The following is a 288,358-nucleotide window of genomic DNA, read 5'->3' on the forward strand; positions in this document are numbered from 1 at the left end:
GGTTGACCTAATGCACCAGGATATTACTGCGATCATGAACTACAAGTAATAAAATTATTTCTAAGTATCAAAAACGCTACTGATTACAATTGATTTTTTTGTGCATCCATAGTTTTTTGCGATAAATAAGGTGGAGCTAAATGTCTTTTTAGAATTATTGTGTCCTTATTTTTTGTTCTAGTGGTTTCTAAATTGTTTCCTCTAATATCAAATGGCAGTTTTAGTGTTTAGTATTTCTACTTTTAGTACTTCAGTACTAAACAGTGTACTAAGAAGTACTAAACAGTGTTTAGTACTTCAACAATTAGTTTATGGACAGTTATCTGTCAGTCTTCTCCCAGGCAGAGATAATGATCAATTTATCTATTTCTGAGATGGTTCTTGCTTGTTTAGACTTGGGTCTTTCCACGCCTAAAGCCGCGTTAGACAACAAGGGTAAACCTGCGATTGAGCCGATCTCGTGCCAGGGACCAGACCTCATCCAGGGTAGTATTAAGACTTGGTGCCTCTTTTCCCATGGACAGACCTACTCAGTTGCGCTGTCTTCCCCTCCTTCAAAGACCAAGTAGGGTCCAACACCATGCATTGTGTGGGAGGCGTCCTTCATTCATACGGATCTCATGCTCCCAGTTTCTCCATCCCCTCATCATGATTTCGTTAGTCCCCTGCACCGTATATAAATAATATAACAGTTAGATCGTGGCTTAGAGATTTTTGGCTACTACATCCTCAGCGCATACAAACAGCTCCTCCCATTTAATCTGCCATCAGTGGTCCAGTGTATATTACCCTGGAACGCGTATTTTCAAAAAACTCTCAAAATCCCTTTGAAACCAACTTGAGTTCGAAACCTACTTGTAATTCCTAAAAACATCTAATAATAACATTCCAGTACTAATTACCGATTTTTATATATGTATTGGAATAAATTGATTTAAAATTATATTCTTTAAAACATGGTGCTACAAAGGCGAAGCCAAGTTTTGAGTTCCAAGAGAAATTTGACCTGTCTACCCGTGGAAAAATCGGATATCGCTTATGTTTATACTTGTTTAAATGTTCTCCCGAGCACTTGCATCTCAGTCCGGCTTTGTATAATGGTTGAGATAGGGAATGACCATGCTGTATTATTATTATTTATTATTTTTTACCCATTATTAAACATACAAAATGTTGTAAATGGAGTACAAGGAAAGAAAAAAAAATAACATCAAATAACCACAAAATATCCGAAGAAAACTCAACTACAGAAAAACAAGATTAAGAACATTCCTACGACAAACAAAAAAGACAAATTTAAGTTATTGCGACATATAATGAAGAGAGGCTTGGGTCAAACGCCTTTGCAAATCGAGCACGGCGATTCAGTACAGCTATAAGCGGGTCGGCTATACCATACTTCAGAGATATATTTGAATTCCTCATCCAAACTGGAAGACGAAGCAGATACTTGCCATGTCTGTAGAAAATAGACCTAATATTGCGGCGATCAGACGAGGTAAATATTTTCCAAAGCGGAGATAGGGCTAGCACATGTGGTAAAACAAAAGCATTATACACCCTTGCAAGTAGAAAATGGTTAAAGTGGCACTTCATTGAAACGAGAATTCCATAAGCTCTGCGTGTGTTTACAGCGAACAACGAAACAAGGCAATCGCGGGTTTTTTTAAGATCACTACATATTGGAAGGCCGAGGTATATAATCTTAGACGAAGACTTAATCGTATAAATTCCCAAAATAACATCAACTGGTACACTATCTTTAACGCGGCTATTATATACGAGAACTTCACTCTTCTGGGGATTTAAAGAAAGACCTATGTTACCGTATTCCTTACTCAAAACACGGAAAGTCTCTTCGATGCCTATAAGTGTTCTACTCGCGTTCAAAATTTCGCCGGCATAATCGATCAGCGAAACATTGCGACCTCTAAAGATTCATGTAGACTGAACCGGTTCTTGCGATGAAATAATACTATGATTGAATAGCGGTGGTGAAGTAAGTGCTGCTTGGCGTATTCCCTTCTCTACGGGTTTAAGACTAGAAGATAGGGTTAAAGCATTAACACACGGTACATTTACACGCGCTTTTAAGTTACTATACATATTCCTCAGTGCGCGTAGAATAGACTTATCCACACCACGCTTCCGAGCCAACAATATCTGAGGGTGCACACCGGAGTGAAACGAGCGGTTGACATCGTGACCGGCAAAATACAAAGTCTCATTTGAATCATGGGCGTCAATCAACAAATTAGCAATAAAATAATGCGCGTGTTCTCTACTCATTTTCTTCTTGAAACCAAATTGGTTATCCGGCGTGTTACATGTAGCACTAAGCCTATTTACAACAAGTAATTCAAATAATTTGCACAGTACAGGCGCGACAGCTATAGGGAGGCAAGAAGAACATTGCCCCCCGTCTTTTCCTTTTTTAGTACAGGAGTAATAACACCCGTGCAGAATAGGTCTCGAACAATTCCAGCACTAAAAATCATTTGGTACAGGAGACAAAGGTGCTCGACAAGGTTCTGACTTCCCGCTTGCAGATGCAATCCGCACAGGTTATCTACCCCCCTCGACAACTTATTCTTCAGTTTCGAGAGTGCCTCACTGACTGACGAATTAGAAACAACAAAACCAACTTCCCGTTCACATTCCGCAAGACTCGCATCGAGCTCAATAGAAAATTTATTTTCCAGATCAGCATTAGGCGATGAAAACTCGTGCGAAAAATATTTAACCCAATCCCTCTCACTGGGCAGAACATCAACTGATTCTTTACGTTTCTTCTTTTTTAGGAATTTCCGCATGCGATCGGGTTCTTGCTTTATATATTTACTATCACATTCAATAATCATAGCTCGATGTATAGCGAGGGTTTTTGCGAATCTTCGCTTAGTATATAAACGGATGGAGTTCACTATTCCATGCCTTGGTCGGTCATTATCTATCCACATTCTTAACCAGAATTTCGCGTCCGCACACGCATTTACAAGATCCGAATTATCAGTCCAGTTGGGTATTTCCAAGCCAATCCAAACACAACAAATCGGTACTGCAGCCTTTTCCGCACACTGCAGGGCATGAACTATTTCGCTACAGTATATATTGATCAGTACTTGTTTATCACTTGCTGCATCTGAAGAAGATTTATGAAGTAGATTGTAAGGGACGCAAATTCTTGCTAAAATATCGTCAAATACATTCTGGTACAAGGGGGTATTAATTTTATCCCATATAACTTTCTGATGCCATTTTCTTCCACTGGGCAGATCAGGTTTGTAGTTCGAAGATGTACTAGGTGAGAAAACATAACTAACTGGTAAGTGGTCAGATGCGCTGATAGACGTATCCACATGTGACTGCCAAAGGGGAACTGGTCCCCAGTGCCTTTTCATATCGCGTAGTAATAATTTAGGACATGGTAATATATGAGGAAATATCAATCATTCAAAGTCGTTAAGATTGTAGTGTCACTCCAAATCGAAACCCACCAAGTATATAAGACACAAAATATGCTCAGTTTTCACCAAAGGTTCTTAAAGGTTTTTTAACTTGTTGCGTACAGGTCAAAACCAAAAATTTGAATATAGAAACCTAAGATAATTGCACAAAGTGAAAATTTTTACAAATAGTGTTTGATTACATCCAAGTGGGTATTTAAACAATTACTCTGTTGATGACAAATTTATTGCAAATTTGATATTATAGAACTTCAATCTAAAAACCCAACAAATCCAAACTTTACTAGAAAGGTTTGAATTCAACTAAACAAAGAAGATTTCTAGATTATTGACTACTAGTCTGAGGCTGAATATTTCAACATAAGAATCCATAATCATCCCGTGGTTTCTCCTATTCTGATTGTTTCTGCGACGCATCAACTTTCTATCAACAACAACTGCTACTGTTAAAAAATGTTGCTACCATTAAAAAAGCCAATATTGCTACTATTAAATCACTGTATAAAGATAATATAAAAGTAAGTTCAAGGCTGATGATTTTTGCCGCTTCATTCTCGGTGCGTACAAACAGGTCCTCCCACTTACTCTTTCATTAGCGGGTTAGTGCGTATTTGTCAGTCACTGAAAAACGGTGTAAAATGGTATCGTACGTAATTACGTGAGCAAAATGAAACTTATAGAGATAGCAAAGTGGTTTGCAACTGTCTTATCTCACAGGTATGACTTAATTTATATACAAATTATGACTTAATCTATTATTTATATACAGTGGACTTAACTCATTGGCCTATGTAGGATTTCTAAAAAGGGGGGCGGGGGGGCTGATGAAATTTATGAAAATAAGGAGATTTCTAGTGTTAACTTTTAATCAATACTGCAACAGGGAAATAGCCGAAATTTTATAGTTAAGAGGGATCCACGAAGTGGCGGGAGTATTTGAAATTGGTCGCAAAATCTTTTACCACGAAAGCGCAACCTAATAGTTTTAATATATATCATCTATTAGATTTCACAATAGTCTGTGGTTTCAGATAGTAATATTACGCCATGGAGCGTCGAAACTTTTTCTTATTGTTTTTTTTTATTGGTAAGGAAAAATAGTCCCTTTAATTTCCATTTTATTTTATTTTCCTTTAATTTTTTCCTCGCTTATGCTTTTTTATTGGGCCATAGAAATGTCATTCGAAATTATTGTTGAGTTATTGTAGGCTTCTATTTCTACTGATTTTAAGTTTAATATGGCCTTTACTTTTCTTTAAAAAAGCTTTCTTTTTCGTAAAGTTTTCGTAGTATATATATATATATATATATATATATATATATATATATATATATATATATATATATATATATATATATATATATATATATATATATATATATATATATATATATATATATATATATATATATATATATATATATATATATATATATATATATCGGCGCGTACAAACAGCTCCTCTCATTTGATATGCCATCAGCGGTCCAATTACTCTGGAACACGTATTTTGGCAGAAACGTTCTCAAAATGCCTTTGAAACCAACTCGAGACTTCGAAACCTACTTATAATTCCTAAAAATATCTAATAATAACATTGCACTTCTAATTACCGATTTTCGTACATGTATTGAAATAAATTAATTTAAAATTAGATTCTTTAAAATTTAGTGTTACAACGTTTAAGCCAAGTTTCGCGTTCAAGAGAAATCTGGCTTGTCTACCCGTGAAAAGTTCTAATGTCGCTTATGGTTTTACGTTTTCCGGAGCACTCGCACCTCGGTCCGGGTTTTTATAATGGGTGACATAGGGAACGATCATACTGTCTATTATTTAGACTGAGTATTAAATATACAAAACTGTGTCAATTAAAAAAAGAGCTGGAATAAAGTTAAAGAAAATCAAATAAAGTTTCCCTTGAAAAGTAAAGAGCTAGTTAACAAACAGAGCTATTGAACTGCATGTATAGAACGCCAATAGTAGCAGAAACTAACCAACAGCTTCTTGAAAACATTATTTGCATCAAAAGAATCTACGGATCATAGGTATCGTAATAGCACTGTATCAGGAAAGAACAATGCTGGTACAATGCATTGTTTATTTCTTCGTATCTTCTGACCAAGGCACTTTGTATAGATGGAGTTTGTCGTAAAAACTTCGAAAGATGCTCATTTGGTTGTTAATTGAAAGTTCTAGTGCCCTTTTTAGCGGTCAAAATTGATTGGAGGACATCCAGCCCACCACCCGTATCATTTCCCCAAACACATTGAATGAAAATTTGAGATATCCATTCTGTTCAGCATAATTGAAAGGTCCAGTAATTATGCCTTTAGGGATGACATCCCCCCCCCCAACCCTCAGGGAAAGGACTGTAAGTAATACTAGTGCATTATTAACATATAAAGTTTTTATGGAAGGGGTGGTCATATAAACTTCGGAGGGGACTTACTTGATTGGAAGTCAGAAGACCTATTGCCCTTTATAAGAGTCAAATGTAATCAGAGGGCAACTAGCCCCCCCCCCTCCCCACCACACGTTCTCTTTTCCCAAAACGTATCCAATCGAAATTTTAAGATAATCATTTTTTCAAAACGGTTCAAAGGTCATTTAATAAGGCCTTCGGGGTTGAAACAAGTTCCCAGACCCTGGGGGCAAGGCTATAAGTTATGCCCTGGGTGCATATTGTAAGGTTTAAGGTTTTTATGGAAGGGTGGTCGTATAAAATTTATACGAGGCTCATTTGATTAGAAATTGAAAGTTATCGTTCCCTTTTCAGAGTCAAAAGTTACGGAAGGCAATTAGCCACTCCCCCCCCCCCAAAGTCCTCCTTTCTTCAAACCCATCTGTTTGAAATTATGAGATAGCCATTTTGTTCAAAGTAGCCCAGTGAACATAAAACAATGCCTCCAGGCTTGACAAAACCGCGAGAACCCAGGGGTAAGGGTTGTAAGTTACCCTTGCCCGAGTGGCATATGAGGTTTTTGTAGAATGGGTGGTCGTATAAACCTCAGATGGGGCTCATTTGATTGGAAAAATCCGCCGCTCTAGTGCCCTTTTTAAGACTCAAGAGTGATTGGAAGGCAACCAGCCTCCCCCTCACCCTCATCATTTGTCGAAACACACCTAATCAAAATTTTGAAACCGCTATTTTGTTCAACATCGTTGAAACGTCCTAAAGATACTTTTTGATTGTTTTGTAAACAAGTTCGAAGTGAATCAATCTTGATGGCATTAGAAATCCGAAACTCTAGTGCCCTTTTTAAGACTCAAGAGTGATTGCAAGGCAACTAGCCCCCCCCCCCTCCTCACGCTCATCATTTGTCAAAACACATCAAATCAAAATTTTGAAACAGGTATATTTTTCAACATCGTTGAAACGTCCTAAAAATACTTTTTGATTGTTTTGTAAACAAGTTCGAAGTGAATCAATCTTGATGGCATTAGAAATCCGCAGCTCTAGTGCCCTTTTTAAGACTCACGAGTGATTGCAAGGCAACTAGCCCCCCCCCCCTCACGCTCATCATTTGTCAAAACACATCAAATCAAAATTTTGAAACAAGTATATTGTTCAACATCGTTGAAACGCCCAAGAGATACTTTTTGATTGTTTTGTAAACAAGTTCGAAGTGAATCAATCTTGATGGCATTAGAACAACAGACTCGCTTTAGAATTTGTATCGTAGCTTAAAATTTTCCGGTGTATAGAGGGAAATAACCGAATTTCTAGAGTTTATATTATGATTTATTTGTTCTTCATTTCGAGTTATACTAGGTTAGACCAAGATGTCACCTGATAAATCAACCCATTGTCTTTGTATGCTGTTTAACGACTTTGCACTTCTTAAGATAATATTTATTTTCATGCCTAAGGTAATTTTAATTGGATACTGAAAGCTACTGATATCACAGCTTGCGTAAGACTATGAAAAGCTTTATAGATTAGTTTGTTGTTATGAGGCTACGTACTCATTTTTGACTCCTAAATCAATACTCTTGCTTTTTATATTCAGCTTTTGTGTTTTCAGTAAAGCGCTAGTTTTCTATAATCCTACAAACATAGGAAAATATCACCAGTTGGTTTATTTGCACTAGTTTTATCGATATATATTAGATAGGTTGTGTAGTAATAATTTTTGTTGGTTTTAAGTTCAATCTTCGCTCTTTATTTCCCTCAGAATTTTCTTTCAGTTAATCTTTGCCCGTTTTTAATTTAAAAAAAAAATTATATAGAAGGCACAAAACCATAACAAGTTCTGCCAAGTTCAATCTTATCTCAAGGTTAAACCGTGAAGGAAGGGTTGACCCACCTTCAAAAATCATGTACAACAATTGGTATATGCCATGCATGGCAGAAATATACCACGCTTGGCACTGTGGGAGGGGGTGAGTGTGCCTACGTGTAGTTACGAGTGTGCAACACAGAATGTAAGAAAATAGTCTTATAAAATGTCTTCAAAATTAGTTTAATGTTTCAGTCCTTGAATTAAAGAAATGAAGAAAATAGTAAATCATTTCTGTAGCACAAGAATCAAATCAACTTAATAGAATATATATGTGCAAAAACCACTGAGAGGGAATTACAGAGGTAAGGGGGTGACAAAAACAGGATTGTTAAAAGACAGTACTGCTAAAGGGTAGATAAAAATCTATGATTTTCTGCTCACCCCCTAGTCCTGGTTGGAAAAAAAGAGACACATAAGTGATACCAATGCAAAAAATCGATTTTTGTTGGTGTTCAAGGTGGGGGACTGTAAACACTGAGTATTAGGTTTTGGACCATACTGAAAACTTTGTTTTTTAAAGTAGTCTTTGCCCATTTTCAATTTAAATTTAATGTAGAGGCACCACTGCTATAATCTATTTTATTTTTATTATGGAGGGGGCAGGCCCCCCTCTTAGGAAGAATAATTTTTGTTCGTTTTAAGTTTTAATGTTGCTCCTTATTTCCAGTTGAATTTTTTATTTAGTTTGTGACGGTTTTCAAATAATGCCAGACATACCTCTCCCCCTTGTAAAATTTCTCGTGAAAAGTTCTCCCAGAAACTTTCCTTCCCATGGAAAACTCTTTCCCAGGGACTATGGAGGTTTCTGTTATCACCAAAAGAATAGCTACTGGACTTTCCAACTACGTGCTATCTCAAAATTTTGATCATACGACTCTAGAGGAAGGGAGACCTTTTGGGGAGGGGGCTAGCAGCCCTCCAATCTTTTTGGTCAAACAGTTCGTGGTTACGAACTGTAAGTAGGGAGTGACCCGGCTCAATAGTGACCGAAACTCTGAAAAACGAAATTTTAATACCAATAGTACATCAAAAGAATCAAATTTTTATGTTGATTTATAAGTTTCATCAAGTTTAGTCTTACTCAGCTTTTGTTACGAACCTGCGAAAATATGCCTTATTTTCGAAAAAGGGGGGGGGGGGGGAACGCACCCTAAAAGTCAGAGAATCTTAAATGAAATAAAACCATCAAATTCAGCGTATCAAAGAGCCCTAAGAGGTTTCAAGCTCATATCTGCAAAAATGCGGAATTTTGTATTTTTTGCTAGAAGAATGATCACGGATGCGCGTTTATTTATTTTTTTTTCCAGGGGTTATTGTGTCGACCCAGCGGTCCTAGATCATCGGAAGAGGGCTCATTCGAATGAAAATTAAAAGTTCTAGTGCCCTTTTTAAGTGACTAAAAAATTGGAGGGCAACTAGGCCCCGTTCAACGCTCATTTTTTCCCAAAGTAACCCGATCAAAATTTTTGAGATAGCCATTTTGTTCAGCATGGTCGAAAAATCTAATAACTATGTCTTTGAGGACGACCTAATCCCCCACAGTCCTTGGGGGATGGGCTGAAAGTTATGAACTTTGCCCATTGTTTACATATAGTATTGGTTATTGGGAAGTATACAGACGTTTTCAGGGTTTTTTTTTTCTAGTGGGGGGTTTGGGGAGGACGTCATGTTGGAGGATCTTTTCATAGAGGAATTTTTCATAGGGGAAGGGAATTTCCCATGACGGGGGGCGCAAGATTTTCCCCCATTTTTAAAAAACGATCAGAAATTAAATATAAAACACAAGTTTTTTTAACTGAAAGTAAGGAGCAACATTACAACTTGAAACGAGCAGAAATTATTACGTATATGAGTGGGTTTGCCCACCTCACCAATAACTCGCTCTCTACACTAAAGTTTTTTTTAGTCCTTCCAAAAGAGCTATTTATTCTAATTAAATGACCTTTGTCATTCAGGGGTCAGTCTCATTTAAGTCAATTAACGTGTTTATGTCTTGAGAGAACTATTATTCATCTTTACCACCAATTTTTTCAACAGAGGACGATATGTGTTTTTACGATTTTTTTTTTTTATACTCGTTAGTTATCTTATTCTTTTTTTGCATTGAGGCAAATTCAAAAGAACCACTTGACGGAAAGGGCATCAAAAGAAAGTTAATTATAGGCTGGAAAACCCACGACAAATCTCCGCCCCCCTCCACACTAGCCACATAATTTGTCAACTATCAGATTCCTTCTTACCTCACTACATCCTCCAGCTTAACATTGAGTAGATGGAAAATTTCCAGTCAGTAGCTGCTCCTAATTAGCCATTCTTCTTCCAGATTCCTTTTTAGTTTCACAGTTCAGTTTCACTTCTATCTTCAGCATAAAAGGGAATGGGATTAAAAAAACGTGACAGAGCCTAAAGGATCCACAAATAAGGAAAAGTGGTGAAGAAACACAAGGAGCTACAAAGTCAACAGGCGTCGTTAAAAAACGAGGGAATACTCATCATATTTCAGTTGGTGTTATCTATAGAGGGCCATCTATGTTTCGCAACCTCGAGACACCACTAATGGATGGTCTCGTAGCTCTATATTCAGTTAACGGCACTTGTAGCTCAATTTCCCCAAAGCATTACCACGCTGGCTAAATTCTATAGATTTTCAAACATTTAATACGTGGGAATTGAATGCTTATGAAGAAGCTAAAACATTTGAAAGCCAGTCCCCCCCCCCCCCACACACACAGACGAAAAAAGACAGCAATATATCCCAGATTAAAATCAATTTTTGACACGTATTCAGTTGCATATTTTAAGAAACTTTTTCTTTCACTATCTCGCCATTTCAATGCTAAGGTCAGGCAAGATTAATATACCGTTTTGTCCAAGTTTCTTTTCTAAAGATGAAAGATATAACAGCCTTACAAAATTCCATCAAAAATCAAAATCTGAAGTCCATAGGGTTAAAGAATTACAATATATTTTTCGTTATCTTCATTTTACTTACTGTACCATCTCGTCGAGACCCTGATTGTGATTTTTACGATACTACTATGATAATAAATTTTATGCTAAAACTTGCTACGCTTTGAGTAGCAACATCAATAGGGTAGTAACCAAAGACTATGGGTAGCTTATAAGAACTGGCGCTAACGTCGAACAAAATAATCATCAACGCCATCAAACGTTTGGCGTTCCTAGGCACTTTTTTCAGTGTAATAATAAAGCGAAATTAGTGTAATACTAAATTTATGATCCCAATTCGTAAAAAGAAACAATTCAGGAGCTAAAAAAGTGCGAAGAAACGCCGAAACGCTAGCTGGAGTTGGTGATTTACGGTTAAAATTAGGGACGTTTTCCCCTCTTGTAAATTACCTATAGTCTCTGGAAAGAACTAAATGCTTAAGGCCCAGCTTTGACAAGACACAGGGGATCCATTGGTAAAGAAGTTAGAACTAGATCTGAGACGTAACTCATTAACTTGTAGTTTATGTAATCTTTATAGCATAACTCAACTTCATTGTTGTCTCCATTGTCATTGCACCTCAGCCTGTTTATAAAGCCAAGACTTGCAGAAACTAGTTCTTTAAACATTCATTAGTTCTTTTTATAATATGAGCAATATTATAATCTTGTCCATATTTTAGTTTTCAGGTCGTCCCAGACAAGACAAAACAAAAAAAGAGCTGAATTTGTTTTTTCCCTTCCATTTGCTCAATCTTTCATCACCATATGAGTGCAATAAAATATCTGTGCGATATAAGTACACACTATATTACAGAGGACAAAAAATCAGAAAACAATCAAAGATCAAATAAAACCAAGCTTTAATTAAAATTCACCGGTTTAGCAAAAAACTGTATCAAATCTAAAAAACACTAGAAAAATGTTATTATCCCAAAGTCAAAAGTATAAAAATAAAGACACTTAAAGCATTAACTTATTTCAAACCCATTATTAAGAAATATAAAAAAGTACATGAAACACAATATCCTTCAAAAGGCACACAAAACTATATCACTGATTCAGATCAAAATGCTTCATTGAGATTTCTTTCATCTTGTATTTCTGAATTTTTCCAGTTACTGTTTTTGGAAATTCTTCGGTGAAAAACCAGTACCTTGGAATCTTAAAATGTGATATCTAAAAGAAAATATAAACGATTAGCAAAAAAATATCTAAAAGAAAATATTAACGATTAGCAAAAAAATATCTAAAAGAAAATATAAACGATTAGAAAAAAAATATCTAAAAGAAAATATAAACGATTAGCAAAAAAATATCTAAAAGAAAATATTAACGATTAGCAAAAAAATATCTAAAAGGAAATATAAACGATTAGCAAAAAATATCTAAAAGAAAATATAAACGATTAGCAAAAAAATATCTAAAAGAAAATATTAACGATTAGCAAAAAAATATCTAAGAGAAAATATAAACGATTATAAAAAAATAACACAACAGCAGCAAAAACACCTTTGGACTTGTAAAGTTTGCTATCCTAAATCCTCCGTAATACCATAAAACAGAGATCAATGACTAGGTTTACTTGAAGGCTATAACTTATCTTCTCGGATACAATGCCAACAAATGAAAATTAAACAGAAACACTAAATTTATACACTCATAGATACCTTTTAGGGCTTTATCTACCGAGCTTGTTTGGATAATTTACAAGGGTAGTACCAATGTGCCTCTTTTTTTCGCAAGCAATGCTAACTAGTAATAAATGTGAGGAATCATTGAGGAGAAGGAAATTATATTTTGAGTACCAAGGGAAACAATAACAAACTACAACAATAGAAATTGGCAGTAATAAATTATAAAATATTACTGATTTGTTATTTCCCAAGACGAACTTAAGTTTCGTCTTTTGAATTTTAGTTTCCTATACTCCTTGTTGCAACCAGAATGCATAAAACCTCGTCGCAACAAATCTCCTGTAAACCTTGTTGCAACAAAGGTTTTGCTATACTTCAAGTCGACGCTCTACTTTGAGTTTCAAGCAAAAAAAAATCCTAGAAATAAGGTGAAAAGATGAAGGTAACGATAAATGAATGGATACCATTGAGAGTTTTATGGAACTTGTCTTTATTTACCTGTAATGTTTTAACAGAGAATATAAAATTAACAGTTGACCACTACAGCTTGAAAGTAAAGTAGCTTTCTTGGTTTTGCAACTACCGCTTTTCAGATATGAAAGAGTTAACCAGCCGATAAATAAGATGAGCTTATTTCCGATAAATAGGCTGTTTTGAATTGCAATAATATCTTTCAGGTTATAAAGGGATTGGCACTTTTTAAAGTTTATCTTCAGTACAAATAAAGCGACTTCTCATTAAAAGAACTTTTCTATCAGTACGCTTTAAGCCAGGAAATTGCCGGTAAAATAGTTCACGACAAAATCCTATGAGTATTTCTGTGGACAATGTAGCAGATTTCCCTCTCTGTGGGGGGGGGGGGGATAGGGCTAATCATTTTATTTTCTTAGGGACCCAGAAACCGACACCTACTCACGCTGCATAGCTTAAAACACCATCTATACTCTGTTTAGCCTAATAAAAATCGACTCGGTTGTTATGTGACAGGTATTTACGATAAAAGAAGGGTTATTCAACTATTTTTACCTAACAAAGATAAAAAAAATCCACATGAAATCGCAAAAATGTAATGCATGAACTGCAAAAAAAAGAAGAAAAAAAAGACATTGTTTGAACTTTGTGAAGATCAAGAAATCCGTTTCCAGTCGAACGAATTAAAATACTTAAGTCAAATAATGAAAGAAACATTGATTTTGCTTAGAAGAAAGCTTAAAGATAATACAGCCACTTCAGAAGAAATACTCAGCTTAGTATACAAACCTTGTGTTTGCAGTAATTTCTGAGTATTTCTTCAGTCGCGGAAGAATTCCTGGTAAGGCGTATCCAAGCACAGACTTCCTCGCCCATTCTCTCGTCTGGAACTCCACATACCTGCAAGATATTTGTAAGATCTTCCTAATAAATTTCAAATGTTGTTTATCAAAAAAAATATTTCTTCCGGTCAGAAGAAATATTTGTTCTCCTAGAGAAGGCTTTCCACTAAAATGTATCCTTTAGCACGGCGGTTCCCAACCTTTTTCAATTACTGTACCCCTTTTACAGTAAATTATCAAGTTTTACATTTGTACGTTGCTTTTGCATTTTGTATTATGAGTAATTTAAAAGGCTCCTGAATTTAAAGGATTGAAATTAAAAGGCTTCTAAATTTTATTATATACACAGGGAGTATATTTATGCTAGCATCTCATAAAATTTTCGCAAATACAAAAAACTACAAATTGCTAATTAGTATTTTATTTGACATTTATTCACATTCAGTGTGAACCTTGTCCTTGTTTTATAGCACATAATTTTGTTTCACATTGGATTCCACTGATGTTAACTACAATTTTAAATCTGAAAACGCAGGAAGAGAAAGCTCATTCCACTATCTGCGCGCTGGTAAACGGCAACTAAAACTTGAGTGCTTTACCGGAAACGAACCCAAATTCATTTAAAATAACTGTCAAAAAATTAAGTTCCTTTCACTTTAAACTAGAATTTCAAAGTGGGGTCACTGGATACTTCGATTTCTTCGAACAACTTCTTTTTTTTATTGACCAATTAGCTGCTTTGAATTAGTCGTCATCGAATGGGTCCAAATTCTAGTTATTCATGTTGTCAGGTTTTGGATGTACTTCCGCAATTCTGGTTTTAAACCTTTCAAATTTTCAATAATTTGTTGATTTATTTCTGGGGAGAGTCTTAGTTTGCTCTTAGACACAAATTTACACAAGTTTTAAAATATTTCAGGCTGACCCTTTTCGTTGCAAGATATCCAGAACAGTTTTTATTTATTTTTTTTTTTAAGAAAACATAGACTCATTTGTATCTGAAGCATATAAGATCGTTATTGAGTTATTTAGGAGTGTTTGGTTTTAGAAATGTATTGTAAGTATGCATGAGCCTGGAGCCATTTTTCATCGTGCAATTTGGATGACAATTGAAAACAACGACCTTCATACTGAAATTCGTGCCTATGCTCAAACAGCTGGGTAAGGACTTTAGGGCAGCTGAGTAAGCAAAATTGCAAAATGGGTAACATATTTACTTTTGTCATCTTGAATAGCAACAAATTTAACATTTTTCATTCTGGCAAAAATTGTCTACTCAACATTATCAGACATATCTTAAATTTTTCGAGGTATTGAGTTGTTCGAAGTGCTGCGATCACTTTTAAGAGCACAGCAATTTACACAAATTACTATGCTAAATTACGAAAAAACTCGACGTATCACGTTTGAAACACGATTTGCAACTACTCCCGTAGGCAGCATTTGTACATGAGTGTAGGCCCCAAAATTATGAGCCTTCTGGGGCCGAATTCTGATATGTTTGAATGTTTTGGTGATTTATTCCTCAGGTTAACGAGTCGTTTCATTTTTCCAGTAGTTCTACTAGAATTTTACTTAGTAAAACATATTTAGCTACTATAATAGCTTTTTTGGAGCGTCCCTAACGAATCTGTGGCTTTCCCTTAGGGGTACGCGTACCCCAGGTTTGGAGCCACTGTTAGCACAATTTGTCATAATTTCACTATCATTAATTCATAATTTGGTAGAAGCAAAAAGAAAGACGAATTAATAACCACTATATAAGTCAAGAAACCTCTAAAAAGGAAACAAGTTTTCAAGGCTAGAAAAGTGAAAAAAAATCAAAACAATAAGAAACTAACTAAAGAAAGAGTTGAAAAGAGAACGCACATAACTATAATTGTAAAAAAAATGAGGAATAATAGCCATTTTTTGAAAATCACGAGAGTAAAATATTTGAAAATGTAAATCTTACGTGAGCTTCCATGACTTCAGAATGAGTATATAAAAATTCTTCAATTTCTCTTGGATAAATATTTTCACCGCCACGAATAATCATATCCTTCACTCTTCCTACAATCTGCCCGTAGCCATTTTCATCAATGACACCAATATCTCTAAAATAAAAATGTTTTTGTTACCAATTTAACATATTTTTTAAGCTTACAGTTCAGTCTCCGAAGTGATTTTTTTTGAATTGAATTAATATGTCTTGTAAAAAGTGTACCACTGCCTCTTTTGTAGAATTCATGAAAAATTATAATTTGACAAAATATGTAGCTTTCAAGGTTCGAGGAAGGTAGTAAACCTTAAATACCCTCGGATACAACCTTGCTTATAGTAAATCCAGGCACTAGAACAATGAAGTTAGAAATTCCGAAAAATATGTCCAGATGGGCCGCACAGAGAGTTCCTCCAAATGAATAGGCAAATGACACTGTTTTTCTTATATTTTTCCAAATACTATAATAATGCTAGAATTACTTAAAATTCTGGCTTATACCGGTCTCCAATTATTTATCTATGAGATGGCAAATAGCAGTGCTTTTAGCATAGGAATACAGGCAATTCATTTCACAGTGGTTGGGAGGGAAATACATTTTCCATTTTCAAGTAGATTTCAAACTAGCACAAGAGAAGGTAGGAGGGCCCTTGCCTTACTGCTGGCGTCATTGGGCTAGGAACTGCTTTGCGGCATAATCAATTATGGAAATAATATAATACTAGTCAGAATTGCTGACTTCCAAAAGCAAGAATATTGAAACACCGTCATGAGTATCTTTTTACAGGGGATTTAATACAAAAACCTATCCATCCATCTCTAGCTGACCAATCCATCCTACCGCTATTCACATCTTGCATTAGACTTCGAATTGAATATGTATGCCTTCTTTATACCAGTATCCCAAAGACCCAAATTATTCCTCTTCCGTGAATCTAGATTTGAGCAAGCAGAACAGCAGTATGTACTTTAGACTGTGTATGGTCCTAGGGTACATACAAAACTTGCTGTTTCGTTTGCTGAAAAATTTGCATTATTTTTGTATCCTCATCAACTGTCGCTGCATAATACCATCTAGACATCGCGTAGCCTCATAGTGGAGCTGGGTGAACTTTTCACTGGTTTTCCTGACCGGAATTTCGACTATACAGGACAGCAAATTGACCTTGAGTAGTGGCTCCCCTCGAGGGATCCATGACCTGCTATGGTGGGAACCAATGTTTTTCTTGAGACAATAATAATTTCAATGATTTAGGAAATATGACAACTAGGACATGGACCTTTCACTTCATAATTGAGGATGAAAATACTTATAGGAGTAAGAGAGGCTGTAGATAAAATTTTAAGAGAAGAGAAGAAGGGATTTCTAGGAGGCGAGAAGATGTGTCCATCAAATTTTCATTTTTAGATAAATAATTGAGACGTTTATGTCATTAGAACCCTAAAACCTTAACTTTATGGAATAGGAACAGGCTTGGTTCAGCTGATAGAAGAGCTTTAGTGAAGGTCCTATCATAGTTTGATACCCCAGATAAGTGCATTGAAGTGATTAGTGCATTGCACAAGGATAACCTTGTTATGGTTAAAGTAGTAAGTGAGGTTAGTAGTTGGTTCGATGTGCAATCAGGAGTTAAGCAGAGTTGTGTCCGATAGAATACTGTATGGGTTATAGCAGAATATGGCAGCAAATGAGAAGGGACCATTCTTCTAAACTTAAATTATGCAGATTTCTAGGTTTTGAGAGTTCAGTGCGGAAGCACAGGTTGTAAAAATTAACAAAAAGAGTAAATCGCTTAGACTAAGAATAAATGAGGGGGAAGAGGATGATAATATACAACGGAAAAAAAAAAAACAGATCAGGATAGCGGATAGCTTCACTTACCTGGGTAGCATTATTAGTAAAAATCATTAATATCGTTAGGTTGTAAAAAAATAGAATCCCCTAGGCCCACGATGTTATTTTCACAGTTGGAAAAAGCTTGAAAGAATAGAAAGATAAGTCTGCCAATTATTAGACTATCGGAAGCCACGGTCACAACAGTGGTCAATCATGGCTCTGAAACGTGAGCAATTCCAGAGGCTGAGTAAAATTTACTAAATGCTTTCCAAACTTAGCGGCTAAGCACGATCATCTGTTTGACTAATCGTACATCAAACAATAAGCTGTTTGAAAATCTTGGTTCGACATCAGTTTCCAAGGCTATAATGAGAGAAAGATTCCGACGGCTGAGTCACGTTTCATGGACGAAGGGTAACAGTTTGTGGTTTTTGGCCAACCATCTGGGGTCAAACGAAAAGCAGCTCGTCCCAAAATTGTGTAGGAAGAAATCATAACAACGGATTTAAAGGAGATTCAAACTACATGGGAAGGGATAGGGAGGCTTTAAACAGATTGGGGTGTAGGAGGAGCATGCGCAGCTACGTTGGCCTTAGGCGGCTGGACACAAAAGAGAATTTTTAGCAGTATCAGTTGTCCAGAAAAGGAAGCTTGAACAAAAACTACCAAACAAAGTTTTTTTTTCAACGTATTGTCGCCAAGTGGAATGACTTCCCAGCAGACCTCCATTACGAGGACTAACGGTGCATCATTAGATCATGACGACCTGAAACCTGTTCAGCAGAAAGACAAAAAATGATCCTCTAAAAACTTCCCTACCTGATAAGACCTGGCATAGCCAATAAACTTTTACTTGTCGTCAACAAAGAGGGTGGCAACCCTCAAAAGGATTTGAAGACGATACTATACGACACTCACTTCACTGAAACCTAACAGGCAGGGTCCCTAGATCATCCATGGCTATTTAGTTTCACTAGTGAGCTATTTCACAACATTTATTTCTGTGTTTCATTGTGTAATACCCATAATATTATTGTGTAATTCCGAAAATATTATTGTTTTTGTTCTGGATAGTTTCACAAGCGAGCTATTCCACAACACTTATTTCTGTGTTTCATTGTGTCAACCCAAGTTTTTGTGTGCGTTTCTTCGTAGGTTTCAGAATGGATATTATAATTATGCCACATGGATTGGGTGTCAACTTTATATCTAAGAAAATAATTTAATATTGTATTCTCAGAATGTTATTATTTTTATTATGTATAGTTTTATGCAGTCGTTTAACTAATTGTGGTTCGCTCCAGCTTCCTACGGCAATAATGAGAGGAAGTTTAAAATGACTTCACCATATGTTGCGAATGAAATATTACTAAAAATCTTGATTTCTAGCCATCAATCTAGGGCCAAGCGAAAAGGCCAAGCCCTCCTTGAATGGAATAGGAAGAAGTTATGAGAGATGTTTTAAAATCTCATGAGAAAGAGTGAAGCTTATAGCGGATGGAACGGAGGGTGCGTAGCCGTATAGCCTCAGGCGGTTTGGTGCAATCAATGAGTTGCTAGTAGTAGTGATAATAATAGTAGAACATCGGGTACTCTTTTTTCTTTTCTTTTTATACAAGTCCCTATTCTTAGCAAATTCTTTTATGACAATATAGAATTAAGATATCAAATATTTAAATTTCTAAATTCCAAAACCGCTAACAAAGCGTAGAAAAATCAGATATCGGGAGAGTCAAAAAGATTTTTTTTTGCCTGTAAATAATAAAGAATTAAATTTTATCCTATCAGTAGAAAATGAATAGCAAACGTCATCCACGCACCCAGTTTTAAGCCACCGATCCTCAGCTATTATTTCTTTTGTTTTGTCCTCATCGTTCCAATAGTAGAGCATGTTGCAATGTCCTCTGACGCAAATTTCCCCAGGAGTACTTATTGGAGTAATTTCACCTTCTTCGTTAACTATCTTTATCTGAAATAATAACATTCAAAACTTTTAAAAGTTTAAGCGGTAAACAAGAAGCACTGTTTCTTATATTCATCTTGTATTCATAATAGAACAATTGTTACATTCAAAATTGAAAAAATCTGCAACAGTCTTGTACAAAACTCTTCTAAACCAGATTTTTTATTTATTTTTGAAATGATATTTTAAATCTAAAGTTAGAATTCTAAGATAGAGCAATAGACTAGTTCACAAAAGAAAAGGGAAAAGTCCTTAATTAGGTAGCCTATCTTAGGTACTAATCTAGTGCCTAATTAGGACCTCAACATGCTTCGATGGTTTTTTTTCTCATACAGAATGTCTCTTTTTATTGAAAAAGAGGTAAGAAAATGAAACTTACAGATCAGACTCGTTTTTGGATTGTGGAGCTTAATAAACAGCTCGCCTTGAACTTTTATGGTACGTGTAAATCGAGACAAAATTCATCAATAGAAAATTCATAGCATCCAAACACTGATCTAACTTAATGACAAAAAAAATATTCTGTATTTAATTTGATTTGAGGAACTAGTCCTGAAATTAATTAAATCCTCATTAAATAATTAATTCAATCCTGATTTGATCAATTCTGGATAAACTGATACCCAGTTTTACAACATGTCGTTTTGACAAGAAGGGGCACAACAATTTTCGGCCTTGTGTACCATAAGAATCTGAACAGAATCTTTCATTTAAATATATCTACCAAACATCTGGTATTCAGGTATATCGGAACAGTCGTTTTTTTTTTTTTTTTTTTTTTTTATTTAGGTAATTTTTTAGGCCTAAAACAGGGTTAGTCAACCCAAACGATTTTGCGGGGCATTATGAAATGCATCATTACTTACGGACCACATATAAAAAGTATACCCCAAATTAAATCCAGACCCACTTCAGATTTAGAGTGTAAAATTCAAACATAATTAGTTAAAATTATTGTGTTTACAATTATTATTACAAGTAGACATAGACAGGGGCGAATCTCCAGCATTTTTATTGGGGGGGGGCAAGAAAGGTCCATATCCAGATAGTCAAAGGGCATGGGATGTATAATAATTTTTTTCTTCACATTATTGGAGGGGCAACTGCCCCCCCCCCTGCCACCCCTGGACATAGACAATATAATGGCCTATAATGGTGAACATTCCACAAATTCGCCACAAGGAACCATGACTGCAGACGGTGACCTAGGGCGACCTTGAGAAGGGGGACACCTCGTAAAAATTATACCCCAGTAAAAGAAACAGCACAGTACAAAATGCACAACACTGGCAGAAAAAAAAAAGACTGCATAGATGTAAATTAAATAACAAATATTTATTTTGCTATAACTGAATTTTTTTTCTACACTTCACTAAAGTTTTGCAAACTGATTTTAATTTGGGTATTTTTCAAAGTGCAGTTGGTATTGTAGGTAAGCGTCCGTTACGTTTGAGTGTATCTTATGTTTGGTCAATTTCATTTTCGAAGAAAAACGATTCGCATGCGGACACTGAAGCAAAAGCGCTGACTACTTTTTATGTCAAATTTAACAAATTAGAAATTGTCTCTTTTGTGACTTGAATATTTAAAGACCTATTTCCGATTCTGGTACTTCAACAATGTTTTTAAAATCAAATTTAATTTCTCTCATAATTTTGACAGTTATATCTTGAATATACGGATGTAAAAATAGTGCGTTTGTAATAAATTGGCCCCTTCTACTTTACCCATTACATTTTGTTAAAGTGTGATGAATCACGGGGGCCAGAAAAGTGTTAAAAGCGTGCTGCATAGGGCCTAAGAGTCGGCAACGTCTTATGCAAAAGTTTTAGTCTTGTAACTCAGCGCCTTTTGAACTGCTGCAGCTCCCTTGTTTTTAGCCTTAAATTCCCTTAAGACACGGAGACATTCAAAGTTTGAATTGCAGAGCCAAAGTTTCCTGCTTCATTTTTTGTCTAGTCGATTAGTTTAATCGCAGGGTGTCATGGAACGGGTTGGGAAAAAATGGTAAGAAAGATTTAATGAAGGCAGAAATTTCATAGCAGTAAACTATGATTAGAGTGGGTTTGTAGGAAAAACTGAGGCTTCTCCGCAGAGTGGTTTTGCTGTGTCAGAATCATGCGATTCTATGCTATGATGAGTAGTCGGTAGCAGCAGTACCGTACATATTTTATTTTTGTTTACATCCTACCTAGAAACGTAGTGGCCTGTAGTACATATTGTGATTAAATAAACATCAAATTTGGAAAAAAAATATATAATTTATAGGAAGCCTGGACAAACTATTTCAAGCTCCACTGAGATATTTTCGAAGAGGGCCATAACAATAGTTTTTGAACAACTAACTCCGTGAGTAATTTTCCCTTAGTAAAATTTTTTCAGAATTTTTCCTAAGTCAAATTTAGACAGCCAAAAACATATTGATTTCGTCAAAACCAAATGGAGCTCAATATAGTTTACATGTTTATCATTCGTTATTGGGATTAGCAATCAATTTATTTTAGTTTAATTGGAATTAGTTTTGATAAGTAGCAATGATCTATAACTCTAATGATCCACATCAGCACAACCATACGATTTAATTATGTTACTCTCTTTATTCCGTCATTACTGATTTTATAGCTTTCACAATTAGCACATAAGAGCAAAAATTTCCAGTGTAAAGTTTAAAAACATGCCTTCCTTTAATGAAAAATAGAATTGTACCTCATAATTATTAACAGAGAATGAATTTATAAATAAAATGTTATTTTAAAAATTCTACAACTACTGCTGATGGTGAAGAGATCAGGGATAATTGAAACCAATCTGCAGTTGGGACTGATCTAGTTCTAAGACTGGCTTTATCAAACCTTAGTCAATATTACAAAATATTTTGAAGCATGTTCAGTTCATAGCAGTTTATTGGGAAATAGCCTCCTGGGACTTGTATATTGTCAGTTTTGTTAAGCAGGCTTTAATTAAACTGTATCCAATGGTGATACTATATATCCCTCTTTTCCAGCTAAAGTACAAGGAGGGAGAGGTTTAACCAATCCCCCACACAGAAGAAGAGTCTGTTTGCCTTACCCCCAAATCAAAATTCGGAATATGATTCAGCCTTATACACAGAAATAGAATACAAAACTAGATCGAATAAAAAAGTAAGATGAAAAAGATGAGGAATATGTTCAAATATCATAAACAGTCTTTAGATAGTCCTTCGGGGAGACTGCCCCAAGTCAGTTTTAAATGCTGTAGCTCCAAATAGAGTCAAGTTAAAAAGATACCATAGAAAGTTTTCAATGCATTAATTGATTAAATAATAAAAAATATTAGACAGCGAGTTTAAAAACATGGAAAAGCCAAAAGTAATACTTCAACATGTTCTGTAGGATATCCAACAGTTGTCGATTTGACCTCGGGAGGGTCGCTATTGAAGCACTGTAGGCTGACTGGGCTTGTTTCCGTCATACCGTACATCACAATAAAGTCTCTCATGTGCAATTTGTTTATTACCCCTTTGACTAGTTCTTGGGGACAAGGAGCACCAGCCATTGCTCCTGTTGACAGGCTACTAACATCGAACTTGGCATTCGACAAATCAAACGCATGGATCATGTCCACAAACATAGTAGGTGTTCCATATAAGGATGTGCACCTACAAGTAAGATCTATACAAGTCCCTTTAGAAAATGATAGTCATGTGCTGGTCATAAGCAAATCCATTAAAGAGTGGTTTTTAATTTTTCGGTATTTTAACAATTGATTTAACTTTCTGATTTCACAAGGAAATAAGGATGTAGAAGTTAGGGTTTATAACCTAGAAAAGAATGGCCGTTGTCCCACAGTACACCAAAATCGAGAACTGAGGGTATTATATATTAGATGGCATAAAACACACATTACTTTTAACCATAGAACTTAGATCCTCCTGTGGCTCCAGAGACACATAGGGTATCGACAAGGAGTCTTTAGTCGTTGCGATATCTTGCTGCCATCACCACATCTTCCCACTTGGGTTACAAGAACAAGTTAGAAAGCGAAGATCTGACTGATAGGCCCGACGTAGGTGTTCTTGGGATGACTCCTCTTTCTCGACTATACAGATTGCCACTGAAAGATGGACTTGAGATTTCAAAGCTCTCTCATTCTTAAGATATGGTCTAAATATTGCCATCGACGTTGGCGAATAATATTTGTAACAAGAGATTAGTTGGTTATTTTTAGGATCTCTACATTTGTGACTTTGCTTTTTACGCTGATACACATTTTTTTTTTTTTTTATTAAGATTGAAGCTATCGAAAAAATAATATACATTACAGCTTTTTTTAACAAACGGGGAGGCGTAAATACTAAAAATCGGATTTCCAAAAAATTAAACATGAGTCCGATGTCTCAGAAAAATGATAAAAAATTGTGTGTAGCACTATTACGTTAACGAGTTCAGGGTTCCTTTTTTTTACCCAATAGGTAAATAAATCAAACCAGTCCTTTCAACAAGCAGAGGAAGAGAGAGCTACTTATTCGAACAAAATTTTAGATGAAAGCCTATTTTTATGGGCTTTCATCTAATAAAGTGCCGTAAACTGGCACTTTATTACGCAAAACCGTAATAAAGGGCTAGTTTACGCCATTTTGTGCTTCACAATCAGAGGCGGCCTTACTGGTGCGCGGGGCCTGACGTCGTGATCTATAAGCTAGTTAATCCATCTGGGAGAGAAATATTACGCTAAACGGAAAACCCAAGGATTACGAAGCAGAAGAAAATGGGGGGTGCAGTACCACAGGGAGTCCCAGAGTGGGGATAAATTAAATTAACTAAGTAAACAAAAGAAAAGGACATTTATTTGGTAACCAAGACCAAGAGTCCTACCAAAGGAGAGTTTTGACAGTTTTAAAACCACCGGCACCACTCCACATAAAGGAGCCCCCACATTTTGAAACCCCAACCGTATATTCGAAGGCTTTTTCTGTGAGGCCCCATACAAAGTCACAAAATCACTCAGGCGATTGTAATTCGTAGCATATTTGACCCTGTTAGCGCATAGTCCCGGTAGATAAGATAGGATATTTATTTAAAAAAATTTCTATCACAAGCCCCGAAGGGCAGAAAATCGTATTCAGAGTCATAAAAAAAAACAATATAAGTTAAAAATATGATAAAAAAAAACAAGCAAGACAACTAAAAAACTGGCAAACAATGCCAGAACAACAATATCAGAATGAAAAACCACTCCTTGGTCAAAAATATTAAACTGCAAAATGTCAGCAAGTTAAAAAGATAAAAACTGACAAAACTCTAAAAAAAAGAATGAAATAAAATATATACGTTAAAAAAGGTTTAAAAAATAACATATAAAAAGGGGAAGAGAAAAAAACAAGCGAACGAACATACAACTTGGATATCACCAGTACCAAATAACAAAAGAAAAGGAAAACTACAGGTTTATTTTATCAGTAATGATAAGGTAAAACAGCAAATGGGGGACAAGATAGCATCGGATTCAGAAACAATCCGTGGCAGCAGGTGGGTGGGTGGGGAGTGTTCTTTGGGAAAAATTTTTTCCGTGCTAGGGTTTGTTATTACATTTTTTGCAAAACGGAGGCACAACGTAACTCTTCTATAGGTGCAGGGACGGGTGCGGTCGCACCACTTGCCATCCCTAGGCACAGTATAATGACAATTGTGCTCATATGAGGACCAAGCTAACATTTGATGAACAATCTAAGGTAGATCAGTTTAGATGCATCCGAATCCATTATATGATACCTCAAAATATCAGCAACACAATGTCTTTTTAGTTTTTGACAAATCTGTAGCCAATATTCCCCCTTCATTTTTCACATAACAATATTGCGCTACTACAGAGTACAATACACTGACTTATTCAAATTTTGTTGATAATCCGTCATCTTCGAGATAATTTTTCATTTACCGGCATCTCCCCCAACCAATTAAATGGTTTTATTTAGGAAACTGGGTGAGTGGTGAGAGAGGTTTTCAATACACAATGACAAACTAAGAACATTTTCAAAATTAAGAACAAATTAAACCACGGGGCTTAAATAAAAATTACTTTCGAAAGAATACATGTAAACTCAAAATTTACTTTTTAACTTATAAGACTTAGTTGCAACAAAATCTATATCATTAAAAATGAGAAAAAGTTTATTTTTATCCTCTTAGTAAAAAATTCGGAAAACGAAAGGAATGTTAATAACAATTGGAAATTTTTACAAAAGTGTGTCGTCATCAGGATTAGAACCCACAATCTCCTGAATATTCAACATTTGTGTCATCCGTTTGATGATGATAGCTTTCCTGGTTTTACTTGAAAAAAAAAAGACCCAGGCAGGTAAGTAGGAAACTTCCCATTAGCACGGAGAAAGGGCATTTTGTGAGAAAAACAAAATGAACATTGTACGAAATTACGAAGAATATCGTGAACATCACAGGACTGTCAAAAAGAAGAGCTTGGAATTGAAGGTTATGGTCATATAAACACTAACCAAGAATCCTAACTGTTCCAGTTTTTTTGTTCAAAAAAAAGAAAAAAAGGAGAGAAAAATCAACCGTTCATTATGTATTGCTTCCAGTGCTTTTTCTGGGTTAAAACCCGATGACGGTACAATCAAAGCAGCTCCATGCAGAGGTCCAGCAAGCGATCCTGCAACACAGCCAAAACAATGGTAAAGAGGATTAGGAAGACAAATTCGGTGTTCTTGTTCGTGATAGCCAATCCGAAATCCAAATAGATAAGCGTTGTTCACTATGTTATGATGAGAAAGAGTGGCACCTTTTGGGTATCCGGTTGTTCCCTATAAAAGAAAATAATAACATAATTAAATCAGTCCTAAAAAGGAAAAATGGAAGTAGATGGATCCTTAATTTTCCAATAATGGAGTTATAAACCAGATACATAGGATCGATGATAGATGTACAGTAATTAAATTAATAGACCTGTAATACCAAATTCGTATAACTATTACACTTTTTTCCAACTTGAATATTCTTGACCAAACGTCTAAATTCCAAATATCAGTAAAATTAAGGATTTGAACTCCCATAGGAATAATGATATTGTGCCATTTCGTTGACGTCAACCAAGCGACGTCACTATGTGAATTTCAGATGGTATAAAGGAAAACTCCTTTGAGCACATTATCTGGGCATTGCACATGAAATAGTACATGCCTCGAGCAGGAGGCTTTTATTTATTTTGAGTAAAATTTCGCCGATTGGATATTCCAACTCTGATTCTAAACTAAATCAAATCGAATATTCCTTCAAAGGAAGACATTTTTCATCAGGCCACGAGAAATTCAACCAGTGAGGCGAAATTCGACCCCCTGTTAGGCGTTAGCGTAAGCCATGAATCAGGGGAGTTTACCATTAAACAAATTCCCGCGTAAAATCTAGATTCAGATGTCAGGTGAGGCGGGAAAGAAGCAAAGTTTTAAGTACTGTTGGCATAAGGGAGAAGGAAGTAATAGCGATAACATAAATCACAACAGTATCCTTTACTCAAAGAAACAAAGAAAAGCCTATATAGTCGCTAATATATTCTAGTCAGTGTCTTCGCGAACAGTCCCCACTCTTCATATTTTCTTTTTCCAGTGTTGTATCCCATCAGCCTAAAAAGAGGATGCAGGCATTTACACAGAGAGTGGAGCCATTGGGCCTGTCCTCCTAAAATCTTGTGAGTTTTACTATTGTCTCTGAAATTTGTTATATTTTCTATACAATTTCCCTATTTTTGTGTCTTTCTTATGGGACTCCTCCTTCCCTCCCAAAAAATTGGGGTAAATATTCAGAGGGATACGGAAACCACAATGACATTTAACACTAAAAACTAGAGTTGCTGTAAACTGACCATATGTTTGAAATCAATGAATAACTAGAAATATTTACTTGGTTAAAATCTATACAATCTACGCATAAAATTATTTTTAAACTAACAGCTTTATACTAAACACCAGAGTGTGTCTCAACAAACTTTTAGTATTAAGTGCCTTCAAGTTAACAAAATATTCATTATCAAAGAATTTATTTCCTTAAGATATCGCGTTTATTCTTAGAAAGGCAGCGTAGTCCATCAATGGAGCGAAGAGATATTTTGAGACGAGGGCAATGCTCTATACTATTTTGACAGACATTTTGATCGTTTCCAGAGAAAAAACGATTCCCGTTTCAAGAATTGACTGGATGATTTTCTAGCATTTTCAACCTTAAACAATCTGTAAAAACTGAAGTGCGGATTTAACGACCACTGCATACAAGAGTGTATCTAGGGCTCTTTTTTGGGGGGGGAGGGGGGTTAAAAAAAAAACTTTAAAAAAATTTAAAATTTGTTTATATGTATTTTTGTTACGTTTTTAGGAGTCAAACAAAAATTTCGGGAGGTGGGTCCATAGGCCCTATAGCCCACTTAAACCCCCTTGGATACAACCTTGACTACAGAAGTACACTAATATATAGAGCATAAAAAGAAGAAAATTAAACGTGAAAAAGAAAGAAAGTACAAAAGGTTTATGCTGGCGTAATTGTGAGTCTATGACAGATTTTAGTATCTTAAAGCATACCAAATAGACGACAGTGCTACAGATACGTTTTTCCTTCTTCTTCAGAGTTAAACGTAAGGATTGAACACAAGGATCACGACTATTAGTTATATTCAAAAGGCCTAAAAGGTCAAAAGGTCTAAAAGACTTTTTGTACTTTCTGTACACTTTCATAGTGCATGTGATCCATAACTCACACCATTTCTAAAATATTCTTTTTTTTAATATCAAGCAATCAAGAGCGTCATAAATTGCTTAGTACTTGGTGACCCAACAGAGAGGGGATATCAGTTATCAAATTAAATCACAGTACTTCCTTCAAAGAGGAATTTTATTTGGGGGAGCAGCCATCCTCGCCCCCAAAGTATGTTTTAAAAATAGAAGATTTCGTTTGAATGGTGAAAAAAGGTTTGTCTCTCAGGTCTTTGCTTTGGCTTTTTGCTGGAGCAAAAATCTCTTCCTCTCCCTAAAAATAAAATTAACAAATCGCACATCTTGTAACGTATGTACGCCATATGTTTTAGCTATTATAACCTTATCGACGAAAAAACATACCGATGTAAATTGAATATTAGCAGGTTCATCAAATTGTACCTTCTTTTGTATGGTTTCAACTTGGCTCAACAGATCTTTTGAGGACGAAAGAAGTAAGTCAGAAAACTTGAATGTTCCGCTAGAAAATAAAACTACAATTATATGGTAGCATGATGACAAACTAATATTCAAAAAAAGCTACATGATTCAGAAAACGTCACACTCTGAAACCAAATTTTAAAACTGAATTCTTTCAATGGGGATCGACGAATAGCCGTATGCGGTGACTTAAAATGCGAAATCGCTGGCAGCACTTTTAGCGAATTCGCAGAAATATTTATGTCCAGTGTACCAGACGATCTAGTAGTCTGTTTCAAAGATAGTTCATGCACTTACATCCAGAACTCCGGAAGTGTCACTAACCTTGACGATGTACTCGCCAATTACAATATAACAGATCCTATTTACGGTGATTCTGAACATAATATAAGAGACTACCCTGGCTTGCGATTCAAAATTCCCTCCGTGAAGGTAGCTTCGTCAAGAAACACCATTTACCAATTTTTACACTAGAACTGAATAAAAAGAATTAATCGAGATCTGTACCAGTCTAATTGTGACAAAGTTCTACAGAAAATCAAAGTTCCGCATTATCTAATAATACATGGTTCGTCTGATACCCTAGCAGTAGATTCGTAATGCGGCGAAATAGTCCAAGCCATGAAAGTGGCACAGTCAGCAGCCGTTTCTGAAGCGCAGATTCGAGTAGGGATCGGCAAGCCGGGTTGGAATAAAAATTATCATATTAGAGATGCAGAACACCGATCCAAGTTCTGGTACAAAGCTTGGCCTGAGTGCGACACTCATTTTGGTCCCGTCATTTACTCCGTTTCGAGGTTCTAAAAAAGTGTGTAATCAAGAAGTTAAAGCTTGCGCAAGCCGAGGAGACTTCTATACAAGCTCTACGTTCGCCTAATGACATGGGAAAGTCTTTTAAGCAGAATAATAAGTATTTGCAGTCAGATAATTTACCTGGAGATAAGTGGGTTGAGCACTACAAATCTGTTTTTGAGTCATAAACGTAGTTCTGGAGGATTATGGCAGGACTGAGTTCGAATAAAGGTTGAAGCTCTTAATGACAAAATGGAATTATTTTGTAGTGGAGCAAAATGTCGTACGGCATATTACTCGGAAGCTGAAGGCCGATAGAGCGCCCGACATTGATGGAATTGTCAGCTAACACCTTCATAATGCGTCATCACAACTCCTTGAGCACATAACCTTACTCTACCAGATGTGCATTGATTCAGGAGGAGTCCTTAATTTATTTTAGGAGAGTTGTTTCGAACATTCAAAATAAAGGGAAAAACACCAGTTTGTGCGCTAGTTGCCACCCCATTACAGTGTCAGGAATATTAAGTAAGGTATTAGAAGGCATACTACTTTCTGAGCTGGAATTTAAATGTAAAGTTGGAGAACGCCAGATCGGTTTCTGTAAAAAATGGCTTGTGCGTTTGTGCACAGACTAATGAACAAAATTACGGCAAATGCTCAAGCTCAGAAAGTGTCTTTTTTTTATGTAGTGTCCATGTTTCCGCCGCATTTGATTCGGTTGGCCAATCCCAACTCTTCCTAACTTTCTTGAACCAAGGAGTTATCCCTTATACAGTAGCCCTTTTGTCATATTGGTACTTGTGTAGTTACGTTTAAAACTTTCAGATGGAAATTTTCGTCACCCATACGCCTTTTAAAAGGTATAAGACAGAGATCGGTTCTGAGCCTCCTGCTTTTTCAATGCTCCGACCCGTACTATTACAGAGGAAATAAACGGAAGACTTTATTTGAATTGTTTTACCTTATTTGCAAGGCCAACGACTTATTTATGATAAGCGGTGATGTACATACGTTTCAAATGAAACTTGAATTAATTATTGAAGGCTACAAACCTGTTGGGTTGTCGGTTAATGCTGCTAAGACAGAGTTCCTCATTTACGAGCCGCCCCGTATGTGCGGGCTACATAGCCGTTTGGCTGTTATTGTAGAAGGCTATTAAATACGTTCAAGGTATTCTTTGGAATATCTTGGTGTAATATATGGAACTAATATAAAAAAACAGTCAAACAGTAATAGTTGACAGCGTTATAACGGGTTTAAGGATAAGACACTAAAGTGGCTTCACTAAAATTCAGCCTAAATAGAAAAGTTTTGGTACATCTTTATTCAGCAGTTGCTTTACCAGTTATTTTTTATTTTTCACCAATGTGGAATTGGCTATCTAATATTGAGAAACTAAAGATTAGATCAGCTTTTTTTCCACTACCTAAAGTATCTCCTCCGACTCCCTCTTTATACCAGAAATACTTACCTGGAGAAATAAGTTTTATTCTGTTTCCATAAGGAGCCCAATCTTCACAGTTTTTTTGTTGTTGATTTTATTATTTTTTTTCTTTCACTCCGCTCTATTTTTCTTTTCTGGTTATATGGCGGGTTACAAATAAAATTCATTCAATCATTCAATATCTATGAACATTCCAAGAAAGGAAAATTAAGCTCATAAATTAAGCGTTAAAACGTTTAAAATGATGAAAACAAACTCACTCTAGTTAACATAGAAGAAATTTGGGGCATAAAAGTCATGGATAAAATACTAGCAGGAAATTTTCATAGACTGGAAAAGTTTGTACGGAAAATTACACATTTCGATACATTGTTCTGTTCCTCTTTCAGATGGAGGATCAAGCACACCCTCTTCTCGGTATTTTGATTGGAATGCTGAGAGGTAGGCCATATCATCACTTAACAAGTTTGACATGTTTTAAATTGTTTTACGCCGCCAGTTTATATTTGATAAAACCGACTTAAGATTAAACATCTGCGCTACTTGTTGTTAGTTCTGATTAGTCCCCTGATCTCTTCACCATCAACAGCAACTCTAAAATATTTCCAACCAAAATTGACACTTTGTGTCGAATAACGAGACAAAACTTTTTAAAAATCGACACTTTGCGTCGAATAACGAGACAAAACTTTTTTAAATCGACACTTTGCGTCGAATAATGAGACAAAAATTTAAAAATTCATTGAAAGTTAAACACAAGCAATATGTAGTCATTTGGTTTTGAAAATAACTTTATGAAAGTAATGTATCCAGTGTTGATGACAGAAACAGGCGAACTATTAAGAATTAATCTCCGTGGCGGTGCGGAACTGGAAAACAAGTAGTTAAGGCTAAAGTTTTAACTACTAATCAAACAAAATCTAGTTATCCTAAGTTACTAGAATTACAGACAGAAAAATAACGAAAATGGTGTTTAAGCTGCTTTTAGATGGGAATTCAGCCTTTTCGATGCAATTTTCAAGCAATTATTTGCAACAAGCATAATTTCAAACAACAAGTCTGAGGGTGACGTGGCACAGGTCCAATAAAGGTAATTGCTTGAAAATGACCACGTAAGCTCGGAATTTCCCTAACTAATGTGTGTCAACTAAAACACCATTTTCATTATTTTGAATGATCAGGCTGCCTTTGACAGTATTGAACAGACGCGAAAATTTACGGCGATTCTTAATATTTTCTCAATTTCATCAAATAGGCAATTTTAGTTGTCATTATGTTAAAAACCAATTTATGTGTCACCTAATTTTGCAGCCATGGTTGGCTGCAAAATTAAATGCTTGCTCCTAATATTGGTTCAGTGTGTAATCAAATACTTCAATTTAGGTTTATGCGGGTCAAAATACAGGTAGACAGTTTATTTCTATGTTACTAATCTCCCAACTTTTTTTGTCTTCAGAGCCATGCTTCCTTTTTTCAATCCCCCTTTCAAACCCAATCCAGCTAAACCTTCAAAATGTAGACTTACTGATAGTCATGCAAGAGTTGAGAAAAATCGCTTGAGAGTTTTCTCCCAGTTAAAACGAAAATGCTACTTAAATTATGCGTGCAAAATGCTTATACAATATAGTCTTTCAACTATGATCCAGCTATAAAAGAAGTTACATTAATTATATTATTTTGATTCCAAATAAAACGTGCCATCTTTTGTTACAGCTTTGCACTCACTTTTGAGGGTTTTTCTAGGGAAAGCGATTAATTTACTGAGAGGAAGGGCACTGGCCATCAACCTCCCAACGAACTCCATGTTGCTAAACAATTATAAACTGTTCTAAGGTAATTATAGCTTTTATTTTACGAAGTAAAGTTGATTTTCTCCCAGACTGCCCTGCCCTGCTACGCCTTCAAAAATGCGTTTTGATGAACCAGCTCTTGGTAATGAATATCTTAGTGAACATAGTCTCGTATCAATAAGCAACCAACTGAATTTTTGTCTTATATTATTATGGGTAGCGTATGCTTATTATGATTACGTTATATTATATTTTTTTTTCTATACTGCGTTTCATTAACTATTGTTTCGCAGGAAGCAGATATTTTAGTTAATTTCCTTTTATAGTTTCCTAATAGTCAAACTAAATCTTTCGCACAAAAATTTAGGCTATGTGCAGTTGTTTAATTACACTCATAAATGTAATCTAGTCTATATCTGATAGTCATCACAAATTTATTTTTCCCGGCTTCAAAAATTAATTTTTCCCCTGACAGGGTAGATAAGCAAGTCACACTAAAGTTTAGTAATAACACAGAGAAATAGACAAATTTATAGGCTATACCACATTTATATTAAACTTCATGTTTTTTAGCATGCAACTGTTCTAATAATAATAATAAAAAAAAGAAAACAGAAGATTCAAAATTTTTTAAACAATTTAGCTGAACATAATTATTACATTATTTGTGCCGCAACGTGGTAAAAATAAAAGAGAAGAAACGAGAAAAAAACACTTACCGGTGTTCAACATCACTGATCATAATGACTGATTTCAGACTAGGAGCATGCTTACTTTGAATCTCCCCGGGGGAACTATGCTCTATTTCAGGAACCGCGCTACTTATCAGCTCATAGTAATGCTGGAATTTGAACGACTCCGCTGTCACTAGAGCAGCCATTTCAACCTTGTTTATACAGTACAGGAGCTCATTTGGCTGATAAGCGGGATTTACATTTACCTATATGAAAAAAAAACGGAGATATCACAAAAGCCATATGCAAGGGCGTATCCAGGATTTTCGTTCGGGTGGGGGGATAGGTGAAAAAACTTAAAAACCGTACTAACATTTGTTTATATGCATTTTTGTTACGCTTTCACGAGTCGGGTAAAATTTCAGGGGGGGGGGGGTCAAAACCGGCATCCTCCCCGGGATACGGCCTAGCCCATATGTTTAGCCATTTACACGAAAGAAAAGTCAACCAAAACTTAATATCGATAGCGTAAACAGTTGGATGCAGGTGGTTTTTGTAGACGACATCTAATATGTAATAAAATATGTACCCTGACTATCTACATAGCTATACTTTAAATGGAGCAATGTATAAATTACTGCACAACTCCGGAAATAAATAAGAATTTTTAGAAAAGAATTATTTCTTAGTACTTTAAACGTAGCTACGAAAATCTATTACCACTACCTTGAAAAGTTTCTCGCATTTTCATTTAATGTAAAATTCGATAACAATTTTAAGTGAATCCAAGGACAAAAATGGAGAGGGGAGGGGTTAACAAGGAGTCACAGCCTTTGTGGATGAAATCTAATATACAATAAAAGATGCACGCTGACTATATAAATAGCTTCACCTAAATAGTATCCTGAATAGATTTCTGTGCAAATCTAGAAATAAACGAGAATTTTGTGGAAAGATTATTTCCGAGTAATTCAAATTTGGCTATGAAAATTTAACATTACTACATTGAAAAGATTCTCCTGCATTTATTTACGGTAAAATTAAATGATCATTTTAAAACAGATCCGAGGACAAGGGTGGGGGCAAATACACAGGGGCCTATGTATCGAAGTGATGCTTTTATGGACTTCCTATTTTGCAGGTTAAATTTCGCATATACTTTTTACACATAAGTTTTGGCTCCTTAATGTCACCAAGCAAGGCTTCCATAGTAAAAAGTCTTTTCGAAAGCAAAAAGACATATTTCTAAATTTTTCTCTGAACCGTGCAACTGTAGGTTATTTGAAATTCCATCTCGAGTGGGCGCGAACATCATTAAAACAACTTCCTTTGAAAACATGCTCAATGGATCCGAGGTCAGCAAACACGGACACCTTTAGCGTCTAAGTAACGAGTTACGGCTGAAATCATCCTGAAAAGTAATGTTTTGCTTTACCAAAGATAAAGATTCAAAGCTACTTATGTAAGGATTCTTCTTGTTCCAACCCTACAGCGTATCACAAAAAAAAATAAAAAAATGCAAAACAACACATAAAAAGATCGAAGATAGCAAAATTAGTGAGAAAACAGACGCTTGTAATCAGTCTTAAAACCGTATTTCATAGAACGGGACAATTAATCATTTTTTATAAGATCCTAGCGAGATACACATAAACATTTCAGTTCCTAAGCTTTGAATATGAATAATCTGTATAGTTGCTCAATTAATGTGAAAAAAAAATACATTTCATTTATAACGGAAATATATTTTAAACTTTGGTTTTAATCTCTTTTTAGAACCCAAACGCGTTTTCATGTCAAAAAGGAAAGGATGCACGCGATATTTTTAAGTTTTCGAGAAGAGGGAAAACAAGGTTTCAGAATTGTTGACGCTCACAATTCTTTGTGTGTATTTCTATTTTAATAGCCACAAACTACAAATAGTTTGGACTAAAATAAATTGATTTTAAGCTTAATATTCTGGAAAGTCTCTTGAAAGCTAAAACCTACAGATAAGTACTTTCGTTCCGGCCACCCCAGGACATCCTAGCGGATACGAATCAGTAATACTTGAATAATGGTAGTACTACAGCTACTAACAACTCACTACAGCACCAAGCCAACTGAGGCCTACATAGCTGGGCACGCTCCTTTTCCATCCAAATCTTTTCAAAGCTTCCCTCTTTAGACTCTTCCAAGAAGTCAAAATTTCCTTTTGATCCTTTCTCATGACCTCTTCCAGTTTCATTCCTGGACGACCTGCTTTTGGTTGACCGAAAAGGAGAATCTTTGTCAATACGTCATCCTTCATACGCAGAACATGTCCTGGTTTCATCTCAACCTTTATCTCATTATGTCCCCAAAAAGCAGGATATAATCAAACCTTTTGCACAGCTTGCTGTTTGAAATACGGTCAGTCAGGTGAGTACCCGAAAAGGAAATCCATCGAAGATTTCCCTGAAAAACCTCTGACAAATCCTCCTCCGTCTTTTGAAGCGCCCACAACACTCCAACCTTGGGTTGAAAACTTATCTTCATATCGTTCCAAACTTTTTCAATTGTTAAAAAAAACCTGGACCCTGGCTATTTTATCTTTAACATCTTCACTGCATCTACCATTATTACTAATATTACTGGCCAGGCAAGTGAGGCTATCCACTTGATCCATCTTCTCCTTACCCAATATTACCTCTTTACCTTTATTTATTCCAGGTCTAAGCGACTTAGTCTTCTTAACATGATTTTTCGAATTTATTCTTGCACCTTGAACTCTCAAAAGCCTCCAAAAAATCATTTATTTTGCTAATATTTTCATCTATGACACTCAAATCTTCTGTATAATCTAAGTTAAGGAGAGTTTTACTTTTCCATTTGATTTCATGCTCTCCTATACACTTTCCCTGGTCCTCAGAACAAAATCTATCAAAATGATACACATAAACGAGGTTTACGCGACCCTGCTTAACTCCTGATTAAATACAAAATCAGCTAGAAACTTCATTTTTCACCTTAACCACAGCAATGTTATTCTCGTACATAGCACTAATCACTTTAATGTATTTGTCTGGTATCCCATACAAGGATAGGACCTTCGTTAAAGCTCTTCTATCGGCTGAATCAAACGCTTGTTCGCGTGTAAAAATTAAAAGCGCGTGTAGATGTACCGTGTGTTAATGCTTTAGCCCTATCTTCTAGTCTTATACTCGTAGAGAAGGGAATACGCCAAGGGGCACTTACTTCGCCACCGCTATCCAATAATAGTATTATTTCATCGCAAGGACCAATTCTGTCTACTACATGTATCTTTAGAGGTCTCAATGTTTGCTGATCGATCATGCTGACGACATTTTTAACGCGATTAGAACAGTTGTAGGCATCGAAGAGACTTTCCGTGTTTTGAGTAAGGAGTACGGTAACATTGGTCTTTCTTTAAATCCCAAGAAGAGTGAAATTCTCGTATATAATAGCCGCGTTAAAGATTGTGTACCAGTTGATGTAATTTTGGGAACATATACGATTAAGTCTTCGCCTAAGATAATGTACCTCGGCCTTCCAATATGTAGTGATCTTAAAGAAACTCGAGATTGCCTTGTTTCGTTGTTCGCTATAAAGACACGAAGAGCTTATGAAATTGTCGTTTCAATGAAGTGCCACTTTAACCGTTTTCTACTCGCAAGGGTGTATAACGCTTTTGTTTTGCAACATGTGCTAGCCCTATCTCCGTTTTGGAAAATATTTACTTCGTCTGATCGCCGCAGTATTCGGTCTACTTTTTACAGATATGGCAAGCATCAACTCCGTCTTCCAATTTGGATGATGATCTCTAAAATGTCTCTGAAATACGGTGTAGCCGACCCGCTTATACCTGTACTGAATTGTCGTGCTCGATTTCCAAAGGCATTTGAACCAAGCCACTCTTCATTATATGTCGCAATAACTTAAACTTGTAATTTTTTTTTTAGTAGTAATGTGCTTAATCTTGTTTATCTGTAGTTGAGTTTTCTTTGGATATTTTGTTGTTATTTTTTGTTGTCTCTTGTACTCCATTTACAACATTTTGTATGTTTAATAATGGGTAATAAATTAATAATAATAATAATATAGAAAACTGATGACTAAAAAGTCAGACAACTCAGGCACTTCTCAATTATTAATCTAAGAGTGAAAATTTGATAAGCCGACAGAGGACGTATGCTCTCTCCTTCCTGAAACAGGACTATTCTTCTCTTATACATTTATCTATAGCATCTCTAAGTCTAAAAAGTATGACCATACAAAGCAATCTGCACTCTACATAAACCAAGCTAATGCCTCCATAATTACCACACTCCCTCTTATCACCTTACTTAAAGAGGGGATTAACTAAGGTTTATCTACAGCATCTCTAAGTCTAAAAAGTATAATCATACAAAGCAATCTGCATTCTACAGAAACCAAGCTAATGCCTCCATAATTACCACACTCCCTCTTATCACCTTACTTAAAGAGGGGATTAACTAAGGTTTTACTAAAATTGCTACGTACTTCCCCTTTTCCAAAAATCATGCTCATAATCTTTAGAAATCTGACTTCACAACAACCATATTTAAAAAAACTCATTTACATCTCGAGTCTATTACCTCCAACTAATTATATATTTATGACTAAAAATATTATACTACTACGGAGAGGAAGCCCGTAATGGATATCTTGGCCAAGAATAAGCTTTTCAGCTCAAAAAAGCCCCACAAGAGAAAGAGAAAAAGTCCACTAATCAGAACTCAGTCCAATACTGTGTCGTTTACTATGCTATGCCACATCACAAGGTCACCCTGCAGTGTCGTTTGCAGTCCCGGTTCTGGTTAGGCACAGGCCAGCAAAAACCAGCTGCACAGACCACTGCAAAAATCGATTGGTAACCATAACAATTGTCTGAACCCTCAAGGAAACTAGAAACATCAGATATGCCCTTTCGTTCAAGTTTCTCTAAGACATTTCTAGCAGATACGACGAAACTGCTACTTAAAAAAAACATCACAAAAATACTTGTAATGCCTCTGTGCTCCAATAGATTCCAAAATAGCATTGGTATGCTTTTCTCAACTACAAATCGTTCAAAAATTTTTTTTTCGAAAGCCTCTAGAAAACAAGGATCTACAGATAGACCATTTCGTTCTCATCACTACTTTCAAACACCCATGGGACATATAATAAATCTGAAAATGGTTCAAAGTGTACCTGTCCTTTCATTTTGAACAGAAGAATTCATCTTGACCAGCTTGGAATAAAATAGTGACTGTAATATAATAAAATAAGCTCCGTAATCAGCACGAAACCGCAGCAGGCACCGAGCACAATAGTGAAAAGAAAATAATGGCAGTAGATGTAGCTGCATACTGACCCACTTGATACAAATCTTTGAGTGCAAGCACGGTCATTCAAGGGTATTCAGTGGTAACCTTCAAAAGCTGGATCTGATTTGTCTTAGTTAAAGCAATAATGGAGCTTAAAGCAATCAAGAGGATAGTTGATGTCCCAAGCAAGGAAGAGCCATAATCTTCCCTAAATTGGAAAATATTTTGGTTAATACCACTATAATTTTTAGTGCCTGTTAGGAGCTGCAGGACCAATCCAACCTTTTCAAAGAGAAAAGCGTCTTAGAATTCTAGTCATCAGGATATCTAAAAAAAAGGGATGCTGGAACTTGACCAAACATAATCAGAAGTGACAGTGAATAATCTAGTTGCACTGTTTTAGAGCCTGGGACCAATTCAACCTTTCTGTGGGAGGAGTAAACTTTTATCCTCAGCATATATACCAGAACCATCGGGTCTTAGCAATCTCGGTTGGAAGTAAGAACCAGACTCACAATCGTACTTTCGTATGATCTGCACCTGACGCGACCTCCATAGCGAAAACTTAAGTGACAGCTAAAGTTGTGGCTGTGGGCGTCCCTACTTGAACTAACATGGCATGGCAATGTTAGGGAGGGGCTACATTTCTTGTCACCAAAACACAGCTGAAGAGCTTGTTCGATTGGTAAGCAGATGTGACATTGATTAGAAGCTAGAATTTTAGTTGCAACTTGAAGGAGGTTCAGGTGTATCCCATAGTTAATAGATCATAGATGGCTAAGGTGCGTCATCGCAGCAATAAATTGAAGAACGGTCATATACTCAGGATATCGTTCACTGCTCCCACACAGGCAATAAAAATAAAAGGGAACTCTTCAATATAATCATACTGTGAATACAATCTTCTTTCGTAATTTACGAACAAAACATAAAAATAGAAGAATTTTAGCCATAGAATCTTGGTCAAGGAGCAAACTTACCAAAACCAAACCAGCCTTAGCAGCAGCATACTGAGTTAAAAGCCATTCATAGCTGTTTGGTCCCCATATCCCAATCCTGTCGCCTCGTTTTAAGCCAATGGATATAAGACCAGCAGCCAATATATTTGCCTTGAAATAGTTAATTATTGATCATAATATAGTCAAAAATAAAAATAATCATTCAAAAAAAAAAAAAAAACCTAATGACTGTTTACACAGATAACCAAAAATACATTCGAACTCATGTTGGTCAAATCCATGATACTAGCTTCACAAGAAGATTAATTATAACAAGTGTTTTTAGTAATTGGTTGTAATTACCATTTCTTCTCGTATACCCCAGTACTTCTTTTTCTTTTTTTTACATTGGCAAGCTTTAATAGGGAGCCCTTGGTGAAAATATCAGAGCCCATGAATAGTGCTAGTCGTTTTACATAGTAATTTGAATTGCGGACGCACTAACAGCCCATACTAACCACACAATACTTTGATTTAAATAATCAAAGATTGAAATTACTAAAATTTAAATAATTCGAAAATAATAGAAATATTTTTCAAAAAAAAAATAATAATTAGAGAAAAATCCATTTTAATCATTAAAAAAAAAATGATGCATGACCAACAGGAAAGGCTGAATTATTGTTATATAATGACATGTCATTAGAAAAGTTAAACTAAGGTACCTTCAGTGTTTGTCATTTAGAAAACCATGCATGTAGCTGAACACTAAAATGTGTTAGTGTCATATGTGCTAGTTATAATGAGTAGCTCCTTAATCAGAAATATCTGTTTCTATAAATTTTATTTTAGCAGCACAATATGAGTTAAATCCTCTGTAAATAGACTAACATGTCCAAGACCATGAAAGAAACACCATAACAATTCAAAAATAAGATTAAATGCTGATTTTATTTTAATGCATCACGTGGGGAAAGTCCAAATGTTCTTTTTTAGGGTTGCTTATTTCCTTGAGCATGGACAATGTCCTTAAGGGCATTTCCCTATGGATTTAGTCAAATTGGCCAAAAAATAAATTTAGTGTTTGATGGCCAAAATATTTCTCATATTTTCGGTAAAAATCTTTATTTTTAGGGAGTACCTTGGGGAATATATAAAGCTAAATGTCAATCAATTGCTCTGGTGCAAAAATCCAAAGTAACAGAAACAGCAGGCTCAGTCAGACTGACTTCCAAAAAGCTAAAAAATAAACATTTCGTTCAAGACTATGTTTCTACTGTCACTACTCAGTCTAGAATAAATCATTGAACTTCTCATCAGTCATCATCAATTCCCAAAGTTTCAGTATAGCACCAGTTAAGCCTAACAGATTCAATTAGGGCAAAACTTCACTTGAATATTTCTTTGAGGTAAGATAAAAAAATGAAGGCCTTCACTAAATACTTTTTTTTGTTATTTAGCTGCAAATAATTACCTTTCGAAAGCAGTTAAGTCTATTCAAGCTAAAAGGAGGATTGACTTTTATGTTTGCCACTCGTCCCACAAATAGCCCAACGTTTTTGTCTCTCTCCTGTTCAATTTCTCAAGACAACTCGGCTAATTTTGACGTTTTTATGAATTTATCCTCTTCTTGAAATTAACTCATGTTTCTTGTAATCAACTGCTTGTAAAATAACTGGTAAATGTCCAAAACACCTAGCCAATAATGTGAGGTTAAAGAACAGGTAGCTGAGGCTAGTTTTTTTCTGAGTACTTTTAAGATCAACCAGCTAGATTCAATCATCACAAAAAGGGTGTTGTTGAGCTAATAATTTCCCTGTTTTATCTCCCATCGAAGGAATAGAGTTGAACCTTTGGAGAAATCCTTTTTTCTGGAGAGGAACAAGGGAACTTATAATTCTATGTTGGGAAGAAGGGTCCGAAATGTGGGCTCCCTCTCAAAACAATATATTCTACTGTTGTTCTTTTGTTGAAGAGCCTGTCATCCAACAGACTCTTACTAGTTGCATTATATTAAAAAAAAACATAACATTAGCAAATTCTGGGAAACAAATTCGAAATCATGTGTTCCCTTTGCCAGAAATTCCACAGTGCAAAATAATACAAGTTAAAAGCTGAAATTAAAGTGTACATTTCACCTCTTCTTTCAGCTGATAAAAAGATTTTCGCATTCCTTGGTGCACAAAGACTGCGCCTTCTCTGTCTCCATATTTCTCTGCAGCTTGATCGATTACTTGTCCAACATTCAGTCCAAGGAGAGGTCTATCAGAAGGTCCATGTACGTAACTAAGTTTATATTTTGTTTTGGGAGGATATAGTCTGTAATATGACAAAAAAAGACGGTTAAATATATCCCTGACTATAAAAAAAGGAAACCTGTTCTTTTTCTATAATTTAGGTGCAGCAAACACCCCCCCCCCATCTCTTAAGACAAAGATTTCTATGAAAAGAATAAAAATCACAATAAAAGAATAAAAAATCACAATATGTTGGTAGGCAAAATAAAAAACAACTAGCCAACTAGCTTTTGACCTGATACGCATGGTTTGAATGGATTTATTGAGCCACTAAGTCACGCAAGGAGTATTTTGCCAAAATAAATCAACTATAAACTACCAAGACAAACAAAATCAATGAGAAAAAGAAAACACATTAGTAGACAAAAAATCAAAAGCAACCAGCTAAATTGGAATTTAAATGTTAGGATTATGGGCCCAATATTCACTTTTACAAAAGTAAAGTCAGGCATTTAAACAGTAAATTCAGACATGTATATTTCTAGCAGCCTATGCAGTTAAATATTTACTTATCATAAGGATTAATTTAACTTGCTTTGAAAGAACTTTTACGAATGAAAATTTTGTTCTATGTTAGCACTTAACCAAAGTAGTCTATGTAGAATATCTGTATTATTGAATGAGCAATGACTGTCCAAGGAATTGTAGGTTGTTACTCATTATTAGGATTACTGCAAACTATCAGAGCCATTCTTTTGTAGTTGGTAAGTTGAGCAGCATTAAGTCAAATGCAACAATTAGTAAACTCAAAACCCATTTTGATAAATATATCACTGATATGGTATATCACTTACATTCATACAGATAACGGTCTGCAGTACTCCTCAGCACAATTCTAAAGACCTGCGGAAGCCTGGGGATCAACACATTGTCTGCTGAGAGTAGTTTTGCCAAAAATAACAGTTTTCGTGGAAACTGAGTTGCAAACGCTATGTTGTGTAAAGAAAGATTTACTTTTGAATGATGTAATTGACATTGCTGTGAAACGTCAACGCTCTAGATGCAACCGATTTTGAGATACAAATGTAAAAATTTTCAAAGTTGAAGAATTTTGAATTTTGGAAAAACAGATTTAGAAATGCTATCATGTGTATAAAAAAAAAAAAAAAAAAAAATCAAATGGCATAATTGACATTGCTGTAAGACTTCAGCGCTGTAGCTATAGCCGATTCTTAGATAAGCATGGGCACTCTTCTGTTTTTCTGAAGAAACAGAGAAAATATAAACATGGCTTGAATGAAACAGAACAGAAACAGAACAGGTCAACAAAAAAACAGAAGACCTGTTTCTGTTCTGTTTTTTGGTAAAAACAGAAAACAGCTGGTTTTGTTCAAAAGACAGCTGTTTTTCGAACACCTAAAGCTTAAACAAACAAAATTGTAAATGATAAGTTTTGGTTTATTATCTATACTATTGCAGCATTTTCCCGCCAAATAGAACAGTTTTTCAATAAAGGGGTGAAAAACTGTCTATGCACACAACATTGCCATCCTTTTTTATGGTTATTTCTTCCGTATTTTCCGTTCCTTTTTTTTCAAAAATGCGCTTTTATGTTTATATAGAATCTCCTGGAATTTCCCGGAAATGCATACTAATTATTTGAGACGTTTTGAAAATAAAATAATTTTCGTCGTCAAATTGCAGTCAGCTCAAAGTCATTAGTGTTTTAACAGAGCCCATAGCTGCTTTGGCGGGGGACAATCTCCCCCTACAGACCATACTTTCCCCTTCCCCCATCCTGATGTTTGGAAGCCATCTGAAACAATGTGTGAAAAAAGAAAAATGCACTGGAAAAAGACACTTCTTACTGTCAATTCAAAAAATTTCGTTGCCTCTCAGCTTAAAACAACTTTTTAAGATTAATTATTTCCTAGTCAATTTGTGTGAGAGACACATCAAAAGAAAATTCATGGTTTAAGGGTACTTTATATGTTTGTACGGCGCTTTGCGCTAGAAAATAATGTTCTAGACCCTCCACCGAATTGATTATTAAGTAATTATTTAAAATGAAATTTCTCAAATTCTGAATTTCAAAGAAACTTAGACCATTTGCTGCACAATTCTTTCTTTAAGCATTCTCTTCTCTTAAATAGGTTTTCAAAGGGATGCAAATATAAGAACAGTTGTACTTTTTGATAACATATTTCGAAAATTTCTGTCGTTTTGCGGCAGAAAACACTTTCTTCAACCCATAAACTTGCTTTATTATAGAAAGTGTTGCTACATCATACTTTTGTTTTAAGAATACAAGTGGACATGCTTTTGATTATTTAGGCACATCTTCATGGTCCATTCCCAAAGGAACAGGGGTAGTGATAACCTCGACTATCAATGTTTGAGCAAGTGTAACGCGTCTTTGGATAGCCAGTGCTGCAACCTCATTTTTTGACAGACACCCAGCTCCCCACACTTCTTCTCCATTACTTTCACCGCCCTCTTCCTTAGATACTGCATCAGTTTATTCAGATTCTTCAGCAAACCTATCTTCGTTTCCGGAGTTTTCAGAATAAGGAACAGAAAGCGTCTGAGTCATTTCCACCAGTTGGATCGACATCTTCCACTTCATCAAAGGATTCCAAGCAATCGTCTTCAAGCTTGTCATCAGCTAAGCTTTGAGTGGACCAAAATCCAAGAACGCGTGCAACAGATGAATGAAGACAATGTTAAAAACATGAAGTTCAGGAAAGGGGTCGTATTGTACAGGCTTCGGTGACATTGTTCCCAGAATCAATCAGAAGGCGGAACATCTTATCTATCATTGAAAGCTTCCTGATTGCAACTTGGATTGCTGAATGGATGTTAGCAGTTGTATGAGAATGCTTATGCCTCTTGAAATGTGAAAGATAGTAGTGCAACCTCTGCTCATTTTACATCTTCCCGGGGTAATAGGCATTGATACATATAAAGCCAGATCGTTTTGCAGACCAGCAGTAAAAAGTCAAGCTAATCTGAGTGGCAGATCTTAAAGCAGCCTTCTGAACTTCTTTTTTTCTGGCAGCAAAACCTTATGACGATGGACGGTTCCCCCAAACGGTGCTTTCAAGCCCCTTGTTGTTTTTTTTTTAAATAAGCTGTTTCATATCTGGCTTATCAAACACAGAAAGTGGCAATTTGTCCTTAAACAGGGTTTTACAGCAGGGCGTCCGCAGGCCTGCTTGCTTTGATCGATTGGAAATAAAAAAAAACGTCGTATCTCTGCTCTTCTTATTCCAGATTTCACTAATCCTTTGCCCTCTGTGTCACTTGCTTTACTACCTGGAGCTTTCTCAAGGGAAGCAGCCTGACCAGATATATTTTTTTTTAGTTGGTTCGGGTTTGTATTTGCTACACAAGCCGCATATAATTTATCTTTGTGCATATCAATTGCATGCTTCCTTTTAAGATAGTATATAAATGTCATGACAGAGACTCCCTTAGCCTTTCGAAACGCTTTTCAGAACTTGCACCTAATATTTTCTTTGCTTCCTTTTTTCCGTAGGGTACCCAGAGACATGTCTTGAAACATCCAAGTCGTCATCAGAAAATGAAATCATGCTTGTCTTAAAACAAAGGTTGATTTTAGGATTTTTCACAAAATTAGAAGCACCTTTCAGTAGATTACCATTTTGAAAATTGCACGTCCAGCCAAATATCTGACCTCTTTCACCTCAGTGGCGTAATTAGGGGGAAAGGGGCCAATTCCCCCTGAGCGGTTTTGTTTGCGCAGTGAGCCAAGAAAACCTGTCGGCAAATAAAAGCAAAATGACAGCTCCTAACTACGGTTTCCTTAAAACTTAGACAATTTGCTGCACAGTATTAATTTTTATAGGAATTTACTTGTCTATAATAGGTATTTAAAACACAGATACAAGAAACAATATACTGCTTAGTGACAATTTTTTTAATTTATTGTGCTGTATGGCAAAAGTTACCGCGTTCACCAGAAGATGTGTTATCCTACAGAATGAGAAAAGTGAATCAGCATTTTTTAAGACTTTGGCCAGCTAGTTAGGCCACTGTTTCAACTCTAGGTTTTTCCCTGATAGGGTTTCCATTGATTATATTTAGAGATGGTTTTCTTAATATGAGAAAAAGCTTACTTGAGATCTTGAAAAAGTCTATATTGTTAGGTTTATGCAACGAAACGTGCCAGCAAAAACGTTCATGGACAAGATTTCAATACATTTACATTCCTGTCTGACTAAAAATTTAAGAAAATTTAGAATTAATATCGGTATTTATCATGTATAGGCTAGTATGGTAATCATAGCAAGTCACTGTTATCTAGAAGCATAAATTCCATAAAAACCATTGAATTAAAGTTTTCCCGGTTAAAGGTGCAGATTACTTCCCATGTAATGTAGGATACAGAGGCCCTACTAATAGAGCCAGAATATACAGTAATAAGTGACTTGTATTAATCCTGTTTCACCTTGACAATATGAATTCAGCTTTTCTGCTAAATTGAATGAATAATATGCACTAAAGAAATAAGTGGTTTTAGTGAAACAAAACTGCACATTTACTGTTCTTCCATTTACACACCTACCTACTGTCATCTGACTCCCAAGCCCTACTTTTGCCTAGCTGAAACAATCTACCAGCACATTTGACATGTTAGACACACTGAGTGCCATCATTTTAGTTACTACTACTTTATATTAATGCTCTAATTCCAAAAACTTCTACAAAATTTCAAATTATGATTTAAAACACTATTATGTAAGTTCGAAATTTCTTAATATTTCATTCTCGAATCAATAAAGTAAAATCAAGAGCAGAAGAAAAACAGTTGAAAAAAAAACAGAAACAGGACAAAATAGTTATAATAAAAACAGAAACAGAACAGAACAGGTAAATAAAAAACAGGTCATCTGTTTCTGTTTTTTGTAAGAAAAGAAACAGGTACTTTCAAAACAGAACAGAAAAAAGAAACAGTACCCATGCTTATTCTTAGATACAAATGTCAAAATTTTAAAACTCATTTTTTTTGGGGGGGGGGAATTTTGGAAAAACAGATTCAGCCAAACCACTCTCAGACATGTCACATCCAGTCTGTTTCACCCATATTCAAACAGCCTTATCAAGAAATCAGTTCAGACTGCTAAGATTTTGATGACAAAGACATCCAAAAATGATGATAATCCCTACCTGGGATAACTTGAATATGACAATATGTATGGAGATGGTCTTGCTTCCCCAGCACAACTCCTTTATGACTTACCAGTTACAATAAACAATACTGTGAACAGCTGATCATCTACAAAAAAAAGTAATACCTGTCAAGGTATTTCTCAGAAATCATGAGAAAATGCAACAAAGGCAAAGCATCATTATAAAAAAATCAGCTAAAGCCCTAACCACTCTCAAAGGAGGGGATTATGTATGCATTCAAACTTCTCCCCAAAGTATTTGGAATCCAGCTATAGCTATTGATCATTCAGAGCAGCTTTGAGATCCTATATTGTGGAATCAGAAGAGGGATCAGTGATTAAAAGGAACAAAACACATTTCAAATCGTTCACAGTACAGTCCTGATGATCAGCAATGTACAAACAGGTCAGCTTCACCACACATCACATCTCCTAACAGGCTTGCTGGAACATATTCTGTATTTCCAGCAGAGTCACATCAGAAAAGCTACAACCCTCCCTAATATCAAACATCACAAGCACAAATAGTGACAAGCATAACACCCAACAAAGGTTTCAGGGTGTCTGTTAGGCCTCCAGAGACAGGACCCAGTACTAGCACCCACTCTATGAATAATGTTTATAGGCATTTAATATATAGGAAGTGAGTAGTAGTTAATAAGAAGCATACCAAATGCATTCTTACACATATTTTTATGAAGGTAGTTAATAATAGTATATAAGCCAGCTCATTCTGGATTCCATGATTGCTTATTGTTTCATCAAAGACACATAGGCTTGCTCAAATGACAAAAGCAAGAAGATACAACATCCTCCTGTGCTTGTGCTTCTGTTCCTTCCTTGAGCTTATATTATGATGTCCTTTGTACCTTGCTTATATGCTTTTTTATTTTATAGGTAGTCTGGGCTATTGACCCTTACTAATACAAATATTACAAATATTATCCTTAAAATAGGAAAAGAAAAATACTCTTGGAGGCCAGAAGTAAATTATTCAGGCCTTATTTTTTCTATGCTATTTTTGATCTTTTAACATATTGTTCAAATATTGGCTTGTTCTAACAACATAAATAGTTCAACAACTCCAAGTAAACAAGGAAACAAAACAGTATTCTTAACACTCAACCATGCAACCTTTACACTACTAGTTATGAGTCCTAGGAAATTAATAGATGCAATTTCCAGTTGACTGACAGGTTAGTTAATAATAGTCTAAGGGCAAAGCTTAGATCAAGCAAATCTACTCAGGATAAATAAAGACCAGATGGTCAACAGGAGAAAAACACAATTAAATAGCTAATGTTGGCAATAAGAGGAAGAAACACATTTTTGTTAAGAGTTCAACCATCCCAGTTCAGCCACAGGTTAAATCTATGTCAGCAACTGCCTTAAATAAGTTGTTGGCCTGTTTTTGAATGAATCTTGCTGGATTGTTGGCCTAAAGAGATAATAAGATAAGATATTTATTTCAAAAAATGACTATCACAAGCCCCAAAGGGCCGAATTTGCATTTCGGGGTCATATAATAAAAAAAGACATAGAAATAGCACAACAACTAAAAAACTGGCTAAACAATGCCAAAAACAACAATATCAGAAAGGCAAAGCCATTCATTAGTCTAAAAAACAAAAAGTGTCAAATGTAAGAAAGTTAAAAAGGCACAAATTAAAACAAAACTAAAAAAGAAAATTGAGATAAAAATAATGTTAAAAAGGTTTAAAAGAGAATATATAAAAAGGGGAGGGAACGGAATAGCAAAACGCACACCCGCATGGGTATCACCAGTAAAAAAAAAAAAAAAAAAAAAAAAAAACTAATGGTTTATTTGATCAGTAATGAAGGGGACAAAGGTTTTTTTTTATCTGGAGGTAGAACAACGGATGGGGGACAAGGTAGGGATGGGTTCAGAGACAGTACGTGGCAGGCGGTGTCTGGATGGGGAGTGTCTTTTGGGGAAAATATTTTCCGTGCGAGGGTTTATTATTGCATTTTTTGCCAAACGGAGGCACAGCATTCCTCTCCTGTGCTCAAGAGTTTCCAGATTGGCTTTTTTTAAAAGGAGTGACTATGGTACTATATCTTCTTTAAAAATTATTCTTAGGGCTCTTTTTTGAATATATTCAATTTTTTATGATTCATCACGGGAGATGCCAGGATGCCAAACTGGACAAGCATATTCAAGATGCGGGCGGACAAAGGAAGTATAAATCCTTAAAGAATGGGATGGGGGATGTTAAATTTATTCAAGAGCTTAAGGAGAGACATGGACGCATTAGCTCTACGGACAAGATCTGTCATGTGGATAGCCAACTATAAATTAGAGGATATTATAACCCCAATTAGTATAAAGGAAGACACATAAATATTTGGGGTAAAGTGGATATGAACAGTGGAAATAGATTTCAATAAATTTATACTCAGTATCTTTGACTTGATGTACTTTACATTCATCGTTATGTCCTTTGGTTCATCCACAATATGGGATAGACTTTACAGGGGGTCAGTTTTAATATTACTGTGACATACTTAGAGGATCGTCAAGTCATCCACGTATTTCCACCTTTGGGGGAATTCCTTACCAATATCGTTAATCATGACTAGAAATAAAAGTGGTCCTAATAAGGTTCCTTGAGGAGTTCCACAATATTTCGGGAGGGGGTTAGAGAAAATATTTTTTGTATTTAACAACTTGGGATCTATTTGAAAGAAACGATATAACAATATTTACTAACAGAGGATCAAGTTTAAAGTTAACCAGTAGTGAACAAATTAGGGTGGTGTGGTCAACCAGGTCAAAAGCTCTTTGGAAATCAACTAAGACAAGGTTCAGCCAGACATTTGGTTTATCAAGGTCACTTACGATGGTATGCATTAAGTGCACAAGGTAATGAGTGGTGGAAGTTTTCTTTAAGTTACCAAACTGCCGGGTGTCAATACGCGGACAAATTTTATCCTTAAGCTAGTCACAGAGGAAACCTTCATAAAGTTTGGAAAAAACAGAAGTGAGCGTAATGGGGCGAATGTTGGCGAAAGTCAGACTGGCGCATTTCTTAGGGACAGGTGTTATAAAACCTTGTTTCCAGCAACATGAGAATTCACCAAATTTTGTGATGTGGTTGAAAATATTTGATAAAGGCTTAGTAATTTTCTCCGAAAAGGCTTTAATTAAGTCAACTGGGATGTCCAAGGGACAAATACATGATTTTCTAAGCTCAAGAATTTTTTTTATAACATCAGAGGGAGAAATAAAGGGGAAGGAAGTATTGGGAGGAATAGTTGGACTTGAGCCAGTGAAAGGGGGAGACTTTGCACAATGGAAGTAAGGTACAAGTTCAGATCGTTGGCAGTCTTATTAGGGGGTTCAGGGAAATGAAAATCAATTTCGGAAGGACTTTTTTCGCATATTTCTTTAATTTTTCTGTACCATTGCTTGGGCTTGTTAGAATATAGATATTTGACTTTATTATTATAATAATTAGAAGCTGTTTTTCTTAATTTTTTCTTTAGGAACCTCCTTAGACTATTAGCCTCAGTAATGCGACCTGCTTTGAAAAAGTTGATTTTTTTTCTTATAAGTTTTTTAAAAGACTCAGTAACATAAGGCTTATCTGTAGAACACGTTTTAAATTTTTTCTCAGGGAAGTGGAATTCATAATTACTTCTCAATAGATTTTGGATGTTCTAAATGTGGGCAGATGAATAGCAAACAAATTCTACTCTTCTAATGCCAAGGAAGATTCTGCTTTTGGGTGTGGCTTCTGGGGTGGCTGGCCCAGGAATGGGCAGGGACAGGACTCATATCATTGGAGTTAAGCAGTTTTCATGTCATGATTACATCACTCCCTTCCCTCCTTTATGTCATAATATCCTCAGAATATCTACTTTCCATAGTCTAAAAAATGATTGCATCAATTTTACTAATACTATTTAAAACTGATCATAGTTGCAACACAAAGTTGTTGTACTATATGCACAATCATGGGGGGGGGGCAAATACTCATGGCAAACAGGAAAAAAATAAAAGCTTTACTTTGAGACAAGGCTGCTATACCTCCCTCCTTTATTGTCTCATCAATACAAAACTAAGTCTTGTTCACTCTCCTGAAGGTATTAGTGCCTAATAGCATCATTGAAAACAAGATTGCAACCAACACTTTTTCACATATAACAGTTGCAAATGCAACAATTGTGTCACATGGTGCTCCCCAATGCCTGGATTTTTTAATTTGAAAATAGGCATGCAAAATACACAAATCACATCATTCCTAAAGTAAAGTTTCGTTTGTAGTCTAGGGCTATATCAAAGCATTAAGGGAGAGAAGACAGTGGGGGCATGACAACATACAGGGGCATACCAAGGAACTTAAGGAGTGAGGGTGCTCAACTGCCAGACAAAATATACATATCAAAGATATCTTCTGTTTTCTAGGGGGGGGGGAATTTCACTGACTTGCTTGGTATTTTTACAGAATGCTTTTATTTCATCAATAATTGACATGGTACCCATTTCTTTCATACCCCATAACATGGAGAAGAACTGCTTCTTGCACTATTTTACTGTAAGATTAAAACTAATTGATCACCTTATAAGGGATTTTAAATAGTGTTGGATATTTTTGCTGCTTAAATGTTAACCCCTAGATTTTGCCAAACAGCTGGCTGAATTTAATAAATCATGCTGTTTGTTAGCTTCTACATGGTCTAGGTCTAAGATAATCTCCCACTGCAGTTAAAAATTAAGAAGTCTACAGGATTTAGGTCTTTACCAAGAAACAGCTTTATTACTCTAAAAACAATTTCATAGCTATTATACATTTACTTCCCCAGAAAAGAGGAGTTACTGTGCATTGTGTCATCCAAGCTATTCACTACTACAATTTTAAGGACACCACAGAGCTCATTTACATGCAACAACTTATAGCCGTCCAATGAGAGAGCTTCAAAATAAGTAATCCCCTTTGGAAATGTAAAGTCAATTTGCCATGGTTTTCAGCCAATCACATCATCATCTTATGCAAGTGAAACTGTCCACTTTACACCTATGCATCTTCTGGTTTAGAAGTAACCTGCATACATCCAAAGCTTAAGAGTCAATTTTGGCTTCTGGAATGGTCTCATTTCTAGGTATGTCTAACCCATATTTAGATTGTATTCCTCGTAATCTGAAATTGCTGCACCATTTCCTGTTTGATATTGTTGTTGTAAAATAGCATCATACCAGAAAGACCTTAAGACCACATGAGCTATTGTAGGGGAGGGATCTTTTCATGTAGAGGTAGATTTGGATGAACCCAAAAAACAGACATTATTAAAAAATATAGGGAAATATCAAGATTTGAAGTCATTCCACAAAGCTTTATTTATAAATCAACTGGTCGAAAATCTTGAAATATTTAATTTCTTTGAAGTTATTTTGTTCTTTTGTGCATGAAGACAATCATCAAACTGTCCCCCCCCCATACTACTTTATCCTCCTTTCTAGTCAGCTGCTACCAAAAACAATTGTATTCATTGAACCACTCAATGTTTTCAGCTGGCTAAACAACTGTAATTATTGAAAACCATAAAGATACAATCAGATATTCTGTCATTTTTATAATTTATTTCCATTAATACCTTTATTTTACTTTTTCTATTCATATTTCATTTATTCATTCCTGCCAGATACAACTAAAAGAAAAAGTTTATATGGAATTGCTCATGATTTATAGCTGGCTAGACCACTATTATTACTGAAAATCATGGAGTCAGCAGCAGATATCCTGTCAGTGTTATCATCTGCTTTCATTAGTGAGATCATTTTCTTTATTATATTTGTCTTCTTAATGGACTTAGAAGTCAAGTGGGAATAATCAAGGTTTTTACCAACTGAGAACAAGATTTAGGATGGTCCAAATTACAGTCTGAGATACCAATACTTCAGCCTTAAAAATTCCTTTCCATGGGATCATTGGGCTTTTGGATTCTTTCTTCTGAGTTTCATTCACTTTCCTCAGCTAATTTCCAAGATAGCAATATCTCAAACTTCAATGATCTATTCCTGAGTTTCATTCATCATTCTCAACAACTTTTCAAGATAAAAAACATCTAGAATTTTATCCAATTTCCTAAGCATCTGAAGTAGACAGGAGAAGAGATAGTGACTATTAAAGCTCCATATCTAAAACTTTACCCTTACTCACTGGGATGTGTTATAGAAACAATCATTAATACATAATAGGGTAATATACCCAGTAGTTGGAAAGCTAATCACCACTTGAACAGTTAAATGACTGCCAAATCTATGTTGTACCACCTAGAAACTGGACTGTTTCACTATTGGACTTGTCTAAACTATCTTAATAAGTATGCAACTACCTTGAATATTTCAATTATGCAACAATAACACTTTTAAAGGCACTAATAGTCAACAGTGGAGCCTCATGATGAATATTCATTTTAAGCTTAAGCCTAAGATTGAAAATACTCCCTAATCTTGGACATGGGGTCTTAAGTTAGAAAATCATAGATAGACTCTATCATGGAAATATTCAATCTCAGCCAAACATTGTAAAGCTGAACAATAATACTTGAATAGGTTAGAATGAAAGATTATCTTTCCATTGCAAGGAAAGTCCCACAAGGATTATCCATGCATTGCAAGGAGGAATGTCTCATCTCACTTGGACTTCCAACTTCAGTGAACTATAGGAAAGAGATGTAATAATATTTTGCAAGTTGCTAGAAAATGACCTCTTTGGGTGAGATTTTTCCTTGTTCCTCTAAAAAAAAACAAAAAACACAAGAGTATACTCTGAGAAACTGTCCCCCAATGATCCCCCATAGCATCAAGCAAGAGTGCCAGCTGTTCATTAGTTGTTTTTTTTAGTCTGTCCTGTTCTACTGTGGAAAAGCCTCTTTCAAGCCAGTGTCCAATTCCAAAGCCTTTAAAAAAGGAGTAAATCAAGACTGGGCCAATGCTGAATGGATGACAAATTGGGGGAGGCTGAATGTAACATTGACACACTACCACCAGCAAGATTCTCTATAGGTGTCTCAATGAAATTTTATCATGCTGGCAATGTGAGTTAAGGTGAAGGTAACAAAAAGAGCCTTCAAAGGGTAAATTTTATCTAAGTTTGATCATAGTTTACATTTACTCTTCCTCAGAAGGAAACAATAAAATTCTGAAAACTACTTACAAAAACCTAAAATACCATATCATTCCTGAAAGCACTTCAGATAAAATTGGGACAGTTTAAATTACTGACCTAGGAATAAGGTCAAGATATCACTTGATGCCTTTTTTATGCTCATTCTGAATATAATAATTGCTTTACTTGGAAATTCAATTTTAAGCCCATTAAAGATCCTCAAAGATAATGCCTTTTTCCTTTATTTTTGGTTATATAAAATGATTGAAAAATAAATTTTTTACTTCATTATATGCAGAATAATTGTAGTTAACACACTTCAACTGCAGATCCGCTATAATTTACCCTCTCCCCTCCATGTGCAAATATATAGCCCAAATTATTTTCTGGTTCTTGATTCTGTCATGGTTGATTTAATTTTTGGGTAAACCAGTTTAAAAAAAAGTGATGCTAACAGCAGTATCTAAAATAAGAGAAAAAGGTATCATCTTTGAGGGCCTGTAAAAGGCTTATAATCAAATTTCCAAGTAAAGCAATTTCTTTATTCTGAGAGTATATAAAAAGGCATCAAGTGGTATGTTTACCTTGTACCTAGGTCAGTAATTTAAACTGCTCCAAATTTACTGCACTTCACTTATACCCACACCTCCTTATTTAGGGGTACTGTCTAACTTCAATTGTACTTTTTATATAAATGATGCAACTTCAATCATAACAAAAAAGATTTGCTTATATGTGGATGATTCCAAAATAATTGGTTCCAATTTGTGACTCCCAAAGTACCAAAGGCTTACAAGCATAACTCAATGCACTCTTAATGTGGGCAAAACCTGGCACCTAGAATTTAATATCCAGAAATGTAACATCATCTTAGCCAGAAATACAGCCATGTCTCCTAGCACTGAAGCCTTCAAGCCAGCTGTCAACAGAGATTGGTGTAGCAGATCATGGCACACAGTTTGAGATGTGCCCATAATGAACTGAGTCACCATCATCATTGACTGGTATCTACTGGATTCATCCTTACTGCTGGCAAGTGTGATTTAAGGTATACTCTCTATGAATTCTTCTATTCTTGTTTTATTGATGTTGATTCTTTGCCATTAAATCAATTTAAATATCCTTCCTTGTTGGATCTTGTAATTTTAAGCAATACAGATTCCCTCATCAGAAATGAATTTCTTCCTCCAGTTGGCAACAGTGACTGACAGTTCAGTCATCCTTTCTATGTTATCCTTAAATAGTCAGCTGCAACCTAATCTTTGTCCTCAAACTATTTAAATATCCTTCCTTGTTGGATCTTGTAATTTTAAGCAATACAGATTCCCACATCAGAAATGAATTTCTTCCTCCAGTTGGCAACAGTGACCACTCAGTCATCCTTTCTATGTTATCCTTGAATAGTCAGTTGCAACCTAATCTTTGTCCTCAACCTTTTATTGACTATCAAGCAATACACAAGGAACTAGCCTCAGTAAATTGGTCCAAACTAATCATTTCTGATGTCAACATATCATGGACAAATATTAAGGAAGCCCTCCAATTGACTGAGAGGAAGCACTCATGTCATTTACCAAAAACACTTCCATTCCTCACAAAGGATACAAAGAGAACATTCAACAGGAAAGTCAGAGCCTGGAAAAAGTACAAAAAGAAGAATACACAGGAAAATTGACAGAAGCATGTGAAGGCTCAGAGCCTTGCCTCCAATGCAATTAGGAAACTGAAGTCTGAACATGAGGAGAAGCTGGCAACACATATCAGGGCAAACCCCAAATCCTTCTGGACACATGTTTCTGCTAAAATTCCTAACCATCACAACATTCCTGACCTCAAATATAACAGCATAACCCACTTTGCCAGTAGACAAGGTTAATGTACCCAGTTTGCCTCTGCTTTCACCATTCAATCTTGTCCAACTATCCCTGCAGAACAATCAGATTTAATATCTGATCCAATACCTGAATTGTCAGTTACTGAAGAAATGGTCTCAACTAGCCTTGATAAATTTGATGTTAACAAATCCAAAAGACCAGATGGGATACACCCAGGGCTTCTCAAAGAATGCTGAAATATTCTCAGTTCTTCCCTGTGCAGACTCTTCCTGTTGTCCCTAAAAAATGGAGTACTACTGTCAGATTGGAAAACATCCCATATCATACCAATCCACAAACAAGGCTGCAAAAATCATGCAGAAAATTACTGTCCCATCAGCATCACCTCTGAAGTTGTAAAGGTGCTTGAGAGATTTGTCAACACAGCTCTAATCCAGCAATTTGAAGCTAGCAACATACTCACTTGCACTCAACATGGCTTCAGATCTTTAAGATCTGTTGATACTAACCTAATACAGACATATAAGTGTGTCACATCATTGTTGGATAAAGACTGCCCTGTTGACATGGTGCTCCTGGGCCTCCCAAAAGCATTTGACAGGGTTTACCATGAATTCCTAATCACCAAACTAAAAGCAGCAGCTGTTGATCATGTTATGAGAGTCCATGACTCTCAAGGTGCCCCTCATTTCTCCATGTCTACAACTGTTTTAAGCAGCATTCCCTAGGGAACCATTTTTGGACTGAGTCTCTTCAGTTTATACATAAATAATGCACCCAACCTTCTCTCAAACCTCCTCACTCTTTATGCTGATGATCTAAAACTTGTTGGTAAAACAGCTACACCCTCTGTCAATGTCATGGTCCTATCCAATAGGACCATGACATTCTTGGTACTTGGGATGATACATGGCTTTTCTCTTTCAATACTGATAAATGCCATGTACCTCACTTTGGCAATCACAATCCACATCAGCAGTACCATCTCCAAGGTAATCCCCTCTCTGCAGTTTCTGAAGAAAGAGATCTTGAAGCCATGTTGATTGTCAACTTAATTTCAGCATCCCTACAAAATCTGTATTGTTGTCAGTCCTCCAATCTCTTGGAATGATCAAAAGAACTATCCCCAGCAGATGCCCAACAGTATTCATGAAGCTAGTTCACTTGTACCTAGAGGTTGAAATGTCCCTGTCATGAGGACTTTGCCCTTCAAGAAGGACAAAGAAATACTAGAAACAGTATAATGAAGAGCAACAAAAATATTCAAAGGCCTCAAGCAAAAGCCATACAATGACCACTTATATCATTTAAAGCTTCCTACTCTCACATACCAGAAGGAACATGGCAACATGATTATGGCCCACAAAATTATTTCCAAAAATATTTTTCCTGGTCTCCTTGCCTCCCCCGCCCCCCTGGAATGTTTTGTGACTAGAGAGCATTCCTCAGAAAATCTTCAAGAAATGCTCCTCAATCCAAGAAAGAAGCCAAAGGTATAGGCCTAGTGGCTCCTGATTTGACAGGTGCATTCCTGTATAACTGGGAAGCTGCTGAGTTCTCAACCCAAATGTAGCAAGCCACTGCATGAAACAACCTACAGAAGTCATCATGGAGCATTACAAGGATGGAAAATCCTTAGATTTGCTCCAAGCTGCAATTTAAGGCTATAGGAGTAACATATGGAAAAATGCATAGAAAATACACAATTTGGGGGCTATAACATTAGCAGGATGGTGTAGGGTAAAGCACCCTTAGGAATAATCCAAGCAAGTATTTAGTGTTCTCTTCTGAGGAGTAGGCCAGGCTAAATGCAAACTAGGACTTTCGGTTGAAATGTTATGAACAGTCTTCCTAGATTGTAACAAACCATACCAGCCAAGTCCCAACTATCTAAAACTAGGAAACATCATGGGCTATCAATCTCCACATCTAGGCAACCTCATATCCAAGGCTAAGTGCCTCTTGTCAATGTTTACAAATGATAACCTTAGCCTAAGCCACATTTTAATCAAAATATTGGTATAGGCCTAGAGAAGGACCTGAAAATGTTAAGAAAACAATTCATATTTCATAACATGCAGAATAATTGTAACTAGCCTAGGTCAATTATGTTTTTCTTGCAGTAGCCTACTGCTAGGCTATAGCCTACTTTACTAACCCCCACTAATGTGCCTACAGGCCTATACCCAAAATCATATAGGCTATTTCTCATCTTCTCCCAATGCATCTCTTGTTTTCAACCAATGTAGACCACCTGTAAATTGAACCAACTATGATGAATCAAGAACCAGAAAACAAGTGACATGGCAAAATGCATTGAAATATTTAATGGTAAAATTCTACTTTAGCTACTTTTGGCTATCATGAAGAGGGGTTAGGTTAGGAAAATGAAACTTTCAGGGATAGGTCTACAGGCTAAAGCATTTATTATCTTTAGGACTGGATACAGAAACCCCCCATCCCCAACTGGCACTGCTGCATGTGTCTTGGAAACCTAATGGTGCATAACCATAAGTATATCTCCCGGCTAGGCCTAGATATAGCCACAGAAAAAAAAATAACCTTAAGTTTTGAGGTTTTTTCACAGATTTCGTAAAAGATCTAGTTAAAATTACGCAATGCAAAATCTTAAGCATTATTTAAAAATTAATTAATTTTAAAATCTCTCGGTATTTGGGTAAATAGATGGCACATATGAGTTTCGTATTATTAGGGATTTGGGCAATTTATTGTAATGATTTGAATTTGTGTTTTAGACTTACCGTTTAAAATTCAAATTTTTGATATCTAACGAATCCATGAAAGTGTTTTCAATAAATTATGGCAGAATCAAGACTACCAATTTCGAAAATAAGGACTCCACTGACGGCTACTAAAAGAGATGCTCCAAATGAAACGGATAATGAAAATGGACCTTCAGAAGCAAAGAAAAGAGCTGAGGCATGCTCTAAAATTGGTATGTTAAGCCTGGTGGCAAAGTTTTGCCTTAGGCCCTACTCAATTAATTCACTTGCTAAAAGATGAGCTCATAACTGAATGTGCCTTTGAAAAATTTCTGACTATATGTTAACTCTTTCCAAATATAAAAGCTAAGACCCAGTTGCAATCCTTGCACATGCATTTCAGCTCTCTTCCCTCAAGTAAAGCTGAGTTAGGCTATTGAGTAAATATTTCACTGTTTGTGTTATTTACTTAAGAATAATGGGAATATACCACTAGATGCCAATTTTATGCTCTTTCCAATTATTTTAATAACTTCTTGCAAATTCAATTTTAAGCCCTTCAGAATCCTTGAAAATAATAGGCCTAGCCTAACATCATTCTATATTTTCTGGAAGTAAAAATGGGTTATAATCTGTTTCAAACTAACTAATAGCCTACACTGTAAATCCATTGATTTGTTGAGATTAAGCTGAATAGAAAAAATCTAAACAAATCTGCCATGTTTTCTTCTTATTCTGTTGGACTGTCTTCTTATTCTGTTAAGTGGTATGTTTACTTTATTTGTAAGTCAATAATATGAACTGCAAAAAATTTACAATGGATTATTTAACTTTATAAAAATGGATTTAACACCTCATTGTAAGTTTCACACCAATGTTTTAAGCCTTTTTAGCCTATACCCAAAAACTAGAAATTTTTTGGGCCATTTTCAAGGGCTTGAATTTGCAAGAGAAGTGATTATGATATTCTTAAAGAGGATTAAAAAAGGTATCAAGTGGTATGTTCACTTTATTTGTAAGTCAATGATATGAACATTCAAATATTTACCAGTTATAGCTTTAGACTATGTTATGTAGCCTATAAAATTACATTGTTCTTGTCCCTTCTTAATTAGCTGTAGGCCTATTAGGCATTATGAATGGTAACAAGCCTAGGCACTAAGATTTTTCTTGTGGGAGACACTTAAATAGCCAAAGAGTAGTAGGTCAAGCCCAGGCTAGTCTACCATTTGGTACAAGCCTAGGGTTCCAGCAGTACATAAGGAAACATGTTAAGAAAACAATTCCTACTTCATAATATGCAGAATAATCTTAGTTAACATATTTTACTGGGGAAGAACCTTTATCTTTTCTTGTATTTCCAGTTTTCTAAAATTGTTTATAAGAAACACCCAAATGCCATCTAACCTATTATAACCTAATTTATCACTTTTTGTCTATTGATATGTTTTTGTGAGAAATAATTAGATGGTATTGATGGTGTTTAATTACATACATAGAATATTTGAACACAGAAAAATACAGTCAAATCCATGTTTATTTTTCAGAATTTTGTTAAAAAAAATTGCATAACAGTGAAAGAAGTGAAGATAAAGGTTCAACTACAAAATTTATTACCTTAAATCGCAGCTTGGAGCAAATTTCAGGATTTCCTATCCTTGTAATGCTCCGTGATGACATCTAATGTTTTTTTGTTTTGTTTGTTGTGATTTGCTTGCTACATTTGGGTTGTAGACTCAGCAGCTTCCCAGTTGTAGAGGAACTCCTGCTGTTGCCAATCTTTGTCAAGTCTTTGCTTGAAGGCAATTGTTGGGTATTAACTAGCATTATTCTGCATATCAGGAAGTAAGAATTGTTTTCTTAACATGTTTCTTTATGTGCTGCTTGAACCATAGGCTCTCTCCCAAACAAGAACATATATTGCTATAGACCTTGGCTATATGTATTTATTGGATAGAATTCTAGACAAGGGGCTTTTTTTAGGCTATTTTGAGAATGTTTATGCCTGGCAATTTGTTGCATTAAGAGTATAAATTTTCAGGAATGGATTAAGCACTTAAGTTATGCTATGGAAAGGTACTTTGAAGTTATGTTCTTTGCTTCTCCCCTATTTCTTAGGCTTAGAAAATTATAGTGAATGTGAGTCTGTATCTGTTTTTAGCCTAGGCCCAACTTTGAAAAGAAATATTTGTTTGCTCAATTTCAGTTCAAATTTACTTAACTTTTAGGTTTCAAAACATATTCCAATGATTTGAGTAGGCTTGGACTTTAAGCCCTATCAGAGTGTTTTTTTAAGTTTGCAAGAAAATTGTCCAATCTCTTTGGAATCTCCTCTGTATTCAACATTGTTATTGAAATGTATTTTTTGAAATGTCTAGTAAACAATAGCTTTATAACCTGCAATTTGTCCTTTAATATAGCCATATAAAAAGATTCTTGGAATATTTTGCCTATCTATTATGTTAGTATAAGCTATGCTTGCAATATTTTTGGCTTGTTTTGAAGATTTTTTTTAAGAACTAGGCCTACATTTTGATATTCAATAGAGCACAGTAATTACACTTCTTCAATAAGTTAATACAATCATTGTTAATAAGTAAAGTTTTGGGTCTCAAAACACTTTCTCTTGGCCTCATTTGTGCAGCAGATCTATTTCCTAAAGTTTCACTTTAATACCATAATGTTTGTCAAAGCAGTAGCTACTTTAAAGGAGAAGCAATAGGTACATCAGAAGATATTCCCATATGATAATTTAGGCTGTAGACCCATTCCTGAAAGTTTCACTAACCTAAATCAACTACTTTAACAATGATCTCGTCTGTATCAGACAGATAACTGTATTATTATCCACTTTATAGTTTGGAGAAATCGTTAGATTGCTCCTAGCTGCAATTCAAGGTATTTAAGGTAATAAAAGAATAGGAATAATTATATACATATATTATTTTAAAATGATTAGAAAAATGGATTGAAAAAAATTGACATGTGTGGTGTTCAGTCACAGCTGCTAAAATAAGACCCAGAAGAATTTGTAGGTGTCTATCACAAGATCATAACAAATGTCTGGGAAACAGGTCCCCCTTGTTAAAAATGAAGCAAAAGGTAATTGTAACAACTACTGACCAATAAGCCTAACTAGTCAACTGGCAAAGATTCTTAAAAAGATACCCATTGACTGACTTGACTGAATTTCAAACAACTCATACCATAGCAGAATATCAGGCTGGCTTTCAAAAAACTGTTCCATTATAGACTAGGTTTTTTCAACTCAACAACTGATGGAAAAATACATCAGATACATGAAAGAGCTCCTGTAACTTTTGATTGATTCCAAGCAGGCTTTTGGCTTGTTATGGAGTAAAGGGCTCTGGCACATTCTGCTACATTGTAGAATCCCTGAAAATATGATATTTTTGATTAAGGATATCTATTCAAATCTCAGTAGCCAGGTCAAGATACCTGAGGGACTAACAGATGAATTTCTTGTTTCCCCACCTTTTCCTCCAATGCAGCACTATCACTTGCTGAAACTATAGATGGCCCAACAATTGCTGGGAAACTAATTGACAAACTGGCATATGCAGAGGATACTGTAGTCTAGAACACCTTCTTCAAGCAGACATTGATGAACTTGTAGCAGTAACTGAAACCTTTTGGGATGATCATTAATACAGCCATAACCAAGGTTGTGTGAGTATCTAAAGACCCTGTGCCAATAACTGTAGAGAACCAGTGCCAATTAAAGGAGACCCAGCTGGAATGTCAATTTCTTCATCTATGATCATTGATCATTCCAAATCTACCAGGCAAAGACTTGCCTTGGCTAGTTGGAGCTTCAAGGGCTTGCCACCAATCTGGAAAAGCAAAGCATTGTCAATGTGTTTGAAGGTCTGTCTGTTTAACTCTCTAATTATCCCAATTGCTTCATACTTTAGTGAAACCTGGTGAGTAAAGGCTGATATGAATCTCTATGTTTGAAACTTTATGCCTCCATGGCATAGCAGGGATTACCTATTTTGATCAGGTATAGACTAAAGACCTCCCTAAATTTCTCCATTTCTCATATACCTTCATGAACCAGATCAAAATTCAACTGCTCTGCTAGCTGGATTGCATTCAAAGAATGTTAGCAAACCAGCTACCAAAAAACACCTTTGAAGTATGTGTACACAGCACACATCCATAAGGCTGACCTCTTAAGAAACAGATCAATAATTTTCAGGCTGATAACCTCCACCAGTTAGTTTGCTTAGCTCTAGACTTGTCAGAATATTGGCACCATATTCATTGAATATCCAGAAGAGAAGGGTCCCTAATACAGCCACAAAGACTGGATGAGACACAAGTCAAGTAAGTCACACAACAATACAGCCAATTTTGTTAACATTGAGATCTACCTTGTCTTGTATACATGACCTGTAAGCTAAATGCCTATCAGAGATTAAAAAAAAATTGGTCTTTTGCCAGTCATCATGTATCAGTTAGTTAAATTTTCATCAATGATCTGTGGATGTTAGGTGAGGTATTTGCTACTGATCCCACAACAATCCCAAAAAATTAAGTACCCCTCACTGTAAGTGCTTTAAGCCAATCCTGCCTAAAGCCACTATCTAAAAAAATAACAAATTTCTTATTTTTCCACAGAAAGATGGCCTTGTATGTTTTCTTTATGTTTCCTTGGGATGATCATATCAATCATGTAGTTGTACCTACAGCCTCAAAAAAGGCATTTCTAGGACCATATTTCAAAATTTTCTGTGAGAGGTGCTTTAGATAAATTAAATGAACATACATATGAATATTAATTTAACATCTCACCTCCCTTTGTCTGGAAGAAAATATATTTGGCCAGGCCAAATATACAACCTAACCTGCATCATGGTTTCTTGGGGGGGGGGGGGGTGGAAACTCCCCTCTTATTATGAAATATTAGTTTAGCTAGTAAAATCTAATTTATTTTGTAAAGTAAATAAGATCCTTTTCTTGATGTATGGTTATGCAAACATTAAACTTCAATGTAATTAGCAAGAACTAAAAGGGGGTAGCTGCTGTTGTATTTAAAATGCCCTGGATGGCATTAAAAATGAACCAAAATTAATAAATAAAGAAAAGGTTTTCAAATAAAAGCAAAGAGAAACTTTAAAAATTAAAACAAACAGATATTATCGTCTGTATGAGTGCATATGCGAGATATATTATAATTTTTTAAGTTTTGATATTGCACTTTAATGTCATTGCTATTTATTTAAGGAACCAGACCCAACAATGCCCAAGTTCCAATGAATACACTTAGAAGAGCAAAATCACAGGCTAGTATAACTTTGAGGTCAAAGTCAACAGAGAACTTGAACATGTCAAGGAAAGCCCCAGGACCAACAAGCAAACCAGCTACAGGTTTAGGTATGTAATTAGTACTATTTGTTATTCTATTATTATTCTAAATACAATTGTATTTGTATTAAAGTCTTGAAAAGGAACTATTAGATTCTCTGTTTGCCACAGTTCCTTATTATCAAAGAGTTAAAGGGTGAAGTTGAAATTGTGGAAGTAAATGGACCTGATTTATTGTAGAAAAATTTATCCTGTCATCCTACATTCCCTACTTTTCCTTCCATCCTCTTTTTAGTCTTGATTTGTGTTCTTTAATATAAGAGGACTAGTTTTACACAGCCCCAATAAAAGTCCCAGTAATTACCAACAGCTTTTAGAGCATTTTCACCTACAAATTTGACACAACAAAAAAGTTACCTGTTTTTGACTTAAGTTGGAACCCAATTCGACATGTGTCGAAATACTTTGGGAATACCTGTGGGCAGAACCTGGTGTATTTGACATGTGTCAAAATACTTGGGAAAAACCTGGTGTATTTGACATGTATATTCTTGTTTCTTTGTTTTTCTTCAACTTTATTTGATGTATAAAAGTATAAAACACTATTCAAAAAGTAGAAGTAATGAAACTAACAAAATTGTTTTAAGTATGTAGTATTTAGTATAAAAAAATTGGTTAATCATAAGGAATGTGATATTGTGACCTAAATCACATAAATCTTCTTCTTCTAAGTGTTGCATATACGCCACAGGAATAGCATCTCTGAATGCTATCTGGAGTCAGGGTTGCCACCCTGGCCTGGAAGACTTTACTAAATCTGAGTGGAAAAATTACTAAATCACATCTGTTTTTACTAAATGGTCAAAAAATTTTGCGCGTGTGGCTACAGCTGCACGCACACCATCAAGCATTGATTTTTACTATAGGAGGATAATCAAATGGATTTCCACAATCTTTTTTCCCTTTTTCTTCTTTTTTCTCTTTCCCTCTTTTCTCTTGTTTTCGTAGTATGATTGAAAATTCTGGAAACCTATAAGTTCAAAAATCCTTTTTTTTATTAGTTGGATGTAGCCTACTACTGGATAGGCTTCATATTCCAGATGCAGTGTATCCAAGACGTCAAACAATAGTCTGGAATCTTTGATTCTGGAAATCCTGATGGTGAAGCCTGGCTTTAAATTTATCAATGGTCTTCAGGTCATAAAATTCAGATCTATTGAAAAATTCAAAAACAATCAACGAAGGAAAACAGCTACAACTCATACTCACAAAGCAATTCAGGCAATGGAGTGCTTAGAATCTGAGGTGTGTTTTAAAGTGATGGCTTTTGAAATTTGTCCCCCAGTTTCCGTTTTTAGGTTTGAAATCTAAACCCTTCAATTTTTTATTTTTAACAGGAAATTTGCCAGTTTAAAACGCTAGTTGGGCTGGTCTTTAAATAAGGGATAAGCTGCTTACAAAGATTTCCGGCACATTTTAAAGAAATTAATTTAGGATTTTTTTTTTTTAACTGATTTTTTCTGGATTCTCTCTCGTTTCTATTCAAGAGAATCAAAAACCAATACAATATATGTCACATCAAAACAGAAATGACGTAATCGGCTACCAGTTTAGTTGTAAAAATATGTAAATTAAAAAGTGCACCTATAATTGGACTAGGGCTGCCAAGACAAAGAAAACTATATAGGCTAACACACAATAATTAGTTTAAAAAAAATAACATTGTGTCAATATTCTTCAGGTCAGGCAAATCATACAAATTGAAAAGTAAGAAGAAAAATATGTAGTCACAATAAAAAAAAAGTCGCACTTAAGAGGCTTTAATCGGCCTCATCCGAATTTAAAGTATCCACTAGTGTCAAATTCTGACTGAAGGGATCTACTTTGTTTCCATTTCTTGATAGTCCGAGTCAAATCACTGGGGATCACCCAGTCATTTACTCCACTTGACGACCTGAGAAGAAGTTGTTTCGTTTTCATCAGGGACAAAACACTCGAGACATTTAGCCTATTCCGGTTTTTAGTTTTGATGACCAACAAAATCAAGAACTGTCTCACTGCTCCAGCACTTGAATGGGGCATGCTTCAGTGAGTCAGAAAAAACTTGGGCAAGTATGGAAAAAGTTCGTTTCCAGCAGCGTCTTTAAAAAGGGTCAAGGCCAACTAACAAACCTAGCAGCTGTTATGAGAGTCAGGGAAAATTTCCTAAAACCAAATTAAGCCGGCATACCAGTCCTGATTTTAAATAGTTGGCGTTTCAAAGCAAGTATCAAGAAGAAGCCGAGAGAAAAGTAGAGATTTTTAAGTGCAAGGGTTGACGCGAAACCGCAAAAATGAGAGCAATACTAGCCATAATATCTAACGTAATCGAAATCAGATTTTGTAATGAATAGATCCTAATTTTTTTCTCCTGCATTCATGGAAACAAACACAAGTTTTGTTTACTACAAATCATGACTTTTTACTAGATTTCGGGAAATTTACTAGATCCTCTAAATTTACTAGGTTTTTTTGTTTTACTAGATCTAGTAAAATCCTACTGATGGTGGCAACCCTGTCTGGAATGGCCCACTTCCTGTCAGTTTTAATGGCCCAGCAAAGATTTGTTCATTGCTGACAGTGTAAATGTGATTAACATTTGGCCATTTCAAAGTGTGATCTGCGATTCTAATCCACTTGAAAAATTTTAGTTTGGACTTTCCTTTGTCAGGAAAGTCTAGAATCCTACCGACAAATATGGCACCTTGCTTTTTTGTTGCTAAAGAAAACGTCATAGTATTTGTCAAGCTGCAGTTCAACTTCTAACCCAAATTTGAGATTTTTTTATTTATTTATTACATTGATAAGTACTAAGGAAAGGAAATTACTTCCATCTGAACCTCTGCAATTTTTGGCAGTAGCAGGCACTCATGAATTCGACAGCTGGACCCTGGACTTTCGACACCACCTATTTTTTATTTGTTTTACATGTTCAATGAAGTTTTGACAGAGTCACCTATATTTTGACAGGGCGTGTTGCTGTCTGTCGAAAATTTTGACAAGGTTATTACAAGATATCCGCAAAAGAAATAAATCAATTTATAGAAGCCTTTATCTACGTTTGAATTTGACTAAAGGAACATTTCTAGTTAACCTGGTATTCCACTACATTAAACAAGAATTATCAACACTTGGAACCTAGTGTCTACAATGTAATATTTGTTGCCATTGTAATTTAATTTTATCAAAAAAAGCTAATGTGACTAGAATTCAGATAAAATCAGATGTACCTTGATGCATTGGTCGCAATCCCAACTTTTTTTTGGCAATAAATAACGTAACAGCAGTTTGAACATAGCATACCTGAAAAATTGGTTGGGGCTCCTTTTTTGTCGAAAACAGGAAACTGACTGAATTAAATGTTATTTTCTTATCTGGGTGTACTGGATATTGTCTCAACGTTTCCTACCGTTGAAATACAAAAAAACGGCTTCAAGAGATGGCGCTCCAAGTCACAGCTAAGCAGAGTTATTCTGTTTTGAAGGAAAATTTCGACAGGGGTTCCAAAATTGCACTGTCAAATCATTGGTACCTTTACCCTAAGCCATTTTTCAGAATCTTATAAAAGTGGTGTCATTTCACTTGTTGATAGATAGTCTATCATCCCTCCATCCATCCATCATGGGGCAGAACTAAGGTAGGTAGTAAAATTCCACAAAGTAGACTCTGCTTGATAAAGGGCTGGCGAAGATGAAAGCTTATGTGCTTGGATGATGCTCTGTGTTCCTTACCAACTCAGCCTGTTCCAATGTGCCCAGTAGGTCTGAATTTTTGGGGACTATAAGAGGGTTTCAAGAGTGGGGCCAAAAATACAAATAATTTGCTATTTTTAGGCAATGGTTTCTGCTGAGGGGTGTAACCTTAGAATAGTTCAAACCACCCTAAGGTAACAGGGAAATAATCTCAACAACATTAATAATTTAAAAGAAAAACATGGGGTGGAGATCTTGTTATGCATGTGTAGCGATAAAAGAAAGGACTGAGATAGTTGCGGTAATGAAGACTGACCGGGTCAAGTCTAAAGTTGTACATTGAAGCTGTGAACTTACACCTTATAAGTTCTCCTATAGTACCACCTATAGCGCCGAGAACTCTGCCGTCTGTAGTATCATGGCTTAAGGCACTGTACTAATCGTATCAGTTCTTCTTGGTTGAATTTTTTTGGGCTACTCATAAAACTGGGCAAGCTATAAAAATAATGAGGAAATTAAGTTTATGATCGCGACACATCAATGGGGAGTAAAGTAAATTTATGACCACGCCACCCTCAATCATTGAGAGAAAAATAAAATTTGTAATTATTTGAACATAACCTCCTTTCCTTGGGTTATCTCAAAATCAATTACCTATTATAGTATATAGAAATCACATCCCTGGGTGAGCGTTACCTTGGAATTATGCGAACTAGCTACCTGTCGTGCGATTAGATACAGAAATATAAAATATAATAAACGCAATTGGAAAGATAATATTTTTATTAAGACTTACATATTTAGGTGTACAGCAATGCTCGTTTCAATTGACGGCAAATAATAACCAAGTCTCTACAATGACCGCATAATAATTTGAATCGGAATGCCTGAATGCCAATATAATTCTGCTCTAAATGATCCTGAATCTGATTTACGAATCCTTCCAAAAAGCACTTTTACCCCACTATCAAACGTAGTTCTTTGTCCTGCGCTCTAAGAACTGGCTCACAATTGGCTCAAGTGGCCTAAGGCATGCCAAACCCTTCGTCCAATAAATTGTTTTAAATATTTCTGATGATTCAAACGTTCACACGGCTCTTATAATCTGAACTTCCTGAGAAACGTTGTGATTGTAGCATCTTTTTTATTGCCCACTATCTTAGCGGAATCCAAAGCTGGATACCGCCGTTCTTTGTCTGAGGCTAAACTAATTCTTCTCTTTGATGATTGAGGACTTTTCTTTTTTGTTTTTGAAACGAGATTTAAACTTAATTAGATGGAATTGAAATCATCTTTAGAAAGAAGGAACTACATTTTTGCATCTTAAATATTCCAAATTTTACTCACGGTACATATTAACCTTCGCATTATTTAATGACATCCTGTCATTAGGACTTGCTTGCCTTTTGGCTTTCGAAATGTTCGTAATATATTAACTATTTATTCTACATAATTATTTCATACTTATATTTTGGCTTAATTAGGGGTGCTAATAGTTTTCTCTATTACTTTTCTTATTTTATTCTACATTTCTATCTAAAATTCGTCTACCGGACTAAGATTATTCATGGTTCTAACCTAGCTACTATACTAAAGAGTTTTTTTTTCTACATCTAACACTGATTACTTTTACATTTCGAACAAGGTTGGGGCTATTCTACCTTTACATAAGATTTTTTTTTGGAATTCACTTTCTACAAGGCTTTTTTTTTTTATTTTGCTGTCTATATGGCACACTGCTTTCTCTTTACGCTACATTAAATGAATAGCTCGACAACGCTACACATAACTATCTGGACATCTAACACTACATACAAGAACGATTTAAAACACAATATTGGGTTTACCATGTTCACTGGTAACATTAAAACACTTTCACTGGGGATGTTTGCTATGTAATATTCATGATAGGATATTGGAACTTTTGATTTATCAAAGTTATTAAGAAGTAACATATGTAAATTCACACCTATTTCATCACCTTCGAGTCTTTAGCGTACTCAATCCTTCTGTTTTAAATTTTTGTCCTTCACTTTTTTCGTCTAGGCAAAATTTTTAAAACACTAACGTTATAGTTTCTTCATGGAATAGCTCAGGCATGATTCTGTTCACCCGACAAGCTTTCCCGAAATTTTAGTTGTGAAATAATACTTTCAACAACAGGCGTGTGAATATTCTATCTGGGTTCATTCCCACCTGCTTATTGAAAGTTCATAGGATGCCTTGTCATCAAGAGGTCGAACATAGAATGTGAGTTTGTTTTCTTTTCAACATATCAGTTTTGGGATATTGTTATGCACACAGAGAATTTATCCTCGCATAAAATTGTTCTTTTGCGCATTTAGGGATCACAGTTCTCTTATAAAATTGTTAGTTCATTGCTTGTGTCTATTAACGTTTGCTGTGATTCCTGGGTTAATCACGGGGGAATTTAAGTTTGGGTCTGGAACAGGTCGAGATCAAACTTTAGTGACTTCTTCAAAATATTGTGTTTAGCTTGTGAGAGGGGTATATTGTCACTGAAGGGTTGTTCACTGAGATTAATTTTGGTTTCTGTAATTCAATGGTTTGTTTCCAGGTTCATTTTTCAGAAATTATCTCGTGACGTTTATGGGATAACGGAGTTATGAGTTTTTCACGTAGAGGGGATAAGATGGACTCCGAGAAATGGGAGAAAGGGATTCGACGTATTTATCTGCGTCACATAAATAATTTTTGAGATAGTCAAATATCATAACTATACGTTTGTGTGGTAAATTGGTTCATAATGATTATCAAGGGTGATATTTATGTACTTATATTTTTTGCTGATTGATAGGGTTCTCTAAATTTGTTAGATAATGTTGTTTAAAACTGACCTGTATGATAAGAATCCAATATTGTTTTGCCTGATACTCTATGGGACTTATAGCAGAAGATACAACGATCATAGGTAATTATTCTTTCTGTAGACATAGCTTGGATGGAAATTGCCTGTAATGTATGGTGAGTACCCTGCGGTGGTTGAGGTATGATGAAAATAGATGCTACTACCCTTCATCTGTACTTGACAGCTCATTTTAACGATAAATATCCGATACGTCAATCCACTTTCTTTTATACAAATACCGAGGCAGGATCACACGGTCTTTAAAATCAAGGAATCATAATACATAATAAACGATACGATTGGGTGCATTTTAGGGTGAAGATTACCCTACAAGATAATATAAAAAGATACACTGATATTATTACATAACGTTGGTTATAATAAAACGACATTATTATCATGTTGGTTTCATACGCATATAGTTCCCATTGGGAAATCTAAAACACAGATGTCTTAAAATTTTTTTTTGAGAATGGAAATAACGATAAAAAGCTTATTTAATTCTTCAATACTTATCAAGTTTTCTCTTAGATTTAAAACAATTCTTTAACATAAGTTACCCAGCATTGTTCAGTTTAAGGTCTAATTTCATTACAGATTTCTTGCCTGCATTGTTCACGCCCATCCGTGCTGTTTAAGAAACACATGTTGCAGCGTCATAGCCACACGGTTTTACGCAAAAAACCTTACAATGAGGGAACAAAACATAGCAAGGACGAGTGGAAACCTTTATACCCACTCGTTTTCTAATGTCTTCCCTATTTTTTGGCTTAGACGTTCTCATGGGGTTCCGGGTTTAACCTCTGCATTTCAGCCGTTTCCCCGTGTTCTTCTCTTGGTTTTCGCCTTCTTAGTCTCAGGATTTTTCCATAATTAGAAGTCAGTAGGGTTCTTATGGTCAGGGAAGTCGCGAATACGAAACGTACGACCAGTAGCATGTTCCACCAGAAATTGGTTGAGAATAATCCATATCTATCATCCACATACGTTAATCTCTGGTTTTCATTTGTAAATAGGTGGATCTGGGAATCTAATGCTTCTCTTATTTTTGTAAGCCTTAATGTCCCTATATTCTTTTCTATTTTGGACCATATCAAGGTTTTCATTTCCTCGTTTTCTATATTGGGAATAGTGTACGACAGGTTAATTGCCTTGAAGTTGGTTATTTTGGGACTTATTATCTTTGTGCTCGTGGTAATTTACGGCGTTCGAGAAGTTGACTCTTTAATTACAAGTTGACATTCATGTTTTATGGATATCAGACCCACTTTTTGTAGCAGTAATTCTGTCTTGTAACTTGTGTCTATTCTTTCTGTTTTATTATAACAATAAAAAGTTCCAACAGTTTCTTTTGGAACAGAAGATAACCGTAGATCATTTCTAAGTTATATGAATATTTCCCACTAAGTGCTTCCTGTCACGGCTTCTTTCAGTTAGACTGGATATATCGTGCTGCAATGGTACAGGTAAAATTTTTATATAAAAGGAAATTATATTAATTAGTTATATGCAGTGTTGCTATTTAATTAGAATTTGTTTTTGGGAACTGGTATATATGTTGAACAGACGGTATCAGACGGTTTGATTCATGCGAAGCCATGATATATGTTGAACAAAATTTTTCTACAGGATTTTTATAGTTGTATGATTTTTACTCGTAAATTAAAAGTTTTTAAATTATTATTCCTTTATGATGCCTATTCATTATAATCTTTTTTTTGTATTTTTATGGGTAATTTAATCTGTCCGGTTTCTAAACCGTTTTACCTGACTGTGTCGTTACTTTTTATTCTGTTTCTTGTGGTTTTTTCTATTTAGTTTTTGCTATTGAAATGAGATCAAACTTTTTTGTATTGTTTTTTCAAAAATTCTTTCCCTTTTAATTTTGTTTCCTTAGCGTGTGCGGCTGCTGAAGTCGGTCTTGATTTCCTTATTTCTTTAACTACTACATGGTCTGATTTGCCCTCAGAATCTTCGGAACTGGTTTCCGACTAATCCGCATTAGAACCTTTAGAGGTTGCACCTCGTTTTTTTGAGGTATAACCTCCCTTTCCTTCGTAAATTTCGGTTCCTCTGTAAATAGAAGGCTTATTTCCTAAATCCTCGTTTTGATTTTTCGACTTGGGAGATTTGAAAGATTCTTGAGAGCCTTCAGAGGAATCAATAGTTTGCGCGGGGTTCCTCCACAGTTTGAATGCCATGTCTTCAGGTGGATGGGGCATTTTGGCACTAGTGTGTCCCTCCACGCAGTCCATTGTTTAGTTTCGACCTTTGACACAGCCCTATCATGATCGTGGCTTGACTGGTCATCATTGAGAGTTTTATACTCGGGCACTGTTCTTTAACTCGTTTTTATGAGAAAATTTATTAAATCCATAGCCTCTCACAGGTTTGTTTTAGTCGAATCTTTGGGAGGAGTCTTATTTTCAGTAATACCACGAGTTTCTACATCTCTGTTTAATTCTTTCTGCAATGACATAAGCCTTTCTATTGGTGCTACAGGGGAAGCCATATTGTCTGAAAATCTTTTGGGCGGACATGGGTTCTCAATTATATCGGGAGAAAATTGGGTTTTTGGAGATACTGTATAATCTAATGTTCCCACGCTATCTGATGATGAACTTTTTGAATATTTTGGCATTTTTATTCTTACTGGTATTAGGGATTTTTCCTTGGAATAGATAAATTTTTCATGGCAAAAAATGCTTCTAAGTATTCCTTATCGCTCTTGTTCTTAAAATAGTCTTGCTTGGAATTCAAGTATTTTAGATCGACCAATCTTGATTTAGGGGGCTCATTTCCTGCATCTGACGAATCAGTAGAAGAGGAAAGCAGGAACCATCTTTCTAAAAGCTTGGCTCTTTTTATTCGGTTAACATGTGCCTTGTAAGTTCTTCTGCTATCGAGGTTTTTCATTTTAAAATTATAGCCGTTGTCGCACTTTTTGATCATTCTGTAAGGTCCATAGTTTTTGTTGGAAAGTTTTTTTTCCTTCTGTTTTTGCTTCGTTCAGGTAGACGCTGTCTCCTAGTTTGAAATAAATACTTTTCTTAACTTTAGGTTTGTATCCTGGTTCTTTGCTTATTTAGCATTTTACCAAGTCTTGTTTAACTGCTTTATAAGTTTTCCTCGTCCTATTTATGAATTCGTGTTTGTGATCCCCTGAATCATTATAATACTACCGAAATTCAATGATTTAATCATACAGGACTCTAAAATAACGACCGAAAAGTAAATATAATGGGTTGCCTTTAGTTGTTTCTGAATAAACTGTATTGATCACGTTAGTTAAATAAGGTAAGAATTGATCCCAATCATTCCTTGTGTCTTTTGTATAAATGCTTAATATGTTCGAAAATATTTTATGCCTATTTTCTATTGTAACATTAGCTTTTGGGTGATATGGGGATGTTACCAACTTGATTATGTTAAGAAAACTCATTAAGTCTCTTGCTACCTTTGATAAAGAATTGCTTGTGTTGTCACTTAAAACCTTATTCCAACCACCTAACTTTAAGAATGATTCCACTAACACCTTACTGGTGGAACAGGAGTCATGATTTTTTAAAACTTTTGCAAAATTAAATCCTGCAATATAATCTAAAAATGAAAGATTACAAGAATGACCTCCACTGGAAACACGCAACTTTTGACGTGTTCCATATAGTTAAAATGATATAATATCGAAGGGGTACTTTGCCACCGGGATCCTTCCCATCGGAGGATTAGGATAAGCTTGGGGTTTTTTCTTAAGTTACACGCTTCGCATGTACTTACAAATTCTTTAAGTTTTGTTATTGCCGACAGCACCTACAAATAATTTATGAAATTTTTGAAAGTTTTCGTTACCCCTAAGCGTCCACCTATATCTGAATGAAAATATTCGAACGCAATTACTAATACGTTTTTTGTTAACATAGGTATTATGGAGGCTTGGTTAGTATTTGCCGCATCAATCATGATTCTACCTAGTATTTCCTCATCAAGATTATATTTAACATTACCTATCTCTACTCTTAGAGTTTCTAATTTACCTGGTAATGCAACGTCATTCGCATAATAATTGGTAAGCGCTGCACACCTCTCATCCTTTTTTTGATTTCTTCTTATATTGTTTAAAGACAGGGTACAATAGTTAATCTTATTTTCTTTTACTGTGTGATTGTCTTTGTTTTTCTTACATTCGTTTTTGCTCATAGTATTGATAGTTCTAATTTCATTGTTCTCAGCTGCCGACGAATCAGTTTCTGGGTATCTACTTAAAAAGTCACAATCTGCGTTTTTTTTACCTTTTAAATTTTCAAATTCGTAATCTAGGTCTTTGGATTTTCATATTCCATATAGCTACAATTCCCTTGGGGTTTTTAAATATACGCAGGTACTGCAAACTTTTATGGTCTGATTGTAGCATAAATTTTCTACCAATTAAGTAGTGTCTAAACTTTTTGAAGGCGTCGATTATAGACACTAATTCTAAGTTTGTGGCGGAATAACTACTCTCACCTTTTGATAAGTTTCTACTTAAATAGCTCGGAACTTTTTCTATTTTTTTTTTATTAGAAGGTCCTTGTAAAGGATCGGGGTCTCCCAAGGGAGTTATTTTCAAAAGAAAAACCATAACACCCTGTGAACTTGAATTAGTCGTAACAAATAATCGTCTGTTTTCGAAGTCAGGGTTTGCTAATATCTGTTCAGGAGTGAGTGTCGTTTTGAGATGGTCTAGAGACGTTTAAGCGGTCTAGGATCAGATCACATTTCGGGACTTTCCTTTAGCTTTTTCCTTGAGGGTTTCTCAAACTTTGGTGTGATTACGCACGAATTTTCTGAAGTAGCCAGTAAGACGAAAAATTTCTCTTAGTTCTTTCATACTTCTGGGGGGTTTGAGGTTTCTAACGTATTTTATTTTTTCAGGGTCTGGGGATATTTATCCTTGTTTTACTACTACTCCTAAAAATTTAATTCTAGGTTGAAGCAACTTTACTTTCTCGGGTCGACATTTTACATTGCCCTGTCCGAATTTCTTCAGTATCTTAGCAAATACTGTTAGGCGCTGTTCTGCGTTTTTTCCTGAGTTTATAACGTTATCAACAAAACTAATTACATTTCTTGATCCCCTTAACAGGTATAATAAAGGTCTAAAACGCGCACGTGAACTTCTTTGGAGTCCTAAGGGTAATCTTAGGAAATCGTACGAACCACATTCAGATGGAGGAAATGCAGCTTTATGAGCATCTTTCTTGATTATTTGCACTTGGTGGCAGCCTTGCGTAAGATCCAAAAAAGTAAAAATTTTATTGTTGCTTGAAATTGCGTCAAGAATTTCATCTATTCTCGGTAGAGGAAATTCATCACTTACTACTTGTTTGTTAAGGGCTGTTTAATCTAATACAAGCCTATGGTCACCATTCTTTTTTGAAACTGAGATCAATGGTACAGAGTATGGGCTAATACCAGGGCGTATAACTTCATTTTTTTCTTATTCATGGATCCTATTTTTTAGCCACTCTTTGCACATATACAGAACACGATATGGCTGTCTTATGGCAGGATTACCAGTCGTCAAAATCGAATGTTCATAAAATTGTAACAGTCACATGACATCTTCAGACGTGGAAGACAAACATTTAATGATCTATAGTAATTAGAATAGTTTTTTCTTAAGCTAGAAGTCTGTAATATGATTAATATTAAATTTGCTCAAAAATTGGGATTTATTTAGAGGGTACTTGTTATTTGTAGTTTTAATGCCGCTGACTAGGTTTGTTTTGAAAATCCTCCATCTATTTAAATCTATTTCCGAGACAACCTCGATTTGGACTACCTGTGCCCTCAGTGTTACTGTAATTATGTTATTTTCGTAATTATTAGTTATCCCAATAAAACCTCATGTTTCGTAAGATATAATTTGTTTCTCACATAGGATACTCTCGTGAACTTAGTTTGACAGGATGACAAGCCATATGTTGCATATGTTTACCATTGGCTCAATCATCTGGGTTATTTTAATTTTTTCCATATTTTATGGAGGGACGTTCGTCGTGCTTATCGCGAACCCGTAACATTTCTCTTTATTTTCATCATTTATTGGATTCAGACTGGTGCAGTGCTGCTTCATTGCGGCATCTTGCGGCGTCACGTTGGATTTACAATGTTTTTCCATAATTCTGCTATTTTCTTGATTTCGTTTAACCTCTACTGTCGCATATCTCCTATTTTTATTTTCGCAGATTCAATACCCTTATTTTTTAAATTTACTTCATCTCTGCAATGTCTCTCAGAATAATTGGACAAGTTTCTAAATATTCCTTTTCCTCCTTGCAAGACATGAGGTTCAAAATATTGCGATATTATGCCACCATAAATTCTATTTACTGTTACGCTTTCTTTGTGACCGCTGTTAAGATTTCTTAATGTATATTTTTCTCCCCCTATCTGAGCCAGGTAGAAAAGTCTTTCTTTCGTCAGGTCTTATAACATTGTATTAGAACTTAAGAAATTTGTACATTTTATGGCCTCGAACGTAATATTATCACATATTGTAAAACTTGCCGAAAAAATAATATTGTCCCTTTTTACGTTTAGGCAAATTGAGCCTTTTGTATCCAATATAAGCCCTGTCAAGCTAGTTAAATTGGGATTATTAAAATTTTTTTGTTGTCTAATATGGGGAGGCAACACATTGAATACGCATGAGTTTATGATGTTAACCGTGGCACCGCTGTCAATCAAAGCCTTAAAGTAAACGTTCTCTACACAAAAATCATTAAATATAGGTAACTTGTTAATACTATCACTACAGGACGGTACTACTATTGTTTTGGACCTATAAAATATTCTGGGCACCCTCTGGGTCCAATTTATATTTTTGAGCGGCCTGAAACGTTTCCCTGCGGGTTTGTTTCATACGTCGGTGTCTGCAGTAGAGAGTCAGACACGTTAAATTCCGTAGGCTTATCTAAGTGATTTATATTTTTTTTTTAATTTTGACCGATTCTATTACGATAGTTTGGATTACTTGCATCATTGGTGGCAGCTTGCGTTGACTGCCGATATTGTTGGCTTGAAAAATTTCCATTTCCCGTCGGCCAATTAACTATTTGCCGTCTGCTTGAAAAATTTTGACTATTTCCCGTCGGCCGATAATTATTTTGTCTATTGGGGGGAGGGTTATACAAATTTGGTTGGTACGCGTTGTAGGGTACTAATTGGCGCAATCTTCCCTGGCTATAGCCTAGTGCACCACCGGTGCAAAAATTTGTTCTTCCGAACAAAAGGTTGCCATAACTTTGCCTACTGCCGACAGCAATTCTTGATGTGATTTAGAGGACATAACGGCAGTTCTTTACAATGTGTACAGGTTGTTTATAAATTCAACAACTTTATATTATATGGTTATTTTCATAATTAGAGTCCCTGACAGGCTAAAAACGTACAGTTTTCTAACTAGCGATTTCTTGTATTTTATTTCTTTGTGGCAATGGGGAGTTGTCCCTTCAAAAGAAATTGGGAGACTCCTGATCGCCCTTGAAGATTAGGCTCGCGTTTGAATCGCTTAGGCTATTTATTTTTGCTTTACTGTGATTTGCGACCTTCGTGTCGACTTCGATCAATCGATCTACCTCCTGAACTGCAAGATCCAACGTCTGAATAATTTTGGATATTATCATTCTATATAGTTTTGGGGGTAGCCCTTGCAAAAAGTATTTAGTATGACTTTTTCATACAGTTGTCCTGAACCTCTTCCGTATTTTGCCTCTACTGAAATGCGTATACTATCAAGATATTCTCTTATATTTTGTGAATGGTCAAGGCACACCATTCCGTGTTTTAATTTATTTGTGGAACTGGTTTTAATAAATCTATCCTTAACTGCCGTTAACATTTTTTCCACCGTATTTATTGGCAAGTTGGCGTCGTCACCTCTGGTATGTTCAATTTACTTCAGAAAGGTTACGGCATGTCCTTTTAATCTTAATAAAAGCGTGTTGGCTAATTTTTCTAGCTCTGTTTTTGTTAGTTCTACAAACTGGGCGAATTGGATATTAATTCGTCGATATCTGACTGTCCGTTTTACTACGGGATAGACTTTGCTATTTTCATATTTTTCGCGACCAAATTTTGCGCCATTAATAAATCGCTTAGGTCTTCCGACATTTCTTTTTTTTGCATTTGAATTAACTCAAAATAAATTTATTATTTCACTTAACCTATTTTGGGGGAGGCTATTATCTCCTTTGAGATATTCTAAAGGGTTTTCCTGTAATAGCTTAGCGGCAATAGGTCTAATCATTTTTCTTATACGTCTGTATCTTTCCAATGATTAAATTTAGATTACAAGGTTTATAGCCTAACTAGTTCGCAAGTTTTCCTCCAATTTCCGACTGCGCCGTTTGTAGCTATAAAAGAAATGACTGAGATAGTTGCGGTAATGAAGATTGATCGGGTCAAGTCTAAAGTTGTACTTTGAAGCTGTGAACTTACACTTTAAAAGTTCTCCGATAGCACCACTTATAGCGCCGAGGACTCTGCCGTATGTAGTATCATGATTTAAGGCGGTGTACCGATCGCATCAGTTCTTCCGGGGTGATTTTTCTTGGGCTACTTAAAAGGCTAAGCAAGCTATAAAAATAATGAGAAAATTAAGTTTATGATCGCACCACAGCAATGGGGAGTTAAGTAAAATTATGAACACACCATCCTCAATCATTGAGACAAAAATAAAATATGAAGTTGTTTGAACAGAACCTTCTTTCCTTGGGTTGTCTTAATTTCAAATACCTATTATATTACGTATATAGAAATCACATCCCTGGGGGAGCGTTACCTTGGAATTATTCGAACTAGCTACCTGTCCTGCGATTAGATACAGAAGTATAAAACATAACAAACGCAATTAGAAAGATAATAGTTTTATTAAGACTTACATATTTAGGTGTATAGCAACTCTCGTTTGAATTAACGGCGAATAATAACCAAGTCTCTACGACGACCGCATAATAATTTAAATCAGAATGCTTGTAGCTCAACATAATTCTTCTCTTAATGATCCTTAATATGATTTTATGAATCCTTCCAAGAAGGCACTTTTACACCACTATCAAATGTAGTTCTTTGTCCTGCGCTGTAAGAACTGGCTCACAATTGGCTCAAGTGGCCCAAGGATGCGAACCCTTCGTCCAATAATTGGTTGTATATATTTCTGATGATTCAAACGCTCAAAAAGCTCTTACAATTTAGACTTCCGGAAAAATATTGAGCGCAGCATCTTTTTTATTGCCCGCTAACTTAGTGAAATACAAACTGGTTAGCGAAATCCGTTCCTTGTCTGAGGCTAAACTGCAATTTTTCTCTTTGATGATTAAGGACTTTTCTTTTTTGTTTTTGAAACTAGATTTAAACTTAATTAGGGGAAGTCGGAATTATCTTTAGAAAGAAGGAACTTTATTTTTGTATTTTAAATATGTCGCATTTTACTCACGGTACACATGGTATAAGTAGCATTGAGATGACCTGAGCCTGCACTGCAGAAATTCCTTAAAAATTTCCAAAAGGACACTTAGCAGAAGTGTTCAAAATATGTATATTATTTATATTAGAAATAAAAAAGCACTTTTCGTTTAAAATAAAACCTCTTTTTATCTCTTGGGGAATTTGTTTCTAATCACCCCCTGTATGTCTGACTAATACTACCCATGGCTAGGATTCTATCTTCATAAACAGGTGGAATAAGGTGAGAATTCCTCCCCCAATAGACCATTTGTTTTGTAAGTTGGAAAAGGTTAGACCTGGCTCATGTTTAGAGGTGGGGTTGTAGGGACCTCTTCCTCCAAAATTGTTGCGACTGTTTGTACAGTTTCTCATATTTCACATATAAATTCATTGTTTTTTTGGACCCCTGTTCCTCCCCCCCCAAAATAAATTACTGCGTATGCACCTGCGTTAGACTTTTGGGAAGGCCAATTCAAGACCCTCTTCCCTTCTTTTTCACACCTTCAATTTATTCTTCAAACCTTCAGGCCTCCTTGTGCAAAGTCAAGATGTATTTTAAATCCAGAGATTATCTTAGAGCATTTGTTTTACAGAAAAATGTCTTAGTCTATACATGGAAAAAAATCCCTTGTGCCTTGGGAGATTTTGGCTGTAGCCAAAGACGTGTACAAGGTTTTTTTCGTACAGACAACGGAGCAAATTTGAAAATTACGTAATTATAGCTATACAAAGTATATTAGACAATTGTAAATACTCTGAGACTTCTTGCAAGCCTATTCCCAAATGCTCCCATGTGTACGCCTGATGTTAATTAAATAATGATGAAAGAAAAAAATCTATAAGATTAGGTTGATAGAAAAATTTAATTTATTAGTGTCATGTATCTTGGGGTTTTACAAGGAAACTAAATAAAACCAAACTCAAAGTGAACATTTTCACGTCGGTAAAATGACGCCAAAAAAAAAAAAAATGAAGATTCTCAAGTTCTATCATACTGTAGCTTTTTTATTCATGACACTAGCTTTTCTGTAACAATTGCATATGTTCTTCTCTAGCTAGCTTATTATCATTAAAGGAAACACGTTTGGCTTATTAATGGTTAATCTGGGACATATGAAGGAGAAAGGGATGCTCAGGCAAGTGGCCCTTCAGGATATTGAGATTCCTGTCATTTTATCTCTAATACTTTATGCGCTATTTTCTGTATAATTTGGCTATTTTCTAAAGCTATGTCTCCTTCGAGATAAAATCCTGTGTACATGTCTGACCATAGTTAGGAATGTTTCATTTTGATCAAAACAAATTCAAAAGCGTGATCAAAATACATTGGAAAAATCCACTCGGCAAAAAAGATATTTCAGCAAAACTGATGTAAAATCCTTATCTGAAGTTGTTGATCCATCGAGGAAAGAGAACTTTCTTTACTGAGCGAAAAAAAAAAAAAAAGTTCAAACAGTTCAAATTAACAGTAAGCTGAGCCGTGCTGGAACTGAACTTTCGTGGGTAATACTAATAAGTTAAAGTGAACTGACCAAAAAAAAGAAAAAAAACTGTCAAGCAATAATATTATTCTCTGCTCTGTTGCATGCAAATTGCCACATACAGATTTGAATATCTAGTATCAGAGAGCTCAAGTATTTTTTTTAATGTATGATATTTTGGGTGAGAAATTGAATTACACAGGGGAATCGTTTGAAAAAATTGGGAAATTTTCTTAATTTCAGATATCATCTTGATCCTTCAAAAAATTACGACTGATCCATCACTAATAACCATGGTTTGATTCCTTTTCAGGGGGTAGATCAGCTACTACGGCGGCAGCAACTAGATCAGCAGCTAAGCCAGGTAACTATTTCAGCTTTTACTATGGTTGTTTTAATATCTTTTTCTTTTTTTGTGGGTCGCTGAACCTGTACGAAGGGCTCTTGCGGTAGTTTAGTTGATTACAAAGAGTTGTTTTAAGGGCAATATCTGTTTTTAGATCCATTCAATTGAAAGTGAATTTTGTGCCTTTTGCCAGAGAGGAATTGTTCTCATATTCTTTTCATGATGGGTAAAACTGTTATCGAATTATCTCCGCCTCTTTCTTTCAAACAGTATATTGTAATAGTTATGTTGGATCAATAGTTGTTGAGGGTATGAGAATTTGAAAACCTCTGCTACTCCTCTCTAAAGCTATGACAAATTTTAATTTAGTACAATCTAACAAGGATCATACAAAAAGGTCGAAATTCAAGTATGACATAATAGGAAAAATTTCAATACTTAGGAATAAGGACTAAGCCATAATAAACATATACCCTAGTAATAAATGGGGTACTTGTTAATATACTGTGCAGTATATATTTCTGTTATATAAATACAATCCAGGAACAACAAGATTAATTAGGACAATAATTGGTATAGTTAATTATAAGGTGAAAAAAAAGAACAAGTCCAGAGTTTTAATAGACTTTACTTCTAGCATTGAATGATAATTGAATAATATTTTGTTCTAAGTAGTTTTTTATGGTAAATTGTTGCATAAAAATTAAAAGCTCTTCGGGCTTTTGTTGTTCATTTTAAACTAAATGTTCGAGATGACCCCTGTCTAGCTTCGTCATTTATTTGAGTTATAATACAAATTTATCCCTGGCTTTCTTGAAGGACAATGGAATAATAGCTTTGACCTCTGGGATTGATTTTTGTATCTAACATTGGTCGTAAGAGTTCTCGTGAACTCTCTGTCTTTGAGGTCTTTGCGCCGATCTCCCAAACATCCTTTTCAGCCAATCTCAGAACCGGTTGCAGTTGTGAAAGCTTGCTTCGTCTTTTCGGGACCCAGAACATCATTATAAATGATCATAAACTAACATTCTTGTAAGTATCCTTACCTAGGGACCAAACTCACTGAACTACAGAATATCTCTGACGCTGCTGGATTTCAACTCTCACCTACTCGACCTGCTGAGCTGTGTACTGTCCTTTTCCTGGAGAAGTGTTACACCAATGTACGTTGGGCCCAGTTGCTTGTGTCAGCCTTTGTAATCATTTGACAAAAGAATACCCCCATCAGTGCTGATATTCTAGAGCATTGTTTTCCTAAGTGTCCAGGTGGACTCCCGGGGGTCCACGGGAGACTCGGCAGGGTCTAAGTAAGCGTGACAAAAAATAGAGGTTCACAATTCGTAAGTGTGGCTCTACGAAACTTTACCTGGTTTAGATAGTGAAGAACCAAAATGTTGGCTGACTTAACCTATCAAAGTAGGTAAACAATATTTTAAGAAGTTCAGCGACTATTACTTATAGAAAAAACTTGGATATTCCATATTCGGTACAGCGATAAATAAAAGTTCAAATAGGGATAAAAATCCTTTTAATAGACAGTGTTTCGGTACAACATGTTGAAACTTGCAAAGGGATGGAATGCAACTTGTGGTGTGTGTGCTTGCAATCAATCTTGAATTTACTTGGTTGATTCTTCACCAGTATAAATACAAATTCCAAGGATAGACGTTCCGCACTTGTTTTCAGAATTCCAAAAAGAAAAGTACTTAAAGCAAAATCTGGAAACTGTACACCATTGAAAAACAGTTAATTTTAGATGCTATTGAAGAGACTTTAAAAAATGTTTTGCAAAAATCTCGATTTGTCATCCTCAAAAGAATTCCTTTGAGTAACAACGCTGCACAAAGATGTACTGATGAAATGAGCTCTGATATTGAAAGTTTCTTCTGTAAATATCTACAAACAGTTTATTTTTCTATTCAACTAGACGACTCAACTTTACCTGGTAATGAAGCATTATTATTGGCTTATAAACAAAGAAGCTGAGGAATTACTACTATTCGCGAAAACTTTGGAGACGAACGCGAAATATGTATCAATATTCAATGTCCTGAGTAAATTTTTAAAAGAAAAATCGACTCCATCCACAAACATTATTTTATTGACAATAGATGGAGTTCCTGTCATGGTTGGGCGATATCGTGGGTTAATGAGTCATCTTAAAAGAATTATACCAGAGGTAACTGCAATTCACTGTAATATCCACGAACAACACGTAGTCGTGAAAAATTTGAGTGATAAATCGTACCATTACTTTAGTTTGTCATTAATACAGTTAACAAAATAACAATGCATTGAATACGCGTTTGTATGCACAATTTTGTAATGAAAATGAGAAGACTTCCAACGATTGCTCTTATATAATGAATTACGCTGGTTGTCAAAAACTGCATCTTTAGTAAGATTTTACTCACTTTTTGAATCAGTTTTAGAGTTTCTGGAAAGTAATTATCAAGATTTAAAAAGAAACCTAATTAATTTGAAAGTAGATATCACGTATCTGACTGATTTTTTTTATTATAACTGTTATCATATTACAACCTAGTTTGATAACAGTAATTATTAATAGTGCAATAATTATAAATTTGAATAAATACAGCACAAGGAAATATATAATTTTTCATATTATTTTTACCAGTCGGAATGGGGAGTTTTCTATATAAAATAAGTGGGAGTCGATTTGTTTCTTGTGCTGTTAGTAGATGTAAAAAAAGTGAAGTTGAATAGAATCACTTTTTGATTTGCCAATTTTACTTTTTTGACATCCACATACAGCACAATCAATTAATTAATAAACTTATCCATTCTTACTTCTTTTTTCTAAAAAGTGTTGATTCGGGGTTAAAAAAAAAGCCGCAACGTAAATTTCCAAAGGTAGATCCAATTTTCATTTTTTTTTTTTTTTTTTTTTTTTTTTTTTCGAGTTTTGGGAATATGGTAGCAATGTAGTTGCAGGAGGTCCACCAGAGCCAGCAAAAGTTTGAAAGTGGTCTATGGGAGAAAAGTCCGAGAACCTCTGCTCTAGAAAATAGGGACTTAAATACCCAATCTAGGAGCTATTTTCGAAAAAGCTTCCCTCTTTTCTTAAAACGTTCTGTTTTTTTAGGGGCAGAGAATTTTGTGGTGGATATCCCTTTTTCGTGAACCATAGAGTATAGTTTATTCAACAAATAACAATAATAATTTATTTAAATCCTTTATACATATACAATGCGATAATCAGAGTATGAAAAAGGAAAAAAAGAAAAAGGAAACTTCTAACCGGGGACACCCACACGTCAGCAAAAATATAGAAGATGAAGAATATAACTCAAACATGTCGCACCTATGAAAGACGATTTAGTTGAAAATTGACAACTGAATCAGAACAATCTTTAAATCCAATTTCTAAAAATTTATTCATTTTTTGATATGTGGGCTTTGATATGTGACATTTGATATGTGGGCTACCTTTTTCGGGTCTATATGTGAATACGAAGAAAATAATCGTAAAATCTAAAAAAAAGTGAACGAATTTGTATCCATTCGGAAACTGTAAAAAAAAGCAATACAAGCGAACAAAAAAAAGAAACAAGAGAAGTTTTTTTTTTTAAAGTGAATTCACTCTGGAGAAAAGTCTATAGGACTTTCTCAGTTTCTCCTTCAAGGCATTGATAACGAATTACCAATAACATAGAATGTTGCTTTTAACTTCAAATATACCGAGTACCATTCGTTTCCTAATTTGTCTCTTGGGTTTCTGATGCCCTAACCAACGCTTGAAATTGCGCTCAATTTTTGTGAGCTGACCTTTCTTGTATTGTAGTAGTGTTTGGCAGTGTGTATCTTTCTTAGAGCTCTAATCATTAGAGTATATCTTTTGTAGAGTTCTAGGCTGGTGTTAACGTCCTGTCTCTAAAAAAAGGGTTGCTTTTTGGGCTGTATCATATTTTCCTCAGTGTTGCCACATTAAACCGCTAAAATAAATAAGCGAAACTTTGAACCTTTGAACTTGTCTCATTGAACTTCTAAATATAATAATTGAAACAAGTTATTTAAACCTGATGCCACTTTTTGTCCATAAAAATTTTAATATTAACAATCTGTTGATTCCCCTAGACAAATACATCTTCAAAGGGAGATTTTTACGCTGTTTTTTCTTTCGCTGTCTTTTTTTCCTACGTTCCACGTTCATTTTTTTTTCAAGTAGGTACCTACTACTACTACCAAAACTGTGTAACTGCAAAGACAAATATTTTTAGTTAAATTGAATTCCCCGTTTTTTCTGATTTTTTAAGATATGTTTGGCGGTATAAGTTTCCACTTAACCGATTCAATCTATTTCATTTTCATTCATTTTATTTTCACAGTTCTTGGTGTTTTAAGATAGTTAATTTTCTCCTTATTGCGCCAATAAGTTGGGCAGAGCCTGTTAAACTGGTCATATAGCGGGATACGAAAATAACTAAACTGTTTTTCTTTATACATATAAATTCTTTATTATAGGGTCAACGATTAGGACAGCTGTTGTTAAACTGGTAGCAAAGAGGGATATGAAAACATCTTAAATCTAGAACTTCACTTATGTTCTTTTTCTAACACCAACTTTTTCAACTTCTTTTAACAAAGGCTGTGAAGCTGGTAGAAAAGTGGAATCTGAAAAGAACTTGAATTTGGATTGAATTTCTCTAGTGATTTTATTGTACTAATAAAAAATATTCTTATTGTAGCGTCAGCAACTGGAACAGCGGCTGTTAAACCTGTTGCAAAGTGGGACCTTAAAGGAAGGCTTCAAAATTTAGAGGCAAAATTTAACGATACGGAAAACAATAACCGAACCCTTGAAGAAAGAGTCAAGCATCTTGAAAGCGTCAAGGATTGCTTAGAATCAGATAACACCCAAAAAGTGAGACTGTATGAAAACGTGCAAAAGGAATTAGACGAAACACATGGAAAACTTAAGTGAGTCTTTGTTTATATATATTTTTTAGTCTTATCGTAGATACGGAGAAGAGTGTAGGATTAAAAATGGACCAATTAAGTATTATAACATTTAAAATTATGGTTGCCCTTGCATAGTCTAAACTTAATAATTCTCTGTCCTTTGATGAACTCCTGACTCTTTTTTTATCGTTTTGACATGCCAAGGTCTGATCCGCTGAAACACTGAAGATACTAAGTCCTCTATCCAACGTGTTTTGTTTTTTTGCGATGGAGTGGTTTGACCATGGATAGACCTGTCTACCTTTGTTCGTTGTCTGGCCACATATATGTGACAAGTCTGCCGGTTTCTTTGTTCCATTTAAAAGAAATACATTAAATAGCATAAGGCTATCTATATAAGCTACCGGCAATTGGTTTCTTTTTCTTTACTGCGCAAAGACTTCTTTTTTCACAAGACAGTGTTTAATCATGTCTTTATGGCAAACTTTACGGGATTTTGCCTATGAAGCATAGCCTTTGGTCTTGTAACTGTAGATGAGTGGATGTAAAGACAGAAGAAGACTCTGGTACAATTTCCCAGTCAGATTGAGAAGCGTCAATACGCTTAAAGCGCGCATCTGCCTCTTAGTTTTGGCCGTGTGAGACTATCTTGGCTACAAGGTTATTCCAGGTAGTACGTCCTTTGCAGGTGTCCTCCTCTTATTCGGGCCTTTGTCTTGGTGTTTTGCTTATTTTCTAATGTTGCCATAACTAGTGACAACCGACAATGCTGTATATGACCAAACATGAAATTTAGTCTAAATTTCTTTCCAGTGAATTATGTCTAACGAAGCAAAAAGTAACAGCTAGGTGTACATGATCAATGGCATGCTAAGTCCCTGAGATTCTAGAAAACCTAATATGCTGAATTTCTGTGTTTTCTCATTGCAATGCCTTTTTTTCCCCCATAGATATTAATCTTAATCCCCTTCCCACACTTAAAAAAAAAACAAAAAACTATTGCTCGTTGAACATTAAACTGCAGTTAGCTTTTATTCTTCAACTGTTGTACAAACCTGTAGCTTTAACAGCTTCTCATTAATGACGCTTTTGCCTCTTAATCAAACAGTTCGTGTTAACGAACTGTAAGTAAGGAGCGACCCAGCTCAGTGGTGACCGAAACTTTAGAAAATGGAATTTTGATACCAATAGATACATCAAAAGAATCAGATTTTAATGCTGATTTCAAATTATATGAGTTTCATAAAGTTTAGTCCTAACCATCAAAAGCTACGCGCCTGAGAAAATTTGGCTGATTTTCGAAAAAAAGGCGAAAGACCCTCTAAAAATTACAGAACCTTAATGAAAATCACACCATCATATTCAGCGTACCAGAGAACCCTACCGCATAGCTTTTAAGCTCCTATCTGCAAAAATGTGGAATTTTGTATTTTTTGCCAGAAGAAAGATCACGGATGTGTTTATTTTATTTATTTTTTTTTTTTTTCAGGGGTGATCGTATAGAACCAGTGGTCCTAGAATATAGTGGGAGGGCTCATTGAGACGGAAATTAAAAGTTGTAGTGCCCTTTTTAAGTGACTAAAAAAATGGAGGGCAACTAGGCCCCCTCCCACGCTCTTTTTTCCCAAAGTCACCCGATCAAAATTTTGAGATAGCCATTTTGTTCAGCATGGTCGACAATATGATAACTATGTCTTTTAGAACGACTTAATCCCCCGAAGTCCCCTGGGGGAGGGCTGAAAGTTATGAACTTTACCCATTGCTTAACATATTGTATTGGCTATTGGGAAGTATACAGACGTTTTCAGGGGGGATTTTTTCTGGTAGTGAGGGGGGGGGGGGTTTTGGGTCGGGGGTTATGTGGGAGGATCTTTCCATGGAGGAAGTTTTCTTGAGGGAAGGGACATTGTTATGCAGGGGGTGCCGGATTTCCCAGGATTATTTAAAAAAAAATTAAGTAATTAAATTAAAAAAAACAAGTTTTTCAACTGAAATTCAGGAGCAACATCAAAAGTTAAAACGACAGAAAACATTACGTATATGATTGGGTTCACCCCTAGTCAATACCTCGCTCTTTAAGCCAAAGATTTTGTAGTACTTTCGTAACAGCTATTTATTCTATTTTATGACATTTGTGATCACTTTTGTTATATAAATTTTTAAAGAATTGGAACAAAATTCGAACTTTAGCTTAAAGAGCAATATATTTACTAGGGTGCGAACCCTCTAATATACGTATTAAAATATGTGAATATAGAAGTTCGTTACGTAAGTTAATTCGTAAGTTAACAATATTTATTATTAATAAAAACGTTCGTAAATAAAATTAAACAAGTTTCGAGAAAGCCATTTAACCAAATAAAAGTAAAATTAATATCCAAATTTTTTTTTAATATTCATGTACGGTGAGCCAAAATCAAAACCTGCATTAATTCAAAAACGTTCAAAAATTAAATAAAAAAACAAGTTTTTTTTAACTGAAAGTAAGGAATAACGTTAAAATTTAAAATGAACAGAAATTATTCCGTATATGAAAGGGGCTGTCCCCTCCTCAACGCCTCGCTTGTTACGCTGAAGTTTGACTTGCTCACAACTCTATTTTTTTAAACAATAAAAAACTTTAGCGTAAAGAGCGAGGCGTTGAGGAGGGGACAGCCCCTTTCATATACGGAATAATTTTCTACAAGGGTTGCTGGTGAAGGACAAACCAGCCTGTGAAGTGTTTTCTTTCGAATGGTTATCTAAACCTTTTCTTAGTCCATTGCTGTATATTGAATCAGTACCAAGGATTAAACTAGGGAGTAGCAACACAGTGAAAATGATGATAAGGATGAAAAGGGTTTGCATTCTACTTAATATGTGACTGTTTGTTGAGTCGATGACGGCAGGACGTAAAAATTGGTCTATGCGTGTTGGAACCTATCCAAAAGAGGAGGGGTGGCTATTCTCATTTTCTTTTCTTTTGAACTCTTAAGCTCTTTCTTTTTTTAGGGAGGCACTGATGGAGAGGGAAAGCATAAAGACGAGTCTTAATAATAAGATTGGCGATCTGGAATTCCAGCTTAGCCAGAAAAACCGTATGTTGAATTCACTCCAGCAAGATTATGATGCGGCAATCCAAGAATTGGCAGCTTTGAAGGTACTTGAATTTTGTCATTATTTCTATTTACGTGTTGTTTTCTGATTTTGTCTGTTTCTTTTGTGACAAAGAAAAAATAATAAGCTAAGCCAATTGTGCAGAACAAGATACTCTGTAAGAAAATGGAAAATAAAACTAATTGAGTGTGGCTCTGCCTTAAATTATGAAAGATAATTCTGTTGTTTTAGCATTTATATGTTGTTAAATAGTTTTTTTTTTCTCCAAACGAGTTAACGTTGAATTTTGCCAATAAGTTATGTTTCTTTTGCAATCGGTTACATCAGGAGAGTTTGTCTATTGTTTTTATCCGTGAGTAACCATTCTTTATTTTGTATTGACACCCGAAGCTTAAGGTGGTAATGTTTATTATAAAATAAGAATATAGACAAAATCTGATTGTGCTATTGTTTTGACAAGGTATTGTTGACGCGATTTTCTGATATTTCAATTTAATCCATGAGGTAATGAAATCGTTCCATGTAAAGTGAGAAGTGGAGTCGCAATTTCGCTGATGGCTGGTTAACACAATAAGACGTATGGAACAAAAAATCAACGGTTAAAATGACGAATAAAATGCTACACGAGGGAACTAAAAGAACTGCATGATAAAATGCTGCACAAATTCCATCGTCAAAATAACGAATAAAATACTACACAAAAGAACTGCGCTATTTGTCCGTTGCTGAGGCGATAGTACCTTCAAGTAAAAGTCGACTGGCATTATTTGTTGTTAGTCTAGTATAACATATAGCAAGTTGCCTTAGTAAGGAGGAAGGGTGTGACAGGTAAAGTCTGAAGGTAGGAATTTCAGTAGGGCCATGGAGAGCCAGGGGTCAGCTCCCATGATTTTCATAATAAAATATCGTTAATATTTATTTTTTTGTTGGGGGGGGGGGTCGTCAGGCCATGGGTCAGCGCCCATGATTCATCATCGATTATGTTTTTAGGGGGTAGGGGTATCAGGTCATGGAGAACCAGGGGTCAGCTCCCATAAGATTTGGAATAAAATATCGTTAATAAGGTTTTTTTGGAGGAGGGACATGCAGGGAGGGCCAGGGGTCAGTTCCATGTAAAGTAAGCAGTGCAGTCGCAATTTAGTATATGAATCTACAAAAACCATAAAAATATCTTATCAATGGTGACTTCTAACAATGGATTAGAAGAAGGAATCAAATAAGATTTTTGCTTGTTGATATAATTTTTTTAATAACGATAGTTCCATTTTCATTTTATAGCATGACTGTGGGTTAACAGCCAAATCTGACAGCGAAGTTTTGTAGATTCTGGCCTCTGTTCTTATTTTTATCTATGATTCTAACACAAGCTGGTAAATTTTTGCCTTGCGAAAATCAGCAACCGATGTATTTGCGTAAATTTCAGCTGTCATGTTAGACTGAATGCTGGGCGAACCTCATCATATACGTAATAGTTTCTGTTTGCTTTATGTTTTAATGTTGCTCCTTACTTTCAGTTGAAAAACTTGTTTTATTTATTTAATTTCTGATCGTTTTTTAAATAATGTTGGAAAATCGGGTGCCCCGTTCATTGAAAATTCTCTTCCCCCACGAAAGGATGCTACCCGCCCCCCCCCCCACCGGAAAAAATCCCCCTGTAAATGTCTGTATATTTCCCAATAACTAATACTAAATGTAAACAATGGGCAAAGTTCATAACTTGCAGCCCTTCCCCCGGGGATTGTGGAGGATTAAGTCATCTTCGAAGACATAGCTATTAGATTTTCGACTATGCGAACAAAATGGTCATCTTAAAATTTTGATCCGGTGACTTTCGGAAAAAATGAGCGTGTGAGGGGGCCTAGTTACCCTCCATGTTTTGTCACTTAAAAACGACACTAGAGCTTTTAATCTCCGTTTGAATGAACCCTCTCGCAATGTTCTAGAACCATTGGGTCAATACGATCACCACTGGAAGAAAAAAATAAATAAATAAACACGCATCTTTCTTTCTTCGTAATCTTTCTTCTGGCAAAAAATAAAAATTCAACATTTTAGCAGATTGGAGCTTGAAACCTCTACATTAGGGTTCTCTGATACGCTGCATCTGATGGTGGGATTTTCATAAAGATTCTATAACTTTAGGGGGTGTTTCCCTCTTTTTTCTGCTACAGACACAGTCTTCTTCTGCTACAGACTGTTGTGAGTGACAAGATTGTCGACTGTCTCGAGTCAGTAGACGAGCCTCCGAAATGCTCGTTCATGCAGCATGTTTAGAAGCATTATTCTACGGTTGCAAGGTATGTCATTAAGCAAATACTCGGCGGAGATTTTTGCAATTGTTGAACTCTTCTGCATCCCAATGAAGTTTCAAAGCCAGTTTTTGCTTATACTTTATTATACGAGGTGTGTTTTTTGTCATTAAGGTGCGTTTGAACAGAAGTACACGACGAAAGATTATTTCAAAAAAGTAAATTTATTTTCAGAAAGTGCATACTTTACTCTATTTTTTGATACAATTACCAAGATTTTTGAAATACTTATCATACCTCTCAACTAATTTTAAAGTAGTCTTTATAAGAACTAGCCGCTGGCTCCAATAACCAAGAGTTCACTGCTGTTTTTACGTCGTCGTCATCTTTTTAACGGTTGCTACTGAGGTGGCAACCGGTTGAACTGGAGACGAAACATGGGTTTCGCGTATCACGCCCAAATCTAGGCAACAGAATATGGAATGGAAACACACACATTCCCTTGAAAATTTGAAGGCCGAATAACCTCTCTCCCAGATCAAAATCATGGCGTCGGCATTTGGGAATAGGCATGGTGTTTTCTTGGTTGACTTCATGCAACGGAGGAACCACTATAAATGCAGAAGCATACCGCCAAACCCTCAGAAAGCTCTGCAGAGCGATTTAAAAAAAATAAAAAAAATATGCCATGCTGACAAAGGAAATTGTCCTTCTTCATGACAATCCAAGACCTCACACAGCTGGTCAGGCCCGTAATTTGTTCGACAGTTTTGGCTGGGAGTTTTAGATCACCCACAATACAGTCATGATCTTGCACCGAGTGATTACCATCCGTTTCTCCATCTCAAGCAACACCTCAGCGGCAAACGTTACAATGATGATGACGATGTAAAAACGGAAGTGAATTCCTGGTTAGCGGAGCAGCGGCAATTTTTCATGCAGAGGTTACATTAAAATAAGTTGAGAGGTATGACAAGTGTTACAACAAACTTGACAACTATGCTGTTAAATAGAGTAAAGTATGTACTTTTTGAAAACAAATTTACTTTTTTTTAAATAATCGTTCGTTGTGTACTTATGATCAAACGACCCTTAATTAAAAAAACGCGCCTCGTATGTTGCCAGGAAGTTACCCATCGCGACGCCAAAGGACATGCAAGTTGACGAGTTTAAGCTAATCCAGTTTCAGGACTTCTACCAGAGCCAGGAAGCATGGACAAAAAGTGGGACAACGTGATTCAGGGAGGGAAATATTCAAACATGTCTGAAGTCGTAAAAAATGTTTTGGCCATCACACGGGGGTCTGCCAGTATTGAACTAAGCTTCTCCCTTTCCGGGCGAGCTCTCAGTGAAGAAAGGGCTTTGATGAATGAGCGAACTTTGAATGCAAAACTATTTGTGATAGATTGATTGGGCAGATTTGGAGAACGTGCGCAAAATGTTGCTGTCACCGAACACTTGATAAAACTAGCCGAATCCGCTAGAATGAGTTATGATTTGTACATACAGCGGAAGAAGCCTTGAAGAGAACGGCTGAGAGAACTACAGCTCGCCGAAAACTATTTGAAAAGGCAGACAATAGAGACTCTCGAAAAATTTCTCAAAGAAAAAAAAAAAAGAGCGTTTGGATCCAAGGAACAGGCCGCTGACGAGTTGCTGAAGGAAGGTCATAACTGGCTGAAAAAAGGCATTGAAAAGAAGGACTTGGTTGAGATATAGCTAGCGCTGTCCATGATAGATGGGACTCTGTCGATGTGTAATAAACAAAAAGGTAGTTGCTACTCTTGAAACTGCCCAGCAGCAGTTGGATCCAAAGAAACAGTTGCTGATCGCATCTCTGTTCCAGCAGAAAGCAGTGCAAAAAAGTGAAGCAAATAGGTTGTGTGGTCTAGTTACCGTACCCTTATCTCTATTATCATATTTTTGAATCTGATTTTTTTGTATTCGAAAGTAAAGCATTCAGAAAAAAGAAAGAAAAGGCTGCTCCAATGACGTGATGATTCTCAGGTGGTCTGTTTCTTAATTATCATTTGGCCTGTGATCATAGAGAGATGTCTGCACATGATCATTCCCATTTTTTTCTTATAGTCAATTGTTATTTAGTGTTGTGTCACTGCGTTTTCTTTCAAAAGCTTTCTGAAAGCTGAGTTTTGAAGTCCATTTTGCGTCCAGAATTGGTCTCTAGAGAGGTCCCTTTTTTGACTGAAAAGAGGTTCCTAAGTCCCTATATTTTACCACTTGAACCTGTGGCAGCCCTGGCATTAGTAGCAGTATGCGCATAGCACCTTTTACTTTTTCAATGAAATTTCGCTCTCTCCCCCTCCCAAACCTTTACTGACAGTTTCATCTTCATTCCCTTAGCCTCAGTAGTAGTAGTCGTAGCAGTAGTAGAAGTAGCAACAGCACTAGTATTAGCAGTATGCATATAATGCCTCTTGCTTAGTTCAACATCCCTCTGAACAAGTCCTGAAAGTTTTAATTTGGTACTCTAAGCTGTTCCTGAGAAATTGCGCATACGTCCTATTGGAAACTTCCATTTCAATAGTATTTTTTGATTTAGTTCACATTCCCCTAAATATCACTGAAAGCTTCACCCTAATGCCCTTAGCCTAAGTAGTATTAGTAGTAGTCGTGCAGCAGTAGTTTTCGTTGCACTATGTACAGTATTTTTCGGTTAGTTCAAAATTCCCCTGAATGTGCCCTGAGAGTCTCAACTTAATATTCTAAGCTATTCCTGGGAGCTATATATCCGGGGAATATAAGCTATTGCTTATATTCCCTTTTGACAACCTGCATGCACATAGTGTGTTTTGATTTAATCGTAACTCCTCTAAACATTCCCTAAAAAGTTCCACTTTAGCCTCAGTAGTAGGAGAAATTTCAACAGCAGAAATAATAATATCCACATAGTGCTTTTTGCATTAATTCGACACCCCGCTGATCATTCACATGTTAGTTTCAACTTAATGCTCTGCGCTGTTCCTGAGATATTGCCGATACACCCTTTTGACAACCTACATAAAGACACCCCTCCCCTCCCAAAAAAACATAGGGGTTTACATTCATGAACAGAATAAACCTTACAAGCTCTATCAATATCTGATATCATGAATTTGTGACCTGGTAGGTTTCATATGGAATTAACCCAGAGATAAATGAAAGATGTAATCTTTTTTGGGGGGAATGGGTTCTCGTGTCGAAATTGCCCACCTTTCAGGCTATTTCTGTTTCTATGAAAATATGACTTTGTCCAAAACATTTCGCGTTTATTTTTCAAAACGATACAAAATTTTCCTTAATGTTGGATCTTTAAAGAAATCAATTAAAAAAAAAAATAAAAAAAACAAGTTTTTCAAAGAAAAATAAAGAGTTCCATAAACAAAATGAGCAAAAATAAAGTTTTGTTGTTTATAGACTAAATTCCATGAAATCCGAGGCTTTTTTCAATTAACATATACTACTGTTACTAACAGCTTACTAGAAGCCGTCACAGCTACACACGCTCCTCCTCCGTCCCGATCTATTCAAAGCCGCCCTCTTTACACCCTCCCAACAAGTTCCCATTTTCCTTAAATCTTTCCTATGACATCCTCCCACCCCGTTCGGGGACGACCTGCTTTTCGTTTGGCCCTGGACGGTTGGCCGACAAGGACAATTTTAGACAATCTGTCTCGTGCTATCTCTCATTATAGCCCTAGAAAGCCGGATTCACTATATTTTTCGTAGAGCTTACTGATTGAGATACAGTCTGTCAGTTGGGTACCCGAAACAATCCGTAGGCAATTTTTCTGAAAAATATATAGCAAATCTTCCTCTGGTTTTTGGAGCCCCCACACTTCAGAACCATACTTGACCACTGTATTGACTGTAGCTTCCAATATTATAATCTTCGTTCACAGACTTATCTTCCTATTCTTCTAAACCTTTTAACTGTGAAAAAAAGACAAAAACAGGACCTTGGCTATTTTACTTTTAATATTTTCGCTGAAACCACCATCTTTACTAAGAATAATACCTATGTAAGATAAGCTGTCCACTTGATCGATTTTCTCCTTTTTTTTTCTTCTTTTTTTTTGTAATAAATCCCACCTCCTCTCCCCTCGGTGACATAATAATCTTTTTCACTTAATTTCAAACTTTAATGTCACCTACACAATTTAAAAACAAATTTTATTTTTTGAAATTTGGATTTGGGTTGCCAAACATAATTGACAAAGACAAGGTATACTACAAAAAATTCAAAACTGCAAAAAAGTACCATTCCCGGTTTTTGCAGGGTGCCCTTCTGCCATAGGGCACCCCTTTCACCGTGGAAATACATTAATAATACACAAATATTTTTCATAAAACCTTGTTCTCAATCAACTATACATCATCCTCCATCCTCCCAACCTTCCCTCAACCTCAAAACAAACCTAGGAGGAGTAGAAAGCTGTGCCCTTACAATATCTTTAGGCACGCCATTCTAATCCTTCTTTTAAAACACACAAATAACCTACTAAAACCTTTTTAATACCCATTTGGCTACTCAAAAATCAAACAAAAACCAACAAAAAATAAATTAACATGATTTATCTTAATACTAACATCAATTCCTCAATTTTTTTTTTATAATAATTTAAAATATTTTTTACAATAAACCATTTAAATCAAAATTTTCAAAATTAGAACTCAATTTTACTCATCCATTCCGCATCTACTCTCTCCCTTCATACTCGACTCCGTCTCAAGTCATCCATAACTTTCAAGCCAAACATTCGCCAAAGGAATTTTGATCTGCTTCTGACGTTTCCGCATTTTCCACACATACATGCTAACACTTGTCACTAAAAAACACATCGCATAATCCCTTTGCTTACATCTAACACAAAATGACAGCATTAGAGATTTCTTCTTTTCTTTTACAAACGTTTGTATTGCTTAATTTTTAAGCGTTTACAATAATCTTTGGGGTAATCCTCCGTTTGAGGGGCATTGAATCAGATCGTGCAATAGTGCCTCAAGCACTTGGTCTCCACATTTCAAACAAGTAGCTGTTTGGGCTTTCAATATGCGACTGAGTCTGCCGATATAGGGCAAGATTCCGTTAATTAATCAGTACACAAACAATTTCTGTTCATAAATAACAAACAAATAAATTCTTTTTGAGAAGGGTAAATGACAGTAAATAAAAGAGTCCCTTTCTCTAGCTATATAATTCAATATTTTCTCACTTACACAAACATCCCCTTTGACCACCTTTAATTTCTCCTTTCCCACGTCACATCTCAGTGCTCCCAAGTCCTTTGCTTTCTTCAGGGGGCTGACAATCCATCGCAGAGGGGTCGGAATTTCTTTGCTCAATTTTTTCACCTTTTCTTCTGCATCCTCATTCACTATAGGGAGAAAACACTGCCTCATAATTGCAGTTGATGGCTCTTTGCCGAAATCACCTCTTTCCCTTAACTTATTCCTATTTAACATTAATTTTAAGCCTATTCATGCACCCTGTACCAACAAAATCTATTGTTGTCAAAATTCTGTTTTTTAGTGTTCGATTAGTATTGAACCAATTCACTGCTTGCTCACAGTTAGTTACAACAAACTTTTTTATAAAAAAAAAATTAACTATTTGGTGTTAGTCACTATCATAGCTATTCATTAAAAAAAAAAGAGTGCAAACGGGTTTGAACTCTTGGTTTTTCGATCTGCAGTCGAACGCTGTTTCACTGTGATAAGTGTGTTATCCTGTAACAAATATTATATGTGAACATTATGGGGAAATTGTGTAATTGATATCCCGTCCCCAGAGTCTAGGAAGGGTCATTTCATCATCAGACGCGTAATTATCGGATCTTTCAACTAGGCTGAACCAAATTGATGTTTTATATTTTGATCAGATGTTTTTGAGAAAAAAGAGCGTAGAAGGGGGTCTACTTGCCTTCCAATCTTTTGGTTATTTAAAAAAAGGTATTAGAACTTTTGATTTCCAATCCAGTGAGCTTCTTTTCCGATCTTCTAGAACAATTGCTTTTATATAATTACTCCTGAAAAAAAAAATTAACATGCATGGGTTATCTTTTTCTGGCAAAAAATTCCACATTTTTGTAGATAGAAGCTTTTAATATCTACAGCAAGGTTTTCAAATATGCTTAGTCTGATAGTGTGATTTTCACTAATATAGCTTAAATTTTTGAGCGTGTTTCCCCCTTTAGAAAAGGTGGTACATTTCTTTAGACTAGTTATTTTTATGGATAACATTAAACTTAATGAATTTTTTGTCTTTGGAATCAGCAGAAAGAAGCCACTTTATTTATTGTGCCTATTGTTATAAAAAGTGTTTTTGGAGTTTTGGTATCTGTCCAGCCGGAGTTACTGCTTACTTATAGTTCGTTATTATGAACTGTTGGATGACGTCATTTATGCAATGAGCATAATGCTATAAATAGTAAATGGCTCTCAATATAAAATGACGTCATATGTGCTATAAATCACATGCCAGATTCTGAGTTGGAATAGTTTGTTACAAACACTTGGACGATAAGTTTCAGAAAATATGTTAACCACTTGTGCATTGTTGCCTGTACTAGAGGGAGATCTGTTTTTGTCGGATGATGAAAGTAATATGGAGTTTATTGGTGAGAGAGTGAATTTATACCCCAGTGATAAAGATTCTAAAATGGAAGGTGGAAAAAAAACTGGTTTCTCTATGGTTACCTGTCCTATGTCTACCAACGATGGAAGAGAAGAAATGAAATCAACATAAAGAGGAAGGAAGTCTCTTAAACTGACATCAGTTCGTGCAATCACTAAAGCAAAAGTCATTAAAGAGTTTGTGGAAATCGTGCCAGTTAAATCAATTCGTGGAAGTACAAAAGACAAAGTGGATAGAAAGATAATGCGAAAGTTCACGGAAAAAACAAGAAAACTGCCGTCCTTGTTTTATAAAACCACCCCCGACTTTATAGTTGTTAGACCAAGAGTTGTAGAAAATTTTCCATGGGTGAGAAAACCTACTAGGCCATTGAATCCAGGAAAGTATTCAAAATTGGTAGCGAAACGGCGTGAACAGGGAATCGATGTTCATTTTGAAGCTCCAAAGATAACATTTAGAATTTGTCCATAGAAGAAGTTGATGATGTGAGTGAACACTTTCGAATTTTGTTGTTTCTAAATTATCGTTGTTTTAATAAAAAAAAAGAAAAAAAAACATTGACTTTACTTTAAGAAAAATAAGAAATAGAATAAATTGCCAATTATTTTACCCCTTTAACAAACATTAACTCCATTCATTAAAAGTCAGACAGTTTTTGCTAAAGATCTATAAAGAGTTACTCGGGCTAATAGTAAAGAGTCCTTTTGTATTCTTGTATCTGTTTACCTCTCCCCCTTCTTTCAAGGGTTGTACCTGGGTAGACCTAAAAGTGGATTAACCACTTTTGGTATAATATCGGTTAATAGCAAATTCGTCTTAAAAACACATGAAGAAGAAATCTTTCGAATTTTAGAATATTTAGGAACCAAGGAATTTCTTTTACTGAGACAATATTTGAGGCATATTAATTAAATCGAAAATTTCTCTGGAATCGTTGAAGCAAAAGATAAAAAAAAAAATAATTTAGGTTTCGACGTGGGCTTGGTAAAAGTTTGGTTTAAAGAGGTGCAACAATTAAGTTAGGTTTTAAGTTAAACAGCAGAACTTACAAGCCTGGGGTTATTTGTCAGGGATCTAGCAAGGGAGAAAACACCCACAAAGGGTGTTTTGTCTTGATGCAATTTGCCCCATCAAATTCATCACATTAGAGAACCATATTCCAGAAATTTCTACCCTCTATCGACGAAAATAAAAAGTTTAAAAGTTGTACGAATTACATAAACATGTTTTAAGTACTATCAAGAATGAGATCAAGCTCCAAATAATTCGTTGACGATGGATACTGATTGAGATAGAAGACTAAAGATTCCTAAAAAAAAGCTTCTGTGTTTTCTTGGGCTCTCTATTTTCTACTTAAATTCTGCACTGGTTATGACAAAAATAAAAGACAACTTCAAAATATCTATTGTCTCTGTACTTTACGAATTATGTTCTAGCCTTTAAGGGTTTATAGAAGATCACAACCTCGTTTTCTTTTTTAATACTTCACATGTTTTCAAACTTCGGAAAGGCTCATTTGATTAAAAACTGAACATCTAGTGCCCTTTTAAAAAGTCAAAAGGGACTAGAGGGTAAACAGCTCTCCTTTTACGCGTCTTGTCCCCCAAAGGTCCAATTCAAATTTGAGACAGCCATCTCGGCATAGTCGAAAGGTTCAATAGCTATGACTCTGGGGATGACAACTTAGACAGTCCTTAGGACGAGGGCTTTAAGATACACAATTTTCCGATTCTCTACATGTAGAATATGTTATTGGAGAAGGGGGCGTGTTTGACCTTTTGTGTAAAAAAAAGTCAGTGGCATTCAGGTGAAGTTCTGAGGGAATGTTGGGGGTGTTATTTACTACTACTCACACTCTTACGATCGCCACTTATGTTTCTTACCTACTACTTCTATTATGGTTGCTACTATGGCTAAGGGTATTAAGGTGTAAAACTCGAAAATAAAATGTTGATTTAAGGAAGTTGAACTAAATCAAAATACACTGTATGCAAACAATTGTCAAAAGGGTATATCAGCAATATCTTAAGAATGGTTTAGAGTTTTTAGCTCGAGGAACCAGGAAATGATGAGAGGGCTGTTAAACTGACTGAAAGGCAAATTATGTATACTACTGTTACTACCACTAAGCCTATGAAGGTGAAATTTTCAAAGAATGTCTTGGGGGACGTTGAACTGAATCGAAATACACTATGTTTAGAGAGGAATTCCAAAGGGCGTAACAGCATCGGCTTGTAGTACGAATTTGACTTACAAGGTTGGTTGTGGGGGTGTTGAACTAACGAAAAGGCTATATTAGCATGTCACTACTATTATTTCCACTGATAGTACTACTAAAGCTAAGAAGATGTAAGGGTATTAGGGATTTAAATCAAAACACACTATGTGCATGAAAGATGTCAAAAGGACGTATCAGCAATGTCTGAGAAATTGTTGAGAGTATTAAGTTGAAACTTTCAATTTCTGTTGAGGGAGACGTTGAAAAAAACAAAAGGGGCTATGTGGACCCAGTTACTAATGATATTACTACTACTACTGCTATTGCTACGACTATAAAGATATCAAGGCGGAGCTTTAGATAAATATCTTGTCTTACTATAATCTTGTTGATTGTCAAAAGAGTGTACAAGTAATAATCTCATGAACGGTCTAGAGCATTAAGTTGACACTTCTAGGATATTTTGAGGTGGATTTTGAACTGACCAAATGGCACTATATGAATACTGCTACTACTACTTCGGTAACAAGTGAAACTATTAGTATTAAAGCGAAACTTCAGGGAACATGTAAAGGGGGGTTTCAACTAAGACAAAACATACTATGTAAATGCTGGTTTTCAATGCGGCATATGATCAATATTTTAGGAGCAGGCTAGAGTATTAAGTTGAAATTTTTAAGGTGTTTTCAGAGGGATGTAAAACTAACCAAAAGGTAAACGTAGATATTGGTATTACTACTACTACTACTGCTGCTAAGCCTAATGGTATGAAGCTGAATCTTTCAGGGAATGTTAAGAGTGATTTTGAACTAATCAAAAGACACTGTGTGCATACTACTACAACAACAACAACTATTAGTAGGCTAGTATTAGTACTAAACCTAAAGGTAAAGTTGAACCTTTAGGGATTGGTGAAGAGGATGTTGAACTAAATAAAAACGCATTATGTCGATTTAAGTTAGTCAAAGGGTGTAACAGTTATACCCTATTAACGGCTACTTCTACTACCAAACAACCTCCCTTCTACGCGTCTTTCCTCCCAAAGATCCAATCAAAATTTTGAGTCAGTAATCTTGTTCAGTATAGTCGAAAGGCTCAATAACTATGACTGGGGATGACACCTTACACAGTCTTTTGGGTAAGGGCTGGAAGTTACACAATTCGCCCATCTTCGACATATAGAATTTGTTATTGGGGAAGAGGGGTATGTTTGACTTCTTGTGTAAAAAAAAGAGCCAATAGCAATCAGGTAAAGTTTTGAGGGAATGTTAGAGGAAATTATCCACTGCTGCTCACACTGCTACTATCAGCACTTATATTTCTACACCTACTACTTTTGTTATGATTACTGCTAAGGGTATTAAGGTAAAAATTATTAAGGGTATTAAGGTAAAACATGTCTGAAGTCGTAAAAACTGCTTTGACCATTACCAGTATTGAGCTAGGCTTCTCCCTTCCCGGGAGAGCTCTCAGTGAAGAAAGAGCTTTGATGAATGAGCGAACTTTGAATGCAAAACTTTGTGATAGATGGGTTGGGCAGATTTGGAGAACATGCACAAAATGTTGCTGTCACCGAACACTTGATAAAACTGGCCGAATCCGCTAGAATGAGCTATGATTTCTACATTCAGTGGAAGAAGCCTTAAAAAAAAAAAAACTGAGAAAGATGGGCAGGATTTGAAGGCAAGAGAGCGGATCAGAGAGCTACAGCTCGCTGAAACCTATTTGAAAAGACAGACACTAGAGCCTCTCGTAAAATCTCTCAAAGAAAAAAAAGAAGCGTTTGATTCCAAGGAACAGGCCGCAGACGAGTTGCTGAAGGAAGATCATAACCGGCCGAAAAAAGGCATTGAAAAGAAGGACTTGGTCAAGATACAGCTAGCGCTGACCATGATAGATGGGACTCTGTCGATGTGTAATGAACAAAAAGGTAGCTGCTACTCTTGAAAACGCCCAGCAGCAGTTAGAGTCAAAGAAACAGTTGCTGATCACATCTCTGTTCCAGCAGAAGGCAGTGCAAAAAAGGGAAGCAAATAGGTTTTGTGTTCTAGTTACCGTACCCTTATCTCTTTTATCATATTTTTGAATCTGATTTTTTGTTTATTTGAAAATAAAGCATTCAGAAAAAAGAAAGAAAAAGCCCCTCCAATTACGTGATGATTCTCAGGTGGTCTGTTTCTTAATTATCATGTGGCCTGTGATGACAGAGAGATGTCTACAAATGATCATTCCCATTTTTTTCTTATAGTCAAGTGTTATTTAGTGTCGTGTCACTGCTTTTTCTTTCAAAAACTTTCTGAAAGCTGAGTTTTGAAGTCCATTTTGCGCCCAGAATGGTCTCCGAGAGGTTCCTTTTTCGACTAAAAAGAGGTCCCTAAGTCCCTATATTTTACCACTTGAACCTGTGGCAGCCCTGGCATTAGTGGCAGTATGTGCATAGCACCTTTTGCTTTTCTAATGAAACTTCGCTCTCTCCCCCTCATAAACTTTTACTGACAGTTTCATCTTCATTCCCTAGCCTCAGTAGTAGTAGTCGTAGCAGTAGTAGAAGTAGCAGCAGCACTAGTATTAGCAGTATGCATATAATGCCTCTTGCTTAGTTCAACATCCCTCTCAACAAGTCCTGAAAGTTTTAATTTAACACTCTAAGCTGTTCCTCTAAGCTGTACTACTAGCGCATACGTCCTATTGGAAACCTCCATTTCAATAGTATGTTTTGATTTAGTTCACATTTCCCTAAATATCACTGAAAGCTTCACCCTAATGCCCTTAGCCTTAGTAGTATTAGTAGTAGTCGTGAAGTAGTAGTTTTCGTTGTACTATGTACAGTATTTTTCGATTAGTTCAAAATTCCCCTCAATATGCCCTGAGAGTCTCAACTTAATATTCTAAGCTATACCTGGGATATTGCTTATAATCCCTTTTGACAACCTGCATGCACAGAGTGTGTTTTGATTTAATCGTAATTCCTCTAAACATTCCCAAAAAATTTCCACTTTAGCCTCAGTAGTAGGAGCAATTTCCACAGCAGCAGTAATAATATCGACATAGTGCTTTTTGGTTCGTTCGACACCCCGCTGATCATTCCCATGTTAGTTTCAACTTAATGCTCTGCGCTGTTCCTGAGATATTGCCGATAAACCCTTTATTGTCCTACTACAACAACTACTACTAGTAGTAGTAGTACTAAACCTAACGGTAAAGTTGAACCTTTAGGGATTGTTGAAGAGGATGTTGAACTAAATCGAAACGCATTATGTCGATTTAAGTTAGTCAAAGGGTGTAACAGTTATACCCTATTAACGGCTACTTCTACTACCAAACAACCTCCCTTCCACGCGTCTTTTCTCCCAAAGATCCAATCAAAATTTTGAGACAGCAATCTTGTTCAGTGTGGTCGAAATTCTCAATAACTATGACTCTGGGGATGACACCTTACACAATCCTTCGGGCAAGGGCTGTAAGTTACACAATTCGCCCATCTTCGACATATAGAATTTGTTATTGGGGAAGAGGGGCATGTTTGACTTCTTGTGTAAAAATAAAGCCAATAGCATTCTATTAAAGTTTTGAGGGAGTGTTGGAGGGAATTATCCACTGCTGCTCACACTGCTACTATCACCACTTATATTTCTACACCTACTACTTTTGCTGTGATAACTGCTAAGGCTAAGGGTATTAAGGTAAAAATTCAAAATATGTTGATGGGAAGTCTTAACTAAAATCAAAACACACTATGTGCAAACGATTGTCAAAAGGGTATATAAGCAATATTTTAGGAATGGTTTATAGTGTTTAGTTAGAGAAACCAGGACAAGATGTGAAGGATGTTAAACTGACCAAAAGGCAATTTGGGCATACTACTGCTACTACTGTTCCTAATTTTACCAATAAGGCTAAGGGTATGAAGGTGATATTTTCATTGATTTTTTATTTGGGGGGGGGGGGGTGTTGAACTAACCAAAAGGCAATATTTGCATAATTAATATTACTACTAAAGCTAAGAAGATTAAGGGTAGATAGCTAAATCAAAACACACTATGTGCATGCAGTTTGTCAAAAGGGTATATCAGCAATATTTTAGGAATGGTTTATAGTGTTTAGTTAGAGAAACCAGGACATGATGTGAAGGATGTTAAACTGACCAAAAGGCAATTTGGGCATACTACTGCTACTACTGTTCCTAATTTTACCAATAAGGCTAAGGGTAAGAAGGTGATATTTTCATTGATTTTTTATTTTTTTTTTGGGGGGGGGGTGTTGAACTAACCAAAAGGCAATATTTGCATAATTAATATTACTACTAAAGCTAAGAAGATTAAGGGTAGATAGCTAAATCAAAACACACTATGTGCATGCAATTTGTCAAAAGGACGTATCAGCTATGTGTTTATGTGTTTGGTAGAAAGTGTTTAGAGTATTAAGTTGAAACTTTCAGCTTATGTTGAGGGAGATGTTGAAAAAAAAAGATGGTGTGTGCACACTCCTACCAATATTACTACTACTACAGCTATTGTTACTATAGAAGTTAAGGGTATTAAGGTGAAGCTTTAAATAAATATCTTGCCTTGCTATAAGCTTGTATGTTTTCAAAAGGGTAATACAATAATAATCTCAGGAACACCTTAGAGCATTAAGTTGAAATTTCCAGGATGTTTTAGGGCGGATTTTTAAATGACCAAACGGGACTATGTGCGTACTGCTTCTACTACTACTGCTACAAGTGAGGCTAATGGTATTAAGGTGAAACTTCAGGGAATGTTTAGAGGGGATTTTCAACTAAGACAAAACATACTATTTACATGCAGGTTGTCAATAGAGCATATGAGGAATATTTCAGGACCAGCTTATAGTATTAAGTTGAAACTTTCAAGGTGTGTGGAGAAGGATGTAGAACTAACATAAAGGTAATCTATGGATATTGCTATTACTACTTCTACTACTACTACTACTGAGGCTAAGGGTATGAAGCTGAAACTTTCAGGGAATCTAAGAGGGATTCTGAGTTAACCAAAAGACAGTATATGAAAAATAATACTACTATTACTGCTGCTACTACGACTATTACATCAGGTTGAAGTTTTCAGGGTATGTTGAGGGGTATGTTCAATTAATGAACATGCTCTATTCGCATAATGCTACTACAAGTAGCTGTAGCAGTCCCACCGCTACTGCTATTACTAAGACAAATGGTATTAAAGTGAAACCTTAAGAGAGGGATGTTGGAGGGATGGCTGTTTAATTCAAAACACAATGTGTACATTCAGGTTATCCAAAGAGTGTACCAAAAATGTCTCAGAAACAGATTAAATTGAAACTATCAGGGTGTTACGAGGGAATGTTGAACTGGACCAATAAGGTACAATGTGAGTGTTGTTACTGCTGTTAATATTACTCCTAACGCCCCTACTATTACTTCTGTTATTATGACCACTACAATTGATAATGCAAAGGGTATTAGTAAAACTTTTGGCGATTGATGGTTGTGGTGTTGAAGTGTATCAAAATATATTACATACATGTGGGTTATCAAAGGGGTGTATTAGCAAAATCCCAGCAACGCCTTAGGTTCTTAAGCTTGAAACTTTTTGGCTACCAATATTACTACCACTTTTGCAACTGCTTCTACTACCCCTACTGCTACTATTACTTCTAATATTGAACTAAATCAAAATATTTGAAATGCATTCAGTTTGTCAAAATAAAGCAGGTTGTCAAGACATTAATTTAACAGTACTTTAAAATAAAATCAAACTACACTACGTGCATGCTGGTTGTCAGTAAGATGTATCAGCAATATTTCAAGAATAACAAAGGGTATAAAGTTGAAACATCCAAGGTTACCACTATTACTACTTCTGTCCCTACTATAAATAAATATGTAAAACCCAAAACGAAGAGAAATAGTAGTAAATAGGCGAGTCAAACTCAAAACGGGCAGAAACTATGAAGAGTAAGCCCCCTCCCCTCGTTCCTTCCAAAGACCAGAACATAATTTGCTCTTTACTGAATTAAAGTTGAACTAAATCGAAATACACTGTGTTTACACAGATTGTCAAAAGAGCGTATCAGCAATATCTTAAGAACGGCTTGTCGTACGAAGTTGAAACTTAGAGGGCTTGTTGTAAGGGATGTTGAACTAACCAAAAGGCAATATTAGCGTCTTATTACTATTGTTTCTACCTCTACTACTACCACTGCAACTACTACTTCTAGAAAAGCTAAGAAGATTAAGGGTATTGGGGAACTAAATCAAAACACACTAATTGCATACAGGTTGTCAAAAGGATCTATAAGCAATGTCCGAGAAACTGTTTAGGGTATTAAGTTGAAACTTTCAGCTTGTGTTGAGGGGGAGGCTGAAAAAAACAAAAGATGCTATGTGCACACTGCTAATACTGCTGCAACAGTCACAGCTATTGCTACTGTTGAAGTTAAAGGTATTAAGGTGAAGTTTTCAGGAAGTGCTTAAGGGGATTTGCAACTAAATCAAAACACACTGTATGTCAGTTGATTGTCGGATGTCCCAGCAATAGTCTCAGGAACAGTTAGAACATTAAGTTGAAAATTCCAGGGTATTTTGATGAGGATTTTACACTGACCAAACGGCGCTATGTGCATGCTTTTACTACTACTTCTGCTATAAGTGAGGCTAATGGTATTAAAGTGAAGCTTTCAAATAATATTTAGAGGGAGTTTTATTTAAAACAAAACATAGTATGTACATGCTGGTTGTTAATAATGCATATAAGCAATATTTTAGGAGCAGTTTAAAGTATTAAGTTGAAACTTTAAGGGCGTTTGGAGAGGGATGTTGAACCATCCAAAAGGTATTGCTATTACTACTACTGCTGCTACTTCTGCTACTTATACTACTACTGATGCTAAGTGTATGAACCTGAAACTTTCAAAAATGTTTAGGGGGATGTTGAACTAAATCATAACGCACTCTGTGCATGCAGGTTATAAAAAGGCGTATCAGCAATATTCCAGGAATGGTTTAGGGTTTGGTTTTGAAACTTTTAGGGCATGTTAAGAGGGATTTTCAACTAACCAAAGGACACTATGTGTGTACTACTACTACTACTGCTACTATGACTACTACTAGTAGTAGTACTAAAGCTAATGGTATTAAATCGAAACTTTCAGGGAATGTTGAAGAGGATGTTGGAATAAATTGAAATACAATATGTCGATTCAGGCTAGTAAAAGGGCGTAACAGCTATACCCCATTAACAGCTTAGGGTATTAGATTGGAACTTTCAGTGAATATTGGAGAGATTTTGAACCAACTAAAATGTGCTATATTCAAACTACTACTGCTACTATTAATATTACTGCTAATGCTGTGGGTATTGATGAAAAAATTTCAGGCAATGTTGAGGGAGACTTTGAATTATATTTAAACACTGTATGCAGACTGTCAAAAAGGTGAATTTGTACTATCCCAAGAACGGCTTACAGTATAAGATTGATGCTTTCAACTAATAAAAATGCACTATTTGTGTACTACTATTGCTAAAGACTGTTTGAAGGGATGTTGAGGTAAATACAAATTATGTGCAGGCAGGTTATCAAAAAAGTGTATAATTAATATCTCAGAAACAGATTAAAGTATTCATATGACACTATCAGGGCACGAAGAGGGAATTTTGAACTAGACCAATAAGGTAAAATGTGAATACTGCTACTGCTACTACGGCTATTAATACTACTCCCCAGGCTCCTACTATTACTTCTGCTATTATGGCTCCTACAATTGTTAAGGCTAAGGGTATTAGTAAAACTTTTGGGGAATGGTGGGGGTGATGTTGAACTGAATCAAAACACATTATGTACGTTTGGGTTATCAAAGATGTGTATTAGCAATTTTTTAGCAACGCCTTAGGCTATTAAATTGAATCTTCCTGGGCTACCGATATTAATACCACTTTTGCTACTACTACAACCACTGCTATTATTACTGCTAATGTAGAACTAAGTCAAAATATTTAAGTGCATCCAGGTTGTCAAAATAACGCCGGGTGTCAAGACGTTCAGGCGGGATGTTGCAGGACTGCGATAGGGTATAAAGGGTATAAAGTAGAAACTAACAATATACACCCTTTTGAAAATATGGACATAGATTGTACATTTTGCATTATTTTTCGTACCTCAATTTTCCATGAAAAATAAAATTTAACGCTCTATCCTGTTCCTAAAACATTCTGTCTATTCTATTTTGACAACTTGAATGCACTTAAACCCTTTTGGTTTAGTTCAATCGTAAGAGCAGAAGTAGTAATAGTAGTAGCTCTGAAAGTTTCAACTTTTTGCCCTCAATAATTTTTAAGATATTGTTGAGACTTGTTATTGACAACCAGCATGGAAATACTGCCTTTTGATCTAATTTGAAGAATAATAAACTTTCCTTGATAGTTTCTACTTTATGCCCTTTTCCAGTCCTAAGATATCCTGCCTGGAAATCTTAACAAACTGATCCATTTTGACAACCTAGATGCGCTTAAACTGTTTTATTTAGTTAAATAGTTGCAGTAATGCTAGTAAAAGAAGTACTAGCAAAATCGGCAGTAATATTCAGGAAGTTTCAGCTTAATATCCTAAGGTGTTGTTGGGATATTGTTAGTAAACCCCTTTAATAACCCACATGTACATTATTTTTAATATTCAGTTCAACACTGCCCTCACCATTCCCTAAAAGTCTTATTAATAACCTTACCATTAGCAATAGTAGTAGTCATCTTAGCAACAGCATTTGGAATCATATTAGGGATAGTGGTAATAGGATCATTAGTAGTAGCAGTAATAGTATTCAAACTGTGCCTTTTTGGTCTAGTTGAACATTTTCTCCTCACCCCCGGATAGTTTTAACTTAATGCTTTGATCCGTTTCAGAGATATTGCTTATATGCACATTTGATGACCTGCATGCACATAGAATTTTGACTTAGTCCAACTTCTCCCCAACAGTCTCTGGTAGTTGCAAATGAATACCATTAGCCTTGGTAATAGTGGTACTAAAAGCAGAAGCAGTAATATACTACTACTATACTTATAGTTACACTATGCACATAGTACAATTTTAGTAACTTAGCATACCTCTCAATATGGCCTGAAATTTTCAATCTAATAATCAATGCTGTTCTTGACATACTGCTGATACGCCCTTTTGACAGTTGGAATACACATTGCATATTATAATTTAATTAATAATCCTTCAACATTTCATGAAAATTTCTGCTTGATACCCTTATTCTTAGCAATAGTATTAACAGTAGCAGTAGAAGTATCAGAAGTTGTATCCATGTTGTACCTTATGGTTAGTTCAACATACCCCTCGACATGCAATGTAATTTTCAAATAATACTCTAAGTTGTTCTTAGGCTATGGCTGTTACACATTACTAAAGAAAAATCAAATGACCCTGAAATGTCAGTTTAATATTATATATATATATATATATATATATATATATATATATATATATATATATATATATATATATATATATATATATATATATATATATATATATATATGTATATATATATATATATATATATATATATATATATATATATATATATATATATATATATATTCTTATTCCTTAAAGCTTCAATAATTTGTACTTATTAAAGTCAAAAAATGAAAACATTTCAAATGTATTTTGTTTTCAGTAAAGTGCAATTTATGTTCTGGTCTTGGGAAGGCATGGGGCTTGTCAGTCCTACTCATATTAATTGTTGCTCGTTTTGAATTTGAATCGGTTATTTATTGTGAGTTTTTTTTCTTATTGATGGTTATTTTTTGTTGTTCTACGTTACGGAGATTATTTGACTTTATTTCTGCTCACTTTTTGCTTAATGGAGCTCTTTATTTTTCTTTGAAAAACTTGTTTTTTTTGTATTTTTTTTTTCTTGTTTTAATTGATATCTTTAAGGATCCAACATTTTGAAAAATAAACACGAAATGTTTTGGACAAAGTCATATTTTATTACAAACAGAAATGGCGTGAAAGGTGGGCAATTTTGGCACGAAAACCCATTCCCCCTAAAAAAAAAAGGATTGTATATTTCAATTATCTCTGGGTTAATTCCATTTAAGATCTACCAGGTCACAAATTCATGATCTCAAATATTGATAGATCTTGGAAGGTTTATTCTGTTCATGAATGTAAACCCCTAATTTTTTTTGGGAGGGGGATCTCCCAAAAACTCTGGGTTAATTCCATATAAGATCTACCAGGCCACAAATTCATGATCTCAGATATTGATAGAGCTTGGAAGGTTTGTTCTGTTCATGAATGTAAACCCCTATGTTTTTTTTTTATTCTGACTGTTTTATCATAAAATACGTCGATAACGAAAAATAATTTATACCTTGAAAGTGTTTTCACACAAACTATGTGTAAATTTAAAAAACAAATCAGCAAATAGTAGCCTACTTTATTTCTCTGAAAAAAAAATATATATTTTGTTGTTTACAGACTAAATTCAATGAAATCCAAAGTTTTTTTTAAATTAATGTATACTACTGCTCCTAACAGCTTACTACAGCATGAAGCCGTCACAGCTACGCACGCTCCTCCTCCGTCACAATCTATTCAAAGCTGCCCTCTTTACTCCCTCCCAACAAGTTCCCATTTTTCATGAATTATTTCTATGACATCCTCCCACCCCGTTCGGGGACGACCTTCTTTTCTTCTGGCCCTTGACGGTTGGCCGACAAGGACAATCTTAGTATATCTGTCTCGTGCTATCTCTCATTATAGCCCTAGAAAGCTGGATTCACCATATTTTTCGTAGAGCTTAGTGATTGAGATACAGTCTGTTAGTTAGGAACCCGAAACAATCCGTAGGCAATTTTTCTGAAAAAGATATAGCAAATCTTCCTCTGTAAAGCTGTCCTATAGCAAAGTTGTCCACTTGATCGATTTCCTCTTCACCGAAATCACCTCTTTCCCTTAATTAAATAAAAAAAACAAGTTTTTTAAACTGAAAGTAAGGAGCGACATTAAAACTTAAACGAACAAAGATTATTCCGTATATGAAAGGGGCTGTCCCCTCCTCAACGCCTCGCTCTTTACGCTAAAGTTTTTTATTGTTTTAAAAAATAAAGTTGTGAGACATAGATAAACTTTAGCTTAAAGAGCGAGGCGTTGAGGAGGAAACTTATTGTTTGAAACTTATTCCTAGTCTTAACGACGTAATCTTCTTAACATTAATTTTTAAACCTATTAATGCACCCTGAACCCGAAAAATCAATTGTTATAAAAATTCTCTTTTTTAGTGCTCGATTAGTATTGAACCGATTCGCTGCTTACTTACAATTAGTTACAACAGACTTAAAAAAAAAAATTATCTATATGGTTTTAGTCACTATCATAGCTATTCATTAAAAAGAAAATGAGTGCAAACGGATTTGAACTCTTGGTTTTTCGATCTGCAGTCGAACGCTCTTTCACTGTGATAAGTGTTCTATCCTGTAACAAATATTATATTTGAACATTATGGGGAAATTGTGTAATTGACGTCCCGTTCCCCTGGGACTAGGGAGGGTCATTTCATCATCAGAAGCATAATTATCGGACCTTTCAACTAGGCTGAATCAAATGGATGTTTTATATTTTGATCAGATGTCTTTGAGAAAAAAGAGCGAAGAAGAAGGTCTACTTGCCTTCCAATCTTTTTGGTTACTTAAAAAGGGTATTAGAACTTTTGATTTCCAATCTAGTGAGCTTTTTTTCCGATCTTCTAGAACAATTGATTTGATATAATCACTCCTGAAAAAAAAAATAAACATGCATGTGTTATCTTTTTCTGGCAAAAAATTTCACATTTTTGTAGATAGAAGCTTTTAACCTCTACAGCAAGGTTTTCAAATATGCTTAGTCTGACAGCGTGATTTTCACTAATATAGCTAAATTTTTGAGGGTGTTTCCCCCTTTAAAAAAAAAGTGGTGCATTTTTTCAGACTAGCGATTTTTTATGGATAACATAAAACTTAATGAATTTTTTTGTCTTTGGAATCAGCAGAAAAAAGCCTATTTATTTATTGTGCCTATTGTTATAAAAAGTGTTTTTGGTGTTTTGGTATCTGTCCAGCCGAAGTTACTGCTTACTTATAGTTCGTTATTACGAACTGTTGGATGACGTCATCTATGCAATAAGCACAATGCTATAAATAGTAAATGGCTCTCAATATAACATGACGTCATCTGTGCTATAAATCACATGCCAGATTCTGAGTCGGAATAGTTTGTTACAAACACTTGGACGATAAGTTTAAGAAAAGATGTTAGCCACTTGTGCATTGTTGCCTGTACTAGAGGGAGATCTGTTTTTGTCGGATGATGAAAGTAGTATGGAGTTTATTGGTGAGAGAGTGAATTTATACCCCAGTGATAAAGATTCTAAAATGGAAGGTGGAAAAAAAAACTGGTTCCTCTATGGTTACCTGTCCTATGTCTACCAACGATGGAAGAGAAGCAAAGAAATCAACAAAAAGAGGAAGGAAGTCTCTTAAACTGACATCAGTTCGTGGAATCACTAAAGCAAAAGTCATTAACGAGTTAGTGGAAATCGTGCCAGTGACATCAATTCGTGGAAGTACAAAAGACAAAGTGGATAGAAAGATAATGCGAGAGTTCACGGAAAAGACAAGAAAACTGCCGTCCTTGTTTTATAAAACCACCCCCAACTCTATAGTTGTTAGACCAAGAGTTGTAGAAAATTTTCCATGGGTGAGAAAACCTACTAGGCCATTGAATCCAGGAAAGTATTCAAAATTGGTAGCGAAACGGCGTGAACAGGGAATCGATGTTCATTTTGAAGCTCCAAAGATAACATTTAGAATTTGTCCATAGAAGAAGTTGATGATGTGAGTGAACACTTTCGAATTTTGTTGTTTCTAAATTATCGTTGTTTTAATAAAAAAACAAAAAAAAGAACATTGACTTTACTTTAAGAAAAATAAGAAATAGAATAAATTGCCAATTATTTTACCCCTTTAACAAGCATTAACTCCATTCATTAAAAGTCAGACAGTTTTTGCTAAAGATCTATAAAGAGTTACTCGGGCTAATAGTAAAGAGTCCTTTTGTATTCTTGTATCTGTGTACCTCTCCCCCTTCTTGCAAGGGTTGTACCTGGGTAGACCTAAAAGTGGATTAACCACTTTTGGAATAATATCGGTTAATAGCAACTTCGTCTTAAAAACACATGAAGAAGAAATCTTTTGAATTTTAGAATATTTAGGAACCAAGGAATTTCTTTTACTGAGACAATGCTTGAGGCATATTAATTATACCGAAGATGTCTCTGGAATCGTTGAAGCAAAAGATATAAAAAAAAAGTTTAGGTCTCGACATGAGCTTGGTAAAAGTTTTGGTTTAAAGACATGGAACGATTAAGTTAGGTTTTGAGTTACAGACCAGAACTTACAAGCGTGGGGTTATTTGTCAGGAATCTAACAAGGGAGAAAACACCCACAAAGGGTGTTTTGTTTTGATGCAATTTGCCTCATGAAATTCATCACATTAGAGAATCATATTCCAGAAGTTTCTACCCTCTATCGGCGAAAATAGAAAGTTTTGTAGTTGTATGAATTACAGTAAGATGTTTTAAGTACTATCAAGAATGACATTAAGCTCCAAATAATTCATTGGCGGTTGACACTAATTGAGATAAAAGAATTAAGATTGCTAAAAAAAAAAAAAAAAAAAACCTTTCTGTGTTTTCTTGGGCTCTCTATTTTCTACTTAAATTCTGCACTGGTTATGACAAAAATAAAAGACACTTCAAAATATCTATTGTCTCTGTACTTTACGAATTATGTTCTAGCCTTTAAGGGTTTACAGAAGATCACAACCTCGTTTTCTTTTTTAATACTTCACATGTTTTCAAACTTCGGAAGGGCTCATTTGATTAAAAACTGAAACATCTAGTGCTCTTTTAAAAAAGTCAAAAGGGACTAGAGTGTAGACAGCTCTCCTTCTACGCGTCTTGTTTCCCAAAGATCCAATTAAAATTTGAGACAACCATCTTGTTCGGCATAGTCGAAAGGTTCAGTAGCTGTAACTCTGGGGATGACAACTTACACAGTCCTTGGGACAAGGGCTTTAATATACACAATTTTCCGATTCTCTACATATAGAATTTGTTATTGGGGAAGCGGGCGTGTTTGACCTTTTGTGTAAAAAAAAGTCAGTGGCATTCAGGTGAAGTTCTGAGGGAATGTTGGGGGGTGTTATTTACTACTACTCACACTGCTACTGTCGCCACTTATGTTTCTTACCTACTACTTCTATTATGGTTGCTACTATGGCTAAGGGTATTAAGCTGTAAACTTCGAGATTAAAATATTGATATTGATTTAAGGTATAATATTCGAAAGTTGAAATAAATCAAAATACTATGTGCAAACGATTGTCAAAAGGGTATATCAGCAATATCTTAAGAATGGTTTAGAGTTTTTAGCTCGAGGAACCAGGAAATGATGAGAGGGCTGTTAAACTGACTGAAAGGCAAGTTGTGTATATTAATGCTACTGTTACTACCACTAAGCCTATGAAGGTGAAATTTTCAAAGAATGTCTTGGGGGACGTTGAACTGAATCGAAATACACTATGTTTATACAGGAATTCAAAAGTGCGTAACAGTATCGGCTTGTAGTACGAATTTGAAACTTGCAAGGTTTGTTGTGGGGGTGTTGAACTAACCAAAAGGTTATATTTGCATGTTACTACTATTGTTTCCACTGCTACTACTACTAAAGCTAAGAATATTAAGGGTATTAGGGATTTAAATCAAAACACACTATGTACATGCAAGATGTCAAAAGGACGTATCAGCAATGTCTGAGCAATCTCGGAATGTTAAGAGTGTTAACTACCCAAAAGACACTATGTGCATACTACTTCAACAACTACTACTACTAGTAGTAGTAGTACTAAACTTCAAGGTAAAGTTGAACCTTTATGGATTGTTAAAGAGGATGTTGAACTAAATCGAAACGCATTATGTCGATTTAAGTTAGTCAAATGGTGTAACAGTTATACCCTATTAACAGCTACTACTACTACCAAACAACAACCCCCCCCCCCTTCCACGCGTCTTTCCTCCCAAAGATACAATCAAAATTTTGAGACAGCAATCTTGTTCAGTATAGTAGATAGTTTAGATAGTGGTAGGGTAGATAGTGGTAAGATAAGAGGTAGGGTAGATAGATAAGGGTAGATAGTGGGGATGGCGCCTTACACAGTCTTTCGGGCAAGGGCTGTAAGTTACACAATTCGTCCATCTTTGCAATATAGAATTGGTTAATGGGGAAGAGGGGCATGTTTGACATTTTGTGTAAAAAAAAGCCAATAGCATTCAGGTAAACTTTTGAGGGAATGTTGGTGGGAATTATTTACTGCTGCTCACACTGCTACTATCACCACTTATATTTCTACACCTACTACTTCTGTTGTGATTACTGCTAAGGCTAAGGGTATTAAGGTAAAAATATTTAAATGGGAAGTCGAACTAAAATCAAATTACACTGTGCAAACGATTGTCAAAAGGGTATATCAGCAGTATTTTAGGAATGGTTTATAGTGTTAGTTCTAGAAAACCAGGACATGATGTGAAGGATGTTAAACTGACCAAAAGGCAATTTGGGCATACTACTGCTACTACTGTTCCTAATATTACCAATAAGGCTAAGGGTACGAAGGCGACATTTTCATTAATTTTTTTTTGGGGGGGGATGTGTTGAACTAACCAAAAGGCAATATTTACATAATTAATATTACTACTAAAGCTAAGAAGATTAAGGGTAGATAGCTAAATCAAAACACACTATGTGCATGCAGTTTGTCAAAAGGACGTATCAGTGATGTGTTTATGTGTTTGGTAGAAAGTGTTTAGAGTATTAAGTTGAAACTTTCAGCTTATGTTGAGGGAGATGTTGAAAAAAAAAGATGGTGTGTGCACACTCCTACCAATATTACTACTACTACAGCTATTGTTACTATAGAAAATAAGGGTATTAAGGTGAAGCTTTAAATAAATATCTTGCCTTACTATAAGCTTTTTTGTTTTCAAAAGGGTAAACAAGTAATAATCTCAGGAACACCTTAGAGCATTAAGTTGAAACTTCCAGGATATTTTGGGGCGGATTTTTAAATGATCAAACGGGACTATGTGCGTACTGCCTCTAATACTACTGATACAAGTGAGGCTAATGTTATCAAGATGAAACTTCAGGGATTGTTTAGAGGGGATTTTCAACTAAGACAAAATATACTATATACTTCCAGGTTGTCAATAGAGCCAATGATGAGTATTTTAGGACCAGCTTAGAGCTTTAAGTTGAAAGTCTCAAGGTATATGGAGAAGGATGTAGAACTAACATGAAGGTAATCTATGGATATTGCTATTACTACTTCTACTACTATTACTACTGAGGCTAAGGGTATGAAGCTGAAACTTTCAGGGAATGCTGATTATAGCCTGTATATTTTTCTACTAACTTCTTTTCTTTTTTTTAAAGTTAAGGATTTGAAGTTTCAGTTTGAATTGGAATGGGAAAGTGCAAATTCTGGGAGACTTGGTTGGGAGAGAAAGATGCAACAAGACACCAAGTGAAAGAATGGTGTAGACCTGTTCCAGGAACAGGTCTACAGGAACCTTACATTGTACAGGAACAATACATTTCTTGTCTGCCATAAGGACTCCTACGCTTTACTGCAGAATGCCAGAATTGCTGAACATAAGAAGAATGTTACCATAAAGCTAACTCCGAATCAGCTTCATCTCTCGGCAGTATCTTCCATTGAGAGCGGCAAACCGGCAAAACTACCCATGCACCTAGGTGCTTACGTAGTATGGGATGAAACAACAATTGCAGACATGGGCTCTGAAGATGATTGAGTCTGACTATTCTAGGAAATCCGCAGACGGAATAGCAGATGTATATCGCAAAACATTCCAAGATACAGTGGTCAAAACTTTTCCCTTGAGTGGACTATGTTTACTTATTTTTAACTTAAGCCCTTGGACCCTATTCCCGGAAGATGATCCTTGATGAAGTCAGCAGAAAGCAGTTGTTAACGGCGTTAACTTTTCTACATCCCGATGAAGTTTCAAAGCCAGTTTCTGCTCACAATTTATTATGTTTTGCCAGGAAGTTACCCATTGCGACGCAAAAAGACATGTTAGTTGGCCCGTTTAAACTAGTCCAGTTACTCTGACTTCCGTTGGAGCCAAGAAGGATTGACGACAAGTAGAACAATGTGATTCAGAGAGGAAAGTATCCAAACTTGTGTGAAGTCGTAAAAAAGCTTTGACCATTTACATGGATCTGCCAGCATTGAGCGAGGTTTCTTCCTTTCTGGGTGAGTTCTCAGCAAAGAAAGCGCTTCGATGAATGAGCAAAATTTGAATGCAAAACTGTTTGTGATAGATATGTTGGGCAGATTTGGAGAAATTGTGTAAAATGTTGCTGTCACTGAAGACTATAAAACTGGTCAAATCCGCTAGAAAGAGCTATGATTTGTACCTACAGTAGGAAAAAACCTTGAAAGAAAAGACTGAGAAAGAGCGGCAGGATTTGGAGGCAAGAGAACGGCTGAGAGAGCTGCAGCTCGCCTAAGCCTCTTTGAAAAGACAGACAATAGAGACTCCCGACAAAACTCTCAAAGAAAAAAAGGAAGCGTTTTGTTCCAAGGAACAGACCGCAGACGAGTTACTAAAAGAAGCTCATAACCGGATAAAAAGAGGCACCGAAAGGAAGGACATAATCGAGATACAGCTAGCAACAGTTAGTTAGACTAACCAGCAGCAGTTAGAGTAAAAAATAAGTTACTGATCACATCTCTGTTCGAGTGGAAGGCAGTCCAATAAATAGGTTGTGTGTTCTAGTTACTGTACCCTTATCTCTTTCATCATATTTTTGTATCTGATTTTTTGTATTCAAAAGTAAAACGTTCAGAAAAAAAAGCAAAAGCTCCTCACATGACCTGATGATTCTCAGGTGGCTGGCTTCTTAATTATCACTTGACCTCTTATCATGGAGAGAGGTCTGCAAATGATCATGCCCATGTTTTTTTATTAGTCAAGTGTCATTTGCCGTTGTGTCACTGCTTTCCCTTTCAAAAGCTTTCTGAAAATCGAGTTTTGGAGTCCATTTTGCGTCCAGAATGGTCCCTAGAGAGGTCACTTTTTTTCACAAAAGAAGTCCTTAAGTCCCTATTCTTCTCCACTTTAACCTGTGGCAGCCCTGGCATTACTGAGACCAATCTCAGCTATGAGATTCCAAGCAGTAAGGTTGCCAAACAGGGGTACATATTCTTCAGACAAGACTGAGTACACACTAACAGTGCAAAATATGGAGGAGAAGGAGCTCATTAACTTGTTTGTTTTTTTTTTTGTAGAAGGGGGTGAAGTAAAAACAAAATTATTAGTTCTGCGGTCCATATTGAATGCTCCTAAACTTGTCAAAATAAGTCTTCTTACCATCCCCTCCCCCCACAAAAAAAACAACAAACAAACAAATAATAATAATAATAAGGAAGTTTCAGTTCGGTCCCTAGTGATGAATAAAAGCAAAGTTAACTTGCCAAAATTTCAATCTTATTATGTTCTAATGAAAATTAGCTGTATGCAACCTCTATGCTAAGATTTTCTTGCTTTTCATCTTGCATAAAGAAGCGTGTACTGTGATGGTTGTCAGAACCGTGGCGAAGCTTATTGTTAACGTCAGTCGTAATTTGCCAGCTTGAACATCTACTGCCATCTACATCAGCAATACATCAGCACATCTACATCATTAATATGAATACAAATATATCATGGTTGTACCGATTATAGCAACCTATTAAAGAAAAAAATCACGGGCCAGAGTAACCAGAAGCTTAAATAGTACAGGCAAACTAGCCAAAAATATGGGTTGACCCAAAACAAATTGCAACAGAGATGATTTGTATACCATTTTTTAGAGAAAAAAAGCTGAACAATATATTCAAAGTTGCACATTCTAGGTCGACACAAAACTAGTTTCTTCTTTTTTTTTTCTTTTTTTTTTGCTTTTCGTGTCAATTTTTTCAGTTGTTTTCTAAAAAAAAATGAACTGTCGGTAAATGTTCGTTCTTCTGCATAAGAAGTAACGTCCCGATGTAAAAAGAGGAGCTGAGCTCGAAAATGAAAGCAAATTTGATGTACAATATACCAGAAAGCAGTTTCATTATCATCCGTATGTGATTTTAACCTACGCTTCGTTGTGACCTTTTTTCCGCCATACTATTAGAAGGTAATTGTTCTGATGCAAAATGGTAAGTTGTGCCAAAATATCAAATTAGTAGGATATAGTGTCTTCTAGAATAACCCTTTTATATTCATCAATATGCACTTTTCATTTTGATTTGACATGTTTCTTTTAGCACTCATTGTCCACCAATTCATCGATTGTTCTTAAAAACAAATTGCAACAGAAATCTATTTTACACCATGTTGTAGATAAAAAAAAAACCCTGAACAGCATATCCAAAGTTGCGCATTCTAGGTCGACACAAAACTAGTTTTTTGTTTGTGTATCTTGCCAGTTTTCTCACTTTCCTAACAAAAAAAGATTAAGTTCCGGTAATTGTTCGTTTTTCTTGAACTGAATTATTATTCCGATGTAAAAAGACGAGATGAATGCAAAAATCGAGTCAAATTTGGTGTACGGTATATAAAAACTTTCTTAATCATCAATATGAGATTTTTACGTTTCTGGTCGTCGTGATCCCCATTCTTCTTTACCAGACCATCTTTTGCTGGCTAAATTGTTGGTTTTGAAATCTAATAATTAGTTAGCCTGAATCTGATCGTCGCTGGCTCCATCACCTGATTGGTCGGCCTAAAAAAAAGTGATTACTCGATGTTTAATAAAACATGAAAAATATTAGAAAAGGGAAATCATCTATGAAACTAGTTTTCAACGGCCGACATTTAAAATCCCTCTTAGAATAAACTATTTTGAACAAACTGACTAGTCTTCACAACTGATAAAATTATCGAATCAACTTCATGAGCATTTAAAAGACAGAATCAACTCCGACTACTATTCACCACTTATTCTTTTGATTCAGATATATAAGCATCGATGTTTTCCTCATCTTCATAGTTTCCGAATTTTGGAGAGTTAGAACATGCTGATCCTTTACATATTTTAAACGGTGCTGTTAAAGCTAAGCCGTATTTAAAGCAGCGACACTTCGTTGAGCTACATTCTATTTCACAAGAGCACTTTACGATTTTACAAAACAGGCAAAGGGGTAGTGGGACGTAAGTAATCAATGGATACAAGAAGTCATCTTTATTTTTACAACCCTATCCCTCGGCTTTAAGTTCAGAATCAGGATCTCCACTCCATACCTGAACTTGGTAGAAAACCCTGTAACTGTGGAATTTAGCCGCATCAGAAGTTGGTGGTAACTGTTCTGGGTGGACGAAGGTGCTAGCAGTAGTCACCGTCTTTTTAAAACTTCCCTGTGGAGTTCATTCTGATTTCTCCCTTTTGATGAGTCATATATCATGAGCAGAGCGTCTTCTCCAGAAGCTTCCACCTTTGAAACTGAATTCAGCATGAAAACTGCAGCTGATGTACGAAAATCGGCATCTGCCATTAGCTTCTTCAAGGCAAGGCCTTTTCCCACACTGTGGATCCGTGAGGTATAGTCAAAGCCTAAGATGTCGTGAGCAAGAAGAATCAGATGGCATGTCTCTTGGCCCAGCTTCTCTTTCAATTTGTGAATATCCCATATTCGAGGAGCTTTGTTCGACTTTGGCTCAGGTGCAGAGAATAGTTTCTTGCTTGATAGGTCACTAGGATAACACAATAGAATCAAAAGATCACTATCATCTCCAATGACGGGAGTGTCGTAATAACGGGAAGAATCAACTGCAGCTTGCACAATTGGGGTATCTGCATCACCTGGTGCCTGGACTACGACGAAGCCCTTTGATCGGAGATAAACAGCCAACGCGTAGATAAACCTGGCCTTGTTTTTCTTGAAGGACAAGAACTCATCGTTTTTTACCTTCAGCTGCATGGCTGCTGTGAAGATCTCAAGGCCGATTATACGACTTCTCTTCGGCTGGGCCATATCCTTTATGGTAGCTCCGCCATCGTAGCCGTCAAACACGATAGTGGCAGATGGATACTGTTGGGTCATGTAAGTAGCATAATGGTCAAGGATTTCGGAGTATCGTTTATTTTTGGAACATGAAAGTCTGTGCAGAAGAACTCCACCGTCGATGATATATCGAATCCCCCTGGGAAGGGGAGTAGAGTACTCCTCCAGATTGCAAGCCTGTGCTATGGCCTTGGCAAACTCTGGCTTGTTCGGAGACCGGAGCATGCAAGAACTGTCAAAAAGTATTACCGGTTCGTATTGAAAGTACTCAGATTCCGTGAGATTGATCCTCTGCTAGCATGATGAACTTCTGAAAAAGGAGAGTGGCGTTCAGTCTTTTGCAACCTCCACCTGGATTCTGCTTTGTAGTAATTTGAACTGCCTGTTGTTTTCGTCGAAATACAAAATCAACGACCAGCTTTCCAGACATGGAGTCAATGGTTTTTAGGCCTAAATCTCTAGCAGAATCAACGTCGGCAGATTCATAGGCTATCAACCGTTGGTGATTTTTTTTTAGTTGAAGATCCCCATTAAATGATGATCCTTTTTCTAAGAAATCGATAACGATCTGGGTGTCTTTACAGTCTCTTAGCTTCCTCGGATTGGACGTTTCCTTGTGTTGTTCACTAGTTCCTTAGAAAACCTGTGACATACCCTCTATCAGAAGATTTAATGCAGAGCAGACTGTTCGAGACAAAGCCCATAAATACCTTTGAGCCTCTGTCATACCACTTCCATCGGTAAGACCACCAGTCGTTTTGAGACAACGGATGAGCTCTTGCTTAATGACAAGATCCGTGAAGAGCCCAGTCCAGAATCTATCAGGACGTCTGATCACATGCATCCTATTCTGAAAGGCTAAACGGTGAAGTGAAACTTGATAAACATTCGCAGTGAAACTTTTTTAGCTTGTTAGGTGACGGATATATCGAATGACTTTTTTGTATCTATTAATTAAAAAAACTTTTTCCACGAAATAAGATTCTCAAAGAAAAGTAAAGAACTCCATTAAACCAAAAATGAGCAAAAATAAAATAAATAACCTACCAAGCATGAAACTACCACAAGTCAGCATAGATAAATAAATAAAACCCAAAACGAACAAAAATTACAATAAATAACCGAGTCAAACTCAAAACGAGCAGAAATTAACATGAGTAGGGCCCAAAATCCATATGCCTTCCCAAGGCCAGAACATAATTTGAACTTTACTGAAAAAATATAAATGATTTTACTTTTATAACTTTAATAAATTAAATAATGTTAACATTTTGATTACTAAATCTTAGTATATGTATATTAAACTGACAATGCACATTCATTTGTATTTTTTTTTCAGTAAAGTGCAGTTTATGCTCTGGCCCTGGGAAGGCATAGGGGTTTTGAGCCCTACTCATATTAATTTCTGCTCGTTTTGAGTTTGACTTGGCTATTTATTGTAATTTTTAGAGAAAACTATGTTATAGAGAAAAAAAAGCTCAACAACATATCCAAAGTTGCACATGCTAGGTCGACGCAAAACTAATTTTTCGTTTTTTTTTTTTTTTTTGCTTTTCGTGTCAATTTTTTCAGTTGTTTTTTCTAAAAAAAAAAAATTAACTGTCGGTAAATGTTTGTTTTGTAAAAAAAAGGAATCAGCTAGTTTTGCGTCGACCTAGAATGTGTAACTTTGGATATGTTTGTTCAGTTGTTTTTTTTTTTTTTTTTTTTTTTTTTTTTTTTTTTTTTTTTTTTTCTCTACAACATGGTGTAAAAATCATTTCTGTTGCAATTTGTTTGGGTCAACTCTAGTTTGCCTGTACTATAAAGCTGCGTTTTAAGAAAATTAAATAAAAAAAAGTTTTTTTTTAATTGAAAGTAAGGAGCGACATTAAAACTTAAAACGAACAGAAATTATTCTGTATATGAAGTGGGGTGTCCCCTCCTCAACGTCTCGCTCTTTATGCTAAAGCTTGACTCTGTCTCACAACTTTATTTTTTAAAACAATAAAAAACTTTAGCGTAAAGAGCGAGGCGTTGAGGAGGGGACAGCCCCGTTCATATACTGAATTATTTCTGTTCGTTTTAAGTTTTAATATCACTCCTTACTTTCAGTTAAAAAAACTTGTTGTTTTTTTAATTAATTTCTGAACGTTTTTGATTAATGCAGCTTTGATTTTGGCTCACCGTACATGAATAATTAAAACGGAAATTGCTTATTAATTTTACTTCTTTGGCTAAATAGCTTTCTCAAAAATTTGATCTGACGTAACTTACGAATTAACTTACTTAACAAACTTCTATATTCATAAGTTTTATTACGTGTATTAGGGGGTTCGCCCCCTAGTCAATACCTAGCTCTTTACGCTAAAGTTCAAATATTATTCCAATTCTTTAAGAATGGCCCCTTAATCACAAAGACCGTTAGTTAGAATAAATAGCTTTGATGAAAGTACAAAAAAAAATTAGCGGAAAGAGCGAGGTAATGACTAGGGGGCGAACTCAATCATATACGTAATAATTTCTGTTCGTTTTAAGTTTTGATGTTGCTCCTTACTTTCAGTTGATTTTTTTTAATTTGATTTCTGATCGTTTTTTTAAATACTGCTGGGAAATCTGGCACCCCTTTCATAGCAATGTCCCTCCCCCCATGAAAACTTCCTTCAGGAAAGATCCTCCCACGTAACCCCCGTTTACTTTACAGCAGCAAGAATTAAAACTACTCAAATCAGAACGTGTCAAAAATGGATTGAGAAACAAAGAATTATGCTGTTAGAAGACAAATGACAGTAAAATTCAGAACAAGTCAAAAATGAAAGTTAAGAAGAAAGAAATATTTACATTAGAAGAAGAACGCCACCATAATCTTTGACGCCCACAAAATGTGGCGCAAAACCAAGTACACACCTACAAAGATGTCATAAACTGCCTAACTGTTTATTACAAGTCATTGGGAACCTTCAACGTTCTATATGTTTCCTGGGGAGCCTTCCATTTTCCCGAGGAAAGAGTAGCAATCAAAGCTGACTCATTTGGAGGTCGTTACTTACAACGAGAAACTCCCTCCCTCGTATTTAGGAAAAATCTGAATTTGATAACCGACAAAATTAGAATTTTAATGAAAGTAAGAAGAAAACAAAAACTTAAAAATCACGAATTATCCTGTATATGAGGTGGATTACTTCCTCATCCCCTTTATTATTCCCAATCGTTAGATCAACACAGAAATCGTCTTTAAAGGAAGAAACGTGCAACACAAATAGTGTATTGTCATAGCTACAAAACCAACTCACTTGTTACACAAGATTAATAAAAAACAAAAATTAATGCAATAAATTCTTTTTTATTTTTTGTTGGCTTTTTTTATTTAAAATAAAATGTACCGTTTTTATGTTTGTAATTATTGGTGGTAGAGAAAGAAGAGGACTACTTCTAAATTGCGGCCATCACTTCTGCCATGCTTTACCTCTTTTCGCACAACGCGTGGCATACTTCCATTCCGCACGGTACATGCATGCTAATCGTGAAAAACTTTGACAAACGCATCAAATTTTGTTATATTCATTTTTGTTATGTTTTTACGAGTCGGGCAAACAGAAATTAAGGGAGTCACCAAAGCTTCCCCTCGGTCATGGCATCGACAGCAGTGCTTCCGATATACCCGAATTTTCCGGGATTTCCCGAAATTTACTCTAAAGAAAACTGGTTCTCCTACATCTAACCGTAGATTAAAGTGAAAACTAAAGATTTGCATTTTCAATTTCCGTATTTTCCCATTAACAAACACTATCTGGAAGTAATTAAACAACAAAAAACGTGAATCAAACGAGAAAAACGAGAATCTCAACAAAAAACACCATTTATTTATTGATGGTGATTTGTGGTAGTTTTACGCCTGAAAAATTATTTGAATTTATTTCTACTCATTTTTGGCTTAATGGAGCTCTTTACTATTCTTTGACAAACTTGTTTTGTGGAAAAAGTTTTTTTTAATGAATTTCTGTTCGTTTTTATTGACATAGTCTTTTTCATGGAACAAAATATTCTATATCTTTTTGTTTGTTTTTTTCCTATTAGACTCCATAGTTTTTGACTTGGAAGATTATTTGACTTTATTTCTGCTCATTTTTGGTTTAATGAAGCTCTTTACTTTTCTTTAAAGAACCTGTTCCGTATTTTCCCATTAACAAACACTATCTGGAAGTAATTAAACAACAAAAAACGTTTTCCAACTGAAAGTTAGTAGCGACGTCAAAACTTAAAACGAACAGAATATGTTACGTATATGAGAGGGACTCCCTCCTCTTCAAAACCTAACTCCATTCTTAAAGAATTGGGACAAAAAGTCAAAACTTTAGCGTAAAGAGCAAGGTCTTGAGGAGGGGGAAACCCGTTTCATGTATGTAATAATTTCTGTTCATTTTAAGTTTTGACGTTGCTTCTTGCCTTCAGTTGAAAAAGCATGTTTTCTTTAATTTAATTTCTGATCGTTTTTAAATAATACCAGGAAATCCGGCTCCCCCTGCATGAAAAATTCCTTCCCCTTACGGAAAATCCTTCGTAGAAAGTTCTTTTCATGTAAAATACCCGGCCGCTGGAGAAATTCCTCCCCCCAGATAATTCTAGCTGAAAATTCCACCCAGCAAATTTCTTGCAGATGAACTCGGGTGAAAAATTCTTCTTAGCGCACTTTCATTTCAAAAAGATTTGAATTTCTGATTGTTTTTAAAACCATGCCGGTAGTCCCCTCCTCCGTGGAAAACCTTTCCAGCAAAAGGATATTTTAAAGCAAATGTTTTTTTTGGGGGGGAGGGGGTACAAAATAAACTTTAAAAAACACATAAAAAGTGTGAAATTGATATCTACTCCCTTGTGATTTCTGGGAATATTTCTGTCTACACTATTATTATTAAAGTAAAGACTAAAGAGTAACATTAAACCTCAAAATGACCAACATTTATTCCGTATAGGAGGGGGACTGCCTCATGGTTGCAGAAACTTCGGAGTATTCTCATTAGAAAAGAAATTGAGATTTGTAGTCATTCTTTTTACGGTCCGAAAGGGATTGGAGACCAACCAGCCGAGTGCGGGTGGTATTTTCCGAGGGGGATTTTTCGTGGAGGTATATACCCCCGGAGGAGGGGGGGGGGGTAAACCCTGGTCACCATATAGAAGCCTGTCGCGTTCTGAGTGCCGGGGCCTGACGGTGCTATATATATCTATATGTATATATATATTGTTTTTTTGTGTTTTGATTGGATATTCTTTTACAGCTAACAAATTCTGAGCTAGCGTCCGCCCATTCGATGTCAGAGGCAAAGATTTCATCATTGAAAGCCATGGTGGATGCCAAAGATACACTTATTGAAGACTTACAAACGGCAAAAACAAAACTTGAGCAGCAAAATGCAGATTTTGTTGAGCGACTTAGGGCCGGTGAAAAACTTAGAAGAAAGCTGCATTGTCAGATGCAGGACATGAAGGTCAGTCTTACAGAAAAACAGCCAAAAATCAATTAGTTTTTTCTTTTATCCTGTAGTGGCTTTCCCATTTTTATCGACATTAGAATTTTCAGTATGCTAGCTAGACATCGCCTTTACCTTCTTCGAATGTTGTATAGGAGCTAGTAAAAGGTCATTTGTTAAAACATGATTCAATGGAACAAATAATGCCATAGAACCATTAATAAAACGCCGCTATGTGTTCACATATGATGTAATTGAGACAGAGCGAAATGTACCCTATAACTTTTAAAGAAATCGTCGAAATATTGCCGAGGACTTTAAACCCCTTTCGTCTGGTGTAATGTATTAGTCCTCAGAAACCATATGATTCAGCCGATAGAAGAGCTTTATCGAAGGTCCTATTCTTGTATGCTGTACCTGTTAAATACATTAAATTGGTATATACGAGAGAAATATTGCTGCCGTTACGGTAGGAAATGAGGTTAGTACCTGCTTTCGTATTAATTCAGCAGTTAAGCAGGGCTTAATCTTTTATTTGTCTGGTTTAATCTGGTTGTAAACCAGATTAAGTAAGTTTGCCTAACTAGACAATCTTTAAAAAAAATGCAAAGTAAAACATATTACGCCTATAGATAGAACATACTGAGATTAGAATGCCAATGGACAAAAAGACAGCCAGTGAATATATAGAAAAGATGGAAAATACCTCTATCTAATGGTTTTTATTTGAAATTAATTAAAAAAACTTTTTCCACAAAATAAGTTTTTCAAAGAAAAGTAAAGAACTCATAAACAAAAAGTATAGCGGGTATGCATGCAAAATGTGTTTGATACAAGTATTCTGCATATTAGATAGATAGATCGAGAAGCGTATTTTGAAGCCAAATATAGGGCCATGAACATAGTAAAATAATATCAATGAAATGATCAGCGATCATCATAAAACACTTAAATGAAACACTTCATTAACCTAATAATAGTACTTAATACTTGGGAAAACGGTTATTGGAAAAAAAATGATTTTTACTAATGTTTTTTACCTTTATAACTTTTATAAATCAAATTATATCAAAATTTGGATAACTAAATATCAGCATATGTACATTAAAGTAATGATCCGCATTCATTTGTATTTTTTCAGTAAAGTGCAAATTTTGTTCTGGTCTGGGAAGGCATAGGGGGTTTTCCGCCCAACTTACGTTAATTTCTGCTCGTTTTGTGTCTGACTCGGTTATTTATTGTAATTTCTGTTCGTTTTGGGTTTAATTTATTTATTGATGCTGATTTGTGGTAGTTTCGAGCATGGTAGATTATTTGATTTTATTTTTGCTCATTTTTTGTTTAAGAGTTCTTTACTTTTCTTTGAAATTTTTTTTTGTGGAAAAAGTTTTTTTGATTAATTTCTGTTCGTTTTATATTGACATAGTCTTTTCAGGGAAAAAGAAAATAATACTTTAAACCTTTCGTTTTTTAAGACTACAGTTTGGCCTGCTATTTGTATGCTGGAGAAAAATTTTCAGCAATTTTTAACAACATACACCCTTTTAAAAATCTGGACACAAATAGTACTTTTTAATTTAGTTTCATACCTCCTCTAGTTGACCTGAAATAAAAAACTTGATTCCATTCGCAAAAAAACTGTTTACTTTCTTTGATAGCTTTGATATACTTACACTATTTTGATTTAGTTAAATTTTAACAGCAGATGTAGCCCCGAAAGTTTGAACAAAATACCTTCAGTCGTTCTTGGGGTACTGCTGAGATGCCTTTTTGGGAATTAGCATTATCACGGTGCATTTTGATTTAATCTTAATGCAACATTTAGTTTTAAAAATAATGGGCAAATGGGAGGGTGGGAGTGGAAGGGGGGTTAGTTGCCCTCCAATCACTTTCGACTATTAAAAAGGGCACTAGTCCTTTGACTTTCTAATCGAATGAGCCCTTTTTCAAGTTTCTACGACAGCGCCTTCTATAAAAACCTTATATGCCCCCAGGGCATAACTTACAACCCTTGCCCTGAGGGTTGTGAGGGAGTGTCCTCCTCAAAAACATAATTTCTATCTGGAAATCAACTACGCTGAACAAAATGGCTATCTCACAATTTTGATTGGATGTGTTTGGTGGAATGATGGGATGGGGGGGGGCTAGTTGCCCTCCAATCACTTTCGACTATTAAAAAGGCCACTTTCCCTTTGAATTTTCACTCGAATGAGCCTATTTTGAAGTTTCTACGACAACGCCTTCTATAAAAACCTTATATGCCCCCAGGGCATAACTTAAAACCCTTGCCCTAAGGGTTGTGGGGGAGTGTCCTCCTCAAAAAAAAATTTTCTATCTGGAAATGAGCTACGCTGACAAAATGCCTATCTCAAAATTTTGATTGGATGTGTTTGGGAGAATGATGGGCGTGGGGGGGGGGGTAGTTGCCCTCCAATCACTTTCGACTATTCAAAAGGGCATTCGCCCTTTGAATTTCCAATCGAATGAGCCTTTTTTGAAGTTTCTACGACAACGCCTTCTATAAAACCTTATATGCCCCCAGGGCACAACATATTTTCTATCTGGAAATCAACTACGCTGAACAAAATGGCTATCTCAAAATTTTGATTGGATGTGTTTGGGGGAATGATGGGCGTGGGGGAGTGGCTAGTTCCCCTCCAATCACTTTCGACTACTAAGAAAGGAACTAGCCCTTTGAATTTCCGATCGAACGAGCCTGTTTTGAAGTTTTTACGACAACGCCTTCTTATAAAAACCTTATATGCCCCCAGGGCATAACTTAAAACACTTGCCCTGAGGGTTGTGGGGGAGTGTCCTCCTTAAAAAAAATATTTTCTATCTGGAAATCAACTAGCCTAAGCTGAACAAAATGGCTATATCAAAATCCTGATTGGATGTGTTTGGGGGAATGATGGGCGTTGGGGGCTATTTGCCCTTCAATCACTTTCAACTATTAAAAAGGGCACTAGCCCTTTGAATTCCAAGTCGAATGAGCCTGTTTTGAAGTTTCTACGGCAACGCCTTCTATAAAACCTTATATGCCCCCAGAGCATAACTTAAAACCTTTGCCCTGAGGTTTGTGGGGGAGTGTCCTCCTCAAAAACATATTTTCAATCTGAAAATCAACTACGCTGAACAAAATGGGTACCTAAAAATTTTTAGTGGATGTGTGTCGGAGAATGATGGGCGTGGGGGGGCTAGTTGTCATTCAATCACTTTCTACTCTTAAAAAGGGCACTAGCCCTTTGAATTTTCGATCGAATGAGCCTCTTTTGAAGTTTCTACGACAACGCCTTCAACAGAAGCCTTATGTGCCTACAGGGCATAACTTAACACCCTTAACCCAAGGGTTGTGGGATATTTTACTCCTCAAAAACATCTTTTCAACTTGGAAATCAACTGCAATGAAAAAAATGGCTATCTAAAACTTTTGATTGGATGTGTTTGGGGGAAAGATGGGCGTTGGGGGCTATTTGCCCTCCAATCACTTTCGACTATTAAAAAGGGCACTAACCCTCTGAATTTCCAATCGAATGAGGCTCTTTTGAAGTTTCTACGACAACGCCTTCTATAAAAACCTTACATGCCCCCAGGACATAACTTAAAACCCTTGCCTTGAGGGTTTTCGGGGAGTGTCCTCCTCAAAAACACATTTTTTATCTAGAAATCAACAACGCTGAACAAAATGGCTATCTCAAAATTTCGATTTGAGGTGTTTGGAGGAATGATTGGCGTGAGGGGGGGGGGGGCTAGTTTCCCTCCAATCACTTTCGACTATTGAAAAGGGCACTAGAACTCTCGATTTCCAATCGAATGTACCCCTTTTGAAGTCTCTACGAGGACCCCTTCTATATGAAGTGCCCTGCTTTAAAGAAAAATAAATAATAAACTGTACATTGTGTCAACATTGATCTTATATGCCCTCAGGGCATAACTTAGAACCCTTGCCCCGAGGGTTGTGGGGGAGTATCCTCCTCAAAAAGATATTTTCTATCTGGAAATCAACTACGCTGAACAAAATGGCTATATCAAATTTTTGATTGGATGTGATTGTGGAAATGATGGGCGTGGGGGGGGGGGCAATTTGTCCTCCAATCACTTTCGACTATTAAAAAGGGCACTAGCCACTCCATTTTTCAATCGAATGAGCCCTTTTCGAAGTTTCTACGACAACTCCTTCGACACGAAGTGCCCGGGTATGGAGAAAAAAAAAAAAACAAAAACAAAAAAACATTGTGCCCACATCGTTCTTTACTTAGGCAGCGCGCTAGCGCTGCCTATGATTTGTCGAAGGCAAGCGTTGCCAAACGATTCTCACTAGATGACAATAAAAACCCCGTCTTTTTGTTAAAATGTATTGTTCGATTCTAGTTTTTTGCAGGGTGCTAGCTTGCTGAAAAATATTTTATTTGGTAACATGAAAGATTTCATTCGCATCAAACAGTTCGTGGTAACGAACTGTGAATAAGGAGCGACTCGACTCTTGTCGGGATTACTACTATATTTGACTTGCTTACCTGCCTGATTCTCTGGAAATTGCAATAAAGGACATTGCTGTATTTCGAAACCTTTTGTAACTAACAAGAATAATTTTTAAAATAAAATTATTTTTTCGAAAACCGGAATTCTAAAAAGCTGAGTTGTGATAAGAATAGAAACATCAAAGAATTGACTTCTGAAGCTGATTACAAATCTATAAAGTTCATTCAGTTTAATGGTACCAACCAATGGTTCATTGGCACTTATTTTTTAAAATTTGTTTGTAAATAAAATGATGATTCTGAAAAAAAAAATCAAAAGCTATAAAGGTGAGAAAATTTGTCCGATTTTCGAGGTCACCTATTTTTTTAGAGGTTACCTATACAGGATCCTATGTACAAAAATGTAGAATTTTACATTTTTCGCCAGAAGGAAGACCATTGATGCCTGTTTATTTTTTGTTGTTGTTTTTTTTTCCAGGGGTGATCATATATTGAACCAATGATCCTAGAAGATAAGGAAAGGGCTCATTTGATTGGAAATCGAAATTTCTAGTACCCTTTTTTAAATAACCAAAAAGATTGGAGGGCAACTAGCCCCCCTTCCACGCTCCTTTTCCCATTAAGACATTTAATCAAAATTTTGAGATAGACACTCAGCATAGTTGAAGGGTTCAGTGACTATGCCTTTGAAGATGACATTATCACTATAGTCCCTGAGGAAATGGCCGCAAATTATGCAATTTGCCCATTATTCACACATTTTATTTGCTGATTTAAATTATGGGAAACTTTTTTTGGAGGAGGGAGGAGATTTCCACGGCTAAGATCAAATCAACTACATTACTTCAGGACCCGCCCCAATCTGCCTGCCTGAGTAAATGTTTTCTATATAACCTAGTTTCATATTTCTTATCCCTGGGATATGAGTTCCTGAAATTCCTAACAAATCGAGATCAAAAAGCTTGAGTTGGCCAGTCAAAATGTCAATACGATAGTTGTTTTAAACGTTGTGACATTCCTAGTTACAATGTTCTCATTATTATAACGCAATTATAATACCCTCAGGAAAAGCAATGGGTCCCAAACCAGTGCAGGATTGGGGGTCAACACGTCTTCTTAGGTCTAATCGAAGCGCTTAAGCCGGCTTCGAAGAATAGAGCAGGGAGTCTCATAGTCACAACATGGTTTACCATATTTGGCGATGCTCTTTTCATAGTCAGCGCAATAGCGCTGCCTAAGTAAAGAGCCATTTTGTTCAAAGTAGTTGAAAGATCTAGAAATTATGTCTTTTAGGAGGACATTCCCCCCAAAGTCCTCAGGGCAAGGGTGGTACTTTATGCCCTGGGGGCATATAAGATTTTTATTGAAAGCGTTGTCGTAGAAACTTCAAAAAGGAATCATTCAATTTGAAATTCAAAGGGCTAGTACCCTTTTTAATAGTCGAAAGTGATTGGAGGGCAACTAGGCCCCCCATGCCCATCTTTCCCCCATACACATTTTTGAAACATTGATTCTTTGAAACATCAAAGAATTGACTTCTGAAGCTGATTACAAATCTATAAAGTTCATTCAGTTTAATGGTACCAACCAATGGTTCATTGGCACTTATTTTTTTAAATTTGTTTGTAAATAAAATGATGATTCTGAAAAAAAATCAAAAGCTATAAAGGTGAGAAAATTTGTCCGATTTTCGAAAAAGGGTGGAACACCTAAGAGTTAATTTACCTTGATGGAAATCAGATTCAGGATATGAGAGAATCCTATTTTAGAGGTTACCTATACAGGATCCTATGTACAAAAATGTAGAATTTTACATTTTTCGCCAGAAGGAAGACCACGGATGCCTGTTTATTTCTTGTTGTTGTTTTTTTTTTCAGGGGTGATCATATATTGAACCAATGATCCTAGAAGATAAGGAAAGGGCTCATTTGATTGGAAATCGAAATTTCTAGTACCCTTTTTTAAATAACCAAAAAGATTGGAGGGCAACTAGCCCCCCTTCCACGCTCCTTTTCCCATTAAGACATTTAATCAAAATTTTGAGATAGACACTCAGCATAGTTGAAGAGTTCAATGACTATGCCTTTGAAGATGACATTATCACTATAGTCCCTGGGGAAATGGCCGCAAATTACGCAATTTGCCCATTATTCACACATTTTATTTGCTGTTTTAGAATATGGGAAACTTTTTTTGGAGGAGGGAGGGGATTTCCACGGCTAAGATCAAAGCAACTGCATTACTTCAGGACGCGCCCCAATCTGCCTGCCTGAGTAAATGTATTCTATATAACCTAGTTTCATATTTCCTGTCCCTGGGATATGAGTTCCTGAAATTCCTAACAAATCGAGATCAAAAAGCTTGAGTTGGCCAGTCAAAATGTCAATACGATAGTTGTTTTAAACGTTGTGACATTCCTAGTTACAATGTTCACATTATTATAACGCAATTATAATACCCTCAGGAAAAGCAATGGGTCCCAAACCAGTGCAGGATTTGGGGTCAACACGTCTTCTTAGGTCTACTCGAAGCGCTTAAGCCGGCTTCGAAGAATAGAGCAGGGAGTCTCTTAGTCACAACATGGTTTACCATATTTGGCGATGCTCTTTTCATAGGCAGCGCAATAGCGCTGCCTAAGTAAAGAACGATGTTGGCACAACGTATTTTTTTTTGGTTTCTTGGTTTTAGACCAGGGCACTTCGTATCGAAGGAATTGTCGTAGAAACTTGGGAAAGGGCTCATTCGATTGGAAATCGGAAGGGCTTTTGCCCTTTTTAATAGTCAAAAGTTATTGGAAGGCCCCTAACACCCCTTCCAGGCCCATCATTTCACTAAACACATCCAATCAAAATTTTGAGATATCCATTTTGTTCAAAGTAGTTGAAAGATCTAGAAATTATGTCTTTTAGGAGGACATTCCCCCCAAAGTCCTCAGGGCAAGGGTGGTACTTTATACCCTGGGGGTATATAAGATTTTTATTGAAAGCGTTGTCGTAGAAACTTCAAAAAGGACTCATTCATTGGAAATTGAAAGGGCTAGTGCCCTTTTTAATAGTCGAAAGTGATTGGAGGGTAAGTAACTCCCCTCTCATGCCCACCATTTTCCCAAACACATCCGATCAAAATTTTGAGATAGCCATTTTGTTGAACGTAGTTAAAAGTTCTGGAAATTAGGTCATTGAGGATGACAAACCCCCCACAGCCCTCAGGATGAGGGTTATAAGTTATGCTCTGGGGGCATATAAGGTTTTTATAGATAGTGCTGTCATAGAAGCTTAAAAGAGGGCTCATTCAATTGGAAATTGAAAGGGCTAGTGCCGTTTTTAATAGTAGAAAGTGATTGGAGGGCAACTAATCGCCCTCTCACGTCCAACGTTTCCCCAAACACGTGCAATCAAAATTTTGCAATCAAGATAGCCATCTTGGTCAACGTAGTTGAAAGTTTTGGAAATTGTGTCTTTGAGGATGGCACCTCCCCCACACCCCTCAGGGAGAGGGTCGTAAGTTATACCCTTGGGGCACAAAAGGTTTTTATAGAAAGCGTTGTCGTAGAAACTTCAAAAAGAGCTCATTCAATTGGAAATGTAAAGGGCTAGTGCCCTTTTTAATACTCAAAAGTGATTGAAGGGCAACTAACCCCCCTCTCACCCCCACCATTTCCCCTAACACATGCAATCAACTTAGTTAAGAGTTAAAGAAATTAGGTCCTTAAGGATGACACACCCCCCACCACAACCCTCAGGGTAAGGGTTTTAAATTATGCCCTGGGGGGGGATATAAGGTTTTTATAGAAAGCAGTGTTTTAGAAACTTAAAAAAGGGCTCATTCAATTAGAAATTGAGAGAGCTGGTGCTCTTTTTAATAGTCGAAAATGATTGAAGGGCAACAAACCCCCCTCTCACGCCCATTATTTCCCCAAACACATCCGATCAAAATTTTGAGACAGCCATTTTGTTCAACGTAGTTAAAGTTCTGGAAATTCGGTCTTTAAGGATGACAACTCCCCCCTCCCCCCCTCCCCACAGCCCTCGGGGCAAGGGTTGTAAGCTATGCCCTGGGAGCATATAAGGTTTTTATAGAAAGTGTTGTCGCAGAAACTTCAAAAAGGGCTCGTTCGATTTGAAATTGAAAGGGCTAGTGCCCTTTTTAATAGTCGAAAGTGATATGAGGGCAACTAACCCCTCTCGCGCCCGCCATTTTCCCAAACACATTCAATCAAAATTTTGAGATAACCATTTTGTTCAACGTAGTTCAAAGGTCTAGAAATTATGTCTTTGAGGATGAGAAACCCCCCACAACCCCCAGGGAAAAGGTTGCAAGTTATGCCCTTGGGACATATAAGGTTTTATAAAAAGTGTTGTGGTAGAAACTTCAAAAAGGGCTCATTCGCTTGGGAATTGAGAGGGTAAGTGCCCTTATTAATAGTCAAATGCGGTCGGAGGGTGAATGCCCCCCCCACGCCCATCATTTCTCCAACTACGTCTTACCCAAATTCAGATGTAACATTTTTTTTAAACGTAGTTGTAGGGTCTGAAAATTTTGACACTGAGTTTGAACCCCCTCCCCCTATGGCCCTCAGGGCTAAGGTTGTAAGTTATGCCTTGGGGGCATATAAGGTTTTATAGAATGCGTTGTCGTGGAAACTTCAAAAAGGGTTCATTAAATTGGGAATTGATATAGCTAGTGCCCTTATTATTAGTCAAAAGCAATCAGAGGACGAATGCCCCCCATCCACGCCCATCATTTCCCCAAACACTTCCGATCAACATTTTGATATAGCCATCTTGTTGAACGTAGTTGAAGGGTCCAGAAATTATGTCTTTGATGATGACAACCCTCTCCTTATAGCCCTCAGGACATGAGTCCTAAGTTATGCACTTGGGGCATACAAGGTTTTTATGGAAAGTTTTGTCATAGAAGCTTCGAAAAGGGCTCATTCGATTGTAAATTGAGAGGACTAGTGCCTTTTTTATTAGTCGAACGTGATCAGAGGGCAAATGCCCCACCCCCACACCCATCATTTCCCCAAACACTTACAATCAAAATTTTTGAGATAGCCATTTTTTCAGCATATCAGAAAGCTCTGGAAATTATGTTTTTGAAGAAAAAAAATTCTCCCAGCCCTCAGGGCAAGGGGTAAGTTATGCCCTGGGGAAATAAAGCTTATATAGAAAGCGCGGCCATATAAACTTTGGAGGGTGCTCATTGGATTGGTAATCAGACGCTCTAGTGCTCTTTTTAAGAGTCAAAGTGATCGTAAGGCAGTCACCCCTCCCCCCCACGAACGTCTTATTGTCTAGAAATGCATATAATAAGAATTTTGAGACAGCCACTAGATTAAAAATATTGGAAGTATTGTTTAAAATGGCCTTCGGGGTTGAAACAAACCCCTGAGATTAGAAGTAAGGGTTGTAAGTTATGCCAAGGGGGTATTTAAGGTTTTTATGGAAGGGATAATTGTTTGACTTTAGAAGAGGCTCCCTGAAAAAGACTGTCAATATAAAACGAACAGAAATTAATTTAAAAAAAAATTCCACTAAATAAGTTTTTCAAACAAAAGTAAAGAACTCCATTAAACCAAAAATGAACACAAATAGAATCAAATTATCTACCAAGAACACAACTACCAGAAATCAGTATCAATAAATAAATGAAACCCATAACTAACATAAATTAAAATAAATAAAAGAGTCAAACTCAAAACGAGCAGAAATTAATATCAGTAGGGTTCTAAACACCATGTTTTCTAAAAGTCAGAACATAATTTGTACCTTACTGAAAACAAACTCTTTTAAATGTTTTAAATTTTGTAACTTTAAAACATCAAAAACTATTTGATATTCTTATAAATAAATATCAGCATATATATATTCCACTGGCAATGCACATTTTTTTTTTCAGTAATTTCAGTAAAGTACAAATTATATTCTGGCTTTTAGAAAGCATGGGGTTTACAGCACTACTCATATTAATTTTTGCTCGTTTTGAATTTGACTCTGTTATTTATTTTAATTTCTGCTTGTTTTGGGTTTCATTTATTAATTGATACTGATCTGTGGTAGTTGTATACTTAGTAGATAATTTTATTCTATTTTTGTTCATTTTTGGTTTAATGGGGTTCTTCACAGTTCGTGGTAACGAACTGTAAGTAAGGAGTGACCCGGCTCAATAGTAACTGAAACTCTAAAAAATGGAATTTTGATACCAATAGATACATGAAAAGAATCAGATTTTTATGCTGATTTCAAATATATAAGTTTCATTTAGTTTAGTATTACCCATCAAAAGTTATTTGTCTATGAGAAAATTTGTCTTATTTTTGATAAAAGGAGGAAACATCCCCTAAAATTCATAGAACTTTAACGAAATTTCCTCCATCAAATTCAGCGTATCAGAGAAACCTACTTGTTGGGGTTCCACCCCTGTTTCTTTTCCTTTCAGATAAATGACCTGTTTTCGTTTTCTTAATTACATTTGCTTATAGTATAATTTCAAAAGACAGGTTAAATTCCCGTTACTAAGCGATAGCGGTCTTCCAATAAGTAGGCTTTGAAGCAAGCTTATTTTTGTACTTACTGGTTTGAGAGTCATTGAAAGTTAAAGACAAGAGGTAGAATTGGGTTTGAATGGGGATGGAGCTGATTGGCTGGGCCAAGCGGAGGTCCACCCATATGAACAGTTGTGTGAAAAATATTATTTTTTTTAGTCAGCGTTTCGACCCCATTCGGGGATATATATATATTTTTTTGTGGTACTATTGTGACCTTTTGGAAGAATACAAGTAAGGTATTTTCTACAAACTGTGTACTAATTTCCGTAGCCCAGGCAGGGTAGGAATAGAGCTAGGAGGTGCCGTCATAATTATTCTGACAGGGAGGTTTGTTACCTTGAAGGAGAGAATTAAGAGAGTTTCTGGCCTTACTTCTCGGTGGAAGCAACCTACAGTATAAAAATGTTATTTGAACAGGTTACCGCATCACCGTTTTCTGGAACATAATCTGATGTTAAGAGGTTGGTACCAAACCCGATATTTGCAGTGTCGGTGTCTCAAGAACGGGAATCCCACTATTATTTGGGCTGACAAGGGGTTCTCCCCTTCGAGTAAGTGGCATAGCAACCTTTTTGCGCCATTTTTGCATCAATAAGTGGTGACACCCGTACTTACACCCCAATAAGGGGTGGCAGCAAGAACAGGAATTATTAACAGCGTTGATAATAAAAGAATTTCGCGTTTTCGAACAGATTAGTTGAGTTAGCCTACAAAGTGATAGTAGCCTATTGTGGTTACATATAAAAGAATTAAGAATATAAAAGAATTAATACATATAAAGAGAAAAGAAAGAAATACTGAATCAATTAATACAATTATGAAGATCTATTATGGGCTGTTCCTTGTGAGATCATCATTGAAAAATTTACGAATCAATATATCACACAACTAATTAGTATTCAAAAATATAAGGCTAAAATTGCTGCGTGTCAAAACAATTTTTCACGAAAAACAGGAAGTTAAATGAATAAAAAAATTTTCATTTAGACTGAAGAGGTAATTTGAAGTTAACGGAATTTTGAAATTATGTAGGACAGAGATTACACTAACTCTAGAGCTAAAAGGACGAGTGAGGCCCATAGAATAAAAAGAGAGAGAGATAGAAAATAAATGGAGAAAGATATGAGACAACAAATATTAAATTTCATGAAGGAAGTGAGAATAGCCAGAGAACGAGAAGACGAAAGAGATAGAAAAGAAAGGGAACAAAGAGAGATAGAAAAGAAAGGGAACAAAGAGAGATAGATAGACAAGAAAGAGAGAAAGATTGGATAGCTAGAGAAAAAAAGGAAGAGGCTGATAGGATAGCCAGAGAAAAAAAGGAAGAGGCTGATAGGATAGCCAGAGAAAAAAAAGGAGGAGGCAGACAGAGAGGAAAGAAAATATATAATGGAAATGATTGCAGGGAGAAATTCCCAAGAGCCTCAGAAAGCGTCTACAATAGAGGTAATGCAGGCAATAAACCTTCGACCAATGAAAGAAAATGAAGATATACATTTATACATATACAATTTTGAGAAAACGACGGCAAAATATAATACTCCGTTAACTACGGGGGAAGGTGGACCGGCCCATAAAACAAATTGGGAGGCTGTGCCGCCCTGTCGGAAAAATGAAATACTTGATACGCGTGTTCAAAATGTTGATAATCCACAGAAATGGGATGCAGAAGTAAACAGACAACATGATATTCAAAATAAGACGCGCGAGAATGATTTTACGGGAAAATTTCAAGAAAATACAAAACTTGAAAATACTTTTAATGAATGTGAGATGCTAACAAGTACAGGCCAAAATGAAGCGCTGATTGTACCAGAGAATAAGGAGACGAAATTTATTGTACGCGCTTTTCCTCGTAAAAATCGAGAAATTTTAGAATAAACTGAAAAACCAAATGTCGGAATTCAGTTCCCATTTGATAACGAACTATTTGTTTCGGCGGTAAGAATAAAGAAGACTAAAAGAGAGAAAAAATATATTAAACGGAGCTACAATGAAGTTATGCAGTCAAAGATGGTGGACACTGGAGTCCAAATCAGATTTAACGATGATTTAGTATTTTGCACGAATGACAAAATTGAGACAAGTAGAGATGAAAAGAAAAGTTTAGAAAAGAGATAGCCTTTGGAGATTCAGCCTGCAGTGGCGAAAAATAAAAAAAATGTTGGATGGGCTGTGCCTTGAAAACATAAATAATAGGGAGAAAAATAAAATGTTGGATGGGTTGTGCCTTGATAACATAAATAATAAGGGGGGAAAATAGGTCAAAGACCCATGGGGAATAAAACAAGATGGTTACAAAATAAACATGAATGACCTACAACGGGTTGGGGGAAAGTTGGGAGATATTGAATGTCGAGTCGGATCGGAAAAATTTGGGAAGCAATCTGATATTGGTCTGATCAACTCAAAAGAGGGTTTGTTCCTTTATGAGGGGGAGGAATCCCTTGGGGAAGATTCCCTGCAGGAAGTCGCGGAAGATAACCCTTTTCCTCAATGCACAACTGGCGGACAAGTTGTGATCCCTTTACTGAGATTTTGCCTTTCTGATCTGGAGTCCTTTGGGGATACTCTCTCCCAGTCACTTCATACATCACCCAGATCTTTGTCCAGTAACCCTATTCATAGCTGTTATTCTTCATGGGGATCGACAATTATTTCCGGCAAATTGTATTCAGTGGGAGATGTATCCAAGTTTCATCTTCAATTAGCTTCAACGCATCAACGCATATTAATTATCCCAGGGGAGGGAAACCAGAGAAAAGCGATTCATGGTTCGCTCAAAATTTTACTTCATTTCCCTGTACCCCTATCGTTGTCACTGGCCTTTGTATTTTCGGCCTTAGATTATTTGAAATTATGCCAAGGGGCAATTTACTTTTTGATTGAGATGTGGGGTTGTTTCCAAAGATGGAAATTTAGAGGCTAGTGCAGCCAATTTTGCATGATGGCTGGCATCATCACATGTGCCAGAAACGGATTCTCTGCTCCTCTCAAATGTAAATTCGTGAGAGTGAGAAATTTTTTTTTGTTTTGATTGTGCTACGCACAATCATTGTCTACGAACCTTGAAGATTTCAACTTTCAAAATTTAAGGCGGATACTATACGATGTAGACCATGGTGGTCCTACAGTAGAGACGTGTCGAGGATGACCGATCCAGAGCCAAGCAGTGGAAGTAGTAACACCGACACTGGTGGAAGAGAGAAGGCAAATAGGTTTTTTAAAGTTGAAGTTATGTGTTTATGTTTGTAAGGGTGGACCAAGGTAGCGCGTGGGAGGTCATTTATCTTACGGGGGGAGGTGTTGGGGTTCCACCCCTGTTTCTTTTCCTTTCAGATAAATGACTTGTTTTCGTTTTCTTAATTACATTTGCTTATAGTATAATTTCAAAGGACAGGTTAAATTCCGTTACTAAGCCATAGCGGTTTTGTAATAGGTAAGCTTTGAACCAAGTTTATTTTTGTACTTCCTGGTTTGGGAGTCATTGAAAGATAAATCTAAGAGTTAGAATTGGGTTTGAATGGGGATGTAGCTGATTGGCTGGGCCAAGCGGAGGTCCACCCATATGAACAGTTGTGTGAAAAATATTATTTTTTTTAGTCTGCGTTTTGACCCCATTCGGGGATATATAAATTTTTGTGGTACTATTGTGACCTTTTGGAAGAATACAAGTAAGGTACTTTCTACAAACTGTGTACTAACTACCGTAACACAGGCAGGGTAGGAATAGAGCTACGAGGTACCGTCATTATTATATTGACAGGGAGGGTTGTTACCTCCACGGAGAGAGTTAAGAGATTTCCTAGCCGTAACCCAAGGCGGGTAAATTTGGCTTTATAAAGTGGCCATTTGACCACTCGATCGCGTTATCATACCCCTGGACAGGGTATACTGTAAATAGGGTAGTACCAAACCAGATATTTGCAGAACCGTTGGTGTAAGAGCGGGAATCCCACTAACATTTGGGCCGACATGGGGTTCTCCCCTTCGGGTAAGTGGCATAGCAACCTTTTTGCGCCATTTTTGCATCAATAAGTGGCGACACCCGTAATCACACCCCAATACTACTGTAGAAGTTTCAAGCTCCTATCTTCAAAAATGTGGAAATTTGTATTTCTTGCCAGAAGAAAGATCACGCATGCATGTTTATTTGTTGTTTTTTTTTTCAGGGATGATTGTATCGACCCAGTGGTCCTAGAGTATGTCGGGAGGGCTCATTCCAACGGAAAATAAAAGTCCTAGTGCCCTTTTTAAGTGATCTAAAAAAATGGAGGGCAACTAGGCCCCTCTCATGCTCATTTTTTTACCCTAAGTCACCCGATCAAATAAGATAGCCATTTTGTTCAGCATGGTCGGAAAATACAATAACTATGTCTTTGAGGATGACTTAATCCCCCACAATTCCCGGGGGAAGGTCTACAAGTCATGAACTTTGCCCAATGTTTACATATAGTATTGGTTATTGGAAAGTAATACAGAAGTTTTCAGGGGGGATTTTTTCTGGCATTGGGGGGGGGGAGGGGGTTACGTGGGAGATCTTTCCGTGGGGAAGGGCAATCGCTATGAATGGGGCACCGGATTTCCCATCATTATTTAAAAAAACGATCAGAAATTAAATAAAAAAAAACAATTTTACAACCGAAATTAAGAGGCAGCATTAAAATTTAAAGAGAAAAGAGACTACTATGTTTTTGATCGGATGCTCCACAAACTCATTACCTTGGTCTTTACACTAAAGTTTTTTGTAATTCAATATTAGGCATTTATTCGAGCTAATGGGTTTGGTGATTATGGGGTCATTCTTAAAGAATCGGAACAAAATTTGAACTTTAGCGTAAAGAACGAAGCATTGACTAGGGGCGAACTCCCTAATATTAGTAGAAAGCTATCTTATACTCGTGACATGACCACGTGGTTTATGGTTTTCTCACTGAGAATGAAAAAAAAGAATTTTTCTCACTTGAAAAAACAGGAATTTTATCCCTTTTATGGATGTTTTTTGGACGGTTATGAGTGTTGGTCAATTTATTTGATGTTTTTCATGGATGTCAACATCAATTTATGTGTGTTTTATGGTTTTTGTCAGTGAGAATGAAAAAACAGGAATTTTCTCACTTTGATGGATGTCAACATCATTTTATGTCTGTTTTATGGTTTTTGTCAGTGAGAATGAAAAAACGGGATTTTTCTCACATTAACGGATGTCAACAGCAATTCATGTCTGTTTTATGGTTTTTGTCAGTGAGAATGAAAAAAACAGGAATTTTCTCACATTCATGGATGTCAACATCATTTTATGTCTGTTTTATGGTTTTTGTCAGTGAGAATGAAAAAACAGGATTTTTCTCAAGTTAACGGATGTCAACAGCAATTCATGTCTGTTTTATGGCTTTGGTCAGTGAGAATGAAAAAAACAGGAATATTCTCACATTTATGGATGGATGGATGGATGGATGGATGGATGGATGGTTCTTTCAATTATTTCGGCGAGAACAGTTAGAGACATTTTAAAAGATGATTTTAGAAGAGGATTTGAGGGTGAAACTCTGTGGTCGTTACACTACACAAGTTCCATTTGAACAGTGTTGTGAGGTCCTCTACCCCAACCCCAAAGGGTCCTCATACCCCACCCCAACCCCGAAGGAAGCTCCCGATCCTCAAAGGTCCCCCGGGCTCCCAAAGGGCCCCCGGCGCCCCAAAGGCCCCTGAGCCCCACCCCCATTTTTAATACTTTTCTAGGGCTTTATTTTATCTTTTCAGAACAAGTTATTTTCTTATCGAAATCTGAAGGTAGGGTCTGGGTACATTTAGAATGGCGGCAATTATGAACTTTGAACATTATACTGAAAATAAGGGGGAATTGATGTTTGGAAAGAGGGCTTTGGAGCTAGGCTATTCATTTCAAATTAAAGTTTGTAGAACATGAGCTAAAATATTATACTAAAGACAACAAGGAGGGGGGCTGATCTACTTCAAAGCAGTGGGCTGCTTAAACCAATCAAGTTGATATTATTTATTAGGAAACTCTGAATGAGATAACTAAACATAAACATTATAATGAAAACGAGGGGGAATTGATATTTGGAAAGAGGGTTTTGGACCTAGGCTATTCATTTCAAAATTAAAGTTTGTAGAACCTGAACTAAACATGAGCTAAAATATTATAATAAAGAAAACAAGGAGAGGGGCTGACCTACTTTAAAGTAATAGGCTGCTTAAACCAATCAAGTTGATATTATTTATTAGGAAAATTTGAATGAGATAACTAAACATAAACATTATAATGAAAATAAGGGGGAATTGATGTTTGGAAAGAAGGCTTTGGAGCTAGGCTATTCATTTCAAATTAAAGTTTGTAGAACCTGACCTAAACATGAGCTAAAATATTATACTAAAGACAACAAGGAGGGGGGGCTGATCTAATTCAAAGCAGTAGGCTGCTTAAACCACTCAAGTTGATATTATTTATTAGGAAACTTTGAATGAGATAACTAAACATAAACATTATACTGAAATAAGGGGGAATTGATGTTTGGAAAGAGGGCTTTGGAGCTAGGCTATTCATTTCAAAATTAAAGTTTGTAGAACATGACCTAAAACATGAGCTAAATATTATACTAAAGACAACAAGGAGGGGGCTGATCTACTTCAAAACAGTAGACTGATTAAACCAATCAAGTTGATATTATTTATTAGGAAACTTTGAATGAGATAACTAAACTTCAAAGCAGTAGGCTGCTTAAACCAATCAAGTTGATATTATTTATTAGGAAACTTTGAATGAGGTAACTAAACATAAATATTATAATGAAAACAAGGGGGAATTGATGTTTGGAAAGAGGGCTTTGGAGCTAGGCTATTCATTTCAAAATTAAAGTTTGTAGAACCTGACCTAAACACGAGCTAAATATTATAATAAAGACAACAAGGAGGGGGCGCATCTACTTCAAAGCAGTAGACTGCTTAAACCAATCAAGTTATTATTATTTATTAGGAAACTTTGAATGAGATAACTAAACTTCAAAGCAGTAGGCTGCTTAAACCAATCAAGTTGATATTATTTATTAGGAAACTTTGAATGAGATAACTAAACATAAACATTATAATGAAAACGAGTGGAAATTGATATTTGGAAAGAGGGTTTTGGAATTAGGCTATTCATTTCAAAATTAAAGTTTGTAGAAACTGAACTAAACATGAGCTAGAATATTATAATAAAGAAAACAATGAGAGGGGCTGATCTACTTCAAAGCAATAGGCTGCTTAAACAAATCAAGTTGATATTATTTATTAGGAAACTTTGAAAGAGACAACTAAACATAAACATTATAATGAAAATAAGAGGGATTTGATGTTTGGAAAGAGGGTTTTGGAGCTAGGCTATTCATTTCAAAATTAAAGTTTATAGAACCTGAACTAAACATGAGCTAAAATATTATACTAAAGACAACAACTAGGGGGGATGATCTACTTCAAAGCAGTAGGCTGCTGAAACCAATCAAGTTGATATTATTTATTAGGAAACTTTGAATGAGATAACTAAACATAAACATTACAATGAAAACGAGGGGGAATTCATATTTGGAAAGAGGGTTTTGGAGCTAGGCTATTTATTTCAAAATTAAAGTTTGTAGAACCTGAACTAAACATGAGCTAGAATATTATAATAAAGAAAACCAGGAGGGGGACTGACCTACTTCAAAGCAGTAGACTGCTTAAACCAATCAAGTTAATATTATTTATTAGGAAACTTTGAATGAGATAACTAAACATATACATTATAATGAAAATAAGGGGGAATTGATGTTTGGAAAGAGGGTTTTAGAGCTAGGGTATTCATTTCAAAATTAAAGTTTATAGAACCTGATCTAAACATGAGCTAAAATATCATACTAAAGACAACAAGGAGGGGGGATGATCTACTTCAAAGCAGTAGGCTGCTTAAACCAATCAAGTTGATATTATTTATTAGTAAACTTTTAATTAGATAACTAAACATAAACAGTAGACTGCAAACTAGGGTGAATTGATGTTTGGATAGAAGGCTTTGGAGCTAGTATATTCATTTCAAATTAAGGTTTGCAAACCATGACCTAAAAATGAGCTAAAATATTGTACTTAAGACAACAAGGAGGGGGTAGATCTACTTCAAAGCAGTAGACTGCTTAAACCCATCAAGTTAATGTTATTTATTAGGAAACTTTGAATGGGGTAACTAAACATAAACATTATACTGAAAAAAAGGGAGAATTGATGTTTGGAAAGAGGGCATTGGAGCTAGGCTATTCATTTCAAGTTAAAGTTTATAGAACCTGACCTAAACATGAGCTAGAATAATATAATAAAGATAACAAGGAGGGGGGCTGACCTTCTTCAAAGCAGTAGGCTACTTTAATCAATCAAGTTGATATTATTTATTAGGCCTCAACACCAAGAAATAGCTTTCAAAAGGCATTTCAGAGCAACATCTTTTCTCAATGTCACTTCTAAACCTATTTTCCAACTTGAAGTACCCATCCTTTTCACTCACATACTTTACTTTACAGCTTTTTGAATGATCCAACACCAAGAAATACTTTTCAAAAGGCATTTCAGAGCAAGTTCCTTTCTTAATGTCCCTCCGAAACTCATTTTCCAACTTGAAGCATCGTTCCTTTTCACCCACAACTTTACTTTACAGCTTTATGGATACTTCAACACCAAAAAATACCTTTCAAAGGCATTTTAGAGCAAGTTCCTTTCTTAATGTCCCTTCTAAACCCATTTTCAACTTGAAGTACCAATCCTTTTCACCCACAACTTTACTTTACAGCTTTTTGAATTCTCCAACACCAATCAATACCTTTCAAAAGGCATTTCAGAGCAAGTTCTTTTCTTAATGTCCCTTCTAAACCCATTTTCTATCTTGAAGTACCCATCCTTTTTACCCACAACTTTACTTTACAGCTTTTTGGATACCTCAACACCAAGCAATACTTCTCAAAAGACATTTCAGAGCATGTTCCTTTCTTAAAGTCCATCCTAGACCCATTTTACAACTTGAAGCATCCATCCTTTTCACCCACAACTTTACTTTACAGCTTTTTGGTTCTTTTGAATGCGCCAATACCATGTAATACTTTTCAAAAACATTCCAGAACAAGTTGTTTTCATAATGTCCCTGCTAAACCCATTTTAATAGTTGAAGTACCCATCCTTTTCACCACAATTTTACTTTACAGCTTTTTGAATGCTCCAACATCAAGCAATACTTTTCAAAGACATTTCAGAACAAGTTCTTTTCTTAATGACCATCCTATACCAATTTTACAAGTTGAATTACCATTCCTTTTCACACACAACTTTAATTTAGAGCTTTTTGAATGCTCCAAGACCAATCAATACTTTTCAAACGTGATTTCAGAACAAGTTCTATTCACAATATTCATCATAAAACCATTTTATAAGTTTAAGTACACATCCTTTACAGACAACCCAATGAAAAACTTTTCAAAGGGCATTTCACAACAAGTTCCTTTCTTTATGTCCATTCTAAACCCATTTTTCAACTTGAAGTACTTATCTTTTTCACCCACAACTATACTTTACAGCTTTTTGGATACCTCAACACCAAGAAATACCTTTCAAAAGACATTTCAGAGCAAGTTCCTTTCTTAATGTCCCTACTAAACCCATTTTACAACTTGAAGTACCCATCTTTTTCACCCACAACTTTACTTTACAACTTTTTGGATACCTCAACACCAAGAAATACTTTTCAAAGACCATTTCAGAGCAAGTTACTTTCTTAATGTTCCTCCTAAACCCATTTTCGAACTTGAAGTACTTATCTTTTTCACCTACAACTATTCTTTAAAGCTTTTGAATACCTCAACACCAACAAATACTTTTCAAAGACCATTTCAGAGAAAGTTACATTCTAAATGTCTCTACTACACCCCTTTTTCGAATTTGAAGTACTTATCATTTTCTCCCACAACTATACTTTACAGCTTTTTGGATACCTCAACACCAAGAAATACTTTCCAAAGACCATTTCAGAGCAAGTTACTTTCTTACTGTCCCTCCTAAACCCATTTTCCAATTTGAAGTAATTATCTTTTTCACCCACAACTATACTTTACAGCTTTTTGGATACCTCAACACCAAGAAATACTTAGGTTAGGCTAGCTTAAATTAGGTTAGATTAGGTTAGGTTAAGTTAGGTTAGGTTATCCTACGTACGCTTCACTTAGGATAGGTTAGGTGAAAGACAGGCAAAAATTTAGGTGAATGGTTAGGTTAGGATAGACTAGATTAAGTTAGGTTAGGTTAGCCTACGTACGCGCGCGTACGTAGGCTAACCTAATTTAACCTAACCTAACTTAATCTAGTCTATCCTAACCTAACCATTCACCTAACTTTTTGCCTGTCTTTCACCTAACCTAAGTGAAGCGTACGTAGGATAACCTAACCTAATTCAATTTAGCCTAACCTAAGTATGTCTTGGTTTTGAGGTATCTATAAAGCATTAAAGGATAGTTGTGGTTGAAAAAGATAACTATTTCAAGTTGTAAAATGGCTTGAGGTGTGAAATTAAGAAAGTAACTTGCACTGAAATGGTCTTTGAAAAGTATTTCTTGGTGTTGAGGTATCCAAAAAGCTGTAAAGTATAGTTGTGGGTGAAAAAGATAAGTACTTCAAGTTGTAAAATGGGTTTAGGAGAGATATTAAGTAAGTAGCTTGCTCTGAAATGGTGTTTGAAAAATATTTCATGGTGTTGAGGTATCCAAAAAGCTGTAAAGTATAGTTGTGGGTGAAAATGTAAGTACTTCAAGTTGGAAACGGAATGTAGGAGGGACAGTAACATAGGAACTTGCTTTGAAGTGGTCTTTTAAAATTATTTCTGTATGTGGTGGTATACAAAATTCTCTGATGTATCGTGGTTTTCGAATACGTTAAGTAATACACGATGGACAAGGGGGGTAGAAGTGACAGTCACATAGGCACTATCTTTGAAAGGGTTTTTGATCTGTAGTTCTTTGTTTGGTTGTCTCGTAAAAGTGGTGATGGACAGTTGCGGATGAAATAGAATCGACCTTCAAGGTGGAAAAGTAGCGGATGAGGGACAGTAACAAAGTAATTTACTCTGACAATGTCTTTGAAAAGTATTTCTTGGTGTTGTGGAATCCTAAAAGCTGTAAAGTATGGTTGTGGGTGAAAAAGATAAGTACTTAAAGTTGGAAAATGGGTTTAGGAGGGACATTAAGAAAGTAACTTGCTCTGAAATGGTCTTTGAAAAGTATTTCTTGGTGTTGAGGTATCCAAAAAGCTGTAAAGTATAGTTGTGGATGAAAAGATGAGTACTTCAAATTGGAAAATGGGTTTAGGAGGGACAGTAAGAATGTAACTTGCTCTGAAATGGTCTTTGAAAAGTATTTCTTGGTGTTGAGATATCCAAAAATCTGTAAAGTGTAGTTGTGGATGAAAAAGATAAGTACTTCAAATTGGATAAGGGGATTAGGAGGGACATTAAGAAAATAACTTGCTCTGAAATGGTCTTTGAAAAGTATTTATTGGTGTTGAGGTATCCAAAAAGCTGTAAAGTAAGGTTGTGGGTGAAAAAGTTGGGTACTTCAACTTGTAAAATGGGTTTAGAAGGGACATTAAGAAAGTAACTTGCTCTGAAATGTCTTTTGAAAGGTATTTCTTGGTGTTGAGGTATCCAAAAAACTGTAAAGTAAAGTTGTGGGTGAAAAAGATAAGTACTTCAAGTTGAAAATGGGTTTAGAATGGACATAAAGAAAGGAACTTGTTGTCAAATGCCTTTTGAAAAGTGTTGCTTGGTGTTGGCTGTAAAGGATGGGCACTTCAACTTGTAAAATGGGTTTAGGAAGGACATTAAGAAAAGAACTTGTTCTGAAATCCCTTTGAAAAGTATTGCTTGGTGTTGGAGCATTCAAAAAGCTGTAAAGTAAGGTTGTGGGTTAAAAGGATTGGTACTTCAACTTGTAAAATGGGTTTAGGATAGTCATTAAGAAAAGAACTTGTTCTGAAATGTCTTTGAAAAGTATTGCTTGATATAATTGCTTGAATAATTCAAAAAGCTGTAAAGTAAAGTTGTGGTGAAAAGGATGGGTACTTCAACTTGTAAAATGGGTTTAGGATGGACATTATGAAAAGAACTTGTTCTGAAATGTCTTTGAAAAGTATTGCATGGTATTGGCGCATTCAAAAGAACCAAAAAGCTGTAAAGTAAAGTTGTGGGTGAAAAGGATGGATGCTTCAACTTGTAAAATGGGTCTAGGAGGGACTTTAAGAAAGGAACTTGCTCTGAAATGCCTTTTGAGAAGTATTGCTTGATGTTGAGGTATCCAAAAAGTTGTAAAGTAAAGTTGTGGGTGAAAAGGATGGGTACTTCAAGTTGGAAAATGGGTTTAGAAGTGACATTAAGAAAAGAAGTTGCTCTGAAATGCCTTTTGAAAGGTATTGATTGGTGTTGGAGCATTCAAAAAGCTGTATAGTAAAGTTTTGGGTGAAAAGGATTGGTACTTCAAGTTGGAAAACTGGTTTAGAAGGGACATTAAGAAAGGAACTTGCTCTGAAATGTCTTTTGAAAGGTATTTCTTGGCGTTGAGGTATCCATAAAGCTGTAAAGTAAAGTTGTGGGTGAAAAGGAAGAATGCTTCAAGTTGGAAAATGGGTTTCGGAGGGACATTAAGAAAGGAACTTGCTCTGAAATGCCTTTTGAAAAGTATTTTCTGGTGTTGGATCATTCAAAAAGCTGTAAAGTAAAGTTGTGAGTGAAAAGGATGGGTACTTCAAGTTGGAAAATGGGTTTAGAAGTGACATTAAGAAAAGATGTTGCTCTGAAATGCCTTTTGAAAGCTATTTCTTGGTGTTGAGGCCTAATAAATAATATCAACTTGATTGATTAAAGTAGCCTATTGCTTTGAAGATAGGTCAGCCCCCCTCCTTGTTATCTTTATTATATTATTCTAGCTCATGTTTAGGTCAGGTTCTATAAACTTTAATTTTGAAATGAATAGCCTAGCTCCAAAACCCTCTTTCCAAACATCAATTCTCCCTTATTTTCAGTATACTGTTTATGTTTAGTTATCCCATTCAAAGTTTCCTAATAAATAATATCAACTTGATTGGTTTAAGCAGCCTACTGCTTTGAAGTAGATCAGCCCCCCTCCTGGTTGTCTTTATTATAATATTTTAGCTCATGTTTAGTTCAGGTTCTATAAACTTTAATTTTGAAATGAATAGCCTAGCTCCAAAACCCTCTTTCCAAACATCAATTCCCCCTTATTTTCATTATAATGTATATGTTTAGTTATCTCATTCAAAGTTTCCTAATAAATAATATTAACTTGATTGGTTTAAGCAGTCTACTGCTTTGAAGTAGGTCAGTCCCCCTCCTGGTTTTCTTTATTATAATATTCTAGCTCATGTTTAGTTCAGGTTCTACAAACTTTAATTTTGAAATAAATAGCCTAGCTCCAAAACCCTCTTTCCAAATATGAATTCCCCCTCGTTTTCATTGTAATGTTTATGTTTAGTTATCTCGTTCAAAGTTTCCTAATAAATAATATTAACTTCTTTGGTTTAAGCAGCCTACTGCTTTGTAGTAGATCAGCCCCCCTCCTTGCTGTCTTTAGTATGATATTTTAGCTCCTGTTTAGGTAAGGTTCTTCAAAATTTAATTTCGAAATGAATATCCTAGCTCCAAAGCCCTCTTTCCAAACATCAAATCCCTCTTATTTTCATTATAATGTTTATGTTTAGTTATCTCATTCAAAGTTTCCTAATAAATAATATCAACTTGATTGGTTTAAGCAGCCTACTGCTTTGAAGTAGGTCAGCCCCCCTCCTTGTTTTCTTTATTATAATATTCTAGCTCATGTTTAGTTCATGTTCTACAAACTTTAATTTTGAAATGAATAGCCTAGCTCCAAAACCCTCTTTCCAAATATCAATTTCCACTCGTTTTCATTATAATGTTTATGTTTAGTTATCTCATTCAAAGTTTCCTAATAAATAATATCAACTTGATTGGTTTAAGCAGCCTACTGCTTTGAAGTTTAGTTATCTCTTCAAAGTTTCCTAATAAATAATAACAACATGATTGGTTTAAGCAGTCTACTGCTTTGAAGTAGATGCGCCCCCTCCTTGTTGTCTTTATTATAATATTTAGCTCATGTTTAGGTCATGTTCTACAAATTTTAATTTTGAAATGAATAGCCTAGCTCTAAAGCCCTCTTTCCAAACATCAATTCCCCCTTATTTTCAGTATAATGTTTATGTTTAGTTATCTCATTCAAAGTTTCCTAATAAATAATATCAATTTGATTGGTTTAAGCAGCCTACTGCTTTGAAGTTTAGTTATCTCATTCAAAGTTTCCTAATAAATAATATCAACTTGTTTGGTTTAATCAGTCTACTGTTTTGAAGTAGATCAGCCCCCTCCTTGTTGTCTTTATTATAATATTTAGCTCATGTTTTAGGTCATGTTCTACAAACTTTAATTTTGAAATGAATAGCCTAGCTCCAAAGCCCTCTTTCCAAACATCAATTCCCCCTTATTTCAGTATAATGTTTATGTTTAGTTATCTCATTCAAAGTTTCCTAATAAATAATATCAACTTGATTGGTTTAAGCAGCCTACTGCTTTGAATTAGATCAGCCCCCCTCCTTGTTATCTTTAGTATAATATTTTAGCTCATGTTTAGTTCATGTTCTACAAGCTTTAATTTTGAAATGAATAGCCTATCTCCAAAACCCTCTTTCCAAATATCAATTTCCACTCGTTTTCATTATAATGTTTATGTTTAGTTATATCATTCAAAGTTTCCTAATAAATAATATCAACTTGATTGGTTTAAGCAGCCTACTGCTTTGAAGTTTAGTTATCTCTTCAAAGTTTCCTAATAAATAATAACAACATGATTGGTTTAAGCAGTCTACTGCTTTGAAGTAGATGCGCCCCCTCCTTGTTGTCTTTATTATAATATTTAGCTCATGTTTAGGTCATGTTCTACAAATTTTAATTTTGAAATGAATAGCCTAGCTCTAAAGCCCTCTTTCCAAACATCAATTCCCCCTTATTTTCAGTATAATGTTTATGTTTAGTTATCTCATTCAAAGTTTCCTAATAAATAATATCAACTTGATTGGTTTAAGCAGCCTACTGCTTTGAAGTTTAGTTATCTCATTCAAAGTTTCCTAATAAATAATATCAACTTGTTTGGTTTAATCAGTCTACTGTTTTGAAGTAGATCAGCCCCCTCCTTGTTGTCTTTATTATAATATTTAGCTCATGTTTTAGGTCATGTTCTACAAACTTTAATTTTGAAATGAATAGCCTAGCTCCAAAGCCCTCTTTCCAAACATCAATTCCCCCTTATTTCAGTATAATGTTTATGTTTAGTTATCTCATTCAAAGTTTCCTAATAAATAATATCAACTTGATTGGTTTAAGCAGCCTACTGCTTTGAATTAGATCAGCCCCCCTCCTTGTTATCTTTAGTATAATATTTTAGCTCATGTTTAGTTCATGTTCTATAAGCTTTAATTTTGAAATGAATAGCCTAGCTCCAAAACCCTCTTTCCAAATATCAATTTCCACTCGTTTTCATTATAATGTTTATGTTTAGTTATCTCATTCAAAGTTTCCTAATAAATAATATCAACTTGATTGGTTTAAGCAGCCTACTGCTTTGAAGTTTAGTTATCTCTTCAAAGTTTCCTAATAAATAATAACAACATGATTGGTTTAAGCAGTCTACTGCTTTGAAGTAGATGCGCCCCCTCCTTGTTGTCTTTATTATAATATTTAGCTCATGTTTAGGTCATGTTCTACAAATTTTAATTTTGAAATGAATAGCCTAGCTCTAAAGCCCTCTTTCCAAACATCAATTCCCCCTTATTTTCAGTATAATGTTTAGTTATCTCATTCAAAGTTTCCTAATAAATAATATCAACTTGATTGGTTTAAGCAGCCTACTGCTTTGAAGTTTAGTTATCTCATTCAAAGTTTCCTAATAAATAATATCAACTTGTTTGGTTTAATCAGTCTACTGCTTTGAAGTAGATAATCCCCCTCCTTGTTGTCTTTATTATAATATTTAGCTCATGTTTTAGGTCATGTTCTACAAACTTTAATTTTGAAATGAATAGCCTAGCTCCAAAGCCCTCTTTCCAAACATCAATTCCCCCTTATTTCAGTATAATGTTTATGTTTAGTTATCTCATTCAAAGTTTCCTAATAAATAATATCAACTTGATTGGTTTAAGCAGCCGACTGCTTTGAATTAGATCAGCCCCCCCTCCGTGTTGTCTTTAGTATAATATTTTAGCTTATGTTTAGGTCAGGTTCTACAAACTTTAATTTGAAATGAATAGCCTAGCTCCAAAGCCCTCTTTCCAAACATCAATTCCCCCTTATTTTCAGTATAATGTTTATGTTTAGTTATCTCATTCAAATTTTCCTAATAAATAATATCAACTTGATTGGTTTAAGCAGCCTATTGCTTTGAAGTAGGTCAGCCCCTCTCCTTGTTTTCTTTATTATAATATTTTAGCTCATGTTTAGGTCAGGTTCTACAAACTTTAATTTTGAAATGAATAGCCTAGCTCCAAATCCCTCTTTCCAAATATCAATTCCCCATCGCTTTGATTATAATGTTTATGTTTAGTTATCTCATTCAAAGTTTCCTATTAAATACTATCAACTTGATTGGTTTAAGCAGTCTACTGCTTTGAAGTAGATCATCCCCCTCCTTGTTGTCTTTAGTATAATATTTTAGCTCATGTTTAGGTCATGTTCTACAAACTTTAATTTGAAATGAATAGCCTAGCTCCAAAACCCTCTTTCCAAACATCAATTCCCCCTTATTTTCAGTATAATGTTCAAAGTTCATAATTGCCACCATTCTAAATGTACCCAGACCCTACTTTCAGATTTCGATAAGAAAATAACTTGTTCTGAAAAGATATAATAAAGCCCTAAAAAAGTATTAAAAATGGGGTGGGGCTCAGGAGCCTTTGGGGCGCCGGGGGCCCTTTGGGAGCCCTGGGGGACCTTTGAGGATCGGGAGCTTCCTTCGGGGTTGGGCTGGGGTATGAGGGCCCTTTGGGGTTGGGGTGGAGGACCTCACAACACTGTTCAAATGGAATTTGTGTAGTATAACGACCACAGAGTTTCACCCTCAAATCCTCTTCTAAAATCATCTTTTAAAATGTCTCTAACTGTTCTCGCCGAAATAATTGAAAGAACCATCCATCCATCCATCCATCCATCCATCCATCCATCCATAAATGTGAGAAAATTCCTGTTTTTCCATTCTCAGTGACAAAAACCATAAAACAGACATGAATTGCTGTTGACATCCGTTAATGTGAGAAAAATCCTGTTTTTTCATTCTCAGTGACAAAAACCATAAAACAGACATAAAATGATGTTGACATCCATGAATGTGAGAAAATTCCTGTTTTTTCATTCTCACTGACAAAAACCATAAAACAGACATGAATTGCTGTTGACATCCGTTAATGTGAGAAAAATTCTGTTTTTTCATTCTCACTGACAAAAACCATAAAACAGACATAAAATGATGTTGACATCCATGAATGTGAGAAAATTCCTGTTTTTTCATTCTCACTGACAAAAACCATAAAACAGACATGAATTGCTGTTGACATCCGTTAATGTGAGAAAAATCCCGTTTTTTCATTCTCACTGACAAAAACCATAAAACAGACATAAAATGATGTTGACATCCATCAAAGTGAGAAAGTTCCTGTTTTTTCATTCTCACTGACAAAAACCATAAAACACACATAAATTGATGTTGACATCCATTAAAAACATCAAATAAATTGACCAACACACCTAACCGTAAAAGAAACATCCATAAAAGTGAGAAAATTCCTGTTTTTTCAAGTGAGAAAAATTCTGTTTTTTCATTCTCAGTGAGAAAACCATAAACCACGTGGTCATGTCACGAGTATAAGATAGCTTTCTACTAATATACGTAATACAAATATACGAATATAGAAGTTCGTTACGTAAGTTAATTCGTAAGTTATGTCAGAACAGAATTTCGATAAAGCCATTTAGCCAAAAAAAAAGTAAAATTAATATGCAAATTTCATTTTAATTATTCGTGTACGGTGAGCCAAAATCAAAGCTGCATTAATTCAAAAACGATAAGAAATTAAATAAAAAAAACAAGTTTTTTTAGCTGAAAGTAAGGAACGACATTAAAACTTAAAACGAACAGAAATTATTCCGTATATGAAAGGGCCAAAGTTTGACTCTGTCTCACAACTTTATTTTTTAAAACAATAAATAACTTTAGCGTAAAGAGCGAGGCGTTGAGGAGGTAACAGCCCCTTTTATATACGGAATAATTTCTGTTCGTTTTAAGTTTTAATATTGCTCCTTACTTTCAGTTAAAAAAAATTGTTTTTTTTTTATTAATATAAGAAAGAGTCGAAATCCTGCACAAACAATTTCAAGCCTATTGCCTCCGATTCATTCTTTATTCATGCCTACAGACATTATACAACTAGGGGGGGCCAACCCATAATTGATATGATCGATAACTTAGCGAGGAAGAGATTTTCAGTCAATCGAAAGAAGCAAAACCCCCCCAAAAAATATCCATTAATCAGAATTCAGTACAAAGGCTGTACTGTTTACTATTCTATAATTTCCTCGAGGTCTACCACTTTCAAGGTCATCCTGCAGCGCCATTTGAAGTCTTGCTCGTGGTTAGGCAAAATCGTGAAAGGTCGAAACTGACGCCGGTATGAGTGCAGAAACAGGGTTTCCCTTGCAGGGATACAAAGGAGCTTTTGATGGATACGGAGACCCCAAACCATCTCACAGCACCGGAACAGCTCTTATGTTTTATACCTGGCCTATTCTCGTCAGGAAATTTGTCTGGGAGAATTTGTCTCTTTTACTATCAAGTTTAGCATGAATACAAATAACGTATATCACGGTTGCACCGATTGCTGCTACGTATTAAAAAGCAAACCACGGCCTAGGGTTCAGGAATGCTAACTATTATTTCGATTAGTCATAATAGTAAAAGTTTGTTGCGAAAAAAGCTTCTGAGAATTTCTAAAAACAGTCTGAAACCCCTTAAAAATGATGTCGAATCGAAACAACAATTACACCATTGGAAATTGCATGTGTAGCACTGATATGGCCCCTTTTTTTCTTCTCTGCTAGCGGAGTACTGGTATATCTATGAGAGCCGTTTGCTAAACCAAGAAGTCCCTAAACTACAATATTACCTCACATTTTCATAATGTACCCTTTTCTGTCGTATGATAGTATGGGCCCCATCCAAAACAAATTCTTATGTCCCTGGCTGGTAAGATTTTTTTTTCAGAAAAAATGGCTGTCACAAGCCGAGATGGGTCATTCCCGCTTTTAAAGGGTACGTAGGCCTAAAGTCTTTGCAGAATTTTATCAGATTGAGAGTAGACCTTGCAAAGGTTTGTGTTGGTCGTTGCTTCTCCATCACCTTACTTTGTATTCATTTTTCCATTTCCAAGAAGAATGGTAGCGCCAAACAGCTGTTGACTTCTTTTTTTAAATTTGGATTCCCAGTTTCCTCGTTTGATGAGGATAGGCTAATGTATAAAGGTCAAAGCTGTTCCAGTGTTGTGACATGGTTTTGGGTCTCCGTTCAAGGTTGCCAACGTACACACTTTCGTAGTTTTCCCACTCTTTTTTTACCTAATTGCACTCTTTCCCTACACAGAGGGGAAGTGCCCTCTTTTTCACACTCTTACGAATTGATGATAGAAAAGGTGCTAGCGAAATAAAAACGTCAAATTAAATTATTGGAGTACATAAGATACAACTGCTAGCCAGTATTATCTCAGTTATCGCTGCTGTTCATTCCCCCAGTCCTCCAGTAGTCTTTCCTGCATTTACAACAACCATTGAAGAAGAAGTAGATCAAAGTCAAATTAACAAGTGGAAACATCTTGGCTTGAAAATCTAGAAAAGTGGCTACAACCACAATATTCTACATATGCGGCATCTTTTTTTCGGTTTTTTTTCTCCTCATCTGTACAAGACTGATTTTATACCTTTACAAATGGTGCAATACAAACGGTTTTACACTCTTACATACTGCAGTTAAAAACCAACAGGGACAAGTAACTAGTTTTTTTTATAGGCAATGGAGCAAATATAAATGCCCAAGATAAAAATGGGAGAACCATGGGCGTCCGTAAGGGGGGGGGGAGCCCCCCCCCCCGGCTGAATGATGCTGCCTTATTTTTATATTTTTGTTCTAAGATTTCTATTATATAGCATTAAAAGTGCCAATTAGGCGAGGTTTGCCCCCCCCCTGGAATTCAGCTTATGGGCGCCAATGGGGAGAACTCCAATATCTTATGCAATTAAAAACTCAACCTTACGAAGGTGCTTTCAATGATTTCAACCTTACCAAGGTGCTTTTAGCTAAGAAAGCTAATAAAAAAGATATTCCTGAGGGTTTGCCCAATGCTGTCAAGAAGGGTTGCATAGATCGTTGACATTCTTTGTAGGTATGAAGCTGATATTAATGCTAAGCAAAAAGATGAAATTCCTGTGCTTCATATCGCAGCTCGGGGTCACCATGGTAAAATTGTTAAATTATTGCTAGAATATGGTGCCACAGTTAACTCTAGAGATGATCATAGAAGACCAGCACTTCATTATGCTGGTTTTTATGGTTGTTATCGTCTAAGATTGATCGTTTCCACATAGTGTGTTGAACTCATATCCTTCCGCCCACGGCCCACGCTTGAGCCCCACTCTCCGAAGTTCTTGTCTGACTTCTACAAAAGTAACAAAAATAGCACATAAAGAATTTTTAGTTTTTTTTTTTTTTCGAAGTTGCTTCTCTGAAGTATGATGTCATATTTGACTGACTATTGCCTGATTCTATTGTATGTTCTCTACTATGTTCCAACTAACAAAAAAGCCGAATGCTTTTTCTTGTGTAATGTATATACATAAATCGTGGTTGCAGCGGTAGCTGCAACGTAGTAAAAGACGATACGGGCCATAGTTAAACAAAAAAAAATGTTTGGATTAAAATTGAGGAACGATGGGGCATGTATGTATAAAAAAGTTTTGATAAATTCGATAAAGGATCTAATCCAGGATTGTAATTACAAAAAAAAAGAAACACGTAGGCCTAATGCATAATTTGTTTATGGCAAAGCGCAGGTGACGCTCTGTCCTTTATATGGTATACGGGGACTACGCCCTTCTCTTTTTTTGTGATAGTATATGTTATATTACTTAGCAGTAAGGGGCCCAGGGATTTAATCCCAGCTGCCGGACCATCTATCATAAACATACCATCGATCACTTTAGAGTCTCTTTATCCTTTAGTTAGTTGAACTAAATTTATTAGCCTTTTTGTATTCAACCGAGTCATTTTTTTTGTTATGTATTTTCATGAACGTTCTCTATATAAGAACTGATTTATAATTAGTAAAATCACTAATGTTAATTGCAGTAATAGCCCAAAGGACGAATTGTAAGGATTTGGATTTTTCTGCTAAGAAATATTTAGAAATTTAGTAATAACCCTTATAATGTATGATTTTTGGTTTATACAAAAAGATCTGGACTCTAATCTCAGGTATTACAGTTTCACAAAGGTATTATTGTAGTCTATCCCAGGGTTTCATAGATACGAACCAATGTTAAGTGTATTCTATGTCTGATTTCTTCAAGATGCGTTTATTTTTGAAAGCTTAAGAAAGTTCAAGTCTGTCATTTTCATCTCCGAGCAGAATATACATTCAGCCTTTGAACAGAGAGGTTTGTATCATACAAGGGGAAATCCTTCGGCTTTTTCTTCGCTGGATTTTGTAAAAACGAACCCAGTGAAATCAGGCAGCAGAGTCATTCAAATATGAAATCACATCCCAGAGAAGCAACTTTTTCAAAGGAAAAAAACCTTCGACTTTTTATTTATTTTTATTTTTTTACGAGCCCTGTGAAATCAGGAAATCAAGATGTTAGTATGATATACCCTGCCTCATCAAAATCTGATGATAAAAATATATATCATCTTGTATATGGAGCTGTAGTTTTTTTGTCTAAAATTATATTATATTTTAAATATTATGTTATATTAATGGGACTAAATATTGCAGCTTTCTTTCAAATGAGCCTTAAACACCTCTTGTATTCACAGATCCTGAGTGGTTTGACCCAGTGCCCTGCTTGCACTGAACAAAAAAAAGAGGACACATTGGTGCTACCCATGAACAAGAGGGTTTTCTTGTTGTTCGAGTTCGGGTCGCAAGTTTCGTGGAGTTTTTAGTAATGTCAATTCAAATAGTATACTTTTAATTTCGATCTGACACCATTTCAGAGGGGTTTCTGGCCATTTTTCGAAACCCATAGATTTATTTTCAAAATACCATTTTAGCAATAAGACTAGTCGTAATAATAGTTACAATTTTTGCTAGGTTGCAACTATCGCTGCAGCCGTGAAAAGGAAAAGGCTCAAGATTTAGTTTTGACCTTATATATTTTTAATACCTAATGTATTCGTTATGTATTTTTTTAACCTTATGTTTTTGTATTTTAGGGCAACATTAGGGTTTTCTGTAGGGTCAGACCAATAATTCCAAGCGATAAATGTAAAACCGATGATATGCCACACATAAAGTTGGAAGATGGAAATAAAATTGTGCTCTTTACAAGACCAGGTATGTTTTTTAATATCAGTTTATAAAATGTTAAAAACTGCACTAGAATTCTTTTGAACCTTGAATCAGAAACAATCGTCGGATCTCTGGAATGTGAATATTCACTCAAATATTCGTCTATTTATTCATCTTACAATTGCAATTATTGTAATTTATGCGCTTTGTTAAAAAAAAATAAACAGCAAAAGCTAAATAAGTCGGGGTCAAATTGATATAACTATGAATAATTACAATTTATTCATCTTCGATTTGAAGATAAATAAATTGTAACTAATCATCATTATAACAATTAGGCCCCGTCTTATTCAGCTGTTGTTGTTGTTGTTTTTTTGTTGTTTTTTTTAATAAAGGACATAAATTGCAATAATTGGAATTGTGAGATGAATAAATAGACGAATATTTGAGTGAATTTTCACATTGCAGAGATAAGATGATTTTTTCTGTCTCAAGGTTGTCTGGTTTTTTCTTGGTTTAAACTCGTGCACCTGATTTTTTTTTTTTTTAATCTGAGAGCACTGGTACAACTTAGAGCTAATCCGTCTCGATTAAATAATGAAGATTGAATTCTATTAAAATGATTTTTTACTCTTTGTGCGCTAAACGCACATGTATATTTGTTTTTTATACTCCTAGTGAAAGCTCGTAACACTCCCCCCCCCCTAGGATTATTGCCTAGCTATGTCAATAGATATTACCTCTAAATACAGAGATTTAAGGTGATAGTATACCGATACAATGATTCAAGTATAATAGAATTTATGCTCCTAGTGGAAGCTCGTAAAACCCTTCCCCCTCCCCGCGCTAGGATTATTGCCTAGCTGTGACAGTGGATATTACCTCTAAATACAGAGAATTAGGGTGATAGTATTCCGATACAATAAGTCAAGTATAATAGAAATTTTGCTCCTAGTGGAAGCTCGTAAAACCCTTCCCCCTCCCTGCGCTAGGATTAGTGCCTAGCTGTGACAGTGGATATTACCTCTAAATACAGAGAATTAGGGTGATAGTATTCCGATACAATGATTGAAGCATAATAGAAATTTTGCTCATAGGGGAAGATCGTTAAACCCTTGCCCCTCCCCGCGCGAGGATTATTGCCTAGCTGTGACAGTAGATACTACCTCTATATACAGAGAATTAGGGTGATAGTATTCCGATACAATGATAAATAATTTCTGAGACCACACTGGCTAATCATGATAAACAAAAAATCGCGAAGAAAGGAAGAAAACGAGGATAATTAACAGCCAGTGAAAAAATTGTAAAATTATGCAAAAATTTCGGTCAAGACCTTCGCTTGACCGTCCTAAGTGCAGAATAAAACTGATAAAAATATAAAAACCAAACCTTAAAATAAAAACACCAAACTAAAATTGGACGACCCTTTCCTAGTAACGGTGAAAGGGTAACTGAAAAAAAACACAAGTCTAAATGGCATTTCAGAATCATTTTGCGTAAAGCACTTTTAAAGGCTGATCGCTTTCCAGTTTGATTGTAAGCAGAGAATCTATTTGATTGCACAATATAACTTTGTGGATGTATGTAAACATGATCAGAATTAATAATTTTGTCATAAATGGGACTTAAAAAATTTCTCCAGTGTCTCTATTGAGAGCTACCTTTTGGTGAATGTGCTTTTTTATTTCAACTGCGTCCTTGGACACTTGCGTGAGACCTTTAACGCGGGGAACGATAGAGGCCTCGTCAGACAAAATGAAATGGTGTGGATTCTCGTACACATGTTGCGCCAAGGCGGAATAAAAAACCTCAGGCTTTTGGCGTAACCTCATTGCCTTGTCGATTGAGGACTTATGCTCAGATAACCTCTCCCCCAATTGATGTTGGGTTCTACCAACATAAAAACAGCCACAAGAACAAGGAATTCTATAAACACCACTACCCAGAATGGGCCTGATTTTATCTTTGCCGTTGTTAAAAAAGTTCTGTGTAATATTTGAATTTTTAAAGGCGACGCTCAGTTTATGTTTTTTAAAGATTCTTTTCAATTTGTCACTCAATTTTGGAATGTAGGGTAGAACAGTGAAAATTTTCTTATCATCCACCAATGGGACGGTATCTATTGGGGCTTGTGGACCCGATGCACTCCCCTCTGCCTTTTTTCGTCTTCTGTCTATAATGGTCTCATGTAATTTTATAGGGTAGCCATTGCAAAATAAAATGTCCTTAATATAGTTCAATTCTGATTCTATGTGAGGCTCTTAGTAATAGAATTTTTGCTCCTAGTGGAAGCTCGTAAAACCCTTCCCCCTCCCCGCGCTAGGATTATTGCCTAGCTGTGACAGTGGATATTACCTCTAAATAAAGAGAATTAGGGTGATACTATTCCGATACAATAAGTCAAGTATAATAGAATTTATGCTCCTAGTGGAAGCTCGTAAAACCCTTCCCCCTCCCCGCGCTAGGATTATTGCCTAGCTGTAACAGAGGATATTACCTCTAAATACATAGAATAAGGGTGATAGTATACCGATACAATGATTGAAGTATAATAGAATTTTTGCTCCTAGTGGAAGCTCGTAAAACCCTTCCCCCTCCCCGCGCTAGGATTATTGCCTAGCTGTGACAGTGGATACTACCTCTAAATACAGAGAATTAGGGTGATACTATTCCGATACAATGATTCAAGTATAATAGAATTTTTGCTCCTAGTGGAAGCTCGTAAAACCCTTGCCCCTCCACGCGCTAGGATTATTGCCTAGCTGTGACAGTGGATATTACCTCTAAATACAGAGAATTAGGGTGATAGTATTCCGATACAATTAGTCAAGTATAATAGAATTTTTGCTCCTAGTGGAAGCTCGTAAAACCCTTCCCCCTCCCCGCGCTAGGATTATTGCCTAGCTGTGACAGCGGATATTACCTCTAAATACATAAAATAAGGGTGATAGTATACCGATACAATGATTGAAGTATAATAGAATTTATGCTCCTAGTGGAAGCTCGTAAAACCCTTCCCCCTCCCCGCGCTAGGATTATTGCCTAGCTGTGATAGCGGATATTACCTCTAAATACAGAGAATTAGGGTGATAGTATTCCGATACAATAAGTCAAGTATAATAGAATTTATGCTCCTAGTGGAAGCTCGTAAAACCCTTCCCCCTCCCCGCGCAAGGATTATTGCCTAGCTGTAACAGCGGATAGTACCTCTAAATACATAGAATAAGGGTGATAGTATACCGATACAATGATTGAAGTATAATAGAATTTTTGCTCCTAGTGGAAGCTCGTAAAACCCTTCCCCCTCCCCGCGCTAGGATTATTGCCTAGCTGTGACAGTGGATACTACCTCTAAATACAGAGAATTAGGGTGATACTATTCCGATACAATGATTCAAGTATAATAGAATTTTTGCTCTTAGTGGAAGCTCGTAAAACCCTTGCCCCTCCACGCGCGAGGATTATTGCCTAGCTGTGACAGTGGATATTACCTCTAAATAAAGAGAATTAGGGTGATAGTATTCCGATACAATTAGTCAAGTATAATAGAATTTTTGCTCCTAGTGGAAGCTCGTAAAACCCTTCCCCCTCCCCGTGCTAGGATTATTGCCTAGCTGTTACAGAGGATATTACCTCTAAATACATAAAATAAGGGTGATAGTATACCGATACAATGATTGAAGTATAATAGAATTTTTGCTCCTAGTGGAAGCTCGTAAAACCCTTCCCCCTCCCCGCGCTAGGATTATTGCCTAGCTGTGACAGTGGATATTACCTCTATATACAGAGAATTAGGGTGATAGTATTCCGATACAATAATTCAAGTATAATAGAATTTATGCTCCTAGTGGAAGCTCGTTAAACCCTTGCCCCTCCCCGCGCTAGGATTATTGCCTAGCTGTGACAGTGGATATTACCTCTAAATACATAGAATTAGGGTGATAGTATTCCGATACAATAAGTCAAGTATAATAGAATTTTTGCTCCTAGTGGAACCTCGTAAAACCCTTGCCCCTCCCCGCGCTAGGATTAGTGCCTAGCTGTGACAGTGGATATTACCTCTATATACAGAGAATTAGGGTGATAGTATTCCGATACAATAATTCAAGTATAATAAAATTTATGCTCCTAGTGGAAGCTCGTTAAACCCTTCCCCCTCTCCGCGCTAGGATTATTGCCTAGCTGTGACAGTGGATATTACCTCTAAATACAGAGAATTATGGTGATAGTATTCCGATACAATAAGTCAAGTATAATAGAATTTTTGCTCCTAGTGGAAGCTCGTAAAACCCTTCCCCCTCCCCGCGCTAGGATTATTACCTATCTGTGACAGTGGATATTACCTCTAAATACAGAGAATTAGGGTGATAGTATTCCGATACAATAATTCAAGTATAATAGAATTTATGCTCCTAGTGGAAGCTCGTAAAACCCTTCCCCCTCCCCGCGCTAGGATTATTGCCTAGCTTTGACAGTGGATATTACCTCTAAATACAAAGAATTAGGGTGATAGTATTCCGATACAATGATTGAAGTATAATAGAATTTTTGCTCATAGTGGAAGCTCGTAAAACCCTGCCCCCTCTCCGCGCTAGGATTATTGCCTAGCTGTGACAGTGGATATTACCTCTAAATACAGAGAATTAGGGTGATAGTATTCCGATAATATGATTCAAGTATAATAGAATTTTTGCTCCTAGTGGAAGCTCGTAAAACCCTTCCCCCTCCCCGCGCTAGGATTATTGCCTAGCTGTGACAGTGGATATTACGTCTAAATACAGAGAATTAGGGTGATAGTATTCCGATACAATAATTCAAGTATAATAGAATTTATGCTCCTAGTGGAAGCTCGTAAAACCCTTCCCCCTCCCCGTGCTAGGATTATTGCCTAGCTGTGACAGTGGATATTACCTCTAAATACAGAGAATTAGGGTGATAGTATACCGATACAATGATTCAAGTATAATAGAATTTTTGCTCCTAGTGGAAGCTCGTAAAACCCTTCCCCCTCCCCGCGCTAGGATTATTGCCTAGCTGTGACAGTGGATATTACCTCTAAATGCAGAGAATTAGGGTGATAGTATTCCGATACAATAATTCAAGTATAATAGAATTTATGCTCCTAGTGGAAGTTCGTAAAACCCTCCCCCCTCCCCGCGCTAGGATTATTGCCTAGCTGTGACAGTGGATATTACCTCTAAATACAGAGAATTAGGGTGATAGTATTCCGATACAATTATTCAAGTATAATAGAATTTTTGCTCCTAGTGGAGGCTCGTAAAACCCTTCCTCTCCCCGCGCTAGGATTATTGCCTAGCTGTGACATTAGATATTACCTCTAAATACAGAGAATTAGGGTGATAGTATTCCGATACAATGATTCAAGTATAATAGAATTTTTGCTCCTAGTGGATGCTCGTAACACCCTTCCCCCTCCCCGCGCTAGGATTATTGCCTAGCTGTGACATTAGATATTACCTCTAAATACAGAGAATTAGGGTGATAGTATTCCGATACAATGATTCAAGTATAATAGAATTTTTGCTCCTAGTGGAAGCTCGTAAAACCCTTCCCCCTCCCCGCGCTAGGATTATTGCCTAGCTGTGACAGTGGATACTACCTCTAAATACAGAGAATTAGGGTGATAGTATTCCGATACAATGATTCAAGTATAATAGAATTTTTGCTCATAGTGGAAGCTCGTAAAACCCTTCCCCCTCCCCGCACTAGGATTATTGCCTAGCTGTGACAGTGGATATTACCTCTAAATACAGAGAATTAGGGTGATAGTATTCCGATACAATGATTCAAGAATAATAGAATTTTTGCTCTTAGTGGAAGCTCGTAAAACCCTTCCCCCTCCCCGCGCGAGGATTATTGCCTAGCTGTGACAGTGGATACTACCTCTAAATACAGAGAATTAGGGTGATACTATTCCGATACAATGATTCAAGTATAATAGAATTTTTGCTCCTAGTGGAAGCTCGTAAAACCCTTCCCCCTCCCCGCGCTAGGATTATTGCCTAGCTGTGACAGTGGATATTACCTCTAAATACAGAGAATTAGGGTGATAGTATACCGATACAATGATTCAAGAATAATAGAATTTATGCTCCTTGTTGAAGCTCGTAAAACCCTTGCCCCTCCCCGTGCTACGATTATTACCTATCTGTGACAGTGGATATTACCTCTAAATACATAGAATTATGGTGATAGTATTCCGATACAATGAGTCATGAATAATAGAATTTTTGCTCCTAGTGGAAGCTCGTAAAACCCTTGCCCCTCCCCGCGCTAGGATTATTGCCTAGCTGTGACAGTGGATATTACCTCTAACTACAGAGAATTAGGGTGATAGTATTCCGATACATTAAGTCAAGTATAATAGAATTTTTGCTCCTAGTGGAAGCTCGTAAAACCCTTCCCCCTCCCCGCGCTAGGATTATTGCCTAGCTGTGACAGTGGATATTACCTCTATATACAGAGAATTAGGGTGATAGTATTCCGATACAATAATTCAAGTATAATAGAATTTATGCTCCTAGTGGAAGCTCGTTAAACCCTTCCCCCTCCCCACGCTTGGATTATTGCCTAGCTGTGACAATGGATATTACCTCTAACTACAGAGAATTAGGGTGATAGTATTCCGATACAATAAGTCAAGTATAATAGAATTTTTGCTCCTAGTGGAAGCTCGTAAAACCCTTGCCCCTCCCCGAGCTAGGATTAGTACCTATCTTTGACAGTGGATATTACCTCTAAATACAGAGAATTAGGGTGATAGTATTCCGATACAATAATTCATGTATAATAGAATTTTTGCTCCTAGTGGAAGCTCGTAAAACCCTTGCCCCTCCCCGAGCGACGATTATTGCCTAGCTTTGACAGTGGATATTACCTCTAAATACAGAGAATTAGGGTGATAGTATTCCGATACAATAATTCAAGTATAATAAAATTTTTGCTCCTAGTAGAAGCTCGTAAAACCCTTGCCCCTCCCCGCGCTTGGATTATTGCCTAGCTGTGACAGTGGATATTACCTCTAAATACAGAGAATTAGGGTGATAGTATTCCGATACAATAATTCATGTATAATAGAATTTATGCTCCTAGTGGAAGCTCGTAAAACCCTTGCCCCTCCCCGCGCTAGGATTATTGCCTAGCTGTGACAGTGGATATTACCTCTAAATACAGAGAATTAGGGTGATAGTATTCCGATACAATAAGTCAAGTATAATAGAATTTTTGCTCCTAGTGGAAGCTCGTAAAACCCTTCCCCTCCCCGCGCTAGGATTATTGCCTAGCTGTGACAGTGGATATTACCTCTATATACAGAGAATTAGGGTGATAGTATTCCGATACAATGAGTCAAGTATAATAGAATTTATGCTCCTAGTGGAAGCTCGTAAAACCCTTCCCCCTCCCCGCGCTAGGATTATTGCCTAGCTTTGACAGTGGATATTACCTCTAAATACAGAGAATTAAGGTGATAGTATTCCGATACAATAGTTCAAGTATAATAGAATTTATGCTCCTAGTGGAAGCTCGTAAAACCCTTCCCCCTCCCCGTGCTAGGATTATTGCCTAGCTGTGACAATGGATATTACCTCTTAATTGAGAGAATTAAGACGATAGTATTCCAAGACAATGATTCAAGTATAACAGAATGTGTTCTCCTACTGAAAGCTCGTAACCCCTCTCCCCTGCCCTAGGATTATTGCCTAGCTATGTCAATGTATATTACCTCTAAATAGAGAGAAGTAAGGCAATAGTATTCCAAGACAATAATTCAAGTACAATAGAATTTATACTCCGAGTGAAAGCTCGTAACTGTATTAAACTATTAACATAAAAACTAAACTATTAAAAACTAAAAACCAAAAAAAAAGTAAATAAAAACTAATAGTAACTAAAAACTATTAAGATATGCGTTTAGCGTACACTCAGTTTAGATGGAATCTCCTCTGATATAACTGAAAATTAAAAACATGCTTATAAATATATTTTCAAATGTACAAGAATCGTCATTTGACATTGCTTCAAGGACGATAACTATTATACGTGTGAAACTTCAAGATATTATCGACAGTCAATTAATGGGAATTTTAAAAATCTTCGAAAACGGTGGCAGATCAAAAGTAAAGTGTAACAATGAATGGCTGACGGTTGGAAACCGTCAGCTGGAGGTTTTCAGCTTACAATCACATTCTAGCTCTAGCAGCACTGAAATGATAAGTCTGTTTTGTTCTCCCTTTTTGCCAAGGTTAGCAGACGACATGAAAATGGTAGAGTGATGGTTAGGGGTCCAATTTGACGGCTCATCCTTTGATCTCCCTTTTTTTATAAATTTATTTTGGTAGCGCTAAAAAAGGCAACTACTTAAAAAAAACTAATTTTTTTGTCATTTCCGTAATATCTATAAGGTTTATGACATCGCAACTGCATGCTAATATGTCTCACTGTATATTTCAGTAGGTAATTTCAGTTACATTTGTAAAGACTATGGCTTCAAAAAAATTTGTGGAGACAAGAGATGAAGCCACGCATAGAGAAAACAAAGAAAATGTCAAATTAAGAGTTTCAGAAATATTTACTGCAAAAATAATACAAAATAAAATATTTTATCTGTCTTCAATATGTTTTCATACAGTTACAAACAGGAAAGAAAATGCAAAACCAAGATATTCGTTAGGTGAAAGTTATGGACAAGAGAAAGTGGACAAAATCGAGCCACGTATTTGTATTGATCAAGTTTACCATTGAACCGTTTGAAATAGAATTTTAGATAAGTATAACAAAGGATGAAAGCCATCAGAAAAAGTACAACGAAGTAGGTACTGACAGATAAATAAGTAGAGACTAGAGCTATCAAAAACTATCAAGAAAACGTAAAGAAAGTCCTAATTCTGACAAAAAGCTTTAAAAAAGTTGTTGGCTCTTTACACGGTTCTAGCTAAGAAAAAAAAAGGCCTTTTTCGTTTTTGATATGCAAAAATAATGATAGATAAGTGCTGACTAATACTTAAACAAGATGTACAAGATAAAACTGTAAAAGTGACACTGACCCATAGATGGTTTCACACTAATCGCTAAAAGAGACTGTTGGAGAAAAGCCGATTGCTAGAAATGTATTTATGAAGCTTCTCTTTCTGATGGGATATTTGTATAGGGCCCTTGACTCTGGGTTTACAATCATGCGGTCGTCTTTTCATTTTTTTGATCATTCAATTTTTTATTAATAGGAAGACTTTATTAAAATTTGAACCGATGCCATGTGGGGCTGATGATTTACAATGTGCATGAAGGAAATTGCAATAGTTGTTAAAACTGAATTTTATTTCACGAAGAGATGCAGCTACTAAAAAACAACATGACCTTGGCTGTAGAAGCTCATCCGTGTAAGAGGATGTTATGCCCATGCTAAAAGAAACCTTGCAAGTCACACACAACACGAATTTATGGGGTTCAATGCGGCCCTGTTTTGGGTTGCATAGTAACGAACGTCTTCTATGTATGCCATATTTTTTTTTCTTGTCAGCTTTGTGTAGAATGGGTTGCCATGGAAACTTAGGAGATGGCTCAGTCGATTCAAAATTGAAATTTTTAATGTTTTTTAAGAGTCTAAAGCGAGTGGATTAAATTAAGAATAATTTTTTACAAAAAAAAAAAAAGCTCCATTTTCTCGTAGCATAGGAACATACAAGATGATGTAGCACACATGATTTTTTTTTAGCAGACATGGATTTTCTATGAACCTTCACACCATCAGAAGGAAAAATATTTCAGTAGGTTAATAAACTTAAATAAGCAATACAGTTAGGAGAAATGACCAAAGGTAAAATTACTAGGCTGATAAAATTTGTTTCATTTTCAATACACTGGCATAGCACATTTACAATTTTAACAATTGTATTAACATAGTTTCTCAATGACGAAAAAAAGTTTAGGGAACAAAAGAAGACTCAAAGCAGAGTTGAACAAAGATCTGTCTCACTGTATATTTCAGTAGGTAATTTCAGTTACATTTGTAAAGACTATGGCTTCAAAAAAATTTGTGGAGACAAGAGATGAAGCCACGCATAGAGAAAACAAAGAAAATGTCAAATTAAGAGTTTCAGAAATATTTACTGCAAAAATAATACAAAATAAAATATTTTATCTGTCTTCAATATGTTTTCATACAGTTACAAACAGGAAAGAAAATGCAAAACGAAGATATTCGTTAGGTGAAAGTTATGGACAAGAGAAAGTGGACAAAATCGAGCCACGTATTTGTATTGATCAAGTTTACCATTGAACCGTTTGAAATAGAATTTTAGATAAGTATAACAAAGGATGAAAGCCATCAGAAAAAGTACAACGAAGTAGGTACTGACAGATAAATAAGTAGAGACTAGAGCTATCAAAAACTATCAAGAAAACGTAAAGAAAGTCCTAATTCTGACAAAAAGCTTTAAAAAAGTTGTTGGCTCTTTACACGGTTCTAGCTAAGAAAAAAAAAGGCCTTTTTCGTTTTTGATATGCAAAAATAATGATAGATAAGTGCTGACTAATACTTAAACAAGATGTACAAGATAAAACTGTAAAAGTGACACTGACCCATAGATGGTTTCACACTAATCGCTAAAAGAGACTGTTGGAGAAAAGCCGATTGCTAGAAATGTATTTATGAAGCTTCTCTTTCTGATGGGATATTTGTATAGGGCCCTTGACTCTGGGTTTACAATCATGCGGTCGTCTTTTCATTTTTTTGATCATTCAATTTTTTATTAATAGGAAGACTTTATTAAAATTTGAACCGATGCCATGTGGGGCTGATGATTTACAATGTGCATGAAGGAAATTGCAATAGTTGTTAAAACTGAATTTTATTTCACGAAGAGATGCAGCTACTAAAAAACAACATGACCTTGGCTGTAGAAGCTCATCCGTGTAAGAGGATGTTATGCCCATGCTAAAAGAAACCTTGCAAGTCACACACAACACGAATTTATGGGGTTCAATGCGGCCCTGTTTTGGGTTGCATAGTAACGAACGTCTTCTATGTATGCCATATTTTTTTTTCTTGTCAGCTTTGTGTAGAATGGGTTGCCATGGAAACTTAGGAGATGGCTCAGTCGATTCAAAATTGAAATTTTTAATGTTTTTTAAGAGTATAAAGCGAGTGGATTAAATTAAGAATAATTTTTTAAAAAAAAAAAAAAGCTCCATTTTATCGTAGCATAGGAACATACAAGATGATGTAGCACACATGATTTTTTTTTAGCAGACATGGATTTTCTATGAACCTTCACACCATCAGAAGGAAAAATATTTCAGTAGGTTAATAAACTTAAATAAGCAATACAGTTAGGAGAAATGACCAAAGGTAAAATTACTAGGCTGATAAAATTTGTTTCATTTTCAATACACTGGCATAGCACATTTACAATTTTAACAATTGTATTAACATAGTTTCTCAATGACGAAAAAAAGTTTAGGGAACAAAAGAAGACTCAAAGCAGAGTTGAACAAAGATCTGTCAGTAAAAAAAAATTATGTAGTAAATAAAAAAAATAGTAAAAAAAAAAACAAAGATCTGTCAGTAAAAAAAAGGAAAATATTATGAAAAAATGAGCCTGTCATAAAATCAAAACTCACGGCCAAGGCCGTACTTTTACTAAATATAAAATAACTAAATATTTATTGTAATTTCTGTTTGTTTTGGGTTTCATTCATTTATTGATGGTGATTTATGGCAGTTTCGCTGGAAAAATTGTTTGACGAACGGATTATGTTCCATGTGCTAATGTGGAGGAATAAAATTACTATCAAGAAGAGGAATATTGGCAAGATGACATCCGACTTGTAGGAGCTAGATAGTATTTCCTTATTCGCAGTTCTTGACGGTAGCAATTAGACCCTGGCGCCGCGTCGATGAGGGAAAACCGGCGGCGACGGGGCCAAAAACAGCGCGCCGTGCCGCCGGTAAGATGTCGGCGGCGCGCCACTGGTAAGATGTTGGCGGCGCGCCGCCAGCGTGATCAATGTTGACCGCAAACATTAACGTTTTCATCAGTCTTTGTCAAATCACAACTTAAATTTACAACAGATTCGAGCCTATTCATGATTTCAAAAATTCACAAGTCGCTGGCTGGAAACTGGTCTTCTTCGTTATTCATCAAGAGAAGTAGAATTATGGTAGAAACGAAATGGCTGTGGCGTTTCAGAACCCTTGCATAATACGAGTAGTTGAAGTATTCATTAGCTCTGTACTCTTAACATAAATAATTATCAAAATTAGTATTTTTTTTTCATCGAGAATTACTGCATACAAAGCTTCAAATACCGTATCACAAAAGTCGTCAGTTATCTGGGTAAAAACTTTGAATATAGGTTTGAACTTAGAAGCTTAATTTTTTCATAATGCCCTTTGCCTATATCTGTTTTTTCACCTTTAAAACAGTTGAAATGGGCCCCCTTGATATTGAGTGTTGTTTTTTTTTTTTTTTGCTCTTTTTGATTCCTAAAAAGCCTTATTTTATTAAAAAATTGTTTTTAATAACAATTTAAAAAAAAAATGAATTTTAAAGTTTTTTTTGGCTTCTTTATAGAATATATGTCATGTAGGCTAAGACTGAACTACTGCTTTTTATTGCTTTTGGCTGCTCTTTTGGATATTATTCATAATTTCTTTTGGGGATTCATTCCAAATTATAAACTGATAAATACCTAATATCAGTCAAATTATAAACTCCATCTAAAAGGAGTAAAAATTATCCAATTGAAAAATATATGATGAACACTTCACATGAGACCATTTCAATTACAATGACACAAAAAACACTTACTAGTTTATTCGTTATGAAGAAAAATGAAGTGCCAGCTATTTTCTTAGGTAAAAAATGAAAAGCTCATCCATTTTAAGTGTAATTAAATGAAATAATATGCAGACTGAAGTAGCTCCAGGAAGATGCTGAAATTTTCATCCTAGTTCGTTACTTTTAATCCAAGCAAAATGTTAGGACACTTAGTATCAGTTATTGAGTTTAAGCTTTGATTTCCAAATGCTCACAAGAATTACCAAATTTAAGAAAGTCGCAACAATAAGTGACCTGTGGTAAAAATACTCAAAGACTCCTTTTTCATCCCCACCGAAGCTCAAAGCTTCTGCTATGGTCATTTCGATGGATATATCCAAAGAGTTTCTCTTTAAAATAGCTTTCAAGCGTAGTTAGGGGTATTTAGACTTTTTTTCTTTTCTACAAAGCTTTGAAAAAAGTGTTATAATATTCTAAATGTTACATTTGAGCATATTTTTGGTAATCATTTGTGGGGTGATCGAATTTTCTAAACCACTGTAGATACGTAAGAACTTTGCAACATCTAGTACCCTGAGGTCATAAGACTGTCCTTGAACCTCCTAAATTGAAAGCTTTTATTATGACCTGGCCTTTTAATGTACCTTGGGCACTGGACCAAGGGAGCCATTGTTACTCGAGCGCAACGTTAGGTGGGGAAGTCGATATCGCTTTCGTCACACCGATTTGTTTTAGTGTGAATCTGCCCAGTACTTATGAATGAATGTTTTCAAAGTAAACCCGTTTCATCAATAAGAAAAAAAAAACGAATTGGAAGCTTATGTCCCTTTCCCTTTGGACGATAAAACCATGCAAGTGCTGTATCAAGTATAACTCACGAAAATCTTGTTAATTTTTGTCAACTTCTCAACTTTTTGGCATCCCTGCTTTCAATAAAAAAAATCAAGGTACTATCACTTAAATATAATAACTCCCTATACCCCCTCCCTTCTGGGTACCATCTTGATAGGATACCGTCTCTGCTTTAAATAAAAAAAATAATTAAATTATTGGCACCCTTGCTTTAAAAAAAAGTCGAGGTATTATCATTTAAATATGATAGCTTACTACCCCCCCCCCCTCTGGATACCACCTTGATAGGATGCCGTCTCTGCTTTAAATAAAAAAAATCAACTTTTTGGGATCCCTGCTTTCAATAAATAAAATTTTGAGCTATTGTCATTTAAATGTAATACCTCCCCAGACCCCCTCTCTGGATACCACCTTGATAGGGTACTCTCTCAGTTTTCATTAGAAAAATAATTTACTTAATAATTAACTAGGTCACTATATGGTTCAAACAAACACGCAAAATAACGTTAAACAGCTTAGTGTTCTTTGAAAAAAAGTTGAGGGTATGAGTAAAGGGGTACAAAGACAACAACAAAAATGTCGAAATTATTCAGATATACCTCAAATTATTAGAAAACTGAGTGATAGATGGCATTCAATAATAACTGAGCTGAAACTGAGCTAAGACAATGATTAGATACTGTTGGGAAAGTGATCGGAGACGCTGCGCGTCCTTGGACCAGTTCTAAAGTGAGAGAGGAATTTGGGACAACATTTAGGTGTACCCAACCATACAGAGTCTCGGGCATATGACCCAAAAATTTCAAAAAGTGTGTGAAAAACCCTAATTTTTTTCAGAGTGTTGGGCTAAGCTTAGGCACCGAATAGGTACTATTTGAAAGATAAAAATGGCTTTAAACGATTGTTTTGCCTGTTATTTGAAGCAAATTTATGGTCCTATGTCAATTTTAAATTTTTGGTCAACCTTCTTAAGACCATAGGCGGGTCTGCCTTGTTTGCCTCTTCGTTAAATTCTTGATCAGCATGCCTAAGACTCTAGGCAGGCATGCCTTTCCAAAAACTAACCTGACAAGTATGTGTCCAATAAGAGAGTCATTCATACTCCTGCCATTTACCCGTGCCCCAGCCATTTAAACATTTGCCTCTCAATTACTTGGACTATCTGTCTTGGCTTTTCTCTGTCTACAATTACCCAGCCCAGTCTTGATGCAACCTATTGCCCAAAATACTTGATAAATTCAATTCAAGTGATAGATGGCATTCAGTGATAGATGGCATTCAATAACCTCCGAATAATCGAATTAAAAAGGAACACACATATCAGTTACATTAGTCCAAGAGCGTATCAGAGATTGCGAAAGGTACAAGAACATGGACAAGTATCACTTGGGTGCTAGGGTCCACTTAAAGTACTTCAATTATTTGCTAGTTACTTTGATATACTTTTACTCCGTCTCCACTTTAAATGAAAAAAAAAATATATCTTGGAATACCTACTTTCAATAAAAAAAGAGTCAGGCATTATCATTTTAAAATGATAGGCCCTTATCCCCCCCTATAAGCAATAATTTACAATTTCTTTATGAATCGTATTTTTGGGGTAACTTCCGGTTCAATATTTAATTCCCCAACATGGTAAATAGCTTTGTATATAGATAAATATTGTCACTACCGAAGGTTGTTTGTTTGTTTGTTTTTTTTTGGGGGGGGGGGGGGGTAAAAATGTTTCAGAATGAATATTGTATTTTATATAATACGTTCAAAAATTGAGTATTAAACAATAATAAAAACTTATCTAAAAAAAGCAAAAAAAAAATCTGCAAACTTACAATTCAGCTGTAGAAACAATTTGCGGCTGTCAATTTCAAAATCCAATAAAAGGCTGAAGCTGTAAAGTAGTGAATGCATTCTATAATTCTATTCAACTTGAAAATAAAATTCTTGACTACGAATGATGAAAGAAATACCGATTGGGAAACTGCATTCGAAATGATTTAAACTCATTTCATAAAGACGATACTTTTTTTGTCAACATATGAAGAACTGTGCATATTGCAATATTTGCAACAGCATACTGCATCTGTCTGGTTTTTATGCAAAGTAACAAAAGAGACGAAAAATAATGAACAAGAGAGTAGTGAAGAATTATGGTATGCAAAGTAATATTTGGCAGGGAAAGTCACTGGTGATAAATCGCTAGGGGTGGCACCGTGATTGCGTGATTTTTGGGGATTCGGGGAACCAAATTTTTTTTTCAGGGTTACGCATAGATTTTCGGGGAAATACCCAAAAATTCGGGGATAGTGCCAGCCCTGCTTGATTTCTAATCAGGAAAATCGAAATACTAAACCACACGAGAAGGAAAAAGCTCCGACTTTGCGGTTAACGCAATAAAGAATTGCCGCAAAAATAATTTAAAGTCGACCGAAAGCCGCCGCCTCTGCCGGCGACGGCGTGCGTGCGGCGCGCCGGAGGCGTTACGACACTTCGGCGTCGTTCGACCGGGCCTCTCGTCGGCGGCCTTCGGTCGATCTGCCGGCGCGGCGCCGGGGTCTAGTTGCAAATGTTCTTTGTTAGAAACAAGATAACAACTTATATTATAAGTCACATAAAAAACTGCTCGTAGAAATGTATCATTGGGAGTTGGAGTTACTTTTTGTCAAAATTTTGGGCATAAAAGCTTCTATGAAAACTAACTTCTGCATTAGGCATGTTTGAAGACAAGGGGGTGGGGGCACGAAACCGTCTGAAAACAGGGCCTTGGTCTTTTCTAAAAACAGGGCCCTGGTCACTTTGTTCCCTGTATACTTTCCCAATAACCAAAACCATATGTAAACAGTGGGCAAAGTTCAAAAATTGCAGCCCTTTCCCCAGGGGACTGTGGGGGGGGGTGAGGGATTAAATCATCCTCAAAGACGTAGGTATTAGAGTGTTCGACTATGCTGAACAAAATGGTTATCTCAAAATTTTGATTGGGTGACTTAGGGGGAAAAGGAGTGTTGAAGGGGGGCAAGCTGCTCTCCAATATTTTTGGTCACTTTAAAAGGGCACTAGAAATTTTGATTTCCAATCAAATGAACCTTCTCCTGATCTTCTACGATCACTGGTTCGATCTGATCACCCCTGAGAAAAAAAAAAAATAAATAAACACACATCCGGGGTCTTTCTTCTGGCAAAAAAAAATGCAAAATTACACATTTTTGTACATAGGAGCTTGAAACCTCTACAGTAGGGGCCTCTGGTATGCTGAATCTGATGGAATGATTTTTATTAAGATCGCTTGATGTTTTGAGGTTGTTTCCTCCCTTTTTCAAAAGCTGGTCAAATTTTCTCAGGCTCGTACCTTTTGATGGGTGCCATTAAATTTGATGAATTTTACATATTTTGGATAAGCATCAAAATTGATTCTTTTATGTATCTATTGCTATCAAGACTCTCTTTCTTAGAGTATCGGTTACTATTGAGCCGTATCGCTCCTTACATACAGTTCCTTACCGCGAACTGTTTGAAAACCAAGTTTTGGCGTGCCAACGAAGATTTGGCTGTTTAACCTTTGTTTATTTATTTAATTATTTTGCAGATGAAACGAATGAGTCGATTATGGGCAGATCTAAGAATCAGAAGAATCAGTTCGAATTTACATACGATAAAGTTTTTGGGCCAAAACATACACAAGCAGATATTTTTGCTGAATTGTCCCAACTTGTTCAGGTATGTTTTATCAGTTCCTATGATCTTTCAAATAATAAACTCTTTTTTTCACTTAAGCACCATACAGAAATTATAGATAGCACTTGCTGTTTAAAAGTGACGTAGATACAAAAAGTGAAAAATATTTTTGTACTATAAATGCTTTGATAGTTGGAAATGTAACTAAGATTGTCACTAAAGGGAAAACAAATTACGGGGATAAGGCTTAGGCATTTATGTAGGGAAGGTAGAGATTTCAAAATTGTCCCCGTAATTATTCACAAATAGATAGCTTATTTGCCGATTCAAGGAAACCCACCCAAAAAATATCAACTAGGAACATCCTCAAAGTAATACATTAAGTAAAATTAATGAGGCAGAAATAAAAATACGTTTCCTGTAAAATTCAATTTTTCTAATTTGTTTTAGTTTTCTTTCTTGGTCTTGATTTTCCATGTAAATTTTGTATATGCAGCAAGTATTCTGTAACCTTATTAAAAGCTTTTATCTAACTTAGTTTAGGTTAAAGAAGATTGAATCTTCAAATAAGATCAAATTTGTGTTTACAGGCAATGTTTTTTTAAATGTAATCCCTAGGTCAACGAAAATCGAATACCTGTTTGCAGATTATGCTATGGTTGTTTGTGGGGTCTTGGGATGAATCCCATTCCCATTGCTAAAATAATGTTTTAGCTTTTTATATATGTTCAAAATCTAAATGGGGGATTTAGTAAATTGTTATATGTTATATTTACGGAGCTCTGTAAAAGCTGTGGAGGTGTATACTCAATGGTGACTCACTGGATATGCGATTTTATGATTTCCAGGAATCAGAACAATCTTGTCATTTATGTGAAGGGGGCTTGACGCTTCAAAACTATGCCTTTTATAGTCCCAAATATCCAGATTTGTGTAGGGAGATCTTGAATTAAATGTGTAATAAAATTTATATATCCAGTTATCTTTATGTCAGCATTCAAAGTGTAATAGTCGTATATTGAATCTCTCTCTCTTCTCTCTCTCTCTCTCTCTCTCTCTCTCTCTCTCTCTCTCTCTCTGTCTCTCTTTCTCTCTTTTTCTCTCTCTCTCTCTCCCTCCCTCCCCCTCTCTCTCACTCTCTCTCTCTCTCTCTCTCTCTCTCTCTCTCTCTCTCTCTCTCTCTCTCTCTCTCTCTCCGTAAATTGAATGTGCTTTGAAATGTTTCAGCGTGTAAGTGCTGTCGTAATTTAAAAAGCTGTACTGAATATTTTGTGTCAGATTGTGACTTCAATGAATTTCAGGAATTATATGTGCAAAATTCCGTCGAATTGTAATTTAAAAAATATTTTATTATTATTATTTGTCATGGTTGTTTGTAAAATTTAAAGTTTTGACCCAATGCTTCTTGAATTGCTGTCACCTATTTGACCAGATAATTTTGATCTGACACTTTATACTAAATAAAATCTTATATTCAGTCTGCATTGGATGGGTATAATGTTTCGGTCTTTGCGTACGGTCAGACTGGCAGTGGGAAAACATTCACAATGGAAGGTGGCAACACACCTGGCACGGAGGGTATGATTCCTCTTACAGTGTCTCAGATATTTAGCCAATGTGAAGAGCTGCATGACCAAGTAAGTTATTTCGCAATATTAGCTGATTTTTTGGTAAAAAAAATCCTTTTCTTTTGGGTAAAAAAAGATCTCCTTAAAAAAAGCGGCTAGGAGGAAGTTGCCCTTTTTGTACAAACAAATACTTTTGTTTTTGGTATTTTCATTGAAAACACTTAAAACAAACAAATTCCCCAACCCCACCACCATGTTTCGATTTTTTTGCCTTTATGAAAAAATTGACGAAAAATCCCCCCTCCGTAATTTTGTTGAATCGGCGTTCCTGCTTTTTGGCAAGTATGGTAATCGTCGTTAATGTTAAAAGAATAATTTAAAATAATTTAAAAGAATTCAATTTAAAATTGAAAATGACATCGTCTTATCAAACATTATGTTCACGACTCAGTGGCTTTATTATTTTTTTTTCTTTTTTTCCTCAGCGATTTATCATGTCAATTATAATATTTTGTTAACGTTGCAATCACGCATAATTACATATTTTGCGTTCAAAATGTGAAGGTCTTATATACCAAAACGGTAAAAATGCCTAAAACTATTTCTTAGTTTACGTGTTTCTAAGGATGAAGACTAAAGTTTCCAAGTTAGTGGCCACTGTAAAGTGGCCAAGTTCTCCAAAGGGCATTAACAAATATGAAGGAAGGAAACCAAGTTTTGTGTAAACCTTTTGGAGACTACTGTTTTAAATGTGTTTCAATATATTTTTTCCGGTCAAACGACCACATAAAATGATGAAAAGTAAAACTAAAGAACACCCATAGTCTAACCGATCTCTTGAGACTAGTGGAGCTTTTATCATATAAGTCATAGAAAGGCTAATGGTGCCACAACTAGATCATTAATTGGTGACAGGAGACGCTCATGCAGAAGCCAAGAGTAGCTAGTTGAAAGTTTTTTAACGTTGGTAAAGGGAAGTTAGCCCACTACTGACAACCCCCGACAACCCCCCACATCCCTCAGGACGACAACCCCCCACAGCCCTCAGGGCAAGGGTTGTAAGTTATGCCCTGGGGGCCTAAAAGGTATATATAGAAAGTGCGGTCGTATAGACTTTGGAGAGAGATCATCTGAATAGTAATCAGAAGTTCTAGTGGCCTTTTTAAGATTCAGATTGATCAGAGAGTGGATACCCCCCCCCCCCATACACACACACACACACCGCGTATTTTCCCGAAATTAATCTGCACTGTCTAATAGGCTTAGAAGTATCGAAGAAGTTATACTTTATGTAACCTCCCCCGTTTCAAAGTCCATAATGCAGTGCAGTTGTAATTGAAAGTTCTAGTTCCCTTTGTAGAGGTAAAAAGTGATTACAGGGCAACCATCCCTCTCTCATACTCTTTTTTGACCCTATGTCATAGGATCAAAATTTACAAATAGCCATTTTTTCTCAGCATAGTTGCAAGGTCCAATAAGTATGTGTCTGGAGATGACGTGACCTATGCAGCCTCATCGGCAAGAGCCCCAATCTATACAAATTGACAGATGTGATTGGGTTGGACATAAATGGGGCTTTAGAAATGAGCCAAAGCACTTTTGTTTTGATCAGCTTGAAACTTGTCTCTGTAATTCATTGGAACCCCTATGCACAAAAATATTGTTAGGCTAAAAACGGGGCCTGAAAAAAGGACCGGAAATTATGCCAAATAACCCTATGAAAACTGGAACATTATGCTATGTTTGTAATTTATTTTTCCCATGTATTCGTACTTCTGTATTCATTTCAGGCTTATTTTATCTTGGTCGCCCTGTATTATTACCGTTTAAAAACCGGAACATCATGATATATTTTTAATTTATTTCTCCTATCTATTTGTACTTCTGTATTCATGTCGGGCTTGTTTTATCTTGGTTACCCTATATTATATACCAATCTTTTTATGCTGCAAACATTACGAATTAAGCGAGTTTAACATCTCCTCCCCTTGACCCGAGATATAGTTACCATCCTAGTTATGGCGAGCATTTGCCTACAGAAATATTTTCATCCCATATTTTGACATTGTATTTTATTATTCATAAAAGATGTCCGGCTATGCCGTTTATGTACCAAGTTCAGCCGATATCGATCAAATAGCATGTCACGTTGCACGAGGGGTCACTTACGGGGTTTGAGTCAGTAGGGGGTTGAGTTACACAGGGGTTTCAGTTTCAGTGGAACCCTGTGAATTAAATTCACATCAATTCATTATCTTTTTTTAATTAGCTTGCAAGAATCAGCTGGAGTAACTTTTGTTTTATCTCGAAGCAGCATCTTGTCTGACATTTGAGTCAACGTTGAAGATTAGTTTTAAAAATAGGAATATTTATTTGCATTCTCAAAACTTCACATGGTTTTCAAAAAGAGTGAAAACCTGTATGTTTTCTGACGAGTCGAGCAATTTGAAGAATGTTATTAGAATAATTCGAACTACCGAAAAGTAGCTTATAAACGGATTATGTATAATTTTTATCCAACAAAGTAATCAATCTAAACTTTTTGCTGGCCTTTTTATTTACTGAACTATTTTCTTTGAATCACCATTAAAATATAGTGTGTAAATGGTTCATAAATGATTTGTTTCAGAAGTGATCTTTTTCTTATGCAGGCAAGTATTCGATCTGTATTTTAAACCCCTAAAACCTTTTGCCGGCCGAGGTTTGAAGTGAATATGTTTTCGATATCATAAACATTCTTCTATAGGATCTGAGGTGTGTTTTCAGAGTAACTAAAATTATTTGTAACAATTTGAAAAACAATTGTGTTTCCGCAAGCTAGCAGAAAATTATTGTGGTGAAGTGACCAGGGTTATAGCCACTAGATGTAGTAAAGTGGAAAGGTTATGACCACTAGACGTGGTAAGGTACCCACGTTGGACTCACTCCGATGTAATGAAGTACGGCAGGGTTACTGTCCTAGATGGGGTAACTGGGGTGAGTTGAATGGGTGGTGTCTTAACCATGGGTAGCCAAGTCTAAACATAAGGAAACGATTCCTACTGAGATGTGCGACTAGATATTAATTATTGATTACTTTTTAATTAATGCTAAAAAATGACGGTACAGGCTACTTGGCTCCCAACAACAACGGTACAAGACACTTGCTCTAGGCAACACGGCACAGGAAAAGTGTCACAACAGATTAAAGGTACAAGATACAATTTAAAACCATAATAATTACGTACACTTGCATTACTCAAAGCAATCCAAAATTCCGGCAAAGACCAGAGGTCAAAGAAATTTAGAGCAAAAAGGAGGACGAAGGTCCCAGGCAACTGCTGCTTTTATTTCAAATGCAGAACCACGCATCCTGCCTCAAAACAGAGATTCTTAATTTCCTCTTTCAACCTCCATATCCTGCAGCTCTGGTTTTTGTGGTTACTGCAAGACTTTTTATCTTAGCCAAATTGTGTCTATTTATTTATTTTAATAAAATCAAATTCTGACTAGAATTGTCAGATTACCACATTATTACCATCAGTTGCTATTAAAATTCCCATCCGTTTTATCAAACAATTTTCTACTTCCAGGGATGGTCTTACAAAGTAGAAGCAACATTCATAGAAATTTACAATGAAACTATAAGAGACTTGCTGGGAAACACCGGAGCTACGCCAGAAATCAGAATGGTTGCTTCTAACTCGAAAGAGGTTTATATATCCAACACTCAAAAATACGATGTGAAAAGTGTTTCTGAGGTTTACAGGTAGTTTGTTTTTGTCATATACTTTTGAATTGCTCGATTATTTCTGAAATGCCTTTAGCCATTAGGGCTAAAATAGCGAACTTAATCTAGCGCAGTCTTAAAATGGTTTTACTGAGTATTCCGAGAAAGGAAAGGGCAGAATCCTTAGAAAAGGGATTTGCGTCAGATATTCTTAAAAAAAGGCTAATGATCATTTTAACAAGTTAAAAAAAAGTTTAGAATGAATGAATTTATGAACTCAACCCAATAAAACAGCTCTATAAGATAATACACTCTCAGCGGTGAGCTGGGCTTGTACTTGTTGGGTCTAATGGACATGTGAATTTAACTCTTCAACACGAAAGAAAAAGTAAATTAATAAAAAAACAACAAAATGACAAAGTTAAGAAATAATTGATTGGACAAGAAAAGGAATACTGTGCAAGCTATGCGCGCCAGGTGGCCCCAACATGCCCAGACAATCACAAATTTAGAAACCCAGAATTTACGAACATAGAATTTGCATATGTTCAATCATCAAAGCTTAACAAACAATATTTACTAGATCCTTTTTTAAATTAGCCTGATTAAGGCCAATTGACTCAGTTGGAATTTTGTCTCTCAATCTATATTTGGGGTTAACGGTATTTGGTGTCTAGCTGAGAACCTAGACCTTTCAGAATTAAGGAAGTCAGTGCGATGTAGAACTCCTAAGAACCGAAGAAGGAAGATAAATCAACAGAGACTTACTTGGCTTTTATATTTTAAATACAGAAGCCACACTTTTATATTTAGATCTCTAATACGTTTGAAGTCTAAAGGGTTCAAGGAAGAAATAATTCTGTCTCCGATATTTCGGTTCAACTAATTGATGAAAAATAAAATTCAAGTAATCCTACTGCTTTATTTTGAAATATATGTATTCGTTTTATTTGCATCCGAAAAGTGTTTAAATATATAATTTTACATTAGTTTAAATGAGATGCAGTCAAAGAGTAATAAATTATTTTTAAACCACAAATGAAAAAATGTGTTTTACAAAATGCGTAGACTCAAGATTTTTGCTTAAGTGGTCAATGTAAATCCGATCAAGTGGTCAATGTAAATCCGAAATTGTAGAAGTGGGTCAAGAAGTAACTCCCCTTCCACCGCCCTAAGTGGCAGCATGATTCAACCCTACAGATCATATGTTCATACATTTGGAGTTTATGGCGTGAATTTTTTTAAATATCACATTTTGAACGATTGAAACACATAATTTCACATAATTTGGTAATGTTCTATTGGGGACAAACCTTGGTTAACTAAGCTTGTTATTAAAATCAAATTTTGAATCAAAGTAAACGATTCCCTCTCTTTAAGAGACAGATTTACGTCATCTTCAAATAGAATCACAAGACTATTTCTCTACTGCAGCCATCGCGAGTAATTATTAATATGCATTAAGAATAAAAGGGAAACTAATACAGATCCCTGTGGAACACCAATATCTGAAAGTTCACCCACACTCCATAAATGAGCACCAACTTTCATCACGATCTGTAACCGTGAAGATAAGATTTATTATTTTTAGTCCCCTCGCCCGTATACGTGTATTTTTCATTTCTTTAAAAAGATTGTCATGGCTTAGAGCAGTGGTCGGCAAACTTTTTCGCCAAAGAGCCTTATATGTACATTACCAGGATTAAAAAAAAATTTAGAGAGCCAGATGGGTTTATAAATGCAGTAAACCTTTATTATGATTTTAGACCTTCATTAAATTACGGGTACACTGAATGAAACTTGATTTCAAATTAATAAAGATTATATTTATTTATTAAAAAAAGAATTAAAGTAAGATATCCATAAATTTAATTATGACAATAACTGACAAACACTTAATGCGAACAATGTCCTTGCATCTCCTTGGAAAGTTTGAGTATGTTAGGTTTGTATGTTGTTGTTTTTAATTTTAGGCACGATTCGAGGTTCTCATCAATAAGACGACTTCTCAATTTACTCTTGATAAAATTCATGCACAGTGGGCAGTGGCTGGCATGTAGAAACGCGCGAGTCTCCCCCGCGCCGCGTTCCCTTCAATCTTCAACCGACCGATACCCTCGGCGCGACTTGCGCGTCTGCTGCCTGCATTTAAATATTTGTGCTGGAGTGGCATTTGAGGGGCCAAAGAGCCGCATGCGGCTCCGGAGCCGCACTTTGCCGACCACTGGCTTAGAGCATCAAATTTTTTTTAACATCAAAGAATAACATGCATCGATGTTATTCTTGTTATTTTTACGTCTATTTAATGCTAAAAAAGGAAGAAAACGAGGACAATTAACAACCAGTGAAAAAATTGATATATTTGCATAATCCTTCAGTTTTTTCACTGGCTGTTAATTGTCCTCGTTTTCTTCCTTTCTTCGCGATTTTATGTTTTATCATGATTAGCCAGTGTGGTCTCAGAAATTATCTATTCAATTTTATTCTATACATCGAGTCATAATCGATGTATATGACTTTGATGTACATCGAAGTCACAATCTTGACTTGACTATGTCAAGTCAAGCAATGACTTGACTCTAATGAAAGAGCTGCAACTGCGTATAATAAAATTTATCTAAACATGATGAAATCCTTTCTTCTAAGATATGCTGTAGAAAGTTAAGAATTGTGAATGCTGGTTAGGTTCGGAATTATCAGGCTACAACTTCTGTATATTAACGTTGGAATGATGTTCTAATTTTTATTGAAAGTAATAGTTACGTGCGTGAGTTTAGTACTAGGAATGTGGATAATCTAGTGATAGAGCATAGGCAGAGAAGGATTTGCTATTAACTATTTTGGACCAGGTGTTTGGAATGTTTTTCCTGTGATTATTAACGCTATTTAGCATCTGCAGCAATTTAAGAATAGATTGAAGAATTATTTTTTGGGAGGGAGGATGAGGAACCACTTTTTTTTTTTTTTTTTTTTTTTTTTTTTTTTTTTTTTTTTTTTTTTTGGACGAGAACTTTTTTTTAGATTTATTCAAGTGAACTTGTGGATAAAGATTACTGTAGGCATCCGTCTTAACAGATTTGTTTCTTCTTTAACGGTGTCATGTTAATTAATTACATGGTGTATTATTTTTTAAATAAAATTCGTTTAAAAAATTAGTTTACAATTCTTTTTTCATAACTTTAGACAGTTGTGACAAATTGCAACGGTAAAATAATTATTTTACATTAGACTTATCTCTTTTTCTTATGTAATGGTATTTCACATGCAAGTTTCCATCGACTAGGAAATGCACCTGAGCGAATGCATGAATTACACCTGTAATATTTTGTAGCAAGGTAGATGAAAATTCATAATGTCCTAACGACTAATTCTCAATAAACTTCCAAAGTTCTTTAAAAGTAACCGGTGCTATAGCTTCTCCCGCTCCAATTTCTGCACCCCTTCATGTCAGGTAGTGCCTCAGAATAAAACATATTTTGTTTCTTCCAATTCTGTCTTTAATGCAACTCCAAGTGTTCCTATGGGGAATAAGAATTTCAAAAATATTTTTAGTTTAGCAATTTTTTACTCTATCTGAGAACAGTGGTGGTTCTAGGCCTGGGAAGCTGCCTCCCCCCTTTTTTTCTGACATTAAATTCCTTTGATTTCATATTTTAACACTCCTGTGGTATACCTTGCCCCCCTCCCCCCAGATTGTCGAGGTCTAAAACTGCTACTGTCTAAGAATCTTCGCGAGCTAATTCGTATAATTTTCGAAACGTGTTATATTTTCAATGTGACACTTAATTATAACTTTTTATAAACTATTTTTCTCATTAATGGTGGTCAATAGTGCTTCATTTATCCGAGGTTTTTCAGGAGTCAGCTTCTTACTACTCTAATTAGTTTACGAACCAAACAAATTAATTTTCTCGTTTGGAATGTAGTAAAATTCGTCTAATTTAGGTTTGGTTCCTTCTCATTAATTACAGAATTCCAATCAGTATAACCAAGCTCTTGTTTTAAATTTGTAAATTTTTATGTAAAAGTCTACGCCTTGTTTGAGTTTGCCAACATACGGGAAATTAACGTTAAAATCAGACATAATTAGGCGAAAGTCAGATGATTCATTGGGAATAACATACGTAGTGAATTTTTATGAGTTTGTAAATTTTATAAAAAAAATTGAAAAATTCAAAGTTTCATTAATTTGGAAAACAGACTTAAGAACCACTTTATTTCACACAAAACAGTAGTAAGTTATATAAAGCCGCAGAACCTACATGAAAAAATACATCGAATTGCTATTGATTGAAAACCTACATTCATAACCTAGATGCTGATTCTAAACCTACATGAAAACCTACATTGAATTGCGCAAGGAAAAGCCACGCGTGTGTCATTACACTTACACGTGAACATTTTAAAAAGCTGGCAAAGGTTTTTGTTAGTGATAAGAATTGCACAAGAAATTTCATAAGAATGTGCGTCGTAACTTCACGTGGATATTTTTTTGTTTGACGTGCAAATTGCCAAAAAAATTAAGTTTTGAGGAGATTACGTTCCTTGGCACCTTTTCATGTTTTCAATCAGATGGGTTTTGAAAGCACAGTGTGTACATGTGTGTAGGCTTTGTTATTTAAAAAATTGGACGCTACAATCAGAATTCTTTGATTGACATTTGCAAAAAAGGGTTTAGCATTAGCAAATTTGATCCTATTAAGGTGGAAAAAAAGAGTTTAGCATTTGCGAATGCTTCAGAGCCGACTTCCTAGCGAAAAACCCGTGTGATTGACTTGAAATAAAAATTTTTAACAAGAAATGGCTGAAAAGTGTTTTGGGGGAGATGGGATGATTGTGTACTGTATAATACACAAGTGATGTTTGGTCAGTGTTGTCAATTTAAAATAGTTTAACGTTATACTATACGAAGAAGTAAAACAAATTTTTTTGTTAAATAAGTAGTTCATGTATCTAGACTAGTGATAGTGCTGTACTGTGGTACGAATTGCTTGTGAAAAACCCAAATGAATTAGTTGAAAATAAAGTTTTAACAAGAAATGTCTGCAAATTTGTTTTTTTGGGGGGGGGGGGCGATGACAGAGTGGATGTCTTAGACTAGTTATAGTGCTGTACTGTGGTACGAATTGCTTGTGAAAAACCCAAATGAATTAGTTGATAATAAAGTTTTAACAAGAAATGTCTGAAAACTATTTTTTGGGGGGATGGGGCGATGACAGAGTGGATGTCTTAGACTATTTATAGTGCTGTACTGTGGTAAGAATTGCTTTTGAAAAACCCAAATGACTCCTTTGACAAAACGGAGTAAGACAGCCTTGTCCGACTAGGATTTTTTTGGGGGGTGGGGGCCATGCCAGTAGGAATGCTTTGGGCTAGTTAATGTAACGTACTTTTGCGTAAATTTCTGTATAAACTCCAAATTACTTATATGAAAATAAAGTATTATCGCTAACCGACTCACAATGATTTTTTGGGGGGTGGGGGCGAGGACAGATGTGATGTCTAAGACTAGTGATAGTGCTGTACTGTGTTACGAATTGCTTGATAAAAACCCAAATGAATTAGTTGATAATAAAGTTTTAACAAGAAATGTCTGAAAAGTATTTTTTGGGGGGATGGGGCGAGGACAGATTGGATGTCTTAGACTAGTGATAGTACTGTACTGTGGTACGAATTGCTTGTGCAAAACCCAAATGAATTAGTTGAAAATAAAGTTTTAACAAGAAATGTCTGAAAAGTATTTTTTGGGGGGGGGGCGATGACAGAATGGATGTCTTAGACTAGCTATAGTGCTGTACTCTGGCATGAATTGCTTTCGAAAACCCGGTTGAATCAGTTGAAAATAAAGTTTTAACAAGAAATGTCTGAAAAGTATTTTTTTGGGGGGTGGGGGCGATGACAGAGTGGATGTCTTAGACTAGTTATAGTGCTGTACTCTGGCATGAATTGCTTTCGAAAACCCGGATTAATTAGTTGAAATTAAAGTTTAACAAGAAATGTCTGAAAAGTATTTTTTTGGGGGGTGGAGTGATGACAGATTGGATGTCTCAGACTAGTAATAGTGCTGTAATATGGTAAGAATTGCTTGTGAAAAACACACATGAATTAGTTGAAAATAAAGTTTTACCATGAAATTTCTGACAAGTATTTTTTTGGGGATGGAGCGATGACAGTTAGAATGTCTCAGACTAGTGATAGTGTTGTTCTGTGCTACGAATTGCTTGAGAAAAACCCAAATGAATTAGTTGAAAATAAAGTTTTACCAAGAAATGTCTGAAAAGTATTTTTTTGTTTTTGGGGATTGGGGCCATGACAGAGTGGATGTCTTAGACCAGTTATAGTGCTGTACTCTGGCATGAATTGCTTTCGAAAACCCGGATGAATTAGTTGAAAATAAAGTTTTAACAAGAAATGTCTGAAAAGTATTTTTGGGGGGGATGGGGCGATGACAGAGTGGATGTCTTAGACTAATTATAGTGCTGTACTCTGGCATGAATTGCTGTCGAAAACCCGGATGAATTAGTTGAAAATAAAGTTTTAACAAGAAATGTCTGACAAGTATTTTTTTGGGGGATGGAGCGATGACAGATTGGATGTCTCAGACTAGTGATAGTGCTGTACTGTGGTACGAATTGCTTGAGAAAAACCCAAATGAATTAGTTGAAAATAAAGTTTTAACAAGAAATGTCTTAAAAGTATTTTTTTTATTTGGGGGATGGAACGATGACAGATTGGATGTCTCAGACTAGTGATAGTGCTGTACTGTGGTACGAATCGCTTGTGAAAAACCCAAATGAATTATTTGAAAATAATGTTTTAACAATAAATGTCTGAAAAGTTTTTTTTTGGGGGTTGGGGGCGATGACAGAGTGGATGTCTTAGACTAGTTATAGTGCTGTACTCTGGCATGAATTGCTTTCGAAAACCCGGATGAATTAGTTGAAAATAAAGTTTTAACAAGAAATGTCTGAAAAATATTTTTTTTTTGGGGGGGGGGGTGATGACAGAGGATGTCTTAGAGTAGTTATAGTGCTGTACTGTGGTACGAATTGCTTGTGAAAAACCCAAATGAATTAGTTGAAAATAAAGTTTTAACAAGAAATGTCTGAAAAATATTTTTTTTTGGGGGGGGGGGGTGGGGGCGATGACAGAGTGGATGTCTTAGACTAGTTATAGTGCTCTACTGTGGTACGAATTGCTTGTGAAAAACCCAAATGAATTAGTTGAAAATAAAGTTTTAACAAGAAATGTCTGAAAAGTATTTTTTGGGGGGGGGGGGGCGATGACAGAGTGGATGTCATAGACTGGTTATCGTGCTGTACTCTGGCATGAATTGCTTTCGAAAATCCGGATGAATTAGTTGAAAATAAAGTTTTAACAAGAAATGTCTGAAAAGTATTTTTTGGGGGGATGGAGCGATGACAGATTGGATGTCTAAGACTAGTGATAGTGCTGTACTATGGTACGAATTGCTTGTGAAAAACCCAAATGAATTAGTTGAAAATAAAGTTTTAACAAGAAATGTCTTAAAAGTATTTTTTTTTTGGGGGGGGGGGGGGGGGGCGATGAAAGAGTGGAGGTCTTAGACTAGTTATAGTGCTGTACTCTGGCATGAGTTGCTTTCGAAAACCCGGATGAATTAGTTGAAAATAAAGTTTTAACAAGAAATGTCTGAAAAGTATTTTTTTGGGGGGTGGGGGCGTTGACAGAGTGGATGTCTTAGACTAGTTATAGTGCTGTACTGTGGTACGAATTGCTTGTGAAAAACCCGGATGAATTAGTTGAAAATAAAGTTTTAACAAGAAATGTCTGAAAAGTATTTTTTGGGGGGATGGGGCGATGACAGAGTGGATGTCTTAGACTAGTGATAGTGCTGTACTGTGGTAGGAATTGCTTGTGAAAAACCCAAATGAATTAGTTGAAAATAAAGTTTTAACAAGAAATGTCTGAAAAGTATTTTTTGGGGGGGGGCGATGACAGAGTGGATGTCCTAGACTAGTTATAGTGCTGTACTCTGGCATGAATTGCTTTCGAACACCCGGATGAATGAGTTGAAAATAAAGATTTAACAAGAAATGTCTGAAACGTATTTTTTGGGGGGGAATCTGAGCTAATTAGGGTTTTTGACCGTAAACTCTAGTTTTTTGCAAGAAAATTATGGGAAATACAATTCTCTGGTTCAAATGTGAAACTTAAGTCCATTTTAGGATCGAAAAAATAAACTATTTCTGTAAAACCTGAGCTAATAAGGGTTTTTGACCGTAAACTCTAGTTTTTTGCAAGAAAATTCTGGAAAATACAATTCTCTGGTTCAAATGTGAAACTTAAGTCCATTTTTGGATCGAAAAAATAAACTATTTCCGTAAAATCTGAGCTAATAAGGGTTTTTGACCGTAAACTATAATTTTTTATAAGAAAATTATGGAAAATACAATTCTCTGGTTTATAGGTGAAACTTAAGTCCATTTTAGGATCGAAAAATAAAACTATTTCTGTAAAATCTGAGCTAGTAAGGGTTTTTGACTGTAAGCTCTAGTTTGTTGTAAGAAAATTATGGAAAATACAATTCTCTGGTTCAAATGTGAAACTTAAGTCCTTTTTAGGATCGAAAAATAAAACAATTTCTGTAAAATCTGAACTAATAATTCAATTTTTTTCCATAAAAACAAACTATTTTTTTTAAACTTCGAAATTTTTCAACTTTATTTACTTTTTTTCTTTTTGTATGTATCTTAAAATGTCAAAATATGCTTACGGTTCTAACAATTGTGTTCTATGATTGGTCAGAGACACGATGTTGCTTTCCCACTAGTATTCTATGACCGGTTATCGACACTACCTAGTCTATTGCATGTATTAAATCAGTATTTTTTACGCAGTGGAACGATAAACACATAAGTCATATATTAAAAAAAAGTGAAGATGGAACATTTTAATAGAGTGTGTTCACATAACAAGGTTATTGTAGCAGTGAATGCCGACAAGGAGAAGTATTTAAACTATGAAACAAGTACAAGTGGTAGCCCTATTGGAAATGTATGCATGCATTGTCATGACAGTAAGGAATTAAATTTCTTTGGAATATCGAAAAAATTCAACTCTTATGATGATGGTTATGCGAGATTGAGATCTCCAGAGATGATTGCACTCAAAGAGAATGCTAACATAAAAATAATTGTTGATGATAGAGGACAACTCCTTGCTACTGTTGCAGGTAACACATTACCTACGGTTACATCCAATCATCAGCATTCGAGTATTAGCATTCAGTGGAAGGCTAATAAAAGAAAGGCATACTCTGCTACTAATATCGTAAACCATATCTTGTTTACGTGCCGGAACTGTTACCTGTGTAAAAATAATGTATTAATAGACAATCATTATGAAAAAAATTGCAAGTAAGTAGGAAGTAGGTAAGTAAGTAAGTAAGTCACAAACTCTTTCTTGAATTCATCTCTTGGATACACAATACAGAAATTTTATTATAGGAAATTATGAAAAAAAATTGAAGAAACTATTAGCATTCATTATCGATTGAAGTTGTTTCCTAGACAGACAATACAGCAATTTCACAAAATCTAAGTATAAGAGTGATTAAATTCTATATCAACATGCTTTTCTCGCATACATAGGAAAAAGTTGACTATTTGATTTTGATGTTGGATAAAAATCCATCCATTCTTATAGAAACTGCAATAGTTTCACGGAAAACATCTTCTGATTTAATACATGCAATAAACTGGCTAGTCTCGATAACCGGACAATTTTTTTTCTCTTTTTTATCACAAACAATTTTCAATGTCTCCAAGGCAGAGCAATTTCTTCATAAATTCCACTATTTAATGCCCCTTCCGGCGCGGGGCCGGACAGTTTAAGTTAAGAGGTGAAATCAAGATCAGAGGAATTTTTTAGATTTTTTATTGGTTAGAGATGCAACAATGGTACATTTTTTTTAATAGAATGAAAAAGAATGACTATTTAATGCCTCGCTGTTTAAGTTAGGAGGTGAAATCAAGACCAGAGGAATTTTTGAGATTTTTCATTGGTCTCCGGCGCGCCGGAGACAATTCCCTTGGTTTTTTTACTTTGTGGGAAAAATGGCAGAAAATACCACTCTGATGTAGTTTTTAAAAATTGTGTATGGAGGAGGGAGCTAAAAGCCTCTCATTTCGGGCTTAGACAATAGACATTCGATTGGCTATCTTGGAATTTCCATTCTCTTGGTTTTGTTAATTAGTGGCAAAAATGGCAGAAAATACCACTCTGGTGTAGTTTTCCAAAGATGTGTATTGAGGGAGGGAGCTAACAGCCTCTTATTTCGGGATTATTCACCTCTTGGATACACAATACAGAAATTTAATTCAAGAAATTATGAAAAAAATTAGACGGGGTTACGTGCGTGCACGTAACCCTGTCTAATTTTTTTTTCATAATTTCCTGAATTAAATTTCTGTATTGTGTATCCAAGAGGTGAATAATTCTGAAATAAGAGGCTGTTAGCACCCTCCCTCAATACACATCTTTTGAAAAACTACACCAGAGTGGTATTTTCTGCCATTTTTGCCACTAAGTAACAAAACCAAGAGAATGGAAATTCCAAGATAGCAATCGAATGTCTATGGTCTAAGCCCGAAATGAGAGGCTTTTAGCTCCCTCCTCCATACACAATTTTTAAAAACTACATCAGAGTGGTATTTTCTGCCATTTTTCCCACTAAGTAACAAAACCAAGGGAATTGTCTCCGGCACGCCGGAGACCAATGAAAAATCTCAAAAATTCCTCTGGTCTTGATTTCACCTCCTAACTTAAACAGCGAGGCATTCAATAGTCGTTCTTTTTCATTCTATTAAAAAAAATGTACCATTGTTGCATCTCTAACCAATGAAAAATCTCAAAAATTTCTCTGATCTTGATTTCACCTCTTAACTTAAACTGCCCGGCCCCGCGCCGGAGGGGGGCATTAAATAGTGGAATTTATGAAGAAATTGCTCTGCCTTGGAGACATTGAAAATTGTTTGTGATAAAAAAGAGAAAAAAAGGAATTGTCCGGTTATCTAGACTAGCAAGTTTATTGCATGTATTAAATCAGAAGATGTTTTCCGTGAAACTATTGCAGTTTCTATAAGAATGGATGGATTTTTATCCAACATCAAAATCAAATAGTCAACTTTTTCCTATGTATGCGAGAAAAGCATGTTGATGTAGAATTTAATCACTCTTATACTTAGATTTTGTGAAATTGCTGTATTGTCTGTCTAGGAAACAACTTCAATCGATAATGAATGCTAATAGAGAGTTTCTTCAAATTTTTTTTCATAATTTTCTATAATAAAATTTCTGTATTGTGTATCCAAGAGATGAATTCAAGAAAGAGTTTGTTACTTACCTACTTACTTACCTACTTCCTACTTACTTGCCATTTTTTCATAATGATTGTCTATTAACACATTATTTTTACACAGGTAACAGTTTCGGCACGTAAAAAAGATATGGTTTACGATATTAGTAGCAGAGTATGCCTTTCTTTTATTAGCCTTCCGCTGAATGCTAATACCCGAATGCTGATGATTGGATGTAACCGTAGGTAATGTGTTACCTGCAACAGTAGCAAGCAGTTGTCCTCTATCATCAACAATTATTTTATGTTAGCATTCTCTTTGAGTGCAATCATCTCTGGGGATCTCAATCTCGCATAACCATCATCATAAGAGTTGAATTTTTTCGGTATTCCAAAGAAATTTAATTCCTTACTGTCATGACAATGCATGCATACATTTCCAATAGTGCTACCACTTGTACCTGCTTCATAGTTTAAACACTTCTCCTTGTCGGCATTCACTGCTACAATAACCTTGTTATTTGAACACACTCTATTAAAATGTTCCATCTTCACTTTTTTTTAAGATATGACTTATGTGTTTATCGTTCCACTGCGTAAAAAATACTGATTTAATACATGAAGTAGACTAGGTAGTGTCGATAACCGGTCATAAAATGCCAGTGGGAAAGCCACATCATGTCTCTGACCAGTCATAGAGCACAATTGTTAGAACTGTAAGCATATTTTGACATTTTAATATACGTAAAAAAAGAAAAAGAAAATAAAGCTGAAAAATTTCGAAGTTTAAAAAAAATAGTTTGTTTTTATGAAAAAAAAATATTGAATTATTAGTTCCAATTTTACAGAAATAGTTTTTATTTTTCGATCCTAAAAAGGACTTAAGTTTCACATTTGAACCAGAGAATTTTATTTTCCATAATTTTCTTACAACAAACTAGAGCTTACAGTCTTAAACCCTTATTAGCTCAGATTTTCCAGAAATAGTTTTATTATTCGATCCTAAAATGGACTTAAGTTTCACCTATGCACCAGAGAATTGTATTTTTCATAATTTTCTTACAATAAATTAGATTTTACTGTCAAAAACACTTATTACCTCATATTTTACTGAAATAGTTTTTTTTAGATCCAAAAATGGCCTTAAGTTTCTCATTTGAACGAGAGAATTGTATTTTCCATAATTTTCTTGCAAAAAACTAGAGTTTACGGTCAAAAACCCTTATTAGCTCAGATTTTACAGAAATAGTTTATTTTTTCGATCCTAAAAAGGACTTAAGTTTCACATTTGAACCAGAGAATTGTATTTTCCATAATTTTCTTGCAAAAAACTAGAGTTTACGGTCAAAAACCCTAATTAGCTCAGATTCCCCCCAAAAAATACTTTTCAGACATTTCTTGTTAAAACTTTATTTTCAACTAATTCATCCGGGTTTTCGAAAGCAATTCATGCCAGAGTACAGCACTATAACTAGTCTAAGACATCCACTCTGTCATCGCCCCTACCCCCCCCCCCCCAAAAAAAATACTTTTCAGACATTTCTTGTTAAAGCTTTATTTTCAACTAATTCATTTGGGTTTTTTCACAAGCAATTCGTACCACAGTACAACATTATAACTAGTCTAAGCCATCCACTCTGTCATCGCCCCCACCACCAAAAAAAATAACTTTTCAGACATTTCTTGTTAAAACTTAATTTTCAACTAATTCATCCGGGTTTTCGAAAGCAATTCATGCCAGAGTACAGCACTATAACCAGTCTAAGACATCCACTCTGTCATCGTCCCCATCCCCAAAAGAAAAATACTTTTCAGACATTTCTTGTTAAATCATTATTTTCAACAAATTCATTTGGGTTTTTTCACAAGCAATTCGTACCACAGTACAGCACTATCACTATTCTGAGACATTCAATCTGTCATCGCTCCATCCCCCAAAAAAAATACTATTCAGACATTTCTTGTTAAAACTGTATTTTCAACTAATTCATTTGGGTTTTTCACAAGCAATTCGTACCACAGTACAGCACTATCACTAGTCTGAGACATCCAATCTGTCATCGCCCAATCCCCCAAAAAAATACTTTTCTGACATTTCATGTTAAAACTTTATTTTCAACTAATTCATCCGGGTTTTCGAAAGCAATTCATGCCAGAGTACAGCACTATAACTAGTCTAAGACATCCACTCTGTCATCGCCCCCGCCCCCCAAAAACAAATTTCTTGTTAAAAATTTATTTTCAACTAATTCATCCGGGTTTTCGAAAGCAATTCATGCCAGAGTACAGCACTATTACTAGTCTGAGACATCCAATCTGTCATCGCCCCATCCCCCAAAAAATGCTTTTCAGACATTTCTTGTTAAAACTTTATTTTCAACTAATTCATTCGGGTTTTCGAAAGTAATTCATGCCAGAGTACAGCACTATAACTAGTCTAAGACATCCACTCTGTCATGGCCCCCACCCCCAAAAAAACACTTTTCAGACATTTCTTGTTAAAACTTTATTTTCAACTAATTCATCCGGGTTTTCGAAAGCAATTCATGCCAGAGTACAGCACAATAACTAGTCTAAGACATCCACTTTGTCATCGCCCCCACCCCCCGAAAAAAATACTTTTCAGACATTTCTTGTTAAAACTTTATTTTCAACTAATTCATTTGGGTTTTTCACAAGAAATTCGTACCACAGTATAGCACTATAACTAGTCTAAGACATCCACTCTGTCATCGTCCCCCCCCCAAAAAAAAATACTTTTCAGGCATTTCTTGTTAAAACTTTATTTTCAACTAATTCATTTGGGTTTTTCACAAGCAATTCGTACCACAGTACAGCACTATAACTAGTCTAAGACATCCACTCTGTCATCGCCCCATCCCCCCCCCCAAAAAAAATACTTTTCAGACATTTCTTGTTAAAACTTTATTTTCAACTAATTCATCCGGGTTTTCGAAAGCAATTCATGCCAGAGTACACCACTATCACTAGTCTTAGACATCCTCTCTGTCATCGCCCCCACCGCCCAAAAAATACTTTTTAGACATTTCTTGTTAAAACTTTATTTTCAACCAATTCATTTGGGTTTTTTCAAAAGCAATTCGTACCACAGTACAGCACTATCACTAGTCTGAGACATTCAAACTGTCATCGCTCCATCCCCCAAAAAAATACCTTTCAGACATTTCTTGTTAAAACTTTATTTTCAACTAATTCATTTGGGTTTTTTCTCAAGCAATTCGTACCACAGTACAGCACTATCACTAGTCTGAGACATCCAATCTGTCATCGCCTCCACCCCCCAAAAATACTTTTCAGACATTTCTTGTTAAAACTTTATTTTCAACTAATTCATTCGGGTTTTCGAAAGCAATTCATGCCAAAGTACAGCACTATAACTAGTCTAAGACATCCACTCTGTCATCGCCCCCACCCCCCAAAAACAAAAAAAAATACTTTTCAGACATTTCTTGTTAAAACTTTATTTTCAACTAATTCATTTGGGTTTTTCACAAGCAATTCGTACCACAGTACAGCCCTATCACTAGTCTGAGACATCCAATCTGTCATCGCTCCATCCCCCCAAAAATACTTCTCAGACATTTCTTGTTAAAACTTTATTTTCAACTATTTCATTTGGGTTTTTCTCAAGCAATTCGTACCACAGTACAGCACTATCACTAGTCTGAGACATCCAATCTGTAATCGCTCCACCCCCCAAAAAAATACTTTTCAGACATTTCTCGTTAAAACTTTATTTTCAACTAATTCATCCGGGTTTTCGAAAGCAATTCATGCCAGAGTGCAGCACTATAACTAGTCTAAGACATCCACTCTGTCATCGCCCCCACCCCCCAAAAAATACTTTTCAGACATTTCTTGTTAAAACTTTATTTTCAACTAATTCATTTGGGTTTTTCACAAGCAATTCGTACCACAGTACAGCACTATAACTAGTCTAAGACATCCACTCTGTCATCGCCCCATCCCCCCAAAAAATACTTTTCAGACATTTCTTGTTAAAACTTTATTATCAACTACTTCATTTGGGTTTTTAACAAGCAATTCGTACCACAGTACAGCACTATAACTAGTCTAAGACATCCACTCTGTCATCGCCCCCACCTCCCAAAAAAATACTTTTCAGACATTTCCTGTTAAAACTTTATTTTAAACTAATTAATTTGGGTTTTTCACAATCAATTCGTACCACAGTACAGCACTATCACTAGTCTAGATACATGAACTACTTATTTAACAAAAAAAATTCGTTTTACTTCTTCGTATAGTATAACGTTAAACTATTTTAAATTGACAGCACTGTCCAAACATCACTTGTGTATTATATAGCACACAATCCTCCCATCTCCCCCAAAACACTTTTCAGCCATTTCTTGTTTAAAAATTTTATTTCAAGTCAATCACACGGGTTTTTCGCTAGCAAGTCGGCTCTGAAGCATTCGCAAATGCTAAACTCTTTTTTTCCACCTTAATAGGATCAAATTTGCAAATGCTAAACCCTTTTTTGCAAATGTCAATCAAAGAATTCTGATTGTAGCGTCCAATTTTTTAAATAACAAAGCCTACACACATGTACACACTGTGCTTTCAAAACCCATCTGATTGAAAACATGAAAAGTGCCAAGGAACGTAATCTCCTCAAAACTTAATTTTTTTGGCAATTTGCACATCAAACAAAAAAATATCCACGTGAAGTTACGACGCACATTCTTATGAAATTTCTTGTGCAATTCTTATCAATAACAAAAACCTTTGCCAGCTTTTTAAAATGTTCACGTGTAAGTGTAATGACACACGCGTGGCTTTTCCTTGCGCAATTCAATGTAGGTTTTCATGTAGGTTTAGAATCAGCATCTAGGTTATGAATGTAGGTTTTCAATCAATAGCAATTCCATGTATTTTTTCATGTAGGTTTAGAATCAGCACCTAGGTTATGAATGTAGGTTTTCAATCAATAGCAATTCCATGTATTTTTTCATGTAGGTTCTGCGGCTTTATATAACTTACTACTCAAAACATGCTGGGTTTAACCATGCGATAGAGGTTTTTCTAAAGATTGGGTCTTTCAATAAGTTCTAATGAGATGTGTTGTCAAAAGCTTCCTTAAATCAGTATTATTATTAAATTATTATTATTTAATTTTAGTGTTATATTTACTATTATTATATCCATTATTATATTTTATTACTATTATTATTAAATCAACATTGAATTCACCCATCATTAAGAAAGAATCGTTAATGCTCACTGCAACATGTCTTCCAAATAATTTTTGAATTCCGCCTGGCATAAATGATGAACTACGGTAAAAAAAAAAAAAAAAAAAAAAAAAAAAAAAAAAAAAAAAAAAAAACAATAAGTTACGTTGATTTTAGTTATAACAGAGAGATAATTATGTTTCATTCGCTGGTTTCCTTCTAATTAGTTACCGTCGGTGCAGATTATTATGCTCTGGTTGTATTTAAAAAAAATGGCCTGTTTTGTCCTTCTTGTTATGAAAAATATACGAAGTTATAAAAAAATTTACGGCGTTACTTTATTATTATAATTTATAATTATTATTACATTAATATTGAATTCATCATTATTCATCATAATTCATTATTGAATTCCATCATTAAGAAAGAATCGTTAATGCTCGCTACAACATATCCTCCAAATAATTTTTGAATTCTGCCTGGCTAAATAATGAACTACGGTAAAAAAAAAAAAAAAAAAAAAAAAAAAAAAAAAACAGTAATTTACGTTGAATTTTAGTAATAACAAAGAGATGATTATGTTTCATTCACTTGTTTCTTTCTAATTAGTTACCGTCCGTGTAGATTATTATGTTGTGGTTGTATTCAAGAAAAATGGCCTGTTATGTCCCTTTTGTTGTAGAAAAGATGTTTCCCCCAGTAACAGAAGAAAATTCCTACTGCAGCAAGAGTAGAACATGGCAGAAAAAAATATAATAAAAGATGTTGTTTTGTCAAAAAAAAAGCGGATAAAACATTTCAGTTTTTATCGTTAAAAAAGCTAATAAAGGTGTCGTTTTATTAAAATTAAAAAGACAAAAAAAAAGAACAAGGCTCGTTTCATACCTCAGACCTTAGATTACCCAAGGGTAAAATAGCACACAGGGCGTTCACAAAGCTTCACCGGATTTATCGAAACTCAGCTGCAGCCGTGGCAACCTCCCACAAAAGAATAGTAAAATAATATTAAAATTGCCAAATAATATGTTATTATATGGCAACTAGACAAAAAGGCCCATTCGTGACTAGTAGAAAGTCAGCTGCGTTGACTTCTTTCCTCTCCCTCCACTCGCTCGGCCTTTGGCCTTCACATATGGCTCAGATCGGAAATTAAATAAAAAGAAACAAGTTTTTTCAACAAAGTAAGCAGGTAAAGTCTTAAAGCTCTTTAAAAATACTTCTCATTCCAATTCGACGATCCTTGTGTCGACGATCCTTGTGTTTGAGTTGTCTTTCCTAAAGAATCGGAGGAAAAAGCCAAACTTTAGCGTAAACAGCGAGGGTTGAGGAAGGGGCAGCCCTGGTCATATACAAAATCTGTTCGTTTTAAGTTACGATGCTGCTCCTTACTTTCAGTTGGAAAAACTTGTTGTTTTTTTATTTAGTTTCTGACTGTTTTTCCAATCATAGCAGAACCCCCCCCCCCCGTGTAATGTTTCTTCTGGATAATTTCCCCGAAAACTCTCCTCCCCAGGGAAAATTCTCCCTGTGGGAAATTCCTCCCCCCCCTCCCGGCAGACAATTACCTTGAAAAATTTCCGTAAATTTTCCAATAACGCATACCATAAGGGAAAAATAGGAGCAAATTGCGTAACGTACAACCCTTTTCTCAGGGACTATGGAGGGTCATGTCATCATCAAAAGCATAGCTATTGGATCTTTCAGCTATGCTGAACTAAATGGTTATCTTCAAATTTTGATCGTATGCATTTCTGGAACAAATGGGCGTGGGAGGGGGGGGGGAATAGGTGCCCTCCAATCTTTTTAGACACTTACAAAGGGCACTAGAACTTCTTACTTCTGTTTGGACGAGATCTCTCTGGAACTTTTAGTACGATTGGTTTGATATGATCATGCCTGGAATAAAAAAAAAATATATAAATAAACACACATCCGTGATTTTTTCTGCTTAAAAATACAAAATCCCCCATTTTTGTTGATAGGAGTTTGTGTCCTCTACATTAGGGCTATCTGATATGCTGAATATGATGATGTTATTTTCGTTAAGATCACTCGACTTTTTGCGGGCGTTTCCCCCCTTCTCGAAAGTCAGGCAAATTTTCTAATTTTCGTAGCTTTTGATGAGTAACATTAAAGTTAATGAACTTTATATATTTGGAATTAGCATAAAAAGCCAATTGTTTTTACGTATCTATTGCTATCAAAATTCAGTGTTTTGGAGTTTTGGTTACTATTGTGCCGAGTCGCTCCTTGGTTACAGTTCACTACCACGAACTGTTTGAAAATTGAAAATTGAAAAAAAAAGAAAAAAAATCATAGGGCTTCCTCCGTTTGACAATCTAGAATCTAAATTTTAGCTATCTGAACAATATCATATGAAAAATTTTGAATTTATACAGTTAATCTCTTGTGTTTTTAAAGGTTACTGAGCATGGCACAGAAGCAGCGAGCAGTGGCGTCTACCGCATGCAATGAGAGGAGCTCACGCTCGCACTCAATATTCCAATTGAAGATTGTTGGTGACAACTCAGCTACAAGCGAAAAAACTCAAGGCGTTCTTAGTTTAGTTGATTTAGCAGGCTCTGAGAGGCTCAAAGAAAGCCTGAGTTCTGGAGATAGACTAGTAGAAACGCAGAATATCAACAAATCCTTGGCTCAACTTGGAAACGTTATTGCTGCTGTTGCAGGAAAGGTATTACATCTTAATTAGTTTATTCTCTATTTATCTTGTCCCAACTGGGAAGCGTTATTGATGTTACAGCAGTAAGTTCAATATGTTTCTGTTTTTTTATTTATTTTATTTTTTTACCTTTCTTTATTATATTTTCTAAAATTTGGGAAAGTCATGGACAACTGTAATATCAAAAGGAATGGTAAATGCAATTAAAAAAAATTTGCATGTGTGCGTTTATTGATCATGTTTTCTGTTTACATGTAATTAATCTGTAATTTTAGTTTTGAAAAAAAATGTCTGTAACTCTCTTTTGAGGGAAAGATGATTTGAGGTTTTCTGGATCTTCAATAGCTGTGAGCCTAATTGAAATGGTTTTAATGAGGTTTTGTGAGGTTCTGTGAGCACATGGTAGTTAAAGATATCCTTGTGTCAATTGATTTCAATGAAATAGGCCGTTGTTCTTCTTCATTTTCTTCTTCCTCATTCAGAGAAGCAATATCCAGCAATTCAGCATCAGTAGGGTATCGTGGACATCAATGTTATCGTAAACTTAAACATCATCTTCTAGTGCCAGCTACTCAGCGCTTGAGGATAGGTTGAGGTCCTAAGGTAGAACTCTTGGGTAGATATCCACAACCTGTGTCAGATTTCGTTAAAATGAATAGGAAGATTAAAATTGGGTATTAAAATTGGTAAATTGGGTAAAAATCCACACCCTTTGTCACAATGCGTATGTTTTGGTGGCTCTAATAGCTATTTTAGGTCTTCACTTCCCTTAATTCAGCCTTTCTAAAAGAAAAGTTGCAAAAGAGGGTAAGATTGACATTTTTGTTAGGATTGTCAATGGTAGATATAGTAATCAAGACTGTCGAAATTGCCACCTTAACTCTTTCAAAGCTACGTAACACATTAAAGAAACAGTTTCTCCGTAGCATCGAATTCTTAAATTTTAACCAAGTATTTTTGTCTAAAGGTTGTAATGTCGAGATGAAAAATAAGTTTGGGCGTTCTAATGACGATGGTTTATTATATAAGATGCAGTTATCCAAAGATGAAAAGATTTCGCTTTTCATTTTTCAAGCCACTGTTAACTGAGATCATAAACTCATCAAACCGCTCTGTTGCCATCCATGATTTAGTTTGACCCACAAGTTGTGAGCTGCGATTTTTTTCCGTTGTAATAGCGTGGTTCAGAAGGCTTTCGTACAGTGAGTGGTATTGACTTTTGAAATGTGTCTGTGTCACAGGGAAGAAGGACATATTATATCCTTTGTCAGCTCCCCTCGGTCTGTGAACGTCGGGTTACGATCAGAAAGATATCTATATATAAGAAAAAAAACACCCCAGTTTCGCCAGTGTCGAATATATTACTTTAGGTTGTGGTCATTCAGGAAGTTGATGAGTTGATGCTTTTTCTTTCAAAATGAAACCACAACGAGAATGTTTTTACCTCTGTACTGTCGAGTCCACAAAACCACACTTTAGGTGGTAAATTAATCCTGACGCAACCATCTTCTTCCTGTACTTAACGCACTTCTGTGACAGTATCTTCGCTTGATTATCGACAATTTAGATGGGGAAATAACATGCTGTTGAGCGGTTTTTTTTGTTGTTTTTTTTTATTCTTCGTCCTTAGCAGCTTGAATCACGTACTTTTATCACATACACAAATACACATGTTCTATTTTAGCTTGTTTCAAGAATAAAGCTCTTATGATTATTTTAGAATATAAATTTTAAGTGATTGACACGGGGTCCTATTGAGCATTTTTGGTCGAAAGGGGTCTCATGAACTCCCAGACCTAGGAACTATTTCCGCCCAACTACAATCCAATCAGGAGTCTCCCATCTCCCTGGGGAGAAAGGACAAAAGCTCCCTGTAGAAATCAATCAAACGGAAAGGTATTAACTGACTTTGTCATCAATTGTGTTCAATTTTAGTCTGCAGCTCAACTTTTTTACCTGATATTTCTCTTATTTGCCGGTTGATCTTTTAAACTAACTTTTGAAGTTTATTATGTTTTTTATATGTTTCGTAGTTTTTTTTTTGTTGATTTAAATTGACATGCGTGTATTGTCATTCTCTTTTGAGTTTGTGTATTTTTTTACATCGTATTTTTACTGTTTTTGTTTTATTTCGTTGTTTTTTTGTTTTTGTTTTTTTACAAGAAATACAAGTTTTTTATCGACCTTTTTTTTTAACAAACAAAGACCCGAATTTCATTCTATTTTCGTTTTAATTTCTACCTTTCTCAGTTATTGTACATAGTTAACTCTTATGAATATTTAATATTGAAAAGTGACGTTAGATGGCCAGCTTTGTTTGTTTCTTATTTTGAAATTACGGTTCCTCATCAATGTCTTAGTACATAGGCTAAAATCGTTGCCATTAACGTATGTGGTGTTAGCAGTTTATATCCAATTAGTGGCGTAATTTGTAAAGGAGCTTAAAGTGAAGCATCGAAACCACAGCAACTGTGTACTAAATGCACATCAATAAATATCCGTTGTCAAAAGTTTGTTCTCTTTTTTTAGAAAGGTCTTTTAGTTATAAAGGGGCAAAAAAGGGTCAAATTCTTGAAAAAATAACAAGAATAAGCTTTTCAAAAAAATTCAGTTTTTAATTGAAAATAGCAGTGATGTTCAAGAAGAAGAAACAAATGAGGAAATTATTTTTTTGAAGTTTAGAAAATTCTCCCTCTCCCTCCATCTCTTTCCTTCTCTCTCTCTCTCTCTCTCTCTCTCTCTCTCTCTCTCTCTCTCTCTCTCTCTCTCTCACTCTTTCTGTCTCCCTCCCTCTCTCTCTCTCTCTCTCTCTCTCTCTCTCTCTCTCTCTCTCACTCACTCACTGTCTATCAGTCTATATGTCTCTCTCTCTCTCTCTCTCTCTCTATCTCTCTCTCTCTCTCTCTCTCTCTCTCTCTCTCTCTCTCTCTCTCTCTCTCTCTCTTTCCTTTTCTCTCTCCTTTCTGTTGAAATTATAGGTGTTTAAGCGTAACTTTTTTCTCTTGGATTTTCTACGCGATTGCAAGTATATTTTGTTTTTTCTAGCTGAGATTAAATATATTTGTTGGTATACGCTGCTTTTTTTCCTTTATAGAGTTGTTTTTTCTTTGAAGCCTCATATTCTATAAGTAACTACAATTTGTCTTGGAGTGACCCTTGTTTTTGTTAATAATACTCCTTTTATTATAGAAAGAGCATATTCCCTATCGCGATTCTAAGTTGACCCATGCACTCATGAATTCCCTTGGGGGTGGAAACTCAAAAACTCTTATGTTTGTCAACATTTCACCGTTGGAGAAGAACGGCAATGAGAGTCTGAATTCCCTGAATTTCGCTGCCAAAGTGCACAACTGTCATATTGGAGTTGCAACTTCTAAGAAAACTAAAGTTTGAAGTGCTTCTTTTAATGATGTTACTTGATTTTTGTAGTAATTTTAGTGCTAAAGTGCTAAACAGGATATACAGTTTTTATATTCATTTTACATTTGAATGTTGACATTTTAGGCATTAATATGTCAACACTGCTGCGCCACACTGAAGTCTTTTTATTCGAAACAGGTCACGAGGACGCTATTCTTGTCAAAGTAACTTTTCTTAAATATTAATAATTTTAGTTTCATCTAGATTTTTTTTTTTTTTATACACTTAGTTAGTGTTATTATGAGGATATATATTTTAACGCATTCGGTAAATGCTTGGAAGTCAAAACTGTGCTCTTTATTCCAAGATAATTTCATGTAAAAATATTTCTAGAAGCATTTTGCAGTAATCTTTCTTCTTTCCTTAACCAAATTGACACTTTCTCAGCAACAGCGTTACATTTCTTGTCGGCACGGCAATTAAGTCGATAATTACAAGACTTTTTAAAACATAATCTTTGACTGTAATTAAATGAGCCGTTTTTATATTATTCCGTATGCATAACTAGAATAGTAATGTTCTTTTGTTGTTGTTTTTCTAAGTTGTCTATGCGACTAAATTTAAACTTATCGTAGAGTAATAAACTATTTTGCTCTTCAGCTGACTCAACGCTAGAGTAATAAAAGATCTAGATCTAGATTGATCTAGTTCTAGAAAGATCTAGATTGCTTCAGACTAAAGCCTGCCGTATGATTTTTTGGTGGCGTAGCAGTGTTTTTTTTCTTTTTTTACCTTTGCTAAAAAACTTAATCTAAGAAAATTGATTGTTATTTTTGTCTGACTCATAATGATGCAATTGAATGCCATTTTTCAAATTGAAACGTTAATTTTACTTCTGTTACTTTTTAAGTTTGTATAGAAAATTGGAATTCCCCGATTTTGAAATAAGATCTTCTTTTTGTTTATTGGGGGGAGGGTAAGAAGGGACTTTTGCTATTGAATTTTACTAGCTATAAATTTTTAAGTTTTTTTTTTTTTTTTTTTTTTTTTTTTTTTTTTTTTTTTTTTTAAGGCTCAGTTACACTCCGTTCGGACCGCAGTTTTTCATTTGTTTTATCCATGCTTTTGGAGCAAGCATGATAATAAAGATGAAAATTTAATCTTTATTGTTAAAGGTGCCGGATTGATGAGACTGAACCCTAAAATACAGTTTTGACCTTACATAAATATTATTTGACATACAGTCTACTAAAACTCAAGAAAGAAATTGTACATCAACAGGGATTTTCGAAAACTTACTGTTTCCATTTAAGCAATATTGCTAACTAATTTTTAATTGCCCTAAAATGGGTATTCACAGTGAACCACCTTCGGCCAACCCATAAAACCCCTCAAGAAGCTGCACACAACCAGTGACTGCTTACCGATAACCGATGAAAGAAATACCAATTAGATAGTGTGTTGAAATAGGGCCCATCGGATTCAGGTAAATTTATCTGAATCGGATTCAGGTAAATTACCTTATTCGAATATCTAAAACGACTCTATTCATGATTTGATTTCAAGTTTTTGACAAGGGCTTTTTCATAATTGATTGAACCTGGGAAAGAAAAAAGTTTTTTTTATAAATAATGACCAGAAAGAAATTGATTCTGAAGCTTATTAGAGGACTGATCATATAGTCCTCATGTATGTTCTGGTATTGTCGATGATTTAAAAAAATGTATATTGAAAATTTTAGTAAAAACTATTAAAATTTTATTAATTTTAAAAAAATATAAAAAAAAGGTCCAGAAGATTTTTCCGTTAATTTGGTTAAGGGTTTAATATTTAGAGTTACAAAAAAAAACATCTGAAAGCTACCCTTTCGAAACAAGTTAACTTTATTCAGTGATTGTATTAGTATTATTATAGGGAAAAGGAATTAGCTTAGTCATGGGTTCTTAATAAATTATTTTATCGTAAATAATAAATAAATTCGTTTCATAAGTAAATCCTAAACTGGGTTTTTCTAAATTTTAGCTGTTCACTCCTGATCTTAAAAAGAAAAAAATGGCATTCTTGCATATTACCTTTTTAATACGAATTTTATCTCATCCCTCCATTTTGTCATTTGTTACAAAGCAAAGTAAAATGCTATGTATGTATATAGTAGTACAAATGTTTGTGTGCAGTTTCGCTTCCTTCAAGAGTGGATCCAGGATTTTTGTTCGGGGGGGGGGGAGTTTACCCGAAGTTGTCCCGTGGACTTGGTGTAACATCCCGTGGTTTTGTCTTTACAGGTATTTTTTAGACTAATTTTCGACTCGGTCAAAAAATTGGGGGGGGGGGGATTCAAACTGGGTAATCCCCCCCCCCTGGATACGGCCTTGGCTTCCTTGGACCATTCGGAAAACATAATTTTAAACGAAGATGACTTCAGTTTTATTAGGACTTCTATTTTTAAAATGCTATTCTGAAGTGCCAATATAAACATATTGACATTTAAACTAATCAATTTGATCCGAACACTTCTAGTTCTGGACATTTCAGAATAAGCAGTTATTAACCGTTATCATCCCTAGCAGCGGGTGAATTCACTGTCTCCGGGTTTTTCACAAACAGAAGTCCTTTTTCCGCCGTTCCAACCAAAAAAAAGAAAATGTTATAATTTTACTATCAAATATGTGTCTGTGGGCCAAAATTTTTAAATGATTAAAGACGGCGTTGGAGAAAATTATTTTGATTGATTTTGAGCTCGAAATTAAAAAAAAAATGTAAGGGCAGCGTAAAGTTACAATTTAAGAAATAACTGGTGCTAACTCTATTGTTTTACAGTATTGTTTGGTATATAGGGGCTGGCAATCAAGTAAAACAGATTGGATATTTCCCTCAGCGAGCAAGCAATTGTGACATAGGGGAGAATGATGCATCCACCGATCTAATAGGTCCCTCTTTAGCAGAAGTGTTCCCGATTTTTTTTTACATTTGGAAGACCAATTATTCAATCCTACCCCTCGCCCTAATTCATCAATTCACCAATTCTTAGACTATAAATAATTAGTTCGTGGGCCTTTTGCCTACTAAAAAGCCTGGCTTGTGCCTCCTGTAATGTACAGAGATGTTATAAAGCAAATCTTCATGTAGAACTGAAAAAGGAAAACTTACTTGTAGAAATTCAGCAAAATTGACAAAGAGGAGAAGATATTTCAGATGCTGAAATTTCAAACTATAGAAATATGAACCTTTATATACATTTTTATGTTTTTTGGCGAAATCTAGGTGCTTTTGATGAAATTTTTCTGTGAATTTTTTGCAATTTATATTGTTAATTTTCTTTACGCTATAATTGCCACACTGTATTTACAATGATCTTCTGCGTTATTTACACAATTGTATTTAGGGGGCGTTTTGAGGGTTTCCCCCCTAAATAGTGTAGTTTACGAAAATATAACTTTTGTATGTTACTCACTGCTAGATTTTGAAATTATATAAATATTGTATATACTAGACAAAAGATGTGTTTCTATTAATTTTTACTATCTATAACTTGGACGTCAGAAACAGACTTATAAATCTTCGATCACGGTAATCCTGCTTGGCACTGCAATCTTGTTTAATTCCTTATAATTTCTTTAGCTATCACCATTCTTATCGGTTCCTCACCTTTATTAATTATTTAGGTTGTAATGGAGTAGTTTAGATCAAATTCCTTTATAATGAATTCATATATAGAAAATCTTACGAAACATTCAGAAACAGAAAAGTCAGTCAAAGGCTTTTAAAGTAAATCCGAAAAGAAAATTCTAAAGTACAAAAAAAAAGACTGGAAATTATAGTTAATGAAGTGAATCGGTTTGTATCATCATCTTTTTTTATCTAAATAAAATTCCATATTTTCCGGTGAACTGTGACATTGGTGTTCCTCCTCCTTTGTTTGTTTTCTTTGTCTCACTTATCTTATTCTTCTTTTTTTTGTTCACTTTTTATGCAAACATTTGCTAATCTTAGTCTGAGGTTCTTGTTGGAGCTTTAGTTGGAAGTGATTAAGTGCCATTCCCGTGGTTATCTAACTAATTCCAAGCTGTGAGACTTAGAGTTTTTTTTTTAACAATTCAATCTTAACAGTGTAAAACCATAAGAGTATGAGAAACTAATAAAAGCCGAAATTCAAGTGTAAAAAGGAGTAAAAAGAAATAACCCCATCTAAGGCTATCTAGCAAAACCCTGAAATTATCTATGCTTTCTAATTTTGTTCTGTACCAGGAAGGCTGTCGGTAGCAAACTGCTTTCTGAGGTGATGTCGTTACAGGTATTTTTAGCTTTTAATTTTGCTGGATAAAGTTATATTTTATATGGCATTTTAAGATGTATTTTGAAGACTGAAATTTGCTTGGGAAGATGTTTTCTTTTATTCAGGGTTGCAAAGAATTTAAATTCGAGAGAATTTTGTGTTCGAGCAACAAGGTTAGGACTGGAGTGTAATTTTTCGACAATATTAATAGAGATAAATTAATTTGATAAATGAATGGAGTATTGAATATAAAAAAGAGCCCAAAAATAAGTCTTTTCAACACAAGATCCATTTTCAAATGTTCTTTTTTTTTTAATCAAATTTCTTCATGAGATTATATGTATAGATTTTGCAGCACTAGAAAAACTATCTTATAAATGTACTATGATTAGTTTTAACTTTTCCAGCTGCACATAATATGCAACTTCCACCTGACGTTAATACTATATCTAAACGCAGGGTCGTAGCTACAGCATTTTTATTGAGGGGGCAAAAAAGTTCCACATCCAGAGAGTCAAGGGGCATGGGCTATATAAAAGATTTTTTCCATTTTTTTTTGGGGGGGGGGCAGCTGCCCCCCCTTGCCACCCCCGAATGAAGCCACTGTCTAAATGACAAGTTAGCTGTATTCCAATTGTGTTTAGGTTGTTGCATTGGTTCAGAACACCTTTATTGCTTTTCACCAAAAACCACTTGGAGACGATTTAAAATTAGTGCTTCATTCTTAGAGAGGTTTTTAGAAAATGTTGATTAGGGCTTGACCTTAAATTGAATTCCAAGTTAGGGCAAAATCTTAGTTTTCAAATTGAACCGTGAAACATCAATAAAAGCTTACGAGATTTTTCAGGCGAAACATAAAAAGGGCGTTTGGTCCCAGCATGATGCTAATATCGAATTTTACCATCACCTGGCTACAATTTTATAGAACAATAATTAGACCTTAGTCTGGGAGTGACCTCGTTTATTAACGATATATTAGAAAAGTTAACAGTGAGCTGGACCCAATTCTGGAAAGTAGGAGGGCTTAGCCTGCCTTCGTATGCTAATAATCATTGGTGTTGTAGACACGATAAAATAGGCTCATAACCTTTCTTTGCAAATTAAAATCGTCGACTGATTCTGAATGTGTCTTAAGTTTTGATTATCCTCGTGTATTTTAATAATTTTAAGAGTTACTATGTGTTTGTGTATCAAGGATTGACCCTATTTTTAGAGCAGTGTTGTCATTTTGTTTTTATTGTGCCAATATTGTTCTTTACATTAAACGAAATAAACGACACTCTGATGTGGGTATGTTCTTTCCAATACTGGGATAGAGGGCCAAGATGGGAGTAAAATATTAATGTAATAAAAAGCTAAAAGCAATTATATGTAGTATAAGTTATAATCATCCCTACGGGTTTTCTTAAATCTTGTAGGATAACCCCCTTTACCTTCGCTCGTAAGTACGGTCCTAATTTCGGCATCAGTCGCTAAAACTTCATAATTTGTTTTTTCACAGAACATAGTGTTGATGCCGCCATAATAGTTGCAATATTGTCGGCTATAATTATTGATACTTTTGACTTTCATAACCCGAAACAATTTTTTTTGAAAAATACGTATTTAACATTCTCGTATTTTTGGGAACAAAATTCATGGGATCATCAGTCTATTTAGAAAATAGTGTTATTTTAGGGTTATAAAACTTTTTTGTATTATTGTAGTGGTTTTAAAAAGAAATAAAGTTTCATCTTGTGTTTTCACAGCCTTTTTTTAATTTATTTTGGACAGAAGAAGGAATAATTCGTTATGTCAGGTTAGGGAAAGTCAACTGCCTCGTATATACTTCAAATATGGTAAGATTAAGGGTGCCCGGAAAAGCAGTAAAAAGGATATTTTTAGCCAGTAAAAAAAAGCGGAAAAGGCCGAAATTTTCGGAAAATCACTCCACTAAGCTGAAATCATGGCAAGGAGAGAAAAAAAGACAGTAGTTGTGAAGAAAAAATTAAACTTGATAAAACGGAGGAAACAAAATGTCAAAAACAGAAAAAGGGAAATGTTTCCCCTTATGAAACGGTCTTAACCAATTTTGAAGGATTATAAAAATGGACTTATGAGGATTGCTCCATGTTCCAAATGACAAACAGGCGAGGCTGCCTTGTGGATAGTCCGAACTACTTGTGCCCTGATGAAACAGCTTTTAGCGGGCTATTTCAGGTAAGAAAAGAATTATATATTTAAGTTATATTTGAAAATCAAAAGGGGGAATTTGAGTGTTTTGGGTAAGAATGCATGGATTTTTTTTTTATCTCAATGAATGTTCGAGCATAAGAACAATTTTATAAAAATCGAAATGCATAATTTTGACGACTATCGATATATAAAACGAATTGTTGACCAATTACCTGTATTAATTGCTTTCTAAAATGCTTTCAAGGAATTACTTTTCAGAGTTCAGTCCATATAGGGGGAAGTAGTTTCATTAATATATGAGATATTTTTCTGTTCGTCTTGAGTTTCAGTGTTGCTCTTTACGGCTCTTAGTTAAATAAAACAAAAAAAACCTTCTGTTTTATCTTAGAATGAAGCCAGAACGTTGACGCAGTTTTATTTTATGTATGTAATTTAAAAGATTTGCAGTCCTTTTTTTTCGCCACGATATTTTCTTTTGAGGTGACAATATTTATTCATGCGTATAGGGCTTTATGGTATTTACTTATAATAGTATAGGATTTATCCATATTACTAATTGAACAAACATAGAGTTTGCAATTTTTTATGAAATTTTATGCGGGGAATGCACATTCTAAAGATGTGATCTTCATTTTTTCCAATTTTTATTTTTAAGCTTTCAAATTTTTAACAAGACGAAAGAATCGTAAACAAGAGAGAAACGAGGATAACGAAGTAAAGAAAAATAAGGAAAACGAAGAGGACTGCAAATATGTCAGCTCCTCCGCTTGACCGTCTTAAGCGCAAATAATAAAAAAGATACAGAAAAAAATCCAAAAGATATAATAAAAAACACTGAAACTAAAATAGGAGAGACCCTTTTAAAGCAACGGTGAAAGGGTAACTGAATAAAAATTACAATCCTGAATGGCATTTCAAAAGTTCATTTTATGTAAAGCATTCTTAAAGGCCAATCGCTTCCCAGGTATGGTGTTGCCAGCGATCCTATTTGGTTGTAAAAATGTTCTTAGGATAGTTCAGTTCTGGGACTATATGAGCTTCTGAGCATATTCTTATTACACAATCAACCAAAGATATATCTACTCCTCTTTTTAATCAAGGAGAGTGGTTGCAAGTAAAATGCAAATACCTATCGTTATGTATAGGCTTTCTATAAATCGAAAACTTAAGGCTAAGAGACTTATCAAACAGTTCGTGATAACGAACTGTAAGTAAGGAGTAATGCGGCTCAATAGTAACCGAAACTCAAGAAACAGAGTCTTGATAACAATAAATACATCAAAAGAATCGAATTTTGATGTTTATTCACAATATATAAAATTCATCAAATTTGATGGCACCCATCAAAAGTTACGAGCCTGATAAAATTTGCCCAGTTTTCCTTAAAGGGGTGACCCCCCCCCCCCAGGAAAAAAAACATTTATTGATCTTAATGGAAATCATTTCCATCAGATTCAGCATACCAAAGAACCCTACTGTAGAGGTTTCAAGCTCCCATGTACAAAATGTGCAATGTTGCATTTTTTGCTTTGATCACAGATGCGTGTTTATTTTATTTTTTTGCCATGGGTGATCATATCAAATCAGCGATCGTAGAATATCGGGAGAGGGCTCACTTGATCGGAAATCAAAAGTTCTAGTACCATTTTTAAGTGACCAAAAATACTGGAGAGCAGCTAGGCTACCTCTCACGCTCATTTTTCCCCAAAGTCACCTGATCAAAATTTTTAGATAGCCATTTGGTTCAGCATAGTCAAAAGATTTAATAGCTATGTCTTTGAGGATGACTTAACCTCCCAGAGTCCCCGGGGGAAGGGCTGCAAGTTATGAACTCTGCCCATTGTTTACATATTACTATTATTCTCCATGACCACACTGCCTTTTCTATGACGAAAACAATAAGAATTCCAAATAGGGATAGGTCCTTTTATTAGACAGTGATCCCTATTTGGAATTCCTATCCCTATTTGGAATTCTTATTGTTTTCGTCATTGTTTACATATATTATTGGGAAGTATTCTGACGTCTTCAGGGGGATTTTTCAGGTGGGAGGGGGATCAGGACGCGGGCGGGGGGTTACGTGAGAGGATCTTCATGAAAGGGGAGCCGGATTTCCCAGAGTTATTGGTCAGAAATGAAAGAAAAGAACAATTTTTTTCAACTGAAACTAAGGAGTAACATTAAAGTTTAACATAAACAGCAATTATTACATATATGAGGGGGGTCGCACCCTCGTCAATACCTCAGTCTTTACGCTAAAGTTTTTTTAGTACTTTTAAAAGAGCTATTTATTCTAATTGCACGGCCTTTGTGATTCAGGACTCGCTCTTAGAGAATTAGGAGAAAATTCGAACTTTAGCATAAAGAGCAAGGTATTGACGAGGGGTCAACCCCCACCCCCAATATGCGTAATAATTTCTGTTCGGTTTAAGCTTTAATTTTGCTCCTTAATTTCAGTTGAACAAACTTGTTTTATTTATTTAATTGAAGTTTAAGGCGACTAGAAACGGTAGTTTATGATTATAACTGCCTCCTCACTTAACTCCTTTTTGACTCATCTTAACACTTCAGATTGTAACCTTCAGTTTACATTAAAAATAATCATAAACTGCCTATTCCAGACGTCTTAATCGTTATTAAGTCTCTCAGCCTTGAGTTTTTTTTATTTATAGAAAGCCTACACGTAATGATAGATATTTGCATTTTTCTTCCAACCACTCTCCTTGCGTAAAAAGAGGAGTGGTAATATCTTTGGTTCATCGTGTAATAAGAATAAGCTCAGACGCTCATATAGTCCCAGAACGGAAATATCTCAAGGACATTTTATTTTGCAATGGATATCCCATCAAATTACTTGAATCAATCGTAGAAAAAAGGCGGTATGAATCAACTCCAAAACCCCCAACAGATGTCGTCACTTTGGTCGATGAAAAGAAACTTTTCACTGTTCTACCCTATATTCCTAAATTGAGTGACAAACTCAGAATAATCCTAAAAAAATATAACCTTAATGTCACTTTTCAAAATTCAAATAAAATGCAGAGCCTTTTCCACAGCGGCAAAGATAACACCGGCCCCATTTTGAGTAGTGGTGTTTACAGGTTCCTTATACCTGCAGCTGTTTTTATGTTTGCTAAAACAGCATATATGATTGATTGCTATCCTGAGAAATCGTTCCACAGTCTCCACACTGACATAACACTCATCCCTCACTATACTCGACAGTCATCTTCCATCGAGCCTACAATCTCAATACATATTCTTTCGCTTCTCACCCAATTCTTTACACTCACCCATCATATAACTTACCGTCTCATTTATATCTCCACACATGGGTTAAAAGCAAGGACCATCCTGCCCATGCCTCATCCTTTAATTTTTTTTTTATTGCCCAATTGGTAAACTATTTGACCTCAGCATAAGAGACAAGAACAATTTAGTACAAAAAAGATCATTCACTGCTTTCTTTGGCAACTTCTTCTGCATTGTTGAAATATGCCGTTTTCTTAGAATTTACTCTCTTGTTTGTCTTAGAAGCCGCTTCATTGATCCAATTCTACTGACTTTTTCTAAACATAAACTTTTGCCAGCTGCCCGCTGTTGCGGAGTCGGTACCAAATTCGTATCCGTGACTTTTTTTTTACGTAACTAGAACAGAAAAAGAATGTTGACAACGTAGAGGTATTACATAGTAGAAGCTAAATTTTGTTCTGTTCTTCCATGCTATTTTACTGTATCTGTTTCCATTTTGTTCTTCCAGAGTTGTTAATTGAACTAATTAACTAAAAATAGGGGGTCGATATCCGATTTGGATATTTAGGACAAAATCCAGTATATAGCCTTCATGCTTCAAAAATAGCTTCTGATTTAATCGCAGTTTGTACCAAAGGATTGCTAAATTTGTTGATTGCAAATCTTAGTCTAATATTCCCAATTGTAGGGGCTAATTGTAATCCATAAGAATAACTAAGTAAGTACATATTTAGAAATACTTTATTACCCTCAAGTTGGTTATATAAGGGTTTTTGAAGCAGCTAATAAGAAATCTTAGGATAAAATCGCAAAGGGAAAGTGCTAAAGTGATAACCTGCGTTTAGCACTGTCTCCTGCCAAGAGTCACTTGCTGTCTAATCCTAGAAGTTAATTGGATCAAATTCTCTTACACCAAATTCTGATATAAATTTTTAAATCTAGAATTACCCCTATCCAATTTATTTGGAAAATCACATAAGATGCCATAACTTACCGAACCGAGATAGCTTTCCTCTACTACAGTACAACCCAGTGAACTGCTATTAATTACACAAAATGTTCTAGTCGGAATTTCTATAGGTTTGTTGAGCAAAAGCTCTAACCCTGTGTCAGAAAAAAAATTTTGTTGTTAATAATTTTCAAAAGCAGATATATCCAAAATGCCTTCAGCCTGTCTGGGAGGCTGGCTTTTTTTTTTTTTTTTTCTTTTTTTTGTAAAACTTCTTACATTGTTAAGGTGTCATTCGGGTCTTTCTGTATATTTTGGCTATTATGACTCTACCTAATTTTTAATATGCTCACCTAATTTGGGAAGAGGTTGATAAATGCCCCCCTCCTCTTTCCAAAGTAAGTTTATGTCTAATGTCCCAGTCTTAGTAGTTCTTATAGGCTCACTGGAGGCACTTTAGGTCCAAATATAGTAAGGAATTTTAGATAGCAGAAACTTCTATCAAGCCCATTGTTCAGGTTTTTGTTGAATGGCTCCTGAGAGACATTTTCTTTGGGTTCATTAGGGGTCAGCAATAGCTACTATGCCATTGTATACCGTGTACTATATGTAGGTATTTGCATGTACTGGAATTATTGGAGTGAACTATTAAACGGTAGGAACATACTAATACCTTAGACTAACAATATAAAATTGTTTATGAAGTTTTTACGTTGTATTTTAAAACTCGAAGCTGCTTACAACTTGAAATCATTTGAATTTTTGCTTTTGGACATTATTCTATCAAATCGATGAATGTGATCAATTTTTAGATAGTGCAATCTATGGAAAGAAAGTTTTTACCTTTTACCTAAGAGCTTAATAACTTTGTAATTTTTGAATTACCGAATAAGGTATTACAAAGACATATAATTTGTATAATTATGTGGCATCGAATAGCATCTCATTGTGATAAGACCCGAAATGTCTTCATGAGATTTTAACCCTCCAACTATTAATGCCATTTTAATTAATAGCATATTTTTTAATTTGTAACTTCAATGAAAATAACAGGGACACACCATGAACCACTGACTTTCACTAAGAGTGGCATTGAGCTACAGCGGATTTATGGCTGAAATAACTAAGGAATGAATACAAATATATTAGTTAGTAATAGTATAGTAGAAGAGGTGTTAAATGGAAAACTGCAAAAATACTTCCCCGTCCCAATTCTCATTTTACAACAATAACCAAATTTTGTATTTATAGTGCAGCAGTTAATGATTTTTTAAATAATTAAATACTGGCGCAAAGAGTATAGAAAGCTTTTAAGAGTGGGAACTGGCGCAAGTGTCAAAAATTAACTACCACTGTCTTGCGTTTGACAACATTGTTTAACCCTAAACTGCTCCATTCTTATCTTTTCAGTGGCTTTGAAATGCAGAAAGGTGCGGATTGAATTTTGACTCCAGCTTTAATTCAAATTTTCTACTCTTTTAATGGAGTCTTCAGATCCTACATTATAATTCACGCTAGTAGTTTTTAATTACCGTTGCATCATTCTAAATTGCTAAAGATCCAACCGTGATAAGTCTCCAACTGTCTTTCAATTGAAAATGAATGATTCTGGTGACGCAATAAGCTTGAAAACCAAGTCTTAGGGTATATCTTTGTTGCAAATCATTTGATTAAAATCTCATTTGTGTAGCACCAAAAGCCAAACTTTGGTTGTTGAGACTATTTTAATAAGGAGTCCCCTTACCAATACTATTTCCCCATTTTGAGAGAAAGACACAGCTTTTTATTTATTTGTCTCTTTTGTCGATTCTAAGTGGAGCACTATAAAGTGTATCTGCTACTATATTTAATTTGGTTTTTCACATGAACATTAAACAAATCTAAGCAATTAAGTCCAGCTATTTTAATTCAGACTCTTCGAGTTAATAAATAATAACTGAGGACAAACTGCTTGTAGTTTCACTCATCAATTAATAGAAAACCAAAGATTTCAATTCCACCCAGGTTGAAGCATTATTGGTGTAACTGACTATCCTATAAGGCTGGATTCTTGAATCTATGGAATTTAAAAGCTGATTAGAATAATTCCTTTGTCTCTTGTAGTAAAAATCTGAGGTTTTATATAACTGACTGAAGGTGTAAAAAATTACATATACGAATTGAAAAAAAAAAAAACAAAAAAAAAAAAAATCGAAAGAATGTCTATTGTATTTTGGCCTTTTGGAAAAATTCTATATTGTATCTTCAGCTAAGTCTGCAATAATGGCACAAAGATAATTTTTTGACGTCAAGACAGTAAAACGAGTGGTGCAATTTCGTCAAAATCCTTGGGGGGGGGGAAGTTGGAGCCAATTTTCCTAAAGAAAGTGAAAATGACAGTAAAAACGGAAAAATGAGCCACTTGGTTCTGTAGGGGGGGGGAGATAAAGGTTTGGGAGGGGCAGACGCCCCCCCCCCCTTGCCCATAGCAAAGTAAGCCCCTGAGTAAAACTGGGCATGGCAAAATCGCAAAATGTTTTCTTGGGTTTTCCGTTCTTTTCTATGAATTCGTCATGTTGGTCCTGATGTAAGTCGCAATGTGAGAAAAAATCTGGTAATGAAAAAGTTTCAGTGGTATAATAAGATGAAGTCGGATAGACAGAGAAAAAAGATAGGCATGTATTCTTTATCTCATGCTTTATCTATCTCCATGGCTCAATATGACAATTACTTTGATTTTCCTAAGATAAGTGGCAACAGTGTCTGTAAATCGAAGAAAGAATGAAATATAAAAACTTGATACATGTTTACATTTATTAATTTGGTAAAAAAATGCCCCCAACTTAACTTTTAACAAATTTCATTGCCGAGGAAGAGGTCAGGTTTGTTGTATAGCTTGTGTAAAATTAAAGATAGTGCGTAGTAGCTGTTGGCTAACTCCAGATAGCTGTTGCTCTGTAAAAATTAGCCTAAACCTTCAGGAAATGATCCAGCCTTGGCTACAGCCTAAATTAGGGCATGAGGAGGTGTTCTAAAGTGCGCTTAGAAGAATATATGTAGTTGGAGAGACTATAGATTGTTGATTCAACATTCTTTTCAGATATTATTGGGCTAGGCCTACTGCTGTCATGACAATTACACTCTATCCCCCCCCCCCCCTAATACAGGGCTAGATATATCCCTAAACAATATGCATATTTGCTATTGTTCATTTCTGCAACAGTGATTGCAGTAAATTTTTGCCAAATCATATTATTGACTTACAAATTAAGTGAATAGGCCTATAGCCTACCACTCAATGCCTTTTTTATGCTCTTACCAAATATAATAGCTAATAATTTTTGTCAGAAATGAAGGTCAATATCTATCAAATCATATTATTGAGTTAGGAATAAAGTGAATACACCATTCAATGCCTTTTTTTATGCTGATTACAAATATAATAAGTAGGCTATTTCTATCAGAAATGAATTTTCGCCCCCCCCCCCTATATAGGCTATACCTAACCCTTAATTGGTATATATAGGGGGGGGGCTGAAATTCATTTCGATAGAAATGCTTATTATAGCCTATTTGTAATCAGCATAAAAAAAGGCATTGAATGGTGTATTCACTTTAGTCCTAACTCAATAATATGATTTTGTAGATATTGACCAAAATAAATTTCACCCCCACCCCTATTTATACAAATTCAGGGTATATATTTGCACATTACGGGGGGGGGGGAAAGGTTTAAACTGACCTCCCATTTAAATCGGAAATAAAATTTGCCCCCCCCTAATGTGCCAATATATACCCTGAATTGGTATTTACAGGGGTAGGGGTGAAATTCTTTTCCGACAAAAATGGTCATTATGCTTGGAAAGACCATAAAAAAGGCATTGAGTGGTACATTCACTTTATTCATAAGTCAATAACCAAATATGATCTGGTAAAAATTTTCTGTGATTGCACCTCTTTTAACCAGTCTTTTTGGTAAATTTCTACCAAATCATATTATTGAATTAGGAATAAAGTTAATACACTATTTGATGCCTTTTTTTATGCTGATTACAAATATAATAATCATTTCTATCAGAAATGAATTTCAGCCCCCCCCCCGATAGATACCTAACCCTGAATTGGCATATATAGGGGGGAGGGGTGCTGAAATTTATTTCCAATAGAAATGATTATTATATTCATAATCAGCATAAAAAAAGGCATCAAATGGTGTATTCACTTTAGTCCTAACTCAATAATATGATTTGGTAGAACTTTACCGTCTTTTTAGCCTATTCTGTTGGTGTACTTGGACATCCACCATATGGCTAATATGGGAGTAAAGTTCATTTGTGATGCAAATGGATGTTATAGACCTATTTAGATTGAGGATGCAATTCTAGGTATATATTTGCACATTAGGGGGGGGATGTATATTCTGGAATATATAGGTTCTAAGAAATTTATGAATTTCTTAGAAAAACTGGGAAAACAAGGAAATAAGTGAATATAAAGGCTCTCCCCATGCAAAATGTGTTAGCTAGGATTATTCTGCATATTATGGAGTAGGAATTGTTTTCATAATATGTTTCCAGCTGTACTCTTAGGCTTAAAATACTGGTTGGATAATTTAAAGATTTGTATATATATATATATGCTGTCAAATTAGCCATCTGGTGGTATCCTGGTGTACTTTATAGGCCTAGCATCAGATCATTATTGAAGATTAAGAGCAAATAAAGAAATATGTTATTTAAAACCAATCAGAGCTGGGTAAATTTTCAATGGGCCTTATAATTTAGCTAAGATGAAAGTGATTTGTATTTGATGCCTTTTTTACACTCTTTCATAATTCAACAATCACTTCTGGGGCTAGTTGCATCTTCAGCCCTTAAAGGGGCCCCAAAGGTATGTCATTTTTTAACCACATAAAGCAGTTATCAACACTAGGCCTAGTTAAGTTATTGAAAAATGGTTAAAAACATTACTAGTTTATAAATAAGTTGTTCAAGTGTAGCATATTCCAAAAATACTTAGGCCTATTTATAACAATTCAAATGTCATTTATTAGGGTAAAAGACCTCTTTTTGGGAAAGACACTTTTCTTTGGCATTCCAGAAAAATTGCAATGGGTATTTGGACCACCCCTTTTTACTAGAGCATGATGCAATGTAAGGGAAGTAACAAGAACCCTTCTTGATCAAATTTTTGCCAATAATTTGTCAGCATGAATGAAAAATGCAGTCTCTGTTTTGAAAAGAAAAATTATATTTAATATTTGTGATTTAGGATAAGAATAAATATCAAGCAATAAAAGTTACATTTCTAGAATCAGAAGAAAATCAGCTTTCACTAATATGTGAATAAAACTGAAACACTAAAAGGATATGTACATCAAAATAGGATAATTGGTGGTAAAATTCTACATTTGTCTATATTGGAAAGGGGTTAGTTTAGGGAAATTAAACCTTTAGGGATGGGTCTACAGGCTAAAGTATGTCCCAGGAAGGTATTTTGAAGTCCCTTCCCCCTCTCCTTCTCCCTCTAGAGGGTCCTGACCTTTGATGACCTTTAAATCTGTGTGTTATAAAAGTGAAACCTTGCAAAATAGATCTTCTGCTTAAATAAAGTATAACAAAATTGTTCATAACATTCCTCAATCCCAATTTATGAGGTTCTAAAGATATGCAAATACATTTATTAAATTTTGAAAAAAAGTATTGACATGGCTTAAAATTCTACTCAAATAATGGGAATTGCATTTTCGGAACTAAAGCCAGAGAAAAAGATACGAATAACTTAAAATTAAGGTAAAATGTTGTTTTGTCAAAATTTCAATAAGTATAGACCTGTCATGTAGGCAAATTTCAGGTCCCTGAGAGTTTCATTTTCCTAACCTAACCTCTTTCTAAGATAGCCAAAAGTAGTTAAAGTAGAATTTTACCTAATTGGTATTTCCAAAAAGAAGTCCTTGTAGGTAAGTCAGTAAACTAATAAGTTCAAGTGCTTGATCTTAAGTAATTTTAATAATAACCACATTGATTCATAGCTTAGATTTTTAGCTATTCATTAATATATACAATTCTTTTCAATTCCTCTTTGGTAACAAGATGTGAGGGTTTTAGTTTCTCATAAATTTGATCAATTGGATACTAGTTTTTTACCCTAGGCAACTCAAATGTAAACCAGTTCAAGTTTTTCAAATGCCATTGAAAAAAATAGCACTGAATTTTGTGATTCAAAACTTTGCTGTTGACAATTCAGAGTAGCCTATATAATTGCACATTTGGGGGGTGGGGATGAGTAAGTTTGCAGGGTAAATTTTTTGCAGTTAATATTATTGATTTACAAATAAAGTGAACATACCACTCAATGGCTTTTCTTATGCTCTTTACAAATATAATTTTCGTTTTTTGTTGCAAAAGAATTTCACCCCCACCCCTATATATACCAACTCAGGGTATATATTTGTACATTAGGGGGGGGGGGGGTAAAGTTTAAACAGTACTTTTAAATAAGTTGGTACCCTTGCAATATATTGTATAGAAAAGATGCTAAAGAAAACTAGTCAAATGGGTATCTTTCAATAGAGAATTGGATTGCAAACCATGGTTTGTCATTGTGTTTACAATATTTAAACTATTGTTTTTTCGGGTTTAGGGGTAAAAGGTGCCTAGGTTAGGTTACGCAAAATTTTTAATATATGCTCTGCTTTACCCCCCCCCCTAATGTGCAAATATATAGCCCAAATTTGTTTCTAAACTATTATATTTTCATCATATTTTATTTTATTTCATTAGCATTAACCAAACTTGACTTCTCACATGGGTACCAGCTAATTGAAAAGTACCATTTAAACTTACCTCTCATTTGCATCAGAAATAAACTTTACCCCCCCCCCCTAATATGCAAATATATACCCTGAATTGGTATATATAGGGGTGGGAGTAAAATTCATTTGCGACAAAAATGATTACTATATATGGAAAGAGCATAAAAAAGGCATTGAGTGGTATGTTTACTTTATTTGTAAGTCAATAATATGAACTACACAAAAATTACCACTTCAGAGTTGGCCATATAGTTTAGCTAGGATAAAAGTGAAAACATCATTTGATGCTTTTTTTGTGCTCTTTCATAATTCATATTAAATACATTCAGGCCTCTTTTAAGGGCTTACAATGCAATTAGTTCCAGAAGCAATTATTGAATTATGAAAGAGCATAAAAAAGGCATCAAATGATGTTTTCAATTTAATATTAGCTAAATTATCAGGCCCACTGCAAATTTACCCAGAGTTGTTACTAGGGCTGGTGGTGCCCAGGTAAAAATTATTTACAGCACCCCTTTCTCCCACTTCTATGTCTTTGTGCACTTCATATACCTTTAATTTCCAAATTTGTATTTGGTTTTGAACTTTGTCAAAGGCTTTATCTTGATTAAACTGTATTATATCCACCAGTAGACCAATATCTAAATGTCTAGTTCCAAAATCATACGACTTGATTAGGTTAGTATGGTAAAATTCTAGTTTAGCTACTTTTTGCTATCTTAGAAAGGGGTTATTTTAGGAAAACGAAACTTTCAGCGATGGGTCTATAGATTAAAGTAGGGTAAAAAACCAGTATCCAATCAAGCAAAATTATGTAAAACAAAACACTCACATCTTGTTACCAAATAGGAATTGAGAAGAATTGTATATATCAATGAATAGATAAAAATCTAAGCTATCCATCAATATGGTTATTACTAAAGTTATTTAAGATCAAACACTTTAAATTATTAGTTTATTGGCTTACCTAGACGGACCTCTTTTTGGAAATACCAATTATACTATTTTGATAGCCTATATGCATCCTTGCAGTGTTTTAGGTTTATTCACATATTAACAGAAAGCTGATTTTCTTCTGATTCTAAAAATTAACTTAAATTGCTTGATATTTATTCTAGAAATCACAAACATTGAATATAATTGTTTTCTTTTCAATTGCTTGTCAAAACTGAGACCATATTTTTAATTTATACTGACAAATTATTGGTGAAAATTTCACCAAGAAGGTGGGCTCTTGTTGCTACCAAGGGTACCGGAAAAAAAACTCCAGGGGGGGGGGCAGACACCAAAATAGCAGTGGTAATTGGGTGACAGTTTAGGTGGTTTAGGGCACCAAGCTACAACTTTACCCCAAAGAGGACAAATTTGCAATCAATTTAAAATCTGAGAAGCTAAGTGATTTAAACATATCAATAACTATATTTTAGGCTTCCAAGTTGCAAAGGAAGCAATGCCACACGGTGGTAGTGCTGTATTCAACCAAGTTGTTTCCCTTTATCTGTAATGAAATTAGGCTACGTTTGGTGATCTGCAATTGCGTATTAGCTATAATGAGGGGGGGGGGGTGTGTGTGAGTCATTGTTTAGGTAGAGGTAGGATAAATTCCTACAAAAGTAAATTTTATTGGACAAACTGCATACTTTTCATGAGGCTTCAGATAAACATTGAAACAGGAAGGAGGGAGTAGGAATTAATTAGAATGTTTCTCTATACAGCTAATATGTTACATTCCCATATCTACCAGCACAGAGGTGGAAAAGGCAAGGCAGGTCATCATCAGCCCCGCCATGAAATTTTCTTGAGGGTGGCAAATACTGCTAGGAGCTTAGTCTTCAGCAATTTTAAATGGTAATTACTCTTTTTCTATTTATAGAAAGTACTTCAATGCACCATATTTAAAAAAAAATATATGTAATGTATTTATTGATAAGAAAATTGTATTGTAGAGGTTGTGATGGCTTCAGTTATGTAGAAGATCAAATGTCTCACAGAATTTCCATCCATATAAACAATAATACTCCTTTTCATCCAACCAAAATTATTTATTAATAATATTAACAAGGACATTTTGCCAAAATTACTATTCATTGCCAATTTTTTAAGTATATTAAAATTTTATCCAAAATTGAAATTTCAAATTTAAATGTAGGACAATACTAATCAATGTTTAATTGTTGACTTACACATTTTGAAAGCAATTGACCAGGGATTTAAGGGACTGGTACCTCAAATTATATCTTGGTTAGGCCTGGGTATGAATTGAAAAAGAATCAGAAATTCAATAAAAAAAAAGAGCTTTTCAACTGAAAGCAAGGAAAAGATTTGAAACCTATTTGAAAAGATTGTTCTTTGTATGAAGGGGGCTGTCTCCTCCTTAGATCATTGCTCTTTACTGTGAAGTTTGGCTTTTTTCAAAGTTTTAAAAGAAAATTTGCAAGTGGAAAAAAAAAGTCAAAGCACTACAATACTTTTTTAATGAGCGATGTGTCAAGAAGGGTCCCCCTTATATACAGAGTAATTTATATTTGTTTTAAGTTTCAAACCTGATCCTTACTTTAGTTGAGAAACCTTTTCTATTTGTTTAATTACATTCTAAAGGTTATGATGGCTTCAGCCATGTAGAAGATCAAAAGTCATGCAGAATTTCCATCCATCTGAACAATAATACCCTTTTATGTCCCAAAATCCTGTAGTAAGATAATTATTAAAAACTTATTCAACAAAGCAACTGCTCATCAAAAGTTTTTTTTACTAAATATTCACTTTTTTTCTAAACTTTTAATTAAAATCCAACATTTAAATTCTTAAGCAGAGAAACTAAATTTGGGACACTACTGATCAGTTCACTGTGATTAATATACACAATTCATCAGCAAGAAATGAGGGTTTATGGAACCAGTACCCCACATCATATCTTGGTTAGGCCCTTGCATGATTTGAAGAATAATAAAAAATTTAATAAAAAGTTCTTTTTTCAACTGATAGTAAAGAGCAAAATTAAAACTGAAAACAAGCAGACATTTTTCCAATAAAAATAAAGAGCAATGTTAAAACTTGAAATGAACAGAAATTATCCTATAATGGATGGTCAAACATCAAATATATCCACTGGTACTTCAAGGGAACACCATTCTATTTGACATCTTGTACATTCTTGAAAGCTTCATTATTGGGTGCTGAGACTGTTGTATTTGAGACACTATTCTAGTGGTTTACTACATGATAGGAGGAAAACTTGTTGATATTGAGTTTTGACAGATGGCTTGAACAGCTTCCTTAAATGCTCCTCCTGTGAGTGGCAATATTTTGGGAAGTTGACAAATGAATGAAATTGGGGGGGGGGGTTCTTGTGAAGTATGCTTATATTTCATAAGTATATCAGCTCTGTATTGCCAGTAAACCAGCATAGATAATTTCAGCTCCTTCAAACTTTCATAATAAGGCTCGTCTCTCATCTTTGTTACTGCCTTAGTAGCTCTCCTTTGCACACCTTCCAGAAGCTGATTGTCACCCCTGTATCCTGGTGATGTTATGCACATTCCAAAATCAAGCACTGGCCTGACAAGGGCCTTGTGCAACCTAATGAAAACATAGGGAGACCTGCTGGAAATAGTTTTTTTTTTTTTTTTAAGAGTCAGTAAGAAACGCTGAGATCCAGTCCACATTAATTCTACATGAGAGGAGTTTTATTTTCAGGTGCAGATGTAGAACTCTGTCAAATGCTTTTGCAAGGTCAAGAAACAGGACATCCACAGGTAGGACCTGATCAATCAGTTCCTATTTTGGCTAGGCAGTAGTGTTCCATAAAGTTTGAGATGCTTCATAACAGAGTCATTTACTACTCTTTCCAGGATTTTAGCAACAACAGAAGTTATACTTATGGGATGGTAGTTTTCTGGTTTTGTTCTATTCTCCTTTTTGAAAAAAGGGGTGACAGATGTTGTTTTCCAACCTCTTGGCAGTTCATTTGTGCATAGGGAAACTTTGAATAATTTGGAGAGTGGCTTGGCAGCAGTTTCAGCAACTTCTTTTAGAAGACATGGATGTAACCTATCTTCCTCAACTGATTTGTTTACATCTAGCAATTTAAATTGTTTGAGGATGTTAATTCTAATTTATAATTTAAGTTGTTTGAGGCTCTATTGATTGGTGGATCTGTGTGGGTTCAATAGTAGGTAGGTTGGTATCTGATGTACTACTAAAAACAGACAGAAACTGGTGGTTCAATTCATCTGCTATTTCTTTGACATCTGTTTGTTAAGCTCCCAAAGCAGTAGTTAGTTTAGATATCAATTACCAACCAGGATTTTTACAGGAAACATCTTACCAACATTTCTTTGGGTTATGCTTGCTTTCTTTAGCTAGTTCTGGTAAAGTTTGCTGGTTAGATTTCTCAACATATATATTGCTCTTTTGAACTTCCCCCACTGGTCTGAACCTTCAGTTGCTTTATGTTTTTCCATCAGCTCTTAATTTTTTTTTCAATCTAAAATATTGTCAAGACAGCCATAGTCAAACTTTTGCACAAAGAACAGAGGGTAGTACCCTCCTATATTTTTTTTAAACTAAAAGTAAGGAGCAACATTAAAATTAAAATGAACAGGGATTATTCTGTATATGGAAGGGGCTTTCCCCTCCTCAACGCCTTGCTCTTTACGCTACATTTTGACTCTTTCTCACAACTCTATTTATTAAAACAATAAAAAACTTTAGTGTAAAGTGCAAGGCGTTGAGGAGGGGACAGCCCCTTCCATATACAGAATAATTTCTGTTCGTTTTAAGTTTTAATGTTGCTCCTTACTTTCAGTTAAAAAAACTTTTTTTTTATTTAATTTCTGTGCGTTTTTGAATTAGTGCAGCTTTGATTTTGGCTTGCCATACATGAATAATGAAAATGAAATTTGCATGTTAATTTTGCTTTTTTTGGCTAAATAGCTTTCTCGAAATTTTGATCTGACATAACTTACGAAATAACTTACATAACAAACTTCTATATTTGTATATTTTTATTACGTAAATGAGAGGTTCTCCCCCTAGTCAATACCTCTTTATGCTAAAGTTCGAATTTTGTTCCAATTCTTTAAGAATGACCCCTGAATCACAAAGGCCGTTTTATTAGAATAGATAGCTTTTTTGAAAGTACTAAAAAAAACTTTAGCATAAAGAGAGAGGTATTGACTAGGGGGGAGGACCCCTCACATCTGTATTAGTTTATGTACGTTTTAAGTTTTAATATTGCTTGTTACTTTCAGTTGAAAAAATTTGTTTTTTTATTTAATTTCTGATCATTGTTTAAATAATGCTGGAAAATATGGTGGCCCCCATCATAGAAATGTCCCTTCCCCCATGACAATATCCTCCATGGAAAGATTTTCCTACATAACCGCCTCCTCCAACCCTGCTCCCCACCAGAAGAAATCTGTCCTGAAAACATCTGGATACTTCCAAGTAACAAATACTATATGTAGACATATTTATAAGGTTTTCGACGATGCTGAACAAAATGGCTATCTCAAAATTTTGATTGGGTGACTTTGGGAAAAAATGGGCATGGGAGGGGGGCTAATTACCCTCCGATCTTTTCGGTCACTTAATAAGGGCACTATAACTTTTAATTTCCATTCAAATGAGCCATATTGTGATGTTTTATGACCAATGGATTGATACAATCACCCCTGGGGAAAAAACAAACAAACAAATGCTTGCTCATATGATATGCTGAATATGATGGTTTGATTTTCATTAATATTCTATCACTTTTAGGGGGAGTTTCCCTTTTTTCGAAAATAAGGCAAATTTGTTCAGACTTGTAGCTTTTGATGGGTAACACTAAGCTTGATAAAACTTAAGTATTTGAAATAAGCACGGAAATCCGATTCTTTTGATGTATCTACTGGTATCAAAATTCCATTTTTTAAAGTTTTGGTTACTATTGAGCCAGATAACTGAAAACTGTTTGATACCTTAAGCTACTTCATTAGTTCTATGAACTTAAATCAACATTCAACTTTGTAGAGATATGTCAGTCTGTGTATGAAGCATGTTAAAAACTTAGACCCAGAATCCTGATAGTTGGTTCTTTCATATTCTTTTATGTAAGAAAGACTACAGATGTGTCACAGCAAGAAACTGCCATATAGAGAAATACTTGTGGGTCTCATAATATATTGCATCCTACTCCTAAGCCCCTCTTCTCCTGTCCCAAGCCTCTGTTTTAGCCACATCTTTGTCACTTCTGACTGATTTCTCAGAATAATTTTAGCATAGTTTCCTCTCAATTTTGTGCTGCCCATGCTTCTTTGCAGCATGTAGATACATGTTTTGCTTTTGCCATGGATACTCAAATGTTTTGACCTTAATCATATCTTTTAAATCCACTTGTGTTCCTAAGGTAAGGAGAAATGCCTTTTTGTTTGTTACTCTACTTTCTGCATGTTCCTTGTGACCTCTATCCTTAATTATGACTCAATATGAAACACTATTACAACCTCCCCACTTTAAAATATTATAGGATTTCAACTAGTAACTTTTTAAGCAGTGGAAGCAAAAAAATGCTAAGTTTGATATAATTCAAATTTTTTTGAAAATTGTTTTATTCTTGGACCAAGCTTATGGTTACTTTGGATACTTCAACCCCAGGAATAGTGAGAAATTACAGTTATTTCAATTGAATAAAAGCTGCTGTTTTATTGAAAAGATAACAATTTGGTGCTATCAACTCTATAGAGGACTACTAATTGATAAAATACAGTGTGACACATTAACCAACTACCCATGGGTAAGATCTCCGGATCTAGCTGTATGATTTGGACTGTAGAAAATGAAGCCTGGCAATTTGACAATTTTGACAAAATTTGCAAATTTGCCTTGGTTACCTGTAAGACTTCTAGTGAACTGGTTTCCAGGGAGAAACTCTTTGTCTTTTCTTATGGGAACATGGAAACTGTAAATGCAATTAAAAAACAACTTGCTAGATTTTGAAACTAGTAAAGCTGCCTGCAGTTCCAATAAACATCCAGACATAAAGGAAACCATGGTTGTGCTTACAAGTGATCCTGATCAATATCTAGACATAGCAATGTTGTTTGACCCTTATCAAAAAACGCTGTTACTGAACTAAAAGTCATCATAGGCAGTGCAATCATGCTGCCTAAGTAAAGAATGATGTTGGCACAATGTATTATTTATTTTTGGGTTTTAGACCAAGGGCGCTTTGTATCAAAGGAGTTGTCATAGAAATTTGAAAAAGGGCTCATTGACTTGGAAATTGGAGTGACTTGTGCCTTTTTTTATAGTCAAAAGTGATTGGAAGGCAACTAACATCCCGTCCACAACAACCATTTCCCCAAACACATCCAATCAAAATTTTGAAATAGCCATTTTGTTCAGCATAGTTGATTTCTAAATAGAAATTATGTTTTTGAGGAGGACACTCCTCAAAATTGGAGGGCAACTAACCCCCCTCTCATGCTGACCTTTTCCCCAAACACATTGGATCAAAATTTTTAGATAGCCATTTTGTTCAACATAGTTAAAAGTATTAGAAATTAGGTCTTTAAGGATGATAACTCCCTCAGAGCCCTCATGGCAAGGGTTGTAAGTTTTGCCCTGGGGGCATATAAGGTTTTGATAGGCAGTAATGCCGTAGAAGCTTCATAAAGGGTTCCTTCGATTGGAGATTAGAACGGCTTGTACCCTTCTTGATACTCGAAAGTGATTGGAAAATAACTAACACCCCTCTCAAACCCACCATTTCCCCAAACACATCCAATCAAAATTTTGAGATAGCCATTTTGTTCAACATAGTTAAAAAGTCCAGAAATTAATGTTTTTGAGGATGACACTCCCCCCACAGCCCTCAGGGCAAGGGTTGTAAGTTATGCCCTGGAGCCATATAAGTTTTTTTTTTATGGAAAGCATTGTCGTAGAAACTTCAAAAAGGAATCATTCGATTGGAAATTGAAAAGGCTAATGCCCTTTTTAATAGTCAAAAGTGATTGGAGGGCAAGTAACCCGCCTCTCATGCCCACCATTTCCCCGAACTCACTCATCCAATCAAAATTTTGAGATAGCTATTATGTTCAATGTAGTTGAAAGGTCTGGAAATTATGTCTTTGAGGATGACAACCCTGTCACAGCCCTCAGAGCAAGGGTTGTAAGTTATGCCCTGGGGGGATATAAGGTTTTTTTTTTATAGAAAGCATTGTTATTGAAACTTCGAAAAGGGCTTATTCGATTGGAAATTGAAAGGGCTAGTGCCCTTTTTAATAGTTGAAAGTGATTGGAGGGCAAAAAATACCCCTCTCATGCCCACCATTTCCCAAGGAACATCTAATCAAAATTTTAAGACAGCAATTTTATTCAATGTAGTTGAAAGTTTTGGAAATTAGGTCTTTGAGGATGACAGTCCCCCCCAGCTCTCAGGTCAAGGGTTGCAAGTTATGCCCTGAGGGCATATAAGGTTTTTATTGAAAGTTTTTTCGTAGACACTTCAAAAGGGCTCATTTGATTGGAAATTATAAGGGCTGGTGCCGTTTATAATAGTCGAAAATGATTGGAGAGCAACTAACGCCCCTCTCACGCCCACCATTTCCCCAAACACATCCAATCAAAATTTTGAGATAGCCATTTTGTTTAATGTAGTTGAAAGTTCTGGATATTAGGTCTTTGAGAATGGCAACTCCCTCACAGCCCTCTGGGAAAGGGTTGTAATTTATGCCCTGGGGGCTTATAAGGTGTTTATAGAAAGCGCTGTTGTAGAAACTCAAAAAGGGCTTATTCAATTGGAAATTGAAAGGGCTAAGGCCCTTTTTAATAGTCAAAAGTGATTGGAAGGCTTGACATTTTTATAGTAAAGATTGATGTGGGTATAATGTATTATTATTTATTTTTGTTTTTTGACCAGGGCATTTTGTATCAAAAGAGTTGTTGTAGGAACTTCAAAAAGGGCTCATTCGATTGAAAATAGAAAGGGCTAATGCCCTTTTCAATGGTCAAAAATGATTGGGGGCAACTCATCCCCCTCCCACGCCCACCCTCCCATTTGCCCATTATGTTTAAAAACTATATGTTGCCTTAAGATTAAATCAAAATGCACAATGTTAATGCTAATTCCTAATAAGGCATCTCAGCAGTATCCCAAGAACGACTGAGGCTATTATGTTCAAACTTTCGAGGCTACTTCTACTCTTAAAATTTAACCAAATGAAAATAGTGTAAGTGTATCCAAGCTATCAAAGAAAGTAAACAGTTTTTTTTGCGAATGGTATCAAGTTTTCCATTTCAGGTCAACTAGAGGAGGTAAGAAACTAAGTTAAACAGTACTATTTGTGTCCAGATTTTTAAAATGGCGTATGTTATTAAAAATTGCTGAAAATTTTTCTCCAGCATACAAATAGCAGGCCAAACTATAAAGTCTTAAAAAAATGACAAGATTTACACTGTTATTTTCATTTTCCCTGAAAAGACTATGTCAATATAAAACGAACAGATATTAATAAAAAAAAAACTTCACAAAATAAATTTTTCAAAGAAAAGTAAAGAACTCCATTAAACAAAAATGAGCAAAAATAAGATAAATAATCTACTAAGCATGAAACTACCACGAATCAGCATCGATAAATAAATGAAACTCAAAACGAACAGAAATTACAATAAATAACCAAGTCAAACTCAAAACCAGCAGATTAACATGAGTAGGGCTCAAAACCCCTATGCCTTCTCAAGGCCAGAACGTAATTTGGACTTTACTGAAAATAATACAAATGAATGTGCACTGTTAGTTTAATATAGGCCTACATATACTGATATTTAGTAATCAAAATATTAATATTATTTGATTTATTAACGTTATGAAAGAAAAATCATTTATATCTTTTCAGTTAAATGCAAATCACTTGCTGGTCTTGGTGAAGCGTGAGGATTGTCAGCCCAACTCGTGTTAATTTCTGCTCCTTTTCAATAGAACTCGGGTATTTATTGCAATTTATGCTCATTTTGGGTTTCATTTCTTCAAAGAAAACATCAAGAGTTCTTGAACACTTCTAAGGGCATAGTTAAAGAAGTAAATACCTGATTCAGTCAAGGTAGTGTTCTTGCACAAAGAACTGCCTTGTGATTAGTGAAGTGTAGTCAGCCTTATAATCCAAAGTAATTCTGTTGGGTTGAATTTAGCTATGTGAATGGTGCTGCATGACAAGAAAGTTGAAATCCAAGAAAGTTATATATATTGTTCCTGGAGATTTTAATTTTAATCTTTAGGTATTAGATGAAGATCCAAAGAATTTTTAAACCTGATGTTGTCATATGATTTGCTACCAACTATAAATGTAACTTCAACTGCAGCAACATTAATTGATAATATTTTTGTACTAGAAAATATGATGTGCAGTTGCTAATTTTTCTGTAGTTCTTGTGTTTCTGGCTTTAATCATTAAAAAAAAGAAGCTGCTCTAAATTTCAAAAACGTCAGAGAATACATACAAATGGATCTTTTAAACCATTTGATTTTTCTGAGAAAAATAATCCAAAGCTGGATTTATTCTTCAGTCTATTGGCTGGAGTGCTATTTCTGAGTCAGATGATGTTGAAAATGGATTTCATATTTTCATGGAACATATAAATGGGGGTTTATATGCATGTTGCAGATATTATCAGAAAGGGAATAATCATAAAAAGAGTAGATGTTCCATGGATAAACTTTAAGTTGAGAAATATGATGAACAATAGGACCAAGTTATATACAAATAAAATAAAGTACCCACCTGATGAGAATAATAATTTATATGAATTGTATTGTTGTTTGGTCAATGTACAAAAGATCAAAATGAGAAAGAGTATTATTTTCAGCAGTTTACAATATACATACACACATACAATTTTTGCAGTTTAAACAAAAATGATGCAAGACAAAAATGGAGAATAATTAATGCAATACTTTCACCTCATAAGACTCAAACGCAAGACATAGTACCAAATATAATGAACAATGAAGAAGGCCATGAGTTTGATGCTGATTTTTGGTGGCAAATACCTTTTGTAATATTTTTTCTGAAATATGTTATAATATTTCAAAACAATTGGGTGTGCACCAACCTGCCACTGATATGAATTTTGTAGAAGATACTGCTAAGCTGCTGGAGCCTGGTGATGGCTGTACAAGAGTATATCAAGTTTTCCTGGAGGATTTGAAAATAGCTATCAAGTCACTTGGCCTGTTGGAGGCTGCAGAATTTGACCACATTCCAAAGCAAAATTCTAAAATCAGTGCTCCCAGTCATCAACATGTACTCCATTTCCTCATTAAACTGTCATATTCCACCAGTATAGTCCCTTCAGCATTCAGAAAAGTTGTGTGACACGATAGTCTAAAGGAGGAAAGAAAACATATCTGAATAACTGCAGATTAATTTCTATTTTTCCAATATTCTCAAAAAAAAATTGAAAAATTAATGCATAAAAAAAATGTCAGAATTTATAGATAAAAAGTGTCATTGCCTTGTGATCAGTATGGTTTTAGGAAAGATCATTCAATTGAGGATGGCATTTTCTATCTGGTTATTAAGATTAAGTTTTAGATCAAGGCCTAAAAACTTCTGCTGTTTATGGACCTTTCTAAGGCTTTTCATACTACTAACCACAAAGTTTTGCTACATATATTGAAAAATCGAATTTTCCTCCTTTTATCACATCATGGATTCAATCATATATAGATGGAATTTGCTTATTGAATTTGCAACTTTTCCACAATCAACTGTAGGCAATTGAGGTGTGCGTCCTGAAAATCAGATCAGTGGACCCTCTTCTTTCTGGGCTGGGTTGACAATGCATCCCAATCTTTGAATATCTTCTTTTCTCGTGATAAATTCGTAGGCTTCTTCTTGGGACAATTCACTTGCAACTGAATGGGATGTTGCCTTATTATGTAAACTCTCTAGTCGCAAAAATTACGTTACTATTAAAGTAAACGGCGCTATTGTAAACACTACTTATAAATATTTGAAATATGGATAAATATGTAAACATGTAGATCAGCTAATTAGGTAAAAAATGTGGTATCATTGTATTAGGGTTTGTCCAATTCAATAAGTCAGCATAAATTGACTGCTATATATGGTGTTGTAGGTTTAGATTTATTAACAGTTTGAAAGCATGTATGAAAAAATCTCTTTTTGAAGATTGGGTTAAAGTTTTTACATCTGTCAGTGGGTTGGAATTCAGTCCTGCAACTCTATCAATTGTCCTAGTTATTCAATTTCTTCTTTACTTAGTTAGTACTTTGCTGGGTGGTTGAACATCGCCATGCCATACAGCAAGGGTTTTAGATTTGGAGTAATTTACCAGAAGAAATTAAAGAATATGTTTCATTTCTATCCTTTAAGTTTAATGGAAGAAATTTTTTTTTACCAGGGGAGCTTTCAGTAGTTCAGTTTGTATTGTTCTTTCTTCTTTATCTTTGTGGGTTATGTTTTGTTGTTATTAAGAACATTATTCACTGATAATAATTTCCAAATTAAAGCTGTATAATACTCAGAACTGCATCTTGGTTTAATGGCTTGTTTGTTAAGTCCTGGGTTATTTTGTGACATATATTTTCGAAATAATAAAGTTTAAGTCTAAAAGTCTTTGTGTAATGCAGGATCTGGCTTTGCACCATGTTTGTAAAGACAATCAGCAGCACAATCTTGCTAGTCTATGCGGTTCCTAAGTAATTGGATTTAGTGCTCCATTTCATTGCAATTTATACATCTCCTCTAATGTTTAATTTGAAAAAAATTACATAAGAATAATACAAAGGAATGGGGAAATGAGGTAGCCCTGTTCACGCTTATACATTTTTTTTTGTTACAACCTTTTTGTCCAGATTTGATCATACAGAGATTCTAAACTGTATTTTATTTTTGGCAGGTCTGCATATTGTCATCATGCCTCTTCCTAAAAGGACTGTATCTCCTGTCAATGTGTCTCAGGATTTGTTTGGTCCCAATACAGGTCCCTTTCTAGATGAATTGGAAGGATTTGCTAATGGGACTCTTGCCAATGTTATTCGTCAGCTTTCTAGGTGAGCATTTGTTTTTGTTCTATTAATGTATTCTTGTCCTTGTTTATTTATTTATTAGTACAAATAGTGCTAAGCACAATGTTTATTGCTTACAAAACAATGCACTTAGGGCAACACAAATCACAAAAGTAGATATAAGTAAATAAGATAACCAAGAAGAGAAATATATAATTGAAAGAAAATGAATAACTGACACAAGAAGATAACCATTGACACAATGAGAAATTAATTGACAAAAGAAAGTAATTGCCATGTTTGGATGGTCTATCAAATAAAAAACTGATTTTTATAGAATGATGTGTTGACAATTCTATGCTTGAATGCTTATGTATTTGTTGGTTTTACTTGCTGATGGCTAGCTACTCCAGTGTTCAGCAACCCCGTAAAAAAATTGTTACTGGCCCATTTTTCTTTTTGGTTTAACAGAGAAAATTTTCAAATGTTGCCATGCTGCAGAATAATGACTAAAATTAAAAAAATAATCTGGCAAAATACCATTAGTCACCTTAACAATTCTATTAGCATTGATTAAATGTCTATGCTGCCTGTGAACTTGAAGGAAAGGATTTGGACTATGGAGAGCCTTTGGAAACATGGCAGATCAGAAAGACTGGGAATCTTCTTAATGGTCTGACTTTTTGCAGCCAAGCCTATTAGGCTTAGGTTTCACTTGTTCACCTGTGAGTCCAAGCAAATTCAGTCCCAGATTTTTGATTTTTGTTGACATTGTTTGTCATGCGTCAACCCAAAATCAATCCAATGTTTCATTCCTTAATTCTATGACTGTCTAACTTAGATCTGCCCTAGGAATGACGCATGGACGGATGATAGATAGACTTGCCTATCAACAAATGAAATGACATCATTTTTATACAGTCCTAAAAAGGGCTTATGCCAGATTTGCCACCTCATTCACTCGGACTATCTGTCTCAGCTTTTTCTACAATTAGCGTATGGCTTGATGTCTGCAACTACTTGATTTTAATTCAAAAATTGACTTCATGTTCATGAGTAATGTTAACTAGAAACCAAATTGAAGAGTTATAAGCCTACTCCAAATAAGGTCAAATCAGGGGTTTGCAAACTCTATGTAAACTACAAATTTAAACTTCTTAAAACATCTTTTTAGAGATAAACATCAGAAATTGGCATTTTCCCTAACTTTGGAAACCTGTTTATCAAGCTTTAAACAAGTATCCGAGCAGCTTTAACCCAATCCTAGACTCTTCTTGTGGATACTTTTATGTCAGAAATAACACAGAACAACAAGGCAATGAAACAAGTCTATTGTGAAATACCACACATTTGAATGGGTTTACAGAGATAGAATTGTCACACTATTAGGTTACTATACAATGAAATCATGAGCCTTTGACAAGTGATCAGCAATTAATCTTTTCATCAGCAAATATTTATACAGTACAGTTTTTAGTCAACAAAGGTAGGTTATAAATAAAAAAATTGATAGACTCTAGGTCATTACCATTGCTTAATAGCCATAACTGCAACATAGTCGTCGTAAACTATTACTGATGAGCCCCATATAAGATCACTAGCACTGCATTTTTCTTAATTTTTTTGGAACTGTTGATAATGTCTGGTTTTCTTTAGTTGTTTTGTAATATGTACTAATTAAAAAAATAATTGCCACTGCTGAGTATCAATTATCTTTAATGAACCTATTATACGTCGTACATAATTAGGTCCAAAGGCTTTATGTTAAACATTAGAAATTCATTATAAATTGTCTTTCTAAAAATGCCTAAACTAGACATGAAGTTATGTGACAGTGAAGTTTGTTTATTTATTTTTCCCCTTGTGGTATAAGCTGCAAATTCTTGGATTATTGCACATTAGTCATGAACAGAGGTGCACATGCGCTGATTCGGAAGGAGTTACCAAGACATTTATCATAGGAGGAGAACAGAAGGGGGGGGTCAAATGCATTAACTATCATGCAGACTAACCATATATGCATACAGGTCCAAAATATAGGTGGGCTGCATTTGATGATTTGCATAAGGGCGTCGGGTTCAAACTCTGAAATAAAATGGTAAGTTCAATGTATCCCTGAAAAGTGCTTTCTAGTTGGAAAGACCAAAAGGTGCATTTCTAAACCATAGTCTTTCAATTTTTCAGTGAAGGAAATCCATAGTAGCAATCTTACTAGGGATAGTTCAGTTTTATGTTCTCCCTATCTCTTTGGTTCGTGTAGGTATGATAATGGATATATGTTCCTATAAGTGACTAAAGTAAATCCTACTTCGAGATCAGATTTAATGCAAGTAACAATGTAATATTGGCAACAGTACAAGTAGCTATGGATCTAATTGCTATAAAGGGGGAGAGCAAAAAAGACATATTTGCTTGAGGAGAGTTTTCAAATTTGAGAAGAGAGTTGCAACAAATAAGACTATATATTATATTTATTCAGATAACTTTGAAACAACAGTTTAGCATTAATGAATTATTTAAACTGAAAACTAAAATTGGTTTATTAAAACAGCTACTGGAAGTAGGGGTTGCATTTGTAACTTAAAATAGGTATGCAAAGGGGAGGGCTCCAAAAAGGATACCAGCAGATATCTCAAGGAGGAGGGGGATGCGAGTAAGCCAAAAATACAAAAGAAATGATTTGAAGTTTAAATTTTTCCCAGGAGGGCTTCTTCCTTTGGACCAAACCTAAAGAATCCTCAGACCCTTTTTACATTCAAACATGAGTAGTTAGTCCCCATTGACACGATTGAATTGCAACCAACGAAAGTATGACATAAGGATGTAGTTAGATAGTATATTTCAGCATGCCAGATTTGCTGATCTACTAAGCAAGATTATTTGTTCTCACTATTTTGACCAAATAGAGATATCAAGACTAAAAAATGGTAAAGCCCTTAAACACCATGTACAAGGGTCAGAATTTCTTATTCTGTTAACCCAAAGAAGAAAAGGGCAAGTAAGGACAATTGACATCCTTTTGCTATTGATTGATTTCTGTCCTACTCTCCTGTGCAAATAAGAGTGCGAGTCAGTGGTGAATATTGCTATTGATTGTTATCAAAATTGTTTCACCTAACACAGGCTGGATAAGCATTGGTTGTTACATCTCGTTATATCTTAACTTATCTAAATCAGTTTTGGACATATTCCTGGTTGATCTCATGCTATCTTTTTTATCTGTTCAAAATAGAATATTATGAGGCACAGTTTAATGAAGACTTTTCTCGACATTTTTGCAAAAATCTGGAAAATAGCATGCTAAAACTCTGCAAAATAGAAATCAGTAAAGGCTCCAAAATCGTTTTTGAAGGTCTCAATGTTCACCGAAAAATAAATAAATAAAAGCTTTGGATTTGAAAATGGCTATTAAGGATTTTTTATTCTGTATCTGGACCTGCTGAGAACAGATGTCAGCTTTGAAATTGCTTTAGATATCTGTTTTTTCCATAAAACTCATAAAAGGCAAATTTCACGGAAACAAGCCCAAAAATTTACCTTTCTTCAAAAATGTTTCGGAATGTCATTTTATACCCCACCTTCTGAATTACATGACATTTAGGCACAAAAGACCTTATGACCTTCAATTCACGTGGCCAAAACTTCTTAAGCAGGCCAAAAACTGAGCAAACCATTCAAAACCATTTTTTTTAGTGTTTGATGTTACACTTAGCCATCATACGCCTTAGGAAAACTTTATGCATTAGAAAATATATTTTTTATTAGGGACTGAAGTTACGATAGGCTTGGACAAGGGTTCTCTTGTAAGTGCGTCTACAAAGGATGCTCTAGTTTCAACCCACTGTCGCATAGACGACCCACTGACTACTATATTAATGGAGGGTTGTTGCTGTACATGATACCATGGCAGGTAGAGTTATCTTATGGGGCAATCTGTGGAAACTACATCGCTTACTTGAGGAGGCAGCATTTCAAAAATGGAGATGTTGTCTTTGACGGATATAGTGTGGAAATTCGATCTAAGATTGTACCCACCAAAAAAGAATAAACGAGATCTCTGGTTGTGAGACCCACTTCACACCTTCTATGCCACTTCTGGTTAAGAAGAGGAACTTTTTGTGAAAAGGTGAGGTCTATGTTGCTACTTGGGGTATGGCTTGAGAAAGAAGGTGATTGAAGCTCATCATTCCTAAATGATGTCAGCTTTCTTTTTGTAAAGACAACTGTTTCTACTGCGACTATGACAGAAGTCTTGGTTGTTAGTAGTGATACACATTTTTTGGTTCTACTGGTTCATCATTCACAGAAAGCACCGATTTTCTTTTCTTTCAAGCTGAAAGCAAGCCTTGTGCAAAACCTTTCAGTATCCTAAAACTGCAGCAGAGCCTCGGTGACGCTTCAGTTGATATTCTGATCTTACATGCTTTCCTTGGCTGTGACACTACACCGAGACTGTACGGTTCTGGCTAGCTGGCTCTGTTTACATACTCTGTTTACATACTATGTCTCTGTCAAATATGCTTACATAATGATAAGGGAACAAATATAATTTAGGAATCCCGTATCTCCCAATGCTGGCCCACAGCCCCACAAAAATGTTGAATGTTTGATCCGCTTTTGAGCTTGGATTCCTTGTTGTTTCTTTTTTTTTTCATTTTACCTAGGCTCTCCCCTCTTTGTTTGATAGATTTTCTATTTTTTACTTTATTTAAACATGTTATCCTTTTTCTATTCTCTCTTAGTTTGAGTAAGCACTCAGAAGATATGTTTGGTGAATTATTTCGGGAGGCAGAGCAAATTTGGACCCGATCTGGAAGTCTTCAGGCGAGGATTGATAGACTTTCTGTCAAAGTGCAACAATTAGACAGTAGTGTAGAGGAAGTGACTTTACAAAATATACATTTAAGGAAAGCTTACAAAAGTTCAGAGCTTGTTGATCAACAAGTTGTGGCTAGGAATACAATGCCGTCAGCAATGAGGGATACATATGATGTGTGCGAGCGACCACCGCCACTGGAGAAACTAAATCCTTATAGGTAATTTCGTTTCTCATTTTTACGTTATAAGTATGTGCTTGTGGTTTCATTTCGAAGAAGTTGGGTTAGTTACTGTGCATATGAAAAGAGGTGTTTTTTAAAAGAAGTTAAAGAGCAGTATTAAAACTTAAAATGAACTAAGATTACTCTGTATATCATGATGATTGCCACCTCTCTCAACTCCGCTTTTTGTGCGGAACCTTAACTAGGGCTTTACTGAAAGCATTTTCGATCGTGAATACTTTGCTTGTTGGTGATTGTAAGTGTTTTATTTACCGATTGCCTTTCAAATTGTCTGAACTGATGATTTTATTGTTCAAAACAACAGCAAATAAATAAGATGTTCTATTTTTGAGACATCAAGAAGAAAAAACTATCACGTTTCTCTTATGTTACATTGAAACGTTGGTAGAAAATATTGCGACCTACATTATATTGGATAATTTCTGTTATTTTTTAGTTTTTATGTTACCCTTTACTTTCATTAAAAAAAAAACTTATTTCTTAATTTAATGTCTGTTTGTTCCATTTCATGCCTCCAAAAACATAGTTTTTGTAAATTTCAATTTTTCTCTCCTGAATAACCAATTGTACTTTCAATCTCACATCATACTTTGCTTCAATAGAACTCTGGGCAAAAAGATGAGGAAGGGGCCTTGTTACCTCTAATCACTTCCAGCTCATAAAAAGACCACCAGAACTCGCTTTTTTTCGCTTGAAAGAATTATCTTCCAATATCTTACGACTATTGTTTGATTCAAAACGTCCCCTTGATACATTTTTGGAGAATATAGGTAGGAGGAGGGGATAGAGTCCTATAGTCATGCCGGAATGCACATACTCTAAATATTTAGTTGAAACTGCTACGATATGGTCACCTTTCTCCTAAAGTTTATCAACTAGTCCTTGGGCCTTGAAAATTGTGATGCTTCATAATTTTTGTATGGATTAAAAAAAGGGAAAATCTTTGGAATCCTACAACTGCCTCGGATGAAATTCCTATGCAATCCCAGTGGCAAGGAGGTATAGCATTCTCGCTTTTCTAATGCAATTCAATGATAAGCCTTTTCTTTTGAAATCAGTCATTGGTTTATGTTGGGGCCGAGCCTAGCCGATGGGTTGATATGCTAGGCTTGAAATTTTTTGCCCGTGAGGAGAGGAGTTCAAGCCCTGGTATCGCTGGTTATTTGGTTTCTGGAAAAAATTGGGGGAAAGTAAACAGGATGGGTTTGCAAAATCACAGGATGGTTGGCCCCCAACCTTCCATTGCACTTCCTGGCCGAAGGGCCATAAAACGGAGATCAGCACCGCTGGTAGGGACTATAAAGCCAATGCCGCATCGTTTACCTTTACCATAAGTTGGGGTTACTTGTCCTAAATATCTTTTGAAAAGTGTAAAATACTCTTGACCAAAATATCCGTAAGATCATAAATTCAACAATACTTAACCAGTCTATACTTCTTTGAAGGTTTGATTATGAATCGTTCGGTATAAAATGAGCAGTTATTCATAACTGTGGGCCCATGCCCTTGGGGCTGCACGGATTGAGCTTCATTAGAGACAGTCTCTTTTATTTTGATGTTTCCCCGGATGCGTCTTGGAGGTTAAAATGACACAGGAGGGGATCTAGTTGCCCTCCAGTCACTTTTTGTTTTTAGATAGGGCACTAGAACTCCTGATACTCGTTCAAATGAAACTCTTCCCGAAACTTTACGACAAATGGTTTAAAGAAACATCGTTCTTGGCGTAAAAAAGAACATGTATCTGTGACAAACAAAAAACCACAAAAAAACAACAACTATTTTTTGAGTTTTGGATCTTACGACATTTAAAATGTGATCTCCCCTTTTTTCATCAAGATTGGATAATTTTAAGGGGACTTCCCACACTTTTCCTGAAATCATGCAAATTTGCTTAAGCTTATAACAGTTGATGGGTTCTTTCATGGGTGCTAACTTCAGCGTAAAATGTGGGCATTTGTAGAGGTGGTAGTCGTTCATTTAGGATAATCTCTGATCGTTTTAAGTTTTAATGTGGTAATTTACCTTGATGGTTTCAATTTTATCTTTGTTCTTAATATCACATCGAATTTTATTCTAAATTTGAGTCGAGCAACCACCCGCCTCAAGCCCCGAATATTTATGGTAAAGCTTTCACAATTGCATACCATTGCTTTGATAACAATCCCTGAAACGATGAATTGATCATAACGTGACGACTAAATTGTTTTAAGGGGAATTCATTAGACAACCATTGCCACGTCGGCCTTTGTGCAGGCTATTACTCCCTTACTTACTTAAGACGAGGCACAGGCTATTCAGCCCCACTCGGCACCAGGAAGCTGTTAGACCAGGTTCTGCCAAAGTGATCTATCCTGTATCTGCGGTCGAATGAGTTGAAGCCACGACTTGTCCCACAAGTACTTGTTCACGACGTTCCACTATGATTTGATCTGGCCTCCTGGTTTTTTCCAGGAGAAGTCAGGCACTGCAATAAGGACCTAGTGTGTTAGGGTCTCCTTTGGGCGTCGCATTACATGGCCAAGCCACCTGAGACGTCTTTTCTTGATTATACGTGACATTGTAAGTTTTTGTCCACACATCTTCAGGAGCTCGTGGTTGCTAATTTGTTGTGGCTGTCTAATGTTACAAATACCTCTTCCGGTCTAGAACGTCTACTTGTTTTTCTTCCTCTGCCTTTACCGGCCAGGTCGCACAGCCGTGTCGGAGTATAGAACGTGCGCATGCCGAGTATATGTTTTGTTTTGTGCTCAATTTCTCGTTTCGACCACAGGTGTTTGCACAGTTGCCTGAAAGCACACCAGGCTTTGCTGATCCGAGCTTGGACCTCATTCGATGTTTCACTCTTAGTATCCATAAGTGCTCCCAGATATCCCTTAGTATCCGTAAGTGCTCCCAGATATTTGAACTCTTTGACTCTGTCAAAAGGATCTCTATTAAAATGTATAAAAGAGTTGGTATCATTCTCAGTTGATATGTATTTAGTTTTCAGGATGCTGTTTGCGAGACCTGCCATATCTGTAGTAGCCATCATTCTTTTTATCATTTCTTCCGCTTTCAGTGCTGAGTCGGATAGGAGAGTACCATCATCAACATATTCGGGGTCAACAGCACTTTCTTCGGCTGAAAATGCCACGCCATCTTCTTGTTCAAAGCTTTTTTCATAATCCAATCTGCTGTAAAATTGAAAAGAATTGGGGACGCTGGACAGCCTTGGCGAACACCATACTCCATTTCAACGAGTTATGTCAGATCACTATATATACTACTTCGAATCTCCATAAAATGATTTGAACAGGTTGACTAATTTAGTTAGGACACCATCTTGAAGCATTATCTACCAAAGGATAGGCCGGTGTATAGAATCAAATGCGTCAATGAAATCGAGAAAGACTGCGATGGTGTTTTGTCCGTGAATGAATCTATGTTGGAGGAGGAGTCGCTGAGTGAAAATATGATCAGTATATCCCTGTGCGGAACCCAGCCTGGTTCTTTCTTCTCTGATGCAGATTTATATGCTATAAAACATATACACTATCTTAGAATTTTCGCTCGAGAGCACTATGGTCCTAGAAGGGCCAAGATTTGCGTTTTATGGGGCATAAAGTGGCCGAAATTGCCGCTTTTTTTGCTCTTTTGTCACTTAAAATGGCCTGAATTTTTTAATCTCCCCCTCTCGATATTTTACGACCCTGTCAAACTTAGCATAAACTTATAGAGTTCAACGCGTATTGGATTTTGTTTTTAAATTTCCTTGTAAAATATAAATTGAGCTAAAAAAAATCAACTGGTTCGTCACCTACACATATCCTCGAAATACTTTCTCGGGAAAATCGGAAAATTTTGTTTTCTTGAACATTTCGTATAGGAACTTGAAACCTCAAGCAGGGAGGGCCATGGGCATGCCAAATTTGATGGGTTTATTTTCTTCAAGATTGCATGTTTTTTTTCTGTAAAACATTATTGATTTTCTTGCCTTAAAAAGTTTTGATGATTAGCTTTTAACTTAATATATTTCATATATTTAGAATGATCTTAAAAAGCAAGATTCTTTTAATGTATACATTTGTTATTAAGTTTAGTTTTTAGAGTTTCGGTTACTCTTTTCAGTTTTTATGTTTTTATTGCTCTTTAGTTACAATTCAAGTCCAGGAATTATTTGATATTATTATGTTTATATTAATTTTATGCAGAAATATTCCAAAATCTATATTTTAGTTTTTAATTTCCCTGTATGTGTTGTAAAAAAAAAATCAGCTTATTTTCTTGTCAGTTGTTTTTGCATAAAACCATAAATAGAAATCATAATAATATTTAAAAAAAATTTCATAAAAAACTTCCAAAAATTTTCCATTATTTTTGAGGCATGCATCTCCTGAACCCGCTGCTTTTTATATGAGAATTTAACTTTTATTTTGCTGAAAACAATTTGCAGACGATTTGTTTAGTTAGAAAAAGCAGCACATTTCTGCAGATAAAAAATTTAGTGTATTTCAATTTATTGTTGTTTGTCAGTCAGAAGTTGAATTCTAGTATAAATAGCAGTGGCTTTATTTCGGAAGATATTTGAAATTGAGGGTAATTTGTGCACATGGTAAATATACAAAAAAATGTTTAGTTATAATTTAATAATTATTAAAGGGTTTGATTGAAGGAATTTTAAGGATTTTCCTTCAAAGAAAATCACACTTGGAGGGTTTTCCTATGGACTTTGTCCACGAGGCAGGCCACGAAAATAATGGGTGGAGAACTTGGTTAAGTTAAATAGCCCAGTTAGTATGAACTGTACCAGATAGAGGGAAGTACAGAGCCATTTCTCGTGACCTGGCAGGAGGAGTGACTGCAAAACGTCCTACGAGGATTGCTTTGACAAAGGATAAGAGAAGAAAAAGAAGAAAAGGTGATGCTATACACCAAACACTTGTTAGTAAATCATTTAACTGTAAAGGAGAGTTTTCAAATGTGTCCCTAGGACAAATTAATTGGTAAGGCAGCTTTGTTTATACAAGTATGTCAGATTGTCAGGGAACATATGTTAGCATATAAACTGCATCAAGCTAAATATTAAACTGAAAAAACCTAGTTCTCATGATTTTGTATCCCCCCCCCCGTATTTCTCCGCCACACAAGTACACACTTTATATATCTGCAGTGTTCCGTTAAGACAACATTTCTTAGGTGATTTTCAAAAGTTTTACTCAACACCATTTCAAAATGAAAAACGTTGGGACAGTAAAATATTTATGGAGTTGTGGGGTGGCTTAGGGGAAATTGTAATTAGAGGTGTATTTTTGTCATCTCTACAAACTACTAGATATGATAATGAATTATCGGTCTTTCTTTGGCTTTTACCGCTTTATAAAGTTCTTACAGTACAAGAAGAGGGCAATTGATTCACTCCATTAATTTCTGCCTCAACAAATTTAGTATTTTACAAACTTTTTAAACTGTGGTTTAATACAAATATTTGTTGATTTAATATTAGTGCTTGTACAGCATTTGCTTATTTGCAATTACTAATTGCAATGCTCAACTCTTGCCAAAGATTTAAAAGCGTCTTGCTCTAAGCGTGTTTTTCCTAGTTCTACTTTCCCAAACGTAAGACAATCTGAGGGGAATGTAATTGCAAAGAAAGCGTATGTAAATGACAGGATAAATAAATAGTTGGATCCGATCGGACCATCTGGAAAATATTTTGTGTTACCTATGGGCAACCTGTATACATAAATGCCTATTAAATCTATCGTCTTATGTTTATGCTCTGTTTTTACAATATTCTGGTTTAGAGTTAATTTTATCCGCAAATTTTCAGTCGGTTTAGCTTACCCCAAAGAATATGTTTCCGACATTGTTTCTCATGGGGGCGGGTGAGGGAAGGATTAGCAGTCATAGGTAGTTAGGTAAAAAGACTTCATCTGAACTTCGTCATATTTTCGCAAATGGTTCATGGTAATGAACGGTAAGAAAAGAACAATACTAAATTAAGAAAAAAGAAGAATTTTGTCAACAATATACATATTAGAAGTATATTCTTTTCTTGCTGATTCAAAATATGTCTATCTTCTAAATAACTGTATAACAGTTATCAGCGTAAGAACGTTTCCGTAATGTTAGAAAAAGGGAAACACCCTCGAAACAGGGCAATCTCCAAACCGTCTGAGAATTCTATAAGCAAAGTTTCAAACCCATATGTACAAAAACTCTAAACTGTATTTCTTTTGAGCTTGGGTGGCTATCTATTCTTTCTCAATTTATTCTCTATTCTTTCTCAATCGTATTGAGTCGATGAGATTAGAACGTTGGAGCAGGATTTATTTGAGTGAATATTTATTGTCCTAGGACTCTTTAAGTAATACAAAAAATTTGCGCCACAGAATGTGTCAATTCCTGCAGTTCTAGAGAAAAAGAGAGAAGAAAGGCCCTCTAGGCCCTCTAGATACCAAATATCCATTGTTGTGATAAAGTAGAATTTTTGCCAAAATTCGGTCCTAATCACCGAATTTAAGTATTTTACTTAAACGAAGTATTTTAGGGACGAGGGAAAAGGTGGTCTTAAATTTAATTATGTGCACCAATATCATAATTAAATTTAATTATGTGCTCTAATTTAAATATGTGTATCTTTGCTTATATAATGTTAAAATGTATTTTTTATTTATTTAGGGATAACGGGATGGTCTTAAGTTTAATTATGTTCATCAATTTAAATTTGCGCACTGTTGCTTATATAGTATTAAAATGTCATTTGTTTTTTTAGGGATGACGGAAAAGACGGTCTTAAATTTTACACAGACCCAGATTATTTCTTTGATTTGTGGCGACAGCAAATGATTAAAGACACTGAAAAAGTAGTGCAAGATAGAACGAGGAAGGTAAACTATGTTATAATCTGTATTTTTTTTTAATTTTACAGCCTCAAATAATTAATTCGGAATGAAATAACCCAATTTTTATGCTTGTTAAGCAATTTCATAACGTCTTGTTATGTTAGCTGTAATTTGGAGCCGAATGAATTTGCTATTATTATTATTATTATTATTATTGCTATTATTACTTTTTTAAGGAGCCGACCAATTTGAAATTACATAATGTAGAAGTTTTTTTATATACATGTTCGCTCTTTTTCTCTTTTTTTTTAAAATTAATTTTTAAACTCGCCTGAGTGTTTGTATATAGGGTTCTTACTCGTCACTGACGTGAAATTTTTAGTTCAAAATTTGTAAAATTTATTAGTGTTTCAGTTATCACGAAACAAAGAATATACAAGGTCCAAATATTTTAATATTTTTGATTATTTATTATTATTCTAAATGAAACAATATATAACCTTGGGCATTATTTTAGAATGTTTTTTCTATCAACCACTGAACAGTAATTTTCAATTACAAGAAGAAATTTTTGAGAATTTCGCAAAAGAGCCTGCACCCATAAAAAATAATGCCAGATTAAAATAATAAATAGACTGGTGGGTTGAGGTTTACAGTCCCCCACCCTGAATAACAAGGGAAACGACTTTTTTGCATGGGTAACACTGAGGTAGCATTGATTTGATTGATTTATTTCTCTTTTACCTAACCGAATGGTAATTCAGAAGGCAGAGAATATGTTGAAAAAGCGAATGATCATTACTTATAATTAATAATGCGTTAAATCCTAAAATGCTTCACACCTGCAGATCTAACCCCTTATATACTAATAATAAGCAAAAGAGACGTATTAGCGCTTTCTGCACTTATAAAATAAAGAGTTGACCGAACTTTGACTATTTTCTGTTTTAGATCGCAAATAATAATAAATATTATAATTAATTATTATTGTACCGTGGAACGCGCCAAGAGATACTTATAAACGGTTTCTGAGACCACACTGCCTAAGCATGAGGAAACAAGAAAACGTAGAAAGAAGTAATTCACAGCCAGTGAAATATTTTGCCCGAGACCTCGGCTCAGCCGTCGTCATTGCAAGAAGAAGGATAAAAAGTCCTCAGGACAACATAAAAAGACAGATATTAAAAAACCAAAATAAGAAAGAAGCTATTTCTGAAGTTATGGTAAAAAGGTGACTGTATAAAGAACTTGATAGTGAACGGAAGAATTAGACTTTTAATTGAGAATTTATTGTATACAAGGCTTTTCTAAATGCTGGTCTAAAAACCGGATGTGGTAGCATTGGAATTTTCATTAGATTGGGAAGTATGACAATGTGAGAAATATGAAACATCAAAATTTATAAGAGCACTGTAAAATGGACTGAGATAAGTTTATCCAGTAGCTCTATCAAGGGCTAATTTTTGGTAGATATGCTTCTTGATTTCAGCTTCCGCTGGAAACATGCTTGAGAATTTTAACGAAGAAAATATTGGAAGTGCTATTAAAGTGGTCGAAGTTGTCTGGGTTGTCATAGACGTGTAGGGTCAAGAACAGTCAAAATTCTCTGGTATTTGGCATAACTTCTTGGTTTTACTGATTGAAAATTTTATGTTTCGATAATCCCTCTCCTAGTTGTTGGTGACAACCGTGAGAACAGCGGATTCTATGAACACTGCTACCCAGAAAGGGGCCAATTTTATATTTGCCGTAGTTGAAGAAATCCAGCTTCAAGAAAGAAGTTGAAGAAGTTTGTTGCTCAGTTTTGGAATATAACTAACAGAAGATGATATCACAAAGGAGTGAAGATTTTCTTTATGCCCTCCAGAGTGATACTGTCAGTTGGATATTGTGTTGCTAATGAATTTTTGCCGCCTTTTTTCTTTATTAATTGTAGATCCAGCACTTGATGGGATATACATGGTAAAATAAAATGTCCTTGAGACAATTCACTTTTGGGACTATGCAAGCTTCAGAACATAATCGAATCTCCCAATCAGCTAAGGATGTTGCCACTCTTCTATTTACACAAGAACAGCACCTGGAAGGGAAGTGCAGATACCTATCATTGCGTGTAGATTTTCTATAAAAGAAATCTCAAGGCTGAGATACTTTTTGAAAATTAAAACGCCCAGAAAAGGCAGTTTGCGACTATCTTCTAGTTCTAAAGGAACTGAAGATTAGAATCTAGAGTGTTATGATGTGTGAAGGAAGTCTTAAGTGACGTCTCTCCACGGTTCCACCCAGAAATAGCGTTATCCACAAACCGCCCCCAGAAACCATGTTTCGGAGGAAAGTATTCAAGGCAGATTTTAATAAATTCCGTATAGAAAGTGGTTAAAAAATGTGAAAGGCTAATACCCATTGGAAGTCCCATAGTTTGAGTGAAAAACCGGTTTTAATATCGGAAAAAAGAAATGCTTTTACAAATACAGACAAAACGTAGAATGGTGTCAATATCTAAAGTTTTGTTGTCAACTTGGTTAATATTATTTTCTGAATATCAAGTTTGCATTTTTTATTACCACAAGAAGTATGAATAGAGATAGTATTGAAAGTAGCCAAAATCGTACGGTTTCTATGGCAAGCTCTTTTAACTTTTCCACAAGGTGAAACGAACTTTGTGTATATGAATTATACCTGGATATAAGGGGAGTTGAAATTGTAGACAACTATTATCGCAATTTGGCAGCTGGATAGCTAAAATGGGACGAAAAGAAACCCCCTCCTTGTCAATTTTTGGGAGACTGGGAAGTTTAGGAGCAACGCAGCCTTTAGGATAAAGTAGTTTTTGTGTTTGGAGTAATAAGTCTTCTGGTTTTTAAGCTTCTTAGTTCTTTTCGTGTTTCCCAGGTGAAACGATTAGTGGGATCAAATTCGAAGGTTTGGGCCTATAAGTGTCCGTGTCGGAGAAAGAAATGTCAAAACCTTTTATTAACTGCAACTCTATCAAGAATGACAACTTTATTCCCTTTGTCAGCTCTTGTGATAATGATTTCTGTCTTCTTTTATAACGGTCTGAGATTTTTTTTTCTCCTTATAATTTTTTTTAGCTTGAACGAAACTGGGTGAAATCAAGAATTCTTTTAAACACCTCTCCTCGCATGAACACGTTCTATGTGATATTTTGGGCAAAATTTAGTTAATGTTTTTCCGTGTACAGTTTTTCAATTTGCGTTGACTGATTTCAATTTGCGTTGACAAAAAAAGACGAAAATTTGTTAGAAACATTTAAAAGGAATAAATCGTATTTTTGCTTAAAGCTAAGGAACTCTTGTACGTTTGTTATGGAATCCCCGTTACTTCGTCAATTTTGTTCTATTATCCTTTAAAATTCGTGGTTAAATTTCCTAAAACTAGTTTTTATCGTCTCGTAAAAATAGTTAATTACCTACAAAGAAGGCGTGCAGGCGAAAAAGGTTTGAGATGACTGAGAAATAAGGGACATTTTTTTCTGTTACTAAAACACTTAGTAAGACACCATTCATAAAATTTCTAGTTAAAAGTATGTTACTATTCCGCTATAATCGTTAACCGCAGAGGAGTACAAATAGACAATTTACGTGATCAGTAATAAATGTTTTAAATTAAAATTCAAATCTAAAGATAGCTAAAATTCACGCTAAACGTTGACTGCCAAAAGCTACTAATACTAAGGTTATATTATAGCTGACATTGAGTTATCAAACGAAAAAATTTCTTAATCCCTCCAGAAATTTATTTATTTGTAAAATTATGACATCCTTTGGGTTGTGCCCTTTCCTGTCTATGGTAATGTAAGCTTTACTAGCTACAGATAATATCAGGTAGCTATTTAGATATCAATTGGCCATGCATCCATATATGAGATTGGTTGACTGAATTCTAAAGAAATCCAACTGAGATGTTAAATATCTCAGTGTTTAATATTGAACAACAATGGTATAATATAACTTCTTTAGTTGCAACTTTTTGGTTGTAGTTCTTAATATAGCCACAAGCTCAGGTTTGAAATCCCAGCATCTCCCTTCCTTAATTCTCAAATATAATCCTTTTAGCTTTCTTACTACATACATAGGCAAGGGGTCAGAGGAGGTTGGGGGCTCGTCGAAGTTTACTCCGAAATCTCATCTCCGAAAAGTTTCGAATAATATGGCGTCTTTTGTGATTTAGAAAAGTTTTTGCTTTAAAGAAAGCGCCCTCATGCATTTGTTAAAAATGTTGCTGTTATGTTAACTGTGCTTTTGGTAATTTGTGATTAAAGGATGACGCACAAACTACTCTTCGAGTTTATTACAATCCCTATGGCGAAAAGATTTCGTAAATAAGGCGTAAAATCTGTTTTGTCAATAATTTTCATTTATTACAGCAAAAGCGAGGAGGTGGTAATCAAAAAGGAGGAGGTAGAAATAAACACAGAGTTAGACAACCTCATAACACGAGAGAAAAACTTCGAGAACAAGCGATAAGACATGGAGAATTCATTGCTAACAAAGAACCATTAGAGGTAAGTCTTTTTTCTATATATTTATTAGGTAAAATTGAGCTTGTGTTTTAGTGACTTATTTGAAACGCTCGACAGTAAATTAAACCATGTCCAAGTCCCTTACATTTACACTTTTTCGAATGGCCCTCTGTTATACATGTTTTTTAGTCATTTTACAATATTTTAGGATTCCTACGTGTTTTCGCTTTGTTTTTATACATGGCTTAAAAGTTTTTAAGTTTAACCAACTCTTTTTCAAAATCTTATCTCCTATAACCAAAGTTTGTATAACCTTAATTATCAAAGGTTCACAACCCAAAACATAGCCCTTATTATTCATGGGTTCAAAAATCATTTCACACAGCTTACAGGCTTAATTTAAACACTACGGTTATTATTAATGCTTTTACATCAATTTTAGCTTGTTTCAGAGAGTCTTGTAGCAAAATTAGATCTGGTTCACTTTTATGAACTATGTTTTGATAAAAAAAGTTTTTCCCATGCTAGCAAAGAACGAAGTTGAAACTTAAAAGGAAAAAAAATTTCTGTGGTTTATGCAACATATTTTTGAAAAACTGTTCCAAACAAACTGGCTCGTCATATTTCCCTCAATTATTAGATTTGTGAAAAACTTACGCTTTACTGAAAACGCAAAAACAACACAACAAAACAGAAAACCCTTAAATGGGCTAAATAAACCAAATGATTGGTTCATAAAGCTCTCAATAATCTTTTACCGGATATACGGTCACTATCCGGAGATTTTCCATTCTTCAGCTTATTCGAGGCTGAAAGGATTTCATCCGCCGTTGGCTCGTCTTCAGTAATGAGGAGATCCAAAAATGGGCTGTCCGGAATATCTGGTGGAACAGAAGGGACGGGCGGATGAGAAGGCTTTCGAAGCAATCCGCCCATCTATTTTTCCCGTCATCTGGATCGGTTAGCAGTCTTCCGTTTTACTCTTTTACTGGTCCATCTTGTACGTTGGTCATCCCAATGATTTCTTTAATTAGGCGGTACACAGCTCTCGTGTTCCACGTCGGACTGCTTCTCCTGCCATTCTTGCTTTCTCATTGAGGTGCTGTCGATTGTCTGATCTAGTACTTTTCTTCACTTCTTTGTCCGCTTATTTATGCGCTATTTCTTTCATGACATCAGCAGAGGGATCATTACTGAGCGTGCTCTGTTTTATTTTCTTGCGGTCTTCGGTCAAGTCCCATGTCTTCTGGGATATCCACTGTTCCCTTATTGACTTTTTAAAGCCAAAAACTTCTTCAGCAGTTTCAGTGTAGTTCAGTTGTATAGTCGTCCAAGCTTTTTCTGCGCAAAAGCTTGGCAAGTGCCTCGAATTTGTTCGAGATTTTAATGCTGAATTGTCTTATAACATCCTTGTTTCTGAGCTTCTCCACGTCGAAATTTCTGGGTAGTTTTGTTGGTTGTCGAGATCTGCTGGAGCGGAGTTTCAACTTGATTGCTGCTACAAGAAGTTCATGGTCCGACCCAACGTCCGCACTTCTGTAACTCCCAAATCTTTCAGACTAGTTCTCCACTTTCGTTGGATCAGAAAGTGGTCAATAGGATTTTTGACGGTTTTGTCTGGGGATGTCCATGTATACTTATGGATATCTTTGTGCTCGAATAATGTACCTCCTATCAGCAGGTCGTTCGACATGGCAAAGCTGACTAGCCTTGCGCCATTTTCGTTGATAGTTCCAAGCACATGATGTCCCAACACTTCGGGGCAATAAGATCTGTCCTGACCAACTTTCGCATTTAGGTCGCCGGCCAAGCAAACGGTGCAATGGAGAGGAATGGAGTTTAGGACGGACTGGAGGGTTTCATAAAAATCGTCTTTCGAGGCTTCATCGGCATCGTTTGTTGGTGCATAGCAGATGCCTAGCGACAGCTTTGCATGTTTAGATGCAAATCGTGTATGCAGGATTCTCTTGTTAATCGGCCTCCACGAGCAGAAAGATTTTGCTGTATTTGGGTTCAATGTAGCTGCGACTCTAGCTGCATGTCTCTCCGCTTTTCCGCTGTGCAGAACTATATAAGTCGTGTTGCTGTTTACTGCTTTGAGCTTCTTTTCTCTGCAGCCTTTCCATCGGGCTTCGGTCACTACGAGGATGTCTAGCCGAAAGTTTTCGTACTCTTGTAGAACTTGTTCAGTTTTTGAAAGGGCCGACATGATCCTTACGTTCCAAAATCCGACTCGTACTGGTTTATTCGCGTTCAGAAATCCGGTCGAGGGGCATGCATGGGTCGTCATCATATCGGGATTTGGTCCGAGGCTTCTCACTGACGTTTCTTTAGCATATTCTTCTTTTACGGGAGCGACTTGCTAGGCCACTGCCCAACCGGTTTCTTCGGCTTGGCTAGGGTCAGGGACGCCAATCCCTGACCGGAGGGCCGGAACCCTCCGGTGCCTACCCAAAACAAAAGAAAAGCGCTGGACCAAAGCCTCACACCTAAATTTCGACAAAAAGAAAAAAGAGTTTCATAATTCGTTAAATGAAGTTTTTTTTTATTCCTAATTCACATGGCTTGTCACTAAATTCCTTTATTGCATCTTTAACCCTGACTTCAACTCTCATACACGACGGTTTTTAGCTAATTTCTGCACTCGACTAAAAAACTAGACGTGGTTGGTAACTTTTTTTTGATGCTTTCAGCTAAAGACCAAAGAACTTTACACTCATTTTGAAGACATTTATAAAAAAAAATATACAGCTAAAAAGTTTAAATCGGCCAGCTAATGCTAGTAGCCGAAATTATGTTAAAAAAAGCAAAAAAAAAAAAACATCACCAATGTTTGAATTGATAAATCTAGGAAAGGAAGGAATGCTCGTTACTAAATTAACAAAAAAAAATAGACACACGTTAAATATAGATAAACAGTTCAAAGACCCTTCTTGAATCTACAACTCTGTATATATTCATTTTTTACTTAATTTCATTCTCTGAGAAGTTCACAATATATATCTTTTACACATCCGGAGAGTAGACTGAAATTAAATCGCTTATAATTTCTATCTTTTCTTAAAATCGCTATTTAACGATTTTGATGCATGTAGAACGATAATCTTGTGGCTATATTTATTGTTAATAATAAGAAGCATGGTAATTATACCAGGCAATGCAATAAAACGTGGCATCATGCTTCGTTAGAATAGTTAATTGGTCCTAAAAGTACAATTCGCTAAAGTAACCAGTGTGAATTTGCAATTTTTCTTTTTTCTACATATAAACATGTCAAATAAAAAAAAAATAGTTCTTATATTAAGAAAATTCGATAGTTAAAAGGGATGTAAAGTGGAGTAATATAAAATCTAAGCAAAGGGCTCTCAGTAATTATCTATTTATGTTTAGCTATGCTTGCAAATAATTTGCAAGGTAATTCACAAAAAAAGAAAATATAATAGAAATCAGTTAGTAAACTAAATTTTACTGCGAACTGGATGATGAACGCTATTAGGCTTAGAAATAAAAGCATGCGTAGACACATTGCTGCTTGATTATTTGAATTTTGAGTAAGTAAAATAGCGCCATAGATATATAGAGTTAATAGATTATGTGAATATATCTTCAGTCTGTATAAATAAAAACGAGTGTATGTTTTTCTATCCCGTACGCATTACTACACTGTTCATCTGACCGCCAACAAACTTTAAGAAGTTGTTTAGTTCACTCTTGCGAATCTTTGGGGTATAGATAACCCCCCCCCCCCCAAGGCCCTCTAATAAACCTAACCTATTTTACACCAGGCGAAAAAATAAAAAATACTGTATTTCCGAAAGTGCTCGAATAAATAAATAAGTAGTATTAAAAAAATGAATGTGCGATTTTAATTTATGTGTCCTTGAAGTTCGTTTCTTTTGAGATCGCTGTAACGCCCAACGGGTAAGCTAGTAGGTATTAAAAGTACCCTTATGTATCCAAAACGTCTTGGAGGAGAAACAACAAATTCTAGACATATAAGAGACTAAACCAAACGTCTTGGGAAAAGCATAGGTATCCAAATTGAATTGGCAAATCTTGGCGATAAAAAAAAAATAATAAAAACACACTTCAGCACAGCATTTACAAAATTGATCGTTGATATAAGTTAATCTTTACTACTCTTTGTCATTCATGATAGGAAACTAATAATCACATATACATAGTAAACGTGTAATACTGTCTATGGAGTTGGGAACTATTTTGGGTAGCTGGAAGACTGCAAGCGCTCAAAGAGCATACCTGGGCGCGGGAGTCATAGAAAAACTAAACACATTGATTCAAATTTAAGGAGTTACGGTCCACAGACCTGTCAAGCAAGCTGTTCCTTGCCAAGAGCTGGCGAAAGTGGCTTCTTGACTATTATAGTAAACTAATTAAAAAAAAATGAAAAAGACATAAACATCAGTTGAAAGCAGTTTACATTTATCAACGACAGATGATTTTCGTCATTTAAATTAAAATGAGGGTTATTCATTTTGGCTCTAAATTTATTCTATTTCCCCCCGAAAAGTTTCAATTTGTGTAGCATTGATTCAATTCAATTTGTTTATAGCATTTTCAGTTTGTTGTAAAGTATCAATTTGTTGTAGCATTTTTTTTAGGGATTGATTTTTTTTTTGGTGTAAACTAGATCAGCTGTGGTCTAATAGTCTTCATCCCTTTCAGCCTATTTACGATACTCGTTCACCTGTTGAGTCAGGGAGTTATGTAACTATTCAGTCAACTTCCGAATATATGAGCAGTGACGAGTTGAAAAAAGCTAATGGGTACGTATTCTGCTTTTATATATTTGAAACTGCTTGAATTAGAAACCTACCCCCCCCATTCTTGCGAAGGTTTTAGGCATAAAATCCCCTTCCCCCAAGGTCCTCTTAATCTTTCGAATACCTTTATTACTGACTGAAATTAGATACCCCTGCAGAAATGCTCGAATAGATGGCAATGAGGTGGCAAAGCGGAAATTTTACCTCAAGGAATTGAGTCACCTCAACTTTTTGGACTGATGATAATTATAATCAGATTATAAGACCCGCTTCTTTCATTGAGCAAAAAGAAAGGAACAAAACAACAAATAAAACCGAAATAACAAAAACGAAACTTAACAATTAATTAAATATGTTATCTGCAAAACTGTAAATAAAAACTCACATTACTCTCATTTCCTGGATATCAATTTCATTTGTGGAAATTTTTCAAGGTCGCATGGTGTAATGGTTAGTATTCAGTACTCTGAATCCTTGATGGCTCATAACTAAGACTGGTCTAATCTAGTACCCAAATGAGGAACTTCAAATTCAAAGTACACTATTCATCCGATCGCCTAGAAACTTTAAAAAGATGTTTAGTACACTCTTGTGAAGGTTTTAGGTATAGAATAGGTTTTAGGTTGAGATATAATGTGGATTGGGAGGATTGATTGTGCTTGAAAATACATTGCCTTGTTAATCCTCTCTTTGAATATAGTTCAGCAAACGGTTTTTTGTAATTATTTTAGAATTGGCTCAGTTTATTGAAACATTTTATGAAATTCCTTAATACAGTGTGAATTTATTGTAAAATTGACTTAAGTGTAACATTTTTAATTACATGTAATTAAATAGTAAGATTAAGTATTGATTAGGTAAGTTTAAAACATAATAAAGAAAAGTAAACTAATTAACTACTAAAAGAAAAACTGATTATCATAAAATATAAAATTTCAATATATTGTTAAATTTTGAAGAAGACATTGGCAATTATGGACATGCTGAAGAGAAGCGCTTTACAAGCCTTTATAATGTCCGGTCATCACGATTCTTACTCTTATTTTGCTTTCCAGTAGGAAATACATTGTCACTGTTAAATAACTCATGAGCCTTGTTAAGATTGCATTTTATTGCCATCATATGATGCTTACAAACCAGAATTCAAATAGCTCTACTTATAATTTATAGGTTTTTCGCTAGCGAAAATCTAAAGTCCCTCAGAATATACCAAATTATGAACTATAACAAACATATGTATATGTAGTTAGTTGGGATAGGATACTAGAAATAAGGAATAGTGAATATATTGTTTCTACTGCTATTTCTATTCCTAAAATGTTCTCACTTTCGACATTATTAATAATTACTGACTCTGCCAATTATGCGTCTGTTACTCTTATGATATAGTGGAAAAATTTGGCTTTGTCATAGTTATAGTCCTGTGGTGGCGCAGTGGGTATGACCTCAGCTTGTTAATGTGGGACCAGGATATTGAACCCGGCTGTAGCAACTCATTGCCGATACAAGTACCTTAGTAGTTTGGAAACGTCGTTGATCCAATAAAATAGTTCTGTCGTTCATATTAGGGTAAATGATCGCTTCTTGGACAATGATCTTCTTAAAATTAATCAAACTCGTATAGCAAATCAAAGATAAGTAATTGGAAAAGATTCACCTTCTCCTCAGTACTATAACGTCTGATAACTACTGTGATAACAATGTTTTTCCCTGTAACACTTAAACAGAATAAACAGCTTTTTAATTTAATAATACTTTATAAATAATTTAGTGATTTATCCAATTTAAATATAGTGCGGCCTAGTGCTTGATATGACCCAGCAAATATCGATGCTCAGTTGTATTGTGTTCGTGGATCAATGATCTTGAGAGATATTGATGCTTTCAATGCACAAAATCCCCCTCATCAAAATCTAGACGTGTTTCCAGTTTTTCTGTTGAAGCCTCAGGTTCTGCACAGGAAAAGATTTATGTGAATGGTCCTGGTCTTATCAATTAGTTCCTATCCTAAGTGGTTATGTTACGTTTTGTATAGCCTCTCACACTTAAACAAGTCCTTTCATGCCAAGCTAAGGTGAAAATTCATAAGATCACGATTTGAGAGGTATCGAAGTTTTCGATCCACAATTACCCTCATCTAAGTCTAGATATGTTTCCAGTTTTTCTGTTTGAGCATCAGGTTCTTCACAGAAAGGGGTTTTCGGTCTATGTCCATGGTCTTATCAATCTTGAGAGGTATTGATGCTTTCGATGCACAAAAAACCACTCATCAAAATCTAGACGTGTTTCCAGTTTTTCTGTTGAAGCCTCAGGTTCTTCACAGAAAAAGATTTCCGCAATTTTTTCCAGTATTCCCATTGAAAAAAAAACCCATAGCTATATAATTAAAACTGCCTCGGAGAAGCGAAACTCTGATTTGACCTCAACTTACGTCTTTCATTGCCGGACATGCGATCGTGATATTGGCTAATGCACCGTAGAACCAATTGCAGCCATCGTACGAAATGTTCTACTCGCGTTTGACATCGCATCCGAGATATGATTATATGCCGTGAGACTTCACAGAAAAAGATTTCCGCAATTTTTTCCAGTATTCCCTTTGGAAAAGAAAATAAGCCCATAGCTATGTAATTAAAACTGCTTCGAGAAGCGAATCTCTGATTTGACCTCAACTTACGTTTTATTGCCGTATACGTTTACGTCTTTTATTGCCGGACATGCGATCGTGACATTGGCTAATGCACCGTAGAACCAATTGCAGCCATCGTACGAAATGTTCTTACTCGAGTTTGACATCGCATCCGAGATATGATTATGTGCCGTGAGACTTCACAGAAAAAGATTTCCGCAATTTTTTTCAGTATTCCCTTTGGAAAAGAAAATAAGCCCATAGCTATGTAATTAAAACTGCTTCGAGGAGCGAATCTCTGATTTGACCTCAACTTACGTTTTATTGCCGTATACGTTTACGTCTTTTATTGCCGGACATGCGATTATGATATTGGCTTATGCACCGTAGAACCAATTGGAGCCATCGTACGAAATGTTCTTACTCGAGTTTGACATCGCATCCGAGATATGATTATGTGCCGTGAGACTTCACAGAAAAAGATTTCCGCAATTTTTTCCAGTATTCCCTTTGGAAAAGAAAATAAGCCCATAGCTATGTAATTAAAACTGCTTCGAGGAGCGAATCTCTGATTTGACCTCAATTTACGTTTTATTGCCGTATACGTTTACGTCTTTTATTGCCGGACATGCGATCATGATATTGGCTAATGCACCGTAGAACCAATTGCAGCCATCGTACGAAATGTTCTTACTCGAGTTTGACATCGCATCCGAGATATGATTATATGCCGTGAGACTTCACAGAAAAAGATTTCCGCAATTTTTTCCAGTATTCCCTCTGGAAAAGAAAATAAGCCCATAGCTATGTAATTAAAACTGCTTCGAGGAGCGAATCTCTGATTTGACCTGAACTTACGTTTTATTGCCGTATACGTTTACGTCTTTGATTGCCAGACATGCGATCATGACATTGGCTAATGCACCGTAGAACCAATTGCAGCTATCGTACGAAATGTTCTACTCGAGTTTGACATCGCATCCGAGATATGATTATATGCCGTGAGACTTCACAGAAAAAGATTTCCGCAATTTTTTCCAGTATTCCCTTTGGAAAAGAAAATAAGCCCATAGCTATGTAATTAAAACTGCTTCGAAGAGCGAATCTCTGATTTGACCTCAACTTACGTTTTATTGCCGTATACGTTTACGTCTTTTATTGCCGGACATGCGATCATGACATTGGCTAATGCACCGTAGAACCAATTGGAGCCATCGTACGAAATGTTCTTACTCGAGTTTGACATCGCATCCGAGATATGATTATGTGCCGTGAGACTTCACAGAAAAAGATTCTGCAATTTTTTTCAGTATTCCCTTTGGAAAAGAAAATAAGCCCATAGCTATGTAATTAAAACTGCTTCGAGGAGCGAATCTCTGATTTGACCTCAACTTACGTTTTATTGCCGTATACGTTTACGTCTTTTATTGCCGGACATGCGATCATGACATTGGCTAATGCACCGTAGAACCAATTGGAGCCATCGTACGAAATGTTCTTACTCGAGTTTGACATCGCATCCGAGATATGATTATGTGCCGTGAGACTTCACAGAAAAAGATTTCCGCAATTTTTTTCAGTATTCCCTTTGGAAAAGAAAATAAGCCCATAGCTATGTAATTAAAACTGCTTCGAGGAGCGAATCTCTGATTTGACCTCAACTTACGTTTTATTGCCGTATACGTTTACGTCTTTTATTGCCGGACATGCGATCATGACATTGGAACCAATTGGAGCCATCGTACGAAATGTTCTTACTCGAGTTTGACATCGCATCCGAGATATGATTATGTGCCGTGAGACTTCACAGAAAAAGATTTCCGCAATTTTTTCCAGTATTCCCTTTGGAAAAGAAAATAAGCCCATAGCTATGTAATTAAAACTGCTTCGAGGAGCGAATCTCTGATTTGACCTCAACTTACGTTTTATTGCCGTATACGTTTACGTCTTTTATTGCCGGACATGCGATTATGAGATTGGCTAATGCACCGTAGAACCAATTGCAGCCATCGTACGACATGTTCTTACTCGAGTTTGACATCGCATCCGAGATATGATTATGTGCCGTGAGACTTCACAGAAAAAGATTTCCGCAATTTTTTCCAGTATTCCCTTTGGAAAAGAAAATAAGCCCATAGCTATGTAATTAAAACTGCTTCGAGTAGCGAATCTCTGATTTGACCTGAACTTACGTTTTATTGCCGTATACGTTTACGTCTTTTATTGCCAGACATGCGATCATGATATTGGCTAATGCACCGTAGAACCAATGGCAGCTATCGTACGAAATGTTCTACTCGAGTTTGACATCGCATCCGAGATATGATTATATGCCGTGAGACTTCACAGAAAAAGATTTCCGCAATTTTTTTCTAGTATTCCCTTTGGAAAAGAAAATAAGCCCATAGCTATGTAATTAAAACTGCTTCGAGCTGCGAATCTCTGATTTGACCTCAACTTACGTTTTATTGCCGTATACGTTTACGTCTTTTATTGCCGGACATGCGATCATGACATTGGCTAATGCACCGTAGAACCAATTGCAGCCATCGTACGAAATGTTCTTACTCGAGTTTGACATCGCATCCGAGATATGATTATGTGCCGTGAGACTTCACAGAAAAAGATTTCCGCAATTTTTTCCAGTATTCCCTTTGGAAAAGAAAATAAGCCCATAGCTATGTAATTAAAACTGCTTCGTGGAGCGAATCTCTGATTTGACCTGAAGTTACGTTTTATTGCCGTATACGTTTACGTCTTTTATTGCCGGACATGCGATCATGACATTGGCTAATGCACCGTAGAACCAATTGCAGCCATCGTACGAAATGATCTTACTCGAGTTTGACATCGCATCCGAGATATGATTATGTGCCGTGAGACTTCACAGAAAAAGATTTCCGCAATTTTTTCCAGTATTCCCTTTGGAAAAGAAAATAAGCCCATAGCTATGTAATTAAAACTGCTTCGAGGAGCGAATCTCTGATTTGACCTCAACTTACGTTTTATTGCCGTATACGTTTACGTCTTTTATTGCCGGACATGCGATTATGATATTGGCTAATGCACCGTAGAACCAATTGCAGCCATCGTACGAAATGTTCTTACTCGAGTTTGACATCGCATCCGAGATATGATTATGTGCCGTGAGACTTCACAGAAAAAGATTTCCGCAATTTTTTTCAGTATTCCCTTTGGAAAAGAAAATAAGCCCATAGCTATGTAATTAAAACTGCTTCGAGGAGCGAATCTCTGATTTGACCTGAACTTACGTTTTATTGCCGTATACGTTTACGTCTTTTATTGCCGGACATGCGATCATGACATTGGCTAATGCACCGTAGAACCAATTGCAGCCATCGTACGAAATGTTCTTACTCGAGTTTGACATCGCATCCGAGATATGATTATGTGCCGTGAGACTTCACAGAAAAAGATTTCCGCAATTTTTTCCAGTATTCCCTTTGGAAAAGAAAATAAGCCCATAGCTATGTAATTAAAACTGCTTCGAGGAGCGAATCTCTGATTTGACCTCAACTTACGTTTTATTGCCGTATACGTTTACGTCATTTATTGCCGGACATGCGATTATGATATTGGCTAATGCACCGTAGAACCAATTGCAGCCATCGTACGAAATGTTCTTACTCGAGTTTGACATCGCATCCGAGATATGATTATGTGCCGTGAGACTTGAACTTGCCAAAAACAATTTAAAATTGTTTTTTTTTTATGAAATTTTACTAGCCAACTATTTAATTTATTTTCCTTTTGACATAATTTTAGGTCGATACCAAGCATTCCGAGGCCGAGTATTACTGAGGATGCCTATCTGCAATATCCTTCAGTTGTTAATCTACATCGAAACAGCGACTTGTCTCAAATGCAAAATAATCATCGAATTCTTAGCAAATACGATTCACAAGCAAATATGACGTAAGTTTTCCTGTTTCGTAGTTTTTACTTTATCTCTTGAGTATTTCTAATCATTAACCCAACGATTGCAAGTACCCATAGAATATATGACATCAGGGAAAATTCAGGACGATAAATAAAAGTTCAGATAGGGATAAAATCCTTTTAATAGACAATAATGATAATAACAGTGATAGAAATTCACAAAAATACCAGATATTTTGGTCACATATGCAGTGACCGTCATCAGTAGTAAAACTATTCTAATTCAGGATTAGAATATTTTATGAAGGTAGATGGCATTATTGATATCAGTTAATCTAATGGCATATATTTACTTGGTTTTCTAAAATAAACTGCATATGGTACTTTTTTGTATACATTCGAAAAATTAAGAAGGCACGCGGCAGGCTTCTATATATGGATTCTCGCTTGTCTTTTAACTGCAAACACATTGAGCCTCTTCTTGATATCAGTACGTCACCACAGGTTCGATGCAGTCACCCTGGGAAAAGTTCTTAAAGTTGCGACCTATTTAGATCGTTGTTGTGACCAGAAAATTGTCAATTTGCCAGTTTTAAGAAGAAGAAAAAAAAACAACTATTTAGCCGATTTTGAGGCCGGGCCCCGGCATGGCTACGCGAAAGGCTTGTATACGTTGATTCTCGTTGTCACTTGTCTTGTAACCACAGACAATGTGAACCTCTTCTTGATATCACGGCGTCACCCCACGTTTGGTACAACAACCGTGGGGAAAATACAAATTCTTCCTTAAAGTTGTGTCCTTTTTAGATCGGTTTTGTTGCCAGTAATGTCAATATGTCAGTTAAGAAAAAACACTATGTAGCCGATTTCGAAGCCGGGCCCCGGCACTCGGAACGTTGCTACTCTTTCCTCGGGAAAATGGAGGGCTCCCCGAGGGAACACATAGAGCGTTGAAGGGTCCCAATGACTTGTAACAAACAGTTGCAGTGCCATTACAATTCCTTTATCCAATGTATATACACAGTTTTGTGGAAAAATCAAATTATTGAATACCTTGTCACAGTACAATGGATGAAAGTGTGCCTCTTGATCAGAGGTTTGTGGGTTCACTCACGCCTGTGGCAAGGGTTGTGGTTCAGGTTGTTGATTTGTTAATTGTTCAGGTAGTGGTACAAAAACATTTTTTCTTGCAACGAATTAACCTTTTTTTCTTCCAACGAATTATCATTAATAACACTTGTAAATTTTAGTTTTTTGGGCCTACCTCTAGATAAGTTTTTATACCGAGATCTCTTTTCATACTGGGTCTTTTCAAAGCGCTATTGCGCTGCCTATGATATTTGATAATTGAAGCAAGTCCGATTTCTAGAACCGATTGTCTACTAAGCTTCAAACTTTTGGTTTTCTTTTTTAATGTTTTTGAATTGTTGTAATCCCTTGTTAAAATATATACAAATATTTTTGTAATTACTAGTTTTTTTGCTCTTTTAGCAATTTTATGTAAAATTCTCCATGCATGAAATCCAGCCACCCTGGGAAAAATACAAATTCTTTCTTAAAGTTGTGACCTATTTAGATTGTTGTTGTGGCCAGAAATGTGAATTTGCCTGTTTTAAGAAGAAAAAAAAAACTATGTGACCGATCTCGAAACCGGACCCGGCACTCGTCATGTTGCTACTCTTTCCACAGTAAAATGGAAGGCTCCCCAGGGAGCACATAACACGTTGAAGGGTCCCAATTACTTGTAATAATCAGCTGCATTACCATTACGATTCCTTTATCCATAGTATATGTACAGTTTTGCAGAAAAATCAAATTATTGAACATCTTGTCACAGTACGGTGGATGAAAGTGTGCCTGTTGATCAGAGGTTTGTGGGTTCAACCTCGGATGTGGTAAGGGACAACTTTCCGAACCCAAAAACCATCCGAATCATTTTGAAAAGCAGCTGTGCGAGGGTCAAAGATTTCTTTTTTAAGGTTTTTGAATTGTCGTAATCCCTTGTCCAAATATATACAAATATATTTGTAATTACCAGTTTTTTGCTCTTTATGTAATTTAATGTAAAATTCTTCATGCATGAAAATCTTCGATTTTTCCCCTTTTTATCATACGTATGACAACAAATTAACGACTTTAAACGCCTTTTGTAAATAGAATAATTACAGTTGGTATTTTTTACTGAGCCATGTTCCTTTTGTATTGTTTCATGCGTCATAGATGTAATTCCGGCTTTTATTTTGTTGCGTTGAAAACTGTAAGCTTACTGGTGTTTATTCTGTCATATCTCTCTTTTTATGCTATAAGTGGATTTAACGTAATAGAAAACAAAGCTTCTTTTAAACTTTTTAGGTATTTCTCTAGTTTCAGTCAAAAAGAATTTAGTTTCGAGAAAAAAAATGCTTTAAGTGGATTTAACCCAATAGAAAATAAAACTTCTTTTAAAATTTTCAGATATTACTTTAGTTTCAGTAAAAAAAAACAATTTTTGATGAGACACCATAATTATTTTGCAGTTTACATAATAGCTTATCTTAATTAGTTTAATTAACTAAGATTAACTTAATTAACTATTAATTAGTTTATCTTAACTAAGATAAACTAAAATTTATTAAAAAATAATTAATTAAGATACTGTTAAGTTCGATTCAAAATTATGTTGGCACATTCTGACCTATCTAAATCGTTTTTTTAGACCAGAATATGCCAGTATACCAATTTTTCCGAAAAAAATGGAGCCGTTTCCAAGAAAAAATAAGTAAATACACAATAATTGCTCGCTTATAAAGATATTATATATATATTATTTTAATAGATTAGATTTTTTATTATGCTAAAATTTTATTATAATAAAATTAATTTGAATATAAATTTAATTTTTATTTCAAATTTAAGTTTATTTATTATAAATAAAATACAAAAAGTAAAAACATAATTCTAAATATAAAAATTTAAAGATAAAAATACTAAGGACTAAACAACAAGAAATCTCAATCCTTTTCAAGCTGTACCTTTAAAAGCCCGAAAAATCTAGAAAGGAAAATTTACCCCCCCCCCTCCTTCCTTACCATCAATGCTCTAGTAGGAAAGTTTGTACTTTTCTATGCTAGTTCCTGCGTATGATCCTGCATGAATACATCCACTATTGATTGTCTTGAGGCCTTCTTTCTTTGTACAAAAGTATTTAAAGAGCATGCTATCTTGCGCGAATAAAATGTTAGAATTGTCCATAATCGTCATATTTCAGATAAATTAGGTCAATCTAGTGTTTCACCACTGGAATAAATCAATTTTTTTTTCTGTTGCTAAGTCAAAGAATTAAAAACGCACTAAGCAGGAACCGAAAATATTACCACCGTCGTTAATTGGGTATTGAAAACTGTTTCAAGGCTTGTGATTGAATAATGGTTGTTTATGACTAGCTGAACCCTTTGAATACAATCGGTCAGGGATATAAAAGACAATATATATGTATATATATATATATATATATATATATATATATATATATATATATATATATATATATATATATATATATATATATATATATATATATATATATATATATATATATATATATATATTTTCAAATTGATTAACGCTATACAATAAAAAAAAAAAAAAAAAAAAAAAAAAAAATCAGGTAGTGACAAAGAATAAAACAGCTGCTTTTTTCTTGACTATATATATATTTCAGAAATTTAATTTTGATATAAGTGCTAAAAAAAACATGAAAATTTGGGAGAAAAAATTCTGGCTCACCTACGGAAAAACTATTTGTTTTTGAGTATGTCTTTGAGTGAGGTACATTTAGTATAGTTAGCCAAATTGTTTTGTAAAATAAATTTTATTAAGTATTTTGTTTGTCATTTAGTTGCATGAATCCGTGTTATTATGAATTTACATTATAATTACTGTATGTAAAGTTAAGAATCAACAATCAGGGACCATGAAACTAAATAATAAAAAAAGTTGACAAAAAAATAAGCTTTTTATTTAGCCCCTAGACCTACAACAAGGTGCATAAAGCTATTAAAATTATTTCTTTTTCGTTTTCTTTTTTCCAAAATTTATAAAAGCTGATATCAAAAGAAATTGAGACCAAAACTTGGTAAGAAGAAGAAAGAGAAATCTGCGAGTGATTAAATAAATTGTAAAACTATAGTTTATAGCCAAATGTGAGAGGTATTTGTAAGAGCTTGGTGTATGTTCCTAACAAGGGTCTTGCCAAAAAAATTTCTCTGCTCTGTTGTTTTTAAATTACAGGTGTCGTTATCGTTAGTGATCTAGTGACAGTGTTAAAAGTCAAGTGGTGAGCTTCTAGCAATTTCGGCCTTTTTTTTTAGTTAAACCTTTACTCAGTTTCCTTGGTGTATTTGAAATGTCCCTAAGGAGGCTCTTGCTAGAGTACTTGCTGGCTCTACTTTGTTGTATGGTCCGTAAACGACTACAATGGTGATGCGAAGGATCTTTTCACTCACATTTGGAGAACTGACGTGCCACTATTCTACGTTTGTGGATCTTGCCTTCTTTTTCTAAGACCAGAAAAATTATAATGGCAAGAAATGCATGTATCAACACTATTTTCAAAAGCTTGTATCAACACTAATTTGTTTCTCAACTATTGAGTACCACTATGCCTTTATATCTTTCGTCAGATTCTCGTAACAGTGATCTGGAATGAATATTTGGGAACAAATTCTAACTTATTTTAACTGAGAATTAAAGAAACACCCACTTAATATTCAATCCTCTCTTATCTAAAAAATGATGCAATTATATTTTACTTTTAGGTTGCGTAACCGTGTGAGTGCAAGGGATAGCCTCCCACCGCCTCCACCTCCTCCAAGTGACTTTAGTCAAAACCATATTAAGATGCCAAACTTTGACAATTCGGAATTGGACTTACCGCCGCCACCATCTCCCCCTCATGAAGAATTTGGAGAAAGAGAAATAGTGCAACCAACGAGGCCAGCTACTGAACCTCCTCCACCACCACCTCCTCCCCCAACTGCTAGTCCTCCACCTCCACCGCCACTAATGTCATTGAAAAATCAAGTAAGATATTCTTTTTCCAATATTTGTTGATAGTAATATCAAGTGATTCTGAGATTCTGTCATCTGTTTATACTAAAACTTGATGGCGCATAGGGTTACATATTGTATAATGGGTATTGAAAGCTCTGTTGTAAAATCTATTATAAACCAACATGGATCTAAAACCTGGGATTATGATCTCTGGTGTAAATTTGGCTAGTCTTTTTATGTTTACCCCCCCCCCCCCCACCCCTGTACTCAGTTGTGGTCAAGCATTATGATTTTGGATCTCATATTTTATTGAGTTTACAAATTGAACGTAATGCAATTTTATTGCATCTGCAGTGTTTATAATTCTAATGGTCAAAATATTTACTGGAATGGCGCTGACATTGCTTATGGGAAGATACGATTTGAAGACAATTTATCCATCGATTTATGTTAGGGTAAACCAGCTCTTTCCGGGTAGTTAATTTTATTTTTTGAATTGTTTTGTACACATCTTGTAATTTAAAGGGCTTTAGATAAAGTACACAGTGTTGTGCCCATTCAATAGGGTCCAAATCCCTTCCCCCCGCACACACGAAACACTAGTTTAGATGTATCAAACATTAGATGGATTTGTTGGCTAGTTGAATTTAATAGCACTGCGTTGGGGCTTGAATTCCATTTTTGTTCCTCTAGTTTTAAGGAATCAGTAATTTAATTTCATGTACAATTTGCCAAGTTGATGCCATGTTATTCAACAACAAACTACTTTTTACAGATTTCTCTTATTTAGGGCCTTGAGCAAAAATTATTCAGGAAAAAGTCTAAAATCTTATTTTCGCTTCCTTTGAAAATGTTGGAAGTATCTGAAACACTAGTTCATTTGGGACTTGGCGATAATTGGGCACTATTAATCACCAACTACCAAAGATAGTATGAACTACCTGAATAATGGATGGAAACTGAATTTCCAGTTTTGTGTTAAGGTTTAAAGTTAGGGGTTATTTTCCTTTTTCTGGATTTGACTCTTAAGTTTTAGCTCTTTATCTAAGTTGATATAGAAGAAATTGCTGCCGTCGGCATTATAAATGCTCTTTAATTGCGTTAATGATCAAATTTTAATTGCCTTTACGTTTGCAAAGTATTGCCTTTTCCATGGCTGTTGCTGTTGGGTAGAAAAAAATTTGTAGCAACCCAATAAAAGTTTTTTTTTTAACTCCATAAATTACTTGACAACTCAATTGCTGAAATTGTCTTCTAGAGTTTCGTTTTCAGAACATACTACTCCTGTTTGAACATCTATGTGAATCTAGATTAACATTCCATAGTCTTTATCATGCGCAAGTTAAACGCACTTTGAACATCCTTAAAACGACGGTAAAGGCTAAAAATATTGTCTTATTTATTCTAGTTTACTGATAAAAATGTAATTAGTCATTTAGTAATTCTTTAATTTTTGATTATTAAGTTTTGTTTATTGACTTATTTAGTTTACTGGTGAAAAGTTAGTAGTTCGTTTTCTGGATTGACTCTTGAAGTACCAAAAGCAGTGATAATCAAAACTGATTGTTTGAATTGACTAAGAAGAAACTTATACAACTATATATGTCTTAAAAATTGTAGCATAAAGAAAGAAAAACGAGCAAAAATGGAGTTTTTATAGGCCAAATGAAAGTACTGAAAAAACACATCAAAGCGAATATTTCGAGAGGACAAACGCCTCTCTTCTTCAGCGCATAACGAAATAATGTATCCAAGGAAAGTGCAAAAAAAAAAAAAAAAAAAAAAAAAAAAAAAACAACAAAAAAACAAAAGCAGAAAATAAACTTGAAAAGAAACAAAAAAACCAAAGAAAAAACCAAAAAATTAATAGATGAATAAAATTCAATTAAAGCCAAAAATTAAAAGAACTAAAACCAAATATCAAACAACCAAAAAAGGGAGTTATTCGCCAATATCCGCGATTTACACAAAATGCAAAAAATATGAACTGCCATCGACGGATACTAGCGAACAACTGAGAGAGAAAAGAAAAACAATTCATTCACTCAAAACAAAACGAACCAGCAATTAAATAACTTGGAGAAGTATATCATATGACTTTGAATTTTAGTCAAGACATTTCTTGCAGGCACCCTTTGAGACATAACGGGCTGTTAAAGTGATTAATTATAGGATTGGAAAAGTAGTTCAAGCTGCATTTCAGGGAATACAGAAGTGTGAACTTCTCATTTGGGAAAACCTAAATGCGACACGTTTATTCTTAAATCTCCAGAATCCCTGTTCAAAGCTAAACCTAAAATCTGGTACATATGAATTTCAACAGCTTATCTGTAGTGCTGGACAATACCTTTGTCATGCGAAATTAAGCTAGCTTGATTAAACAAAATAGTATGGTCTGGTTTTTCAAAAATGTGCTCTGCAAGGGCAGAGTCAAAATTTTCTGTTTTATTCGCTTTTTAAGTGTATTATTAATTGAACTAGAGTGCTGAGTTAATCTGGGGGGGCAGCTGCCCCCCCCCCTACACCTTCAAATTTACATTAGATATGGCTGAAAAAGCAGATGGTTGGGAAAGCAGTTGATAAAAGGCCCTCCATCACACTATTGACTGCCCCCCCCCAGACAATATGCTGTCTACGCCCATGGTGGAAATTTTTGTTTTTCAACTCAAAGTGAAAAATATTGACTCTCATTTTATTTTATATCCTCCCTCTCCCCCTCCTGCACCAGGTGAAGGCTCTCTTACAACATCGCCAGTCAAGTCGCCAACTTTAATACAGCCAAAACCGAAGCAAACACTGCCTCGTATTGACGACGCTCGAAGTGGTCTACTCAGAGCAATCAGAGAAGGTACTTTTCCTTCACTCTCTTACCAGAAAAAGAATCGTTCTTTACTTTATTTTATATTGAATCCTGTCATTATGCTGTTAAATTTATTAAAAAAAAAGTCGAGGGTGTTTAAAGATAGAGAATATCGTACAATAAGTTGTTTATTCTCCTGCAGTTTTGAGCGTTTTTATTCATCTAATCTCTGAATAAATAAACTTATTTTCAGTTTAATAATGGGTTGTTCTTGCTGTAATGCTTCAGAAGTACGAAATGTATTTGCATGGTAAAAAGCAACTAGAATCTTTAAATAGTAAAAAGCTACTAGAAGTTGAATCCAATTATACCCCTTCTACTTTCAGCTACTACTATTGCGAACTCGCCATAGCGTTTGGTCACCTAAGCTTGATGACTTGCCAAGGAATCCACATACGCGAAACTGATTTTCAGAATAATTTAGCAACCCATTTCCTTTCAAATCCGATCTGAACTACAAAATTCGAGCTTCGATGTGTCGCAATAATCCCACTTGCATGCATTTCATGTACTAACTGTGGATGGTTGTGTGGGATGTTTTGATAATATTGTCTCCTTCCCTTCAATTTCTTGTTTATTTCTAATTTCTGGTGCAAAATCAATCCAAGCGGACAAACTAAGAGTTAACGAGTTAAAAAAAAAAACTGCCCAGAGAAAAAACAACAACAAAAACATTCAAATACAAAGCTGATTGATTAATGATGTACACTATTTATTTCCACCCCAAACAGTAGCGGTTTTAGACCTCATAATCTGAGGGACGGGGCATGCCACATGAGTGTATAAATATAAAATAAAAGGAATTTAAAGTCAGATATCAGAAAACTGGCGGGGGCCAGCTGCCCCCCCCCTGCCCTGGTATAGAACCCTCATTGATCCCAAGAGTAAAATCAATTACCCAGCATATTTTTGGGAATTTCAAAAAAGAGTTTAAACCTGTCTTCTTTTTTTTCTCATTTATTTTTTTTTCAGCGCTAGCTTGTTACTGGAACATCTTAGGGACGTCGAAATAGGTAACCATCCAAGGTTCTCAGAATTGGGATTTTATTTCCCCCATCCCATAGGGAAGTGTAATTAACTGGTTATTCAACTATCGAGGTAATTGAAACTTCGACAAATTTACCGCCAAAACCTTCAAGGCAAATCAACTTAAAGTTTAAACCCTGTAAAATTTATTAAAACATCAGATTTGACGTTAAGTTTAGGGTACTCCAATATAAGTTGGAAACTGTGAGCGAAGTTCGAAGCAAATTTTGAGCTTCTAATCAGCGGTAGTTCAAACTCAATCATAGATCAGTTTGAATGAGTGTTGGGTAAATCAGGGGTTGAGTCGCATGGGTTGAGTTAAAGGGGGGTTACATATGGCTATATATATATATATATATATATATATATATATATATATATATATATATATATATATATATATATATAGTATATATATATGTATGTATATATATATGTATGTATATATATATATTTATATATATATTTATATATATATATATATATATATATATATATATATATATATATATATATATATATATATATATATATATATATATATATATATATATATATATATATATATATATATATATATATATATATATATATATATATGCATATATATATGTATATGTATATATATATATATATATATATATATATATATATATATATATATATATATATATATATATATATATATATATACACATAATTGCCGAGAAGGGTGGGGGGAAGAAAAAAAAATTTATACAGTTCCTAATATTTTTTTTTAACTAAATGTTGAATATATTTTGGCTTTGCATATTTGATACGTCAAACTAAGAGATATCATCTTTGCTGAAATTCACATATCATATATAAATTACTCTGTATTATAGTGTGTTCATTGTCACCATTAATTTATCGCAGTGGACGTTGCTTAGTAATACTTTTTTATGTATTAATATGGGAATCATGCTAGTGTTTGTTTACGAAAATATAATTGTGGATTCTTACCCTAATTCTAATATTAATTGGAATCACTGTGATATTTCTCGGCAACAGGGAATACTCTGAAATGCTACTATTGTGCTTTGACGGATAAGGACTTCAATAGTGTAGCTCTTGGCTTAAAAAAAGAAACAGCGGGCAAATAGAATGTTTAATTTGGGGATATCTACTTTACTCGCTCAAATTTGATTTTTGGAATGCTTACTGCACCTATCAAATAGATCAGTAATTGCTAAATTGAAAGCTGGAGGGGCCAAGATTGAATGTAAGGTCTCGGAAAACTGGAGAGAATCTCAAAATTTGGAACAGAATTAAGCCGTAATCATGTTACTGAAGCTGGACGAGTGAAATATTGCCTGATTGTTGTTTGATTGCTCAAAAACTTTATCAAAAATAGCCGGAGTTTATGAGAAAAGAATTAGCAGATTTTGGTTACAAATTTGTTGCTCCATCATAAATGTGGATTCTTTTCAAAACCTCAGATTTCTGATAAAATTAGTATCAAAATTAATAAAATTGAAACAGTATTTCTGTTTTTTTTTTTTTTGTTGGCTGTATTTTCTTGAAACTGAACAGTTCCTCAAACATGTTTTCTGCCATTAGTACACAAAAAATTCAAGGGGAATATTTCAGCTTGGAGCAATGAGGAAATTTTTACCGTGTCTGGAGTTTGAAGATCTAAAATATGATTGAAACAATTTGTTTGAACTAGTAAATGCAATACTTTTTAGATGTCGTTTTTTCTTTTTTCGCTTGAACACTCAGAGATAAACACCATTTTTTATACCGAATCGAGGAATTCGTCTTCCTTTTTTCATGGCACCTTTGTGGTACCATGAGCCATATATGAGAATATGCTACTAGTCTCAACAATTACATTTCTTTCTCGAATGCGAGTAGTAAGCCTGTGCAATCGCTCTCGAACCGTAAGATTGTTTCATAAAGAAGGCATAGTTGGTGACTGCTTTGTTCGTCCTGCTTGATTTGGGAACTGAGAACAATATTTCTTTTTATTTTTATAAGCCCAGCGAATTTACCAGCTGCTTGCTTTAGCTGTGTTTTATTTCTTTTAATTATAAGATCTAATAAACATATGTATATGCTTCACTCAGGCAAGATATTAGGTAGCTCGGGCCTTCATCGCTAGTGAAAGGCCTTCACTTCGCTAGGGTGGAAGCTTAGGCCGTCGCAAATGGATTACGCCATTTTGACAGGAATTTTACGAATTTTTCTTTCTACTTTATTTACAAAAAAAACTGATCAGCCCATGGTTCTTTTTGTGTACAGTATATTAGTCATACAATAAAAATCTGAAAAAAGGAGTTGGCTCTGATTTTGATTATTAATAATTTAATTTAGCTATTTGGTGTCAAGTGTTTTTAGTTTTTTTTTCTTATTTTCATCCACATTTCTTTTTTTTAATTGGCACTTACTTAATATCAAATAAAAATATAAATATAGAATTAATATAAAATATAATTATTAAATTTTATATAATGAGATAAAATTAACATAAAATATAATTATTATAAAATATAAAATTAATATCAAAACTGCATAACTACATGTGGAGGCCTTTTCTCATTAAAAAAGTGTTTGTACACAAATTTGTGATGTTTGGTTCAGTAGTGCATCAAACATAAATATATGCACAAACCCAACTTTTCATATATAAAGAAGAGAAGAGAGAATATATATTTGTGCCTATGCCTTGTGATAAATAGAGTCTTACAGCTAATTTTCTCTACACGTCACTCAACCTTTTTTTTTCATAGATGGTTTTGCTTCAAACACAGTAAGAAGTGTAATTGTTATTAAGTGCATGGTGTTAATAAGTATACTATGAAGTTGTTATTAAAACTCGTATTACAGGGATATCACTTAGAAAAGTTGAAGAACAAAAGATTAAATCAAGAGAGAGTGAACCCAGCACAAATGGTCTACATGATGTTGCCTCAATTTTGGCTCGGCGTGTAGCTATTGAATTCTCGGACACCGAATCGGACAGTGACAGTTCCGGTGAATGGGGTGATGAAACGGAAGCTTAGTTTCGGAACAATTGAATTTAGATCCCCTTCTTAATTTAACTCTGATCTTGAAGGAATGTACAGAGGTTTTGAAATCAAGTGATGAGTTGGAATTCTTGAAGCTTTAGTTGTGTTCGTTTTATTGACCTACTGAAATGTATTCATTCCATGTGTTTTGCTTGATGTTCTGCAGTAATCTGTTTTTTTTTTCTCTTTCTACTATGAAATGGTAATATCAGCATCCAAAATTAATGCTTTGTTTTAGTTGCTTTTGAAAACAAAAAGCAACTTGAATTTTTAATGTATATGTACCTTTGTGTTTTTTGAATATCCATAATTTTTTGCCTTGTTTTTTTTTTGTAACATATCTTTCACTTCATGCCTAGTCTGTTCAAAAGCCGAACTACTCAGAAGCCACATTTCTCAGTAAAGTCCATAAAACAATCATCAGGGAAAGCTCAGTCTGAAGATACAAGCTGATTTGATTGTTTGCTTAAATTTCTGAATGTCAAGTGGTTTTAAGCCCATTTCCGTATGGACTTGGCCAAATTGGTTTCGAAAAACGTTTTTTTTTGTATTCATTTGAATATCTTATCAAATGAGGTAAATATTTTTTTGAATACCTAAAGTAAAAAAAAAATAACAACGATTTATTGTTTACTAGCTAGAATTATTTTCCATGAATTTTTAACCGCAAATATGTATATATATATTTTCGGACGGCTATCGTATAAATCTGTTTTCGGTAAGGACATACGTAGGAAGGTGTAATATTCACACCCTCAAAAAAAGGGTTCGTTTCTTTAGTGCTAAGCGCAAGAAAAATCGAGTTTTTTGGTATATATCTACGACTGCTAGTTATCCCGCCATACCAAAAGGTAATATACATGTTTGCTCCTAATCTGTTAATAAATTTCTATCAATTACATACAGATAAAATACTTTCGACCAGTATTTAAAGGTAAGGTATTAAAGGTAAGTATTTAAAGGTAAAGGCTCCTTAAGTCTTATAGTTCTCTTAGATTCGGGCGAATTCGTTTTCCGCTCATTAATACAAATTGTGCTAAACAGAAAAATAACTTAACTGTACATAGTTTCGATGTGAGAAATATTTTTAAATCTCTTCTTTCTCATGGGATAGGTATAAAAATGATAGTATAGATATACCCTATTTGTGTATAGTCTATGTGAATGAAGGGGTATATCAAGAAGACAGAGCTAAAATAAAATATTGCCCAAAGATTATAATACCTAAAGAAGACATGTGACCTTTGATTATTCTCTTGTTGATGAGCGTAGTTCCAGTTGCTGTTTTCAAGAGATTATTCTCACGGAACGACTGGTTACTTATCTGCATTCATATTGCTGGAGTGGAGGTGTTGCGTACACATCGGTAGTTATCCCTTTAATACAATTTTTGTGGTTGACAACAAATGAGATTATTATTTGGTTAGGTAGTTTGCGTGGAAACTTTGTCAGGTGTTACCACTTTTTTCCTATATTAAATGCTAAAGCATAGTTTATTCTCGAGAAAAAAAAATCTTCAGTTACTTGGCGTGTCTATTTATTCGACTTTATCGCTATTAATAGCTGAACGATTCTGAGCGCTGATCGATTCGATTTCTATAAGTCAAATCGATTAACATCATCAGTTAAACTATGGGGAAATTTCGAAAGAAGTGACATTCTTGGTTTTGATTGAACGTTCCAGTCGTTTGATGACAAAATGCTCTGGATGTTGTTTTAGTTTCTGCGCATGTGTTAAAGTTTATTTCAGTGCTGGTTTCTCAGAACGATTGTTGAATATTTAACTGCTATTAATAGCTAAAATGTTGTTGATTTTTTCGGCATTAGCACTTATTGCTAGGAACTATCCTTATGGTTTTGCAAATTTAAGAGTCAGTCAATTGCTTTGAGTCTAAAATAACGAAGGGGACTTGATTGGTATGGCTTCTGAACTGTTCATTTGAGAGAGAAGAAGCTTTAGCATTTATAAAATTGCTGATCATGTATTTTCTTTCAGCACAAAACTTTAAGACACGCCCTTTTACTTGTGCGTTGCTATTGTTTTTAACAGCTCAATTTTCTCAAAAGTGGTGCAAAGATTCAGTATTAACTTTTGGTTTGTTCTTTTATGTAGATAGGTATACTTATAGATTTACAAGTATTTAAATGTTTTGAATTTGAAAGTTGCTTTAATGATTTACAAGGACGCATATTAAGGACTTAGTCAGTGTTTATTATGTGTTCTTGTTATTTCCCCTGTTGTCCTTTGTTTAGTGTGTTTGATTGATTGGCCACTTTCAATCAGAAAACGTTTAAAAATTATATTGTATCTAGCGTTCTCTTATTGTCAGGCGTGTGTGCAGAGGGGGGGGGGCTTAACCCCTTATCTTGAAATAAAATGTGACTTTATCCGTCTTTCCTATATTTTTCGGATCATTTGCCTGTTTGCATAGGCTCGTGTCTCCTCGCTCCAAAACAAATGCCCGTGGCATTACCAATTCTTCAATCAACGTTTATATAGTATACATTTGCAATTATGTTAAGGAATAGCAGGTGCAATAGGATGATTTTTTTCTTTTTACATGGAATTTGAAAATCCTGTGCTTGTGAATAATTTTTGTTTTGAGGAATTGCGCATTGAAACTGCTCTGTTATATAACAAAACAAAGTGCATATTGTATTTTTAGTATTTAAAAACTGAAAACGAGACATTTAGAGACTTGGCAGAGATCACCAGTCGATGCAGTTTGGGTATGGCAATCAAAAACTCTTTATGTTATTTTTCGTTTAGCCGAGGTTTACATGCCACCTAGTTAAACTATATGCTTGATCCACTGTATTGATCAGCCAGACCAGTTTATTCCAGTATTCAATTTGGTTCTCGAGATATTTAGGCCATGCCTCTTTCAAAAATAATATATATTTTTCTATTCTATTTTTTTTTTGAAAGAATTATCTATTCCTTGCTAAAAGAAATATTTGACAAGTGTACCTTTAGATTCTGTGCTTATTTTTGCCATGTTTTCAATGCATTAAAAACGTCTCCCTTGTTCAAGCGACTGGACGTTAAACCTGGAAGTCATTTATCCGTGTTTTTTTCATCTTGTCTGAAACAGTGTCTCATAGTATAAAGTCTAAGGAATTATTATGTGTTGGAATGAGAAATAGGATGCAATATGACTCATTGTTTTGAAAATCCATGTAATTTGTTTTGATTTTGGACGACTGTGTTATCTATAACCCAAAACTGATCCATAACCTAGACCTGGTAATGTTGTATGTGATTACTTTGTTTCCAGTTGGCTTTGGTATTTGAAAAAATTGTCCTCTTTCTTAAGCATGCTACTATTTAGCAGTTTCTGGTTATAATTTCAGTCAGCAGTTAGCAGTTTCTATTATAATATCTATCAAAATGTTTTCAAATTATAGCCGATATATATAAACTTGCTTTTGTGGAGTTTTGCGTTCGCTAATATTCCTTTGGACTAATATATAATTACTCAAGCTTTTGCTATTGTAGTTATGGGTGAAATGTTTCTTTTAGGTTTAAACCTGCAGTAGTTTTTCATGTCAGTCTAGCTCATATATTAAAATGGATTCATATTCCCGTTTGAGTGGGTGGGATTTGAGTAGGTTATTCCCAAAAGAGCTCAGAAATATAAAATTCATTATTAATTCAAAATTCATTTAACAAAAAAATCTTTCATAATTTTGGCCTAGGCCGTAACTAAATTACGCTATTTTTCTGCTACATCAATAAATTACAAGCTGAATAAATTATGAACGATTAAATGCACTGAAAAATAAGTTCGTAAAACGATGGGTACGACATCTCAATGGTTCGATTTAATTCCTGCTTCGGGTAGGCAGACGCTTTGTACAATGAGTCGGAAGCAACGACCGATGGTTCTGACTCGAAAGTAGTGGGTGTCCAAACTTGAGTATAAGTTCGTATCTCTGCTCACGGATAGAGGACTTTTTTAGCCCATTAACAAGGTTATATCCTGTTTAATAAGCAACATTTGTTTTAGTTTGGTATTGTTATGTCAGTTAGGTCTTGCCGTGAACCTTACTCACCTTGAAGTACTGAATAGGTGAAAAACAAAGCTGTTCATGCAACGTTGGAATAATTTGAAAGTGATTATCAATATTTGACAACCAAAAAAGAGAAAAAGCGCCCAATCTTTTTTTTATATATATATGAAAGGAAATTCAACAAAGAATAGAACTGCTTTATTGATTCTACCATAGGCACGCACTTGAATGGGAACTTACCGTTCATATTGAGAAATTAACCTTACCTAGCACCAAGGAGTAACGGCCAATAACCAACACATCGCCAAACGACGCAAGGTCGTTGTTAATGAATGCATGGTTTAAAAAAAAAACATGTAGCACCTATGTAAAAGAATAATCTATTAATATAAATAAAATAAAAATTATACTTAGCTGCCAATCAGGGTTCATCAGAGAGATGCTATCAGCCAAAGCCGTATCCAGAAGGAGGGTTAGGGGTTTGACCCCCCCCCCCCGTCAACTTTGTCCGACTCGTAAAAACATAACAAAATGCATCTAAACAAATTTTTTGATGCGTTTTTAAAGTTTTGTTTTGTAATTCCCCCCCCCCCCCCCCGAACAAAAATCCTGTATATGACCTTGCTATCAGCCTATATTGATTTCGGTACTTTCAATCATTCATTGTTCACGAGTGAGATGTTGCAGTTTCTATATGTAGGTTTGCAATTCTAAGTAGAAAAAAGGTCTTCGATTTTGGACCTTTTTCATGTTTCGTGCATAATTAAATTGCAGTACATAATAATGTCAAATATACTAGTTCTAGAGTTGTTGCAGTATTTCACTGGTGAAAGTATAAGGTTTGTTTTGTGAATTTTTGTAAAATGAACATGAAGAATTTTTTATATTGGGTAAAATAAGGAGTTGTATGCTAAAATTCTAGGATCAGTCATAACATTTAGAGCATGAAACATTTGCCAAAGAATGTAGGACTTTATCATTCTATAATTTTTAAAAAGATTAGAGATGACTATTGCGTATTGTAGTATCATTAGCGAGACTGAAATTCTAAATTAAAAACCTAACAGTGATTTTAGTTATTATATAAAAAGTGTCATGTTATACTAAGAACAAATTGCTTTTAAGCACAAATGTCTTATTTGCCTAAGTTTTGTTTATGTTTTTGTTTGTTGTTGTTTTTTTCCTTTTTAGTGTCATCTTTTTTCCACTGTTATTTACCTTGTATATATTATACATATATGTTTGCACTAGTCATTGTATGTAAATACTACTCTTGTCCTTCTTCAAGAATTGAAATAAATTTCCTTTACTTCAAGTAGTATGGTGTATTTTAACCTTTTTGGCTATTATATCATATGGTATAGATTTAATACCTGCCAAAATTGCACAAAATACAATACCTGGCAGAGTATAAGAAAATAATAAGTAAAATAAAAAGACAAAGTAAAGAATAAAACTTGACACGAAATATATACGACAAAACGGGCTAACTCAATATCGGCATTCAAATAAAATATTCATCTCAAGTCTGTCCCTGAAGATTTACACAAGGACGACCAAGAGTCACGAGCTTTTTATGGAAATTTGATACTGAATTCCCTGTGAAGCTATATCTGAAAGCTTTGTATGTTCAACTTACTGTGCTTCATGTTGTCGTAGGTCTTAGTGGACAAGAGACATTTCCTATAAGTATACTACTTTCCCACTCATCTTTGTTCAACGGTTACACTCTTCAGATATAAAAATTACACTGGATTGTAAAAATTCAGATCAAATTTGTACTCAAAACTCTTTTGTTCTAGCCTACTGGGGCATCCTCGTGAGACGCCCTACCTTACATGTGTAGAAACTGCATTCTTTGCCTTTTATGATCTAAGTCACTCATTCACAACCAAAGTTTCACAATCAATTCAACCTCACAAAAACAGTATTAAATAATTTAAATTAACTAGAATTAGAATAAATTAGATTAAAAATTAGAATTAAACTCAAAATTCGAACTAGTAATTACAATCAAAATTTCAACGTGTCCTTAAGAATTTCCATCTCTTGGATATCGTTAATCTCATCTTGGTGAATTCTCTTGGATATCGTTTGAATATTCATCTTAATGAATCTAAATAAGAAAGGGATAAATAATATAGTTTTATTTTACTTGTTATACAGTCCTAGTTGTGTAGTTACACAATTGTATAGTTACAAAATAGGCTTTTAGCAGCTCTGTAAAGCAAAAAAAAAGTCCTTTCTTGTTTCAACCTTGTTCATTCAGATTTGAGCATTTAATTATTCAAATATACTCAAGGGGTCATTTAAAGTTTATTATAATGTTTAAAAATGCAATCTTTTTTTGGCTTTATTCTTTTTGTCATTTGTCCGTAGGATATTCTTGACTTACTAATAGGAATTCGCGAATGTGGCTTCTGTTACACCGGTTTGGTTGTGCTGGCTCAGTTATATTTGATTGAACAAAAAACAAGGTTTTCTTTAAATGAAAGCAAAGGGTGACATTAAAACTTAAAACGAAAAGAATTTTTCCATGTATGAGGAGGGCTGCCCCCTCCTTAAACCCTCGCTGTTTACGTTAAAATTTTAGTGCTTTAAAAATTCGAATTATTCTGATTAAATGGCGCCTATGTTTGAGTAGTCGTTCTTAAAGAATTGGGACAAACAGTCAAACCATAGCGCAAGGAACATGGTTTTCGAGAAGTGTATCGCGTCTCCCCTTATATATGGAATGGATACTGTTCATTTCAAATTTTAATGTCGCTCATTAGTCTCATTTGAAAAAAATCTGTTCATTTTTAATTGCATACCCGGGGTTAGCCTAAACGTAAGGAAGACTAACGGGCCCCCTCAAACACAACCCATTAAGTCGAAATTTTGCTTTTGCGCATCAATGCTTAGAGAAAATGAGCTCTAGTATATTTTCTTTTCATTTGGGTGGGGGAGGGAATTACCACGGGAAACAAGAAGCCAGTAAACATTATATGTAAATAGGCTATATGTAAATAGGAAATGTTATATTAACATTTAAATCTCGACGACAAAAGGTCCTGGTAGCACTTGTCAACCCCCCTCCTTCCACATTGAAAAATTTCCTGGTGACTCATGACCCTTCTCCCTCCTCTTTTTTCCCTATAGCCTTTTATGCTACATAGGAATAGATTTTCTACAATAAGAGGGGCGCTATTCCCCTTAGGGGCGGAAAAATCGTGGGAGAGGCCCAATGTGGCAAGGGCGCCAACGAACAAAATATTTTGTGGGGGGGGGGGGCAATGTGACAAAGATGCCAATAATTGACCAAATTGACACTTTTATTCTAAAAAAAGAGTAAAAAGAAACAGGAATAGAGGGCACCACAAAAATCTTGGGGGGCCCGGGGTCCCCCTGGATCTGCCAGTGATCCCCCTCCCCATCAATATTAGTGGCGTCGTCCAAGAACATTCTTTTGAATATTTAGAAGTATTAGACGTTAATATATACCCCCCTCCTAAAAAAGATATCTGTTTATCTGAAGGCTCACGAAGAGTTCGGAAAGTTGGGCATAGAAGCACACTTTTTGAGGGTGAAAGCACGCTCTCATCACCTACGCAGAGATCTTTCCAGCCCACCTCCATAATTGCTTACGCGCAAGTACACACCACTGTACATAGCTTAATCAAGCTTCAACTGAAAAAAGTTTAAAGCTTTAGATGAAGCTTTAAAATAAACGTGTATATTAGCCGTTTATTTTGCATGGACTGCGTGTATCTTTAGGACGAATGCGCCACCGGGTGGCATTACTGTCTCTGAAACTGGTAATGTGTTAATTTTGGACAATTTTAAATCTGTTGGCTATCTCAGAATTTGGGGATGTTTCCATCCCCCGTTTTTCGTTAATGAAGCAAATTTTTCTCCGGTTCATAAATACGTGTTTTTTACCAGGGGTGATTGTATCGAACCAATAGTCCTAGAGTATCGCGAGAGGGTTCGACCGAACGGAAGTTAAAAGTTCTACTGCCCTTTTTAAGTGACAAAAATGCTTAGATGGTAAATATCCCTCTCCCTCGCCCTTTGTTCCCAAAAAATCGTTTGATTGAAATTTTGAGATAGCCATTTTGTTCAGTATAGTTGAAAGGTACAATAACTATGTCCTTGGAGATGACGTGACTCCACAGAACCACCAGAGGAAAGGATAAAAGTTATGAAATTTGCCCATTGTTAACATATAGCAGTTGTTATAGGGAAGTATACCGACATTTCTAATGGTCAGGGGATTTTTTGGACATAGATTTTCTGCGGGTATAATTTCCCATAGGGATGGAAGTTTCTGGGGGTGAACTTTCTAGGCGGAATTTGCCAGAATTCGTATACAAAATTTTGTTTTATTCGTCTTACCTTCTCGTTGGCGACCCCATTTTACATGTGGAGATGCTTTGGGGGAATTGCCCGGGGGAAATTTTCAGCGGAGTTGAAATTCTCTGGGGGATTTTCACCTGGCGGGGGGAGGATTTCCCACGGGAGAAAATATCAATGGGGAAATTATCACCAGGAGAGATTCTCCATGGGGAATTTTTTTGCGGGAGAAACTCCTTTGGGGAAGGGATTTCCTGGAAATATTTTCCCCACAGAGAGGATTCCCCCATGACCTTAAAAAGGATGAGAAATGAAATAGAAACAAGTCTTTCTTCAAATGAAAGTACGCTAAGGAGTATTTTTCAGGCGGACTCGTAAGCAAGAATTTTTTTTTTTTGGGAGGGGGGTGGAGGCCCAACCTTCTAGAGTTAGGAGGTGATGTTTTTGTTAAACAGGCGGAGGCAAGTTTTGCCGAATTCCTTCCAGACTTTTTAGAGTAAGTTCTATTGTATGTTTGTAATTCAACTAATTTTATCATTATGATTGCTGAATTTTAATAATCGACACCGGCTAGTCTGCATTGATAAACTTTAAATTATTATTTAAGTGAGACTGGCTATTACACCCTGGCAACTTTTAAGCCTGTTCATTTCACTAATAGTGTTTTAATACAATTTTTTCTAGAGCTCGTCCCCTAGAAAATCTTCCTTGTGGAGAACCCTGAAGGAGTATTCTCCAACCAGACATAAAGGTGCGAAAAATTTTTTGCACCGACATTAATCTTGCGAGAAGATGAATTATGAAACAGTCATATTTAATTAATGTAGATCACCGTATTTCGGGAATTAACGATACCGATCAGAATTAGATAAACCCTGATACAAAAGGCACAGAAACTAACGTTTTTGAAGTTAACAAAATTATCCTTTTCAGTACTTGCTTGTGGATAAAATTCAATTCTTTTACTTATATAACATTGTTTTAAACAACCAGCATAAATGAAAGTTTGGGGGGGCACTCTAAAAGTATCTTCTTAGTGCAAGTAAAATGTTTATTCAAACTCCCTCCTTTTTTTCAAGACGAACCTTCCGGTTCACCTACTTTGTTACGACTTATCTCTTCGGACAAGAGGCTATACAATAGGCTATACAATAGGCTTTCTAGGGCTATAATGAAAGAAAGGTTGAGGTGGCTAGGGCACGTTTTGCGGATGCAGGATGACAGATTGCCGAAGATTGTTCTTTTCGGCCAACCATCTAGGGCTAAACGGAAAGCAGGTCGTCCTCGTCTGGGGTGGGAGGACGTCATAAAGAAAGATTTAAAGGAAATGGGAACTTCGTGGGCGGGTGTAAAAAGGGAGGCTTTGAATAGATTGGGGTGGAGGAGGAGCGTGCGTAGCTGTGTTGGCCTCAGGCGGCTTGGTGCTGCGGTGAGTTGGTAGTAGTAGTAGTAGTAGTTAACAAACCCGCGTAGATGTCCTTGTGGATTGTCGTTTATGATGCTGGTTACTCTAGTAAGCTTAGAAACCGCCAAATTCTTTAGGTTTTAATCCTACTATCCAGGTTAATTAAGAATGGACTAATAGGGTATCTTATACTAGTTGTTTGACCACCTAAAAGGCACTTCAACCAAAAAGCTTAGGATAAGTATAGATGTCACCCTTGTTGGTATAAAATACTCTTGTATCAAAGTCCCCTTGTTCACCTAAAATGTTTACTTTAGGACCCTGTATGATCGCGGATGCTGGCACAGGTAGATAGGGATGCTGGCACATCCCTAAAAAGTAGGTATTAATGCACCACTAAGCTAAACGAATGCCTGACATGACCCCAAGAAAAAGTAAACAGTCCATCTTACCCTATCTTACCTACTAGTTGATAGAAATATTAAAATTGAATTGTGTGATAACATGAACCCCAAATAAAAATGGAAGGTAAATGAAAGCAGCCACCCCTGCGAGCGAACGAAACCCATTCTCCAGCCGCCATTTTAAGTGGACCAACAACTGCATAATCGTGTTTCACAGTAAAAATTGACCCAAAGTTATAAAAGGGGTTACATGAATAGATGTGGCATAATCCGGCATCTAATAGAGAATCGGGTTTTTTTGTATTAATATTAATTACTTGGTTAATATACGAATTGGTTAAATAAAGATTGATACCTGGTGATGGCCACTAAATGAAAATTGACCACAGCAAAATGTTGAATGAAGTTCAATTTATGCTATGTAACAATACTAAATACTAGATACAGGTTTATTTAAGTACTTGTTTTAATGTATTTATACCTGAAAATAAGGTAAAATAAAACACAAAGGTAAAATAGGGAACCAATCCACCCCTAGGAACCTTAAATCTTCAATAAACGATGGAATAATTAGCGTACATTTAATTCTGTGGGTAAACCTAATTAATTCCCAATTAAGATCAACTGATAAAAAAGTAAAATGATACATCAATGTAGTAACGTAGTACACGTAGGCTGCCTTCTGAGTAAGACCCCCCCCCCTCTCTTGGACATGTAGGCGGAGACCTTCATGTCTGAGAGGGGTCTTACCCAGAAGCCAAGCTTACGTGAAGACATATATATATATATATATATATATATATATATATATATATATATATATATATATATATATATATATATATATATATATATATAATATATATATATATATATATATATATATATATATATATATATATATATATAATATATATATATTATTAATGTATATACCGTTCTGTACAGTACATTCACCGCTCTTTAAGAGGGTTTAAAATTTAATAGAGTTGTAAACTTATTTGTAGTATTTTTTATTCTAACACGAAGTGTTATGATGCGAAAAAATACTACGGATAAGTTTATATCTGTGCTTATATCTTCATTTTGTTAAATTACTTTCTTTATTTAACATAATTATAATGAAGTTCTGTATAGATAAATTAATTTCAAAATTTAAATCCAAAAACCCCTAAAATCACTAAGAATTCAGCTTAAAAGTTACGTTTAAGGAATTTTATGCCCCGCTTTTTCAAGGTTAATGCGAGGTTCATTGAATTTAGTTTGAAAAATGGCCTTGTTCACAATGTTGCCTTACAGTCTGAAAACCGACAGATTTAAACTCGCCCAAATTTTGGCTCTCCAAAACTTCTGAAATCGGGATTTTAATCCCCATTCGACGAGAATGATCTAAAAAGGTTGGTAAATTTAGTCTTGATAGACAGAATATTGCCTGTATTAATTATTAGAGAAATTTAGTCCTTTCGTGATATAAATATTGTATGCTATTAATATAATATTATATTGTATACTTAAAGTAAGCCTCCAAGAAAAACTCCTCC

The 288,358-nt window shown here is 35.3% G+C and overlaps 3 protein-coding genes across 3 annotated transcripts; 2 read left to right on the plus strand and 1 right to left on the minus strand.

The window, feature by feature from the left end:
- Nucleotides 1-11,552: 11,552 nt before the first annotated feature.
- Nucleotides 11,553-58,620, minus strand: Acsf2 (Acyl-CoA synthetase family member 2). The gene is made up of 11 exons (XM_089102389.1): nt 58,522-58,620; nt 41,701-41,881; nt 39,605-39,733; nt 33,358-33,578; nt 28,532-28,649; nt 25,989-26,233; nt 22,789-23,071; nt 19,289-19,437; nt 15,605-15,746; nt 13,598-13,708; nt 11,553-11,879 (listed from the first exon to the last, which is right to left on the minus strand). Exons 1-11 carry the CDS (start codon nt 58,593-58,595, stop codon nt 11,754-11,756), a joined length of 1,779 nt encoding a protein of 592 aa, XP_088958515.1. The 5' UTR covers nt 58,596-58,620; the 3' UTR covers nt 11,553-11,753.
- A 151-nt stretch (nt 58,621-58,771) lies between these two features.
- LOC148955476 (kinesin-related protein 2-like) lies at nt 58,772-207,554 on the plus strand. The gene is made up of 12 exons (XM_089108214.1): nt 58,772-58,915; nt 63,933-64,082; nt 81,897-81,947; nt 86,639-86,870; nt 89,844-89,991; nt 127,464-127,673; nt 161,300-161,420; nt 178,611-178,741; nt 180,178-180,336; nt 183,840-184,015; nt 202,955-203,225; nt 206,403-207,554. Exons 1-12 carry the CDS (start codon nt 58,780-58,782, stop codon nt 206,604-206,606), a joined length of 1,989 nt encoding a protein of 662 aa, XP_088964340.1. The 5' UTR covers nt 58,772-58,779; the 3' UTR covers nt 206,607-207,554.
- Nucleotides 207,555-219,991: 12,437 nt separating this feature from the next.
- SCAR (wiskott-Aldrich syndrome protein family member 3 SCAR) lies at nt 219,992-280,824 on the plus strand. Its single transcript, XM_089102399.1, has 10 exons — nt 219,992-220,083; nt 236,922-237,075; nt 241,773-242,066; nt 248,845-248,959; nt 253,302-253,439; nt 258,084-258,184; nt 264,597-264,746; nt 269,507-269,771; nt 272,445-272,589; nt 276,478-280,824. Exons 2-10 carry the CDS (start codon nt 236,939-236,941, stop codon nt 276,651-276,653), a joined length of 1,521 nt encoding a protein of 506 aa, XP_088958525.1. The 5' UTR covers nt 219,992-220,083; nt 236,922-236,938; the 3' UTR covers nt 276,654-280,824.
- The last annotated feature ends 7,534 nt before the right edge of the window (nt 280,825-288,358 follow it).

This window comes from Artemia sp. Qi Xiang Cuo, chromosome 2, assembly GCF_049724085.1.
Source record: "Artemia sp. Qi Xiang Cuo chromosome 2, ASM4972408v1, whole genome shotgun sequence".
NCBI lineage: Eukaryota > Metazoa > Arthropoda > Branchiopoda > Anostraca > Artemiidae > Artemia > Artemia sp. Qi Xiang Cuo.

Excerpts from the sequence above, each read along its gene's own strand:
- SCAR (XM_089102399.1), top strand. The coding sequence starts at position 236,939 with ATGCCTCTTCCTAAAAGGACTGTATCTCCTGTCAATGTGTCTCAGGAT. Across the intron at positions 258,185-264,596 it reads GAGTTGAAAAAAGCTAATGG|GTCGATACCAAGCATTCCGA; the intron begins GTACGTATTCTG and ends ACATAATTTTAG. Across the intron at positions 264,747-269,506 it reads GATTCACAAGCAAATATGAC|GTTGCGTAACCGTGTGAGTG; the intron begins GTAAGTTTTCCT and ends TTTTACTTTTAG.
- LOC148955476 (XM_089108214.1), top strand. The coding sequence starts at position 58,780 with ATGGCAGAATCAAGACTACCAATTTCGAAAATAAGGACTCCACTGACG. Across the intron at positions 127,674-161,299 it reads GTCAGATGCAGGACATGAAG|GGCAACATTAGGGTTTTCTG; the intron begins GTCAGTCTTACA and ends TTTGTATTTTAG. Across the intron at positions 178,742-180,177 it reads AATTGTCCCAACTTGTTCAG|TCTGCATTGGATGGGTATAA; the intron begins GTATGTTTTATC and ends TCTTATATTCAG.
- Acsf2 (XM_089102389.1), bottom strand. The coding sequence starts at position 58,595 with ATGCTTAAGATTTTGCATTGCGTAATTTTAACTAGATCTTTTACGAAA. Across the intron at positions 41,882-58,521 it reads AAAAAACCTCAAAACTTAAG|ACTATATCCTCCCAAAACAA; the intron begins GTTATTTTTTTT and ends GTCATATTACAG. Across the intron at positions 39,734-41,700 it reads TTTATCAGCTGAAAGAAGAG|GCAAATATATTGGCTGCTGG; the intron begins GTGAAATGTACA and ends AACTATTTCAAG.